General features: G+C 35.8%; 3 protein-coding genes and 1 long non-coding RNA gene across 9 annotated transcripts; 2 read left to right on the forward strand and 2 right to left on the reverse strand.

Annotated features, from left to right (window-relative positions):
* The first annotated feature begins 19,211 nt into the window (after nucleotides 1-19,211).
* On the forward strand, nucleotides 19,212-41,782 carry NDE1 (nudE neurodevelopment protein 1). The gene is made up of 9 exons (XM_074280622.1): nucleotides 19,212-19,294; nucleotides 30,134-30,263; nucleotides 31,274-31,427; nucleotides 36,849-36,997; nucleotides 37,235-37,371; nucleotides 38,132-38,305; nucleotides 39,047-39,138; nucleotides 40,512-40,663; nucleotides 41,615-41,782. The coding sequence occupies exons 2-9, from the start codon at nucleotides 30,178-30,180 to the stop codon at nucleotides 41,706-41,708; spliced, it is 1,038 nt and encodes a 345-aa protein (XP_074136723.1). The 5' UTR covers nucleotides 19,212-19,294; nucleotides 30,134-30,177; the 3' UTR covers nucleotides 41,709-41,782.
* A 2,282-nt stretch (nucleotides 41,783-44,064) lies between these two features.
* MYH11 (myosin heavy chain 11) lies at nucleotides 44,065-166,851 on the reverse strand. 2 transcript variants are annotated; one of them, XM_074280619.1, is made up of 42 exons: nucleotides 166,725-166,851; nucleotides 144,896-145,257; nucleotides 137,592-137,748; nucleotides 119,244-119,271; nucleotides 101,839-101,941; nucleotides 100,223-100,243; nucleotides 97,963-98,055; nucleotides 96,540-96,603; nucleotides 92,473-92,571; nucleotides 91,389-91,532; nucleotides 87,473-87,568; nucleotides 85,539-85,657; nucleotides 84,961-85,113; nucleotides 83,195-83,368; nucleotides 81,397-81,570; nucleotides 79,764-79,878; nucleotides 78,197-78,390; nucleotides 77,585-77,706; nucleotides 77,385-77,454; nucleotides 77,066-77,226; nucleotides 75,764-75,872; nucleotides 75,138-75,269; nucleotides 74,745-74,951; nucleotides 71,893-72,030; nucleotides 71,341-71,464; nucleotides 70,528-70,699; nucleotides 67,311-67,523; nucleotides 66,692-66,836; nucleotides 65,687-65,893; nucleotides 62,926-63,030; nucleotides 62,683-62,835; nucleotides 62,084-62,332; nucleotides 58,250-58,462; nucleotides 57,361-57,573; nucleotides 54,528-54,689; nucleotides 53,465-53,593; nucleotides 52,992-53,080; nucleotides 52,147-52,270; nucleotides 51,253-51,461; nucleotides 50,258-50,366; nucleotides 49,998-50,170; nucleotides 44,065-44,822 (listed from the first exon to the last, which is right to left on the reverse strand). In XM_074280619.1, the coding sequence occupies exons 2-42, from the start codon at nucleotides 145,238-145,240 to the stop codon at nucleotides 44,690-44,692; spliced, it is 5,940 nt and encodes a 1,979-aa protein (XP_074136720.1). In that variant the 5' UTR covers nucleotides 145,241-145,257; nucleotides 166,725-166,851; the 3' UTR covers nucleotides 44,065-44,689. The 2 variants fall into 2 exon arrangements, with proteins under 2 accessions (XP_074136720.1, XP_074136721.1); XM_074280620.1 differs by lacking the exon at nucleotides 100,223-100,243.
* A 10,674-nt stretch (nucleotides 166,852-177,525) lies between these two features.
* CEP20 (centrosomal protein 20) lies at nucleotides 177,526-196,522 on the reverse strand. Of its 5 annotated transcripts, none has more exons than XM_074280623.1 (5): nucleotides 196,363-196,522; nucleotides 192,935-193,132; nucleotides 190,692-190,776; nucleotides 184,233-184,379; nucleotides 177,526-179,302 (listed from the first exon to the last, which is right to left on the reverse strand). In XM_074280623.1, the coding sequence occupies exons 1-4, from the start codon at nucleotides 196,388-196,390 to the stop codon at nucleotides 184,280-184,282; spliced, it is 411 nt and encodes a 136-aa protein (XP_074136724.1). In that variant the 5' UTR covers nucleotides 196,391-196,522; the 3' UTR covers nucleotides 177,526-179,302; nucleotides 184,233-184,279. The 5 variants fall into 5 exon arrangements, 3 of the variants coding, with proteins under 3 accessions (XP_074136724.1, XP_074136725.1, XP_074136726.1); XM_074280624.1 differs by having other exon boundaries at nucleotides 184,237-184,379; nucleotides 196,363-196,508; XR_012484549.1 differs by lacking the exon at nucleotides 190,692-190,776 and having other exon boundaries at nucleotides 184,237-184,379; nucleotides 196,363-196,503.
* A 79-nt stretch (nucleotides 196,523-196,601) lies between these two features.
* LOC141550225 (uncharacterized) lies at nucleotides 196,602-202,033 on the forward strand. Its single transcript, XR_012484550.1, has 2 exons — nucleotides 196,602-196,824; nucleotides 201,353-202,033. It is a non-coding gene; the product is annotated as an uncharacterized LOC141550225 (long non-coding RNA).
* Nucleotides 202,034-224,018: the final 21,985 nt, after the last annotated feature.

Here is a 224,018-nt window from a genome sequence, read left to right on the forward strand (position 1 = left end):
TTGGAAAAATGAATAAAAAAAAATTAAAAAAAAAAAAAGAAATATGCTCTCCTCTCTACATCCATTTTGGTCTCTGAAAGAGATGGCTCAGAGTTTCTACCCAGCATTAGTCTCACCTAGTTTAAGTCTAAATGTGACATTATGGCTGGGTGAACCTATTTACCTGCCACTGGGCTGGACGCAAAGGTTACTCTTTGATCCTTGAGGTATTAATTTTGGACCAAACTAACCATAAAATCTGACATGTTCCACTCTTCAACTTCAGATGACTTGTTTTTCTTATCTGAAGAAGTTCACAATCACCAAAATCCATTTCTAGACACTAATGCAGATCAAGGCCTCTTCCTTTGAAGAGGTGTTTCTCTTCTTTCCCTGGAAAGCTATCCCATAGGAAGAAATCAGCTAAACAGAACAGATGAGGAGACCTAGTAGTGCCTTTTGAATGGACCCCCAGTTCCAAATATACAGACAGCTACAACCAGTTAAAGAGGTTCCAATTCACCACATAATTAGCAGACTGTAACCAATTATATAATGTCTATACATTCTAAAAAATCCACCAAGGAATTTCATCAGCTGAGCTTTCTGTACATAAACAACTGGGCTCCCTGGACAGTTGCCTGTTCTTTCAGTTCCTCTGAAAATGCTATTAATTTTATTAACATTTTACAGAAAAAGAAACTGAGGTTCAGAGATATAAAACAACTTGTTTAGATCTAGTAAATATCTGGGGTGGATTTCAAACCCAAATGTTCTTGATTCTAAGACTAGTGTTCTATCAACTATGGCAAACTATCTGCTTCCAGATAAGATACAGTCTCTGCCCTCCTGGAATTTATAATCTAACCTATAAAACACAATCAGAAATATTGTTAAATATGTAGGATTATTGAAGAGGATAGTAAATAAAGTTTCCTTGCTTAACATTAATACAGAAAGCATTGTTCTGGTAGTGCTACTTTCCTATTGATGGAGTGTGAATTTCCCTGGCAATGGATATTGCTTTTTAAGTATCATAGTAAGAATGACTGGTTGAATCATGGTTAGTCCTTCTCCTGAACTGTGACCTTGAGCTTTAAAATAGAATGCTTATTAGGCCAAAAAAGAAAGAAAAAAAAGAGGAGGAGCAAACCAGAGGTGGAAAAGAGAAAAAATGTTATTTGGATATACATTAATTCCATTCCCTTTACAGAAAACTTATGTGACTTCATTCAGAGAGCTATATGGCCCAGAAGAGAAGAGATCCTCAGGTCTACACCCAGAGATGGAAGCATTTGGAAGCAGTAATGTAAAGCTGGAACTAGCATCTTGAATTCAGTTGAGAAGATTTTTAGATTATGATGAATTCCTAGACCCTCTAGAGGAGGAATTTCTGAAAATAAAATTCCCTGTCTAAGCTTCCTGGACCTGTAAGAATTCCTAGACAAACGAAGGGCCAAAAGTAGGAGCCAAAACCAAAGCAATGATATAGAAGAGATAATGTATACATTGTCCTTCACAGACAAATATGAATCATATGGACTATTGGAAATCTGAAAGAAAGGAACTCATTCCCTAGTGATCCTATATACATATATGTAAGCATATCCCTTTGGCATATGTGTTTTTTTGGGGGAAAGGAGGCACTTAACTCCAGAGTGGCAGCATAAATCAGAAAAAGGGCTTAAATAGTGGTGAACTCACTAAGAATCCCAATTCTCTCCCCTACTAGAATAACCTAGTCTAGAAGACAGTGTAATTCCTAAGAAGAGGTAAGGGTCACTGAAGAAGAGATGTTCTGGCCATTTATAGGCTTGGATGCTAGTCATTTATACTTTTTTGTGGGTGTAATAAAACCCATCCTATCTTGTTAGCCTGAGTTCTGAGGACTGAAGCTTCAGATATTTATTAGCTTTGTGACCTTAGGCAAGTTAGCTTCTATCTGCCCCCTCAGTTTTTCTCATTTGTAAATTGGGACTAATAATAGCACTTACATCTCTGGGTTGTTATGAAGATAAAATGACATAATATTTGTAAAATGCTTTGTAAACCTCAAAGAACTATGTAAATGCTAGCTTTTATTATTATTCTTGTCATTTATTTTTTAGAGACCAAGATATGAGTCAAATTCTAATGTTCCCAAGGAATATTCTGAATGAGAATGAAATGAATAAAATTCTAATGTTTTCAGTGAAAATTACTGAGTGACTACATGAACCAAAATTACAGATTTTATTACAACATTCCCATATTACTTAGTCCAGGTAAACCCATAGCTTTAGTTCTAGGGCATAGATTATTAATAAAAAAAATAGAACTTTTTTTCTCCCTTTTTTATCCTAGTTGACTAACAAGCAATATGAAAGACCCCAATTCAAGGAGGCAAATTGGATTTAATAGGTATTACTAATATTTGGTGGACTAAGCCATGAAATATGGTTCTGAAATAATATTTCTTACTCCAAAAATAGTACGAGTAAAAGGAAAAGCAGGATAAAAGACATATTAAGACAGAATATTAATATAATTCAGAAACTAGAGGGAGAAAATATCAGAGAAAATAGCTGGGTAACAATTAGTGGAGACAGAAAAGCAAAGCAATATGGTCATGAGAGTATCATATAAACTATAAACTAGCTGCACAAAGAAGTAAGTGAGTTCAGTAAGCATAGGCTAGAATGGGCATAGAGGCAAGTAATAGGAGTGAGGAGGAACTCAGTTATTCAAATATCTGTTAGAAACTTTCACTCTACCAAAAATTTAACAAATAATAATTTCTTGATTTACCTTCATATTATCTATCTGTGATATGACTCTTATTGTTCACTTCTGTCCTTCTTTTAAAAAAAATTTTTCTATAGATCTGTCCATACTTCTCTGTATTTATCATGTTTGTCCTTTCCTAAAGCATAACATTCTATAACATTCACAAAACATAGTTTTGTTTAACTATGTTCTACTTGATAAGCTTCTTTTTTGTTTCTAATTCTTTGCTATTACAAAAGTGCTGCTGCTATAAATATGTTGGTGTATATGGGGACTTTCTTCTTATCAATGATTTCCTTATAATGCAAATTGAATGATGGAATCTCTGAATCTAATTTTAGTCACTCTATTTGCATAATTCTAAATTGCTTTCTATAACATTATATAGATTCACAAGTCTACCAATAATGCTCTACAACTCTTCCAACTTTATCATTATCTTTTGTCACCTTTGCTAATTTGCAGGATGTAAGATGGAATCTCAGTGTTGTTTTGTTTTTCATTTTCATTTTCATTTGAACATATGATGTTCATCATATCAGTGATTTGCAGCATTTTTTCATATGGTTGTTAATAGCTTGCCATAATTCTTTTGAAAATTGTTTGTTCTTATCCTTTAATCACTTAGCTAGTGGAAAATGGCTTTTGGTTATATGTACACACACACACACACACACACACACACACACACACACACACACACATATATATATATATACACACATATGTAATGTATATTTGTGTATATACATATACATTTCTGTATGGTGCATATACATGCATATCTATTAATAATTTCTATTTCTTGGATCCCTTATCAGAGAAATTTCCTTATCAAGTGATAAAGTTATGACTCAAAAAGATTTTGACAAATCAGACCACTGGGCCAAATCAAGTAAAATAAAATTTAATGGAGATAAACATAACCTATTTTTAGATTTCAAGAAATCAAGTTTATAAATACAAGATGGAAGAAGCATAACAATGTAATAGTTTGTCTAAAAAAGGTCTCAAGGCTTAAATCAACTGTTGTTGAGTGAAATGAGCAGAACCAGAAGATCACTATACACTTCAACAACAATACTGTATGAGGATGTATTCTGATGGAAGTGGAAATCTTCAACATAAAGAAGATCCAACTCACTTCCAGTTGATCAATGATGGACAGAAATAACTATACCCAGAGAAGGAACACTGGGAAGCGAATGTAAATTGTTAGCACTACTGTCTATCTACCCAGGTTACTTATACCTTCGGAAGCTAATAATTAATGTGCAACAAGAAAAAGGTATTTACACACATATATTGTATCTAGGTTATATTGTAACACATGTAAAATGTATGGGATTACCTGCCATCGGGGAGAGGGAGTGGAGGGAGGGAGGGGATAATTTGGAAAAATGAATAAATAAATAAATAAATAAATAAATAAAATAAAATAAAAAAGGTCTCAAGGGGAAACACCAGTCCTGAAGTTATGAGGACTGGAGTTCAAATGTAGCCTGAGACATTTAATACCTCCTAACTGTGTGATTTTGGGCAAGTCACTTAACCTCAATTGCCCCAGACAAAAAAAAAAAGTCTCAAGACTTTATCAGATTGTGAATGTAGTATGAATCAATACTATGATATGGGAGTCAAAAAAGCTAATGGGATCTCTGGCAGCATTAAGGGCATGTCCTTAAGACATGAGGGCTGATTGCCTATTAGTTTCTGGTCTGGTTAAACCACTTCTGGATTCAATTTTTGGGCATTACATTTTAGGATAATAGAAGGATGAAGAAAATCTAAAAAGCAACCCAAATAGTGGAGAGAGATGAGGAGAGATTGAAGGAGGTAGGGACTACAAAGCCTACAAAGAGAAGATTTAAAGTAAATGGGATAGTTATCTTAAAAGAATATGGAGGAATATGACCTGAAAGAGTTTGCCAGAATTTTTTATTAATTTAAATTTTATTAATTTAATCTAAATTAAAGCATTTCAAGTTTAGAGACAAATGCTCAAATTGGAATAATTCTCCTCTCCCACATGTCCTCAGACATTATTCTCTACCTTAAGATGATTTGAAGTAATATTTATAGGAATTTCGACTAAAAAATGGATGAAAATATGTCAAAATATGGGGTTAACATTCCTAAACATATCAATTTATCTGCTAAACCTACTGGATTCCTCTCTTGGACTCTGCCCTCAAGATTTGAAAGGGCTTTTTCTTGGTTATCTATATCTTAATCCTTGAATGAAAAAAAAAAAAGATATTTCCTTTAAGTGAGTGGACACTAATAACCATGGGGAAACATTATTCTCAACTAGAAAATAGATACTTTTTGTTTTAAGTTTATCACCACCAGTCCTTATTGCTGACACCTAAGTGTTTCAACCTTCTACCCATTTTCCTATAAAAGGAAAAGTCTAGAAACTTTTTTGGTCTAGAGAAAATATAAATTCTTAATATCATAAGTTGAAAACAGGAAGTTTTTTAAATATGCTTCCACACCTCTCTATGTGGAAACTTCCTTCTTTTTTGTGTTCCTCATACACACACACACACACACACACACACACACACACACACACACACACACACACACACACAAACCCTCTAAGAATAGAAAGTACAAAGTATTTGTTGATCTGCCTTGGTAGAGAATTTTCTCACTGAGAATTTCCCCATAGTTTTAAATTCATAAGACTAGACCTACTACTAGATACCACTCTCCCCTCAAAAAATATTGCAAAGAGGTAAATTTAAGCCAGAAGTCAGGAAAAATATTATAATATTTAAAACTATTCAAAATAACTGTGTTAGGTGTAGTAGGTTTAATCAAAACTTATTTCATTGAAGTGCTATCTAGGCATGCATACAGCCAGGGGTATGCTAGAAAATGTTTAAAAGAGTGGGAAGGGAGGGAATGGGAGAGATAGAGGGTGGAATTGGATATAAAGGAAGAAGAAAAACACTTTTAAGTGTCATTTGCATTATTAGTCTTTTCTCCATTACTTTCTAGATAATTAATAAAATAATAAGTAAAACACTCATTTGTGGCCTTTGCCTATTTCTGAAGTAAGTACTTAACAAAGAAAATTTAACAGCCCAAAGTTCTTTCAAGCCAATCACTACATTCAACCTAGGGCCCAAAGCTAAGGGACCCAATTTCTACTCAAGTTTAAGACATCAGATTGTCTTAGAAAGTAAAGATACAAAATATAATGCCAAGTACTTTAAGCCTGGCTCAATGATCAGTATCAAAATCTTACCTTAGGACAACTGCCTAGATTTGGAAAAATTATTAGGATATAGAATATTAATTAAGTCCTATTAGGAAAAGGGATTACCTCCTAGTATTCCTTGCTCTCTAGTTACTGCCAATGTTGATGTATACTGGGGAAGTTGCCCCAGAAAAAGTGCTTCATTTAATATAGAGACTTCCTAGATAAGGAAATTTCCTGTACAATCAAAGAGTCTTAGAGAGTTGCTTAGAGGAGGACTTCTTAAACTTTTTTCACTTTCAACCCTTTTTTGCGTAAGAAATTTTTACATGATCTCAGCTACATAGGTATATAAAATAGATGCACGTTTACTGATGATAAATCATAATTTTGCGACCCCCACATTCAGTTACAAGACCCCATTTGGGTTTAAGTTTAAGAAGCTGGGGAGACTAAGTGAACTAATTATCTCTGGTCACATGGGCAGTATGTGTTAAAGAAAGGGCTTGAAGCCAGGTCTCTTTGACTCTGAAGCTAGCTCTTTGAACATACCATCATGCTGCTGCTGTGGTTTCCATAAAGGTCAAGTCAATACTACATCACAAAGAGAGTGTTTACAGGGTAGGTCAGAGCTCTGGAAAAAATCTTTTTGAGAGAGAAGACGAGAAATGGAGATCTACCAAAGAGAAAAAGATGATTGAGAATGGAAAACAGGTTGAGAATCCAAAGAGTAGAGGATCATAGAGAACCAAAAGAAAACTAAACTCCATAACAGAGTAGAGACTAGAGGTTGCTAAGAAACCTGAAGATCAAGGCCAGACTTGAGAGCACTATATGTGAAACTTTACCAAGCCCTAGAACAGAACAGAAACCAAAGTGAGATCCTCTAATGGAACTATCAATATTACTAATTTTAGGAGAATTTCCAAGAATTATCTGTGGGCTTTTCTTTGCTCTCTTTTCAATGTTATTTGTGTAATAAAGTTGCCTCTGACATAAAGGCTTCTGTGGGCAGTTACTAAATTATCCAATCCATGAGTTCACTCACAATTCTGGATGATACAATCCAGGATCTTTGTGTCACTGGGGATTGCAAGGTTGTTTTGTATTATTTATGTATACATTGTCTCTCCTTTAGAAAGAAAGCTCTATGAAGTATAGGGATTGGTTTTTTTTTCCCTTTGTATTCTCAGCATTTAGCACGGTGCCTGGCATATATTGAGAATCAATAATTAATCAAATATTTATTAATCTCATCCTTACATTCTCATCCTGGTCAAACTGTCCCCTCTTTGTACACCCTCATTAGTTCTGACTTTTAAATTCCTTCTCTTCTTTCTAGGAAAAAAAAAAATGACACCTTCTCTAAGAAGGCTTCCCTTAATCTTGCCTCCCAGCTGAAAAAGATTTCCAAATCCCTAGCTGGAAGTGATCTCATCTTCTTAAAAATTTCTTATAGCAGTCTGTCTAGAGTTTTCCTTTGCCTTTATCACATTCTATCTAGCTTCATTCTTACTTGTGTACACTTTGTCTCCCTTCTGTTCCAATCTTCTTGAGAGCAGAGATTGCCTTTCATCTTTGTATACCTAGTGCCTAGCATAGCTCTTTCTATCAAACACTTATTAAATGTGTCAAACTGAATTATAATTATGTTTGTAAATGCAATTATAATTATATCAACCAAGTCACCTGACTCAAAAGGAATGTTACAAATGCCCAATAAATCAATTTCAATCATGAAAAGTCTTTGAAAGCAATTTGATAAAGTTAAGGATGTCAGATTAAAAATCTGTTTCAATTGGTCAGAATCTGAATCCTATATAAAAGCATCAAGTTAGCTAGAATATGAGGATTTCAAAAATTGGAGTAAAGAATGGAATTCTAACTAAAACCTCTGAACCACCTGAATGGAAAGAAGAAACCCTGTTTCAATTCTAAAATGGTCAGAAGAGGAAACTTGGAAATATCTAGAGGATTTAGGATTTTACTATCTTCCTACCAGCATCCTAATAACATCTCCCCAAAGCAGCAGTAGCTAATAGCAGGATTTGCATTTGTAGCTGAGGACAAGTTGGATACAGATTCAACATGCTTAAAGGGAAATTCATGAGCATCGCTACAAATTCGAGAAAAGAACTTCCAGCTGTCAGGACTTGTGAATTGTTCCTTTGCTAGATTGCTTTCTGAACTTGAGCTCATTTTCCTGTGTCAGCTTTTTTGGGAGGAGGTATGTGAAAATTTTGTTCTGTTTTTGTTTTTTCTCAATAGTATTTTTTTTCAGTTACATATAAAGATAGTTTTCAACATTCATTTTTGTTAGATTATATATTCCAAATTTTTTCTCCCTACCTCTCTTGCTTTCCCCCACTCCAAGTCAGCAAACAATCTGATATCTTATACTTGTATAATCATTTTAAGCATATTTCCATATTTGTCATGTTGTGAAAGGAAAATCGGAACAAAAGGGGGAAAAAAATCACAAGAAAGAAAAAGCAAATAAAAAAGTTGAAAATAGTATGCTTTAATCAGTATTCAACCTTACTAGTTCTTTTCTGAATACAGATATAGCACTTTCCATCCCCAATCTATTATAATTGTTTTGGATCACTGTATTGCTAAAAACTAAGTCTATCATAGTTGATTATCAGATAATCTTGTTGTTACTGTGGAAGATGTTCTCCTAGTTCTGCTCATTTCACCAAGCACCAGTTCTTTCCAGGTCTTTCTAAAATCAGCCTGCTCATCATTTCTTATAGAAAAACAATATTCCATTGCCTTTATATACCATAGCTTATTCAGCTATTCCCAACAATTCCACACAATTTCTAATTTTTTGCCACCACAAAAAAAAAAAAAAAGATGCTACAAACATTTTTGCATGTGTGGGTCCCTTTCCTTCTTTTATGATCTCCTTGGGGTCAAAAGATATGCACAATTTTATAGCCTTTGGGCTAAGTGGTGGGACTATTTTATATTGATGTCTTATTATACCACCTCTGTAAATATCCCTTTCTAAAAGTTAGTTATAACTGGCTGACTACATTTATTGTCAACTGATAACTTAGTGAGGAGAAACCTGAGCTAATAATATTAAAGCATTAGCCCCTCACCCTCACCTTTATCTTCAAGGACATAGTACCAGATGTAGCCCTGGTTCAGGGATGTATTCAAATTCTTAGGATCCAATGTATCCATAGGGGTAGAAATTAGGTGAGAGATGCTCCAAGCTTATTTGAGCTTTCGTGGCTTTTATTTTCAGTTATATAACTTAAAAATCATTCAACTGCCAAATAAAGTAAACTAACAAGCTCTAAATCCAAAACTTTGCAAGGGGAGATTATAATTTATAATATAACTTACAGTTATATAATTTACAATTATATAATTATAATATAATTTATAATTATAATATATATTGGAAAGTAAACAATAAGGGACAACCTGGATGGTGAAGGGCTTCAAGAGTAAGACTCAGGTGGATATGTTGAAGAAATGGAAGAAGAAAAGACTTAGAGGTGAGTCTTCTAGCTGCCCTTGATCTATTCCACTTGGCCTTTGAGAAACTAGGAGCAATGAAAAGAAGTTTGTAAAGAGAGAAACTTAGGCTCAATGTAAGGGAAAATTTCCCAAAGATTTAAAGTTGTCTGAAAATGTAATGGGGGCAGCCGGGTGTTTCAGTGAATAAAATACTGGACCTGAAATACTAAAGAGCGGAAAGAGACATATATGTGCCAAAATGTTTGTGGCAGCTCTTTTTGTTGTAGCTAGAAACTGGAGGATGAATGGATGTCCATCAGTTGGAGAATGGTTGGGTAAATTGTGGTATATGAAGGTTATGGAATATTATTGCTCGGTAAGAAATGACCAGCAGGAGGAATATAGAGAGGCCTGGAGAGACTTAAATCAACTGATGCTGAGTGAAATGAGCAGAACCAGAAGATCACTGTACACTTCAACAACAATGCTGTATGAAGATGTATTCTGATGGAAGTGGAAATCTTCAACATAAAGAAGATCCAACTCACTTCCAGTTGATCAATGATGGACAGAGGTAGCTGCACCCAGAGAAGAAACACTGGGAGGGGAATGAAAATTGTTAGCACTAATATCTGTCTGCCCAGGTTGCATGTACCTTCGGATTCTAATGTTTATTGTGCAACAAGAAAGTGATATTCGCACACATGTATTGTACCTAGACTATATTGTAACACATGTAAAATGTATGGTATTGCCTGTCGTCGGGGGGAGGGAATAGAGGGAGGGGGGGTAAATTGGAAAAATGAATACAAGGGATAATATTATAAAATATATATATATATATATATATATATATATATATATATATATATAAAATAATAAAAAAAAAAAAAAAAAATACTGGACCTGGCACCAGGAAGATCCGAATTCAGATTCAGATTCAGACTCTTACTAGTGGTGAGATCCTTGGCAAGTCACTTAAACTTTACTTTGCCTTAGTTCCTCTTCTGAAAAAAGGGGATACATTGGAGAAGGAGATAGCAAACAACTTCAGTATCTTTGCTAAGAAAATCCCATGAGGTCACATAGAATGGCAAAATGTAATGGATTCACTAGAGGCTTTTAAGCAAAGACTGACTCCTTGTTGAGTATGTAGATCAATTGATCAAAAATCAATTATTAAGTTCCTAATATGAACCAGGTAATAAGCTAAGCATTGGGGATATGGATATATATAAAGTCCTTGGCTTCACAAGTACCTTGTACTCTATAAGTGGAAATGTACATCTTTAAGCCCATACTAAATACATACAATGTAAATACAAATAGAGTTGGGGATGGGTGGAGACAAGAGCAAGTAGAAGGCTCAGAAGAGGTATTTTCCTTCCTTTCTCGTACCTTCTTTTGAAGGAAGTAAAGATGTTCATTCCAGGAGTGGGATGCAAAGACAGAGGAAAAGAATTGTCATATGGGAAGAAAAGCATAAAGACTAGAAGGGCTGGTTGATGGATTTTGTGTGTATGGGAAGTAATGTGATATATAATAAGCCTTCAAAGCTAGGTTGTGCAGGGCTGGTTTAATATTAGGAAAACTATTAGTATAATTGACCATATTAATAATCAAATTAATAAAAATCATATGATCATCTCAATAGATGCAGAAAAAGCATTTGATCAAATCCAACATCCATTCCTACTAAAAATGCTTGAGAGTATAGGAATAAATGGACTATTCCTTAAAATAATGAGCATATATTTAAAACCGTCAGTAAACATCATATGTAATGGCGATAAACTGGAACTTTTCCCTGTAAGATCAGGAGTGAAACAAGGCTGCCCACTATCACCATTGCTATTCAATATAGTGCTAGAAATGCTAGCCTCGGCAATAAGAGCCAAGAAAGAGATTCAAGGAATTAGAGTAGGAAATGAGGAAATCAAATTATCACTCTGCAGATGACATGATGGTATACTTAGAGAACCCCAAAGACTCTGCTAAAAAGCTATTAGAAATAATTCAGAACTTTAGCAAAGTTGCAGGATACAAAATAAATCCACATAAATCCTCAGCATTTTTATACATTACCAACACAATTCAAGAGCAAGAGATACAAAGAGAAATTCCATTCAAAACAACTGTCGATAGTATAAAATATTGGGGAATATATCTACCAAAGGAAAGGCAGGAATTATATGAGCAAAATTACCAAACACTTGCCACAAAAATAAAGTCAGATTTAAATAATTGGAAAGACATTCAGTGCTCTTGGATAGGCCAAGCAAATATAATTAAAATGACAATACTCCCTAAATTAATCTATTTATTCAGTGCTATACCAATCAGACTCCCAAGAAACTATTTTAATGACCTAGAAAAAATAACAACAGAATTCATATGGAACAACAAAAGGTCGAGAATTTCAAGGGAAGTAATGAAAAAAAAATTAAATGAAAGTGGTCTAGCTTTACCTGATCTAGAACTATATTATAAAGTAATAGTCACCAAAACCATTTGGTATTGGTTAAGAAATAGACTAGTTGATCAGTGGAATAGGTTAGGTTCACAGGGCAAGATAGTGAATAAAAATAGCAATCTGGTGTTTGACAAACCCAAAGATCCCAACTTTTGGGATAAGAATTCATTATTTGACAAAAACTGCTGGGAAAACTGGAAATTAATATGGCAGAAACTAGGCATGGACCCACATTTAACACCACATACTAAGATAAGATCAAAATGGGTCCAAGATTTAGGCATAAAGAACGAACTCATAAATAAATTAGAGGAACATGGGATGATTTACCTCTCGGACTTGTGGAGGAGGAAGGAATTCGTGTCCAAAGGACAACTAGAGATCATTATTGATCACAAAATAGAAAATTTTTATTACATCAAACTAAAAAGTTTCTGTACAAACGAAACTAATGCAAACAAGATTAGAAGGGAAGTAACAAATTGGGAAAACATTTTTACAGTTAAAGGTTCTGACAAAGGCCTCATCTCCAAAATATACAGAGAATTGACTTTAATTTATAAGAAATCAAGCCATTCTCCAATTGAAAAATGGTCAAAAGACATGAACAGAAAATTTTCAGATAATGAAATTAAAACTATTTCCACTCATATGAAAGAGTGTTCCAAATCACTATTGATCAGAGAAATGCAAACTAAGACAACTCTGAGATACCACTACACACCTGTCAGATTGGCTAAGATGACAGAAACAAATAACAATGAATGTTGGAGGGGATGTGGGAAAACTAGGACACTGATGCATTGTTGGTGGAGTTGTGAAAGAATCCAACCATTTTGGAGAGCAATCTGGAATTATGCCCAAAAAGTTATCAAAATGTGCATACCCTTTGACCCAGCAGTGCTACTACTGGGCTTATATCCCAAAGAAATACTAAAGAAGGAAAAGGGACCTGTATGTGCCAAAATGTTTGTGGCAGCCCTTTTTGTAATGGCTAGAAACTGGAAAATGAACGGATGTCCATCAATTGGAGAATGGTTGGGTAAATTATGGTATATGAATGTATGGAATATTATTGTTCTGTAAGAAATGACCAACAGGAGGAATACAGAGAGGCTTGGAGAGACTTACATGAACTAATGCTGAGTGAAATGAGCAGAATCAGGAGATCATTATACACTTCAACAATGATACTGTATGAGGATGTATTCTGATGGAAGTGGATATCTTCAACATAGAGAAGAGCTAATCCAATTCCAATTGATCAATGATGGACAGAATCAGCTACACCCAGAAAAGGAACACTGTGAAATGAGTGTTAACTGTGAGCATTTTCTTCCCAGATTATTTTTACCTTCTGAATACAATTCTTCCTTTGCAACAACAACAACAACAAAATTTGGTTCTGCACATATATATTGTACCTAGGATATACTATAAGATATTTAATATGTATGGGAATGCCTGCCATTTTAGGGTAGGGGGTGGAGGGAAGGAGGGGAAAAATTCGGAACAGAAGGGAGTACAAGGGATAATGTTGTAAAAAAAATTTATCTATGCATATGTACTGTCAAAAAAAAGTTATAATTAATTATAAAATTAATTTTTAAAAAATCTAGGTTTACATCAGGTTGTGAAAAGTTTAAATTCCAAACAGAGGAGTTTGTATCTGACTCAAGATTCCTAAAAGTAACATGGAGTCATTGCAGTTTATTGAGTAGGGGAAGTGCTGAATAGAGGATGGATTGGACAGAGGATTTTTACTTGGGTATATGTTGGACTAGATAATTTTTGAGGAACCTTCTAATTCTGAGATTCTGTGAAATGCTTTCCCCCTCCCCACTCAAAAGAAGATAAACACAGTGAGATCTTGTATCTCTTATGTCTTTCAATATATCATATGACTATGAAAGTACAGATCTGAGAAGAGTATCATGCCCTATTATTGCATTATTGGAACTAAAGAGCTAAAAAATGTTTGAATGGTTAAAAAATCACATATATTACTTTTGCATCTCATTTATTTTACATGCTATTTCTTTTGCATATCATTATTTTAGATGCTTAATGCCAAGTACAGACATTACACGTAAAATAATTCAGAGAGTAAAAAAGATATGTTGAATTTATGGATCTATAAATAACTGATATTCTGGGGTTGAGGAAGGCAGAACACTGCCTCTACCTCAAAGCATTCTGTAGGTGAGATCATAATATCCTCAACTATATCTAAGTGATCGTATAACTCCCCTACTCAATAAATCCCAGATTGCTCCAAGAATCAAATGCAAATTCTTCTTTTAGACATTTAAAGCCTTTACAACTTGCTTCCAATGTATTCTTCAATCATTGACTCATGTCATAGAATTCTAACTGATCAAAACTGTTAACATTCATTCAGAACTTAAGTTCATAGTTGAGTAAGTAGATTAATTAGACTAGTAAAATCAGGCAGAATTAGATACAGATATTATAGGATGAAACATTCTAAACACTTCCCAGCTTCTGGTTGGAATCCTATTGTCATTCTACTATGCTACAGTTGTAAGGGCCAACCTGGAAGTTTCATATCTTATCATAAAACCCTTCTTCCATTCAATCAATTTTAATTCCTCCTCTCTTCAGGATTAAATATACAATTCTCTGCTTAGCATTTAAAGTTCTTCATAATCTGTCCCATTCTTACCTTTCCACTTTCTTCCCACTCTACAATCTGACCATAGTAATCTACTCACTGTTCCATGGACACAATATTCGGTCTCCCTTTTAGGCAAATGTTCTCTTTGCTCTTCTTCGACTCTTGATATCCTGACTTCCTTTAAAATCTCAGATCAAATCCCCCCACAAGAGGCACCTTCCCGTCTGTGACTATTAGAGTCTTTCTTGAAATTACCTTTTATTTATGTTATATATTATTTATATTATATCTATATCTATCTATCTTTATCTTGTATGCATGGACATGTTCTCTACCTCATTAGAATGTGAGCAGTTTCAGGTATGTCTTTACATATCTTTGCTTTTGGATCCCCAACACTTAACAGTGCCTGGCACATATTGAGTAATTCATAAATGCTTTTAAAAATTGAGTATACCTATGGTATACATCCCAGATTTTCTTTCAAGGAAAAGAAAATATAATTTTACCAGAGTACTGAAAAGGGTGACTATTTTGTTAGATTGGGTGTCTTCATTCTGGTTTGAAAATTGACACTAAAACCTGGTCTAAAGTACACCTTTTACATACATGCATACATACATACATACATACATGCATATGTATATGTGTATATATATGTAGTCTTTAAATGTAATTGGAAAATAGGCATATATGTGTGTGCGTATATATTTACCTATACACACATATATTTTTTTCTGATTATATTTAAGACAATTTTCAACATTCTTTTTTAAAGTTTCAGGTTTTAAATTTTTTCCCTTCCTCTCTTCCCTCCTTCCTAAGACAGTAAGCAATTTAATATAGGTTATTATGTATACTCATGTTAGTAACTATATTTCCATATTAGTCATGTTGTGAAAGAAGAAACAGAAAAGAAAAAACTACAAAAAATTGAAATGAAAATAAGATGCTTCAATCTGTATTCAGACTTCAGACTCCCTTTCTTCACAGAAAACTCTGACCTCTTCTAAAGGATGACTATTTTATTCATTATGGAGGGAAGTAAGCTCAAGGGCCATTTCCTGCAAGAAGCCTCCTTGTTCTCTTACATCAGAAGTGATCATTCTTTCTCTCTTTTAAATTGTGATCTATGCTTTGTTTCTAATTCTCCCAAGTGTTGTATTTGTATTATCCTATTTTTTTGTGTATGTTTTAAAATATTTCTCCCTACTATACTGTTAGCTCCTTATTGTATTCATCTAAGTATCTTCAAAGCATCTAGCAAGGTCCTTTGCATGTAACAGGAGCTTATTAAATATTTGTTAAATTGAAAGTTAATAAACAGTTACTCCTAGAAGAGTTAACGAAGAGCTTCTTAGAGACCTGCTTTCAAGAGTAGGGAAAAAAAGTATTTATTTATGAGTGTTTGAATATTGTTTTTCTTAAGTCTTGTTTCTCTACAAGGATGAATTCAGTTCATGGAGAGCCTATATATTTTATAATCTTTTTCAATGCCTTGCCCAGTTCCTGAAAATTAATTGCTACTTAAAAAATGCTTGTTGATTGATTGTACACAAAGTTCTCAATGAATGGATTAACTACAATTTGTTTACATAGTTAAACTCCTTTATCATAAAACAAAATTAAATTCCATCCAGCCTCTAGTTAAAATTTGTAAATTTCAAATTAATAAAATCAGAATTAATTAGATTTAATAGCATACTAATTAGACCATTGCAGAGATATGATACCTTCTATTCCAATGCTATAATTGTTGAATTTACCAGTTTGACAATGAAAGCGCTTTTTTTTATAGCAACCATCTCTTCATTCTATGGTAGTGTTAGTATTTTGAATTAATACATCGTGATCTGAGGTTCATGGAAAAGAAATAAGAGCTTCCAACTGACAAAAGCCCAAAGATATAAGGAAGATACTGAAAAAAAATGGATTAGATAAGAAAAGATTTTTAAAGTTCTTCAAGTATTATTTTAACCAATTAAGGGTTTATAAAATTACTAATGTTAAGGTTTTCTTTCTTCCATTTTATATATATATATGTGTGTGTGTGTGTGTGTATGTATGTGTATATATATATATATATATATACATATATATATATATTCATTCATTTAACAAACATTAATAAAGTTTGTAGAAGAGGTTAGGAGGAATAAGCTAAAATAAGTAAGATCCTACCTTCAAGGATGTTAAAAGATGATAGAGAAGATAAGACAGGTATACAAATAATATAAGAATTTGTTATAAAGTGCTATGAGATTAGAGAATAGAGAAATCACTACAATTGAAATTATCAGAGAAAAATTTATATAAGAGGTGATCTTTGAAAAAATAATGGTTTGGAAGTCATGATGTGGAGACATGCCTTTTAACTTAATATAATTGAAATACATAAAGAATTGACTCTAATTTATAAGAAATCAAGCCATTCTCCAATTGATAAATGGTCAAAGGATATGAACAATTTTCAGATGAAGAATTTAAAACTATTTCTAGTCATATGAAAAGGTGTTCCAAAATCATGGTTGATCAGAGAAATGCAAATTAAGACAACTCTGAGATACCACTACACACCTGTCAGATTGGCTAAGATGACAGGAAAAGATAATGATGAATGTTGGAGGGGATGTGATAAAACTGGGACACTGATACATTGTTGGTGGAGTTGTGAAAGAATCCAACCATTCTGGAGAGCAATCTGGAATTATGCCCAAAACGTTATCAAACTGTGCATACCCTTTGATCCAGCAGTGCTACTGCTGGGCTTATATCCCAAAGAAATACTAAAGAAGGGAAAGGGGCCTGTATGTGAAAAAATGTTTGCGGCAGCCCTCTTTGTAATGGCCAGAAACTGGAAATTGAAGGGATGCCCATTAACTGGAGAATGGTTGGGTAAATTGTGGTACTGAATCTTATGGAGTATTATTGTTCCATAAGAAATGACCAGCAGGATGAATGCAGAGAGGTTTGGAGAGACATACATGAACCAATGCTAAATGAAATGAGCAGAACCAGGAGAGCATTATACACTTCAACAACAATAATACTACATAATAATCAATTCTGATGGATGTGGCTCTCTTCAACAATGAGAGGATCCAAATCAGTTCCAATTAATTTGTAGTGAATAGAACCACCCAGAGAAAGAGCACTGGGAAATGAGTATGGACCACAACATAAAATTTCCACTCTTTCTGTTACTTTTTGCTTGCATTTTTGTTTTTTCTTCTCAAGTTTTACCTTTTTTCTAAATCCGATCTTTCCTGTGCAATAATATATGTATTCATATATTGTATTTAATATATAACTTAACATATTTAACATCTATGGGACTACCTGCCATCTAGAAGAGGGGGTGGGAGGAAGAAGGGGAAAATTTGGAACAGAAGGTTTTGCAAGGATCAGTATTGAAAACTTACCCATGCATATGTTTTGTATGTAAAAAGCTATAATAAAAAATTAAATTAAATTTAAAAAACCTAAGAGTTCAAATCCTGCCTTTGATAGATTCTCCAGACTTTGGCTAAGTCCCTTAACTTCTCAACTTCCCAGACAGTTCTCTGAGACTAATCTAGCAAATAGTCTGAGAGATTCCACATAGGGAATCCCCAAACTGATGAGGTCAAAAATGAGGGCCTTCTATTTTCTCTTCAAGGAATACACGGTCCAGAAAAATAAGATTCACCTAATGTTTTGAATCTAATTAAGGGGATAGCTTGATTTAGAAGACCAGATCTCTTGTTTCCCAGTCCTAAGTAGTACTTTCGCTATGTTGCAATTTCGAGGGACAAGTACAGTAAGAGAAAAGCAACCGGCCTGGTGGGCAAAGAAGGGATGTTGATGATTCGCCCAAAGGGGAGGAGTGGATGGAGGTGAGGAAGCAGATCTGTTTGCCTTCAGTGCAAAATCGAGGGCAGAGAGAATAATGGTTGTGGTACCCTTTCCGTCTGTCCCATTTTTGTACCCCGTGCAAGGGTTTTTTCTTGACAGAGATTCTGGAGTGGTTTGCAACTCCCTTCCACACCTCATTTTACAGATAAGGAAACTGAGGCAAACAGGATTAAGCAACTTGCCCAGTGACCCTGTAACAGTAATGCGGAGGTAGGATCTGAACTGTTACAGTATTCCAGACTCCGGGCCTGGCAGTCTCTCTACTGAGCCACTAACGAATAAAGCCCGAGCTAATGTCACCTGTTGGGGACCTTGGCCCTGATTCGGGGCTGGAGGTTGGTGCATAAAGCCGAGGCCGCACAAGGTGAGCGTCCGAAGTTCATAGGAGTTGCAGGAGAGAGAAGGACAGCGCATGGGACAGGTCCATGCCCTGGACCTTGTGCATCCTGGACACGAGTCCCTGTCCAGCCCCGTCCAGGGGCAACAGGGCGCATAGTCGAACTCCAACCGCAGGCAGAGCAAGCCCGTCGAGACCAGGACGAGCTAACCACATTCCATGCCTCTGACGCGGCGCCCCCCACTCCCACTCCCACTCCCACTCCCCAGGCACTCTGCGCGCGGCCTCGAGTTCCCGGGACCGCAAGGGAAGGGAGGGGCGGGAAAGGGAGGAGGAAGAAGGGAGATAAAAAGTTTCCAAATGGCGCTGAGCTGCGCTGATTGGCGGAGGAAGTCGCGATTCCGTGGCGAGACCGCCAATAGGAGGTACCGTCCCGGGGGCCGAGAGGCGGGGGCCCGGCCGGGCCGAGCCACGCCGCTCCCGCCCCTCCTGCAGAGTCCTCGGCCGCTCCGAGCCCGGGTAAGTACAGCGGTTGGTGGCGGGCGTGGGAAGGGTCCTCGCTCCGACTCCGGGGCGGGAGTGTATGTGTGTAGCGGGTCGGGCGGGGCTAAGGAAGGACTCGAGAGAGTCGGCCGAGCGGCCCCGGGAACTGCCGTGGACCTCCGGCCCCCGCCCTCGGCCTCTGTCGGGTCGTCTTCCCGCTGCCCGCCGACCGAAGTTAGTGCCACTTCCCCTTCCTCCCCTCTTAAGCCCCAGCCGCTTCTCCCAGACTTGGTTCTGTTCTTCGGACTGAGCACTTACTTCCGCCTCTCTTTCCAAACTCCTTGTTCACCCCCTTCCTCCGTTTCCCTTCCTCCCAGCCCGTTCCAACTCTTCATCAAATCTTCCCTCCTGGGTTCTTTGGGAGAAGGATCCCCAGTTCTCCCTTTACCCCTTTTGGAACTCCTTATCTTATGGGGAGCACGGGTCAGCCCCTCCTATCACCTTCCCTTCTAGCTCCATCCCTCTTCCCCCCTCCAGCCCCGCACCCCCTATTCCCTTCCCTTCCTCCGGTTTCTGCTGCAGGCAGTTTCAGATTTCCCCAGACAGCAGTTTTGGGTGCTGCTGGATACATGGGAAAAAAAAATTCTCATCCACGGCTTGAGTTTCAGTGACTTTTGTGGGAGTCGTGGGAGTCAGTTTCATATCCTCCTGTTTGGGAGACTGATTGTTGGTTTGGGGAGCAACCAGACCACTTACCCTTTTTTTGTGTTTGCCTTGGGCCCCTTTGGTATTCTCGTGGGATTGTTAGCTTTTTCCGAATGTTTTAAAATGCAAAATAAAATGTAACGATAAAGGAAAACACTTTTAATGAAATAAAGATGCTGGATTCTCGACCCCCCTCCCATCTTCCGAGATCTGAATGAGATTAAGGAATAGATGCCACCTGAAGATTTTGAGCTTTCTTGGTTCTTTTGTCATGTTTTACACAAAGTTGGGGTTGTCTATCTTTAGCCTCTTATTCCTTTTAGCTTCTTTAAAAAAGTGATTTGTTTATGATTTGTTGCTGGATTGGAGTTTATGTCATTGCACTTGTAGGTGATTTAGTGAATTTTAACGTGTGGGAAAGATGCTTTCAAGAATTCCTGTGTTTCAATATGACTCCTTGTTATTTTTTGGTTCCTTGATGAATGAGATTTCCATGGTGTGGGTCCTGTCTCCCATCAAAATTCTCTTTGTTTTCATTTTCTTGCCCATGGCTTTTCATAAATGAATGTGCTAGATATCTCCCTCAGATTCTTTTACTATCCAGCGTTGCCATTCTAGCACTCAAGCTGTTCAAGTTTCTCATTCTTAATATACTATGAGCCCATCTTCTTCTCTAGTCATAACTATTTCCCCTTCTTGAGAGAATGTCATCATAGCTACTTAGGCCTACCATAAGTCTTGTTCTTGAGTTCATTAATTGCATTTAGCCTCAGAATATTATAAGTTGTTACAAATTTCATATCTACACATTCATCTGCATTGATAAAACAAAGTGTATGACACTTATCTATGATTGGTAGACAGTGATATGCTGCTGGGTCGGTAACCTTGTTGAAAGTTAATGTTCTCCCTGTCTCAGACAAACATACATGCATATTTTGAACATTAGACTGTAGGTGGACAATTGAAAACTGCACTCTAACAGATGACCATTCCTTTAATATGGATTTTCTCTGATAATTCTGAGTCTTAAAGCACCAAATCACCAACAAATTACTACTTAAAGATTAACTTTCAAATAAGAGTCTTTCCATTAGAGGCAGCTAGGTCAGTATTTGAACGTGTCTACCTGGCTAACTACTCTGTCAAAGTCCGTTGAGCTTTCTCTTGTTCTTAGCTCCTTCTAAAAATCTTCTCATTTGATTTGCACACTAATCCTGGGGGGTGGGTGCTATTATGATACCCATTTTACTGTTGAGAAAACTGAGACAAAGAGGTTAAGTGATTTGCCCAGGGTCACCCAGCTTTTAAGTTTCTATGATCATGTTTGATCAACAGGTCTTCCGGTCTCAAAGCCAGTGCTGTTTCCACTGCTCCACCTAGCTGCCTCTAATGGAAAGACTCTTATTTGAAAGTTAGTCTTTACGTCCATTGCTACTTGTTTTCCTCTTCAGGGTTTTCCTCTTGCATTTTAACTTTAGGTAGAAATAAATTCCTTTAACCCAAGTACATTCTTCTGGGTGGGTCTGTCTGCATATGATCGATCTTGTGTACATAGACATGAAATCAAAATTGAAGTGAAGGCGGGTTGCTCTGACCTAGTGATTTTATGTGTGTAAATCATGGAACTTAACATCATACATTTTTAAAGTATGGGAATGTGACACTTTATAACTTCTTTACCATTTATTCTTCTCTGCTCCCTCTTCATTTGTTTTAATCAGAAGCTGTGAGTTTTGGCTCAGGGAGAGAGAATATGGAAGAAAGGATGACATCAATTTCTGTAGCTTACAAAGTTTTATACTATTGGAGAACAGCTGTGCTGACTTTCTGTGCTTACAGGATACTTGAAAGTTTGTTTAAAACTTGTTGTTTCTAATGTTATTTTGAAATCAAAGATGCACCCAGAATTTGTTTTTAAGTGAAATTTTTTGAGAGGTCTACCTGTACATAATAAGCAAAAATCTTTTTGTATAGAAAAACAGATTTTTGTATGAAGAATACATGACTGCTTATTTTGACATTAAATTCTTTGGTGGAATTAGTCCCAGTTTTATTGCTCCTTGTGTGTTGTGGCAAATATGTAATGAGTTTTGTATGTGGGTACTTTTTCTCTCTGTAACTACCTAGAACTGTTCAGACGTGTTTTGAGAAATGACATAATTAATAGCATCATTTAGCTGGAAAGAAGTCTGAAGATTGTAACCTCAAGCAAAACACTTCACTATTCTGGGCCCCAGCTACAGAGTGAGTTCAATTCACATGTCTTCTAGGTCCCTTCTAGCTTTAAATGTAGGGTTGCAGGCAAGTCCCTTTCAGATCTAAGTTTCTGAATCCTATGATCCAAAGAAAATGACTCAAAATAAATAAAATTCTGGTTGCTTGAAACAGAGGAGATGTTTTCAACCATTCCAGTACTGGAAGTACTTAGAGATACTAAAGGTAGTTGAGTTGGAGCCCCCTTGGAATCTGAGGCATTGCTATATTTTTATTTGTGGAAAAGAACTCTCTTAATAATAGTCTCACTTTTAATTGTGTGAATGTGAGAAAAAATTTTTTTTTTGCTTTGTCATCTAGATAATCCTGTATAAGGGATAAATAATACATGCCAGAGGAACAAGTCTTTGAACTTTTTTGAACTTGTTTGCTTTAGGGAACAGAAAAATGTAGATGCCACAATATTCTATGCTGTTTCCATATGAAATCTTAAGTTATTGAGATAATTATTAAGAGAGTTGAATTGCTCTTGTTTTTCTCAGAAAGCACTATAAGGTTTTTCCAAAGGTTCGTTTTTAAGATAAAATACTTAATTCGTGTTTTACTCTTAACTATATTCATTTTTAAATATCATGTTTGAATAGTTCTATTGATTGATAGTAATTAAACTAAAATATTTAAGTATGCCATATGCAAGGTACTGTGTTTTGTTATGAAGGCCCATAATTCTGCTTACCAAGTCTGTTTTATGTACATATGGCTGTAATAAGGACTTTATCCCATAATAGGATTTTTGTCTTAGAAATGTCCTTGATTTCATCCTTTCTCTAATCTATAAAGTTATGATACACTAGAGAGAAGAGTTTTATTTTAAGATTAAGATGTACTCTTGTGTTTTCACTTGTTGAGACAGGTGACATCCTCTGAAAAGGAAACCCTTTTCTAAAACTCATTTTATCATAATGGTATACTTTTATGTGCCTCATGGCCTTTATCTCCTAGCCTTTTCTTATCTCTCTATTAAAGTTCATGTTTATTTGCAGGCATGAATTAGGCCCAAAATAGGGACTTTTTCCATTTATTTTATTCTGTTTAGTTCTTTCTCACATATTCATTTTACTGTTAATTTTTTTTATTCTTAACCTATTCAAATGACTCATGAGAATAATACTTTACCCACAAACCACTTTTCAGGTAACTCTATAGCTTTTAATTATTTTTGATTATTCAGACACATATATGCATATGCAAGTTAGTGCATGTGTTTCTAGTTTTTTCTTTGATTTGTATTGTGGCTAATATCTTTGATGTATTTCTTTGTATTCTTTATAATTGTAATTTTTAATGGCAGTGTAGAGTAGTAGTTCATTCCATTCAGGTTTATCTAAGCTTATTTTAGTCAGCTTACAAATAACCTTTTCCCAGATAGCTCTTTCTGTTTTTAATAATGAAATCCTTGGAATGTATCCCTAGTAACAGGAGTATGTGGTCAGAAGTTTGTAATTTTTGTTATATGCTTGGTTGCTCTTTAAAAAGATTGCATTCGTTTTTCATACCACTCAAGGTTACTTATTTACTCATAACCTCTAAGCATGTTTTCTCTTTTTTTTTTCTGTGACATTTTGATTAATGTAGAATATTAATAAGCCTAAAGTTGATCTACTTTGCATTTTAAAAATTATTTTTGAAAATTATTATTGATTATTACTGAGTTTAAACGTTTTTCTGGTGATTCTTTTTTTTTTAATTTTTATTATTTTTTATTTTATTTTTTTATTCATTTTTCCAAATTATCCCCTCCCTCCCTCCACTCCCTCCCCCCCGATGGCAGGTAATCCCATACATTTTACATGTGTTACAATATAACCTAGATACAATATATGTGTGTAAATACCATTTTCTTGTTGCACATTAATTATTAGCTTCCGAAGGTATAAGTAACCTGGGTAGATAGACAGTAGTGCTAACAATTTACATTCACCTCCCAGTGTTCCTTCTCTGGGTGTAGTTATTTCTGTCCGTTATTGATCAACTGGAAGTGAGTTGGATCTTCTTTATGTTGAAGATTTCCACTTCCATCAGAATACATCCTCATACAGTATTGTTGTTGAAGTGTATAGTGATCTTCTGGTTCTGCTCATTTCACTCAGCAACAGTTGATTTAAGTCTCTCCAAGCCTCTCTGTATTCCTCCTGCTGGCCATTTCTTACAGAGCAACAGTATTCCATAACCTTCATATACCACAATTTACCCAACCATTCTCCAACTGATGGACATCCATTCAACTTCCAGTTTCTAGCCACAACAAAAAGAGCTGCCACAAACATTTTGGCACATACAGGTCCCTTTCCACTCTTTAGTATTTCTTTGGGATATAATCCCAAAAACAGCAATGCTGGGTCAAAGGGTATGCACAGTTTGACAACTTTTTGGGCATAGTTCCAAATTGCTCTCCAGAATGGCTGGATTCTTTCACAACTCCACCAACAATGTATCAGTGTCCCAGTTTTCCCACATCCCCTCCAACATTTACCATTATTTGTTCCTGTCATCTTAGCCAATCTGACAGGTGTGTAGTGGTATCTCAGAGTTGTCTTAATTTGCATTTCTCTGATCAGTAGTGATTTGGAACACTCTTTTATATGAGTGGAAATAGTTTCAATTTCATCATCTGAGAAATGTCTGTTCATATCCCTTGACCATTTATCAATTGGAGAATGGTTTGGTTTCCTATAAATCAGGGTCAGTTCTCTATATATTTTGGAAATGAGACCTTTGTCAGAACCTTTCCTTTTAAAAATATTTTCCCAATTTGTTACTTCCCTTCTAATCTAATTTGCATTAGCATTGTTTGTACAGAAACTTTTTAGTTTGATGTAATCAAAATCTTCTATTTTGTGATCAATAATGATCTCTAATTCTCCTCTGGTCATAAATTCCTTCCTCCTCCACAGGTCTGAGAGGTAGACTATTCCCTGTTCCTCTAATCTATTTATGATCTCATTCTTTATGCCTAAATCATGGACCCATTTTGATCTTATCTTGGTATATGGTGTTAAGTGTGGGTCCATATCTAATTTCTGCCATACTAATTTCCAGTTTTCCCAACAGTTTCTTCCGAATAATGAATTTTTGTCTCTAATGTTGGTATCTTTGGGTTTGTCAAAGATTAGATTGCTATAGATGTACCCTTTTTTGTCCTTTGTATCTAATCTGTTCCACTGATCTACCGTTCTATTTCTTAGCCAGTACCAAATGGTTTTGGTGACTGCTGCTATATAATATAGCTTTAGATCAGGTACACTTAGACCACCTTCCTCTTGACTTTTTTTTCATTAGTTCCCTTGTATCTGGTGATTCTTTATGAATTGTGTTTCTCTTTTTATTGTCTATTCATAAGCTTTGACCATGCGATAGGTGTTATATCAGTTTATTATAAATATAAATCTATGTAAATATATTACAGATTGTTTGCCAGAATTTTATCTGATATATTTACTGCAAAAATTGGGGAAAATTAATGTATTAAATTACTTAACTTGCCTATAGTTTTCATCATACTTAATTAAATTTCTTAATTAATCAAATAAATCTACCTTGTCTCTACTAATTTATTTCATTTGATCAAGAAATAAATTATCCCTCTTCTACAATCAAGACAAATTTTTGTGGTTAATCTAATGTATATTTAACTCATTGTTTTGATAACATTGCTGTGAGGCATAGTATCTAAGAATCTGAGTTTTTTTATTTCACCATATTTGTATCCAGTTTTCTCACCTTTGTCAATGTTTAGTATCTTCTCAAACACGGAAATCTGTTTTCTGATTATACTTTTTTTTCTGTTACTAGTTAATATTGATAATTATTGTTTTATATGCTTTAAAGCTTGCCATCTTTTCTTTGATATGAAAAATTAATCTTTGGATTGGAAAGGATAGAACAAATATAAAAGGATGTTAAACTAAAGATAAGTAGGAAGATAGCTATCCCCAGTTAGACTAGGTCCAGAAGAAGTACATTCTAGCGTACTAACTGCCATGATTATTAAGCCATCAGTACTGATCTTCAAAACATGGAGAATGGGAAAGAAAATACCCCCTCTTTTTTTTTTTTTTTAAAGAAAGTAACATGTCTTCAAGCTCTAGACCAATGAGCTTGTCTTTGATTCCTGACAAAATTCTACAATGTATTTAGAGAATGGTGACAGAACATGCAAAAGAAGAAGCTGTGATCACAGAGAGATTGCATAGCTTCATCAAGAACAGGTCATATCAGATGAGCTTCATTTCCTTTTTTGCAGGGTTATTAGGTGAGTAGATCAGTTAAATGATGTAGAAATTTATTTGCCTGTTTTTGATAAAGTATCTCTTGGGGAAAGAAAGAGGTGTGGACTAGATGAAAGGACAGTCTAGATGGATTTGGAATAGTTTCAGGGACTGAGCCCAAAATGCATTGATTAATGGTTCAGTTTTAAAGCGGTGGTTTTGGAATCTGAGGACCTGTGCTTGAATCTCAACTGTGCTATTCCACCTGGGGCCAGTCACTTTAACTGCTCTGGATCTTAGGGAGAAGGTTAATGATAGTTCAAGGCTCTTCCTGCTCTACATTCTTAGGACTCCATATGAACTTGGAAGGAGATTTTTAGTAGAATGCTTCAGGATCCTGTGTAACATATTTATTGGTGACTTGAATAAAAGGTATAAAAGTCATGTTTATCAAATATGCAAGTGCCACAGAGCTTGGAGGGCAGACTAACTTGATAAATGACAATCACAATCCAAAAAGGATCTTGAACAGGCTAGAATATTGGGCCTGACCTATTAAGTTAAAATTTAGCAGGTATCCAAAAATTAGATCTGGAAATTCTAGTAGACTGAAGCTTAATATGAGTCAGTATGATCAATCAAAAAATCTAGTGTTCAGGATCAGAAAAATGACACTTCCCTTCTATAATGTCTTAGTTTTGGCTACATTTTACGGAAACCATTGGTAAGCTTTCAAGCTTCTGGAAGAGGGTAATGAGGATCGGGAAAGGCCTCAAGTTCATGCCATGTGTTAGCTCCATTGAAGCAATCTGGGATTGTCAGCCTGGAGAAGTTAAGATATGATAATTGTCTTCAAATATTTAGCAGCCTAACACAGGAAGAGGGATTAAACTTCTGCTTGACGTTAGAAAACAAAAGTAAGTGCAATGAGTAGAAGCAACAATGGCAGATTTAGCTTGACAAAAGAATTATATTCTTTTGCTTGAGGATGTAGTAGATGCCCCCTCATCAAAGATCTTTAAGTACCACCTTTTCAGGTACTCTGTGGGGGGGATTTTTTGTTTTTTAGTTATATTTGTGGGTTTTTTTTTTCTTGGCTATATATGGATTGTGCAATTCAGCCTCTGGAGTCCCTTCTAATTCCTGACACAGAACATTCCCCAGTTGTTCAGTGCTGCCTTCGTTTCTATCAGTATTTTAGATTATGTAATATTTTAAATTAGCAATATGGGTAGGTTTTCAGATAATTTTCTTACACTAAGTTGTAGAAATGATATCATACCATTTACAGTGTTACCTGGAGTGTTACATAATGAAATTATTGAGCTCTGTTTTGGGCACCATAAGGTTTGTTTGGTGCCTAATAGATAGTGATCTGGTCCCCTATAGATCTGATTAACTAGATCCAGTGTAACTGATGGCCCAAGAATAGAACTGATGGTGTAAAAAGGGAAGAGGAGATAACCCTGATAAACATATTTGAGGATTTATTCCAATAATAACTCTCTGCCCCTCCAATTAAAAAAAATAGTTTTTTTTTAAGCATTGAGAATATTTTAATGAACAAAAAGATTATTTTTTTCTCTTTAGAATTACCAATGGTTTCTAAATAGTCAGGTTTGTTTTTTTTTAGTCTAATTCGTTTATTTTTCCCCCCACTTTTAATGTTTTTTTCCAATTACATATAAAAATAGTTTTCAGCATTCATTTTTCTAAGTTTTCAGTTCAAAATTTTTCTCCCTCTTTTTTACCCCTCCCAGGACAGCAAGCCTTTGCTTTTTTGTTTTTTTCCTCATCCTTGACATTGGTGACCATGATCTCTTCCTGAATACTGAACTTTCTTTGACTCCATGATACTTTTCTCTCCTGCTTCTTCTTCAACTTGTATGAACACTCCTTAGTCTCTTTTGCTGGCTCATTTGTCTGTATTATGCCCCATAACTCTGGCTATGTGGGCCTTCTTGGAGAGTATATCTAAGAGAATAAATCATAGCCCTATTGATCCAGTCCCAGTCTTTCTCTTGAGCTTCAGCCCTATCATCCCTATTTGATTATTCAGCAGATCAAATTTAATGCCCAGGAGATTTTTTTATTTTTTTATTTTTTGCTGAGGCAATTGGGTTTAAGTGATTTGCCCGGAGTCACACAGCTGGGAAGTGTTAAGTGTCTGAGGTCAGATCTGAACTCAGGTCCTCCTGACTTCAGGACTGGTGCTCTATCCACTGCTCCATCTAGCTGCCTTTTCCTCTCTCCTCCCCTCCCCCCCCCAACCAGGAGATATTCTAAACTCCATGTGTTCAGAATTGAACTCGCTATCTTTCCTTTTCAATCCTTCCTTTCTTTCAATCTCCAATTTCTAGTGAAGGTACCCCCATCCTTCCATTGTCTCACATATCTAATCTTAGTATTAGCTTGGAGCTCTCACTGTCCCTTACTCCAAATATCCAGGAACAAATCTTGCTGTTTACACTTCTTCTCTCCATTATACTTCTTTACATTATACAGGGCCACTTTCATTGAGGCCCTTTTTTACCTAGGTTATTCTAACAGCCTATGAATTGGTTTTTGTACTTTATCTCTCACCACTTTGGGTGATTTGATACTCTGCTGATGAAATAATTTTCCATAAGCAAAAATCTGACTGTCTCTCCTCTCAATTCTTTCTTGTATCATAGACCCCTTTGTCAGTTTGTGCATTTCTAGTCAGAAGGATGTTTTTAAATGCATTAAAAAAAGAAAAGGAAAAAAAAAAACCGCAGATGATTACAAAGAAACCAATTATATTGAAATGCAGTTCTCAGAATATTTAAAAAACAAGTTCACAGTCTAGGATAAAATATCCTGGCTTCAACCTCATTCCCCCGCCTAAATTCTTCAATTTAGCCAAAATATCCTTCTCTTTATTCCTCACATACAACCCTCTATCTCCTTGCTACAACCACCCCACATGCCTGAAAGGTAGCACTTCTACTTTGGAGATATCCTGTCTTCCTTTACAAAGCTGCTCAACACCATCTTTTGCATAAAACTTCTTCTAATTCCAACTGCTAGGATCTTCCCAAAATATCTTGTATTTAACTCCTTTGTATATATTTGTAATGATTTACTTTTTATGCCATATATATTTATATACATACATATCTCTCATACATATCTTACTCTTGGAGAGTAAGAGATTGTTACAAAATAGGAACTTAGAATAAATTTGTCTATTGATTCATTGATTAATTGCTTACTTTTGCCACGCTTAGTGTCAACTGGGATTAGTAAAAGCTAACACAGAAGAATATAATCCGTCTTGTCCTGCCCAGCCAGCAGCCCCACCCCTTCCAGTTTAGTGGTTTAAAACCACTATTAATATCTTTAAAAACATTTTTTTTAACCTTTCACCAGATAGGGTTACATGTGAGTAGATAAAGTCTAAGATGAAGATAAGAAAGAAATGACTGCATTGAGTAGAGAAATGCTTACAGAAAGTATTACCTTAACAAAATCTAATTTGCTGATCAATAGTAGAAGTAAATGACATTAGCCCCTACATTGAATATGTTAATATTTTGTGTGCCCTGAATATCTTGATGGTTGTTTTACTTTGATCATTATTTCCCTGGCAGTATTTTGTAGGATTTTTGGACTTCAAATTGTGTTAAGTGTGTGTAATGTTGTTCAAATCTTTTTTTTATAGATAGTATGCCTCGAAAGTAATAGATTTTTCTTCATATTCTTACCATGGAGGACTTGGGTAGGAAGACTTTCAGCTCTGAGAAGGAAGAAATTAGCTACTGGAAAGACTTAGCTATACAATATAAGCAGCGGTAAGTTATTAAACTTCCCCATTAATCCTATCGTATTCACTATCCTAATTTCTCATAGACACTGGAATGGTAGTTAGAGTACTGGACTAGAAGTCAGGAAGACTTGTATTGAAATCCTATCTCAAAGAAGTATTAGGTCTCTGACCCTGGGCAAATCATCTGATTTTTATCAGGTCCTCAGTGTCCTCATTTGTAAAATGAATGAGATTGAACTTGATTCTCTGAGGTTTCTTCTAGCTCTATATCTGTCATTCTATGATTCTTGGACTATTTACTATATTCAACATCCCATTAGTTCTGAAAATAGAGAAAATTATCTTTCCTCAATATCATGTTTTAAGTGTACATAAGTATGGGGGGGAAAAGCCCTCAATTTGGAGTCAGAAGACTTACATTCATATACAGGCTGTGTCATTGAGCAGTTCAGTAACCTTGCTATAACACCAAGTTGCTTAGGGTCTCTGTGCCTCAGTTTCCTGATCAAGAAAATAAGAATAATATCTGTACATGACTATTTTAATGATCAACTAATAGCAAAGGGTTTTGTAAATCACAAAAAGCTGCATACCAATGTCAGCTCTTATGTCTTCTGAAAATAAAATCTTTTTGAAAAAGGGATATTTAGGACTTTGCACTTTCTGTGGTAGTCCTCACCTTTGCTTTTTGGTTGTTGTTGTTTTTTAATGGTTTCTCATTATCTCATATAAATCCAAAGTAGCCTGATGTCCAGAAAGATACTGGTTCTCAAGTCACAGGAGGTGACTTGGTTCTGATTTCACCTCCGATGTGATTATAATCCTAGAAACCTCCTAAGAGAAATTTTATTCCATGGATTATTACTTCTATTCGCTTGAAGGAGTTTTAGATTTGGGATTTTGTCATACCTCAGCCTTCAAGTACTGGGTATAAGAGGTTAAAGAAAAGGAAGATTAAAAGATGAATGGTTCTAGATTATGCCATAAAGTTCTGGACCTCCACAGATAAGTTGGTAATTGGGTATTCTTTTTTAGGGCAGAAAATACACAAGAGGAACTGCGTGAATTCCAAGAGGGAAGCCGAGAATATGAAGCTGAGCTGGAGACTCAGTTGCAACAAATTGAAACCAGAAATCGGGATCTTTTGTCAGAAAATAATCGCCTCCGCATGGAACTTGAAACAATTAAGGTAAGAAAGAGCTGGCCACAGATCCATTTGGGGACCAATTATGCTTTCAGAGAACTGTTGGGGAAATAGTCCTTTCTGTCCAAAGCAGAGGTGGGAGTAGGCTGGAATCCCAAGTTGACAGTTATAGTCAGTGAGTTGTTTTTCCTCCCTCCCTCCCTCCTTCCTTCTCTTCCTCCTTTCCTTCCTTCCTTCTTTCTTCCCTCTTTTCCTCCCTTCTTCCTTCCCTCCTTCTTTTCTCCCTTCTTCCCTTTTTCCCTCCCTCCCTCCCTCTCTTTCTCTTTTCCTTCCTCCTTTTTTATTTTTAATACATATTGCTTTATAAATCATGTTGGGAGAGAACAATCATAGCAAAAGGGAAAAACTATGGGAAAGAGGAAAAAAAAGACAAAAGAAGTGAACATAGCATGTGTTTATTTAATCAGTTCAGTCTCTGTAGTTTTTTTCTGGATGCAGATGGCATTTTCTGTCCAAAGTCTATTGGGATTGCTTTCAATTACTGATGGTTTGCTTTTCTTAACTCTCCTTTGTTATAAGGCAAGGTCTTGTTGGACATGACAAACAAAAAGAAGCATAAATTTGCAATATTAAAAAAAAAAAAAGAAAGAAAAATAGAATAGAATGTTTTGCAGGTGGTGAAGGAAGGGGAGCATTTTAAATGGGCAAAGGCACACTAGTAGAAAAAAGCTTGGTGGACATAAAGATTCTGAACTTCCTGAAATAGGATGAATGATGGGATAAGGTTAGGTTAGGCAGCTAAATCCTTTACTATCTGAAAATTTTGCCCCTACCAGTTATTTCCATCTGAGATTTTGAACTGTCACTGCACATGCAATTTAATTTTTCACAAAATAAATACATATTATGGAGAGCAAAATTTTTAGCTTGAAAAGCTGTATGTTTATAAAAAGTAACATTAATCAGTGTTTCTTAGAATATTCCTGAGCTATGGCTAACCAACTCTCTCGTAATTCAGAGTTCTACTGCCTTCCAAAATTACTTTTATTCTGCTTGTTCTTTCTCATTCTTTATTTCTTCCTCCTCATTTATTTACCTTTCCTTAGACACTATTGTGTCTGATGGCATAACTTACATTTTACTATTAACACACTTGTATTTGAGTTGGAGCCTTTTCACTTATATTCCTATCTTCTTTAATTCAGCAAGCCGCTGGCTCCCCCCAAAAGATACTGCAATCATAAGTATATCTTTCTCTCTGGGTCAGGAGGAGGAATAGGCATGCCCTTTGTTCCCTACTCCCACTTTCACATCTTTCTGCTGCTACCATTCTTTTGAGATTCCTAAAAAAATTTTGTGACCCCAGATACATAAAACAGGTGTACAAGTCAAACATTTCCTAATAATACATCCAAATTTTACAACCCTCACATTCAATTACAAGACTCCACATGAGTACATGAAACACAGTTCAAATAGCTGGGATCTATATCACCTTTTCTAGATCCTGGTTTCAATTAGTGATCAACTCCCTTGCTCATGAAGTTTAACACCTGACTCAGCTAGGTGGTGTAAAATATAGATAATCATAGCACATATCTCCCAGGATTATTGTAAAAATCAAATAACATAATTATGTGAAGTTCTTTACAAACCTGAAAGTGCTACATAAATGCTAGCTATTGTTAGCTGTTATTTTAAAAATCTTTATTTGACCCTGGTGTCCTCTCAAGCCTTGAACATAGCTCTCTTCCCTTTTATAAGCAAATGTCAAAAAAAAGCCATTTATACTTGTTTACTTCTACTTCTCCTTTAACATAATTCACACTCCATTGTGGACTGGCTTTGAGCCATTTGGCTGAAACTGCTTTCTTCAAAGACATCACATCTTTTAACAGCTGTATCTAGCTGTTAAAAAAGCTGTATCTTTCTTGGCCTCTCTGCAGCATTTGACCACGTTGACTACCTCCTCCTTTTCCTGCATATTCTGTCTTTCAGGATCCTGATTGCTTGTTTTTTTCTCTTGCCTTCGTGCTGGCTGCTTCTCATTCTATCTTGGGGTCATTATCCAAGTCCTGGTTCCTAATCATGTCCTTAGGTCTGTTCTCTTTTTCTACACCTTTGTATGATCTCATTAGTTTCCATGGACTAAATGAACTCTGGGGAGATACTCACAAAGCTGTGCAACTGTCTAATTTGTCCCTTGTGACTTCTTCCCTACCTTTCTAAATGCCTATTGGACATCTCCAGTTGAAGACACCCAAAAATGAGATTGTCCACAAGGGAATTCATTGTCTACCATACTAAATTGACTTCTCTTCCAGACTTACTCATTTTTGTTAAGCAGATCACTGTCATTCTAGTAACTCAGGTTTGTATCCCTGGAATCATCCTTGAGTCTCCCTCTCCTTTGTCCCTGCATACCAGTTAGGTGACAAATCTTGTCAGTTTTATGTTTATTACTTCTGTTGCTTTCATTCTTTCCTCTCTACTCACACAGTTCACGTTATCTTTCACTTATACTATTGTAATGCTTCCTAATTGGTGTTTCCTACTCGTGTTCTCAGCTCCAAGCCACCCTCCACACAGCTGCTGAAAAATCTTCATAATGCACAAATCTGACTATTTCACACTTTTCAAGCAAGTTTGATGTCTTTCTGTACCCCTAGGGAAAAAAATGCAAACTCCTAGGTTACAGATTTAAAGCTAAAAAGGACCTTAGGTCATGTAGTTCAAACCCCTTATTTTAAATTTTTTACCTCTTGTATTTCCTCTATATCTTGGTCTCTGGTGGTCTGTTTTTTGGGCTGTGTTTCCTTAGAGGAAGGCTCTCAGACACACTCCATCCTCCTTTAGCTTGTAGTCTCCTCAGATTTTGTAACTTAAGTTACGGAGTTCTCCTAAACACAAATGAAGCAGAGATCAGGCCCTATGGTTTTATAAATGAGAAAAACTAGAGAGAAAGGAGTAACTGACTCTTCTAGGTTCTACAGGGAATAAGGGACAGGACTGGGCCTTGAACCCAGGCCTCTCTGACTTGACTTCCTGTGCTTTTTCCATGGTAGTTGGTGTTCATGCTTTTTGTCCTTTTAGTTCCAGCTTTATTTCACATTATTCCTCTTTGTCTACTTTGTGTTTTAAGCAAACTTTTTCCACTGTAGAACAAACTTCTATTTCTTAAAATTCTTAGCTTTATTTAAGATTCAATGTATGTGCCAACTCCAATGGGAAGCCTTTTTTGATGCCTCTGTTTTTTGTGCCCTCTCCTCATACTTTCACATACATACTAATCTGTTTACATGCTTTCTCCTTCAAGAGGAAGGAAGTTCTTGGGGGTAGGGAGTAGGATTCTTTGTCTTTATATAAATCCTTAGCACCCAGCACAGTGCTTTGAACTTAAAAAGTGTTTTGTTTTGTTTTTTAATTTTGTTTTGTTTTGTTTTGTTTTTTTGCTGAGGCAATCAGGTTAAGTGACTTGCCCAGGGTCACATAGCTAGGAACTGTTACTTGTCTGAGGTCAGATTTGAACTCAGATCTTCCTGACTGCAGGTGATGGTGCTCTATCCACTGTATCCACTGCCCCAAAAGTGTTTTTAATAAATGCTTGTTATATTAGATTGAATTTACTGCCTTCAAGGTAGCTACCTACCTTGCAAATCTCTAATCCTAGCTGGTCAAGTCAGGTTATAAGGAATTGTGAAATCAGAGCAGAGAGAAGGTTGAACCTGATAAGGCAGTCAACAGTGAGCTATTATTGTAGGCTGTTAAGCAGGGGAGTAATATGATTAAAATATGTAGTAATATGACTAAAAGTTTCATTTTGGGAGGATGAGTCTTATTGTGGTGTAGTAAATGTGTGGAAGTCACAAGCATCTGAAGGAAGTAGGAGGACTAGATGGTTGTTGCAGTAATTGAGATGTGAGGCAAATTGCTGATACTGAATAAAATTAACTCTTTAAAGCAAGAAAGATTCAGTTACTGAGACTGATTCTAAATATGTCAGCATTAAAAGTGGGAATAATAGAAAATAGAGGGAGAAGTAGAAATAGGTGGGACTTTTAAAAGACTTTTAACCCTATTACTTAAAATATTGTTAACAAATACTCATTTGTAAATCACCTTATAGAAGCATTCAACTGATACTGACTTCCTGACAATTGACTTATTCATCACAAGTTGAATATAAAACCCTTTAAGGGAAGAAACAGAGAATCCATTGATAGCTACATCAGCTGACAATTTATTACAATTAGCATAAAATGAAAGCTCAATCTTTGAGCAACATTCTTTCTTGTTCATGCTTTCAAAAAAGAAAGGATTTAAATGTGTAAGTATATGAGAAGCATCTTAAGAACCTGTGTTCTTCTAGTACATATTCTAAAAGTTTAGCTGTCCAGGATTATGTTGGAACTTCATACATAGTTATGCATTACTCCTTACTTCCCAATTATATGAATAAAGACTTCAGAGAATCTTCTGACAAAATGAAATGAGATATCATATCTTTTTTGGGAATTCCAGTGTGGGTAGCTTTGTCATTAGGGAGTGATATTTAGCCGTGCCTCCTGATTTGGTAATTTACCGAAGAAGAGATTGTTTAATCTGTGTCTTTACTTGGTAGCTAGGAAACTGAGCACCAAAGAAAACAAAAGTATTAAAGATGTCAAGTCCCTCTCCTCAAGAGTGTGAACAGGATACATGTTCTTCAGATGTTTTTTCACAATGGCTTTTTCTACAACTCTCTGGCCTATTATTACATCATTAAAAACCACTCCTAGAGCATTAATTTTGTATTAATTTCTGGAAACAGCTTTGTTTACAGAGCAGAATTTAAAAAAAAAGGTTTGATTTTTAAAATTAAATTGAATTTTTGTCCTTGAACATGAGAAATAGGTGCTTTTTCATTTTCAAGATGATTGGAAATTATTTTCCATTATCATATAGAAATTATTTTAAGGAGAAAAATTGAGGTAGATTTTTTATTTTGTTTGGATAGTTGTCTTCTGAATTTTTGAAAAGGGAAAAAAGATCTCTGATTTTAATTGAGCTTATCATTAGATCATATGAGACAAAAAGACCATTGAAGGAAAGGACTCAGGTCTGGATCTTATTTTCCCCAAAGCATACCAAACAAGTAAAAGACCTTCCAATTTTTCGTATCTTAGAGTTTGAAGAAAGTTTTTAAATTTTAGAGGAAAATGTTTTAGAGGAAATATGCTAGAACAATGAAATTAGAAAAAAGTTGAGAATGTTTTTTGTTAATGATATATAAAACTAAGACATATTAAAGTAGCTAATGAAATAAGTCAGGATTATCTTATTGGATAGACTAAAAGAGGTTAAAATAATTTTACTTGGATAAGTAACAGCAGTAGTTGCAGGTTTGACTTCTACTTTTAATGAAACAACAAGTGTACGTTTTCAGAAATGTTAAATCATGCACATGGATTTATTTTCATTTCTCAGGAAAAGTTTGAAGTGCAACTTTCTGAAGGCTATGTACACATCTCTGCATTAGAAGATGACCTTGCACAGACTAAAGCAATTAAAGATCAATTACAGAAATATATCAGGGAGCTAGAACAAGCAAATGATGACTTGGAGAGAGCAAAACGGTAAGATAGATAAACAGATAGTTTGATTTCACATTTTAATCTTTTTCTTCTTTGTATAAAAAGTGAAATGATTTCTTTTTAACATGAGAATACTTAAGATATGGAAATATTATTTTTAAAGAAAGATTTGCTCAGTGTCTTATTAATTAATTAGCTCAGTTTCTTTAGGCAACTTGGTAATATCTTTTGATCTCATGGATTATGTGAGCTTATGTGTAATTTCCCCCCCCAACATAGAGCTACTATCATGTCTTTGGAAGATTTTGAGCAGCGGTTGAATCAGGCCATTGAAAGAAATGCCTTTTTGGAGAGTGAACTTGATGAGAAAGAGAATCTGCTAGAATCTGTTCAACGATTGAAGGATGAAGCCAGAGGTTAGGTGGAGAATTATGCAATTTTGTCATTTTCCCTGATGTCCTCAAATTCCCCAGCTCTTTCCCTGGCCCATTTCACAGCATTAACCAGACACTCCCTTTTGCTGGGAAGTTGAAGTTTTGTCTGTTAATGAATGCTTATGAGGCAGACTAACTCATTAGACTGCATATTACAGTTTTGGGTTAGGCACCCCGCCCTGTTGTCTGTTATGAGAATGAGATATTCTTTCATGGAATCTGATTATGACCCATATGGTCATATGGATTCTTTGCTGAAATTCTTTTCTCATGTTAGATTCTGTCTCCATCACCTTGACCACAGTGCCAACATTAGTATCCGTTTCAGGAGGAGTGCTTCATTAGTGTTGCCTTTACTTCTGAGGTGATTGTATATATTAACTAGGAGCAATTATTGGGGGGAAATGGGGGGTGCGGAGTTGTCCTATTTGTGGAGCTCCTGACTGCCAGCTATACTCAAATGGCCTAGTAAGAATTGGAATATTCCAGAATCTTGTCACCTTCAATTCATTGCATGGGGGCAAAATCATTAGATTTCAGAGGACCAAGGCATCATGTAGTTCAGTCCCTGAATTTTACAAATGTTGGGACTGGGATATCCAAGGTCCCAATAATCTTTCAGCAAGTATTTACTAAGAATTTATCCCATCAGCTTGTTTTTATAGTCAATGTTTACATTAAATGTATGGTGGCAATTTAGATTGAAAGAATTTTTTTTTTGTTGTTTCTTGGTTATTGTAAGACTTGCGACAGGAATTAGCAGTGCAGCAGAAGCAAGAGAAACCCAGGACTCCTATGCCCAGTTCATTGGAAGCAGAGAGGACTGACACTGCTGTACAGGCCACAATGTCTGTGCCATCCACACCAGTAGCACATCGAGGATCCAGTGTAAACACACCTGGATCAATCAAGAGAGGTAAAGGGATGGTGAGATAAATTGTCAGCGTTTTTGAAGAGAGCAAAGGGTGTGGGAGGAGTAAGATTGATCCCTTTGTTTTTATATATGCATGTGTATATTTATGCATGTGTATATGGCATCATTCCAGTGTCTAAGTTATTAACCTTATATAATAGAAACAGAATAAAAATTGTGGTAGTGTTCCAAGCAATACCCAAGAAGCTTGTTTAATCTTGACTAAATATAGGATGAGCATTTAGTTATGTGAAATCTTAACTCCATTGATCTAGTTCCATCAATAAGTTATATGGCCCCAGTTAAGCCACTTAATTTGACTCATGGATCATTTTTTATATCAATAAAATATAGTGTTACCTAGAATTCTGCTGGGAAAACTAACAAAAATTATCATAAAACACTTTAATAGTAGTATTTAATGTTAACAATTACTTTTTAATAATATAAATATTGTATTATTCTAGAATTTGGTAATATGTATTCCTTGGAAAAATAGAAATATTTGTACATACTATTTAAGGATTACAAGAATTATTCATAGAACAGCCCCTAAAGTGGTAGGATGTAGTTGTGACTGATTATAGAAAATGTTATATTATTGTAGTATGTTGTAGAATTGGAAGCCATTCATAATGAAAACGCAAATAAGAATCTGGCAGGATGCTTCTCTGCCATTCCCTGGTCTGGGATCTTGGAGTTGCATAGTCATTCTGAGAGTCTTCCCCCTCTGCACATTCTAAGGCTTGGAGGACAATTACGGGGGCACTCCTCTCACGCCAGCTGCCAGGATATCTGCACTGAACATCGTGGGAGACTTGCTTCGGAAAGTCGGGGTAAGAAGAGTTGGCTTCTTGTTGTTTTATATGGCTTCTTACAGGTGTTGAATTCAAACAGATTGGTAAGATTCTAGTTGAGATCTGTTTGTTTACTGATAGGGAAGTTGTATGAATTTTATATTTGGCTTTGATTGTGTAGCATAATGTGAAACTTTGATATATTGTCCACATTTGATTGAATCTGATTTCTTTTGAAAGCTTGAATCATTTAGTATTGAAAAGTTTTGTCTTCCCCATTTCATTATAAGGTCCTCGAAGGCAGGGATTATCTTTGTTTTTACTTGTATCCCTAATGCTTAGCACAGTATCTGGCACATAATGAGTGCTTAATAAGTAATATTTTTATTTAATTTCAATAACTGAACGTGTTAAGGAAAGATGAGTAATAAACAGGCAGAGCCTGGTTTAATTTCATCTTGAGTACATTGTTCCTGCCTGACATTCTTACCTGTGCAACCTTAGGGCAAGTCATTTAATCTAACTTTTCTTTCTTTTTTTTTTTTTTTTAATCTCTTAAGTTTTTGATTCTTTCTAGCTCTTGTCTATGAATCTGTGTATTCCAGAACAGAATTCATTTAGAACTCTGATTTCAAGCCAAGACATTCAATCCTTTCCCCAAAGTGGCTGTATGTTTTACTAAAGGATATGTACCTGAATTGTTGTTCTCAATTTGATTTTTAAAAATGTCTAGAGATTTGCTTAATTCTGGAATATTGAGAAAGATTTTGAGGCCATATTTGTTTCTCTTTGTTTCTCATGCATTAGTTTCTTAAAGAGAAAATATTAAAAGGCTGGGGCAGAAAACTTAAAGGTTTGGTATTCACTGCAAGGGAAGCGTTTCTATTTTGAGATTAACATAAACATTTTTTCATAATTTAAAAAAATATATACTTGGCTATAGAATGTGAACAAAGCTCGCCTTATTTTCCATATGAGTCATATGACTTCATAGAATTTTGGAACTAATTCCTTTTGTTGTTGCTTTCAGTTTTCTTCTTTAAAGAGACAAATTTCATTAAAGTTATCTTGTTTTCCATTATATTGAACAAAATAAAAGTTCCAAAACCTAATTAAAGTTCCAGAACCTATGACAGGTTCTAAAGCTGTCTCGATGCTGCTTTGCTTTTCACAACATCTGTTTTCATGGGGCAAAGCTATGTTTGTTTGAAATGTAGTCTGTCTTTTCACTTGTGCTCATGTTTAAAGTCCTAAACAAGAACCTCACAAGTTCCTTTACTAATTTAGTTGTGCAGCATGTTTCCTTAGAACTGAACAAAAGCATATTGTAGAAACCACTTAATTTTTTAAAGCAGTTCTCTGGAATTAATCTGATTATAGTTCTTGCCTCTGATGCAAACATTTCTTTTTAGGCACTGGAGTCCAAACTTGCATCTTGTCGAAACTTTGTGTATGATCAGTCCCCAAACAGAGCAAGTGTGGCATCCTCAGGGCGAGGCATCAAGACCAGAGATGGCAGTGACAAACGGCCAAGCAGCACCAGTGTGCCTTTGGGAGAGAAGGGGTTAGTATTGATTGCTGTGGTTCCCTCTTGCAGAGATAGGAGAAAAAACTACTACTGGTTCCATCACAGTAAAAGATGTTTCCTTGGTAATGCCCAACAGTGGTCATTTGTATTTCTAGTAATCTTACACACACACACATATACACATTCTTCTTCTCTCCCTCTCCCTCTCCCTCTCTTTCCTTCTCTCCCTTTCCCATTCTCTCCTTTCTTAAAAATTAATAGAACCCTGGCAGTATTGCATACTCCCTTGAGAATTTTATTGAATGTTTGGTCTGGGCAAATAGCTAAGGAGATGCTAATTTCATTTTAATATACCATAAGTTTTGGTTTGTAGCAACATTAGGAGAATTCTGCAGTCAAACTCATGTCAACTAAGTCATTTGTTCAGTAATCTGTTTCTTGGAAGAATGTTTTATTTTTTCCACAACCTTCAGTTCATTGATATTAAAATTCTGGTCAGATAAGATTATCAGAGTTAGTCACTTGGACCTGGAAATAATTAGTTGTCCTAATCTACTTTGTTTGTTTGTGTTGTACTGTTTTTGTTTTGTTTTTAATAAAGGTTATCAGAAGCATCTTCCGGATGCCTGGAATTTATTTAGAAGTATGCCCATCATCTTTTCAAACTAAGAGCCAAGTTTCTAGGTGACTCTCTGTCAGACAAAAGTTAACCAGGAATTTTTCAGGTCATGTCACTGATGTGAGAGTGATTATGGATTTCTTCTGAACTGTTAGAAATCACTATTTTTTAAAAAGGCAGTTTTTGGAAATTGAACATCTCATTAATCCTAATCCACTAAAAACTAATCAGAGGCAAGTATAATCTCATCTATAGAAGAGGAAATTGATGCACAACTAGTAACATTCAGATTCTGTTATTTTGTATATCCTGATGTAAGCAAATTAATACCTAATGTATTAATAGCTTAATTTTCATTCTGTCTTAAGGTTAGGAAAACGACTGGAATTTGGAAAACTTCCTTCAAGTATTCCATCACCATCACTGCCATCACCACAGGGTGTAGTCAAGATGCTACTTTGAGAATCATGGGCATTGAAGACTGGTATTCTAGTTTTGTTATCATCTTTTAATTTGAATAAAATAACTAACAGGTATAGTAGTCAACTCCATGTGTGGTGGACCAACAAGTATGTGAAGTTGGAGAACTAGCCTGCAGGCAGCAGTTTTCTTACCAAATTTAGTTTAGTTGCCATTATCTACAGTGGCAGACTGAACCTTTTCTGTTACTTGTTTATTGTAGAAGTGGCTATAACTTGTTACCGATACTTGGCCAACTTAGATGTCATAACTGGCTTTGCAGCTGGGAGATGTTTTACTAGGCATTGATTCCCCATGTATGTGCCTGCCCATCCTGCTGGCCTGCCTCCATTCTTCAAAGAACCCTTATCACTTAAAATATACTATTGATAGTTATCCATTTTGTCCAGTATGAAATTACTAGTGCTGTATATGCTTTTTAAGGGATAGTTTAAATTATTTCTAGGAGTACAAGGTAGTATTTCTGTAGAATATTTCTTTTAAAAAGGAGTGGTACAAGGTTACCCCTTGTGATCTAGCCAAAGCCTTTTAACCTTTTACTAAGTTATTTAGGTATTTTATCTTAAGACTCAAGCTAAATTTAATTTTGACAAAAGTCAGTAAAAGTTGGTTACTTTAGGGGCAGCTAGATGGCACAGTAGATAGAGTACCAGCCCTGAAGTTAGGAGGACCTGAGTTCAAATTTGACCTCAGACACTTAACATGTCCTAGCTGTGTGACCCTGGGCAAGTCACTTAACCCCAATTGCCTCACCAAAAAAGAAAAAAACTTGCAGAAAAAAAAAAAAAGTTGATTATAAGTAAATTTTAACAATTGACTGTCTGAATCTACTTGTAGATTTTGGTTTTATTTTCAGATTAGGCAAATTGAGCAGGTTGCCCTCTGTAAGGTAATCTATATAAAACAGGCTTCATTCAAAGGTAGATTTTAATTATGTGAGACTTCCGTTAAAGGGGCCCACAATGGAACTTACTTGTTTTGAAAGTTTCCTTTCTTTTGAGGAAAGACTGTGACCTAAAGATTGCTTAATACATAGAGGATTCCATGCTACTTGCGGGGATTTGTCACTGCTTGTTTGTAACAGCTATTATGTATCTTCAGACTGGAGTGGGGAACTGCACTAACTTCAAGGGCATATTCTCATCTTGATGAATCAAAAGCTTTTGCTGACAATTTTCCACTGAGTTACTTTTTTGGGAAGACAGCAAAAGCTTTTGAGTTGAGAGTATAGCTTTAATTGCTACTGAAATTATTAAGTGGAAATATCACTACTGTTGATGTTTATTAATCTAAGAAATATTCTTAACCTGTATCAGAAAAAAATGCTATATTTTTCTAAAAAAAAAAAAAACCACAAACCTTTTTTTTTTTTTTTTTTTTTTTTTTTTTTTTTTTTTTTTTTGTCAAGGTGATGCTTCAAGTTTGTTTTAAACCAAGCAATGATTCCAAAATAGTTATTTAATGTCATGATAAACAAGTCCATGTAATGTTTAATGTTTCTAATTGGTTCTGCAAAAAAGTCCCGGATAAAATGACTTTTACAGGGAGGTAGTTAATTTCCACAGAAAAATGTTATAAATGGGCAGTCAGCCAAATGACATTGACAGTGGAGTTTAATGACATGTCAGGGTTTGGTTGTAATTTATTAAGGATTAACTATTGTGAAGTGATATTGATTAAGACAATATTATATGGGGTATGTTTTTATTTGTACTTTGTCATGTGGGGTCTAAAGCCTTTTTTTCCCTTTTTTTTTCTTAATCAATTAAATAGATATGAATTGAATTATCTTTGAAAATAAATTATTTCTACACAGGTAGTCTCTTTAGAAACATTATTTCAGGTGAAGGCAGTGATAAAGTAGTGCTAATGTTCTGTCAATTTTGATGAGTACTTGTTACTTCTTATAATGAAAATTAGCAGTCTTTTACTCCTCTTGCACCTACCTTATCTGAATCTCAGTGTATAGAATAAAGGTTGTTCTTAATGATATATGTGTGCAAACTGGTCTTTTGCTATCTGAAATCCTAAAGAAATCTTTTGCTACCCCATGTCCTTGTTCTGAACACCTATACACTGCAGTTGACATTTGAAATGATCTTGGTTTTCTGAGTTTGCAAAGATTCTTGAAAGAAGAAATTAAGCACCACCCCCCCTTTCAAGCCCCTTCATTTCCTCCCTCATAGTTTGGCTTCAAGTTCCACAGTGATCTCTATTGGTTGTTGGTGTCAACTTCTCATGGAGCTTCTCAAGTTTATTTCTGCCTTAGGACTTCCCCTATTTTCCTCTTGAGTCCATGGAGAAAATTTCCCCAATAAGAAAAACCCATTGCATTCTCGTGATTTATAACCTTTTATTAGTGAAAGTGTCCTTAAGCACAATCAGGGTGCATATAAAACAGTGCAACATTTTTGCTTTATTGAGCAAATTATTTCATTTTTAATGTGTAACTAATGAAGGCACTTCGTTGTTTTGGTGAACTGTGCATCTGAAGTAGTGTGATCAGGGGGGAAAACCCAACAAGTTCAAACAAAGGCATATACAAAACAGACAAAGGGGCTAAGCAGTTAAAAAAAGGATTATGGGGATAAGACCACTTGATGTAGTGTCTGTATTCCCATTTCATGTAAACTAAGGCTCAACTGGGATTAAAAACTGCCAGTGATTCAATGCTATGGTTGTATTATCTTCTAAAAATCTCAAAACATTTGCACAGTTCAGGAGGGACAGAGAGAAGGCATGCATGCACGGCACATATTTCTTGGTAAGATTTTTTTTTTTCCTAATTTGGCAACAATTGAAAATGTTAGTATATATCCGGAAAATAAAGCTGTGCTTTTAAATCATTGCTCTAATAGTGTTTGTTGAGTGTCTTATGGCATTGGAACTGAAAACTGATTTAAACAGTGCTAAATATTGTCCTTTGGGGTATTTGGCTGCAGTGTGATATGCAAGTAGAGTATTTATTCACTGGCTTTAGTTCCATTGAAGTCTGTATCTCTGGCATCTATTTCTTCATCTGAGCCTTCTGCATTTTCAATCACTCTCCGGCCTCCAGATCTTCTAGGGGGAGCAAAAGATGGCTCGTTTCCTCTCCTATGCATTTTGAGAAAATAAACATCTTTTAGAAAACAAGTTCTTCTCAAGTATGGTTGGTTTAAAAAGGGAAAAATGCATCAAGATGAGAGTACAATTTGAATTCAAGAAATTCAGAAGGCTTTTCAGTTGTAGATTAGATAATTTAAATTAGCCCAAACATGTCTCCTGTAAGTTTTAGGTTTTAGCTTATGGAAAATTGTGAAGATCCTATTTCTGTCTCATCTTTTTCTCTATGAAAAAAGGTGGCAATTCAAAGAGAAGGGTTAATTTTCTTTAGACCATTTTATGAAGGTAAGACTCTCTATCCTTAGGAAATTCAAAGCTAACTTCCTTTCCTCCCTCAAAATATAGTTTTATCTGTTTGAATTGGGTTAAAATAAATAACTAAGAATATCTTTCAAGAGGCAAAAGTCACAGAGAGCACTTAGATTTTGGGGAGGGGAAGGAGCAGTCTTAAGAAGTATAAGGGATTTATGGGCTTTTAAATTTCAGTTTGTTATCTAATTATTTAGTTTTTAGTAGTAACTTGTGGAAACCACCTTCTCTACCCAGGTAGCAGCTGGTTCTGATTTACTGTTCTGACTCATTTTGACATAAGTGCTTCATAAGTAAAAATTCACTCTGCAACAGCAGCTGAAAGACTGCCATTAAGATGAAAAGATAAGTTTATAAATACCAAAGGAAAAACAGATGAATGTACCTGCAGGTCCATATTCAATTTAATTTTGCTAGGTTGAAAAATAATTTAAATGAAAAGGGCCTGCAAATATTGGGAAGGATGAAGAAGCAACTGTAGAGATAATTTTCCTTCAAAAGAGTAATTGCAAATAGTTGAAATGTTTTTGAGTGGAAGGAAGGCTATCCCAACTTAGATTTTAATCTCTGGTCTTGAAGGTAAGCCTTGCTCCCTTGTCAATGTTTGAGAGCAAATTAAGTGTATCCTGTAAGAGAAAGTTATCTAATAGCACCATGGCTCTTGGTAGACATGTTGAGGGCAAGAGAAAATCATAGTCTTTTGTTTTTGTTTTTGTTTTTTTTTTTTTTTTTTGATTCCAAAGGAGAAACAATATATAGAAGTAAGATTTTAGACATAAGCAAGGGCCTATATTTCATGATTGCTGAGAAAAGTAGCAAAAGTCACTCAGGTTGTATTGGAAACATGAAAACACTGGCTTATATATATTACCAGCTTTTGAAATGAGTTGTTTCCAAGTGGGCAGCAATCGTGTATAAATAGTTAAAGTTGTATCATGTCACTATAGAAGACTACGTCAGCTTCATTCATTTCAAAGGGTGGGTATTTATACCTTAAAAACCACCTTAGAACTTCAAAGTAGTAACATTTGTAGGCTTTTATTTTGGTTCTAAAAGCTTAATCATTTAGGGCAGTATTTTCCAAGACTTTAAAATTGAATGATCTAGAGTGGGAGGGGGAAGGTACATACTTATATTCACTTTCCTTGAAGTAGCAAGGTAGGATACACTTCTGAGGACTAGTGTATCCTTCTGAATATGCATGTACAGATCCTTCTCCTCTTCCCCCCCATCCCCCCCCCGCCCCGTACCATAGTTAAATGCTGAAAGTTGAAAGAGAAGGGAGAAAACTAAGCTTGCCCCGTAAAACAGACAACCCATGTGTTAAAGTCTCCCAAATAAATAGTTATGAAATGGATGTGTCAGGGAAAACATAGATAAGGCAGTTAATTACTATAAAAAGAACACAGGGTTTAGAATCACACCTGGGTTTCAATTCTTCTCTACTACTGTGTGATCCTGAGCAAATAACTACTGTGGTCTCCTTTCTGTAAAATTAGGCTGGACTAAATCATTCCTAAGGTCCCTTCCAATTCTAAATCCCTTTATCCTACAGTTAAAAAAATTAATTTTAACATCCTTGCCCTACATGTTTTCCTGCCTTCTGTTCTCATTCTAGTACCCAAAGGAAGCTTATAAACCAGAAATCCCTGACTTGAAGGGATTGAAGTAGTTTCAAACCCCAGTGCCAAGTGTTGGGTCTAACATGAGATAAGTCAAGTAAAGTAACTATTCCTAGAAAAAATTAATTTGCTTTTGAGGATCTTGCTTAGAATCCGCTTAAACCAGTTTCATTTCAGTACTTGAGAACTTTGCCAGCCTCCTCTTTGTAGCAAATCAAGCCTCAAGCCTTTGGCTTGTTGAAATAAGTTCCCATCTTTATCAAAAGAGTGTTTCACCCTCTGACCCCTTTAAAAAAAAAAAAAGATTTTTAGAGCTCTATCTACTGATAGGTCAGTATGGTTCTGCAGAATTAGAAAAATGAGATATAAAGCTGATGATAAAGCCTTTGCTAAGACATGATTCATCTTTAAATATTTTGCTGATAGTAGCAAAGCAGAGACTGCCCCAAAGAGAAGATTCACACAAATATTACAACAGGGTTATATGGCCTCAGAAAAGAAGTCGGGGCAACCAGTTTGCAAGTGACATAACTAAATTGAAAAAGACAATTTTCCAGAAATTAAAAGTTCCATCTCTTGCAAAAGACCTCCAGAATCATTTTCAAGTGTTCTGCCCCACATTCCATGAATGCATTGTTCTGTGGCTTCAAACAATTTTGCCATAAGGATGGTAGCTGGTTTTGTAGTGGCTAGCCTAGAGCTTCCTATAACCTACACTGAGTAAAGGGGCCATTGGCAGTTAGGACATTGTCAAGCTTCATGCAGTTCAGGCACTAATGAAATATTTTGGTGATAGATTTCTTTCTCTGATGCCGATGCTGTTTGCAAAAGCATAGTTGTGAGAGAACATTGGTTGTGGTCTCCATAAATATAGTGCGTTGTGATTTAATGTGGTTTGTGAATCACAGTAGCCAGATGGGAGCAGTTTTCCTTCAAAAAAAAAAAAAGTGCCAGTGGCAAAATATTGATCCTCAATTATCAATGTGTTTTTAAGGGTGCAGAAGACTTCATGCAGAAAAGAAAACTCCAGCAATTCAACTCCAGCAATTCATTCAGTGTACAGCTTCTTGAAATCCTTAAGAATTAAGTATTGCTTGGTGTAAAATCACATGCTAGGGCGTTTCCTAGAAGTAGGGAAAGAAAATGGGTCAAGGGATAGTCTTATTGCAATATTTGTCCCTTGGGTTAAAAGACAAATTGGTACCAAGATGTTTAAGCCTTCAGATTTTGCAGAAATCTCATGGAAATTTGCTAGGGCAAGTTTAAAAGAAAATGGAAACTTGGTACAACAGAAATGAGCTGCAAAGTTGAAGGCATGGTACCTGGTGAGTCATTGCGAAGGTTCCTGTGGGCCTCTGAAACAAAGAGAGAAGAGTCCCTGGTGGTTACCATTGGAAAATGGGAAGAATTCCATTTATTTATGTAACTTTTCATTAAAATTTAAAGTATTTGGTACAGCACCTTTAAACCAACCTTGCAGATACCCAGGTACCTGATGTCTATGGCAAAGATACTGACTTTTACAAAGCTTTTTAGGGAAATGGAACAAAAATTAGAAAAAAATAAAAAGTTAAAAATTAAAACGGTTTCTCTGGTAAGTTTCTGTATACCAAAGCTTTTCTTAAAAAGCTATGTTACTTCATACTTTTTTAATGTCTTGTATGACTACTTGCCTGCTCCGACAAAAGAACATTCAAATGATTTACTCCAGAAGCCTGGTTCTGAGGCAGAAGCTAAGTAGCACTAGATAAAAGGCCTTTAATAACACAGCAGTTTTATTTCCCCTTGGTATAGATCATCATGCTCATGCTATTTACCCCCAGTAAGTTGGTAGAAATGAATACCCACCCTGTAACTGGCAACATGCTAAGTGATAAGTCTTAAACCATAAGAGAAGAGTTCCTATGGTCCTGTAAATAAGGTCTATCCTGTTGAGGAAATAAATTTCTGTTCTCTTTAGAGTGCTCCATTGACTGGAAAAGATGTCAATTTTTATTGAGTTGAATTATAATCTGGGACCTGCTAGAGCCCTCTCATAGATTTCTAGATCTGGAGACAGAGGGTGATATCCAGGCAAGACAGAGTTGTTGAACTTTTCCCAAACAAACATCACTTGGTATATATTTTGTGTTATTAATTTGGGTTGTTATTTCCTTTTTAAAAAGTATAGGCTGTAAGTTACCTGAGGACAGGAATGTCCTATCTTCTCTAATACTTCTCTTTTCCCCAGGGTCATAAGCTAGGCATTTGATGACTGCTCAAAGAATGTTAAATTGATCAGTTTATATCTTATGTACAAAAAGTGACTGAGATGCCATGTTGTTTGATTAGACATAACTAAAACTGGGTAAGCTCCTTCCAGCATTTTAACTCAACTCTCCTAAGACCTTTACTTTTTTTATTTATTTTTTAAAAATTTACCATTTAACACATCCCAAGACCTTTACTTCATAATTTGTTTTAATTATCTGGCATGAATTGTCAAGACTAGCCCTATCATCCTGTGCTTGTCCAAAAACTTAGCAACCATCAATGCTGAATTGGTCCCAGGATCTACTACCAGTGGAGTCCTGTGTTCTCCGTTTGATAATCTTTTTGCTAGCAACAAAAGCATGACAGAGAGCTGTGATTCAGAGGTTGTCCTGAAGAGGGCACAGACTACCTTAGGTTCTTGGTCCCCTGTGAAAGTGGGATCTTAAGAATTCTCTTCAGATAGTCCCAAAGCACTGAAATAAGTTAAGAGGTCAGGAGGAGGCAGAGTTTTCAATGACTGGCTAATTGTGGAAATGTCAGAAAGGGATCTGAGAGAGAAAAATTATAGTCCTTTCTACCACCTTCCTTTCTCCAAACTATCCTACTTAAACCCTCCAGCAGTTCAGTAGCACAATGGACAGAGTGGTGAGCCTGGAGTCAGAAAAGCTCATCATTGTGAGTTCAGATCTGGCCATAAGAGCTGTGTGACCCTGGGCAAGTCACTTAACTCTGTGTGCTTCAGTTCCTCATCTGTGAAATGAGCTGGGGAAAGAAATGGCAAACTAGTCCAAGGTCTTTGTCAGGAAAACCCCAAATGAGATTAGGCAGAGTAGGATACAACTGAAAATGACAACAAAATTCTATACTCTTGGCTTCTGGGGTCCTGGGCACCTGCTCCACCAGATCGTTTATCAAGCAATTAAACTTCCCCATCTGGGAAGGTTTTGCAGAAGGTCCCTAAGGGTTCTGCTCCAGGCCTTACCTGAGTTTGCTCTTGAGTGCATTCACTTCCCGACCCATGGCCTCGTTGCTCTCTGTAGCTTCATCCAGTTCTCTCTGGAGCTTCCTGCGGTTGGCATTGATGCGCTGGGATTCTTCTTCTGCCTCCTCCAGTTGTCTCTTCAGCTGCTTCACTCTGGTATTACCTTTCTCGGCCTGGAAGAAGAGAGTCAGAAGTCAGGAAAGGGTAAAGAGAAAGGAATTTATTTGCTTTGGGAAGGAGACCATCTAACTAGTTGTCACCTGTTCTTTGTACTGCTCGGCTAGCTTCCTTTCATCTTCCACCTGCAACATGACTTCTTTCAACTTCTTGTCCTTCTGGCGTAATGTCTTGGTAGCTGCCTGTTTTTCCCTACAAACAGCAGAGGAATAAAAGAAAACAAATTTACTGAGTGCCTGCCATACATAAAGCTTTACGTCTCTGGGGAAAGGTGATAGGTCAAACACAGTAGCTTTTACAGTTTTGTAGTAAGAAAGGCATTCATCTTCACCTCAAAGGAAATGCTTTCCTTTTCTGAGCAGTGGATGGAGTGCTAGGCTTGGAGGCAGGAAGATCTGAGTTACAATTCAGCCTCAGACACCTGCTGTGGGATCCTGAACAAGTCAGTTAAGTCAATTAACCGCTGTTTGATTAGGAGGCAATCAGGTGGCTCAGTAAATGGAGTATTAGGCCTGGAGTTAGGAAGCCCTGAGTTCAAATTTGGCCTCAGACACTTATTAGCTATGTATCCCTGACATATCTTTTAACTCCTATTTTCCTTAATCCACTGGAGAAGAAAATGACAAACCACTATTTTTGCGGAGAAAACCCTGTCAACCGCATTGATGTGCCTTGGCCCACAGGATCAGAAAGAGTTGGACATGACTGATCAACAAAATGCAGAGGAAATTTTTGGGGGAAGAAGCATTATTTGTTCCTGGTTTGTATTTAAATGACTCCAATAATTATCAAACCTATTTGTTTTAGGAAGATATTATACCTCAATTACTATATCCATGGAGATTCTGAAAAAAAAAAAAAAAAACTTCTGGTGAGAGTTAATTGATTTTATTGTGAATGGATGGTTTGTTTATATAAGAAGTCCACATTGATTCCTCAGTTCTCTAATGCTGTGAATTGAGATGATTCCTGCCTTTCTTTGCCTCTAGGTCAGGACTGGGTTTGGGGGCCTGAATTAAGTAGTTTAATATCCCGAAAACTCATGGGCAGATAGAGGTGCAGGGAGGTCCTCTGGTACCTGGCTTCCTGTTCCACCTGTTCCTCCAACTGGGCGATCTTGGCCTCTAAGGCAGCAATGGTTGCCTTGAACTTAGATTTGACAGCCCCTTCCATTTCTTGGAGTTTGCTCCTCAGTTCCTTGTTCTGCCGCTCGAGTTGTTGCCGGGCACTCTCATTCTTTTGGGCTGCGCTGCGCTCTGTGGCCAGTTCATTGTTGAGCTGCTCTGCCTGGGTACACGTGGATAAAGAAATTCAGGGCTCAAGGGAAAGACTTATTCAGCCTCATGAGGAAAGTATAACTTTTAATTTTAGTGAAAGACAAAACCTATCTAGGATGTGATAAAGACTTTCATTGACATATATGCAAAGTATAATAATCCTCTAAAATTTCTAGTTTCTGTGTGATCAGATTACATATTAAATCTTATAGGGTATATAATAGCTATTGTGTTCTTTGTTAATGGTGATGATAATAGTATTTACAAAGTGTTTACATAATTATTATTAAATTATTGTTTAATATTTTTAAAATAATGATAGCACTTTAAGGTTTACAAAATGCTTTATAAATATTTTAGCTCTCCAACAACTTTAGGTGCAATTGCTAATCTCATTTTACAAGTTAAGAAACTGGGGCAGACAGAAGTTAGCTGAATTGTCCAGAGCCACAAAGCTGGTAAGCCTCTATGGCAGGATTTTAATTTGGGTCTTATCAACTATCATTATATCAACATATCATTATAGAATATGTCAAGATCATTATAACAACTATCCATTGTTATTATCTTGCTGTCCCTATTAATAGTCAATGGCAACTGCAAATGTGGCTTCATAATCATGTTGTGTATCATTGCAACCAGAATATCAGGAATGCCTCAGTTCATCCATTTCAGATATTCTGTCAAACCCTTACCTGCTGTGTAGCTTTCCTGAAGCGGTCACTCATGGCCTCCATGTTGCCCTGCTCTTCTTCCAGTTCTTCCTCCAGTTGGGCAATTCGAGCTTCTAGGCGGCGCTTATCATCTTGCAGAGCATTCCTGAGTAATAGAATAGTATTGGGTTTCAGACATCATTCAGAAATTTGGAAAATGTTCCTCTTTCAAGCATCCTGAGCCTTAATGAGGATCAGTGGGACTTTTTGGGATTTTAAAATTTTTGTCTCCTTCCTTTACCTTGTCATTCATTTGCCCATTTCTCATTTCTACCACAGAATTTCTCAAAAAAAACAAAACAAAACAAAAAAACAAACAAACAAACAAAAAAAACAAACCATAGAACACCGTCTACCAAAAAGTCCTGCATAGGAAATGCTAGATTCAATTCCCATTAAGTAACAATATGCAACAAGCACATTTTTCACTCTTAGATTCTCAATTCAATGACAGTGCTCTGTTGAGAATTTCTATGTGTTTCTCTTATAAAGATGAGTTGAATGTATGGGACTACCTGCCATCTAAAGGAGGGGGTGGGGGAAAGAAGGGGAAAAGTTGGAACAGAAGTTTTTGCAAAACTCAATGTTGAAAAATTATCCATCATATGTTTTGTACATAAAAAGCTATAATAAAAAATAAAATTTAAAAAAAATTGAGTTGATTACTGCTAGTGAGGATGCTTCTTTTGGCTAATTGTTCTGTGTTATTTAAGCAGGAAAGCTTGAGTGAGTAAAACTACTTTGCTCATTTGTTGTTTTTTTTTTTTGTGTTTTTTTTTTTGCAGTATTGTTTCCCCAACTACTGAGTATAGAGGCTGGTCACTTACCTTCCAGACACACTGCTGGCTAACTCCTCAGTCAATTCATCTTTCTCTAGGTCTGCTTGTTTTCGAGCCCTCTCAGCAGCAGCCAGATCCTGGAGAATTAGGGGAAAAAAGAAATCTCTTGTTTTTCAAAAAAACAAAAAACCCACCAAAAACTCTTGTCATTTTCACAAAAGTCATTCATTCCCTTGCTTTCCATCCATTTGGGATGCTGGTTCTTGCTTAAGGATCATTCATGTTTATGTCTTTAGAGAAAGTGGGCCAACCAAATCAGACTTGGAAATAGCATTCAACTTCTTGACAAGAGAAAGGCAATTCCTATCAGGAAAACAAAAAGAATCTTGGTTTCCTTTAGTCTTATTACTTTCCTTGGAGAAATATTGATAGGGAAAAGATTGATATGAATGGGTGAATTGAAAATAAAGCCTGTGTTTACTGCAGTGCAACATGATTTATTTTTCTAGGTGAAGTCTTACCTCCTGGAGTTGCATGAGATCTGCTTCTAAGCTCTTGGCTTTCTTCTCATTCTCCTTGGCTGTGGCAAAGATCTCTTCTCTAGAGGCCCGGGCATCTTCCAGCTCTCTTTGAAAGTCCTTCATCTGAGCCTGGATTGGTTCCACAAGAGTAGATAAAAGAAAATGTTATGCCCAAGAGTGGCTCTGTACCTTATTTTTTAAACAAAGTTCTGTCTTTCGGCTTCTCTTTCAGATTTGCCTTGCTTACCATAGCCACCCACAAAGCCACAGAACTGCTCTTGTTTTGGATTTTAGCCTCAGATCCCATCACGTAAGACACCTCTTACTGTGTGTCTAGATCAACTTGTTTTAGAAGAGCCCAAGGGATGGTGGAATTTTCTTTGTCTAAAATTCACATCATCTGCTTATATGGGATTACACACATGGCAGGTGCTTAGTGCATGTTAGCTCTTGAAAAGGGAAGTCTTAAGTGACAATTAAGAGAGACATAATTTCCAGATAATTTAATCATCTTATAAATAATGCCAGCATGTTTATTAATTTTAAAAAAAATAGTCTCTCTTTTAGACTAGAAACAATCTTAGCAACAAGCTCAAGATTTATATGCCTAATGGAAGAAGGATTTTCTTAAGAGTGGCAATCAACTCTTAATTGGTTAATAGTAAGAAAATAAGTATTAAATGAGGGACCAGACTTATTCAAATGAACCTTTGATTATATCATTTACTTCTAAGTTACCCCAAATCTTGGGCAATCTTTTCAAAGAATTTATGCCACTTAAACCAGAGTAGAGAGCATAATGGCTTTTCGACCTGGATGGTATCTGAATAAGATTATTAAAGTCAGTCCAAACTCATTATCAGAAATGTCCTTCCAGTCTGAACTTTTGAAATGAGGACTTTAGAAAAAGGGGGGAACTCTCCATCACTATCATTATTAATAATCGTTTCTATTACAAGGCTATAATGTCAGAAAGATCATATCTTGTCTTTTTCTCTGACAGATAATATGTGGAGTGGTCCCAGCCTCATGCCCTGTGAACCCAGGGAGAAATTCTACCTACCTGGAGTTTACGGAGTTGTTTGATGGCTTCCTCCCGCCCTTTGATGGCTGAGTCAGCCTGTAGTTCCAGATCTTTGATGTCTACTTCTAATTTCTTCTTGGCTGCAGCTGCTAGGGCCCTCTGTTTTCGCTCATCTTCTAGTTCTGTCTCATACTCATGGAGCTAATTAAGGAAAGGAAAGATTAATGTATAGATTTACTTTCTGGATTTAGTTATCAGCCCTGAGGCTGATCAGAGATGGCAGTTATGAAGAGGTGACTCTGGAATAGGAAAGTTCAATCAACAGAATTTCCAACCGCTGAGATGGAGTATCTCTGTTTAGTGGCAAGTGGCTGTAGGTGTCCAAATGAAGCCCAAATAAATCTAAAGTAGACTATGGGGTCCCTCAGGGAAATCTGAAACAATTGTTGATAATCCACCACCAGTCAGTACTATCCCTGAAGGGAGTGTACTGATAAATGTTTAACAATCAGCTCCTCCAACATCCTGTGTCTCCCCCTCAAAATGCAGACACAGTTTTATGTTTTCTTTTTTCTTTTTTTCCTTTTTCTACTCTCCTAATTACTTCCCCTCATACAGGTGGGTCATTTAGAATCAAATCTCAGTTCAGATACTACCTTCTGCAGGAAGCCTTTTCTCTTGTATCCCAGCTGCTAGCGCTCTTTCTTCAAAGACTACCTTGCAGTTTGTACACTCTGTGTATATCCTATGTTTCTTATATGTGACTATATACATGTTGTTTTCTACACTGAAAATGTCAACTTTTTTGTGGGCAGGGACTGAACATTTATTCTTTGTCTCTCCAGTCAGTCAGTAAACATTTATTAAGCACTTTTTATGTGCTGGGCACTGTGCAAAGAACTATAGGAATATATATAAAGGAACAAAAGGCGGTCCTTGCCCTCAAAAAGCTCACAATCTAATGGAGGAGATGGCAAGCAAACATGTACAAACAGGCTATATATAGGATAAGTAGAATAAATTGGAAATAATAAGAGGGAAAAATTAACAGGAAGGAGGAGGAGTTGAGAAAGGACTTTTGTAGAAGATGGATTTTAGTTGGGACTAAAAAGAAGCCAGGAAAACAGAAGGTGGAGGTAAGGGATGGGGGGGGGGGTCATTTCAGGTATGGAATGCCATATCAAGAGACTGAGTGTCTAGTTTGGGAAATAAACGGGAGGCCCGTCACTGGATTAAAGAGTACATGGTTGGGAAGTAAGCTAGAAGATTGGAAAGGAAGAAAGGGAATGGATTATGAATGCCAAACAGAGCACTTTGATCCTGGAAGCAACAGCAAGTCATTGGAATTTGAGTAGGAGAGTGACATGATCAGAACTACACTTGAGGAAAATCACTTTAGTTGATTGGACTGAATGGAGGATGGATTGGAGGAAGGAAAGGCTAGAGAGAGCAGACCCCCTAGGCTGTTGCAGTAGTACAGGTATGAGGTGATGAGGGCTTGCACTAACATGGTGGCAATGTCAGAGAAGAGAAAAAAAGAGATAATCAATTGATGGTGCAAAACTGAGGTAGGCCTTGGCCACAGATTGGATATAGGGGCTGAGAGAGCAAGGAGGAGATGAGGATGACTGCTAAATTGTGAGCCTGAGAAACTGGGAGGAGAATGCTCTCCTCTACAGCAATTAATCCTAGTGCTTAGTAAATTGCCTGACACATAAGGACTTAATAAATGCTTGTTGATTAGTAGTTGAATTCCATTCATTCTGTAGTAAATGTCTTGATAGGGGAATATCTAGGGCATATATAATGAGACCCCAAGATCTACAGTAAGAGGACCTGAGAACTTGTGATCACCTTCTTGCCATTAGATAGCTGATTAATACCGAGGGTCATTTTTGAGTTTTAATTCTTGCCACTGGACCCACATGGCTCTGGAGGGGAGAGGCAGATGGCCTTGCACAAGTACAACCCTCCCTCAATCAAATCCACTTCACTCACTTGTGATATTAGGATCCTCTTTGAGAAAGAAGGACAAACAACTCTGTTCAACACTGGAGATATGAACACAAAAGCAAAGGTAGTCCTGTTCCTCAAGCATCTTACATTAGTAGGGGGAGACAACCTAGGTAAATAGTGTTTCGCCTCACAGTTAGCACTATTTGTGGAAGACTCCCAGAAATTTTTTCTGACACCTTTTTTAAAATTAAGAGTGAATTTTGGAATATTTTTGTTAAATTCTATATTTTTTATTTTTGTAAATTTTAAACTAAATATCTCATTTAATTTTAATATTTAATTTAATATTCTTTAATATCCTAAATTTAAATTATTTTTTCCTTTTCTTTTTACCATTTATTTTTAATATGGGTTTTATTCAATTTCTATGATACTGGCAAAGTATAGGTATTCTAATACATGAAAAAGATCATAAGAAAGTGATAGAGATAGTGTGACATAGTAGATAAAAGTTTGGGGTTTGAAGTCTGGAATACCTGGGCTCAAATCCGCGTCTGGCATTATCCTGAACAATCCTGAACAAACTCTATTTTACTCAGACGATTCTCTAGGATATAGTGAATGAATTAGGCACAGACTGTTGGAAGGGAGCTTCAGTGTAGGAATCCCATATGCTTGCTGCTGGCCTTGCATTTATGTATAAGAAACTGACCAAGTAAGATGAAACTAAAAAGAAAAATCTAAATTATTGTGCATTATGTCCATTAACTAGTATTTTCAAGTTAACCTCACCCCAAAAGATAGTATATAGATCTTAAAGGTACCCACATCATCTAAATCAGGTGAAATGACATGTAAAGCATTATGTACATGTTAATTTTTATAAGAGACAGCCTCTCCACAACAAGAATGTTACCTGCTTCTGCAGCTGCCTTCTCTTCTCTTCATTTTGCTCATCCCTTGCTTGAAGATCTCTCTCAAATTGGCCCTTCAGGGCTTGCATGTTAACCTCCAGCCTCAGCTTGGCATCCTCGGTGGCCTGCAGCTCATCCTCCAGCTCCTCCAGTTGAGTCTTCATCTCTTCCATCTGGGTTTCCAGAGCTCGTTTGGATTTCTCTAGTTCATGGACCTTGAAAACCGAATTAGTGTTCTTACTTTTTACCGTCATTTGTATAATCAGGCAACTAGATAGTATACTGCATGTTGAGTGTTGCATTGAAAGTCAAGGAAATCTGAATTTGAATCTTCCTCAGATACTTTTATTAGTCATGTGGTCCTGGGCATATCACCTAACCTCTCAGTCTTAGATTCCTCATCTATAAAATGAGCATAATAATAGCACCTTTTTCACACAGTTGTGAGGTCAAATGAGAGAACATGTAACATAATCTGCAAATAGTAAAGTGTTACATAAATGCTATATTATCATTTTATTACATAACATCATGAAGATTACTAATGAGTAACTTTGCATTTAACAGTACATAAGATATCCTTGACCAGAAACAACTGTTGTCCCAAAAGCAGAATTTTCCTTTCCCCCCTAGGTCTCCAATTTCTATCTTCCACATTGATTACAATTTTTTTCTATCTCTGCTCTGGTTTTACACATTCCTTCAACTCCTCAATATTATGGTGATATAAAATGGTTGTGATCACAGGTCTGTGTTCTGAGCTCAGCCCTTACTTTTTGGATTCTATCCTGAATTTGTAGCTGGTGGAGTCTGGCAATTGTGGGTTCTGGTGGGACCAGTGCTGGCAGACTAGCACAACAGAGATGAGAAGAAGGATTGGGAAAGACTCACGTTTTTGCCCACATCATCCTTGGAGCTAACCAGATCTTCCATTTCGGCTTTGAGCATTTTGTTGGTTCTTTCAAGTTCTTCTTTGGATTCCAGAGCCTCCTCCAGAGCCCGGGCTAAGGACAAGGCTTTTGTTTCCTTCTCTCTAGCTTCCGCCTCTGCTCTGTCTCTTTCATCAGCGTATTTGGAAGAGATATTTTTCTCCTCTGCTAACAACTGCAAAAACAGCCAAAAAACAAGGAAATAAGCACTGGCTAGAGATAAGTGTTAGGGACTTCAGAGGTTGTATCTGCATATCTTTTCGTCTTCATTTCTTAATCTCCACTGCAGAAAACAAAACAAAAAGCAAACCTCTATTACCCAGAGAAATTATTTAGCTATCTATGTAACAATCCAAAAAAAAATCTGCTTTAGTTTTTCTCAATTGACCACATTAAAAACCAAAAACAACTGAACCACTTTCTATATGCAATTATATCATCGTCCAGTTAATGCTGGTCAAAAAATGGCTGGATTAACATAAAATCAAAATAAAAACTTAATTCTGTTATGGGCCTGTTAACTTGTGTTCCAGTCTCCTATCCACAAGTGTCTGCCACAAATTTGTACTCTTGCTCACAAGAGGGGCCAAGGGAGAGTGGAGATGAGCAGCACATCCATCTCTATCACTGGAAAAATTCAAAGCATAACAAACTATTGCTATTAGCATAATCTTTATCTGCAGAGAAAAAAAATACAATATTACATAGTAACTCCTCATTTATACAAAGATCCAGCTACTGGAAAACCGAAGCTTGCAGAAGATAGCCAAAGCAAAATAAAAAAGCAAGATTTCAATGTCCATTGTTCATGTACTTCACTAGATGGGAGAGAGTGTTGGCTCCTCATTTAGACACTAAAGTAGATTAAAAGCAGTGATGACACGTTAGCTAACAGTACTGATAAGAGATTAAAAATAAGCAGAAAAAATGAGTTATAAAAACGACAGAAATCTTTATATACATATAAATATATAATGTAAAGGAAAACACACATGTACATCAGCCATCCCAGAAGGAGGTATGTGCTCTCTATATATGTATATCTGCAGAAGTAAACAGTTAAATAGAGTTAAAAATCTGAAAAGCTTTTGGCTGACAGATTTGAACCCCACTTGGACTTCTGTAATGTTTTGCAGTTTGAGGAATGGGATGGTTAGAAATACCCATATTCTGCCCACTTAGGGCAGCGAGGTGCCATGGTGAATAGAGTGTTAGATCCAGAATCAGAAAACCCCTTGTTCAAATTTGATATCAGACACTAGCTGTATGACTGAGGAAATCGCTGAACTTCTGTTTGCTTTAATTTCTCAAATGTAAAATGGTGGTGATAACGTTTACCTGCCAGTATTATTATGAAGATATTTGCAAAACACTTAACATAGTGCTTAACATACAGGAGGTACCATATAAATATTTGTAACCTTTTCTTTTCCCTTCCTCTTTAAGAGAATACCAGGGAGAGATAACAAAATGATAATTCAAATGCACTTTTATTTGAGAAATGGGTAACTGGAGAAACTGGAGAAAATTAAGGATATGATATCTTCAAATATTTGAAGGGATTAAAAAGGGATATTTGTTAAATTGGCAAAATAGATAAGGTCTAGTAATAGTCGATGCTGGACCAGCTATGGGATCATACCAATATACTGTTAGCAGAACTTCGAATTCTAAAATGTTCTAGAAAAAAACAATTTGGAATTATGCAGGAAAAATCACAATTTCATAGTCTTGGATCTAGCAGTCCTAGAAATATACCCTAAAGATGGCAAAGAGAAAGAAAAGTTCTGTATATGATAAAATGTAATAGCATTTTTGTAGTAGCAAAAAATAAACCAGAAAGAAAATGAATTGCTTATGGATTAGGGGAGAATTGAACATGTTTTTGGTGTATTCTGTGGCATAAAAATTGATAAATGCTAGGAATTTAAAGTAACATGGGAAGACAATATATTGAATAGCTACAGAGTAAAAAAAGCAGAATCAGAAGAACCACATACAAAGTGACTATAGCAATGTAAACACAAACAGCAATAACAGCAGGTGAACTCTAAAAATTCTGAGTCCCAGAGGACACTTTTTTAGCCTTTCTATAGAAAGGGTGAACACGGAGATGGAATTTTGCAATGATTATTATAAAATTTTCTTTTGTTCTACTTAATTTTCTGTGTTATAAAGAAGAGATTAATGTTGGAGGATATATCCAAAAATGACTTTAATAAAAAAAGGCATCAAGAAACTATGAAAAATAAGGGATTGGATTTAATTTTGCAAGTAAAAAGTACAAGAAAATAGATTTTGGCTTAACAGAAAGAACTTTCTTACGAAATTTTCTAGGAATGCAACACACCAGTGAGAAGTCCACATTGGATAAATGATCAAAAGATACAGATAATTTTCAAAATAGGAAAAAGAAATTAATAATCACTTGAAGAATGCTCCTACTTAGAAATAATGAGAGATACAAGGTATATAAAGTATTACCTCACACCTATTAAACAGGACAATAAAAAATAACAATGTTGATAAAATCGGGAAGACACAGATACACTTATTCTTTACTGGTGGAACTGAAAATTTGTAGAACATTTATGGAAAGCAATCTGATAAAACACAGTAAACTCATAAAAATTATCATATTCTTTGACCCAATTATTCCATTGTTAGCAATGAAAGTTTTTTTTTCAGTCAAAAAGGAGATATCTATATCAATTTTCATAATAGCATTATGTGTAATCACAAAAACTGGAAGCAATCTAAATATTCATCAGGAGAACTAATTGCATGTTGATACGTTCATATAAGTTGCCACAATGTAGTTAAAACTGACAGATGGGAAATATTTGGAAAATATATGAAGCAATGCAAAATGAGAAAAGCAGAGCTAGAAGAATGAAGTATATGTAAAATACAACCATAATTGAAGAAAAGTCAATGAGAATGAATGGGCAAAAAACACAAGATTCCTAGCGAGTACTTTAGAAGGAGCAACTGAAAAGCCATTATGATATTTTATATATAGGAATTAGTTTAAATGCAAATACTTAGTAATCAAATTTAGTTGGTTGAATTGATGTTTAACATTCATCTTTTAAACATTTAAAAAAATGTAATGTCCTCTAGGAGGCAGTAAATATCTATTCACTGAAGGTGAATGACACCCCATCAGGAATGGAAAGAATTGAACTAAATGATTTCTAAAATTCCTTTTGATAACTCAAAAAATAACTGATCATCATAACAATGACCCTGAAAAGTTATTGAGAAAAAGTTAAACTATTTTGAGTATGCTCTGCTTATGAAAGTAAAGAACCTAACACATTTTAGAAAAATTTTATGTTCAAAGTTCAAAGATAAAAAATTAATTTTGATTCTTAAGTCATTTTGAATTCTTTGAAATAGTGTGTATATATTTGTGTATACATACATACATATATAGGTATACATACATGTGTATAAATACCCATATACACATACATATATGTATTATACACGCATGCACATATACACATGTTCCTTGTCAATGCTGGATAAATTTAGCAGTCCAACAATCAAAGTGACCCTACTAATAATACTGTTTCCCTTTTCTAGGGAAATTCATTGTAATTCATTGTAAGGATAAATCCCTCTTTACTTCATAGATCGATATTTTTGGGTGAACAGAAGTTGTGGCAATTCATTGAGGAGAAATAGGAAATATCCAGAGGAGCTTCAAATACAAATTGACTCATTTAACTATATGTTAAGTTTACTATATGAACCACTGCAGGAAAAAGACCATAAGATCAGATTCTACCTGGTCAAACTTCTTTTGTTTCTTTTCCAAATTGGACACCAGTTGGCGCTGGTTGTCCAAGTCCACAACTAGGTCATCCAGCTCCTGCTGAAGCCTGTTCTTAGTCTTTTCCAGTTTGTCATAAGATGCTGCTTTCTCCTCATATTGCTGGGTAAGGCCTTCGATTTCTTTCTGGAGCTTCTTTTTGCCTTCTTCAAGGCCCTCCACGGTGCTGGCAAAATCTTGCAGCTTCTTCTTTGAATCAGAGAGCTGAAATAAGAAATTTAGGTAAGAATGGTGCTCTTAAGGGTGGGCCACTCAGTTCCCTGACATGGGTCCACCTTGTGTCTTTCCTTGAAATAATGAAGTAAACCAAGATTACTCTTGAAGACTTTCAGCCAGTGAGGAGAATGGAGTGGCTAATGACTAAACCAATGAAATAAACAACATGGTATAAGTTCTCTACAATCCACACTTTAGGTTCCTCTAGGATCTAATCCTAAAGATCTAATAAGTCTCATGTACTGAGTTGGGTCCTAGGGACAGCATAGATTCTTAGAACAAACCCTTCTGCCTCTTTCCAAATCCTGCCTATCCCTTGACTGGGATCAAAGTGGCACCTGTATATTAAGAGTTGAGATGTGCCGCTCCAGGTTTTGCTTGGCTTCCACTTCCTCATCCAGTTGGTCTTGCAGGCTGTTTCTTTCATCCTCTAGTTGGCGAAGTTTAGTAGACACATTCAACTTCTGTCGTGTTTCTTCTTGGAGCAATTCCTATAAAAAGAACACACCAAGTTTGCCTTCTATGAAGTTTTTGTGTCTCAGCCCCACTCCTCATTCCCTGCCACTTTAGCACATACTCACTTGAGTATCCTGCAGCTGGGATCCTAGGGATGCAACGTCTTTGGCCAATTTGATGGTCTTGCCTTCTGCCTCATTCAGCATCCCAGTGACACTCTCTACTTCATTCTATAGTTCAATTACATATAAGGATGGAAGAATTGGTTGATTGATTCAATTGATAATCCTTTCTGACCATTCACAAAACAGTACTCTATTGGATAGAAAAGCTAAAATCTGTTACATTTCAGGATTAAATACTGAATTGTTATCTGGGGTCTTCTTAAAACACAGCCTCACCTAAGCCTACATTGGTCGGGACTTGTAGAATATCCTCTAATGAGAGCTAAATTAAAGATGTACAAAAATAGAAAAGGCTGACTTGAGTGATGATGGGTTCACCTTCACAAAATGGACGTACTTACTAGGTATATGATAGGATTCCTTTTTCAGCAACAAATAAACAAAATTTCCTTTGGGTTCCTTCCAATTTTGAATTATTGCAATAAGTTGGCCTTAATCACCTTACCAAGAAAGGCCACAGGCAAAAGGTGATTTTGTGTCTAACCATTCTACTTTAATAAGATAGGTGCATGGTTGGACACTTACTATGGAAAGAAAGACCTTCCCTTTGGAAATATGCTTACTAGAAGTTTGCAGTTTCTTATTCTCATATTTATTTTTCCATCTATTTGGAGATACCTCAAGATAAGAAAGGCTGGGCCTTATATCTATCTTTAGGACCCTAAATAAATTTTCTTTCTTTTTTTTTTTTGTCACCCTAGAGAAAACTGTATTCAAGATCCTTGCTGTTCTAGATTTTTGTAGATCTAAGATAAACCATTTTAATCCCCTTCCTGGAATCCATTTCATTCACATTTGCACAGATAGTTTAAATTGATAAGAGTTTGTACCCATATGAGAAGTTGCTTTTGTTATGATGGTATAATCTTCTACAGAACACTCAGTCTCCAAAGCACAGAGGGGGGAAAAAACCACCTTTTCTCTATCCCGAATAAGTAAAATATTAATAAAGAATTTTTCTATACTTTGCTATTCACAGAATAGCTAAATCAGTGCAAATGAGTCAAATTCCTAAGAAGAAAAGGATGAAGGGGAAATGCAATAATGGTCTTTAATGAAATGGCTTGTTCATTTCTACCAAGAGACCAAACTAAAGGAAAATGATGATTTTTGCAATAGTGGAGACTGAGTGAGATTCACTAGACAGACAGAACTTTCTGGGAGAGCTACGAGACTTCAGAATAAATTATTTGGAGAGGCTTAGGGAATCTTAGGGAATTCCTCCTTGGAAAGAGCAATCGGAAAAACAACATCCACTGGCCCATTATGTGTTTGCAGAGTTGGGTAAGGCACAAGTAGAAAATATACAAGTATACCAGGGGTTAACATTAGACAATAGTTCAAATGAAAAGGGCATGAGGGTTTCAGGGGACTGCATGTTCAACAAGTCCACAGGATGATGGAGCAGCCAAAACTAATGTGATGTTAGGATGTACTGATAATAGGACAGATTATAGAACAAAAGACATTATAGACCCATTACATTCTGCTTTGGTCAGACCACACTTGGAGAAGTTTACAGCTCTGACTGCCATATTTTAGAATAGATAATAAGTTAGAACAAGTTCAAAGGAAAGAAAATAACAGAAGAGATTTACAACTATTACATAGGATTGGTTGAAGGAACTGGGGATACTTTATCTTGAGGAGAGAAGACTTGAGGGGTTGGAGATGAGGTATAAGACAAAACTGGAAGCGACAAATTTCAAAGAAGTCAATGTAGGCACATTGTTGGGAATAATACCCCAGCAATTAGAGCTATCTAAAAATGGAATGAGCTTCCAGAGGAGACAGTGAGTTCTCTAGCACTGAAAGTCTTCAAACAGATGCTAGCTGACCACTTGGAAGAGTGTACAAGAAATTCCTGATCAGGTAAGAATTGTCCTAGATGACCTTGCAGGTCCTTGTCAACTCTGAGATGATATGGTGGTATGGTTAGATGGGGGCACTGGACCTAGAGTCAGGAAGACTTGAATTCAAATCCAGTCACAGGCCCTTACTAGCTTATTAGCTGGACACATCACTTTACCATTGTCTACATGTTTCTTTGATTCTAAAATGTTGATCATGTTAGCATTTACTTCCCAGGATTGTTGTGAGGATCCAATGAAATCATATAAGGCAAAACATTAAATAAATGTGAGCTCTTATTCTTACTTCTATTTCCTGCACTGCAAAATGGGGATTTTGTAATTCCCAGAAGAACCAATGAAATAATATTCTTAAGGTACTTAGCATAGTTGCTGGTGCATAGTAGATACTAATCATAATTATGACCTCAGTTTCCTCATCTTTAAGATGAGGATTATAATAGTACCTATGTTGTGAGGATCAGAAGAAAAAATAATTATAAAACACTTAGCATGGTGCCTGGCACATAGTAAGTACTACCTCACTACTATTATTACCTTGGTTTCTTCATCTGTGAAATGGGGATAATAGCAGCACCTACCTCTCCGAGTTTTTGTAAGAATCCTATGAGATAATATTTTTAAGGCATTTAACACAGTGTCTGGCACCTAGTAGATTCTATATAAATGTTAGCTATTATTGCCATGATGCTGTTGTGATTTTTATGATTAATTATGGACTTTGCTAACCTGAAAATTTCAGCCATTTCCAAAAGCTGAGGCAATTAAGGTGGCCACTGCTTGGATCCCACCTGTTCTATTCTGGGACAGTGATGGGCTCCCAAACTCACCTGCAGCTTGTGGACTTTGTCGTTGAGCTCTGCCCTCACTCGCTCCCCATCACTGCATTTGGACTGGAGGTCCTGCACCTGTGTCTCCAGCTTCTTCTTTTTGTGTTCCACTTCTTGCTTCGCTTGGTTCAGGGACCTCAGTTCATTGGCCAGATCTGCATTGTCTTTTTCCAGAGTCTGCTTGTTCTTGTCCAGATTGGCTTTAGCCTATCCCCAGAGCATAAGAGAAGAAACATGGCAGTTAAACCTGAGACTGGAGGGTGCAAAAGCTGGCTATGGAAGCAATAGAATCTAACTGAATTCAATATTTATGGAGCCCATACTGCATATGTTTATGGTGAGTAAAGAGGAGAAAAAACATGGTCTCTGCCCTCCAGGTATTTATAATCTAATAGGAGACTAAGACAAGTACACAGATAAGAACTACTGCAAGTTGGCATTGATTATCATAGTTTTTGATAGTCACTTCTATTCTATTTCAGTTTCCTTATCTCTAAAGTGGGTGATAATAATACCCCCACTTTGCAGAATTGTTATGAAGATCAAATGAGATTATAAAGCATATTTTCTAGCGTAGGTACTATATAAATGCTGGCTATCTTTATTATCAGGATGATGACAATGATGGACAATGTAGAACACAGAATCCTAGATTCAGAGTCAGAAAGATCCAACTTTAAATCCTACCTCATGAACTGATTAGCTATGTGTCTCTTGGCAAGTCATTTAGCCTTTCTTATCCCCTCATTTTCCACATCTGTTAAGTGGGGATAAATGAGATACACAAGGGAGGCAGATAAGATAACACAGTGTAAAGGACTCTGCAAACCTTAAAATTCTGTATAATGTTAACTATTGTGATTTCTATCAAAAGGGGGCAAATATTTTCTCTCTACCAAACTCTCCTTTACTCAGAGTGCTATTGTTTGAAAGATTAAATGAGTGCTTGGAAAGAACTCATTCCCACTCTAATCAGCTGCAACTCGCAAGGCAGGTTGGGTTTACCCTCTTGAACTGCTCCAATTGCTCAGTGAGCTCTTCTACAGCTTGTGTGTGTTTCTGTCTCATCTCTTGGACTTGGGCTTCATGCGTCCGAGTCTCCTCATCGAGGGCCTTCTTCAGTACTGTCACTTCTTGTTCCCTCTTGGCTCTGAATAGGAACAAAGAACGGGAACAAGGAGAGGGGAATGAAGACATGGGGAGGGAAAGTAGCAGCTTTCTACTTGATGGAGTATCAATGACCAGTCTGTAATCTTAAATCAGCTTCTCTTTGTGGTCTTGTGGTTATATGAATGTGCATGTATGTGTTTAAGAAAGATGAAATAATTTTAATTTTAACCTAATATAATTTAGAAAGCAGACAGTTATCATAAATCATGGAATGCAAGGTCACTAAATCCAATCCAATTCACTGTTGGCATGAGGGGGATAACTATTGTTCTTTGTTGCTTTAGCTACATTAGTCTTTCCATTCATGTAAATAACTGGGAATTGAATTTTTAATACCATTATTTAAGTTAAAAAACACAATTTTTAAAGAGGGAGATATGCAAGTGTCCATTGTGAGAAACAATGTGGATGTTGAATTTGAGGGGCATGTGGCACAGATGACAGACTTCTGTACCTGAGTTCCTGCTGTGTTGCTGTGCTGTCCAAAGTGTCTTCTAGTTCTGTCTTCAATGCCTCAAGCTCTTCCCCCAGGTCTCTTTTCTGTTTCTCAGCCTTATTTCTTGCTGCCCGTTCTGAGTCCAAATCTTCTTGGAGATCAGAGATATGGCCCTCCAATTCTCTTATCTTCTTCAAGGCATTGTTTTTCTGAGCAATTTCATCATCAAGCCTGTGAAAAGGAAGTCATCATGGCCTATTCTGAAGGACTTACTTATACTCTATCTCTATGGTGATGCTACAGGAAATTCTTTTCCAGAACCAGATGCTCTTGTTCCCCTTGATATCAGCAATGTTCCTCCTGCACCCTTCTATTATCATGGACACAAGTTCCAAAGCCTGAGAGAAATTGGGTTGAAGAAAAGTGAGACAACCCATTGTTCCATTCCAATCCTAGTTTTGTTTGTTTGTTTGTTTGTTTGTTTGGGTTGTTTGGGTTTTTGTTTTGGTCCTGACCTGTGATTTAATAACATAGAGTCTTAATGTGGAAATTTTCTTCAGTGAGCCATATTACTACCTCATATGCAACTTCATAGTCTTAAAAAAGTAGTCTGAAGCAGTGAGAAATTAAGTGATTTGCCTATGCTAATATGTCTCAGAAGCAAGACTTGAATTGAGATTTTCCTGATTCCAAAACTAGCCATCTCTCCACTGTATAGCCCTTCTTCTAGTCTTTTACAGACGCCAAAATAATTTATTCAACAATTACAGATCACCTACTATGGATAAGGCATTAGTAGTAGGTGCTATAGGCAATACATAAAATGTCTAAGCCTGGTTCCTGCCCTCAGAAGCCTGTTTAGGAAGGAGTTTAGGCTGGCAAGAGAATCAATTGTATACAAATTACTATTAACACAAAGTAGTATGTAATACAACTACCACAAGAATGGTACAAAATGTACAAAATAATAGTACAAAGGGCTAAGGGAACTTAGTTATGGATCACTTCTGGTTGAGTTGAACATAAATGGTTTTAAAGAGGAAAGGATATTTAAATTGGGCCTAAAAGAATGGCTAGATTTTAATGGAAGGAGTGATTTGGGAGTGAAGAGAAAGCATTGGAGTATTACAGATTCCAGAAAATAGCATCAAGGACAGGTTTGGAAGCTAGAAAGGCAACGTGCATTTTGAAAATGACAAGTAGGCTAGTTTCACTAGAGCTTAGATAGGATTTATGAAGGAAAATAATGGGAGATAAAGTTGGTAATTTATGAGAGCTAGGCTTTGGAAGATCTTTAAAGAATTTGGATTTCATTTGGTAGCCAGTAAAGAGATATCAAAGTTTTTTAAGCTGGGGAATAACTGTGGTATTTAGAGAAACTTATCTCGAAATGCTTTTAGGATAGACTGGAAGGGAAGGATGCATTAGTTAAGAGAGCAAAAGTTATAATCCAAATATGAAATTAAAAGGGTATTGTTGAAGCTGATCATAGTCGTAGGAGTGGCTCCCTGTAAGATATTTTGCAGAAGGAATGACCAGCACTCAGTGATAGGTATTTGGGGCAGGGAAAAGGACACAGGAAGAGGAATCAAGGCTAAGAAGTACATTGGTATCATGGATGAAAATAAGAGGGAGAAAAAGAGGAAGAAGTAGATTAGAGAAAAATAGTTTGAGGCACGGTTAGGAGAATGTGGTCAGAAAAACGCAATACCAGGACACTCTCAGAATCCCTCTAAAGAACTTTAGAATTGATTGTACAACATGGGAGATACTGGCATAGGACTACTCAGCATGGCATGCCCTCATCAGAGAAGGTTCTGTGCTCTAGGAGCAAAGCAGAATTGAATTAACTCAGAAGAAACAAGAAATACACAGAGTTAGAGAATCCATCCTAAATGTTCATATGAACTGTTTGTGTCCAACCCGTGGTAGAGCATTCCAAGCTCATACTGGTCTGATCAGTCACATTCTAATATAGTGATATCATTTTTGGTCCTCTTTGAGAATGAAGGAAAACAATTAACCAATGAGATATAACATCTAAAACTGTCCAACATGGTATAATTATAAGAATCAAGCTTGACCCTACAGAAAAGATTAGAAAATATCCCTTTCTTCTTTGCAAAGATAGGGACCGGGGATGTGTAGAAAACATTGACTATACTATCCGCTTTGGTCAACATTGTTAGTTTTGCTAAAATTGCTTTGCCACTACTTCTTTTTAATTCTCTTAGAAACAGCGATTCACTGAGTAGAAGAAAGGTACAGATCTATTTGAAAATGAAAGTTACTTTAAAAACAAAAGACATTAATTTTTTTAATTAGGAAAGAAGAAAATATTCAGCAAGCAGCTGGAATTATGGGCCTGGACCTTGGTGGGGAAATTAGGATTGGAGAAATAGATATGGCAGTCATTCTGTCACAAAAACTTCCCCATTAAAGTTGTGAAGGGCTAAGATCACTGAGGGGGAGGACATAGAAAGAGCAGAGAAGAAAGCCCAGAAAATAACACATAAGGAGTTTGAGAAAGCCTAGAAATAATAACAATAACAACAGCAAGCATTTATATAGAGCTTTTAGGTTTACAGAGCACTTTGTACATATTATCTCGTTTGGTCCTCACAACAAACACTATGAAATAAATTCTATTGTTTATCTTCATGTTATAGATAAGAAAACTGAGAAAGACAGAAGTTAGAAAATTTTCACAGGATCTCACAGCTAATAAGTATATGAGGTCTTCCTGACTCCAGGTGCAGTGCTCTGTTCACCTAATGAGATCTACAGATTAGAGTTTTATGATTGAGTTTGCTGAGGAAAATACAGGAAATCTCCAAAGTCAGTGCAATTTTAAGCTTTGTTAGAATACAACTATAATACAAAGCAGTATGTAATAAATACCATAGGAACAATATAAAGGGCTACAGGAACTCGGGAGAGAGGACTCATTTCTGGTTGGGTTGAACAGAAATGGTTTCGAGGAGGAAAGAATGTGTAAATTAGGTCTTCAAAGATAGACAGGATTTCAATGGAAGGAGTTATTTAGAAGTGAAGAGAAGGCATTAGAGGATTCCAGACATAGGAAATAACATTGAGGATAGGTTTAGAAGCAGGAAAGGGCAAGGTACATTTTCTTAATTTTAAAATGCCTATGACTTTTAGGATATCCTAATAGTACCAACCCTCAAAGATATTCTCAAATTATACTTAGACTATCCAAGTCAGTCCGGCTTACCTGGCCAGAGCTGCTTGTAATTCCTCTTCTTTCTTGGCCAGCTGCATTTTCAGCTCAGCAATTTGGGCCTGGAGGTCAGCAATCTGTTCATGGAAGTCACTTGCATCTCCCTCTAGTTTCCTCTTCATTTTCTCCAGCTCCTGTCTACTCTTCTCTTCCTTCTTTAGACGTACTAAAAAAAAAGTAAACATCTCTTGAAATGGAAAAAAGCAGCTCAAGAGATGTTTGGGAAATCCACCTCTAAACTTGAATGAAGAAGTAAGAATCAAGAGAATGAAACACACAGTCATGAAAATCATGCAAACCATGACTGCAAAAATCAGTCAAACTAATGAAAAATTATAATGAATAAACTGGGTCCCAAAGAGAAGCAAGATCTGTAGATGTGGAAAGCAATACAATATGCTTTCGGATATGATGTCTGTGGCAGCAGGCTTGCCTTACATTTTTGGCTGTTACAAGAAATAATTAAGTGGTGGGAATAGGAAAGGGGTTAAAGAGTCACACTATGGTTAAGAAAACAAAAGGAAACAATAATACTATTTTTAAAAGATAAGAAAATGAACTTCTGCTCAAGTACATTTAAGTTGAAATAATCAGGAAAAGTGATACCTAGTAATTCCTACATCTAAATAATTACTTTGATTCATGAATAATAAATAATAATAGGAAAATTTCATACTGATGTGTTAATTTGCAATTTACCAAGCATTTTTCTCACAGAAGCTCTGGAAGATATATCTAAGTATATGTTTTGTTTTATTAAAAAAAAAATAAATTTAGTTCTTAAGTCCTTCTGGTTAGTGTATTTACCTTCCAGTTCTGAAATCATAGATTCATGCTTGTTCTTTAGCTTTGTAAGGTTCTTTGCTTTTTCCTCTTCTTCTGCCAAATTTGTTGTTAAATCACTTATTCTTTCTTCAAGGAGTTTTCTTTCCTTTTGTGAAAACAAGAAATATTGTTTACTTGTTGGGGGGGGAAGCTTTTCAGGAGTTTCCTGGTAGTAAGTAAGAGAAAGGATATATTCCAGGAGGGAATAACCTAGGATGAAGAGGAGTTCTCCCTAACAGAGAATAGGTCAAGTTCTCCATCTCTTGTCTCTATCTCTATCTCTGTTTCCTTTTTCTCTCCCTTCCTCCCCCAAAACTCATATATGTATAAGTCAGATGTAAAAAACTAAAAACAAGTAAAAAAAGATATCAATAAAATGTTTTAAAGTAGGTCTTATATAATTTTAAAAGGCTTGAAACACAAGTATTTAAAATTCCTGGAATAATCTAGCCACATCTTGGAGGAAAGGGAGAATATTTCAGGTCCATATCAGTAACTCTGAACTTTTTAAGTCAATAAGCTTAATCCACTCACTTTGGTTAATTTGTTGTTTTGATCATCCATGACCAAGATGTCATCCTCCATTTTCTTTATTTTTGCCTCAGCTGTGACTTTTTCAAGCTGTAGTTTTTGCCTTGCAGCTTCTTCTTCCTCTAGCTGTTCCTCAAGGTCCTTTATTGGGGGCAAATAAACAATCAATCACAAAATCACAGAATGGGAATGGCTTCTGAGGGAACTTGGAACAACATTCACCAAGCCTATAATCTTCTTCTACAAGATCTTTTCAGTTTTCCTGTACTTTACTCCCATCTACATACTCCAAAATCTGGTAACACTAGCCCGCTTGATGTTCTACTCATAGCACACTCCATCCCCAGCTCTATATCTTAACATGGCTGTCTTCCATGCCTTAGATGCTGTGCCTTCTCACCATTACCTCTTAAGCTTTCTTCTCCTCTTAAGATTCTCTTCCATCTATTCTATGTACATCTTAGAAGTACCTAATCATTTCCATGCTGTCCTCCTCATTAAAACATAAACTGATTGAGGGCAGGAACTGTTTTTGCCTAAATCTTGTGTATTGCCAACACTTAGCAAAGTGCCTGGCACATATTAAGTACTTAATAAATACTTATTAACTGACTTGTTAATCTGAAAGCAGTAGAGTTGGGAAGTGCTCAAGCAAGGCTTCTTAAACTTTTTACACTCACGACCCCTTTTTGCCCAAGAAATTTTTATACAATCCTTTCTCGAATATGAACTGAGGTGTTTCTTGCATGTTCATGCACGCACAGAACAAATTGTTCAGGTTGTGTGTTTAAAACTAAGGCTGCAGTGAAATTAGGTGATGCAACATGGGCAAACACTACCAGAAACAATTTAGATTCATTCCAGATTTGATTCTGAATTATTTTTGGTCATTGTGCTCAGAGATTTTTCACAGCCCCCACATTCATTTATGTGACCCCATATGGGATTGCGACCACAGTTTAAGAAGCTTTGGTACAGAGATCATCTGAATCAACCTTGCTACATTTACACATGAGAAACTGAGACCCAGAAAGGAAAAGTAATTGGTTGGAGATGGCTAAACTTAATAAGGTACTAAACAAACAAGGGAAAATTAAGTTTTCCTGAAATAAGGAGAATTAGAGAATTCTGAGGAAACCAAGAAAGCAGCAAACCTAGAGCCAGTAGTGTGGATAGACAAGACAAAAAGTCTTCCTAGGACATAATACAAAGGGATATTTCCCATCCTGTCCCCATCCATTACTTTTTATAAATCCCTATAATTTTCTGGGTTTAAAATTTTTTTAGTTTATATATGTATAATTCATTTTTATGTATTTCTACATGAGCATTTTCCTTTCAAAGTTTATTGGAATTGTCTTGGATCACTGAATTGCTGAGAGGAGCTAAGTTTTTTTCTTTTTTTTTCTCCTGAGGCTGGGGTTAAGTGACTTGCCCAGGCTCACACAGCTAGGAAGTGTTCAGTGTCTGAGGCCACATTTGAACTCTGGTCCTCCTGACTTCAGGGCTGGTGCTCTATCCACTGCGCCACCTAGCTGCCCCAAGTCTATAGTTTCAATTGCAGAAAATTTGACTTTCTAAGGCATGTAGCTTTGCGTGTGTGTGTGTGTGTGTGTGTGTGTGTGTGTGTGTGTGTCATTTTCTGTTGTTTTTGATTCTTCATTTGGGATTTTCTTGACAAAATTACTTGAATAGTTTGCTTTTCCAGCTCTTTTTGCATAGGAGAAAACTGAGGCAAGCTGAGTAAAGTGATTTGCCCAATAACTTACAATTTGTAAGTGTCTGAAGCCAGATTGGAACTCATGAAGATGAACCTTTCTGATTCCAGGCCTGCTACTCTATTCACTGAGCCATCTAGATTGCAACAACTTACAGGGGTATACATTTATCCTGGAATAGAGCTCGCAGATGTCTTTTGGAGAGACCAGAAGAGCTCTCAGGGGTTTTAGGATCTCTTTGATTAGGACCAAGAAGATAATGATGCTGGAAATTATACAAGGCATATATAAACTTTGATTGAATTCAATACTACACCTGTCTTAAGTATCTATGTATAAAGCACTGTGATGAGGTATAAAAATACAAATAGAAAATGAAGCAACTTGCAAAACTTCTACTGGTTTCTGTGATGGTATTTTCTTTCATTATTTCTGTCTCCATCTCTCTTCCCCTTTCCTCTCTCAAACCTCTCTTTTATTATGTCTTTTCTTTTTCATTTTTCCTTCCCTACCTCTCTTCTCTCTCCTCTTGCCTTTTCTCTTTCTCATTTCCCCTTACCCAGTCCTCTTCCCCCTCTTCCTTCCTTCTTTCCTCCCTTCCTCCTCCCTTCCTTCTTCCCCTCTTTCCTTCCTTCTTATTTCTCCTCCCTCCTTTTTTTCCTCCCTTCCTCTTTCTCCTCCCTTCCTTTTTTACTTCTCCCTCCCACTCTTTTCTCTCCCCTCTCTCCCTTCTCTTATAAGAAATATTATAGGATCATAGTCATAGCTTCTTATCTTTACAACAAGAAGAGACTTTACAAATCATTTTGTCTAATACCCTCATTTTATAGACAAGAAATCTGAGAGCCAGAGAGAATACATGACTTGTCCAAAGTTACACAGGTCATAAGAAGCAAAAGTAGGAGCAGAACTCTGGTCTCGTGATTCCAAAACCTATTGTTTACTCCATTCTGCCATGTTGATCTAAAGTAAGAAGGGACCTTAGAAGTCAATCAGCCTAACCTTTTGATTTTATCGCTGGGGAAACTGAGAACTAGAGAGACTAAGTGGTTTTTCCAAGGTCACATGGGTAGTAAGTGGAATTCAGACTCAGATCCACTAATTCTAAACCGAGCCATCATTCTGCTGCACCCTTACCAGCATCTGTTGCGCCATCTTCTTCTTCTCGGCCTGCAGCTGCTGGCCCCTGTCCTCCTCTTCCTCCAGCCGTGCCTCCATCTCATGCAGGATTTCTTCCAGCTCTTGCTTTTTCGCTGCCAGTCGCACCCGCATCTCCTCTGCTTCTGCATACAGTTCGGTCTCAGCTTGGAGCTGTTCCTGAAGGAGGTTCTTCTCCTCGGCCAGCTAGGCAAAGTAAAAAGGGTTCCCAACATTATGGTACAGGCCTCCATTCCCTCTGCCCTCCTACCAGTGAGTATTGATGCTACTGTAGATGAATGGCTATTCCATGCCCTGGCCCTTTTTCTCCAGGTATCCAATCTGTTCAGAGATACACCTTTGCATTAGGTTTTTGAAAGCTTTTAGTGGTACCTGGGTGTGCTTCTGCTCCAGTTCTTTGAGTTCAGTCTCTGCTTTCTGCTGCTTTTCCTTGATCTTCTGGAGCTCATCTTCCTTTGCTTGCATTTCTTCTTCTTGGCGAGTCACTTGGAGCAGAGGTTTCACCTAGAATGTGTATAGAGGGGTTTGGTTTTTATTTCTGCTGGGTTATTTGATGGATGAAGCACAATAGAGACATTTTATTAAATGTGCTCTATCCCTAAATGATAATATCATGGCCATTCTAAATATGTGATAATTTGAGTAGAATCAAGAATGAATAATGAATTAACCAATGACTGACCACATGAAAAAAGTATATATTAAACATATGTTAAGTCAGACTAGATGAAGAGAGGATATACTTGGTTGGAATCATATTAAATGTCTTCTCAGTTGAAAACAATTAAAAACGACCATCTCAAATTGGAGATCTTATAAGAGATATAAAGGCTAAAGGAGGAGAGAAGGGAGAACACGAATAATGGGGTAAAGTTGGGAAGAAAAAAAACATTGCTTTTCAGAAAAGAAAGGTGTGCACAGTTTAGGATCCAAGCTCAGCTAAAGTTTGGAATAGTCTTAATGGTATTAAATTTGCAAGAAGAAAGAAGCCCACTCACTTTGGTGAACAGCCTCCACCACTGCCAATTCCTTAGCTTGAGGTAGGCAGCACAATTTCTCTGGATGACTTTCATGGCAGTGAGCTGCTGCTGCCTCTTGGCAAAGGCTCTACAAACAAAGGCAGTGATACACTTAAGGAAAGACTGTCTCTGAACACTGGAGAATCCAAAAAGACCTGTTTTCTTAGGACACAATGTCTTGATCTGGGCTACCTCAGTCTCTGCCTTGTCTTTCAATATCCTATGTGGTATAAGTTTTCTACATTCTGCTAACTACATCATTTTTCCTGTCTCTGCATTGTGACTTCAGATAGAAACTACCTTAGAAATAGGGACCAGGTTTTGTTTTATGTTAAGAAAAAAATGAAAACCAAATATAAATAATGGGGTACACCCACCATGGACAGTTTATATGGTTCATATTTCATGTTCTGTAGAAGCTCAGGATTTAAAGACAAAAATATGGTTCTGGCACCCAGCTTAGATAAGTTGGAGGTGAGAGCTAGGCTAGACAGAGGTCATTGGAGAGGCAGGTTCTCCATAAAAACACTCAAATTTATCTCAAATTTATGACATTAGAACACAAAGTTTTGAATGCTGGGATGCCATCAACTCACCAGAAGAATGCCACTGCCATTGCTGGTGTTATCACTCTCTACAACTATATTTTTTGAAAGAAAAAAAATTCTGTGATTCTTTAGGCTATAAATTAGGAATGTTTAAGTGGAAGTCAGTCACCTTCCCACTAGTTTCCCTGTAAGAAGACTATAAAGCAAAGTGAAAGATTTCTCTGATTCTTGAATGGTTACTTTTTTGATGAACTCACTATAACTTGGGGGTAATGTAGCAGCCCTAGCATCTCTGATTGGACTTGGGGAATGAAGACACTGGAATGGGAATGGAAATATGGCTATGAGGTTTATTTCATGAGGCTAGTCTCTGGAGAAGATATATACACCTCCATCTACTTGGTAATCCACTGACATGAGTCTTTCTATCTTCCACTGCTCCCAAAATATAGAAATTAGCTCGAACTAGCATACTCTAAGCACATAAGTACTTCATCAATGCTTTTATACTTCTTCTGGATAGTATTCCCATTAATAGACTCAGCTATCTAAGCCCATAATCAATCCCCCACAGACTAGACAATAGAGAGGCCATCTATTTTTTTTAAAGTTCATGCCCACTGTTTTGTCATCCTTCATACAGAACATGAAATTAAAAATTAAATTATTTAGGGGTTACATTCTAGGGGTGTGGAGAAGGAGGGAAGGTTGAGATGTAGAAAAACATCTTTACTTTCTTGCCAGATAACCCCGACTCATTGCTTGGAACGCCATGATGACATCTGTGATCTTCAAATCTCTCTCCTCTTCTAGATGAGCTAGGACACCAGTTCTAAAGAAGATTTTACTTTGTCCAATTCTGTACAAGTTGGGATCAAGTTCTAGAGCTTTAATCTATGGAGAGGGGAGGAAAATCATTCTTACTTCCAACAAGAAGTTGAGTGAAAAAAAAAAACACAAGTGTCTTCTTAAAGGGTCTTAATATAGGAGTGGTTCACTGCTGCAGAACTAAAAGTCTAGATGTTCAATGTGTGGGCAAGGCCTGTACTTACCATGAGGATACAAGCCTGCTTTCCATCCATGAACCCTTTAGGAATTGCATTTGCTGCCAAAATCTCATAGCTGGAATTAAATGATAGAAATCATTCAGGACTGTTTTACCATCATTTCACCATCACCCTTCTTTTTCACTAAGTCACCATTGACTAAGCATCCCCACCAATATAAGATATTCAGAAACAGGAGAATCTACCGTTGGCGGAATTCCTGGAATACAATTCTGTTGGGGAAGCCCTGACGACAGATCCGGATGCCTTCCAAGACTCCATTGCATCGAAGCTGCTCCAGCACCAGAAATGCATCAAGTTTCCCAGACTATGAAAGCAGTTAGAAAGTGATGAGGGAAAAGGTGATGTGTCCAAATCACACAGATTAAAACCACCCACTACCAAAAGATCTAGCTAAATGTTGTTATATACTTTCTCTTGGTCCTTTCTCTGACTTGTATGCCCTTTTTATATCTAAAACATCCTCTAGACACTTTTTTTCATTAATGCCTTTAGTTCCCAGTAAAATTTGGAAGAGTATATGGAATAGCCTTAACAGACTAGTGCAAGAGCCATATGAAGTAAAATTACCCTTATTTTTCCCTCTTTCTCATGACTGTCACTATTTCTTCCTAGCCCTTATCCATATTTACTCAAGCATAACTTGAATCCCTCACAATATCCCTAGAAGATATGCTGGACACAAGATGCTTCAGTTTGGGCTTTCAGGAAAGGCCTTAAAAGTTTAAACTCATTTGAGAGGACCTAGGTAAAGCCAGATAATCCTCTTTAGAAGCTGAATGAGACATAAGTTTTACCCGCTTTTCATGGTTGGGGATGATACATCGGACAAAGTTGGGTGTGGTGTTCCTCAGGGTAGTCATTAACTTCCCAAGTTGCTCCTTGTATAGCTGTCCCACTGTACGAAACATGCCTTTCTTTGTCTTGGAGGCACTGGGCAGTGAGCTTTCTGTCATCTTGGCCATCTGGTCCAGCCCCACAATACGATCCACTAGCAAGCACATGAAGGTATCATGTCAACACCATGCCCTACCACCCTCCTACCATCTTCCTACCCCATCCCCACACCCACCCCAGTCAAGTCACAGCCTATTTGCAGTGCTGTTCCACCACTTTTGTGGGCAGAGCACAGGACCATGCGAGGGTCAGGGGACTGGCAAATGGTGCATACAGCTTTCTGTGATGAAATTCTTACAAGAGCCTCATCCCTGTTGACCTGGGAAACCATGAATTCCTTTAGTGGACGGAGAGCTGGATTTGAAGATAAGAAGACCTCCATTCAGATTCTGCCTCTATAACTTATTAAACTGTGTGACCAGGGAAGAAGAGATATCTTTCTGAGCCTTGGTTCCCTGATTTATAAGATGAAAATAATAGTACCTACCATGCCAAATTAATGGGTTTGTTGTGAAGCTTAAATGTTATAATACATACAAAGTGCTTTGCAAACCTTAAAATATTTTGTGAAGGTCAGATTTTATTTTTTCGTGGGCATGGTCACTCTCAGGACAAATCAAATGCTATTCTTTATGAACTGAAAGGCCCAGGAAGTTATAGGAGTTGGGATGAGAGAGAAGAAGTAAGAGATTTACTTATAAACCTATTTGGGAAATCTCTAAGGAGCTCCTGAGTAGTGAGGAATCAGGTCTCTCTCTGATTAGCCTTAAATAGTGGAAATAAATCTTCGAAACTCTTAGCTCTGTTCCATAAAAAGTCTATCTGAATCAGGAGAAGCAAGGGTAACAAAATTTTATTGTCTACTATATGCCAAGCATATAGTAAACAATACAAATACAAATATTATGTTATTTTATCTTCACAATCACCCTGTGATGCTATTATTATTTCCATTTAACAGTTGAGGAACCTGAGGAAGAGATTAAAGTGACTTGCTGAAGGTCACATTTGAACTTGGATCTTCCTTAATCTAAGCCCAGTGTTTATGCACTGTGCCACTTAGCCACCACTGGGTCTTTAGTGTCTCCCATTAAACTATTTCAGATTACACTTAGAAATAAGATTGCCTTGAAGATAAGTACTGGTCTATAGATTCTGGAAGAACAAAATAAAGTTAGATAAGACAGAAAATCAGTCTCTAGTTGTGCTTCTTCAAGCTACAGGATATTGACTAAACTTAGATTACTTTGAGTATAGCTAAGGGACATTCTCTGGGTTGCTTCAGCAAAATTTTATTAAATCATCATCTAGTTCAAGTTGGGAGCTAGTTTTCAAATCTCCCTAGGATGATTCTGTGCTTATGTGGCAAGGCAGAATCAAATAATGATTGTAAACAGCATCTGAGGAAGAGAATGGGGAATATGGGAGCAAATTTCCAGATTGTATGTGATAAGAAGGAAGACATACCATCTTTCCATAGGTCAGCCACAAACTTGTCTGAGGAGGCATTGAGCAGAGAAGTCACATTATCATTCAGGGGGTCCATATTCTTTGTTAGCCAAGCACTTGCATTGTAGTCAACCTGTGAAGAATGAGATTTAGAAGATAATTAATTAATGATCTCAATCAATAAGGGAAAACAAGGGTTGTATCATTAAGTGATTATCTCCACTGAGATTATAATAAAAGTCATCCTAAATTATCAGTTATCAGTGGAATCAAAATAACAAGTCAGGAAGTAAACATTTATTTAGCAGCTACCACACTGCTAAGAGCCAGGGACACACACACACACACACAAGGCAAAAGATGTTCCTGCCCTGGAGGAGCTGACAATCTAATAAAATAACAAGCAAACAAATATGTACGAACAAACTAATACACAATAAACAGGCAATCTTCAACAGAAGGAAGAGACAAATTAAAAAGGGACTGAGAAAGGCTTCTTATATACAATGAGAATTTAATTGGGATGGAGAGGCTGGGGGAGTCAGGAGGCAGAAATGAGGAGAGAGAACATTCTCAGCATGGAGGATAGCCAAAGAAAATGCCCAAAACGAAGGAATGGAGTGTTGTTTTTTTTTTTGTTTTGTTTTGTTTTGTTTGGGGGGGGGATTGTTTTTTTGTTGTTGTTGAGTTTTGTGTGTGTGTGTGTGTGTGTGTGTGTGTGTGTGTGAAATAACAATAGTAAATAACAATAACAAATAAGTAACCTGGGAAGACTTCCTCAAATTTTGGCAAACAAAACAACAAGACCTTGAATTTTATAAGGGACTTAGTTTGTAATAAGAGAGATTTACACTAAACAAGTGTAATCAATCAATAAGCATTTATTAAATGTAGGTACAAACATCACGGGCACAAAGATAAAAATCAAAATCATCAGATGATCATAGGCTTAGAACTCTGAAGATAGAGAAATGTAGTGACTTGTTCATGTGGCAGATTTGGATCTAAAATAATATTTACATAGCTCCTACTTTGAACCAGGTGCTTTACAAATTTTTTATCTCATTTGTTCTCATGACAACCCTAGGTGGAAGGTGTTATCTCCATTTTATACATGATGATGTTAAAATGTGGCAGATTTGGATCTAAAATAATAATATTTACATAGCTCCTACTTTGAACCAGGTGCTTTACAAATTTTTTATCTCATTTGTTCTCATGACAACCCTAGGTGGAAGGTGTTATCTCCATTTTATACATGATGATACTGAGTTAAGTGACTTGTCCAGTCTCATACAAATAGTACATTTAAACTCAGGTCTTCCAAGCTGTGGGCCCAGCACTCCATTCCTAGCACCACTTAGAAGCAGATTTATGACACTTGCTCCATCCTACTATATTAAGATTTATAATGTTTGGGTATTAAGAATAGTCTGATCTATAAGTGAGAGGATGGACTAGGTTGTTTCTTGTCTTAATATCCTACAGTTTTCAAATTATTCTTGAAGTGCTGCTCCCAGTTTTAGTTTCCAGGTATTCATTCCCATTTTGACTGAATATGTTTTTGAGTGGGTAGTTGGGAAGCAGTATTTAGAGCAATTTACAAAGTACTAAGATAGAAAGGAATGCCTCTAGATAGGGGAATTAATACCTTTCCAGCATAGTGGATGATGGAAAACTCAGTCTTATCCTTGAGCTGTTTGGGTTTCTGAAATTTGGGATGGTTGCCCTGTTCTGAGCATAGCTTCTCTACAAAGGACTTGTCTGTAGCTTTAGGGAACCAGCACTCTTCATCTAGCAGGGCCAGGACACCAGGAGGGTTATTCTGAAAAAGAAAAAAAAGTAGATGAAAGTCACGGTCAAGTCACAAAACAAAACAAAAAGTCCCCAAACTATGTAGAGATGGGAGTGGGGAAAGTGATAGAAGAAGGAAAAGGCAAAGAAACATAAAAAGAGAGAATTGGCAACTTATACATTATTTGTTTAATTTCAAAACATACAGGCATTCTCCTACTGCCTATTATTTTCTTCCTTCTCTCTACAATTTCTCTTAGTGCTGAAGGATGGTCCAAACTAAAAAAATTTCTAATTGGACTTGACCTTACTTGGCATTTACAGCCTTGATTGCTAGGTGAGAATGGCTCTTATTCTCTTTTACCTTCACTTTTTTAAGAGTGTCAGGAGAGTCAGAGACATTCCGATTCCATGGCTAACAAATGCCAAAATATTATACAAATTTTCTAGTTTAGTTTCATTCTTCTTGGCTGAGACTGAGTAATAAAAGAAAGATTTCACAGAGGGAGAACTTCTTAAGTCAATTCAATTTATTTACTCCCTATTATTTATTAACTCCCTATTACATGCCAGACACTGCTATTTATGAATGTTGATTTCTCTGGGCATTTTTTCTGTCTTTCTCTCATGACTAGAAGATTCCCTCTTCTACACTGCCTACTGACCTCCCTAGCTTCTTTCAAATCCCAATAAAATATTACCTTCTACAGGAAGTTTTTCCTAACCCGTCTTAATGTCAGTGCCTTCCCTCTGTTAATTATCCCTAATTTTCCCATATGTAGCTTGCTTCATATATATATATTTGCATGTTGTTTCCCCCTTTGGATTGTTCAATTGTTAGATTATTCAAACACTATCATATGTATATATATATATATATATATATATATATATTTCTATATGCACATATATACACATATAATACATATTTGTATATATACACATATATGTGTGTATAAGTATATACATTTATATATACCTACATAGACATACTCATGTGTGTATATGTATACATGTATCACAATGGACCAGACTTAGAGTCAGGAACTCTCATCTTCCCAAATTCAAATCTGGCCTCAGACACTCACCAGCCGTGTGACTCTAGGCAAGTTAATTGCCACTGCTTGCCTTAGTTAACTTATCAGTAAAATGATCTGGAGAAGAAAATAGCAAACCACTCCAGTATCTTTGCCATGAAAACTTTAAATGGAGTCACAAAAAGTCAGACACAATTGAAAATGACTGAATAACAAAAAGATTACATAGATACACATATATGTATGTACGTATATGTATATGTGTGTATGTATGTATGTGTTATCTTTTTAAGAAAATAGTTCATTGGAAAAATGAACTCATCAATTAGAAGGTGCAAATGGAATTTCTGCTTTATATAAAAAATTATTTTAATAGCATTGCTACTCAAACTGTTGTTTACAGGTCATTAACTTTTTAACAAGTAGGCTAGGCAGAGAAACTCTTAAGCTTAAGTTTTAGGAACCACTGCCAATTGTTCCCCAATCAAAAAGGTTGTCCATTGGGTGAAACCATGAACCTAAACCATCAGTCTTGCTGTCTGTGAACCAAAAAAACAAAAAATAAGAAACAAAAAAAAGTGAAGTATATGTGTATTATACACAAGGATGAACTCTCACCGGTCTCTCAATCAGTTCAATGCAAGGTTGCAGATCCAAGCCAAAATCAATAAAATTCCACTCAATCCCTTCCCTCTGATATTCCTCTTGCTCCAGGATAAACATGGTGTGGTTGAAGAGCTGTTGTAGTTTTTCATTTGTATAATTGATGCAGAGTTGTTCAAAGGAGTTAACCTACAGACAAGGCGAGATCAGAAGAGACTCATGAACCACAAGAAACAAAAGGGGGGAAAAGCAACTTAGGCATCAGTGGAGAATCCAAAGTCCAGGTAGGAGAGTTTATTTTTAAGATTGCAGCATATAGATCAACTATGATAGACTTGGTTCTTTTCAACAATGAGGTGATTTTCAAGGCAATCCAATAGACTTGTGGTGGAAAATACCATAAACAGAAAGAGAACTATGGAGACTGAATATGGATTTAAAGCAAAACACTGTCACCTTTTTGTTGTTGCTGTTTTTCGTTTGTTTGCTTGTTTTTTTTTCCTTGTGTTTTTTTTTTTCACTTTTGATCTGATTTTTTTTTTTTTTTGCACAACCATGTTTAGAATTGCACATGTTTAACCTATATGGAATTGCTTGCCGTCTTAGGGAGGGGGAAGATGGGAAGACAGGAAGAAAAATTTAGAACACAAAATTTTGCAAAGGTGAGTGTTGAAAATTATCTTTGCTATTAAAATGAAACAAAAGATTTTAGCATATAATGTGAACTTAGAAACTAACATCAAAAAAAAGCACATTCTATATAAAAGGCAAAGCCAAAAAAATTTGGCAATCTGCCTAATAAAGATTAAAGGTTTTTACTTGCCAACTGGAAGTAGAAGGTACAGTTAAAAAAATACAGCCACTTCTGCTTACTTATCTCCATTATTACCAATACCAGAAAAATATGGCTAATCAAATTATCTAAAAGTTATGTTTGAGAATGTGGATTACTGTAATATATTTTGGTACTTAAAGGTGAGCTCTGGAAATTCACTTGAAACAACAACAACCAACAAAAAAAAAAAAAAAAAAAAAAAAAAAAAAAAAAAAAAAAAAGCTTCAATTGAAAAAACTGACTCAAGGACTCTGGGAAGCTTGTCTAAATTTCTTATCCTGTTTCATGGTCAACTCCTTTCTCAAATGTGTCTACTCTGTGATAAGAAAAGTTAGCTTATCTCTCAGACAAAACCTAGGCAAAGGACATTTTCAAACCTTCCCAGGCTGAAGTGGGACAAGAATAAGAACTCATTTTTTTGAGGCAATTGTGATTGTGTGAATTCAAATCTATCTGATCTTCAAGTTCTTTGGTCAGTATTCCATCCACTGTACCATTTAATTGCTCCAGAGCCACATTTTCAAAGGTCTTTCTCAAGTAGTGCTTCAAAGAAAAAGAACAAAAATCTAAACAATGATGCAGTAGATAAGAATTTTGAGACTAGAGTCAGGAAGACCTGAGTTCAAATGTGTTCTTAAACACTTAATAACTGTGTAACACTAAACAAGTTACCTAACCTCTTTCTGCTTCAATTTTCTCAACTATAAAATGGGGATAACAACACCTATTTCTCAGAGTTGCTATGAGGAAAAATGAAATAAATAATGTTTGTGATGTATTTTATAAGTCTTGAAGCACTTTATTATTATTATTATTATTATTATTATTATTATTATTATTATTGTAGTGAAGCCCATTTCTGCCATCTTCTTTCTCAAGCAAGTTTTATTTCTCCAGAAAGAAGCTACATCATAGACCCTAGTCATCGAAGCTCCTTATGCTTTACCTCAAAGATCTCAAATCCAGCAATGTCCAGGATCCCCAAGAAGGATGCTCCTTGTCTGTGGGTTTTATCTAAAGCTTTGTTCACTCGGGTCAGTATCCAGCGGAAGAGGCGCTCATATGTTGCTTTGGCCAATGCTTCTATGGCAAAGTCAGCCTGGAATGATAAAGAGACAAAAAGATTACTTACAAAGATTCACATGAATCAGGCCAATCTTTATTCAACTTGGAATTTTATCTTCTCAAACCTGACACTTTCTTTAAAAAAATGAGGATGCCATTCCCATAAAAGACAAACTGGAAGCTGTGGATTCATATCATAAGAGATATACTATTTAGCCATAGGAAAGAACTTTATGATAAAAGTGGTTAAATGCTATTTAATAGGGAAATTTAATAAGGGATATTTTGTTAATAGGGTAATAGTGAAATTAAATACTTTAAAATGTAGGTAATTCATTCTGGAGATCTTTAAAGAGACACAATAGGATGAATGATTCAGAGTAGGCTGCTTCAAAGTGGTTGAAATTGACCCTTTCAGAGCCAATATTCAGCAATAAGTAATCCAAGTGACATTATTACCTGTTCTTTGGTCTGAGCCTTCTGCACCACATCCCGTCCAACTTTGATACGGGGAGTAAGGATGGCCCTGGTGAAATCTGTCACGTTTATACCCATTAGATGGCAAACTTTCTGAGCAGCTAGGAGGTGAAGAGACACCAGTAAGTTCAAAGGCAAACAGGAGATTTGTAAATTAACTTACAAAGGGACATTTCTGGGATCTAGAAATAAATCTATTATTTTAAGCTTAACACGGGCCTAAAATCTGGTATTATGTTAGATTCTGAGGATGAAAATATAAACCACCACTACCATTCCCACTAAGAGTCTCTACCCTAAAGGAACATACAGTCTTTTGAAACCAAGTACTGTTAGGAATAATTTATTTGTTCTAGTATCATAAATATGGAATAAGGGGAGACCTAGATAGCACCATGGTTAGAGTGCTAGGCCTGGAATCAGGAAAACTTGAATTCAAATTCAGGCTGAGATACTTATTAACTCTGTGACCCTGGATAAATCCTTTAACCTGTTTGCCTCAGTTTTCTTATCTGTAATATGAGGATAATGTTATGTCCCAGGATTGTTATGAAGATTAAATGAGGTATTCCTAAAATGCTTTTCAAACCTTAAAGTGATATACAAATATATATATATATATATATATATATATATATATATATATATATATATATATATATTTACTAACTATGATATATATTGTTATTGTTATCATTGAGATCACTTAGAACCATAAAGGTTTTAGATTCTTCCCAAAGTAGTTTTTAAAATAGAGGCCTCAATGTAAATATGAAATAACTGATCTATGCTATACATATTAAAACGATATCTAGTATCTAACTTAGTTTACTCTTGGAGATTGGCTGGAGGCAGATAGGTGGTGCAATGGGCCACTGAATCTGGACTCATAGAGACCTCTGTTCAAATTCAGCTTCAAACTTGCTAGGTATTGTGACCCTAAACAAGTCACTTGGCTTCTGCCTGCCTCAATTTTCTCATCTTTAAAATGAGGTTAAAATGAGGTGATTCAGGACAATTCCAAAAGACTAGTGATACAGAGAACTGTCTTTAGCCAGAAAGAGGACAATGGGCACTAAATGTAGATCATAGTATAGTATTTTCACCATTTTTTTTGTTGTTTGCTTTTTTTCTCATTTTTTTCCTTTTTCCTTTTCCCTAATTTTTGTGCAATATGATAAAGTGGAAATATGTTTAGAATTGCAAATGTTTAACCTATATTGGTTTACTTGCTATCTTGAGAGGGGATGGAGAAAGGAAGGAAGAAAAATTTGGAATGCAAGGTTTTGCAAGGGTGAATGTTGAAAACTATCTTTGCATGTATTTTGAAAATAAAAGGCTATTATTTTAAAAAATAAATAAAATGAGGTTAATAATATCATCTATCTTCCAGGGTTATTGTAAGAATAAAATCAGATAATATTTCTAAAGCACTTTGCAAATCTTAAAGCACAACATAAGTGGAGTAGGGGATGGACTAATCAAAATGGTATAGTGGAAGTAGTACTGGCCTGAGAGGCTGAAGATCTGACTCCAGTGACAATTTTGCCAACTTTCTGTACTTAGACAAGTCACTCAGCATCTTGCTATATATTTCTAAAGTAAAAGCCTAAATTATCTCTTAATGGCCCATCCAACTCTATATCTATGGTTTTACCTTCCATGGTCCTTTTTGGTCCAGGTTTATTCTAATTATGTTCATTTTAAAATATCCCTTTTATTAAAAAAAAAAAAGTTACGTATAGATTTTTTAAAGATTTGCAAAGTCTGAACATGGTCACCAGTAATATGGCCACTTTTTCAAGTCTTCAATAAGTCTTCAAATCTTCTAATAATAAGCAACTTAGTGTGTCCTGCCTGGATATTACTGTATAAAATATCTTTCACCCTAATTGTTTTGAAATAAAGAAAAAAACCTGTGTTATCTGGCATAGATGCTTGATCTGTATTTCTTTCCTTCTTAAAGACAATATTTCCAAGCTGCAGGACAGATGAAACAACCTTCAACATGGCTGTGGTTAGAGAGAGAGAAAAAGACAAGAAATAAATCTCAAAACAGAAACTCACCTTATGAGTAATAATTTTAGAAACCATTAAAAACCCAGTATATTTCAAACAAATTTCAAAAATGGAATAAAATTAAGCAAAGAAAAATTTCATGAGTGAGATTGTTCTAAGGCTATGTCTACAAATCATATTTAGGATGAAAAATGAAAAATTGAACATGTGATACAAATATGTCCAGATATTGAGATGTTTAGCATTATTTGAGAATGATTTTAGTTTGGCTTTGGGCAAAAGACATAATTCTAAGGGAAAATATGGCTTATAAAAAACATAGTCTAAGCAATTTAAAAACAACAACAACAACAGAAATGGTTCCAAATCACTCAAAATCAGTAATAAAATTGGAGAAATGAAAATTAAAATAGTGCTGATATAATACGACATACCCCTTAGATTGCCAAAGAGCATGAAAAACAATAGAATTGGCAAGGTTATATGGTAAACACCATAATATTATTATGCTGCTCACTAAACCAGAATGGTTCAATCCTTAAAAATAATAATAATAATAATAGCTTTATCTACTAAGGGCTACAAATGTGACTATCCTTTGATCCGGATCTACAGAACTGTATACTAAGAATGTTCTGAAGAAGAAAGTGGTATTTGTGCAAAACTATTCATAGCATCATAAAACTTGGAAGCAGCCCACATGCCCAGCCATTGAAGAACAACTGAACAAATTATATGAACTTAGGGAAATGTTTTGCCATAAGAAATTACAAGAAAGGAAATTTCTGAGCTTAGGAATATTAGCCTTGAATTTAGTGAGATGTCTATTCTAATTCTGCCTCTGCTGCCTACTGGTTGTGTGATCATGGACAAGTCATATAATGTCTCAGTGCCTTCAAGTAACCTTCTTAAAACTATAAATTGTAAATGGGTCGCTGATCTTATTTTTATTGCTTGAAAGATGTTTCCATATCAAGAATCCTCTTTATTGGTGAAATCATAAAATTGATCACAAAACAACTAAAAATATATAGGCAAACATATTAACTGACTCATTTTTGTAACCAAATAATTGGAACTTCAAATATTTGTTTCATTGAATTATTTCAATTAGATTTCATTTAAGGTCACCTTAATGTGACTTCTTTGATGAGGTTCCCTTGGGTGAAGGATTTTTATTCTTCTTACTCTGAGCTCTCCTCTCTGCCTTCAGAAGGGTTTAAACTATTCCCTTTAGGATTATGGAAGCAGTGTAATTGAAAGAGCCTTGGACTAGCGGTTAAAACAATTTTAAATTCCATTAGGCTGAGTTCTTTGAGAGCTGGGGCTGTTTTGGCCTTTGTGGGCTCTTAGCACAGTGCCCAGAACATAGGAGCATGATATATGTCTACCAACTGATTGTCTGATTCGGCCATCAAACTATGTGGTCTCAAGCAAACAATTTTCCCTCTCTGGGTCTCAGTTTCCTCTTCTGTAAAAATAAAGCATTGGACAGAATTTTGTACTTTCCAGCTCTGATATTTTGTGATTCTCTCTTGAATGGAGTCAAAGTTCTTAATGTCAGTTGATGTTTAGCTGCTTTGAGTTGAGCAGCTATTCTTCAGAGCTCGGTTTCCTCACCCATAAAATGAGAGGTTTGGACTAAATGGCTACTTAGATGATTTTAGATTATAACTCTATGATCTCACGATATTTTATTTCATTTTGTCACCCCCGAGCCTCATAGTTGTGATACCAAATACTTTCCCTTATACACGTATCGGGGGGCAGTATATGATGCCACAAAACTTGCATAGTGGAGGGAAAGAGGAGTCTTGACTCATCTGGACAGGTTTCACAGAGCTGTAGGGCACAGCCAAAAGAGCCATTTTCCTCAGCTTTCATTTGGAGGTTAAGGAAGCAAGCTCTAATTCAACAGCTGCTGCTGGTGTATGCAAGTTCTATGACATGTTTTTAGCTTTCATTCTTGCATCCTGGGGTGTTTTTTTAAAGGGTGAAACGAAAGGGAATAACCTTCCCTCCCCCCACCAAAAAAAGTCCTACAACCAAAAATTCAAAAGAGGGGAAAAAACCTCTTGACCAAAAATAACAAAAGACTCTTGGCTATAGAGGCACTAATCTTAATACTGGATTCATATTTGGGATATTCTCCAAAGTTTCAAAGCAATTCTGCATTTCCTCCATTTGAGAAAGTTAAGTGATATAGTAAATAGAGCACCAGGCCCTGAGTCAGGAAGACAAGCGTTCAAATCCAGCCTCAATCACTTCATGGTTGTGTGACCCTGAGAAAGCCATTTAACCTCTGATCGCCTCATTTTCCTCATTTGTAAAACATGAGGATAACCTACCTCCTAGGATTGTTTGTGGAGACCAAATAAGATAATATATAAAGTGCTTAGCTCAGTGTCTGGCACACTGTAGATATTTATTAAATGTTTGTTTTCTTCCTTTCTTGTTGTACAACTAAACAGACATTTTTCCAATCTATGGATGATGTTGGAAACTGCTGCACATTCAGATATTGGTAATCAGTGATTTCTGGGGATCCAGAGAGTGTGACTGTTAGCCCTGATGGGACGGGGGGAATGAATTCTGTGGCTGCTTTGCCTGTATCTAGAATAATAAAAATAATAACAATATGAAGATGATGATGGTAATACATAACATTTCTGTAAGCACTTTAAGGTTTGCAAAGCACTTTACAAATTTGATCTTATTTGATCCTCTCAACAATCCTGTGACATAAAGGGTAATTATTGTGACTTCTCCAGGGTCACATAATAAGTGTCTGAGATAAGATTCTAATGCAGTAAGCCTCAGGTCACACTATATGCACTGTGCCAACTAAGATTAACAGGCAGCTAGTACTGCCATACTAACATCAGACCAGGCAGTATTTGGTGGTATTTACCAAGCTTTGGGCATGACTTCAGAGAGTGTAAAAGTCTTGGCTAAGGAGATCTTGTGTTCCTTTGTGTTCCCTTATGGATTATTTGGAGCCTTTGCCTTGAATATTCTAAGAGCTCATATATCCTGTCTATTCAGGAGCCTAGACATAGACACCATCAAAAAGTATCTTAGTAGGGGTAGCTGAGTGGCATAGTGGATAGAGCACCAGCCTTGAATTCAGGAGGACCCGAGTTCAAATATGGTCTCAAACACTTAACACTTCCTAGCTGTGTGATCCCCTAGGTAAGTCACTTAGCCCAATTGACTCAGTGGGAAAAAAGAAAAAGAAAAAGAAAAAAAAAGTATCCTAGTGACAATAGAGTATATCACAGATTTCAGCATTGGAATGTGTTGCTAATGCCCAATCGCTCCTCCTTTGGGAAGAACTGCCACACAGAAAATATCTGGATATGACAGAGGAAAATAAGGGAAATCTTTATATCTTGAAATGAGTATTTTTGAGTAATAATCATCTTTGTTTATATTTAACTCAGAAAGAGTGTCTTAAAGAATTATATTTTTGAGAAAAATAATTTAATAACCTCCATGGCATATTCTGTTCTCATGATGAGATTATTATTCTATTCCATTTATTTAAAATTGTAACATTAACATGACCCTATTTTTAGAGGCATGCCAGTGAAAATGAAATTTTAAAAGGAAACATTTATCTCTACAAAAGGTATTTTTTCTGTTTTCAAAGATGAACTCAGAATATCATCATTTTCTTTCATTTAAGCTCTAATCTCTAGTATAACAAATGCAGAAATCTCCTTTTTGCTTCCAAAGAACACTTTGATGCTGGTACCCAAGGTCTAAATATGACTAAAATAATACTTCTGGGCCTGGACTTAACATTCTTACCAAGCTGTTCTTCTTCACTGAAACCCATAATTCCCATGGCCTCCAAGGTCTCCTGGAACATCTCATCATCCTGGGCAGCAGGAATGGGTACAAAGCCATTGGAAAGAAATGTATAGTTGTTGAAGCCTTCAAGTAATAAATCATCTGAAGGGAGATAACAATGGTTAGGAAATTAGGATAATGGCATTTTTCTTTCCACAGGAAACATTCTCAATCCCAATTAAAGTGACAAGTCTAACGGGATTTAAAAACCATCTCACTTCTACCTTATCCCTCTCCAAAAGACTGAAGGGGTTGTCAAAAATAAAGCCAAAACTTATATTTAATTTGGTAGATATCATTACTGAAGGCTTAGAATTATAGCTAAGCCTGGAATAATGTAAACTTTTGACATCAAGCTAGCTTAGTTTTTTGTTTTGCTAAAAAGCTTTTTTTAGATCACGTCACTTGGAAATTAAATTGATAAACCAATGGCTGAATTAAAGTAGGACTCTGGAATGACTGAAATGAACAAAGAAGGGCCAAATGGGTATTTTGCCAATTCCTGCTATATGCAGGATAATAGAGGCAAGAAGAGGATGGAAAAAAATCAAGTTTACTACTTGTCCCAATTCTCTTTTTCTACTTTATTTTTCATCAGCTACTAACAAGACCCAGAGTTGTCTAGGAGGAGTTTCACGTTCTATGTTGCTCCTGCCCCACCATTAGTAGGGAGTGCAGATATTCAATGAGAAAGGCAAGAGGCTAATGGACAAAAGAGACACAGAGAGAAGATTAAGTGGACTGGATAATTCATAAATTGGATTTTAGTTCTCAAATTACTGAGTGTTAACTTTATTTGATCTTGTGATAGATGAGAAGGGAAGTTAAGAATCATGAGTTGGAACTATAGTCTCTTTTTTCAGACCATTTGGATATTCACTAGTATCCTGAGGGTAAAGCAGAAATTTTCCAGACCTGAGGAATAAAATTGTATCACCTACAACCACTGCTATTTCTTTAAGGACTTAGCCCATTATTTCTAAAAGCTAGAGACATCTCATGGAAGAGAGTTTTTTATTCTGATTTTTGTCTAGACACTTACTTTTCATTTGTTCCTTAGCCCCAGCAATCATATAATAAAAGATGTGAAAAGTCCTTTCATCTCTTGCTTGGCGAATGGCACGTGACTTTTCCAGCAGATCTGGTTAGGATGAGTTAAGGATACTAATTGTCCAAAGGGCATCCTCCCTTGCAGCAACCCAATCATCCCCAAAGTTGGATGCTTTGGGGAAGCATCCAAAAGCTTAAAAGTGGCTAGAAGTTCTCGTACTTAGAAAACAACATTTCTTCATTTTGGAAATGAGCCAAACAGGCTCATCCCACTCCTTTCCCCACAGAAACTCATCAAAGAATGGATATGGTATTTCTTTCCTTTCCAGATTAAGGCCTGACATGTATCAGGACTTATTTGTTGTTTCCCCCATGAGAATATGACTTTCTTGAGATTAGGGGTCAGTCTTGCTTTTCTATTTGTACCCCCAGTATTCAACATATAGCAAGCATTAAATAAGATGTTTTTTTCATTAATTGATTGATTGATTTAAAAGAGCAAGAGTAGATCAATCCAGTTCTGAATTTTCAACCTCTCAGAGCTCTGATGGTGGCTAGTCAGGCTAACCAATATCTTGGGGTGTCTGTGACAGGCCTAAAGCATAAACTGGAAAGAAACAAAAGAGGGAATAAAAGGGGTGGAACAAGGGGTGGAAGAGCAATTCTTGTTGCTGTTGTTTTTCAGTGTTTCAATAGTATTCAACTCTTTGTGACCCCATTTAGAGTCTTCTTGGCAAGAGTGGTTTGTCATTTCCTTCTGCAGCTCATTTTCCAGATGAGGAAACTGTGGCAGAAATAAATGACTTGCTCAGAGTAACACAGCTAGGAAGTAAGTGAAGCTAGATTTAAATTCTGATTTTCCTGACTCTAGGCCTGGCATTTTATCCATGTACCATCTACCTGCCCTGGATGAAGCAATAGAAGGGTATAAAAACAGAAAGGATAGAGGAGGAAGAGAAAGAGAAAAAGCTCTGTCTATGGGACAGAAAATAGTAGAATGCTGCTAACAATTGTATTTAATAATATCTATAATGCTATTGTCATATGGATAGATAAGTAGCTGAGACTACTTAAAGTAGTTCTTAGAAAGGTCTTAGGAAGAAAATAATTATTAACCTGAGATCCATCAACTTATTTTATAAAATTTCTTTTCTAATTGCATTTTAAATATTTGGTTTTCTTTGTAATCTTATATACATTGTGCATTTAAAAACATTATTCAAAGCATGTTTTAAATGAATAATAAATTTTAATGATAAAATGTTAATTGTTAATTACATGAATAAAGTTTAAATTAATAATAAATGAATAAATTCATTAATTCTAAGATTAACATTTTGAGTGAATAATAAATTCTAAGCTTCAGAGAGTGAAAGAGCTTTACAGCACATAAAAGTTTTAGAATCACTGTATTAGAGAATTCATTGTCATTGGGGTCAAGGAAATTCTCACTAGTCTTGCCTTTGAATGAAAATCTCATTCACTAATAATTTGGGGCCTACTACTGAAAGAAAGAGGTAGGCTAGAGGGCAGGGTTCAGTTAAAGATGAGCTCAAGAAGAAAGTAAGCCATAAGCCTGAGCTATTAAGTCAATGGGAATGTTATTAGCAGGATTGGACCATCTCAGAAGTTAGTATAACTTTAGAGGATGAAGAACGGGGCAGCACAGGCAGCTTGTTCTGGGAATCTACCTGACTTCAGCTGTGGAAACTTGTCCAGCCTGATTTGTGTCAATCACCTCTCCTTGGTCACTCTCTCAATTTCTCTGATAAATATTTGTTGTTGAGTCATTCCAATCCTGTTCTATTCTGTGATCCAAATGGGGTTTTGTTAGTAAAGTATTGCCAAGACTGATTTGCCATTTCCTTCTTTGGCACATTTTACAATTGAGGAAACTGAGGCAAACAGGGTTTTTCCCAGTCACCCAACCACTAAGTAACTGAGACTGGATTTGAACTGAAGTCCATCAGCCACCATCCCCTGTGAAACCTAGCGACCTGACAAATATTTAGACTCCTAATTGTGGCCTGTACACTCTGCCTTAAGAATCATCCTTCAGGCTATTTTTTGAAGGAGGTCAGAGTGAGGAGGAGAGAGTTTTATTAAAGGAAAATAACAGCCAAAGTTTATGTGTTCAGCTGTCTGAAAACAAATTATCTGTCTGCAGCATTGGCTGCTCCACAGAGAGACTTGAGATCTATTCAGTGATGAGCTTTGAATCCGCTGTGGGTGGGATAGATATCTTAGCTAACAAAATGCACCTGTTTTGTTCAAAGAATGAGTGAAATAAATAGCAGGATGTTATACTATTAAATACAACTCACAAGTAAAATAGAGAAGAAACATGTCCCAGAAAGTAAGACAATTTTGGCTGTAAAGATTTTAATTTATACTCCCTCCATCTAACAGCTCAAATGCTAAACAACAAAATTAGTAGGCAACTAGGTATATCAGGAATAGGAATTTGGGGGAAGGAAAAGGGAGAGAACAAACATTTATTAAATACCTTCTACATGCCAGATACTGTGCTAAGTGCTTTAGGAATATTATTTCATTCAATTAGGAGTTGGCAGAGGTATAACTGGCGATTCTGACTCCTGGGGCAAGCAATAGGGCAGATGCCTTCAAAATAATATTTTAACAAAAAATAATAACCAGGAGCAGCTAGTTGGCACAGTGGATAGAGCACCAGTCCAGAAGTCTGGAGGACCTGAGTTCAAAATCTGACCTCAGACACTTAACACTTCCTGGCTGTGTGACACTGGGCAAGTCACTTAACCCCAAATGCCTCAGCATAGTAATAATAATAATAACTAGCAATTACATAAAAGGTTTTGCAAAATGATTTTTATATATTATTTTATTTAATCCTCACAATATTCTTGGAGAGTAGATTCTATTGTCATTTCAGTTATGTCAAACTCTTCATGACTCCGTGTGGGGTTTTCTTGGCAAAGATAATGGAGTGGTTTGCCTCTCCATTTTACAGAGGGAAAAACTGAGACAAATAGGGTTAAATGACTTGATCATATAGCTAGTAATTATCTAAGACTGGATTTGAACTCAGGTCTTGCTGACTTCAGGCCTGGCACACTATCCACTGCACCACCTAGCTGCCCATTAGAAATTATTATTATTCCCCCTTTTATCGATGAGGAAACTAAGGCTAGGAAGGGTTAAGTAACTTGCCTAGTGAGGTAGAGGGGAATGAATGCTGGTGAAGAGAGACGCAACTACCACTCAAGGAAAGAAAGCAGATTCTTTTGGGCAATGATATGAAGAGCAAATGGTATAGTTGGACAGAGAAGCATAATTAGCAATCCATAACCGTATTATTGGGAATTGTCTCATTTTTTTTTAACCTGGACTTTAGACAAAAGCATATAGTTCCTGAGTCCTTTAATTTATGTTTAAGAAAATACCATCTGCCACGTCCTGCTTTTCCCCATAGGAATGTTAAATTAATTTTATTTTTAGGAGAATAAGAGATAAAAAAATTATGAATAAGAATATTAGAAGAGAATAGGTTGCAGGTCACCTATTTCACTTCCCTCCTCTAGAGATGAGGAAATGAAGGCCCAAGGTAATAAAGTAATGATTAGCAGACTTAAAATTTAGCCCAGATCTTCTACCAGACACTCCAGACCGCTTTTGTACTTTACATCCAGTACCCCCATATAACAGATGAGAAAACTGAGGCGCCAAAATATGAAGAGATAAAAGGTTTTTCTAAAACTTTTTACAATGTCCATATTCTGCTACTAAGCAATCTCTGGGCAGCAACAGAATGCCAAGATGAGATTTCTATAGGTGAAATAATGCATAAGATGCTTAATTCAATAATGACTCTTTGCAAACTCCCACCTCAGCCAAACCATTGCCTGTAGCTACTTTAGAGAAAAGAAAGGGGCAATCCCATGGATAAAGGTTCTTCTCATCTGCTCATGTTATCCATAATAATCCTTGCCATTCTTAGAAGTCCCATATGACTGTTGACAGCACTCCTTCTCAGCCCTTCCTAGTAGAATTCCATGTTTTCCAATCCACTGTAAAGGATACATGTTTCGATGTTGGCTCCCACAATGTAGCCTGTGACATCAAAGTTGATGCGGATGAATTTGCCCTACCAATGAAAAGATATGTTTTTATGTGGCTACTAATTAATCTTCCCTAGTGCTATGCTTTAAGAATGGAAGGAACAAGTTAGAAACCACATTCTCAATAGTTTCAACAGAAATAGATTCCCCCCCAACCAGGAATTGAGAATATCTCTAATATACTCCTCTGACTCAGTATTGAGTCAACCAGCAACAAGGCCAGATCTAATTCAGCTCCTGGGACACCTCTCATCTGTCTCCTTTAAACAGAATGGTATATATATTGGATTACTAGCCATATAGTTGAGAGGTTGGGGGAAGGGGGAAATTTTAGAATACAAGGTTTTGCAAGGGTCAGTGTTGAAAATTTATCCATGTGTATGTTTTGAAAATAAAAAGCTTTAATAAAATAATAATAATAATAATAAGTAAATTATTTTTCCAAATGTGGCAAAGAGGTTAACTTTCAAAACAAATAAATAAATAAAAGAATATTATGCTAGAATGCACCAAGTAGGTTCCTAATTGTCCTCTGGTTTCTTTGTATGATCAAAGATCCAAAGTTGAAAGGAATCTGGTCTTTCTCCCTCATTTTACAGAAGAGGATACTGAAGGCCTGGTAAGTTATGTGATTTGCCCGAAGTCATAAATGAAGTGACAGAAAAAAAAAACCTCAAGTTTCATGTCTTCAAGTTTAGTATCCTTTTCAGTGTACCCCAAGGCTCCATTACATGTAGTTCCCCCCCATGATATCTGCATGTGAGGATCTGAAGGAAAAGTTTAGCTCCATATTTCTGATTCCCAGACTTAGGATACTAAGACTGAGTATGTGAAAAAGTGAATACATATAAAAGGGCCCAGTCCTGAAGAAGGAGAAGGGGCCGCAATTTTCCCCAAGAATCACTGAGAGATATAAAAATTAGGTTGGGGATGTAGGAGGATATATAGTCACAAAAATATGATTGGATACCATGCATTCTTCCTAAATGGAGTCTATATATAATGATCATTTAATTTGAATATGCATGACAAGCATAGTTTACTCCAAGGCCATTTTCAAGTTTGTTTTTCTGATTTTTCCATTTAACCTACCCTTTTCTTTACTATCCAATTGGAGTTCTTTCACACATTTAAATGAGCACTCAACTGAGAAGGGAAGTGGGGGGGGGAAGTGGGGGAAGAGAGCAAGATAGGGACCTACTTCCCAGGAACTCTTAAATGGCTATACGTTGGAGGCTAGTGGATTAAATGAACCAAGAATAAGAATTATAGTTACATTGCTATCCTGATCTACTCTGATTAGCCCTGTATTCTCATGTAAATTAGGAGACACCTTCCTAACATTAGTCCTTCCAGGAGGAATCCTGGGTATTTTTGTTACTTACGAATCTCGAGGAGTTGTCGTTCTTGACAGTTTTGGCATTGCCAAAAGCTTCCAGAATAGGATTCGCTTGTAGAAGTTGTTTTTCCAGCTCACCCTAAAATTCATTCACATTTCATTATCAGAGAAGTCAGCACAAGCCCTAATGCTTCTGCCTCTGATGATGTCAATAAACTCTATTCACCCTGTGTATTTATTCTTGTTACTACCCTTCAGGTTATTTCTAGAAGATATTTTGCATGTCCTTAGTCATCTGAAGGTTATGGGGAAGAAATATTACGGCTGCTGCTGGTATAAAGAAATTTACCCTTTAACATTGTTCACTTCAAAGATCAAAGCATACTTATCTTTGGAACATCATTGCTGTTCCAAGCTAAACAGAGTAATGTTCTCTTTGTTTAAAACAATTTTTTTTTTTGCAATGCAAACAAAACAGGTAGAGATTTCTTCTTCAGGTTTGCTTTCTGTTTTATTTTTTTAAGGAAAATGAGGATATCATTAGAAAAACCTGCCAGAAGTTGCTTTAATCTAACAGCAGCAGAAAGCTACAAAAGCATACTGCATCAGCTCCATTAATCAGGTTAAAATGCAGCTGAGATTGGAAACAATGAGTTTCTCTCTCTATCAGACCATGAGCTCCCATGCACAAAAATGGAGTCACGTTGTTAATGATGACAGGGAATAGCTAATTAGACAAGTCATGCCAGAAAAGCAAATATGCACTTTGTGGTCCTTCAACCTGATTCCAGCATCAGAGTTGAAGATCAGGTTTGCCTGCCAAAGCATTCTTCCAGTTGGCTACAAAGTATTTGTTTCTCAGTCTTGAATTATTCTGCCTCCTTATTAGTATATGCTTAATCTCTTCTTGCTTGTTGAAACAGTCTTTTCACTTTGGGACATCTTGGCTCAGGACTCTGGGAATTGTCAGAAACTCTGATGTGAGAAGGATTTTCAAACAAAGGTAAATGATAGAATTTTATCCTCTTTCTGATCCAAATAACTAAGGTACTGTGGGTATTTGCTCCAGAGAAATGAGGAAGCAACTATTTGTTTATGTGTATATTTATAAATATACTACCACCCCCACAATTCCCAAGATATCCCTACAAAAATAAAAATAATTTTTAAAAAATAGAAAATATTTCCAGAGTAATTGTGAACAACTGTTGGAATCCCCCTTTACCAGATACATGGAAATTTACAATTTGGGGGTAGTTCTTTCTCTACCTACTCCTCTAAATGAAGAAAGATGAAAAATAACTTTCTTTAGCCACCTTTAAGTGGCTAGCTTATACAATCCTAACTGACTTGCTATCAAGTAACCCACTTACAGGGAAGCCTAGTACTATCCTTCTCAGGCAAGCCTTTAAAAAAAAGTAATTTCCCCCGATTATAGATTTATATCTGGAAAGGATCTTAGTAGTTATTTAATTCAACCTCTTATTTTATGTCTGAGATGAATTAAGTGTAATCATACCTAGAGCCAAAAAGATGGAAAAGATGACCTTTAATGGTCTCAATAATCCTAGAATTCTGGCTTCTAGCTCCTCAGTTCTTAATTATAATTCTGGCAAGACCTGGTTTTGTCAAAAAGCTAGTGACTCCAGCAATCAATCTTATTATCCTACCATTAGAGCTTGTGTTTTGCCAATCAATACGGCTATTCTTGAAGCTTCAGGTCTTGAGGCTGAGCACAGGTGGTCAGTGAAACAATATGCAGAGACAGACAGACAGACATCACAAACAGCACCGCAAACACATGCACAGGGACCGCTTTAGAACAGTGTCCCACTGGGGAAGGGATACAGGAAGGGATAGACATGCCAAGGCTACATTGCTTGTCAATCAAACCTTGAGAGTGGAGGGTATATTTCACAACAGTCCTAAAAAGCTCAACCTGACAGGACAGAAATCCTTAGATTGTTTCAATTAGGAATTTTGGAGGTCAGATTTCAGGCTGATTGGCTCTTTCAGGATCGTAGAGAAATTTTTGGATAAGGAAAATCCATCACAGGCAGGTAAGAATTGGAAGTCCAAAAAAACCTCTGCAAATGTCAGACTACAAATTGGCGTCTGACACAGGCAGAGTCAAGGTGCAGAGAAATTATTGAGTGCTATTGTTGCTTCAGGTTGTGAGACACAAAAACCTAACACGTTCTACTATCAACTATGGGCACTCTGTTGGTGCAACAACAGCATGCAAATCTATACTCTGTGCCTTCCCAAGCACACTGAAGAAAACACACTCTAATTCATTTACTCACGTAAGCAAAAGATGGGCCTTGCTGTAGTTGAATAATATGGCATAAAACAAATGTCAATGTTATTTCAATCACACAAATATTGGGTCTTGGTGGGTATTCACTTATGTCTCTTTATTTCCCACCCCCCCCTCTCTTTCTCTCTCTCTCTTACACACACACACACACACACACACACACACACACACACACACACACACACACAAAATCCAACAACCCCAGTATAGGTTTCCTAGAAAAATTGGAGACACACATTCCTTATTCATTCCATTTCCTTATCTACCTCTCTCAGTTTCTCTCTTTCTTTTTATTAAATTACTGAGATCACAATAATCTTTCAATTCAGAAAAAAAAGGCTAAAATGTTCTCTGAATAGGCCTAACATCAGAGGCTCACAGAACATCTAGTTCATGTTTTCATCCCATCCCCATTTTATGGAAGAATTTTAAATGACTTGCCCAGGGACATAGAGCTAGTAAGTATAAAAGGTGAGATTTGAACCCTGGTATTCCTGCTTCCAAATCCAAAATGTTCCTCATTAAATTGGCAAGAGTGGAAGGAAATAGTGGAATCTTCGTGGTGACATACAATGACGACTTGTAGTGTATAACACTTTCTGAACCTCCCCATAATAAGAAACCCAATTTTAATGTTATAGTTTAAGGTTGAAATACAGGAAATTATTTTCTTCTTGTTTTGGTCTTAGGACTGAATAAGAACCCATAGCAGACACAGACCACGGCAAAAAACTTTAGCCATCTCTGGATATTTCTGGATTTCTGTTCTTTGTCAGGCAAGCTAAATTTTTAGGTGGTTATAGAATCAACTCATGATTAATCCATAGTAAATAATGGATAAGGGTGATCAGAGACCAATAAACTTCGCAGGCAGTCTCCAAAACTCATTTCAGACTCTTCCATTCACCAAAGCTTTTGGCAGAGGTACAGGTACTGTCAAACAGATGAAATGGACTGATTCCAGATTGGTTTTTTTTACTTCTCTGGGACCAGGCCTAACATGAGGAGGCACAAGCTAGAGACTGGCTACAAAGAAGGAAAAGTATTAATAGAATCCAGAGGAATTCAGAAAGGGCCTTAGATAGTCAAGACACAACTGAAGAGTCATTCCCCCAGATGGGCCTGTTTGAGTTTCTCCTCTCTTTCTCTGAGAAGGAAAAACAGGGATACATGCAGAAATGAGCAAAATTTAAAATTACAATTGGGGGTTCTAATTTAAAAACTGTGCTTCCCCCAAATTGTCATTTGTGAGGAGACAAATTAAGCTGATTGGCTGCAAGAGAGAAAAAGTGCCTTCAGACTTCAGTCCTCGAAGAGCCGAGCTGATGCAGGGTTCTACTATAAATAGACATTATTTATAAGGCAACGATGAAGGCTTTTTCTCAGCAAAATATATTCCTGTTTAAGGCCCAAGGGTCCTTTCTTCCTTACTCCCTTTTTCCACAGACCCCAAAGCCCTAACATAATAGCATGTTTTTAATAGGTTATATCTCTGAAAAGGCATTCAGGTAGCAGAAATTGAGCCTTTCAATTAACTTTTTTTTCCCCTAATCCCTGTCAATCTGTTGCTCAAACCTCCAAAGACAGGAAAGGGCCACTTACAGTGATGCTTGTATCCTTTTTCCCCTTATGAGAGGAAGCCACCACAGCTAGATACTGGATGACCTTTTTGGTGTTTTCTGTTTTCCCAGCTCCAGATTCACCTCTGAAAGACATGGATACAGTGCACCATTACTTTCTCTGTCAACAAGTGCTGACAGGCAAATAAAGAAATCAGAAAAAACAAACAAACAAACCAGTATCAACTTATTGGATGATAAGAGTCTGGAGTAAAATGAAGTCTGTCAAAGAGCATTTCTAAAGTACCCTCTATGTTCCAGTCCCTGCTCAGGGCCCTCAAGGCATCTACATTTTACTGACAAGAAACAACACATATGTACTTAGGTCTAACAAAAAGTATGCAAATAGAAAGCAAATGTTGAGGGGGGTGAAGAAAAAGAGAAGCAACAATTAACACAATAGGTTAACTGAAATCCAAATTATTTAGAATTTTAAAAATAGGGGCAGCTAGGTGGCACAGTGGATAGAGCACCACCCCTGAAGTCAGGACAACCTGAGTTCAAATATGGTCTCAGACACTTAACACTTCCTAGCTGTGTGACCCTGAGCAAGTCACTTAACCCCAATTGTCTCAGGGGAAAAAAAAAAGAATTTTAAAAATAATAAATATCAATAGTATTACTAACTTTAATATTACTAACCACAAGCTTCCAATTTAAGTAGAAAAAGGAAGGGTCCAGAATAGTACTATAGAAAGAGAGGTGAATTTGAAATCAAAAAAGCCCTGTTTGAATCCCAGCTCTGCCACTCTCCAGCGGCATGACCTTGGGCAGCAAGTAATTCACACCTTTCTTGCTTTGCTTTTCCTCCTCTCTAAAATGAGAAGATTGCACCAGATGACCCCCAAGATCTATGGGTTTATCAACTTACAAAGTATAAGCTCTAGACCTATGATCCACAATGCTGGGTCTATAGACAATGTCTCCTGAGATTCAGCACAAACCACAAATCCATCTGTTGAGGAATAGCTGAATAAGTTATAGTATATGAATATAATGAAATATTATTGTTCTATAAGAAATGATGAGCCTATTGATTTCAGAAAAGCCTGGAAAGACTTATATGAACTGATGCTTAGTGAAATGAGCAGAATCAGGGTAACATTACATACAGCAAGAACCAGATTTTATAATGATCAACCATGAGGACTTGATTCTTCAACAATGCAGTGATTCAAGGCAATTCCAATTGACTTGGGATGGAAAGTGTCATCTGCATTCAGAGAGAGAGAACAATGGAGACTGAATGTGGATCAAAGCTTAATATTCTTAGGTTGTTTGCTTGTTTTTTTTTTCTTTCACTTTTTTTCACTTTTGATCTGACTTTTCTTGTGCAGCATAAGGAATATGGAAATATATTTAGAAGAATTGTACATGTTTAAACTATATCAGATTACTTGCTGTCTTGGGGAAGAGAGGGAAGTAAGGGAAGAAGAAAAATTTGGAACAAAGGTTTAGAAAAGGTTAATACTAAAAACTATCTTTGCATGTATTTAGAAATATAAAATATTATTATTTACAAAATACAAACCTAGCTTTGATAATCAGGTAGCTTAGACAAGGATTGACCTCATTGTTAGAAGAAAGGTAACTATGTTGTAGCTACCAAGCTCTAAGTTAAATGGAGGGGAGGGGAAAAAGGAAAGGAGATACAGTCTAAACTCTTCTTTCTCTGTTACTTCCTTCCCTGGCCCACTTTGCTAGCTCTCTTCCTTTTCTGTTCTTTAAGAGATAATTAGAAAGAATTTTGAAAGAAGTCTGTTTGCCCTCAAGGTCAGTTTCAAGGCTTCTCTGGAGCTGAACAGATGCCATCAGAACTATTACAATTCCTGATCTTTTTCCTAATTAGGAAATGAAGAAATTAAGTTCCTCTACTGAGACCCCATTAATAACTGCTCATGTTAAACCCAAAAAGAAAAAATATCACATGCATTATCTTTCTGTACATAATCCTATTGACTTCCCATATCCAGAGGATAGCTTGAAGAAAGACTCAATTTCCTTTAGATTTTTAAGTTAGGAAAAGTGAGCATCAGATTTCTGATAATTAATTTTAAAAATGCTTTGTATGTTTTAGTATTGAGATTATTTTAAAAATCACAGACACACACATATATATGTATATATGTATATATATATATATAATTTTTCTCTTAGTAAACAAGCTTATTGGGTGGGTGAGAGAGCTTAATATTCTATTTTGTGTAAAAAAGAAGAAAAAACTATATGGCAAAAGAAAGGGAAACATCTTGCCCAAAATTATACACTGAATTGCCATGCTAGAATGGATTTTAGAGATCATATGGGTTAAATCCCTTCATATTATTATGTGCTGTTTTTTTTGTTGTTCAATGATTTCAGTCATGTTTGAGTCTTCATAACCCCATTTGGGGTTTTCTTGGCAAAGATACTAGAGTGGTTTATAATTTTCTTCTCCAGCTCATTTTACAGATAGGGAAACTGAGGCAAGTAGGATTAAGTGACTTTCTCCCTCCAGTCTGGACCTCTAGCCATTGTGCCACCTAGCTGCACATATATATTATATACATATATGTTATATTACATATATATGTATATATATATATATAATTTTTTACCTTTAAAAAATTCTGTGCTTAACAAATCCCAAGTAAAATGAGCATTTCCTCATACAAAGTAGAACAGATAAAAAGAGAACTGTACATTAATCTCTATTTAAATCTCTATTGTAAAATGCTTGCTTTTCTCTTTTAAGTATAAAATAATTTTAACACTGAATTTTCATACTTGTCCTATAAAGATGTAGGCATATGGTACATCTCATATAGAACCTGAATCTACATAGAAATGCCATGCAAAGTTAGAGAGGCAGGTAGATGATGATAATAGATAATAATATTATTATTTGTCCTTTGTCCCCGAAGAGGACCACAACATCAGGGAGGTGATACCATGACATGCAAATGAATTGGATTTGAGTGAGGGAGGTCTGTGCAAGGTCACCTGCCTCACTTTCCCTTCCAGAACCATCTAGGTCCGGTGGCAAGTTATAGATCAGGACAATTGGAGATGGCCCAGAAGCAATGGGAAATCTTGGCCTTTTTGAGCTAAGGTCTCTAACAGGTAACACCCATTCAGTGATTAAGGCTAGATAGCAATCGAGGCAAAAACTCTCCTCTTTTACCTAGTCCCCCCCCCAAAAAAAAAAAGTCTAAATAAATAAAAAATAGATAGAGAGATAAATGAATAAATGAATCTGGGAGGGGAAGACCCTCTTCAGAGGCAGAAATGACTGCTATTTACATTCACTCTGAGTCAATCAGGACCCAAACAATGATCAAATGAGATTTGGCCTAGGACCTGTTGGTGGCCAATGAGATTCAGATTGGTTTTGATTTAAGGACTAGTCCTTAAAAAAGAAATCTAGCCAGTAAACCCTAAGATATATTGGGAGGGTTTAGAAGTGACCTAAGAAAAAAAGCTCTTAAGAGCATCTGTAGGTAAGAGTATGACTTGATATGTGGATAGAGGGAAGAAAAGACAGAGGGAGGAAGGGAAGAAAGGAAGGAGAGAAGGAAGAAGGGAAGAGAAGAGAGAAGGGAAGAGGAAAAGAAGAATGGAAGGAAGGAAGAAAGGAAGAAGGAAGGGAGGGAGGAAATGGAGGGAGGAAGGAAGAAAGGAGGGAAGAGAGGAGGGAAGAAAGGAGGGAAGGAAGGAATACAATGAAGAAACCATAAAAAACATAAACACTATAAAGCTTAAAAGCTTAAGATATACAAATATCTTGTTTGATCCTCATAACAACCCTGGGAGACATATGCTATTATTACTCATCACTTTACAGATGAAGAAACTGAGGTAAACAGAGGTAAATGACTTGCCACACATCTAGGAAATATCTATGGCTGGATTTCTCTTCCAAGTTTGTCAGATCTTCATGATTATAGGACCAGAGCTCTATCTGCTGTGCTACTCAGCTGAACAGATATCTAGGTAGTTACATATTCAGCACCCTCCCTTTCTAGGATAAATTTAAAATGTTTTCCTCCCTGTCTTCTCACTTTCACAATTTAAGAATCAGGAATGTTCCATGTGAGTGAGAGTTCTGTCCTCTATTTTGGGGAGATGGGTATTGAGCCCAAAACCTGGAAATCTAGTTTATCCTATGTTTATTATGAAGCAAGTTTCATGTTTTATTGGGGGGTTTTAGAGTACCCCAGGAAAACTTCAATAGGTTTTCAAATTGATTTATCAGTGAGATCATTGTTTCTTTGGAAAAATTAAAAATTTTTCTTTCCCAGTCTTTGGCTTCCAAGTTGGCCCTCTGATACAAGAGCTAATAAGTCTGATCTTCCAAACAAATTCTCTTTTTTCTCTGGACAGGGGTAACCATGCCCATCTTCCTTTCTTGAGCCTCTGGAAGTATTGCCATATATGGCATCCTTTCCCTTTTAATTACCCTGCCATCCTGTAGGGCCTCTGGAATTCAGCATAGACTCTTGGAATACATCGCTTAACCCTTTGTTTCCCCAAGGCATTACAAAAGTTTCCATGTGGTATTCTGGGGACATGTTTTCTTTTGCTGAGAAAGTAAAATATGTTTTGAACCATGGCCTGTTTCTAGAAATCTCTGGGGCTTAAGTTGTTTCTAGTTCTCCCTACCCACTCTTTCTAAAATGTCCTCCCTATTCACAGAATCACAGAATTTCAGAGTTGGAAGGAACCCTGGCAGCCAACTAGTCCAAGAATCCCTAATGCAAGACACCAGAGAGAGATGATCAAGTATCCTCTTCTTGAAAAATACTAATGAAGGGAAACCCATTACAGAAGGGAGCCTATTTTACTTTGAGGTAGCTCTATTAGGAAGTTTTTCTTTATATCAAACCTAAATTTGCTCCATTGTATTTCCCACCCCCATTCCTCCTAGTTCTATGCTTTGGGGACAAATGGAATATATCGAATCTCTCTTCCGTGGGGTGAATTTTCAAGTATTTTAAGATATCTAGAGACTTCTCTGAGCTAAAAAGGACTGTATTTGCTTCAGGTGGTTCTTATATAGTATGAGTTGGAGGCCCTTCATTATTCTTCTCTAGCCTTGATTCAGGTAGTTCCTGAAATAAATCACAACATCCTAGGTATGGCTGGCCAAAGCAGAGTACAATGGGGCTACTCTGTTCAAGCAGCAGGAGACTGCTTTAGCTTTTATCAAATCACCCAAAATTAGACATAGCAAGGGAGATAATTCTGCTGAAATTAACCACATAATGCACTCATTATCTAACCAAAATCAAATAATTGTTGGCTTACTCCTACTATTAGTCCAAATAATGATAGTACATAGATTTAGAGCAGAAAAGTACCTCGGATCGACCTTTCTGTTGGGTTGATTTTCAGTCATGTTTGACTCTTCATGACCTCATTTGGGTCTTGACAAAGATACTGGAGTCGTTTGCTTATTTTATATATGAGGAAACTTAAGCAGAGTTAAGTGACTTGTCTGGTGTCACATAGCTAATAAATGTCTGAGGCTGTCAGGTCTTCCTAACTCCAAGCCAACACTCTATCCACTATACCATCTAGCTGCCCTGGTTCTTGACATAGAAGTCTGTGAAAGTAGGTAATTTAAAATATAAATAAATATATATATATATATAATATATTATAATTAGATTACTTTTTAATTTTATATATCTTATTTTATGCTTTTTAAAGCATTTAAAGCATTTTTTGATGTACATAGCTTTCACTAGACTGCCCAAAAGAGCCCAAAAATGTAAAACTGTTTGTCTTACTCCTCACACTCAGAGTTTAAATGACATGTCCAAAGTCACATAGGCAGTAAATGTCACAGTCAGAATTTGAACTCATATCCTTTGACTCCAAATACAGCATACTAGATTTGTTATGCTATTTTGTCTTCCATGTTTTACAGTTTTAGATCAAGGGCCAGAATATCGGTAACCCCACAAAATTTTTACCACTTTGTACTCCAAATGCCAGTGTTAGCACAATAATATAGCTATCCCTGAGTAGTAATGTACAGCAGGCTTTAGAAAAACAGTTTCAGTATCCTAGGCTGTTTTTCAGATTTTTTTTCCTTCCCTCCTTCCTTCCCTCCTTCCTTCCTTTCTTTTTCTGCCTTTCCCAACATTATAGCCTTTTTTTTTAAGGATTGGTTCAGTTTTGAAGCTGAGAATCTCTGGGATTGTTCCATGGGTCTAACCAATTTATTGTAAGTCATATTAAGAAAATAATAATATAGTCATACTATATAAACAATCTCACTGTCTGTTATCATACACTGGAAGGACACAAACCTCATTCTTGCTCCCAGGTTTGGTTAAGTACTTACTTATATTTTGATCAAAGTTAAAATATTATGTCAAGCTAGTTTTCCTTTTTTATTGATTGTTTTGTACTCAGCTTATAAACATTATCATGACTCATTAATTGGGATTTTCCTCTCCATGTCATAGTTGACCATGTATGCAGGTTAGCAGTGCATGACAACTGCCTCTAGATTTAAATATTTTTTTTAAATATTTCCTTATTTTTATTTTTAAAAAAGATTTTATGCTACATGACCCTAAGCAGATTACTCAAACTTTTGAGACCTCAACATCTCCATCTATGAAATGGGAATAATAATTAATCAATCCATAAAAGTTTATTAAGTATCTGTTATGTATCAAATACTATGCTAAGTACTGGGGATATAAAAAAGGCAAAAGACAGTCCCTGCCTTCAAGAAGTTTTGGGAGAGAAAACATAAAAAAAAATAGATACAAAGAAAATTATATACAGGACAAATAGGAAATAATCAAAAGAGGGAAAACATTGGAATTAAAAGGAGGTAAGGAAAGACTTCCTTTTTAAAAGTTTATTTTCTATTTATGTTTATAATAACTTTTTATCTTTCTAAATACATGCAAATATAATTTTCAATATCCATCTTTGCAAAACTGTGTTCCAAATTTTTCTCCCTTTCCCTCTCACCTCTCCCCTAGAATTCAATATACGTTAAACATGTGCAATTCAAGGTAAGACTTCCTGCAAAAGGTTATTATTATTTTATAGGCCTCTTAATTAGAGCTTGAAAAATGTTACTTAAAAAGTGAGCAAATATAGTAAGTGGAACTCCTCTTTTGCTTTTAAATCCTAACTCTAAGCCAGGGAGTTTTAACAGAGGGGCCACAAATTCCTTAAGGGTCAATGTCCCCTCTAGGAACATGCAGATTTCAGAGAAAACTTAAATGATAAAAAAAATTACATCTTTATTTTTATTAAACTCTAACTGAAATTTTGTATTAACTTCAGCTATATGAAAATGATATGGGGATCCATAGGCTTCAGCAGAGCCCCAAAATATCTATCTATTACACAAAATAGGTTAAGATATCTGGCTCTAAACCCAGTAGTTCCACCATTAATACCTCTTCCCTCAACTTACTTTTTATTATCACCTCTCTCATACCATAAAACAGAACTCTATACATAGAGTGATCAAGGAGCATTTGAGAGCAGGCTGATTGAAAATTTGGCCTCAGGTAATTTGGCTTATATTTTGATTCAAATAATATATATCCTATATTGATGAGGAGAGCACTCTTTAAGAGGCTCAGTAGTTTTGTTATTTGTTGAATCATTCTCAGTCATGTCTGATTCTTTATAACCCCAGTTAAGGTTTTCTTGGTAAAAAATACTGGAGTGGTTTTCCATTTCCTTCTCCAGTTTATTATATAGTTGAAGAAACCGAGGTAAACAGGGTTAAATGATTTGCCCGGGGTCATACATCTAGTAAGTGACTGGGACCAGATTTGAAAGCAAGATCATCCTCTTTTCACACTCAATTACTCTGTAATACTTGAAGTAAGAAGGGACACCGAAGAGTGGGCACAGAATCTGGGAGTAAAAAATAACACTCCTTACTCGAAATTCCTCATGTAATTGTCTTCTCTGCTCCATCTTCCTATTCTTAGTAGTAACTAACTTTACCCACATTGTTCCTCCAAACCAGGTAAGGTTCTCTAAACAGAGGAGTAATCACAATCCCTGAATTAGAGAACAGAATCCAAAGGACCGGAAAGAATTGTAAGAGCTCTATCCCTTTAATACTTAAATAGAGGATTAAATGATTCCTCTGAGATTCCATAGATTGTGTAAATTACCTGGCATTTATTGAGCACCCCCTATGTATCAGAGAAAATGCTAAGAACTAGGGATATAAAGAAATGCACACAACAAGACTGCTCTCAAGGAGCTCACTCTCTAATGGGAGACTCTCTAATGTGAAAATGTTCACATTTTCTTTAGCACTGTACCACCTATCTACCCCTCCATTTTTCCCTATGCTATCTCAATATAACTTCTTTGTGGCAAAGGAAAGCAGATAAGTAAAACTAACCGACACACTGATCATGCAGATAACATTCGTAATCCATATTCCATTATCTTTCTGCTAAAAGCATATACATCATTCTCTTTCCCACTCGGTTATCCATCTAAACCAGTTTGGTCCAGAAGATAAACTCACATGGATTCCTGGCCCACAATAGTTTAATTTATTTTATACAAATAGTTAGAAGTAGGATTTTCACAGTTTCAAGACACCCTGGAACCACCCCACCCCCAGTTCACTTAATCATTTTACTTAAAAGAAGGTACTTTTCTGAGGGGAAGAACCCTTGTGTTTGAAGGTTCAACACCCATTCCATATATTTGGTCATATTATACATCTCCAGCCTCCATTCCACAAAAGTCCTCCTGCACGCTATGATTTCTAACTCTAACCCTGCCATACTCTCTCAAGGGCACAAATTTTTTGAATCATTAATCCAGAATTGAAAAGGACCTCATAAGCCACCCCTCATTTTACAGATGAAATAAATTGAGACCAACAAAGAGTAAGTAAATAAATAAATAAGCCCAAGGTTAGTCACCTCCTTATCTCAAATTGTATTTAAAGGAAATAACTAAAAAACCTCTTAGAAATAAACATCAGCCTTCCTTAATCAACCTCAGCAGCCAGAAAAGTTAGCTAACTATCTAAGAACTCTAGATCACAGGGTCTGTTTGGCTTCCTGCTTTGGTGATTACCTCTGAACCAAAGCCAGAATATTTTATGCCAACTCATATAATCTCCTGATAATCCTAAAAAGCCTTTTCTCTTTCAGCACCACCACAAGCTGAGCAGGAATGATTCCAGGGCAGTGCATTTTCTTCATTAGCTTCCAAGTTTTAGACACTCCTGGTCTTGCAGAACAGAAAGTGGAAAGTACATGAGGAATTAATTGTAGCATAGAATTATATAGCATACTATTTGACTTATTGTTGTACAGCTTTCATACTTGAAGAGAACCAATGACAAGGATTATGTCTTGACTTGCTCGTGACTTGGATTTAGGTGAGGCAGAGTTCCCCAAAATTGTGAACCTCACTTTCGACCTGAGGCTTAGTTTAGCTTTAGATTTAAAGTTGGAAGGGACCTTAGAAAGCATCTAGCATAATTTCCTCATTTTATAGATTAGAGATATGAAACAGAGATGGGAAATGATCTACCTAAAGTCACTTGGCAAGAAAACAGCCAAGGTGGGATTTAAACTCAATTCTCCAATTAGAAACTTAGAGCTCATTCCACTTTACCATGCGGTCATGTAAGGATGACCTCCCTCATGGAATTCTATGGTTCATCCTCTTGGGTTCAAGCAAACAGCAAAGTGTCTATCCCTCTGGATTTCTCTGGTTTTTCTCAGGTAGGATGGGTCCACATAGCTGAAAGAATACCATTCCTGAGTATCTACAAATACTTGGTCATCCCATACCCAGAATGTTCTTCATCTCTGCTTCTTTGTTTCCCTGGATTACTTCAAGTCCTAGCAAAAATTCCACCTTCTCACAGAACAAATTAGTCAATAACTACAGCAAATCTAGTGTTTGACAAGACCCCAGATTTTGGGATAAGAATTCATTGTTTGACAAAAACTACTGGGAAAATTGGAAATTAGTATGGCAGAACCTAGGCATTGACCTACACATAATACCATATACCAAGATAAGGCCGAAATGGGTACATGATCTAGACAAAGAATGGTATTATAAACAAATTAGAAGAACATAGGGTAGTTTATTTCTCAGATCTATGGAGGAGGAAGAAACTTATGACCAAAGAAGTACTAGAGATCATTATTGATCACAAAATAGATAATTCTGATTATGCTAAGTTAAAAAGTTTTTGTACAAACAAAACTAATACAGATAAGATTAGAAGGAAAGCAATAAACTGAGAAAACATTTTTACATCCAAAGGATCTGATAAAGGCCTCATTTATAAAATATATAGAGAATTGACTCAAATTTATAAGAATTCAAGCCATTCTCCAATTGATAAATGGTCAAAGGATATGAACAGACAATTTCCATATGAAGAAATTGAAACTATTTCTACTCATATGAAAGAGTGTTCCAAATCACTACTGATCAAAGAAATGAAAATTAAGACAACTCTGAGATACCACTACACACCAGTCAGATTGGCTAAGAAGACAGGAAAAGATAATGATGAATGTTGGAGGGGATGTGGGAAAACTGGGACACTGATGCATTATTGGTGGAATTGTGAATGAATCCAATCATTTTGGAGAGCAATCTAGAACTATGCCCAAAGAGCTATCAAACTGTGCATATCCTTTAACCCAGCAGTGCTACTACTGGACCTATATCCCAAAGAGATCTTAAAGGAGGAAAAGGGACCCACATGTGCAAGAATGTTTGTGGCAGTCATTTTTGTAGTGGCCAGAAAGTGGAAACTGAGTGGATGCCCATCAACTGGAGAATGGCTGAATAAATTGTGATATATGGATGTTATGGAATAGTATTGTTCTGTAAGAAATGGCCAACAGGATGATTTCAGAAAGGCTTGGAGAGATTTATATGAACTAATGCTGGTCTTGCACATACAGTCTTTAAGATCTCTTTGGGATATAAGCCCAGTAGTAGCACTGCTGGATCAAAGGGTATGCACAGTTTGATAACTTTTTGGGCATAATTCCAGATTGCTCTCCAGAATGGTTGGATTCTTTCACAATTCCACCAACAATGCATCAGTGTCCCAGTTTTCCCACATCCCCTAAAACATTCTGCATTATTTTTCCCTGTCATTCTAGCCAATCTGACAGATGTGTAATAGTATCTCAGAGTTGTCTTAATTTGCATTTCTCTGATTAATAATGACTTGGAGCATCTTTTCATATGGCTAGAAATAGTTTCAATTTCTTCATCTGAGAATTGTCTATTCATATCCTTTGACCATTTATCAAGTGGAGAATGGCTTGATTTCTTATAAATTAGAGCCAATCATGTGTGTGTGTATATATATATATATATGTGTGTGTGTGTGTGCGTGTGTGTGTGTGTGTGTTGTATTTAAGTTAGACTTTAACATTTAACATGTATTAGTCAACCTGCCATCTGGGGGAGGGAGTGGGGGAAGGAGGGGAAAAATTGGAACAAAAGGTTTTGCAATTGTCAATGCTTAAAAATTACCCATGCATATATCTTGTAAATAAAAAGCTATAATAAAAGTAAATAAATAAATTAGAGTAAATTCTCTATAGATTTTGGAAATGAGGCTTTTATCAGAACCTTTGACTATAAAAATGTTTTCCCAGTTTATTGCTTCCTTTCTAATCTTGTCTGCTTTAGTTTTGTATATACAAAAACTTTTCAATTTGATATAATCAAAATTTTCTATTTTGTGATCAGTAATGATCTCTAGTTCTTCTTTGGTCATAAATTCCTTCCTCCTCCACAGGTCTGAGAGGTATTCTATCCTATGTTTTAATTTATTTATAATCTCATTCTTTATGCCTAGGTCATGAACCCATTTTGACCTTATCTTGGTGTACGGTGTTAAGTGTGGGTCAATCCATGCATATGTTTTGCAAATAAAAAACTTTAATTAAAAAAAAAAAAGAAAATCCCATATTTGATAAAAAGCTTTCCCAATAATGCTGAATTCTAGTACCTTTCCTCTGTAGACTATTTCCAATGTATATATCATGTTTGTACATAGTTGTCGTCCCTATTAGAATGTAAGCTCCTTAGGACCTGTTTGTTTTTTTTTTAATACCTTTTTTTGTGTTCTCTCTGCTTAGCACAATGCCTGGAACATAATATCCATTTAACAAATGTTTATTGACTGACTACTAAAGCCAATTTTAGACTAGAGAATTCGGCCTATTTCTGGCCTAGAAATGCATTCTAGGGTTACAATCTCAACTAGATCCCAGGCCATTCCATTTCATTGTATTTGCTTCCATTGTTCATGCTGGCTACAAATAATCAGACAAGTGGGGACAGCAGGATAAGAGAAATGTATTTAACTCTTAACAATCTTGGAATCCACAGATAATTTAAAATCCTAAATTGATTTCATCCTCTCACCCAATACATCTGTAGCCTTGGCTCACTGAATATAAACATTTTAAAATTAGGATGTTAAAATCAAGGAATATTAGAGCTGGAAGGACCTCAGAAGCAGAGATTACACACTCTCTAAGTTAGAAGGTTCCTTGGAGGCCAGCAAGTCCAACCCAAACTTAACAAAACTTATTCCAAAATATCTTCCCAAAGTGGCCCTTCAGCTTTCCCTTGAAAATCTCCAGGAAAAGGATATCCATTATCTCTTGAGGCAGTCCATCCCATGATGGATATAAGATAAACTGAATGAAGACCTCTCATAAGGATGTGAATTCAACCTATGCCCTAACTGTGATTTGAGACTTTGCAATAACAACTTGTGCTATAGCTAAAAAGCTGCAGGTGTTCAATTGTCTTAGATAAGCAAACATTTTGGTCCTGTCTTTCTCTCTCCACCTCTTTTTCATTAGCATTTAAGTACCTAATAGGTAAAGTGTGTTCTGGGGTTCTTGGTAAATTAGAACTCTCCAGTCAATGTGAGAAAAGGTCAGAGGGTGAGGTGAGGGCTTCTGGTTAGGTTCTATATAATCCTGTGTTTGTAGTTTGCACTCCATTACTGATACCTTATTTGTTAAGAGTTGCCCTTTCTTTATAGATCCTAATAAATCCCTTTTTGCTTTTCTTACTCTGAGAGTCTCTGATTTTAATTTGGCTTCACTTTTCCACACAGTGGATTGTTCCAAGATTGGAGTCAGGAAGACCTGAGGGCAACTCTGGCCTCAGAAATTTACTACTGTGTGGGTAAGACACTTAATTTTGTTTGCCTCAGTTTCCTCATCTGTAAACTGGAAATAATAATAAAACCTAAATAGTGAGGGTTATTGTGAGGATCAAATGAGATAAGTATAAAGTACTTGACATATTCTTAGTGTCAAATTTTTTATTATCTATTATTATTATTATTATCCTTAATGATAATTATAATTATCAGGAAGTTTTTCCTCATATCTATCCTAAATCTGCCTTTAAGCAACTTCTATCCACTGCTTACAGTTTTGCCTTTTAGGATCCTTCCTACCCATCAATTACTAGATGGTATCTCTCATTCATCCCTATTAGATTCATTCCAATGTCAAGATCTTTTTGGATCCTGACCCTGTTGTCCAATGGGTTAGCTATCTCTCCTGGCTTTATATTCATTATAAATTTAAAAAGCATCCCTGGATTCATTCAGCTCACTGATAAAAAAAATTTTAAAAGCAGCACACAGACAAGCAGAGATCCCTAGAATTCTTCAGTTAGAGACTTCCATTCAAAGTCACAATCAAGTTGATGACTGATGATCATTCTTTGGGTTCAGTGATTTAAACAAATCTACTTCCAGTCAGAGATTATTATTATTATCCATCACCTCATACCATCTTGTCCACAGGGGAGAATAATGATAACAAGAACAGTTAGCATTTTTATAGCCCTTTAAAATTTGTGAAGCACTTCACAAATATCACATATGAGTTTCACAAGAACTCTAAAAGTTAAGGGCTACTCTTAGCCCCTTTTTTGTGGGGATAGGGAAACTGAGAAAGACAGAGGAGAAGTGATTTGCCCAAGCTTAAGTATTTGAGGTCAGACTGAGAAATAAATTTGCCTAAGAGATTTTGTTATATATCCTGCTGAAGTCTAGACCTGTAGCACTTTACTTTATTTACCCCAGTTTTTTTATCTAAAAAATGAGCTGGAGAAGGAAATGGTAAACCACTCAATATCTATGCCAAGAAAATCCCAAATGGAGTCATAGAGAATCAGATATGACTGAGAAACAATTGAACAGAACTAAAGTTTGTATCAGATTATATATGTCTAGCATTCACTTGTCTTATCAATATAGTATATTTTCCCAAAAGAAAAAAAAAGGACATTGCATAACCTGTTCTTAATAAAGTTATGTTATCTCTTAATGATGACTTTCTTTTTTGTTTTTCTAGATTTTCAGACGCCATCACTTTTATAGCTCATCTAGAATTCTTCCAAGGGTTGAAGTCAAAATTCAGAGATCTATAGTTTCCAGATGCTTTTTTTAAATTAGGATTTTAATTTTTAATTTCATTTCAATTTGTACAGCATGTTTCTGGTTCTCCAGGCTTTCAAAGGTCATTAACAATTGCTCAATACCTACATTTTCTAGTTCATGGGAAAGAGTTCCCCTGAGTCTTGTGAGTTTGTGTAGCCCAAGTTCCTCGATTTACAGGGCCCTGAGACTTCAAGAAATAAAGTGAATTGCTCAAGATCACAAAGCAGATTAGTGGCAAAGCCAGGGCTGGAACCCAGATTTTCTTACTCTAATTTTAATCATTTTTAAGATGTAATGTCTTCAAAGATTAAGAGACACATGATTTCATCACAATTTATGAGTATTGGATTAGGCCCAATGAGTAAATGAGAGGTAAGGCCCCCTAGTATGGCAGATAGAATGTACTTAGAGGAAAGAAGATATAGATTTGAATCTTGCCTTTACTGCTTACTAGCTGTGTGATTCTGAGCAAATCACTTAACATCTCTGAATCTCAATTTCCTCATCTCATGGGGATAATAATAGTATTTATCTCACAAAGTATATGTCAAGATCAAATGAAATAATAACTTAATGTATGTAAAGTACCATCTGTCAGTGAACTATTATTATCTCCAGAGTAAAAACACACAAACAGTACATTCTAAAGTGAATTATAATTTTAAAAGATCTATTTTGGATCTGTACTCTCAAATGATGTTGATAATCAAATATTTGCTATATTTTGAACTTATGTAACAGTTTTCATTATGACTTCATTTTATTCTTATTATATTTCTCTGAGATAAGAAAGGAAGGCAGAATATTTTATTAGAGAAACAGTCTCTCAGGAATTGCCAGAGTCCTCAAGTGAAGAGAACTAGAACCCAAATTACTGCATTATTTATTTCCATCAATGGTTTAGTTGTGTGAAATTCAATTTCACAAGCATTCATCAAGGGGCTACAACATGCCAGACACTGTGTGAGGTTCCAGGGATGCAAAGACAAAAGTCAAAATAAGTATTGCCTTCAAACAGCTCACATTTTACTGAAGGTGAAGGCAGCCCAGGATGGGAACAATGCATATATAAAGAAATTCACACACTATATAAATACACACACGTACTGATAAATCCATGTTACAATATCTATATTCAAATTACTTTTTATAAATGTGTATATTCAAAATAATTTCAGAGTAGGAATAGGGATAGTAGAAAACTAACCCACCTTACAAAAAGTTCATGAGCAACTATTAGGACATTTTTGTTTGTTTTGTCTTTTTTAAAGGAAGGGGGAAAAAACTGACCCAAATGGAAAAACAAATTAACTGGGGTCCTAGTCCAGAGGGGAACAAACATCCATTAATCATCCTACATGAAAGACAAAGAATTTATTCAGGGAAAGGAAAAAAAGGCAGTAATCTATAGTCCATCAGAAACAGTGCATTTTTTATAGGGCTCTGCTTTGGCCTTAGGAGAGATACAAGATACAGCTGTTTGGGGTGAGTCACCTCCCAGAGAGGAGACAGCTATCCTCTCCATAGCCTCTGGGAGCAGAAATCTGTATCACACCTGTCTCTGTACTCAATCCTGGAAACTCAATGGCAGCTAAGAATCGGGACCTGAGGAGAGCTATCTTTAGGTGGTTCTGGTCTTCTATATAATCAATGTAGGGTCTTCTATAATCATTAGCCTCTTACTATCACCCAAGGATTCCTCTGATTACCATCAATGGTTTAATGCCCTGGAGCTAGGAACCAAGACCTCAAACTCTCTTTCTGGTTATACTAGAAAACTCTACCTGTTGGAGATATATAACTTTAGTTCCATTTTAAGCTCACCAACAGAAGTAATGGAATTGATTCTCTATTCTCTTCCTATCCTCAATATTCAACAGAGCTCAGTCTTCAAGTTCTCCATTTAGTAGGCCAAGAATATTAATCTGCTATCACGCCTCTAGGGAGTTTCCAGGGATTTTGTCCCAGCTATTACTATTCCTTCTTCCTCAGAAACTGTCAAAAAAGTAGGGTTGTTCTCACTTTCCACTCATCCATGTCCCCTCTCTTCCAATCTATGGGAAATAACCCAAAGAATGTAATCCTGGGGCACAGTCATTAAAAAGTTAAATTTCCTTCAATGTAGGGTGGTAATAATAATGGAGTTTTGTTAGAAGAATCAAACTTTAGAAAAATAGGGAGCCAGAAACAGGGAAAGAGACTTGGGAGAAGCCAGATCATAGATTTTGGAAAAAAAAAAAACTGAGATAAAGGTAGAGACAGAGATGGAGCTAATGAAAGAGCAAGGGTCTTAGACCTAAATAAATCAAAGGGAAGGAAAGAAACCTAAGGAGACCTGTATGAACTGATGCAGAGCAAAGTGAGCAGAATCAGAACAATTTAGAAAATAATAACAATGCTGTAAAGAGAAACAACTTTAAAGGATTTTAGGAACTTTGAGCAAGGCAATGATCAACCATGATTCCAAAAGACTGATATGGATCCTCACAGAGAAGTGTTGGACTCAAGGTACTAAAAAAGACACAGAGTTTTTGGATTTGTCCAATGGGGAAAATGTGTTTTTCTTCACTATGCATATTTATTACAAGGTTTTCTTTTCAACAGAAGATAGATTTTTGTTAATTGATAAAAATTAATTTTAGGAAAAAAGAGAACAAAGACAAAAAGCTTTGAAAGTTATGAGGTTGTTATATACCTAAAATTTAAAAAAGCAACCTGTTTTTAAGAAAGATTCTGAGTTTCATATAAAATCTTATTTCTCCGTTGTACTTTGTATGTGGAAATGCTCATTTTATTCAATGTTGGCTTCAGGATGAAAAAAATAAGATAGAAATCAGAGGGAGGGAGGGAAAATGAGAGAGAATACAAGTATACGTCTACATATGTATATTAAACAGACAGAAAACAGCAGTTTCACTTACGTGCACAGGATAGACTGATCTTCCCGGTCTGTGAACAGAAAAGGAAAACGCCATGGATTAGAATCAAATCAAGAACTGAAAGTTCTTAATTTCACTTTAAAGACTTTTCATTTAGCAGCTCCTACTTGACTCTCCAGGTTTGTGGAGAGCCAAGGGAAGGATTAAGTATCCCTAGCTCAGAGCCCCAGGACTGGTCAAAGAACAAACTCAAAGGGAAACCCAAGTGTCAGAGGGCTATGAGAATGCTGGGGAAACTGTATCTAATCATTTCCCAAATGTCTCCAGTTAGGTAATTCCTTTATGCTATAGCTAGCATTCCCTCCTAGCTAGGACCCTAGGCAGCAAACTTCTTTAAAAATACTTTTGCTCTATGGAAAGAACCTCTAGAATGACCTAGCACTCCTATAAGAGAATAATCTAGAGCCATTACAATTCCAATAGACTTGTGATGGAAAGAATAATCTGCATTCAGAGAGAGAACTATGGAGACTGAATGTAGATCAAAGCATAGCATTATCACCTCTCTTGCTGTTGTTTGTTTTCTTGGGTTTTTTCTTTTTCATGTTTTTTCCCCTTTTGATCTGATTTTTCTTGGGCAGCAAGAGGAATATGGAAATGTTTAGAAGAATTGCCCTTTAACTTAAATCGGATTCCTTGCTGTCTTGGGGAGGGGAAAGACAGTGAAAAAAATTGGAACACAAGGTGTTGCAAAGATAAATGTTGAAAACTTTCTTTGTGTGTATTTGGGAAAATAAAATACTATTAAAATAAAAGCTTATGAAATTGAATATAACAGATTAATGATATAGCCATTTGCCTCCAGAGAGAGGACTATAAGGACAGAGTGTGGATTACAACATAGTATTTTCATTTTTTTTGTTGCTATTTTATGTATGCTACTTGTTTTTTTCTTTCTCACTTTTTTCCTTTTTTGATTTGATTTTTCTTGTGCAACATGATAAATGTGGAAATATGTTTAGAAAAATTGTACATGTTTAACCTGTATTGGATTACTTGCTGTCTAGAGAAGAGAAGAAGAGGGGAGAGAGGGAGAAAATTTTGGAACACAAAATTTTGCAAAGGTGAATATTGAAAAACAACTTTACATATATTTGGGAAAATAAAATACTATTTTTTAAAACGTATAGCTAACCAAAAAAATAAAAATAAAAGTATAGCTAACCTAAGGAATAGTGAGAAGAAAAGCTAGAGAGGTAGCAAGAAGAGGAATTGTATACAGTGGGATTTTACAAAGTATGTTGAAAATGAATTTGCCTACCTACCTGAGGCTTACAATCTAGAGAGGCAGATCAAAAAAAAAAAAAACCCCGCTGCTAAAATTATAAATTGTTTGATTTCCATCTACTCATAAGCAGTCATCCCGATCTGACAGAATACCCACATGACCAGAGGCAAAAAACAAATCAAATCCTTCTCACTAATTCATTCACCCAAGTGAACAAAGGAGCTAATTCATAGGAGAAGAATCACATAGTGCTAGTCTACCAAAGGAAAGGGGAAAAAGAAAATAAAATAGCAAAGGGATTTTAAAACTTCTGTTCTTTCTCTCCTTTGCCATACATTTTAATTTATAAAATTCCTCCAGGGAACTGAATGAGCTTTGAGTATTTGTAGGAACTATAGAAAGAATCTCAGAAAAGCTCAAGCTTGGGCCATCTGAACTTCAAAGCCTTGGGGCTGATAAAATAGCCCTTTAGCTGGAGTAACTAATGGAGAGAGAGAGAGAGAGAGAGAGAGAGAGAGAGAGAGAGAGAGAGAGAGAGAGAGAGAGAGAGAGAGAGAGAGAGAGAGAGAGACAGAGAGAGAGAGAGACAGAGAGACAGAGACAGAGAGACAGAGACAGAGAGACAGAGAGGATCTATCAAGCTTATTCTGACTTGAAAGTCAGAGTCTTACAATGCAGCTTGAAATGATCAATCAATTCTTGATAATGTTCTCCTATGTATCGTAAGTGAAGTGAAGCGAAGATTGAAAAACCTGTTCCTGTCCCAGAACTCTGGTCCTATCCCCTCCCAAGTAATGACCACCTGAGATTTGAAATAATCACTTAAGAACCGTTCCCACAGGACTGGAGAAAACCCATACTGTTGTGCACTAGTGGGCTTGTGGTAGGAAAGCATTCAGGCTCTGAAAATGCAATACTATTGCATTCTACCTTCCTCCTTCCTTTCCACTTATAATTTGCTTATAAACATTTCTGCCTTTACTACCACAAATAGGGCTCCTGCTCTGGAGAGCTTCCAGTTTGCAAACTGTATTCCTCACTCTGAAAGGGATTAATGAAAATGCTACTTGATATCAAAACTCTGCTTTGGTTTGGTTTGGTCTGGAAAAAAGCCTGCTTTGTATAGCTCCAGTTATACACAGTTAGAGACCAATACAGTAAAATTCTATTAACAGAGATAGAAAAAAATGAGGTTCAGAGAAAGGCAGCATTAAAAACAGAATCCCTTATCTATCTCTATCAAGTGTAGCAGCTTTTGGAACTTTGGGGGGTTAATTTAGGAAATTTTCATGGGAAAACTCCTTCCACCAGTACAGACTGGCAAGTGATCTGTAACTTGTAGCTTTGGAGAGTTGCCCACATTATTAAGCCATTGACTTGCCCAAGGTTCCAGCTAGTCTGCATCAGAGGCATAAGGAACTCAGGTCTTGCAAGACACCAAAGATAGCCTTCTTTCATATTTAATTTGCTGCCTCAAAAAAAAAAAAAAATGGTGTCTTTCTCCATCAAACTGTTACTTCCCACCAATAGTATGATAATCCTCTTTGCATCCAGAGAGAACTATGGGGACAATTTTTACCTTTGTTGTTGTTTGCTTGCTTTTGTTTTTCTTTCTCATTTCTTTTCCTTTTTGATCCTGATTTTTCTTGTGAAACATGATAAATGTGGAAATATGTTTAGAAGAACTTCACATGTTTAACTTGTATTAGATTACTTGCTGTTTAGGAGAGGGGAAAGGGAAGGGGGGAAATGTGGAACATGAGGTTTTGCATGTATTTTGAAAATAAAATGCTATTATTCAAAATTTTTAAAGAAAATAGAAGGATATCAAATGATACCAAATAAATTCAGAATTGAGGGTAGGAAAAGTCACATCACCCAGATAAACAAAGACCTGGAACTATTTTGAGGAAGCAGTTATAATTGTGAGATAAATAAATCCTTTTAATCCATTTTCATCGATGATAAAGTGGAATAATTTTCCCACTCATCAAAAAAGTTTATGCCCAAAGTGAGAGAAATATGTGTGTCAAATTTTAGCCAGAGGGCACTGCACAGGACCTCAGAGATAATAATTGGAAGGAGGCTGACGTGAGAATGCTAGCTAAAGGGCTGCTTAGCAGTGGAGACTGCTAGGAGACCTATGGCCTGGGAAATTCCCATCTGAAAAGCTCTGGTTCAAAGCGTGGGAAGCTATCTGAGATCAGTTTAATAGAAGAAATTGATGCTCCATATAGTTATCAAACCATGAATTTTCTGGAATCACAGAATAAAAGCAGACTCCAATATCTTGGTGTTTCTTATTCCATTCATTCCTTGAGCCCTGATTTGACTCTGGATCCGAAAAGAAAGCCTGGATTTAAATTTTGCCTCTGCCATTATTTACCCTATGTAACACTGAGTAAATTCTGCCAGATATCCTTATCCCAAAGTCTCAGTTTTCTTGACTATGACATGGAGAGGAGAAATAATTGTTTTTGTTTTCTCCCTTAAAAGGCAGTCATGGATGAGAGTGTCATATTGGCTAGAAGAGATCTTTCAACAAAGCTGCCAACTAACTTTCTACTGTCTAGTTTCCAAATACTTGAGCCCATGTGCTCTTTTGAAGACACCTCACGTCAGCCCTCTGTGCCTCCCAGGCTCACAAAATTCATCTTCGTTTCTCTCCTTCCTCCCCTTTCATAGAGCTCTAAACAGCCGAGTAAGTAAAAAGGAGTCCTTAATCTTTCCCTCAGATTTTTCACTCTCTTAGAAGTGGTTAGCATCTCAAAAATCCTGGTGAAGAGAGGCAGATGGTCTCTACATCCAGGGTGAGTTTTCCCAGGAGATAAAGCAACTTGGCAAATCCCTTTTCAGCTCCCTCTCCAGCCTGCCCTTGGAACCACGGAGGGCCCCCAGCTCCCAACAGACTTGGCTATTTCTGCCTGATCACAAACATAATCTGATGGTTTATCACTATGAAAGAGCAAGTTGGCAACTTGACCATAAAAGGAGAAAACACAGCTTCAAGCTCTACTCACTTACTTCCTGCTTCTTTAGACTCATTCCTGGCTAGACTGTCCAAAGGGTATAATTCCCATGCCAGGAGACTCTGAAACCCAGAGAAAAAGAGGCCTTTTAACCGAGGAGTCCTATCCCTGTAGAGCTCTCATACACTTCAGCTGCATCTAGAAACCTAATTCATTCTATATCCTCTCTTGTTCCTAATCTTTATCCCTCATCAGAGGATCCTCTGGCCAAAACTTGCCATCAGAGAGTCATGATTGATTGGCATGTATGTATCTATTATCCGTCCTGGGAAATAAATTGATAGCTACCACCTGCCTAGGTAGAGAAAGGGTAGAAAGAAGGGGGAGGATTTGAAACTCAAATTTAAAACAACAACAACAACAACGAATGTTAAAAAAAAAAAACTTTTTAAGAAAAAGAAATGGGAAAAAAGTTTATAAAAGATAGTCTAATGTCAGAACTATGAAGTTAAAATGTGGTTCAGATTTTAGCATGGGATGGATGTGAGCACTAATGGATAAGACTGGTGGTGTAATGGTAAATGCTTAGCAACTGATTCCAAAAAACAACCAACCAACCACAAAACTATACTCCCAACACACTTTTAAATTTAATCTACATTATTAACATTTTCTTTATCATTTTTTAAAAGTCTAGGCAACCAAGAAAACTATAAATCAAGATCTGACTTATAGAATTTGTGGATTTCTGACATCTAAAATATAACTGCTCACACAGAAAATTTACAAAGTTGGTTCCTAGAATCTCCACATGGATCTTATTCCAAAAGTGTTATTATTATAAATAATAATCAATCCTTCATATATAAAGTTGTTACTAAACCAATTATGAGTAGAGTATGTACTTTAATCACTCAGCAAGGATTAAATAAGCTCATACAACATGCCATGCACTGTGCCAGGAGCAAATCTTGCCCACTGCCTGGTTTTATATTTCCTGTGATTTACATTTTTAAATAAAATTGGATTGGCCCTTGGGCTATAGTCTAAAAGATCCATGGTCTAAAAGAAATAGTTTATTTGTGAAGTTTTGATTTTTTAAAAAATATAAGTTACAAGGTAGACAACTGAGAAAGGACAAGTCACTATACTCATTCAAACAAGGAAGCTAGTTTTTTTCATATTTCAATTTCAATTTAAGAAGATAGTCCAAATCCTACCAGTCAGTCACAGGATAATTAGAATCTTGTTAGTTGGAAGGGATCTTGAACATCATCTCCTCCAATTCCTATGTAAAGCAAGGATTCCCTCCAAAATATACCAAGCAAGCCTCTACTTGAAGACTTTTTGAAGCAACTCATTCCATTTAAAAAATTTTAATTGTTAAGGCAACTTATTTTTTTTGGGGGGGGGGTGAGGAACTTTTTTTATAGCTTTTTATTTACAAAACATATGCATGGGTAACTTTTCAACATTGACCCTTGCAAAACCTTCTGTTCCAAATTTTCCCCTCCTTCCCTCCAATCCCTACCCTAGATGGCAGGTAGTCCAATACATGTTAAATATGTTAAAATATATGTTAAATCCAATGTATGTATACATATTTATACAGTTATCTTGCTGAACAAGAAAAATCAGATCTAGAAAGAAAGAAAAAAAATCTGAGAAGGAAAACAAAAAAATGCAAACAAACAACAGAAAGAGCGAAAATGCTATGTTGTAGTCCACACTCATTTCCCATAATCCTCTCTCTGAGGTTCATTACTGAACAATTGGAACTGGTTTGAATCATCTCATTGTTGAAGAGAGTCAGGAATTGATCATTGTATAGTCTTGTTATTGCCATGTATAATGATCTCCTGGTTTTACTCATTTCACTTAGCATCAGTTCATGTAAGCATTTCCAGGCCCCTCTGAAATCAGAGAGTCTCTCTGTGAAGATCTGTTTGTCATAAGGCCCAGTAGTAATACTGCTGGGTCAACGGGTATGCACAGTTTGATAACTTTTTGAGCAATTTGAGTTCCAAATTGTTCTCCAGAATGATTGGATCCATTCACAACTCCACCAACAATGCATCAGTGTCCCAGTTTTCCCACATCCCCTCCAACATTCATCATTATTTGTTCCTGTCATCTTAGCCAATGTGACAGGTGTGTAGTGGTATCTCAGAGTTGTCTTAATTTCCATTTCTCTGATCAATAGTGATTTGGAACACTCTTTCATATGACTAGAAATAGTTTCAATTTCTTCATCTGAAAATTGTTTATGTCCTTTGACCATTTCTCAATTGGAAAATGGCTTGATTTTTTATAAATTTGAGTCAATTCTTTATTTATTTTGAAAATGAGGCCTTATCAGAATCTTTGGATGTAAAAATGTTTCCCATTTTATTGCTTCCCTTCTAATCTTGTCTGCATTAGTTTTATTTGAACAAAATCTTTTTAATTTAATATAATCAAAATTATCTATTTTATGATTATAATGACCTTTAGTTCTTCTTTGGTCACAAATTCCTGCACAGGTCTGAGAGGTGAACTATCCTATGTTCTTCTAATTTACTTATAATATCATTCTTTAGGTCTAGATCATGAACCCATTTTGACCTTATCTTGGTATATGATAGTAAGTGTGGGTCAATGTGTTAGGCAACTTTTTCTTAGAATGACTCAAAACCTCACTCCCTGTGACTTCCAGTGAATCATAATTAAACCCTTTGGAGCCAAGGGGATCAATCTGATTCTTCTTCTAACATTTGAGAATAATGATCATATGCTTCCTAAATCTTCTCACCTCCAGAATAAACACTCCCAGTTCATCAGAGGGGGCGCCAAAATACTTTGAGCTCTTTCCAGAAATTAGATCCACCCTCAAAGTATGAAGAATTTCCTACTTCTGAAGGTCTTCAAGCAGAGACGAGATGACCAATTTTTGAGGATATAGAGAAAAGCATTCCAACTTCCAGAGGAGTTGGAATAAATGATCAAGTTTTCTTCCAACTTTGAGATTCTGTGATATGCGCACATCGAGAATACTTTTTGCAAAATATATCACGATATCTGGAAACAATTCCCAAAGAGATGTTGAATCACAGAATGTTAGCATTGAAAGGGACTTTAGAGATCATGTCAACTATTTATTCTTCTTTAGTCAGATGAGGAAAGAACCTCAGAGAAATTAGAAAACTGAGGCCTAGTAGAAGGGAGGATAGTGAGTGGAAAGAGTCCTGGACTTGGAGTCAGGATTTATATCTCAGCTCCAATATTGACTAGGGCTGTGACCATGGAAAACTATTCACTTAAGCACCCTGAACCTCAATTTTCTCATCTATAAAATGGGGAGCATAAAACTTGCTCTATTTTCCTCACAACAATATTCTATAAGGAAATTACTTTGTAAACCTTATAGTGCTAGATAAAAGTAAATAATTGGTAATTGTGGAAAACCAAGTTCCAGAATTAGAACTCAGACTCATTCAATTCTAATTTGGAAGGGGCATAGAATCATACACATAGAACTAGAAAAAAAACTCTAGAAAGCCTCTAGTCCCATACCCTCATTAGACAAATTGAAAAGTGAAGCCCCAGAGAGACTTCACTTGTTTACTCAGAGCCATTCTATGAAAGCTTCTTCCTCCAAAGCCTCCACTCTACTTGCATAGAATCTTGGGTTAGTCACCTTGCTAGGCATCCTGTTTTCCAAGTTCATGGATCCCCTGAAATCGATTCAAAGGCCACATTGGGGTATACGAAACCTAGATTAATAATCCCTAGATTAAATGACTTCTAAGGACTCAATTCTCAAATTATAGGCTTAGAGATAGTTTAAAGATTATCTAGACCAATCTCTACCTGAAGCAGCATCCCTTTTCTACATACAATATCTGTGACAAATCATTCAGCATCTGCTTGAAGACCTCCAGTGATTAGAAACCCATCACAGGTTAATGCATTCTATTGTGGACAGCTTGAATTGTTAAGAAGGTTTTCCTTATAGTGACTTATAGTTTCCACCCTTTGCCTCCTGATTCTGCCTTCTGGGCTCAAACAGAAGATGTCTGACCTTTCTTTCACATTACCAGTCAGACAACACCCCCATGCTAACAGCCTGTAGGAAAGGAAATGTGTTTGTATACTGTCTTGTAAATGTTCTTCAACATTCTCCAACAGTGTATAGTCTGTCTTCACAAATAGCCTGTGGGCAGATGTTTTTAATCTTTTATCTTTCTTGTATTCCAAACTCCTTCAATATTCTGTACACAAAAGGTTCAATAGTAATAGTAATATTAGCAGCAAATAGTATTAACTTTGAACAACTAAATAATAATAGCACTAATGGCTCACATTCTGTAGTATTTTAAGATTTACAAATTGATTTCCTATAACAACAACCCTGTGAGGTTGACATTACAAGCCTTATGAACATTTTACATTTATGAACAAGAAATTGAGACTGAGATGAAGTGATTTACACATGGCCATATAGCAGAGCTTGTTAGGTGGCTCCATAGTGCAAAGAGTGTGGTCCAAATTCAGAAAAATTCATTTTCCTGAATTCAAATTTGACTTTGAACACTTAGTAGTTGTGTGACTCTGGGTAAGTCTCTCAACTCTGTTTGCCTCGGTTTCCTCATTTGTAAAATGAACTAGAGGAGGAAATGAATGGCAAACCAGGCCAGTATCTTTGTCAGGAAAACCTCAAATGGAATCATGACTGAAAAAATGACTGAACATATAGTTAAACTTCAGAGCTTCTGAAAACAAACTCCAACTTCAAGCCATTGTTATAGGACTGTTATAACTGGAGGAAATAAAACATATAGATAAAGAATACATGTCAAGAAGAACCAAGTCCAAATCTGACTTCAAACATTGACTAGCTGCGTAATATTGGGCAAATCATTTAATTTCTGCCTCAGTTTCCTCATGGGTAAAATAGAGATAATAAATAGCATCTGTCTCCCAGGGTTGTTGTGAAGATCAGATGAAATAATTATAAATTGCTTAGAGCTATTTACATTTAGCTAGGGACTGCCACCTAGAAAGTGCTATATAAATGTTAGCTGTTATTATGATGATTTCCAAAGCAACATATAAACAAATGCAAATTGTAAAAAAAAACAAAAAAAAACATTTTTTCTAATCTGGAGAAAAGATATTTGGTGACTAAAATACAGTCAGTTAAATGTAAATGTATTAAGTCCTTCTTGTTGTCCTAAGTATTATATTCATTTTCTATTTGCTGGCAAAATATTTAAGGTTAGTATTTTTAATTTGTTCAAATTCATTAATTTCCACCAAGCTGTCATGGGTGTTTAAAATTGGAGTTCTCATTTGTATAATGTCTCTTACTATTGGTCAAATTTTATTTTGGGCCAAGATTTTGAGCAAATAAATCCAACAGATATTTGGGAGAAGAGATTTGAACCTAGAAGAGTGCAAATTAATGCAGGGCAACTTGGTTACAGACCTGCTGAAAACATGTAGCATCTCCCTCGCTAATTAATATTCATTAAATCTTTTAATTCACTCTCACCTAATTTCAAGATTTAGGACAACTTGACAATCAATACCAGTAATGAGCATTCTCCTTGGCCATTGAAATGATATTTCCATTTCCAGAAAAAAAAATCTACACTCTATTCCCAGGGGTATAGGCATAAAGCCAAGATATAAACAGTGAGAGACAGAACTTCTGACAGAATCTTGTCTGTTCAAGTCTATTTACGTAGTCTGTATATATAGCATACATCGCATCCCTTTAGAGATATATGGGAAGCTAAATATTTATCTTGTAGTATATATGGCTATATATACAGCCAGGGATACTGAATCTTCCTGCAGCTGCCAACATATCTACTGAAGATCCTGTCTGCAGAGAAATTAGTGGGGGTCCTCGGAGGAGGGATGAGAAGGAGTAGGAGGCAGTGTGATTCAGAAGAAAGAGAGCTGGCATATGAATGTAATGAAATATTATAAGAAATTATGGGCAGGCTGATTTGGGAAAAGCCTGGAAAGACAAGAACTGATTTGAGTGAAGGAAACAGAAGCAAAAGAATATTGTACACAGTAACAACAAGATTATGTGATGATCAATTTGATGAACTTGGCTCTTTTCAAAATGAGGTGATTCAAGATAATTTCAATAGACCTGTGATGGAAAGAGCCATACACATCCAGAAAGAGACTGTGGGGACCAAATGTGGATCTTCACCTTTTTTGTTGTTGTTGTTTGTTGCTTTTTTTGTCTTGTGTTTTTTCCCTCCTTCTGATTTAGCTGTTTCAGTTAGGGGTATCAGTCCTTAGTTTTCTAGTCTCCCTTTTTGGATACTTGTTATTATGAATGACTCTTTTCTTTCACTTCCAGTCAAGCTCAATATCCAGTGTTTTCATTTTTCTATGATCTTGGATCTGTTCCCTCTTCTCTATGATATAGATATAGGTAATAATAATAATAATGCTAACAATTTTATAGTACCTAGTGTACTATGTACCAGGCATTTGTGTTCATCACTTTACCATTATTATTTCCTCCCTATAATCCTGAGTAGTAGATGCTATTATTATCCCCGTTTTACATATGAGGAAACAGAGGCAAACAAATCATATAATTCACCCAGTTACATAAGTGCCAAAGGCCAAATTCAAACTCAGCTCTTCCTTCCAGGACCAGCACTCTATTCACTGTACCACCTAGCTCCCTCAATCACCACCCACCTAAATTATTACAATGGAGGGTTAAATGGTACTATGGATATAGTGTAGGCCTGGAGTCAGGAAAACCTGAGTTCAGATATGGTCTCAAACAATTATTACCAGTTGTGTAACCCTGGGCATATCACATAACCATTTTTGCCTGTTTCCTCACCGGTAAAATGATGTGGAGAAAGAAATGGTAAACCACTTCAGTATCCTTACCAAGAAAACCCCAAATGGGGTCATGAAGAGGTATACATGACTGAAAATACAAATATAAATAGTACTTGAATTTTTATCTTATTCCCCTAATAAACTATAGGCTCCATAATGTAAGGAACTATGATTTAGCTAAACTTTGTTATCTTCCTCAGCACTTATTCACACAGCTGGAATTCAATAAATGTTTTTCGATTGAATGAATAACAACTCACATTTATAAATATCTTAAAGGCTTACAATGAAATTTCTTCAGAATAACCCTCTGAATATATAGAGAAAGTATTATTATTCCCATTTTGGAGATAAGGAAACTGAGACTCAGTAACACAGGACTTGCTTAGTTATTCATGGCTAGTTTAATTTCAGGGCCAGCATGGAAACTCAGGTTCCTGTGCTCCAAATCCAGTTATTCCTCCCCATTTCTCCACAACTCCTTTTACAATCTAATTTGTACTATGAAATCTTTTTCCAAGGACAGCCTAAAAGTATTTGTTTTCTTGATACCCCTAAGCTATTGAGAGCCAATGCTTCCTCTGACCTTCAAAATACTGAGTAGATCTTCTGTGATGGTTTTTACAGAAAAACATATGTCGCTAGAATGACTTTGAATGAGAAACGGTGGAGAACTTTCCACAGCATCATGAATGGAAATGCCCACATACACCCATCAAAATATCTAGGTCAAGCCTAAAAGTGAACTTCAGCACAACAAAAGTCAATGAGCAAATCCAAATAAATGAGGAGGCAAAGTGGTTCTGCATTATGCAACTAGAAATCACTTTGTACTTGATCACAAACCAACCAATCAATAAGCATTTATGAAGTGATTGCTACGTGTACTAGATAAGTTTTCGGGATATAAAGATAAAGAATGAAACTCCCTCCTCTCAAAGAGATTAGATATAAATAAGAACAACAATTACATAACACTTTAATGTTTGTAAAGCACTTTACAATATTATCTCATTTGATTCTTGCAATAGGTAGGTATTATTACTCCTATTTTGCAAATGAGGAAACTGAGGCAGACAAGGGTTAGTTAAGTGACTTCTCTAGAGTTTCACAGCTAGTAAGTGTCTGAGACCAAATTTGAATTCAGATCTTCCTGACCTCAGGTCCAGAGCTCTATCTATTATGCCACCCATCAGTCTTCCATATTAATAATACTCATAATAATAATGATAGCTACAATTTATATGCAGCAGCCAGGAGATGTAGGGATAGAGTGATAGGCCTGGAGTAAGGAAGACTTGTTTTCTTGAGTTCAAATCTGGCCCCAGACACTTAGTAGATAAGTGATCCTGAATACGTCATTTACTCTGTTTGCCTCAGTTTCCTTATTTATAAAATTAACTGGAAAAAAAAATCGGAAAGCATTTCTATAGTTTTGTCAAGAAAAATGTCAAATGAATTCATAAAGAGTAAGATAACTGAAAAACAACTAAACAATAAATATTTATAAAGTGCTTGCTGTGTGCCAGGCATAATGCTAAGAGCTTTACAATTATCTTGTTTAATTCTCACAAGAACCCTGGGAAAGATGAGGAAACAGGAGGCAGAGGGAGGCTAAGTGATTTGCTTAAGATCTCACAGCTAGGAAGTATCTTAGCCTGGATGTGAATTCAGATTCAGGACTTCCTAGCTTCCCCATTTTCTAGCCAGTCCTTTTCTATCTCCACACCTTTAAAGGTTCATGCTGCCATACATTCTTGGAGCATACTTCTACTTCCTGTGCCCATCTGTGGAAAACCAATCCCTCTTTGAAGGTCCAACACAAGGACCATATCCTCTGTTAATCCAGCCTAATCCAGATGGTCAAATTTCATTCTTTATGCTTCCCTCCTACCTTTCCTCCTCAAATCCATCATGGTACATCACCTTGACATCATCTTTGCATCTATTCCACTATCTTTTTAGATAAGAGAATTTAAAATTGGTAGGATCAGTATGTCTAATTTCCTCATTTTACAAATAAGAATCCTAAAAAAGATTCATTATTTACCCAAGGTCATACAAATAGCAAGAGACAGAGTTGGGATTTGAACCTAGATTCCTGACTCCAAATTTTTGGCCAACATCATGCTGCCTTACATCACAATAATTTGTGTACATTTTTAAAATTCCCATTAGATTATAAATTCCTGCTCCATAGTAAGAACCATGATGTGTCTATCTTTCTTTCCCAGAATTTAATACATGAGAGACAGTAAATAAGTATTTATTAAATAGAATTTTACCTTTTGAAAGATCTATAATTTATTGGCACAGATTACCCTCTTCTAATACAGACTACATTCCCTTCATATTGTAATAAATGGTCTTTGCATGTTGCTATAGCCAAAAAAAAACCCATCACCAAAGTCCACATACACTAACTCAAGAGGCAGGACTTTATTCACTGTACCATGCTTCCTCCTTCCATACTTGAATGGGAAAATATCAAATTGCTGTTTGATATATCTTTTTTAAAAAATGTTTATACCTTTTTTGGTATATGTTTAGTATACCTTTGTATATCCTCCAATGTCCTAGCATAGTATTCATGCAGGTATATGATAAATATTTATTGAATTTAATTTGATCTTCCTGAGCTTAAAGGGGGCAATAAAACAGCTGCATTTACAAGTTTGCCATTGCTAGCAATGACCTCATCCTGATATTTCTGTCACAAGTAGATCAGAACAATTAAGTTTTTGATGTCTTGCAATAGAATCCACTCTTGTCTAAGTAAAGCAAAAGGAATGAAGAGAGACGAGAGATAGAGACAGACAGAGACAAAGAAACAGAGAAAGAAAGCAGCAGCAGCAGCAGCAGCAGCAGCAGCAGCAGCAGAAGAAGAAGAAGAAGAAGAAGAAGAAGAAGAAGAAGAAGAAGAAGAAGAAGAAGAAGAAGAAGAAAAGAAGAAGAAAAGAGAGAGAAAGAAGAAAGAAAAGAGAAGGAGAGAATGAGGAAAGGAGAGAGGGGAAAAAGAGAGAAGGAAGGAGAGAATGAAGAGGGAAGAAGGAAGAGAGAAAAGAAAAAGCAGAGGGAGGAAAGCAGGGAAAGAACTGAGGGGAGAGAAAGAGAAAGAGTAGGGAAAGAGGGAGAGAGAGAGAAAGAGATCGAGAAAGAGAGATACACACAGAGAGAAAGAAGAAGCAGCAGAAGGAAGCAGAAGCAGGAGGATGAGAAGGGGGAGGGGGAGAAGGAACAGGAGGAGAAACAGGAGGAGGAGGAACAAGAGAAGAAAGAAAGAAGGAAGAAAGAAAGAAAGAAAGAAAGAAAGAAAGAAAGAAAGAAAGAAAGAAAGAAAGAAAGAAAGAAAGAAAGAAAGAAAGAAAGAAAGAGAGAGAAAGAGAGAAAGAAAGAAAGAAAGAAAGAAAGAAAGAGAGAAAAAGAGAGAAAGAAAGAAAGAAAGAAAGAAAGAAAGAAAGAAAGAGAGAAAAAGAGAGAAAAAAGAGAAAGAAAAAAGAAAGAGGAAGAAGAGGCAAAAAGGAGAAAAAGGAGAAAAAGAGGAAAAGAGAGGGAGAGAGCAGAGGGAGTGAAAAAGAGAGGGAGGGAGGAAGAGAGAGGGAGAAAGAGAAGGAAAGGGAGAAAGAGGAAAGCAGGGAGAGAACTGAGGAAAGAGATAGAATAGTGAAGGAAGGAGAAGGAGAGAGAAATAGAAGAAAAGTAGGAAGAGAGAGAGAGAGAGAGAGAGAGAGAGAGAGAGAGAGAGAGAGAGAGAGAGAGAGAGAGAGAGAGAGAGAGGGAGGGAGAGAGAGAGAGAGAGAGGAAGAGAGATGATCCTTCTCTAATTTGGGAAATCAACATATCTAAGTTTATGAATACCAAAAAAGAAAATTTATTTGTTTATGAAATCTATCTTTTAAAAAAAAAAAAAAAGAATGGCTATTTTAGCTTGGCTGTAATTGGGTGAGAAAAGATATTTATTGTTGGTACCAAGTACAGGGACTATAGAAAAATATCCAAATTTCTACAGTCAGAGCTTAATCTTATCTGTCATTTATGCCTCCTGGGACTCTGGGACAGCATGGGGAAGAAAGTGTTCAGAGGGACTGATTATGAGGGAAGGCTAATTATGTTTTCATCACATTTGTTGTATTAATTCACTTAACTTCAACTTCTCAACCTCTAAGTTTTCTGAGATTTCAGAAGAATACATTGCAAATAATAATAATAATAATGCTAGCACATGTCTACCAAACTTCCAGGGTTGATAGTCCTGTACATTTGCCAGAGACTTTCTGCCCTTCCCTCATTAAAAGTAACTCATGCTTTTCTGTCAATCCTAGAGTTTCAATCACCACACACTTCAGTGGCTATACCTCTATTCTCTTTTTTAAAACTTATTTTATTTAAAAAAACAAAATAAGAAAAAAGAAAAACAGAAGAGAAATATAAAACAAAATAAAGCAAAGCAAAAGAGAACATTGTCTTTTGCCCAATAGAAAATCAGCGAGGATCCAAAATATATAGCAACAAATAACCAGTTCAAGAAAAAATTAAAATATATATATATGTATATATATATTAGTAGAAGAAATCATAATCATCTATATTTTCCTTACTTCCTTGTAAATTGTTCTTTTGTTCTCTGTGCACATTTTTTACTTTATTCTTTTTCTCCCCTTTCAATCCCCACCCTGCTCCACCTCCAAGCAGGCTATAGTTAAGAAGAATATATTTATGTATGTAGGATATAGATATATACATATATACACAAAAACACACATCTAGGGGCAGCTAGGTGGCGCAGTGGATGGAGCACTAGCCTGAATTCAGGAGGACCCGAGTTCAAATCTGATCTCAGACACTTAACACTTCCTAGCTGTGTGACCCTGGGCCAGTCACTTAACCTCAGCCTCACCAAAAAAAAAAAAAAGAAATTTCACAAAAACACACATCTTTCCTATCCCTGCTGACTCTGCCTTAATTTGCCTTGATTTTATTTCATCTTCCCCTCCCACCCATGGATCCCTCTCTTGTCTTCTTCCTGCACCCTTTGTTTCTCCGTCAACTCATCCCCCTCCCCTTATTTCTTTATAGATTTTGGAAGGTGCTATACCCTTCTTAGTATATATGTACATTCCCGATGTGAACAGGTTTTCAGAACCAAGAGTCTTCCTCCCCCATCTAATGCCTCTATTTTTCCTCTGCATCTCATGTGTATAATATAATTATACCTCTATTTTTGAAAGATAAAAAATATCTCAGCGTCTTCTTGCTTCCTTTTCTCCCCCATCCATTTCTCCTGATGTGGTATATGATTCAGTGACCACTGTACTCTAACATGAACTTTGTGCTCTAGTCGGATTTTCTTTATCATTCCATGAGTTCCCATCATTCACTTACACCTTTGCTCCCCTTATTAACTTTTCTGATCTCTTCCACCAAGATCTCTTGGTCAAAGCACAATTAAATCCTACTTTCTTCAGGTCCCTCCCTCACCTATCTCTCTTCAAATACGATAACACTTAGATTTTAGTATATAGTGCTGTCTTCCACTGTTCAAATTCAAAAAGGTTTTAGTAAGTAGACTATCAACTCCTTTGAAAACAAGGACCGTATTTCCCAAGTGCGTAGCATATGTCTACATACATATTAGATGGTCACTAACAACTTGCTGGTTGACTGACTGAATGACTTAGTATCAGGCAACCCCACCTCCTTTTACCCCCCTAATAAGCCCTCAGATCTTTACAGACTTTCCATGTAAGGCAGAAAATGTAACATAAATAATGTAAAAATTCGGGCCACAAAATTTTCCCTTGGAACTCCTCCCACATTTACATATGCAAAAATAATTGCCAAGCCTCCTAAATAGTGCCAATATCCTTGGGTCAGCATTCCTTGTGGTTTTGCTTCATTATTCAAAAACAATGGCTCCTCAATTCTTTTCTCCAAACTCTTTCAGGCTGGGATGAGCTCCACAAAGCTGGCCAGGCCCATTTCCTAAGAGACCACAACCTATAAAGCTAAATTTTCAGGACTTCAGGTCACTCACCCCCACTCCCCAGCCTTAAAAAACATGACAGTGGAACAGGTATTCTCCAGCTTACAGGTGGTGGCCTTTAGGTACTTATGCCATCTTCCTCTGCACAATCGCAGAGTGAGTTTCTTTCTCTTGCCCTATGCCAAAATATACCTGACTATTCCCAGTTTAAAGACATCTAAGAATTTCTGAGTCTGAAGACATTCATTCAGGAAAGTAATTTCTTCTAACTATTCCCCAAATACATAACATACCAAATACTCACCAATAACATCCAGATACCTTAACTTAGTATAGTGCCTAGCTTTATTAAGCTTTTAATAAAAGCCTTTTTGTTGGGTAGTCATTCAATCAAGTCCAATTTTTTGTAGCTCCATTTGGGTTTTCTTGGCAAAGATACTGGAGTAGTTTGTCATTCCCTTCTCCAATGTGTCCCATTTGTACAGATAAGGAAACTGAGGCAAGTAGCATTAAGTGACTTGCCTAGGTGCATTATCTGCGGCTATCAGGGTGACAGGAAGATGAGTCTTCCTGACTTCACACTTGCTCTTTATAAATGCATTATCTATCTAAATGAATTCATTTGCATTGAAATATGATATTCTTTTGTTATTGTTTTTTGTACACAGCCAGCAAAGCACTTGAACAAAGTGAAGAAATACTGAGGCAGAGCTTATCTCTGCAATGGAGAAAGGCGGATTTGAAGCCATAAAAAGGAGGAGAGATCCCTAGCCTCTGTCTGAGGGGAAGGGGTTTGTGCCAAGCCCTCCACATGCAAATCCCACTGCTCCTCCAGGCCCACCAGGCTGGGAGAGGAGGTCAGAACTGCATTCTCTCGTGAGGACCTGCAAGCTGGCTCCCAGCACTGTCTATGCCCGTATTTGCCAAAGCTATTTGTTCCCCAACCCTCCCGCCCCTCAGCCCTCCCCACGTGGGAGGCTGCCTTAGGAGGGAGCTCAGAGTTGGTTTTTCCCTTTTTCAGGCACAACACTCAGGGACCCTCTCTGCTTGCCAAAGAATTCCCTAACCCAGCCAGGAGAAGCCTGTGTGGCTCTCAGAGGCAGGCAAGGGGAGTGATAAATTTCCCGTGGGTGACCCTATGCTCACATCTTCTTTACCCTTGAGAAAGATCAGGAAGGCCCTTCCCAGAGTCCTTCTGTCACCCCACCTGGTTTATCTCCCACAGACCCGCCCCCAGGAGAGGCCCGTGAGACACAGGGAGGACGAGGAACTTTGAAGTTTACCTTGCAGCATACTCCGGTAGGCTGTGTCTGCAATGGCGTAGATGTGGGGGGGCATCTCGTGTCTCTTCTTCCCTTTGTACATGTCAATTATCTTCTCTGAATAAATGGGCAGATATTTGTAGGGATTGACCACAACGCAGAATAGGCCAGAATAAGTCTGTCAAATGGAAAGTCACAAATATCTGTGCTTACTCCAAGATATTCACAAACAGCAAATAAAAGAGAAAAAATAGCTCCGTTCTACCCGTATGTTAAAAGTCCTTCCATAACTACAGTGCCAAAGTGGCAGAACTAACACCAGTTTGATAAATTAAGGAATAAAGATTTGTCAAATGAAGAAATGAATCAGTATTCATTCCTTTAGATTGTAAGCTTCTTGAGCACAGGGACTAACTTTTGGCTTTATTTGTATCTTGGTGCAGTGCCTGGCACACAGTGAGCATTTAATATTTATTGTTTGATTATCATCATTCTTTTATTGTATGTAATGGTTAATGTTTCAGGAGTTAGAAATGGCCTATCATATAGGCCTGGATCTAGCTAATAATGAACATATATATAACAGGGTTCTACTCTGCCTCCTGCTACCATAGTACCTTTATTTCTGTAGCTGTTATCCCATTTCCCAGCATTGTTGGGAAGCAAGTGGAGGGTAAATGGTACTGTAATACCCATCTTAGAGAAAGTGTTTGACAAAAACAGAAAATGGCTTCCATAAAGTCACTTCCATAAAATTGTAGGAAAAAGTCATAACTTTGGTCTTGCCCTATCTACTGCTTCTTAAATAAAGTTTAATCTACTTTGCCTAATATTCAAAGCCTTTTAAAACATATCTTTCCAGACCTCTCTCATATTATTCCTTTACACATACTATTCAACTTTCTGTCTGTGTCCCAAAGATGTGCTGCCTTCTTATACTTCTGTGATTCACTTAAGCTACTCACCTGAAGAATCTCCCTTTATGTTTTCTTGTTGAATTTTAACTGTTTTTAAAGTTTTAAAAGTCCAACTAAAGCTTCATTTTCTCCAGAAAGCCTCCTCTTATCCCTTTACAGATAAAGAAATTGAGACAGCCAGAGGCAGACATATATATATATATATATATATATATACATTTAAATGTTTATTCAAACATATATAAGTACCTATTACAAATATGAAAAATAAGTATAAATATGTAATTATATTATATATGTATGTGTTGTGCATGTATTATACTTTATATATATTTCTATAAATATAAATAACCACGCACAGTTGTATAGTATTGTCCATTATAGATATTTTTTGGATCTTATTTCTTCACTAGATCTTCAGGGCTTCAAAGCCAGTATCCAGAGAGATCATTTCTGATCTAAACTTTGTATACACTAAGTAGCCCAGTGGAGTGAGGAGTGACTGTAAAGTTAAGATGATCTGGATTAACTTTTGATCTCAGATATGTAGTTATGTGACCTTGAGCAAGTCATTCTATCTGCCTCGATTTTCTCATATATAAAACTGGGATAAGAATAGCATCTATACTTCCCAGGACTGTGGCGAGAATCAAATGAGATAATTTGTAAAATAGTCTGAAGACATCAGAACTTTACATCAATCAATCATTATTGCTGTTATCTCTCCAATGCTGAAAGATCAGCACATAGGAGGCATTTAAGTGTGTGGATTGGTCAATGATTGAACCAATGTTGAAAATGAAGCCTGAGGATCCCTTCAGATTTAGATTCAGAAGTCTCAGGCTTGAGTTTTTGTTTTACTTCTTACTGTGTGATCTTATATAAGCCACTCAGTTGCCTTATCAGTAAAATGAGAGGGTTGGACTGAATGACTAATCTGTGAAATTATGATTATTGGAATCCCAGTCATATCATCTAGCCCTCGGTCTATACACTGCCTATCTAAGGAATTAAATGTATGTGTCTAAAAACTGAAGAATGCTTTTAAGGTCCATTCCTATGTTTGGCAAAGATGTCCCTGAGGAACATTCCACTGATGCAAGAGGAATAGTTTTTAAAAGGACCAGGGCAGGGTGGCTTTTGCATTCATATGTGATCTGGCACAATCCCTGAGACCCTCATTCTCCCATTAAAGATATTTCTCTAATGATAATGGCTGGGATGACCTCTTGGAAACAGTCCTGTTAAAAGTTCATGATGCCAGACTAGCAGTTCAGTTCGCCCTTCTTTTTTGGCAGTTAATAAATCAGGAGATAAAGCGCTAATCAGAAAAACCCAAGTTCAAAACCAGTCTCAATTATCTCCTAGCTGTGTGATCCTGTTCAAGTCACATAATCTCTGCCTCAGTTTCCTTAACTTTAAAATGAAGTTAATAATAGCCCTTCCCTCATAGGACTGGTATAAGGATCAAATGAAATATTTGTAAAAGTGCTTAGCATTGTGTCTAGCACATAGTAGGTACAAAATAAATGATTATTCCCTCCCCCCTTCTTCCTTTAAACTAGCCAATAATTGATTGTTTGAGATTGTCTGGATCTGCTACAAGATGTCCAGATTTAGTCTCTGTAGTCAGTAATCTAAAAATATGAACCAAACCCCATCTGTCCTTCTGAACCAAGCTTAGATCCCATCTCCTCCATGAAATCATCCCTGACTTTCCAGCCGATCATGGTTTTTTTGTTTTGTTTTGTTTTGTTTTCCCCTTTTCCCGGATTCCTTGGAACATGGACTCCATACTAGATAATCACACTTGATTATACAGTACATCATGTTGTGTTCTTCCCCAATTGTTTCATGTACGTGAATCTTATTTCCCACCAACATCACAAGCTCTCCTAGGGCAGAGGGGCTATTCCTTCTTTTTTATCCTCTGCCTCCCTGGCTCTTGGCAGAGTGCTGAGCACACAATGGACACTTGATAAACACTTCCTAATTTGATGTGAATCTAACTGGACAGTGCAGTTTGCAACTAGCCTGGGTCAGGTTCATTCCTCTTAAAAAAATAAAAATAAATAAATCTGGCGATGATAATATCATTGTATAAATTCACTGGAACCTTTTTTTTTTTAATTAAGTCATAATAATAGTTGGATTAAGTTTTCCTCTCCTCTTCTCCTACAGTCCTTTTCTTCTGTACCTACATCAGGGTTTCAATTGTCATGTCCTTCCTATCTCCAAGGGTTGCTTGTCATGGCAGGCATTTGAGCGGGCACCTTCCCATGAACAGGTTTCAAACATCAGTCCAAGGATTTCCCTCTTGTGACCATATTAGGAAGAAGTTGAGGTTTTCCTGGACACTTGATATAGTTGGCTTTATATAACCAACAAATCCCAGAGCCATGTCTGTTAGGAGAGCTGGCTGGCTGGTCCTGTTGCCATCGGCAAGAGGCAGAAACCAGATCCCATTGATGATCCTGTTCATGACACCTTTACTTCCCTGCCAGTCTTGGAAGACATACATTCCCAAAATGGCTAAGCCAGTTCTTGCTTGGGACGCTCCGTTCTCTTGGCAAGAGTTTTAGAAGAGAGGCATTTGTTGCCCCACCTCTCAAGAAAAATGAAGAAAAGAATGTCCTCTTATATTCACTGAGGAATTCAGTCTTAGGGGAGAAATATGGAGTACAAAGAATAAAAATCCCCAATTCTTTTTTTATGTTGCTCCTCTCTTCCTGGAGTGCACCTCCTTTCTCTTCCTCACAAAAGTCTCCCTATCCCTCAAGGCCCTGTTCTAGTCCTACCCTTTTGAGGAAGTCTATTTCTAATCTATTTTTTTGACTTCTTCCTCTGAACTCTCCTTGTGATTAAATGACAGGATTTTCAAATTGTTTGAGACACTCAGAGGTTATTTAGGCCTAATTGTTCTCAAATCACAAATCCCTAATAAGTGAACATCTACCCTCTATTATTTACCTGGATAATTTCATACCATTTTGGGGGATTGCTCTAATAGTCAATTTTTCACAGTAACCACTTCATTGCTTTTAATGGGTTTATGATTTCTCTAAATCAAATATAAACAACTGGAGGACAGAGGACAGATTTTACTTTTATATCCACTCGCAGCACCTAATAAAGTGCTATCCATATATTCGGTGCTTGGTAAATATGAGTTGAATGACTTATTGGCTTAGGAAAAGTGTGTGAAGAAATGCTATCTGAATGACCATGTGGTATAGTGGGAAAAGCCCTGGACAGAAACAACAAAAGACAAAAATGATTGATGTTGCTGGGGCTATAGAAAGACAGTTGAACTAATACACTGTTGGCAAAACTGCAAAATGGTCCAATCCTTCTGGAGAACAAATTGGACCTCTACATTAAAAAATATAAAAAAATAATAATAATTGAATTGAGGCAGCTAGGTGGTGCAGTGGATAGAGCACAGCCCTGAAGTCAGGAGGACCTGAGTTCAAATCTGACCTCAGACACTTAACACTTCCTAGCTGTGTGACCCTGGGCAAGTCATTTAACCCTAATTTCCTTAATAAAATAATAATAATAATAATAATTAAATAGAGCATATAGTTTAACTCAATCATTCCATTATAGGGCATATATGCCAAGGAGGTCAAAGACAGTGAAAAGGGCTCCCTGTGTGCAAAAATATTAAAACTGAACTTTTTGTGGCAGCAAAAAACTGAAGCAGTGACATGGCTTAGTGAATAGAGAACCTGACTTATGGTTGGGAAGACTAACTTCACTCCAGAAAACTAATAATGAAACATTTTAAAATATTATTTTCTTTTCTTTTTAATATCTTTTTATTTATAAAACATATGAATGGGTAATTTTTTCAACATTGACCCTTGCAAAACCTTCTGTTCCAAATTTTCTCCTCCTTCCCCCTACCCTCTCCCTAGATGGCAGGTATTCCAATACATGTTAAATATGTTAAATTATATGTTAAATCCAATATATTATACATAACTATATAGTTGTCTTGCTGTACAAGAAAAATCAGATCTAGAAAAAAAGCCTGAGCAGGAAAACAAAAATGCAAGCAAACAATAACAGAAAGAGTGAATATGCTATGCTGTGGTCCATGCTCAGATCTCATAGTCTTCTCTCTGGATGTAGATGGCTCTTTTCATTACTGGACAATTGGAACTGGTTTGAATCATCTCATTGTTGCATTCTTTCCTTATCTTGCAGAAAGATGGTTGACTATGGGTGCAGAATGAAGCATACATGACCTCTTGAATTGATTTTGTTTTGCTTAAATAGGCTTCTTTGTTATCAGAAAGGGTTTGGGGCATGCCGTTATTGGAAACATAAAAAAAGAACATCAATAAAACATTTATTAAGAGAAAAAGAAAACCTGGACTGGAAGTCAAAAGACATGGATACTGAATTTTCACTAACTCTATGACTTTAGGCAAGTGACTTCCACTTTTGGGTTTTCATCATCCTCTTTGCAAAATGGAGTCATTGGCCAGATTCTAAGAATTAAGCTGCTGCTACCAAAAGAGCCATAATTCTAAGCTCACCTTGCAAATGAGTAAAAGTTTCTTCATTATCAAAAGTAAAGTCTGGCAGTTCAGTTGCAAGAAGCAGTATCATCTTGCAAGTCCGCTTATGAAAAACTTTTGCTTTGGGTCAGCTGGATGGCTTGACCTGTACCTTCTTTCTCCTTCATGGCTAACAGTTTCTATTAAGTGATTAAGTGAACTGGAAAAGAAAGATCTAAGAACAAGATCATCACATGGTTTGAAAGGCTTTAATCTATCCAGGGAAGCGAAACAGGAATTTGGGGTGTCTAATTACATTTTTATCTATGACTGGAAAGATATTTAGGGCTGTATTTTATGTCTCTTCATCTTTGTGCAAATCTCATAATTTTTCTGAATCTATTTTCATTCCAGGTACTATTTTTTAGTACTGCAGCTCACAAAAATGATGTAACTTTTCCCTTTAATAGAGATGACATGTATTTGATAGAGATTTATGAACCCAGGGGACCAAATCTTGCTTTTCAGTTTTTTCATTTTGGGGATTATAAATTTTTTGTTTGCACCAGTAACTCAGTGTATTTTTATAAAAGAACTTTCTGACAAAGAAATTTTTCCCATCCTTTTCTAAAATATCCATTGATCAATTGATATTTTTCAAAAACAAATCTGCAATTTTCTTCAGGCAAAATGCAAAATACAGACTCTATAATGGCAAGATGAAGTTACTGATTATGTGGGGGAAAGTATGTTGCTTCTTTGTCTAATTAAAGACTACCCATCCTTCAATTGAGCCTTAATTCAAGTCTCATCTCCAATGACTAGCTGACACTGATTTCTCTTCTCTATGAACTCCTCTTGCACTTATAATGATAAACTCTTAAGTGGTAGAAAGGATCACCTAATCCAACTACTACTCAAAAATTGAATCAAAAAATTGAATGAAAAAAAAAATCATATGGTCATCCAGAACCTGCTGGAAATCTTCTAGTGAAAGGAAACTCTATTAAGACAGATTGAATCATCCCTGGAGGCCAGAAGGATAATAGAATATCAGGATGTAAGTATCTACCTATCCTTTTATAGGTAGAAGGAATAGTGATTATCATGGAGATATATCTATACAGTTTTGGAAAGGTCCTCATGAGTCACAGTTTTCCCTACAGTCTTGGCTATTCTAGCTGAAATCTAGCCTTTCTTGATGATACCAGTAGGACTTAGAAGGTTGGGTTTGAGTAACATGATATAGTGGAAAGAGCACTGATTCAGGGCATATGGATTTATATCTTGGCTCTCATTTTTTTTGGTGAGGCAATTGCCTGCGGTCATATAGTTACTAAGTATTAAGGATCTGAAGCTGGATTTGAATTCAGGTCCTCGTGACTCCAGGGCCTCTGCCCTATGTATTACACCATCTAGCTGCCCCTTGGCTCTCAATTTTAATAGCCATATGATCAACCATAGGCAGAGCCATAGGACCTCTCTGAGTTTCAATTTCCTGATGTGTAAAATGGTAATAATACTTATACTACCCACCTTAAAAAGTGCTTTATTAAAATGTCATGTAACTACCATGTACATTAAAATTCCATTAATGTCACATAAATATAAGTTGTTATTTTACAAAAACATTCTCTGGAGATCACAGACTGACCTCAGCTATCTCTCAGGACAGCCTAGGCTCTGGATGGTCAAAGTCAAATCAGTATAACCTTTTCCAAGGAAAGTTGCAAAAAGCTTTTTTTGTTCTTCCCTCTGTGATTATCTCCATTTTCCCTTACATATATTGTATTTGTCCATCTTGTTGTCTGCCTGCCTATCCCCAAAAGGCCTCCACAATTCCCCCAACTAACTAGAAAGAGTCTGTCTTAAAACAAGAAGCCCTCCAAAGGATACTTACATAAATAAGTCCTGAGAAATATCTCTCTCTCAGATTGTGTAACACAGATGCTTCATTGAGGCAGGTCAGTTCTGCCATGTCTTCTACTTTGGAGAATTTGGGGGGATTCATCTTCTGGATGTCATCTTTGCCAACTGTAATTTTCTTACCATTCTCAGTCAGTTCTACAACCACTTCATCCCCTTTCTCCTCTTTGATGCTTGCAGCTTCAAAGCCCTGCTTCTCTGAAGGGACCCATACTAGTTTTTTGGCTGACCAGTCGGCCTGGGCCACTGGGCTATTGATGAAGTTTTTGTCCACAAAGAGGAACTTCTCATCATCACTGAGCTGACCTTTCTGTGCCATGATGTCTCAGTGATCACCTGGAAAACAAGCAAAATGTGGTCTGAATTAGTATGGGATAAAGCATGACTTCCAAATAAACTTCCTAAAACTTGCTGAGAATGAAGTTATTGGCTGTGAAGGCAGCCTACTATCCACCAATCATCACCAAACAATATTACCTAATGCCCAAAGGCCCCAAGGCTGGATCCTTAGATCACTAAGGTCAAGAATTTATTTCTGTTACATTACCCATCCACCTACTATTATCACCATGTTCAAAACAGTGATTTATTTGAAAGTAATTGGGTAAAGAAAGAATGGGAGGCTGGGTAAATTCAGTCTTACTATAGCTCCAAATGGGATAGTTTTAGAAGTTGGAATGAAGAGTGGGGAATGAAATGTCACAGTCATATAAAATTGACCAGTAATGGACATTAAAGGACATTTATTCTATCCCTCTGGCTTTAAAGAAAAGGAAATAGGATCGGGACAACTAAGTGACAATTATCACAGGCAGTTTAGTGTCTGATATAGGATTTGAATCTAGGATTATTGACTCTGTCCACTGTACCATGCTTTGTAAGAGCAGGGCTTCTTAAATTTTCCATTTGAAACTTCTTTCAGGTATATAGGTATATAAAATAGGTATACAAATCAAACACTTGCTGATAATAAATCATAATTTCATGACCTTCCATAGTCAGTTCTGAAACCTCAAATGGGGTTGCAGACCACAGTTTAAGAAGCTGAGTATTAGAGGGCATAGAGAAACAGGGTCTCTGTCTTCCATGGAACCATAGGATCATAAATGTAGAGTTGGGAAGGAACTTGGAGGTCATCTATTCCAACTTTTTCATCTTAGAGCTAGCACATGGATGCAAAAATGTTAAGAGTTTGGCTGAGAAGAATAATATAAGAACTTGAGAGGATGGGAAGATCTAGTAAAGGTTTAAGGATGGGTGAAATGTACATGTTTCATTTTAAAGTTAGGTAACTGAAACCTAGAGAAATGAATTGCTTTAAGATTGAATAGTGAAGAAATGACAAAGCTGGGATCTGTCCATTAACCTCAAATCCAGTATTTTTCCTACTGTAGTACACTATCACAAATGTATGGAAAGGTATGACAGAATATAAATAAAGCCAAGATATGATCCATGTCATTACAACACTTTCAGTAAAAAGATGCTTTTTGATTGAAATAGAATATAAGTAATGCCCATAGGACTATAAATTCATGCATATCCTTTTACTTTACTACTATTAGGCATGAATCCCAAAGAAGATTTTTTTTTAAAAAAAGGAAGAGGACCTATATGTACAAAAATATTTATAGCAGCTCTCTTCTCAGGGCAAAGAATCAGAAATTGAGGGGATACCCACCAATTGGGGAATGGCTGAATAAATTATGGTATATGATTATGATGGAATACTATTGCTCTATAAGAAATGATGAGCTGGATGCTCTCAGAAAAACCTGGAAAGTCCTCCAAGAGCTCAAGCAAAGTGAAAAGTACTATGTAATAGCAAAGTTGTGGTATGATCATCTGTGAATGACTTTATTATTCTTAGTAATACAATGATCCACAACTACTCTGAAATACTTATGATGAAAAATGTTATCCATACCTAGAGAAAAAGCTGAGTGTGTCTGAATACAGACTGAAGCATACTTTAAAAAAAAAAACTATTTTTTCCTTGACAGTTTTTTGGAGATAGGGTCTATGTTTTCTTTTGTAGCATGTCTTTTATGGAAATATTTTATATTACTTCTCATATGCCTTGTCATTGGAGGGAAGGGAGAGAATCTGGAATTCGAAGGTTTAAAAACAAATGTAAAAATTGTTTTATGTGTAACTGAAGAAAATAAAAATGTTAAAACATAGAATATAAGTTAAAACTGATTTTTTTTCATATTAAATTATTGTTTTCTATTCAAAACTAGTTCTTCTGGTTGCCTAAAATTCTAGAATTCTTTATAGCCCTGACAGTTAAATTTTCCAACATTATTAGAAATAATAATTTGTATAAATTATTTTGTATAAATAATTTTTGTTTAATTTACTGAAATTTTCCTTTCTGCTTGATGGCCTTTCATGAGGAGAAATTATCCATTTAAAGAGGGCTATTTTATTTCTGAACAACTCTAATTGTTAGAAAGTTTTTCAGGATTTCAAGGTTAAATTTGCCCTTTTTTGCAACTTCTATCCATTGTTCTACCCTCTGAAGAAAAAACAAATCAAATTCCCTTTTCATGTTAACAGCCTTTCAAATGCTTGAAAGTATCATATCTATAGGAGTTTACCCTTTGGTAAGCAAATCAAGAAGTAAGTACTGACTAAATGACCTATTTCAAATAGCTAAGTGCCAAATTTATATTTTTACCCCAACCTAACATCCTTAGTCCCACATATTCACTTGGATGTCCCTTAAGCATCTCAGCCACAACATAGCCAAAAGAAAATAAGTAATCATTTCCTCTACACCCACTTCTCCAAATGCCTTTATTTCTATTGAGGGCACTACTATTTTCTCAGTCATCTAGGTTTGCAACTTCAGAGTTATCACTGATTCTCTTTTTTACTTTCCTCTTATTCAATCAGTTCTTAAATCTCATCAATTTTACCTCCATAATACCTCTCACACTTATGCCCTTCTCTCCTCTCTATTATGAAATCATCACCCAGTTCAGGTCCTTATCACCATTCACCAAGGCAATATTAGAATAACCTTTAAGTTAAACTCTCAGTCTTGTTTCTTCTCTCTCCAATTTACCCATTACACAGATTGTAAAATAATCCCAAAAGGATTCAAATACAAGAATATATTAAGAGAAGCTTTTCCTAGAAGCCTAGAAAATACCCATGAATTGGGATATGGCTTAATAAGTTATGGTATATGAATATGATGCAACAAGATGAAGGAGAAGGCTTCAGAAAAACCTGAGAATACTCATATAAATTGATACGAAGTAAAGTAAAGTAAGTAAAGTAAAATAAGCAGAACCGGGTGAACAATTTATATAGTAACACTGTCATGATATTAAACTTTAAAAGACTTAGTAACTCTGATCAACTGAATAACAAACCACAATTCCAAAGGCCTCATAATAGAAAAATGCTATTCACATATAGACAGCTGATGGATTCAGAGGGCAAATTGAAAGCATACTTTTTTTCTCTTTCTCTTTCTTTCTTTTTTTGGGGACATGACTAAAGAGAGAATTTGTTTTGCATGTTTTTCATGACATATTTATAATGGGGGTGTTTTCTTGCCTTCTCCATAGGTGAGGGAGATGGGGGAGAGAGAGAATTTGAAACTGAAAATTGAATAAAATTGAATTTTTAAAAATAAAGAACAAAATAAAAAGTAAATATTCACATAAGACTGACCTTGCTCAAGAATTTCCTGTGATTTTTTTATTGCCAGTGTGATTTAAAAAAAATTCCTCAATTTGACATTTAAAGCTCTTCACCATCTGACTCCCACCCATCTTTTTGGGTTTCTTCTACATTAATCTCTTTCATACATTCTACATCTGGCCTACTTTTTGTTTAGCATTCCATTTTTGGTCTTTCTGTCTTTATATAAACAGGTCTGGAATGCACTTTATCTTCATCTTTACCCTTTAAGATTCCTATTTTATGTCAAGGCTCAGTCCAGGTGCCATTTTCTACTGGAAATTTTTCCTGATTCTTCTACTCATTTGTGCTTTCTCCCTCCTAAAACTGTCATCTAAAACTTACAAGTGTATATATAGAATGTAAACTCCTTGAGGGCAAGGACAGTTTTTCTTTAATCTTTGTATTTCTATAATCTAATATAACACCTTGCAATTGGTAAACACTTAATAAATGATTGTTAGGTTGGATTGGATTTCAACTACCTGCCAGACATTTTTACAGGGATGTCTTAATGGCAAAATCATTCTTTCACTTGAGATCAAGCTCTGAAAGTCATTTTTGAATCTTCTTCTTCCCTCACTTTAACCAACTGGCTGTCAAATCCTATTAATTCCATTTCCACATTTCTTACATTTGTGCCTCTTCCACTCCTTTTCCATTCATCCCCATTTCAACCACTCTAATTGCCCAGTTATCTCTCACTTAGATTTTGTCATAGCTTTCTTTGTGGACTCCCCACCTCTAGTCTTTTTTCTTTCCAATTTTTCCCATCATATTTCTGCCAAAGTAATATTCTTAATTTGAGGTCTGGTCATATCATTTTTATTCTCATGACATTCAAAGCCTTCCAGAATCTGGCTGCAATCATCTTACTACTGTCCTTCACAAATTATACATTCCAGTCAAATAAGGCATTCATAATTCTCTGATTTCATCTGCCTTTCACACCTTTGTGCACAATGGCCCCTATGTCTGGGACAGTACACTGCAATATCTTAACTGTTTGAATTTCTTTCCTGATTTCAAAGCCCTATTTATATGATACTTCTTTCACAAAACTTTTTTCAGTCTTTCAATTATGAGAGTTCTCTTCCTTCTCAATTATCTCACTACACTTTCTTTTTAGGTTACTCTTATATATGAATCTTTTGACCTATATGATATTATCTATATATTTTTCATATCTCCCTCTAGAAATTATATCTTATTTCATGTTTGAAATAACAAGGTTTTGAAGTAGTGTGATTTGTATTACACAGAGCAGATGCTTAAGAAATGTTTACTGAATTGAATTTAACCTTAAACATATTTTTATACTGAGGGGTTTTTTTCTGTCGTGGATCTCTTTTACAGACATCTTCTCAGAATAATGTTTGTAAATAATTGAAGGAAATGCTAAATTTCAATTAAAAGTTAGTGAAAATAAAGATGTAATTGTTTTTTCCAAGGATACAGACCCCTGAAATCCATTCATTGGCCCCTTAGGTATCTGTGTTTCCCAAATTAAGAATCTGTTCCTTAGAGGATATTTTACTTTATCCAGCAGCTTATCAACAAATTTCACATGATGTTTAGTGCTACAGAGGGTACAAAGAAGTATAAAATATGTCATTTATGGTCTAGATGTGGAGGTAAAAACTGGCCTTCTATGTTGAATCTATCCCACTCCTGAAACGTGGATATCTCCAAAAACTCTGCCCTGGACATCTTATCTCTGTACATTCATCTCCTTTATGAGTACATCTGTTCTCATGAACTCAATTACTTTCTCTGATTGCCAAGTATGTGTACCCAGATTTCATCTCTTATCAGATTTCCAGTCTTACACCTCCAATCACTGGTACTATTGCCTGTGTTTATTGCCATCATTTCCAGAAGATGTCCATCAATATCTAAACTCAATATGTTCAAAGCAAAACCCATCATCTTCTCTACTCCGAATGTTTGTGTATACTATTTATGCCTAACCTGTGATAGAGCATTCTGAGCTTGCATTAAACTCTTCAGCCATAATCAGACACGCTGTACTTTGACTCCAACATAGTGATGTCATTTTGGTTTTCTTTGAGAATGAAGGACAACAATAACCAGTTCCAGTCACTAAGTAAGATGTTTATGGAAATGTTTATGAAGAGTCTAAGAGGGAGTGCCAGACAACTGAATTCCACTCCTTGTTGGGCCACTTACTCTATGTGTATACTTGGACTAGATCTTTAGGTCTCAGTTTCTTCATCTATAAAATGACATGGTTGCACTAGATGACTTCTATGGTTCCTTCCAGTTCTAAATCTATGATCCCATGAATTGAGTTAAGTTGCATATTAAAGCAAGAAAGGATCTTGGAGATAACTTAGTCATCAAATCATAGAATTCTACAGTCAAGAGCCCTCAGAGATCATTTGTACTGCACTTAATACATTATGCATTATGTAAAAAAGCATTATATAAATATTGTTTATTTGTATTATTATTATTATCATTTTATGGTCCCACTTTTTTAATTTCATAATTTTATATAATTTATATAAAATCATATTAAGATTATATAAATTTTATATAAATTAGGAAACCAAAGTTCAGAGAAATGAAATCTGATTCAAGGAAATAGAAGTAGTCAACATTCAAACCCTAGTGTTCTAATTCCTAAATCCAGTATTCTTTCCATTACAGCATCCTCCTTCCCTTTTTCTGTCAATTAATAAGCAGTTCATAAATATTTACTCTGTGCTTGACAGCATACTAGATCTATAGGGGGGATGATTATTAACACAAGAACAGCACAATGAATGGTACCAGATAAGAAATACTACAAGGATTCAAAAGGTGGGAGAAATCACTCTTGAGGTGACCAAGACTTTACAATGGAAAAATTATTTAAATTAGTCCATGTAGGAAAAAGAATAATTAGGTGGGTAGATAGAAGAAAGATAGGTATTCTGAATGAGAATAGAAGGAATAAAGGCTATGTTTGAGGGATAATAGTACGCCAGGCATCTTTTAGAGATGTAGAACAGATGTGAAGTTGTGGGTACTGGCTCTTCACATACAAATTGAATTCATTCCAGAAGAAAATTGTCTTGGACTGTAACTATGTCAACATATTCCAACTCCATATCTTCTCTTCCAAGAATGGTCATCCAGAATGATGTGTGACAGACAATCAAGATATACTATATAGCTCATATTCAAAGAAAATTCCAGGAATTATTTCTAAAGTTGGAATGAAGAATTTGACCTAATCTGTGAAAAGTTATTCTTATCAAAAAAATCAGTGTTCATCTGTGACTCCCCCCCATACAGAACTAAAAAGAAGATGTCAATAGATTGAGGAAAAGATTGTGATACATGAACATAAAGGAATATTTTTGCCCTTGTTAGAAAGGACAAATTCAGAGAAACAGAAATATGAATTGCTGGTCACTGTGGTACATGTCTGTGATCCATGCTATTGGGGGAGCCGGAGATTAGTGGATCACTTGAGTTTAGGAATTCTGAATTGTAGTAGTCTAAATAAATGGGGTGTCTGTCACCAATATGGTGAGCCTCTAAGAATGGGGGTGGGGAAGGGAGCAGCAGCTTAAGTCGAATCTAACTAGTCCAGATAGGAAATGAAGGCTAAATTCTCTGTGTCAATCAGCAGTAAGATTGGGCCTATGAGGGACCATTGCACTTTCAATTTAGACAAGATAGGAAGACCTGGTCTCAAAATTTAAAAATACTAATAATTATATAAACTGTTGTAAAGACAGCAGGTGTCAACAGTATGCATAATATAATATACAATAATATACATAAAAACACTGCTAAAAGACAACTGAATTCAGATTGGAGAAATAGAGCAATATTGGTTTCAGACAGCACATGACTAAATTCTTGGTAAAGAATTAGAGGACTTATAGGTGCTGAATTCTGAATATACTGTTAGTCATGACATCAATTTATTTAACTTAATGGTTTTTCTTTATTTTATTTTATGTTAAACTTAAATACAAAATAAGAAAAGAAAATTTCCATATGTACAACAGAACATAAAACAGGATTCAAAATACAAAGCAAAATACAAGACCTATGAAATAAATACTACACATTGTGCTCAGATCTATCTTTTCTTTGCTTCCTTATCTTTGCTGTGCACTTTTTACTTTATTTTCCCCTCTTTCCCCACACCGAGAAAGCATAGATATATTCATATATCTGTGTATATACATATACACAGATATCTATACATATATACATTCATACATACTCATATATGTAAGACTTTACTATACTAGTTTATACTCTGTTTCTCTGAAGATGGAGAACATCTTTCATAATTCCAAGTCTTTCCATATTTTTCTCAATCCATTGGCTAATCATTTCCTATACTTGGTTAAATCAATTTTAGCCTTAACTTTGTTTGAGATCAGAATTACTAACCTTATTTTTTTACATTATAAATTCTATTCCTGATCTTTATTTGATGTTTGTGTGTATGTCTCATATTTATAATCCTTGCTCATTTAATTGTTTTTGTTCATGACAATGGGTTGTTGTTGTCTGTCCTTTATTCTGAAGAGGACTATGATATAAAGGAGGTGATGCCATGATATGCAAGAGAATTGGATTTAAGAGAGGGAGAGTTGTGCAAGGTCACTTGCCTCACTTTCCCCTCCAGAGCTGTCTGGGTCCAATGGCAAGATATAGATCAAGATGATTGGAGATGGCCCTAGATGAAATGGGAGACCTTGGCTCAGTGGGGAATGTAAATATTAGAAAGTATCTATGGTATTTTTAAAAACCAAGAACTTTTTTAAAATATCAATGTCCATTTCTTTACACACTTCAATGAATTGGAGTTCTTACTGAAGATAGACTAAATCAATATCATGACAAATAATTCCACGAAGCTATGACAGTCTCCTAAAAGAACTACTAAAATGGGAAACTGATGTGGAGCTACAGAATCTGATTTTGCAAAGCAAATGGAAAAGGTAAATAATATTCATCCTAATGATAAATTTGTCTTTTTCAGGAGGGAAACAAATATTATTTTGTTCATTGGAGGAGCTAGCCTGCTCAGAAAAGGGGGAGCATGATTCCCAAATATTGACTTAGAGAAGGGAGAAACTGATGAATCATTTCATGAATTATAGGTATTTCTCCTTCCTTCTTTTCTGTAACAGGGTGAGATCAAGACTATAAGTAAGAAACATACTGCATTTAATGTTGAGAGATAATATTCACATTATTGAGATTTAATATCCTTGTGTCTCTTTTCAAAAATGAGATGATTGAGGCCAGTTCCAATGATCTTGTGATGAAGAGAACATCTACACTCAGAAAGAGGACTATGGGAACTGAGAGTGCATTACAACGTAGCATTTTCACTCTTTTTATTGTTGTTTGCTTACATTTTGTTTTTGTTCTCTTTTTTTTTTCTTTTTGATCTGATTTTTCTTGTGCAGCAAGCTAACTGTATACAAATAAATTCAATATGTGTATTTTTTAATTTTTAACATGTTTAACATATATTAGATTACTTGCCATCTGGGGAAGGGGTGGTAGAAGCGGGGAAACTTAGAACACAAGGTTTTGCCAGGGTTAATGTTAAAAAAAATTATCTATGCATATGTTTTGAAAATAAAAAGCTTTAATAAAAAATAAATAGTAAGTATTGTATAGGGTCTTCTTTATTCCTCCTCCCCCCAAAAAGATTTAATGTCCTATAGATCTCCTTAGGAGGTCATAGGCTCATAGCTTTAGATCAAAAAGGGCTATCTACTCTGATCTCACATTTTACAGCTAAGTAAACTGAGGCCCAGAGAGGTTAAGTGATTTGCCAGAAATATCAGAGACTAAGTGACAGAAGCAGGATTTGCATGTAGTCTTCTGGTGTTCTTTCTAAACTCCATTTTGCCTCTTTTCTTTTCCTGCTACAAATAATGACAAGTTACATTTGTATGAGGGCAGCTAGGTGGTAAGTGAATAGAGGGCTAAGTCTAGGGTCAGGAAGTTCTGAGTTCAAAGTGAGCCTTAAATACTAGCTGTATGACTCTGGACTAGTCATTTAATCCTATTTGCCTTAGTTTCCTCATCTGTAAAATGAGGTAGAGAAGGAAATAGCAAACCATTCTAAATTCTTTTCCAAGAAAGCCTTAAAATGAGTCACAAAGAAGTATTCATGACTGAAACAACTGAACAGTAAAAATAACATTGACATAATACTCTGCAGGGCACATTCCTAAAACAAACCTGTGAGGTGTATATAGGTATTATCCACATTTTACAGATGAAGAAACAGAACCTCAAAGAAATGACTTAGTAATAACTGATATTTAAAAGCCTTTTAAAGTTTATTTTACATATATCATTTCCTTTGAGCTTTCTAAGAGCCCTGTGAAGTAGAAATCCAGAGTTATTATTTTCATATTTCATAGATGAGGCTCAAAGAAACTAGGAGAGAGACCCAAAGTTATGTAGCCTGAAAGTGGCAACACCAGAATTTGACAAAAAAAAGATCTTCCTCATTTCAGGTTTTATCTACAATTCTATTTATGTTTAAAAAAAAAAAAGCTTAGCATAGAATCAGGATTTTCTTTCTAAATATACTTCTATTTTTCATAATACATGCAAAGATAGTTTTCAACATACACTCTTGCAAAAACTGTGTTCCAAATTTTTCTCCCATCCTGCCCTCCTCCCCTCTCCACTACACAGCAAGCAATCCAATATAGGTTAAACATGTGCAATTCTATATATATTTCCACATTTATCATACTGCACAAGAAAAATCAAATCCAAGGGGAAAATGAGGGAAAAAAACAAGCCAACAAATAGCAACAACAACAACAAAGATGAAAATATTATGTTGTGATCCACATTCAGTCTCCATAGTTCTCTCTTTGGATGTGGATGAGAGCCAGGATTTAAACCTACATCTGCATCTAAATCCAGTGCTTTTTCCATTACACTGTTTTCCCCTATATGTTGATCCTTTATTAGGAAATAGTGTAAATGTTTCATTATTTCTCTATGTATTTATGCTTTTAAGTTTTCTGTCTGCATCCATAACACTGGTCCCCAATTACAAGCTCAAAAGAAAAAGACTACATCTGATTCATTCTATTCAACCCAAAAAGCAAAGAGGTGCAGAGATGGAGTAGAGTTCATATTGATTTGTCTCCATACCCTTCACCATTCCAACTTATACATATCCCTGCCCAGCTCCTCTGAAAAATGCATAACTGATTCTGATAATATAATGATGAACTAATGGGATAATTTTCACTTTCCATACAAGAAAAAAATTAGTGGTAGAAACAAGAATCCAAAGGTTGTTATTGCCAGAAACCTGTTCTCTTCCGATCCTTACAAGCAAAAACTGAGATCAATCCCAAAGAATCATTGCTCTCCAAAAAAGGAGAGAGGGAAACCAACTTTTCTTGGTGAAGAGCATTACTTTCCATTTCTCTAATACTCTCTGCATGTGATGTGGTGCTAATTCTACTTTGGTCTAAGAAAATCAGGAGTAGCAGAGAAGAATCAAAAATTCAGAAACTTTAAACAGTATGAATGGGGACTAGAGTTTGTTGTAGAGATGTGGAGGACCCCTGGATGAGACCCTCTCTCTATTGATACAGCTTGGTGCCTTCTCTGTGAGTCATATGAGAGTTGTCTAGCACACTGAGAGCTTCAGTGACTTGTCCACACAGGGCATAAAACCAATATGAACCAAAGATGGGCCTTAAACCCACAACCTTTAAGATTCAAGGCTAGACTGTGTCACAGTATATCAGTGACAGCAGTATAATTTACTAATGAAGCAGTTTAGCTTCAAAATATAACTTTCATTATCAATTCAAATTTTGACTCTTTCTGGAAAGTATTGCATCCCTACCCTCATGTCCCTTCACCTACTGGACCAAGAGGAGGAGCAGGCACATCCTTTGCTCCTCTTCACTTTCACTTCCAAAGATCCTTTCTCCCATCATCACTTAGCTATTTCTCCTCCTTCAATGACTGTACAATCCATCTATATCAATCTAACCAGAGCCTCCTTTCTGTAATTTACAATTTTCTAGGTTATTTTTCTTCTATTCTCAAAAAGTTCAACACCTGACTTACCCCAAGCACTGCACATATACTAGGTCTTCAATCTATGTACCCTTAAAATCCTTGGCCTTCCAAATCATTTTCCATGATCTGCATCTTCATTCCACCTCAGAGACACATGGAGAGACACAATTGCTTATCTTTTATGATTCAGAACTTTGACCTTCCTTCGACAGATGACAACTTCCCTCAGTTTCTCATTCCTTCATATATTATTTTTAATACCCATCACAACTTCTACTCATCATTATTCTTCCAATCATTCAAACCAATCATTCTGACTTCATTCTCTTCCCTTTGTGATTTTGACCCTAGAGTTGATCGGTACAACTCTATATTATTTTTTATATTTGAATGTCCATTTATACAATTCCCCACTCATGCTTTGCCAGTCCGATCCTTCTGTTAGCCCACCAGCCATTTGCTCCTAATCATGTACTACTGAATACCACTAGATGAATAACATATCATCTACTGATTAGATCCACTACAAATATGTTAATTAATCTCTACCATGTCCTTACCACTGCATGGCAATCTTTTTTTACACTTCTCTGATTGATTTTATCACACTCTCTAAGAGGCTATTAACAACATTGTCTTCTCCCCTCAAGTCCCCTATATCAACTCCACTTCGTCCTCTTCAGTGAAGGCCCTACCTTTTACACCCTCCTGAGACTATTGAACACAAGCTCCATTTTCTCCACAACTAATGCCTATCTCTAAATTGATCCCCATTCTCTTCTTTGCTCTAATCTCAGAGGCGCCCTTGCTTTTTTTTTCAAAGCCAATTATCCTACTTGGATCATTGAACTCTCCCTGCTATCTTTTCCAGGACCTTGTCCCTTAAATTAGAGTTGTTAAATACAGCAACATTCTCTGAATGCAAACCAAACAGGTTAAAATGTAATTGAGAAGTATCTAAAGAAATGAACAAAAATACAATAAAATATAAATAACACTACCCTTTAAAATGAAATCAATATGCAGGGATCCTTTATTTCTATTTAAGTTTGATATCACTGATTTAGAACAACTTTCTCTCCCTCCCTCCTTTCCTCTCTCCTTCTTTCTCTCTGTCTCCTTCTCTCTCTCTATCTCTTTGTGTTTCTCTGTCTCTCTCTCTCTCTCTCTAAAATGAAATTAATATGCAGGGATACTTTATCTCTATTTGAGTTTGATGACACTGATTTAGAATAACTTTCTCTCCTTCCCTCCCTACCCCTCCTCCCTGTCCTCTTCAATTTTTCATTATCTGCAAGCTCATCCATCTTTGCTACAAACATTGCTATTCTTTTTTTTTTAAGCTTCATTTCACTTTTCCATTCCCTCAAGCATTCATCCTTTATTTCTTCAATTTCATAATCAAAATCCCAGATAAAATTATCACTACTCATTGCCCCCAGCTCTTCAAATTCCACTTACTCCTCAATTAATCCAAACTGACCCATTAAAGCTATTGTCTCCAAGGTTATCTCCTAACTTCTAATGTCTAAGGTTTTTTTTCAGTCCTCATCCTACTGGATTTCTCTACAAAATCTGATTTTGTTAACTACCTCCCTCCTTCTAGATAGTCTTTCTTCCCTTGGCTTCAGAATTAGGTGAATGGGGCTTTACTCCAGGGAATTTAGGGGGAAAGCTGGTCTTCTCGTGGTGGTCACCATTCCATTCTTTCCCTGTCCCTATTATTTCACCTTGACTCAGAGTGCTCTAGCGATATAAAGCATAACTACCCCTACACATAACTACATATACACACACACAAACATACACACACACACACACACACACACACACACACACACACATACACACACACACACACTTCAGTCCACCACCCATTCCCCACTTGACTACAAAAGAGTTGAAATTTCAAAGGCCCCTCTGTGTCCACTCTATATCCACTAAAAACAAACTGAATTTATCCCATGTGCAATTTCAGCTCCTTAAGATCAGCACCTTACCATTTGTAACATTACTTTCCTTTTTCTCCTTTTGCATGATGGTCTGCTCCTATTCAGTCTTCTTTCTTAGATTATCATCCATGAACCTCACCCTTATTATGAGTGTTCCCCAAAGCCTATCCTGACCTCTTTTCACTCTATACCCTGTCTTAGTGATGTCATTTGCCACTCTGGGTTCAGTGAGCATTTCTATGAAACAAATTCCCCATCCTCTATAGCCAGCTCTAAAATTCATGAACTCTAGAACTTCCTTACCATAACTCTAGTCCTTACCATTACCAGATGTTAGACAACTGCACCTGGCTTAACTATCCAAAATGGAACTCATTATCTTCTCCATTAAATCCACTTTTCCCCAAAGCTTCCCTCTTTCTGTTGAGTCAGCAGTGGCTATGTCTTGTCAATTTGATCTTCACATCTCTCATAACCAGCCCCTTCTCTCTACTCAGAAGGCCATTTCAGGATCTTCGTGGACAACTGTAATAGCTTCCTAATGGTCTTTGTCTCTAGTCTCTTCAATCCACCCTTCACCTAGCTACTAAAATAATTCTCCAAAAGAACAAGTCTGATCATGTAACTCACCAATTCAAAAATCTTCAATGGCACTCTATGTCTCTAAAATAATGATCAAATCCTTTGGCCTGCTATTTTGAGATCTCTTTAATCTTGCTCCAATGTACCCCCAGATTTATTTATCTCAGTCCCCACTTCATACACTCTAGGTTTCAGTCACCTTGCATAATTAGCTACTGCCTAAACTTAGCATCCTGTCTCTCTTTTCTCTACACCTTGTCACAGACTGTTCTACCATGCCTGGGGAAGACTTCTCATGACTGCCTATTAACAGACTTTAAGCTTCCTTTCAGACTCAACACAAGTACCATATCCTATAAGAAGTCTTTCCAATCTCCACAGTTGCTAGTGTTTACTCACTCTCCAATTACCATGCATTTACTCACCTACTGTATCACTTTGACAGAATGTAAACTCCTTGAGAACAGGAAAAAAATTATTTATGTTTTTATATCCCCAGGCATGATATTGTGCTTTTGCATAATAGGAATTTGGCAAATGTTTGTTAACTGAACCAGATCTAATCCTCCACTACACAGAAAATGATATAGGAAAAGAGGTATTAGGAGGCTCAAATGAGATAATGGATAGGAAGCACTTGCAAACTCTAAAGTGTGATATGTTATTGTTATTATTATTGTTACTAGTCTCCTAATCTAGCAATGACATCACTCCCTGAGACTTCTACTGCCCTCCTGTGGAAATCAAATGTTTACAGAGCAACAGGAAGGTATGATGGTAAAAGTTTAACTGGATGATGCAGATTTTTAAAATGTACAAAATTTTTAAGTTTAATCCATGTTATTTAAACTTTCTTAAATCTAGACAGTCAACAAAATAATAAATCAAGTCCTGATTTGGAAAGATGGTTGATATGTGAGGTGTAAATGCTCACATTGAAAAATTTGACAATGGGCTCTCTCAAATCAGAGCTGGCTCCAACACACCAAAACACAAGAAGATTCTTCAAGTAGTCATTTTTCACAAGTTGCAAGAAACAGAGAAATAGAAGTAAGAGAATCAGAGGACCTAGGTTCATATTCTGCCTCTGATGTGCAGTATCTATGTGATCTTTGGCAAATCAGATTCTTCATCTATAAAATGAGAGTCATAGACTGGATGGCCTTAGAGGTCCTTTGGAGCTATATATCTCTGAAACATTCTCTAGCAGGAATAGAGACCCAACCTCAAGAAACTTGTTTATATACATATATATATATATACATATATATAAATATCTTATATTTATATCAATTCCTTTGGAATTATATACATTTTATTTTCTTTATTTAAAAATATCATTCTGAGAAAGGATCCATAGGTTTCACTAGACTGCCAGAAGGGTCCATGATGAGAAAGAAAATAAGAACCACTGTTCTAAAAGAAAGATATGCACATAAATTGAAACAGTCTTGGGAAATGTCTGAACAAAGATCTAGATATCACAAAATATTTTCTGCAGCCAGAACTTAGATTTCCAAATATGGGAGTGATGAATGAGCTATAGGCAAATAGGGCTGGTGTATACAAAGATGAACACAGAGAAGACAGAAAGAGGCAGGGATGTCCATAGTATTTAAATCTAGAGAGATCTGAAAAATCAGCCCTTGAGATATTGAAATAAAACTAAACATTTTTGTTGCTCTATAGCATGATTGGATGGATGGAAGGAAGGAGAGAGAAAGAGAAAGAGAGGGAGAGAGACAGAGACAGAAAGAGACAGAAAGAGACAGAAAGATAGAGAGATAGGGAAGGAGGAAAGAGGAAGGATCAAAGTCAGTGCTGATGAGTCAATACTTGACAACAACATTGCCTTCAACACCCAAAAAGCCTTAGCTGCCCAAATGGAGCTATTTTTGACAAAAGACATATCTCTGGTCCATCTTTTTTCCAACTCCCCAAGAGTTCATCACCTGTATCTTTAAAGCCTTATCAACCCCTCCCTCCATTAAATCATCTAAGGACTTTTGAATATCTCAGGGATGTGCTATACAGTGTGATATTGATGGGGTTCTAGTGGCAGTCAGAGAGTTGTAGGAATCCCCTTTTGGTCGGCACAGGTCCTTCTGGAAAGAATTCATGAATTCATGAACCCGAAGAGTTTTAGGTGGCAAAAAGGGAAGTTTATTGTTGGATAAGAAGCCAGGTTTGCTAGAAAGACTGACTTCTTCAATGGCAAAGTCCTAGCAGAGAAAAAACAAAAGGTTTTTCACTGAGAAAAGGGTCTCTTCACAGCAGGCAGAAGTCCTGGCAGACTTTGGACATTCTACAAAGAAATGAGAGAGCAGAAACCTATTTTATGAGCAGATCTCAGTGGGAGTGGGTGGGGGTTGGGGGGAGGGGCCTGGAGGCAGTTTGAACTGATCAGACCAGGATCTCCCTATTGAAATTACTTTGAAGGCTTTTTCAGCCTGAATTTGAATGGACATCCAGCTATCAATGGGGGTGATTTGCCTTAGAAATGGCCCAGCCTGAGAAATACTCTGTCTCATAGACTCTCTGGAGTTGGGAGGCCAGGAATCAAAGGAATCAAAAACCCTTTACAAAATACTGCTAAGTGAATGACTGAATTACATGAATCTATAGTGTTCAAACAAACTGTATCTGAGTGTCCCTAAAAACAAAGTAGTGGGTTTAGTGCCTAGAGTGTTGGATTTGGAATCAGGAGACCTGCTTTGAATCTTTGGATATAACAATTGTGTGACTAGGTAAATGATTTTAGCCTTTCTAAACCTTCCTCACCTGTAAATTGGAAATAAGAATATTTGCAGTACCTGCTTCACAGAGTTGTTTTGAGGCATAAAATGTTTTTGTAGAAAACACTCTGAAAACCTTAAAGACCACATTAAGTTTTAGCTATTATTTCCCCTTAGAGGAATATAAGCTCCTTAAGGGCAGCACCTGATTTGTTTTTGTTTTTTGGTCTTTGTACTCACAGATTCTAACATATATAGCAGATAATAAATGTTTGTTGAATTGAATTAAAATCCATACACCCTGAGTATTTTCAAGTCAAATAAACGTTCCTCAGATCTGATCCTATCTTCTGTCCAATTACCTGTTTCTGGGTTCTTTATCACCAACATTAGTTTAAGAGCTACTCATTTGTCTTTGTAATAAGTGCTTAAAGCACACCAAAAGAGAATTCCAAGAGTTTTGTGAATTGGGATTTTAAAAACGTTTGTTTTGAATGAATTTTCCAAATAGAGATAAAGATCCTACTCTTTAAGTATTAACATGGAGATAACTAAAAATAAATTTAAGATTTTGAAAATCCCTTCCTGACAATTTTAATATCCTATGAACTATGCTTCAACATATTTTTAAAAAATTTTTCTGCATGGAAATCACACAATTCAAAAGAACTTTTAAAATCAACTAATCCAATCCCTTCATTTTAAATATGAATAAATCAGACAGTGAAGAGACATAATTTTCTCTAAAATGACACCATTAACTAAGAAAATTATATGGAATTGGTCCCTGAACATGAACCACCTCTGAAATCATAAAAAGCCAGCAATGACAGACTTGAGGCTACCAATTCTGAATGCATCAGTTCTCCCAGTTAAAAGTAGTGTCTGGAAGAAGACCCAAGGAAAGATAGTAAAATGTGTTAACTGTGAGTGGCCTTAAAGAGCAACCCAATTTTAATCCTGAAACATGGAGTTTAAGTCCATTATTTAGATGGCATATGACTATATGAGACGGGTATGTCAAGTTTCAAAGAATAAGCTGACAAAATTCTCTACATGTGGATCCCCAGGAAGAGTTTCCCATAGTGACAGAACCTAACTATTGATTCCCTTTTGCAATCTCAGAAAAGATCAAATGGAACAAGTTATTGTTCTAAATATAGTCATGAAGAAATGTATATCTAAAAAATCTAAGAATCTTGGCCTTTGGAAAGAAGTGAGAAGTGAGTGTGCTTCATTGGTCCTTCCTTATTTTTAGTTCCTCAAGATACTAGATAAGATTTTTATTATCTCTTTTTAAGAGGACAGAATAGGTACTAAGACAAATACAAGCATTTTTAACTTTGACAAATAAAAGAGATAAGGGAGAGCTTTCCTTCACAAAAAGGATTCCTAAGAATTACACATATTTAACATATATTGGATTACTTGCTGTCTTAGAGGAGGGGGATAAGGGGAAAGAAGGGAAAAACATTTGGAATACAAGGTTTTGCAAGTATTTTGAAAATAAAAAAACTATTATTTTAAAAATAACAAAGAAAAAAAGAGGAAAAAAATAAATACAACCTCCAGAAAATAATTTAAAAAAAAAAAAAAAAGGATTCGTAGGTTTCTTTGAATCAATTTCCCCAGTTGAGCAGATTTTCTGCCCTCTCAATGACCTCTCATCACTAAAACCTATTTCATACTTTAAAAGAACTTTATACATTATAGGAGATATAGAGATCTATTTGTATACAAAGACTCTTGGAATTTTCTAGCTGTCTTCTTTTATCTTTCATATGAGCCATGGAACTTAAAAAAATAAATAAATAAAAAGATTCCATAGAAACAGAAAACTGTCTGCCTGGCATGTCAATGTGCCTGTAGGGAGGGAGGTGGACACAATGATCTTTAGAGGTCCCAAGCAATATTGGTATCCTGGTTTTCCATGTCCATTTGCTCTGTTTCTAGCCTAGACAAATGAGGGGAGGATGTCCCTAAACTGTGTCAGAGAGCAAATCCCAGAGTATCTTATTTTTGATCTCAGAATATAGGTAAATCTGTACCTCAGAATCATCACAGCCTTGGAACTAATCATAGAAATGAGAAATAAATGCCATCCAGCTAGTTTTCATCTGTCAGGATTAATGGACAACTCTTGGCTTTTCAAAATCATTTTTCCTGTATCTTTGCAAATTCTTTCAAATTCTTCTGTAGCCTTCATGAAATTCTTTTTCCTCAAGGTACTGATCAAGATTATTAAATGAGTTTTTCAAGTAGGGATAGACTTTGAATGAAAAATGCCATCTACATCCAGAGAGAAAACTATGGAGACTGAATGTGGATTTTCACCTTTTTTAGTTTGTTTTTTTGTTTGCTTTCTCTTTCTCATGTTTTTTTTTCCCCTTTGGTCTAATTTTTCTTTTCCCTTTTGGTCTAACATGATAAATATGGAAATATATTTAAAAGTATTGTACATGTATAATCTATACCAAATTGCTTGCTATCTTGAGGAGGACGAGAAGGGAAAAAGTGAGAAAAAATTTGGAACACAAAATCCTACAAAAGTGAATGCTGAAAATTATCTTTACATTTGGAAAAATAAAAAATAAAATACTATTGAGGAAAATAATAAAACAGGGATAGGGAACAATAAGAAAGAAATATAATTGTGCCATTAAAACTGATTTCCCGTCCTCTTCTAATGATGTGAGGTCTCTGAATAAACCTATCATTTGATATAACAAAAGTTTTCAGTGATATTTTCTAGCCCCAAACACACCCTAATATGTCAGCTTAAAATTGACCCAAAAAAAAGATGAATTAAAGGGAAATCCTTCTATTACGTAAAGATTCATAGTAACTTTCTTTGAATCAGTTTTCCTATCCCTATAATAAGGAGTTGAACTGGGTAATCTCTTGAATTTTCTTCTAGCTCTGAAATTCTAAAGGTTTTGTATATTTAAAATATAAACTGTATGTTGAAAGCCACGGGTACCTGTTATAACTTTATGCACTGTGGAGAGTGATACTATTTTCATACATACATACACATACATTTCTTAAATAATAGGAGTAAAAGTTCCTTTTCCTACAGAATTGGGATTAAAATCAGCTAAGCAGGATTATTTCACAATACTCTCCATATCTCATAAAGGGATAAGGTATGGAAAGATAAATTCCTTGATTCACAAATAGCTAATATGAAAATTTTGAAAAGGGCTCTGGGTGCTCAACATATGAATGCTACCATAAAAGGACATGTTCTCCTCAATACTAGCTGTTCCACAGAAATGTGATGATAACAAATTCAAAACAAATACCTTGTAGGGAATAACACGCCTATTTCCAAGTGATAATAAAAACATAGGGCTTTACATGGAAAGAATCACAGCATTTGTATGTAGAAAAGAGCACTAAGAAATCTCTGACAGCTAATATTTCAGACTTTCATTTATTCACTCTCTCATCCATTCAACAAATATTTATTGAGAACCTACTATGTGCAAGGCACTGTGCTAGCTATTGGGCATACCACAAAGATGAGTTCTCTGTCCTAAAGGTCTTTACAGCCTAAGAGAAGAGCTAAGTCATACACCTAAGGAAGTATCTACACATTAGCAGTTTTCAAGAGAAGTTATGAATCTGGAGAAGGATAAGATCATTTAAAGGGATATAAAAATGAACATTACTGAGATCAGCAGCTTTGGCAGAATAAAGAAAGGTTTCATGGGGTAGAGGAAGCTTCCTTCCTCATTGTCAAAAATAGCTACTTCTCCTGTACTCTTAAACTGTGAAAAGAACAGTGCTCAGGAAAAGTACCCAGACTTCTAGGAATTCACAGAAAGCCCACTTATTTTCTCCTCAAAGAGATGCTTACCAATACACAGCATATACACACAAAATGAGTTATTTAACAGACAAGAGACAATTGAGATTTAGGTTTTCTCCATTAAATCTTGAGTTGGAGAGTAAAACAACCCTATAAAAAGAAAGAGCACATTTTATTCTGAGGCACTCAAGAAACTTTTACATACTGACATCTACTGACATTCTTTAACCACGTCTTAGAAATTCATTCCCATTGAAAAATATATCTGTAAAGGGCATTTAAAACACACGAGGAATAATTTAGTCTCATAGCTGTCTGTTTGGCTCTTCTCTTGCACATTGGCCAATTTCCAATTTAACCTAAGCATCAGAACTCTGTGATCACATCTGTGTGAATTTCCTAGTCCCGGATATTTTGGGGGATGGTTTCCTACTTAACAAATGTAGCTTTGAATTGTTTTCTTAAATATTAAATTCCTTTATAAGGTGCATAAATTGAGATTGGCATAGATGGTAAAGTAGCTTGGGGGCAAAATGTGCTGTTATAAATAAATGCACTCAATAGTGGAATTAGGAGCCTTGGGTGACGACTTTCATTCATTAGCGGCTGTTCAGCAGTCACAAAAACCCTTGCATAAAATTGACGGTATTTTCTGTCTGTGGTTGTTCCAATGACGCTAGTCCTGCTTTTAAATGGGATTAAAAAGACCGTATTGATGATGCATGATAATGCTCTAAGATTTTGGCAAAGCATTTTTTGCACACGGAGAAAGTCAGCTCCGGTGAATACTATTACATTGATCTTAACTTAAAAAGTTCCTCCAAAGTTACAAAGATGCTCTTTATTAAAGCATCTTAAGGGAAGCCCTCTACCGGGGGTCTTGAGGAGCAGAGTAAATGTGACATCTGGTGTCTTTCTCCCCACCCCTAACTCCCCTTGGACCCTGTTACCACTACTTACAGATATCCTATTAGGGGAAGCGGAGAAGAAACTGGAGAATTCGGATCCTGCACAGTTCACAGCTGGGACAATCCAAATCCCCTCTGTCTCTTCAGCCTCTCTATATAGAGGGAGAGCTGATATGGGGTGGGAAGAATGGGGCGGGATAGGGGGAATAGAAAGAAAAGGGGAGGCGGGGGGGGGAGGGGAATGTGGGGGAAGGGTCTGGACCCAGGATACTGCCCCCTGCTGGGAAGATTTAATGAAGGGACCCCAAGAGCTTTCCAAACAGCCGCCAGGAGTGTGATGCTCCGGGATGAGAGACGCAGGGTGCGCGGTCTGGGAGAGGATCGTACCGAATAAGGTCTCAGTGTCTAATCTTCAGGTGGTAGGGAAGGTGTAGAATTTGGCAAACAGGAAAACTGGGTCCCATCTCTTCCTTCTTTTCGGTTTTTTTTTTTTTTTTAATTGCTAAACATTTAGCGTCTGCAAAAATTCTGGATTTAACCTCTTCTTCCCCACCCAGGACACAAAGAGAGCGGTTCGGCCAAACGTTGGGGCACAGAAAGTGCGGAGTCGGCATCCATCAGCCTCTATCCCACGGTTACGTCTTTTTTCTTCCCCTAACCCCCAAACCTTCCCAAAATGTTTATTTCTCACAATCAGAGAGAAGGCTGAAAAAAAAAAAAAAAAAAAAAACCATAGTAGCACTACTGGGGAGATCAAGGTAAGGGGAGGGGATTTTGAATTTTTACAGAATGTAAAAATAAGGCTCCCCGAGTTCTAGGAGCCAAGGGTTATTTATGGTTCTGCCCGAAGTCTTTGGGGAAAGGTAAACTTCATATTTTTTAGTTTTCTTCCACCCCAAAACTTCACAGCCCTGCCCCCCCTCAAAAAAAAACCCTTTCTGGACACATACAAGCACACACACGTACACACTCTTTCTTAGACATCCCATAAAAGGAAGAAGAGGGAAAGGGAGCTGGTAAATTTCTAAGGGGCTAGAAAGGCACAGGAAACCCCGGGAGAGAAGCCTGCTCCTTAATAATTCTCGTTAAAATTCTTCCCCCATCTTTTCCCTCTTAATCAAGTCTAAGGTGCCTGCCTTCTCTCCTCTTCTCCCCCCCCCCCAAAACCCGCCCCAATTCAATGGATAACTATCTCCCAAGATATGGAGAGCTCTGGGTGTGAGACATCCCAAAAAGGAAAAGCCAAAGTTTCCCCAGGAATTCCCATTAGCTGCATACCGGATTCGGGGCTGCCCGTTACCCCTGACTAAATATGGTACAGTAGTGTAGCATCCCAACTCTAACGTAGTGCCCTGGAAGGCACTTCAACCTCCCCTCTGAGGTTTCCCAATATACACTCTTTCCTCTCCCTAGCTTCTCTAGACATTGTCAGGAGAGGTAAGAAAATTAGGATGCAAGGAATCCTATCCCACACAGCTTGTTTCTGTGAATGAAGGGGAAACATGAAGCGATTCTTCAGATAACTGTTGTTGCTGTCATGTCAACTCTTCATATCTCCATGGACTATACTGGCCATGGGGTTTTCCTGGCAAAGATACTGGAGTGGTTTGCCATTTCTTCTCCAGTGGATTAAGGCAAACAGAGATTAAGTGACTTGCCCAGGATCCCACAGCTAGTAAATACAGGAGGCTGGATTTCACTCAAATCTTCCTGGCTCAGAGCTCTAACCATTGGACCATCTAGCTGTCTTCAGGTAACTCAAGTCTCTGCAAGTCACTACAAACCCCAAGTGGGTCTCAAGTTTTTGAATGAGTTACTCTGAGGAGTTGCATTGATTTTACTTCCATTGTTCCCTTTTTCCTGGATATTCACCCTCTCTGCTCCTTCCTGAGTTGTTACAGTAATAGGTCTAAGAGAGGCCTTTCCATGAAGACCTCAGGGGGATTTGCCTGACAGTTGACTCTGTCTCCCCCACACACACCCCAAGGGATTTTGTCTTTATCCAGTACAGGCTTATTCTTTGGCATAGTATTTCTTCCCACTCCTGCATAAAACTTACCTTTCATTGTAATATACTCTTCCCATTTGGAACCATAATTCCCTCAACTGTCAGAAAAGTTAGGGTTAGCTTTAGCTGAGTAAAATAGATGTAAAGCTATTAGGAAAATGACAAATGGGCTTCTGCTACTGAAGCATTTTAACAGCAAGCACACTGTAAAAGGAGTGGAAATTGTTCCTGGGTTGGAGGATCTGCTAAGAAGACATTTTGTAGCAGGTTTAGTACAGTAATGGTGCTGAACCATGAATGCTGTGTGGGAGGGAAACAGAAGAATGAAGAAAAGCCAGAAAAGAAACAATCAAGGAATTCTAGATTTTTGGAAACATTTGAAGTTAAGACAATAAAGAATCAAGTATCCACTTCCAGCTCAGTGAAATTCTGGAGACTGAAGTTAATGCTTAGAAAAAGGAGAGATATTTTTGACAGAAGAATTAGCTTTTCCCTTCCAAATAGTCTTCTGTTTAGGAAATACTGTTCAAAATAAAAATAAAACTCATCTTGGGATACGAACAATGCTCACTCACCTTACAGATGATTTAATTCCTTAAGGATAGGAATTGGATGTTTTTCTTTTTTGATACAGTTCTGGTAGTACATAATTATGTGCAAGTTTTTTTGTTGAGTTGTTTCTGTGGTATATGACTTGTCATGATTGCATTAAGGGTTTTCTTTGAAAATAAGGTATACAGGGTTAAGTGACTTGTCCAGGATCACTCAGATAGTGAGTGTCTGGGACCACATTTGAAATCTAGAAGTAGAGTCTCCCTAACTACAAACATGGCACAGTAGTGCTAGCCAGCTATTCTATGTATATATGTGTAAGTGCCATCCACATCCAGAGAGAGGACTATAAAGACTGGATGTGAATCAAAGCATAATATTTTCATCTTTTTTTTTGTTTGCTTATTTTTTTCCTTTCTTGTGTTTTTTTCCCTTTTGCTCTGTTTTTTAATTTAATTTTTATTTTGCGCAGCATGAGAAATATGGAATATGTTTAGAAGAACTGCACATCTTTAATCTATATCAGATTGCTTGCTGTCTAAGGGAGGAGGGAAGGAGAGGGAGGAAAGTTTGGAACACAAAGTTTTGCAAAGATGAATGTTGAAAATAATCTTTACATGTATTTGAACAAATAAATACATTTTGAATACTTTTAAATAAAACATTTTTGAAAATAAATGTTTGTTGAGTGACTAATGGACATCTTTAAAAATAATGCCTCAAATAGAATTCAAGGAGCAAGAGAACCAACAAAAGTTGGGCAAAACAATTTTTCAACCCAAGACAACTTAGGAGGTCAGCAAGAAAAGTTTTTCTCACTAAGGTGCTGGTTGACCTGGAACCCCCAATCCCAGCACTACCAGTTGCAGGTCTTGGAGATGGCTGCATGGACAGCAGGCCACAGATGGCAAGGAGGTCAGAAAACTGGTCAGAAAGATTTTAGGGAACCCTTTGCTGGTGCTGGGTTTATGACCCTATTCCATTGTCCATATGTAGTTCTGGGGCACAGTCCCAGCGCAACTAAGAACACTAGTACTGTATTACTGTGTGGTAGAGCTGTGGTAAAACTGTGGCCCTGTTCACAATTCCAGGGTGAAAAAAGAGTGCTTGTGGTCAATCACTAGTAAGCAGGGACCTTAGTCTCATTTCTGAGGCAGAGAGGAGCACTAGCAATTGTGGGAGAGCAGGGGACCTGATCACAGTTTTAGGGCCAAGAGGAATGTTTCCATGTGTGACTTATAAGGAAACAAGGTAATCAAAAAGGATTTCAAAAATCAAATATTTTTCCTCTGAAGAGGAAAAATTGAGAAAATAAATTGAGAGAGATGCAAGAAAATTGTGAAAATAAAGTCAATAGCTTGGTAAAAGAAGCACAAAAATCTGACATGGCAAATGGGGGGAAATGTACAAAAACTCACTGAAGAAAATAATTTCTTAAAAATTGGAACTGGGCAAGTGAAATCTAATGATTCCATGAAATACCAAAAAATAATTTTAAAAAAATTAATGGAAAAAAAGAAGAAAACATGAAATATCTCATCAGAAAAACAACTGACCTGGAAAATAGATCAAGGAAAAGTAATTTAAGAAATTTTGGATTACCTGAAAGCCATGATTAAAAAAAAAAAAAAAAAAAAAAAAAGAGCTTAGACATTTCCTTTCAAGAAACTATCAAATTAAACTTTCCTGATAACCTAGAATCAGAAGTTAAATAAAAATTGAAAGAATATACCAATCACTTCCTGGAAAAGACCCCAAAATAAAAACACCCAGGAACAGAATAGCTAAACAGCTCCCAGGACAAGCAGCCAGAAAGAAATAATTTAAATATCATGGAACTATAGTCAATATTACCCAAGATTTAGTTGATTCTACCTTAAAGGAGAGGAGAACTTGGGATATGATATTCTGAAAGGTAAAGAAACTAGGATTACAATAAAGAATTTACCCAGAAAAACTTGAATATAATCCTTCAGGAGGTAAAATGTTATCTAATGATATAGAGGACTTTTAAGTATTCCTGATGAAAAGACTAGACCGAATAGAACATTTGATTTTAAAATATAAAACTCAAGAAAAGCATTTAAAAAGCAAACAGGAAAGAGAAATCATAAAGGATTCAATAAGGTTAAAATTTTTTATAGTCTTATGTGTGAAGATGAAACTTGTAACTCCTAAAGATGTCTTCATTAGGGCAGTTACAAATAGTATATATAGTTTATATAGGCACAGCTCTGAGTCAACTACAATGGGATGATTTTAAAAATTAAGGGATGAGGAAAAAAAGATAGCATAGGAGGAATGAGGAATGGAGAAAATTCTCTCATAAAAGAGCTTTTAAAGTGAAGAGGAAGATAGGATTGGTGATGAATGATTCTTGACCCTCATTCTCATCTGAATTGGCTCAAAAAGGTATTAACATACACATTCAGTTGGATGTAGAAATTTATCTTATTCCCCAGGAAAGTAGGAAAGGAAATGGAATAAAAGAAGGGAGGGGGCTGATAAAAGGTATGGTAAATTAAGGGAAGATCTCTAAGTCACAAAACAGACTTTTAAGGCGGAGCAGAGTAGAAAGAAAGAAAAAAACAAACAGGGAACAAATAGGATAGAAGGAAATAGTCATCATAACTGAATATGACTGGGATGAATCACCTATAAAATGGAAGAAGATAGCAGAATGGATTAGAAACCAAAATTCAATAATATGTTGTTTACAAGAAACACACTTGAAACAGAGACACACATGGAGTAAAATAAGGGGATGATGCAGAATCTGTTATGCTTCAACTAAGGTATAAAAATAAATAAAGTAGGGGTAGCAAATATGATCTCAGACAAAGCAAGAGGAAAAATATACCTAACTGAAAGAAATAAGTAGGGAAAATATATTTTATTAAAATGCATGACATATGTTCATACAAATAAAGTGAGATCTGAACAATGGGAGAAATATTAATTGCACATGGGAAGGCTGGGCAAACATAATACAATGACAATTCTACTTAAATTAATTTGCTTATTCAGTATCATACTAATCATTAGTAAATAATTTAGCAAGCTAGAAAAAAAGGAAATCAACTGGTCTTAAGAATAAAAGGACATGCCATGTAGGGGAGGGGGTGGAGGGAGGGAAGGAAAAAGTTGGAATAGTGAGTCCAAGGAACAATGTTGTAAAAATTACCCCTGCATATATTCTGTCAATAAAAAGCTATAATTAAAAAAAAAAAAAAAGAAAAGAAAAGATCAACAAAGAAGAACTGGAACTCATTATTGAACACCAAATAGATAATTTTGATTATATCGTTAAAAAGTTTTTGTACGAACAAAACTAATGCAGACAAGATTATAAAGGAAGCAATAAATTGGGAAAACATTTTTACATTCAAGGATTCTGATAAAAGCTTCATTTCTAAAATATAATAGAGAATTGACTAAAATTTATATAAGAATTCAAGCCATTCTCCAACTGATAAATAGTCAAAGAATATGAACAATTTTCAGATGAAGAAATTGAAACCATTTTTAGCCATATGAAAAGATGCTCTAAATTACTATTGATCATAGAAATGCAAATTAAGAAAATTTTAAGGTACCACTACACACCTCTCAAATTGGTTAAGATGACAGGAAAAGATAATGATAAATGTTGGAGGGGATATGGGAAAATTGGGACACTAATACATTGTTGGTGCAGTTGTGAACTTATCCAATCATTCTGGAGAGCAATTTAGAACTATACTCAAAAAATTATCAAACTGTGCATACCCTTTGATCCAGCAGTGTTTCTATTGGGATTATATCCCAAAGAGATCTTAAAGGAGGGAAAGGGACCCACATGTGCAAAAATGTTTGTGGCTGAGTGGATGCCCATCATTTGAAGAATGGCTGAATAAATTATGGCATATGAATGTTATGGAATACTATTGTTCTATAAGAAACGATCAGCAGGATGCTTTTAAAGAGCTTGGCGAGACTTACATGAACTGATGCTAAGTGAAATGAGCAGAATCAGGAGATCATTATACACGGTAACAAGAAGACTATATGATGGTCAATTCTGAGGGATGTGGCTCTCTTCAACATTGAGATGATTCAAACCAGTTCCACTTGTGCAGTGATGAAGAGAGCCATCTACACCCAGAGAGAGAACCATGGGAACAGAGTGTGGAACACAACATAGCATTTTCACTTCATTTTTTGTTGCTTCAATTTTATTTTTTCTCATTTTTTCTCTTTGATCTTTCTTGTGCAGCAAGATAATTGTATAAATATGTATGTCTATAGTAGATTTAGATATGTTTTTACCATGTTTACATATATTGGATTACTTGCCATCTAGAGGAGAAGATAGAAGGGAGGGAGGGGGGATTTGGAAAGGCTGTGCAAAGGTCAATGGAGAAAAATTATCCTTGCATATGTTTTGAAAATAAAAAGCTTCAATTAAAAAAAAAGGTCTAGACAATCAAGGGAATTATATTTTTGAAATGTGAAGGAAGGTAGTCCACCTGTTCCAGATAATCAAACTGTATTATAAAGTGGCACTCATCCAAACAATATGGTATCAGCTGAAAAATAAAAGTGGAATGATAGGTGGACTAGCTTGGATATACAATACAATAGTAAATGACCATTATTACCTGTGTTTGACAAATCCAAAGATTCCAGCTTTTGGACAAGAATTCATCATTTGACAAAAACTGGTGGGAAAACTGGAAAGCAGTTTGGCGGAAACTAGGTATAGACTGATATCTCACACCATATACCAAAGTAAGATCAAAATGGATTCATGATTTAGACATATAAGTTAATATCAAAAGCAAATCAGGAAAGCATGGAAAAATTTCCCTGTCAGATTACAAATGGGGAAAAATTTATGACCAAAGAGATAGAGAGCATTATGGGTAATTTTGATTATACTAAATTCAAAGCTTTTTGTACAAAGAAAACCAATGCAGCCAAGATTAGAAAGAAGGCAGTAAACTGAGGGAAATTTTTATTTATATTAATTGTTAAAGCTTTTTATTTATAAAACATATGCATGGGTAATTTTTCAACATTGACCATTGCAAAACCATCTGTTCCAAATTTTCCCCTCCTTCCCCTCATTCCCTCCCCTAGCTGGCAAGTAGTTCAATACATTAAATATGTTAAAACACATATTAAATCCAATATATGTATACATATTTATATAGTTATCTTGTTGCACAAGAAAAATTATATCAGGAAGAAAAAAACCTAAGAAAACAAAATGCAAGCAAACAACAACAGAGAGTGTGAAAATGCTTTGTTGTGGTCCACAATCAGTTCCCATAGTCCTCTCTTGTTGCCATGTATGTATATTGATCTCCTGGCTCTGCTCATTTCACTCAGCATCAGTCCAGGTAAGTCTCTCCAGGCCTCTCTGAAATCATCCTGCTGATTATTTCTTACAGAACAATAATATTCCATAACATTCATATACCACATTATTCTCCAACTGATGGGCATCCATTCAGTTTCCAGTTTCTAGCCGCTACAAAGAGAGCTGCCACAAACATTTTGGCACATGTAGGTCCCTTTTCTTCCTTTACGACTCTTTGGGATATAAGCCTAGTAGAACATTTCTGGATCAAAGGATATGCAGTTTGATAACTTTTTGAGCATAGTAACTAGGGAAAATTTTACAGTAAGTTTCTGATAAAGGCTTCATTTCTTATACGTAGAATTAAGTCACTTTTCTAAGAATACAGGTCATTGTCCAATTGACAAATGATCAAAAGAATATGAACAGGCAGTTTTAAGGAGAAATTGAAGTGAGTTGTAGTCATAGTTCCTTTTGTGGTGGCAAAAAATTAGAAATATAGATGCCCATTAATTGGGGAATAGCTGAACAAATTGTGGTATGTGATTGTGATGGAATACTATTGTATTGTAAGAAATGTGTGTGGTACAAGAAAAACCTGGACTTACATGAATTGATAATGTGAGCAGAAGCAGAACATTGTATACAGTACATAGCAATATTATACAATGAACAACTGTGAACTTTTATTACTTTCAGCAATACAATGATCCAAGCAATTCTGAAGGGCTTATGATCAAAAATGCCTGAATGCAGATTGAAGCATACTGGGTTTTTTTGTTGTTGTTTTTGTTTTTGCAAGATAGTTAATATGAAAATGTTTTGCATGATTGAACTCGTAGAAATTTTAGCAGACTTCTTGACTTCTCAAGGAGAGGTTAGAAAATGTGAGGGAGGGAATTTGGAATTAAATTTTTTTAAATTTTACATTTAATTGAGGAAAAAAATTCCAGGAAAAAAAAAAAAACCTATCAGTGCCATCAATCCAAAGAATTGTATAGGAGCAGTTTGAGCTCTTTTATGAATGACATAGAAATCTTGTTTTCAGAAGTGCTCCTGTTTGGTCTGCAGTAGATCCCTATTACTTTCAAATTATTAATAGTTTTGTAAATGCTTTTGGACATTTACTTAATATTCCTGGGCTTGTATCTTCAACTATTAAAAAATATGGGCTTAGATTAGACTACCTATAAGATCTGTTTCATATCTATAATCTCATGTTTACTTAATAAACTTTGACTCTTTAATATTACAGGTAATGTCCAAATATTATATTACAAAATCCTAGGATGAAATTAGCATGTTCACTTTAATCTTTTTTTTTTTAATTTTTAATTTTTTTTTTTGAAAGTTCACTTTAATCTTAATAAATTACAAAAGAGATGTAACAAAAAAAGCAAATGACAGTAGGGTAACAATATCTAAGTGATCTAATACTGTTTAAGAAGCAGTTATAAAGTTATTCCTTATGTATACCCTCTTTTAAAATCAAAAAGTACTTAAGAGTTCCATGAACTTCGAGATGGCATACAAATAAACACATCTCTGTAAGTAGATTCCCAACCGATTTGACAGACTGAAAAAGCTTTCCATAATCCTAGAATCCCAGTTTAAGACTACCAGTTCACTAATTTCCTTGAACCTTTACTTTTTCTGTATTCCTCTTTGAGTATCCTTTATAATCAATTTTTCTTCTCATTAACCTGACAATCTTCAGAACTGAAAAATTTCTCTAAATGACCATTAAAACCACCAATACTTGTTAGGATTACAAGGCGAGAATTCAGGTTGTCTGGATAGTTCTCTGGCTGGGAGTTCACACCTTTGGTTCAGGCCTTTAGAGGGAGTTTACACCTTTGAAATTCTGAGGTGTAGTTTACATGTTTAAAAGAAGTTTGCACCTTTAAAGGGAGCAAGTTCATTGGTTTAAGTATTTTCTCACAAGTTGAGTTCTCACTACAATCTCTTCCAGGATAAAAGAGACAACATTGGGCCCGAAGGAGGAGTTTACTTTAGGTCAGATTTGGGTCAGCTCTCTACAGGAAGAAAAGTCTGGCTGGAAGATTGAGTTGTGACAGCAGATCTCTTCCCAGAGAGCGATCAGCAGTTTCTGGAAACAACAGAACATTACAAATGCTTTATTAATAAAAAGGCTTAATTATGGTGAGGTGCATCTCTTGCCTCTAGATTGTCTTCCCAACTTTTTTAAGTCTTACCCATTTACCTAATCTAAAAACATCTCAATTAAAATAAAGACTATGCATCAATTGGAGAATGGCTGAATAAATTATGGTATATGAATGCTATGGAACACCATTGTTCTGTAAGAAACCATCAGCAGGATGATTTCAGAGAGGCCTGGAGAGACCTACATGAACTGATGCTAAGTGAAATGAGCAGAACCAGATTATACACGGCAATAAAAAGACTATATGATGGTCAATTTTGAGGGATGTGGCTCTCTTCAACATTGAGATGATTCAAACCAGTTCCACTTGTGCAGTGATGAAGAAAGCCATCTACACCCAGAGGGAGGACTATGGGAACAGAGTGCAGAACACAATCTAGCATTCTTTCTCTCGCCGTTATTTGCTTGCATTTTGTTTTTTTTCTCAGTTTTTCTTTCTTCCTTCTTGATCTGATTTTTCTTGTGCAAAAATATAACTGTATAAATATATATATACATATATTAGATCTAATAATCAACATATTTAACACATATTGGACTACCTGCCAGCTAGGGGAGGGGGTAAGGGAAAGGAGGGAAAAATTTGGAACAAAAGGTTATGCAAGGGTTAATGTTGGAAAAATTACCTATGCATATATGCTTTGTAAAAAGCTTTAATTAAAAAACAAATAAATAAACAAGGACTATGCTTGGTACCAATTATCTTCAACATAGTAATTTTAGTGGCTATGATTACAAAGGTTACACAAAGATTACAAAAATGTATTTTAATCTTATTTATTGAAAGAAATACTTCAATTATCAAATTCATCTTAGTATAAAAATTGTCACAAAACATTGCATCTGAAAGCATTAGGGTCTCTATGTGGCATACTTCTATTTAGTCTCCATTATGATATCCAAAATTACAGTACTTGATTTTGATTGAATCTACTCCTACATGATTGCAATTTCTGAGGTAAATTCACTGCAACATCCTTGAAGCTTGATGTTAATCTTCTGGGAAGAATCTAGACATTTATACTCCCACATAAAATACAATGGAATACATAATTGTAATCACATAATACACATTTCATTTTAAAATAGTAGATATTTCTCTTGTATCTTAATATGGCTTTATTCAATCATTCATACTTAAGTTCTTAATTGTACAGTAGGCTGATATACTTAAAATCTGATGATTTGTAAGATTATGGCTAATAGAAGCACTTTAAAAAAATTTAAGGGATCTGTTAAACCCCAAATATTAAACATTACCAATTATCATCAAATATAAAATCAGTGCACAACATTTTCAACTGGAAGGAGTCTTGTTTGAATGAATTAAGCCCTTACCAACAACCAAAATATCCAAAGATTTCCCATTAGGCTAAAATTTCTCTACAGTAAAGAGATATTGCAAAATTTTACTTTTATTACACTGCCCATAACTTTTGCTAGTCAGGCACGATATTTTGTAGCAATCGGATATATTCCATAGTCACTGGGAAAATATTAATTCGATATTAATCATGTAACTACTTTAATGAATATTAGAGAAAGCAAATTTTAGAAGAGCTAGCTTTGTGAGAAAATTTTATAATGCTTTCAATGTAATGCCAAATGAAGACTTCTAGATGTGAGTATCAGATAGGCACTTTGATATTTAATCCTTTAACTATACAATTAAGGACTACATTTAAAAAAAAAAAAAAAAAACTAAAGTTTTTTTTTTTAAAACACATCTTAGTATTTTAATCCAAAACCTGTTCTTTCATGCCTATAATTTTACATGTCCATATTACAAAATGGTCCTTTTATTTAATGAAAATTTAAAGAACCAGTTCTTTGTCCAACTTCTACATTAACCTTCCAACAAAAGAATTAACTTTTCTAAGGAGACTGCTAAACAATAAAAATTCGTATTCTAAGTCAATTTTAAAAACCTTTTAACTGTTGAAAGTTAAAAAAAAACTTCTTTACATTTCAGAAATTACTGATTAACTATAGTTTTTCTGATTTTAATATTACCTTTGCCTTTAATTTTGCTCTCTATGTATTTATATGTAAGTGTAGGTATTCTGAAGTACTTTTTCTATGGTACATAATTTTAATTGGAAGAGGAAATATAGTGAATGAAATATACTGGAAAAACACACAGCTATGTTCAACTATGTTTCCAATAGGCATGGGAAGGCAAGAGGGGTAAACTGGAGCAATTTTCATTTTCAACTAGTTTGGAGTCTCCTAAAATGTTGCCTAAAAGCAAAATACTTATCTTCCTCAAATCAAATTCAATAAGCTAGATGACAAAGTTAATCTTTATTCGTAAACATAGAACATGAAATGGCTAAATGTTTTAAAAATTACATTTCTACAAAATATACATATTATATAATGTTACATTATAACAATAAATAGCAATTTAATATACACATATGAAAATTAAAAGATGTATATTTGCACCAAATGAAAGCTATAATTTCTTCATAGTGTGAGAAACATGATGATCTTCTGTATTAATGCCCATTATCCACCATTTTTCTAAGTGATTATCTGAAATTTAAAATACATACAAAATTAATATTTAAACAGAATCAAAATTGACAAGTCAGTTTTCACTGAATTTTACTATTTCCTTTTCCATTTTATGAGTATTTATTTTCTCTTGATAATCACCTCACAACATGGAGGTCAGTGACCCTGAATTCTTGAAGACTAGGCAATTTGATCACTAACTCTGATATATATTGTTAAATTTAAAAGGGTGTGGCAACAGATAACTGCTCAAGGATCAGTCTGATTAAATTCAGAGATGTGTATTATCAAAAGAATGGGCACTAGGATATAAATCTGTGGCTGCAGCAAATCATGAAATGATCAATGAAGGTAAGGAAGAGTCAATAGTATCTGCAAAATGAGTATCTAATGAAATCACAGACCTTTTTAAGAATAAGAACTTTGTATAGTTTGGCACAAAATGTTCTTCCCATTGGTAATCACATCTTACCACAACTTTCCATATACTAGTAAAGAGTTGTATCACAATTTTAAACCCACTCATCTTAAGGAATAGTCTTTTATCTATATACTTAAGTACATAGGTATACACAAGACTATACTTGGGAAGTAAATCTAAAGAGAAATGTCACAAATTTTCTGTGATAACATTTTTAATCAGTATTCTGTGATGCCAGTTTCTCACTGAAAAAGATTTTCTGAATAAAATTTTCTTCTTCCACAGCACCCTCTTGTGGTAGGTAGAAAGATATATATTACCTGATAATTCTCATACTATTATCCCAAAAAAAAATTTACTGAGAATTTCCATAAGTTATAGTAAAATGTGTAAAAAAATCACTTTAAAATTTTCTGGAAATACAGAATATTTGACAACTATGCTCTAAAAATTATTAAAAACTCATACCAAAAATGAGTATTTTATTCACTACTGAATATTTTCTCTTCTGACAAATATAAAATGTGAATATTGTAATAGTGGTAAAATGTTGAGGATTAAAAGAGAAATAAAAGTAGTTAATACTTAATAATGTTCTTTCAAAGGTAATTAATAAGTAAACAAAATTTTACTGAAAAGCATCTTAAAATGCAATGAATTTTGAATAACAAAAAATAAAGTGCTCATTTTTGGTAGAATGAGAAAAATTAACAGAAATATATGTAAACTATTTAACATGTATTGGTCAACCTGCCATCTGGGGGGGGGGGAGGGGAAAAATTAGAACAAAAGGTTTGGCAATTGTCAATGTTATAAAATTACCCATGCATATATCTGGTAAAATAAAAACTATTAATAATTTTAAAAAAATCTATGTAAACTTAGAACAGACTTATAAAAAGGGGCATAATTTATTATAAAAGAATTTTAAAAGCAAGTTCAATTGTACAAGTCCCTTTATATTACTTGCTGATATCTTAAATTCCCAACTCCTGGAGTTATTATCTTACAAATACTTCATAACAACAAAATCTAACCATGGAAATAAAAGGTATGTAATCAATAAACAGGTTTTTTGTCTTCAAGATGGATAAGAGGGAAGCAGGATTCTTTAAATTTCCAAATTAAATTAAAGGCAGACCCATAAAGCTCAAATGTCTCTTTAAGAGATAATCTGGTTCAATTTCATTATTTTTCAATAGGGCTACAATTTGCCCAGGACTACAAACACATACCAATCTTGCCCTCTCCAGAAAAAGTGAGCTAGTAGTTCCACAATCTAAATCTTTTTGCTTACAAACTAGTATGTTCCATACAGTATGTTAGCTACAAGTTTAGAAGTCCAGTCCTGCTAATGAGTTCCATAAGATATTTTGAAACCTGAAATCAATTTTCTTTTTTGAGAAGGTATATAAAGTTCCAAAAGGTGAGGTTGCATAGAGGCCATGATGTTATAATTTATATTAGTAACATTTCATTCATTTTTCAATTCAATCTATTAAATTGGATGTATAAATCCTTCAGAAACAAAATAAATATAAAACAAAGTCCTATTGGTAAATTATGCTTTTGGAAGGGACAGGTGAGGGAAGAAAAACACATACTTCAAGTAACTTGTATAAAAAGGTCATAGTTAATTTAAGAAGCATGTCTTGATGACCAGGCAAAATATATTTTGAATTATACTTTATTCTCTGATGTCTATAATTTAGAAAGATCATAATCAGTGTTCTGTGATACATGAGTCTTCACATGCTTAATCAGTAAAAGTAGAGGTCAATGAGGGATATTAGAAAAACAAGATTTCGAGTCAGAGGATTTAAGTTCAAATCCTGATTCTGCTTTCTATGTGATGATAGTAGATAAGTCATATAAACCCTCTAATTTTCAAAAATCCTTATCTATAAAATAAAACGATCTCTAAAGTCCCTCCTATTTCTAAATCCTATGATGAATGCCTTCTTCATAAATCAGTAATGAATTTAAGAAATAGTGTAAGTCCAAATCTCTTGATAACAATTTATCTAACAAAATATATCCTATATCCAATAATATTAAGAATAATGTTTACAAATATCCATAATACCAGAAAAACTTTCTGAAAAGGATCGATGACTAAATGATCACAAAAACTCACTACAATCTTAAAATAATGACTTGTAATCCAGAAATCCCAAAATTAAGGTGGTTCCATTTTGCTCAGTCACATTTAAATGGGAATTATCATTATTGATTTAAATAACACCAGAAAGTAAATTTTAATTTATGAAAACTTAAAATGATAATATATAAAAGAGTAAGTGAAACCTAGGTGGGACTGTGAATATTCAACATTTGCTCTAGTCATGGAATCAATTTTCTCCTGGTACCCAAGTCTCAGTTTAAGGGCATAACATCTTAACATTTAAAAAGGAACTGAGCAGCTTTCTTTAGTTGAATATAATCAGAAGTTTCAAAGTATTAAATTTAAAAAAAGAGAGAGAGAGAGACATATGTAATTAAGGTTTTCCCCCTTGTTATAAAAATTAAAACACCATTGAAAATGGAAAAACTTTGGAATGAAATGGGAACAGTTATAAATATATGCTGTATATTCAATTAGATCTGCTGGAACCCATCCCTTTGCAGGATAGGTAGGGTATTCTATATATGCAGAGGATTCACATCCTATCCACACCCCCTAGAAAGAGTGGTTTACCCATATATATTTAGTTTAGCATCTTCTTTATTTTTATATGGAGGGGACAGAGAGCAATCAATGCCAAAAAGCTACTTCTTATTAATTCCCAAGAAAATTCTTTAATGGATTAAAGAGGCAGCTAAATGAACACTCAAAAAAAGAGAAAATTTCATTATAAAAAAGCCAACATACATTCTTTCAAGAATAAGCCCTATCAGACTAATTTTCTTTTCTTTTTGATAGGGTTTATAGCTGAAAATTTTTAAATTAAAAATTAAAGTAGATCAGAAAGTTTTATATAATTTTAATTAGATTTAAACAGAACATTTGATGAAGGATCTCATAATTTTTTTAATAAATGGAGAGAAGTGAGCTATACATTTACACTTAAGTGAATAACCAGACATAAATAAAATTCTTTATTAACTGATGCAATGTCAATTTGGCAGGAGGACTCCAGTGGAGTTTTCCAGAGACTGATGCTTGGCACTATACATGACTTGAATAAAAGCATAAATGGCATGCTGATCAAATTTGCAGATGAGACAAAATTAGGAATGATAGCCAGATGACAATGGATGGCAACCAGGATCCAAAAACAAAACAAAAAAACCCACTGTTAGAATACTGGAACTGACTCTATTAAAATGAAATTCAATAGGATAAATAGAAATTACTCAAGTATCAGCATAGGGAAGAATAGTTAAATAGCAGCCTGCTTTAAAAAAACAAAAAACAAAAAATTTGAGGGCTTCAGAGGCATTCTAAAGAACCTTTTTCCCCCCTCAACCTCACCCCAAAGGAAAGAAAACCTAAGTTTACTCCTTATACACCTTTTATTTACAATTAGATTTGTTAGTTGGTATGAAGTATATGTAAAATAATAAACAGCTCCAGGAGTTGGGAATTTAAAATGTCAGCAAGTAATATAAAGAGATTTGTATAATTCAACCTGCTTTTAAAATTGAAAAATTCTTCTATGATAAAATATACTTTTTTTCCCCAAACCTGTTCAATATGACAGATATAGCAGCTAAAAAAGCTAATGCAAGTTTGGGCCATATGAAGAGAGATTTAATTTCCAGGAATAAAGAAGGGATAGTGGTACTGTGCTCTGCCCCAATAAGATAGATCTGGCATATTTAGGGATGGTATCAATAAATTATATTGGAGGAAATCTAAGGAAAGGCAACTACAACGATAAAGGTTTTTAAGTCGGAGCCAGAAAAAGAAGTGAGGCTGTTTAATTGAAGAGAAGACACCTGATAGCTGTTTTCAAGGAAGTGAAGAACTGTCACAGAAAAGATGAATCTGACTTGCTCTGTATGGCACTGGAGGAAGGGAATCATAGAGACAAATTTAGGCTTGATTAGTAAAATATCATCCATGAGTAGAATGTGTTGTCCTGAGAGGTAGGAAATTACTCACCTTTCTCTGTATCCCTCCTACCTCACAATTGGGTGTTTTCAAGCAGAGGCTGAAAACTTTGTCAGGAGCTGCAAAAAATTTCTTTTGGGGTTATATGGCTACAGAGGTACTTTTCAACTTGAAGATTCTTTGGTAATACTAGAATTCAGCCTGCAACAAAGCTTTCGTCAGAATCTTTTATTTCTGGGAAGGAAGAACTTGAATCTCAGACTTTTGTTCACGATCATTTTCTCTCTGGGATTTCCTCAGTATAGCATTTTAGGGCTAGGAGATATAAATTCAACGATAGTGCAGCAATATTTGATACAAAACTAAATAAAGTTATATCCACAATGAAATATTCCAAGAAAAAAAATGATGCAACATTAAGAGAAATTAACATTCAATTAGTTAAAAAACATATTTTTTTAAAAACTTACACACATTTCATGGTTCGTTTTTTTAAACTAGGCTGCCTGCCCAGATTTCATCTTGGAAGCTGCAGTGAAGATCCTTTCATGAAAGTGGTTTGGATGCCATCTTTATTCGCATGTAAGAAATAAGAAATAATTCCATATAAAAGAGGCCTATTGTAGAGAGAAAATAAAAGCAGAAGATAAAGTATTAAAATGAGAAGAAAAAAGGTATTTGTGTAGGAAAAAAAAAGATGCAAAAATCTTATAAAACATTTTCTGACATAAATACCAACTGCTAATTTTTTTTAAATCCAAAGAAGTTAATTTAATTTTACTATACACCTTCAAACTTAGAAAATATTGTCAAACTATGAACAGACAATTCTCAGACAAAGAAATTGAAACTATTTCTAGCTATATGAAAAGATACTCCAAGTCATTATTAATCAGAGAAATGAAAATTAAGACAACTCTGAGATACCACTATACGTCTGTCAGATTGGCTAGAATGACAGGGAAAGACAATGAGGAATGTTGGAGGGAATGTGGGAAAACTGGGACACTGATACACTGTTGGTGGAATTGTGAATACATCCAGCCATTCTGGAGAATCATTTGGAACTATAATCAAAAAGTTATCTGATTGTGTATACCCTTTGACCCAGCAGTGTTACTACTGGGCTTATATCCCAAAGAGATCTTAAAGAAGGGAAAAGGGACTTGTATGTGCAAGAATGTTTGTGGCAGCCCTCTTTGTAGTGGCCAGAAACTGGAAACTGAGTGGATACCCATCAACTGGAGAATGGCTGAATAAATGGTGGTGTATAAATATTATTTTCTATAAGAAATAACCAGCAGGATGATTTCAGAAAGGCCTGGAGAGACTTACATGAACTGATGCTGAATGAAATGAGCAGGACCAGGAGATCATTATATACTTCAACAACAATACTGTATGATGATCAATTCTGATGGACATGGCCCTCTTCAACAATGAGATGAACCAAATTGGTTCCAATAGAGCAGTAATGAATTGAACCAGCTATACCCAGTGAAAGAACTCTGAGAAATGAGTATGAACTTTTGAATTTTTGATTTCCTTCACAGGTTAATGTACACTATTTTAAAGTCCGATTCTTTTTGTACAGCAAAATAACTATATGGACATGTATACAGATATTGTATTTAACTTATACTTTAACATATTTAACATGTATTGGTCAAACTGCCATCTGGGGGACAGAGTGGGGGGGAAGGAGGGGAAAAATTGGAACAAAAGGTTTTGCAATTGTCAATGCTGAAAAATTACCTATGCATATATCTTGTAAATAAAAAGCTATAATAATTAAAAAAGAAAATGTCATCCTGTCTGCCATCTAGGGGAGGAGGTGGAGGCAAGGAAGGGAAACATTGCAAACAGTGTTTGCAAGGGTCAATATTGAAAAATTACCCATGCATATGTTCTGTCAATAAAAAGCTATTAAAAAAAAAAAAAAAGAAAGAAAGAAAATATGTCATACAACTCCAAAAGCTTTAAGGGACCTCTGAAGACCACCTAAATTCATGTCAAAGATAAGGAAACAACTACTGGGGATAAGTGACCAAGTCAGGATCATATAACTTAAGGTAAAAATCAGGACTTGAACCCATGCTTCTGACCCCCTTTCCAGGATACTATTCTCCTTTCTGGATTCTATGATACTGTCCTTTCTTCTTTTTCCTTCCTGTATGACTTTTCTTCTTGGTCTCATCATCTGCAACGTGCTCCTTAACTGTGAGAATACACCAAAGCTTTATCCTACACCTTTTTATATTCTTTCTTCGTGAGCTTATCAGTTTCTATGAGTTTATTATTTCTACTAAATGATTCCTAGATCTATGTATCTAATTCTCATATATATCTTAAAATTCCAATTTTGTATTACCAACTGCCTCTGGACAGTCAGAAAAATATATCCTGTAGGCATTTCAAATGTCCAAAACAGAACTCATTATCTCTGACTACCACCTTTCCATAACTCTCTCCAAACCCTAACCCCTTGTTCCAAAATAGTCAAGGGTACAAGTATACCTCCAAGAGCCCAAGTTTACAACTCTGGAGTTATATTCAACTCCTTAATTTTCCCTATCTTAGACATACAAGCATTTGCCCAATCTTGTCAATTGTACCTCCAAATATCATTCTCATGTATACCTCCTTCTGTCTACTCACATAGCCACCATTTTATTTCAAACACTTGAGACCTCTAAGACTATTGAAATAGCTTCATAATTGGTCTCCCCACCTCAAACTCTGCCCTTTCCACTTACTTACTGACTTACTGCCAAAGTCATATTCCTAAGGCACAGGTCTGGCTGTTTCTCCCCTCCTTAAACTCTAGCACTTCTCCATTAACTCTAGTTATTTTTGGGGTGGCAAGGAATTAGAAATTGAGTGGACGCCCATCAATTGGGAAATGGCTGAATTTCATAGTATACCTAAGGCTGATTTCAGAAAAGCGTGGACAACTTATATGAACTCATGTTAAGTGAAGTGAGCAGAACCAAGATAACAATAACAGTACGATTATGTGATGATCAACTACGATAGATTTAGCTTTTCTCAGCAATGCAGAAATGCCATCTGCATCCGGAGAGAGAACTAAAGAGATTGAATGCATATTAAAGCATACTATTTTCACTTTTTTTTTTTGGTTTGCTTTTCTTTTTCATGGTTTTTCCCATTTGTTCTGATTTTTCTTTCACAACATGACTAATATGGAAATATATTTTAAATGATTGTACATGTATAACCTATATCAAGTTGCTTGCTGTCTTAGGGAGAGGGGAAGTAAAGGAGGAAGAAAGAAAAAAATTTGGAATTTAAAATCTTACATAAATGAATGTTGAAAGCTACTATAATTACATGTAATTGGAAAAAATAAAATACTATTGAGAAAAAAATTTTTTTAAGATTCTCTTTAAAAGATCAAGTACAAATTTCTGTTTGAGAGTATCCAAAAAACACGAGATTACAATAATGGGGTAAAAATAACAAGAAAAATTTAAGTGGGAAAAATGAATCCACAGTGTGATAATGAAGCCAATGCAATTTTAAGTTTTATTACAGAAGTGAAATGTTCAGAGCAAGGAAAACCACATTTGGAACTGTGTCTAACTTGGGGTGCCATATTTTAAAAGAATACTGACAAACAGAAATATTTAAAGGAGGGCAACCATGATGATGAAGGGACTCAGAACAATGCCATATATAGGACAGATCTAAGAATGTTTAGTCTGGGAAAGAAAGCTTGCCAAAAATATGATAAATATCTTCAATTAGCTGAAACATTAGGGGAAGAAGGATTAAACTTCTCTTGCTTGGCCTCAAAGAACAGAGCAAGGACTAAATGGATATGTTACAGGGAGATTTTAGCTCATATGAGAAAAACTTTTCCTTCCAAAATAATCCCAATAGACTTTGGATACAAAATGCCATCTGCACCCAGAAAAAAGAACTAAGGAGACTGAATGTAAATCAACACATACTATATTCTCTTCTTCTTCTTTTTTTTTTAATCTCTCTGATGGTTTTTCCCTTTTGCTTGATTTTTCTCTTCTCAACATAATTCATAAAGTAATGTATATTAAAAATAAATACTGGGGGAGGGAAGGGAACTTTTCCTCACAATTAGGGCTAACTAAAATTACAAGAAACTACATTATCAGATAAGGTATTAGTAATATCAGTAAAGATCTTCAAGCAAAGGTCTTAAGGATCATTTGTTAAGGATATATTGCAGGATAATGTATGCAGCCCATAATAATCTCTAAGATAGGGACAGCTAGGTAGCACAGTGGATAAGAGCACCAGCCCAGAAGTTAGGAGAACCAAAGTTCAAATCTAACCTCAGGCACTTAACACTTCCTAGCTATGTGACCCTGAGAGCAAGTCATTTAACTCCAACTGCCTCAGCAAAAAAACAAAAACAATTTCTACAATGGCCCAAACAAGACTATAATACAATTAAAATATAACCAGATTAAAATGTAAATTTAACAAAACAAAAAACACATTTAAAAATTAAGTCAACATGGACTTAATAAGGACCTTGAAGGGATCCTTATGTGTGGTTTAGTTTCTTTTCGAATTTTATGCCACAGATGTAGAGGGTTTTCATGATCTGAACAAGGAGTGACAAGAGGAAGCTAACAATGGCATGAACAACTGGATCTAGTGGACTCAGATTGATTCCTAGCTTAGCTTCTTACTACTTATATGGCCTTAAGAAGCTCCATTCTTTCATCTATAAAAAAAGAGTGAGTTGACTAGATCAACCCACTTCTTAAACATTTTTTACTCATGACCCCTTTTTGTTCAAGAAAATTTTTATGCGACTCCAAGTATATATTTATAAAATAAGTACTAAATCAAACATTTACTTATATTAAGTCATAATTTCATGACCTCCACATATATTTACGACATCTCATAGGGGGCTGCAAACTACAATATAAGAAGCTAGAAAACATCTACCAACTTTTAACTGTAAATCTAGGATTCTATGATCTTTGAGTTCTCTACTAAATCTGTCATATACTTTTTCAATAACAAGATTATATCTAAGTTTTAAATTGATATTCCTAAAACTATTTTATTACTCATGTAAAATAGTAACTCTAAAATTTCAACATAATTTTAACTAGAGTCTGATCCAAAAATACTATTTTTTTCAAAACAAGCAAAAACATTTAGTTTTAATATCTAGGGCAAAGACAACTTCCTCCTCATTCTGTTATAACTAGTGATTCCACTTGTTTGAAACATCAAAGTATGCTATCATAATTCATTTGGTCATCTAAACATAGAATAGATTAAAAACATTAAGCAAAATAAAATTTGTTTCAAATACCAGCTCTGCAATTTATTAACTGGGTAACTTTAGCCAAATAACTTCACCTTCTGCATGTTTTCTCATCTGTAAAATGAGAGGCGCTTTACTAGATGATCAGAGATTATTAATCTGTAGTCCATGAACATTGTTATTCTTTGTAATCCTTAGTATTTTATAAATTTAAAAATCTTATTCTGAGGAAGGTTTCACTAGATTGCCAAAGGGATTCAGGAGACACAAAGGGTTAAGGAATTCTTATACCAGATTGTTTTTAAGCTCTGATTACATGATGCCATCCTAAATCAACTAATTCAAAAGGAAAATGATTTTATGCTAATTGTGCTAGCTTGGAGAAATTTTTAAAAGTTATCTCAAACCTTCCTTCACACAAGTCTGAAAACGTTATTCTTTTGCTTAACTTGATATACTAAAAAGTCATTCAACTTTAAAATTATGGATTCAAGGAAAATTTTATTTGCTTATTTTTGCTCTAAATTTGCTCACAAATTTCTACTTTTTAGCTATTTGCTGCTAATCTAAGATGATAAATTTTCATGATGCTATTATGTTACCTGTTTGATATTTCTTACTAAAAGAAAATCATAAATATTAAAACAAGCCTCTTTTAATGTATCTTCAATATATCATACACACCAAAGTAGATAAAACTAGAAATGTACGTGTTACACACTCAAGTTAGACATCAATGTATTAACAGACCAGAAAGAGCATTCAAAGCTCGTCTTTTATTAAACATAACCTCCTAAATAATTTCTTGAACTATTATTTCAAATATCACATCCAGCAATCAGTTTTAATTTTAAAAATAATTCTAGGTTTAAATTGTAAAAAATAAATACAATACTTATTTAAATTGAATTATACTGTAATCCTAAAAATTATAGCTTAGAAAATTCCACACAACATAAAATAATTAAAATAAAGTTTTTTAAAGTAGCAACAAAAGATATATAGCACTGTACCTGAGATAAGTCAGTATCTACAACTAAGCAATAAAGGTATAATAACATCTTATTATGCCATTTGTCATGAAAAAATTAAATAGTACTGAACTGTAGGTCTTCATTTACTTGGCACAAAAATTATTGGAAGAGAGGCCCTTGAAAACTTATGAACGAACAAAACTTAACCAAAGGGTTATTTCTGGACAAGAAAACAAATAGAAACATTTGGTAATTTGCTTCACATTGTTTTTCCAACCCTCCTTTCTTCATTCATTCAACTATAAATATTTACTTTATGCCTATCATATGCAAGAAACTGTGCTAGGTATCTACTATAGGGATATAAACAGTAAGATAATGTCTCTGAACTCAAAGGGCTTTTTTCCAGGCAACCACTAAATGGTCACAAGAATTTCAGCTAGATTTACTGGAGCAGGCCTAAAAAAAACCATTTGCAAAAAATATTTGGCTCTGCAAATTGCCTTTCAAGAAAATCTGGTCTGCCATAAGAGCCCAAAATTATTCATTTTACAAACTGATTTACAAACATCTTCTACTGTTAGCTGAAATACAAAATAATAAACTGCTTGCTTATACACATACAGATGTGAAGAAAATAAAATAAACAAATAAAAACTTCTTACACTGATTTTGCATTTGAGTCTTCATATATATTTAACTCCTTAATGAGAAATTGTCTCTCCAATGGCATTATTGGTTGACCAGATTCTGAAAAAGTAAAACTTTATGAAATCCTCAGATACCATAAAACATAACTATAATCCTGTAAAGAGTTGTATTTTTTATGTTTTATAAGTCATGTATATGAAACACCCTATAATATGTAATCAGCCAAACAGTCTATTTTCTAAGAGGATGATCAATAGAAGAGATCAGAAATCAGATCTGGATACTAATATTCTCCCAAAAATATTTTTAAAAGACTCATTAAAAAACATGGCTAAACTTTAGGATTATATAACTTCACCAACATTATTACAGGTTGTAATTTCTCTTACATTAATTACAAGGTAAAAACTCATCAAAACCAGATAGACAAATTTTCAAAACTGGAGAGTGGTAAAAAAAAAAAGTTAATGCTTTCTTCAATATAGGATGAATAGAAAAAGTAGCATCAAAGCCCATGTTATCAGTGAGTCTAATTATTCTTTAAGGAACAGTAAACTGACAAAGTCTTTCTCCAATCCCAATAAGTATATATCCTTATATCTTTGAAGAGTACTATTTTTAAAATGATAAATGGTCTTGAATTATAAAATATAGTCACCACATTTAATTTATTTAACTTCAGGCTAGTTGTTGTTAACTGTTATGTCTGACCCATCCCATATGGGGTTTTTTAGGCAAAACGTTTGTCATTTCCTTTTCCAGCTCATTTTACAGATGAAGAAACTAAAGCAAATAGGGTTAAGTGACCCATCACACAGTTACTGAGTATATGAGGTCACAATGGGACTCAGGTCTTCCTGACTCCGGGACTGGCTCTCTACCCATTTCACTTCCTAGCTTTCCTTCAAGCTCATTAAGCTCCTTTAATTCTTTAGTTTCTTCATTTCATTCCCTCACTTAAAGTGAATGTTCAGCAAATGTTAAAAGCTAATAAATGATAATGATAATCTGATCTCTTGTATAGACACAAATAATCACAGAATATGTGTGCCTCCTCTCTCCCCTAGATATAACATTCTGTGCTCTGCTTTTTCTAATTAAAATGTCTACTTCACTCTGATCTCTCAAATAAAAAGATGTCATGTTATTCTACTTCGCAGAACTTTAGAAATCTAAATTTTCCACATATATGTCAGTAAACTAGAGTATTAATGGAAAAATTTCAGTTAATACTTAAGAGCTTCAAAATACTGTACTATTACCTACTTAATACAGCAGAAATGAGAAGAGTAGAAATAAAGGCTTGAGCAAAATTTTAAAATATACAGTCAAAAAATTTTAATAATTTGTACTATACTTAAATTATCTATAATTTTAATATGATTTCTTCCAACTATAATATTTATAATCCACTTCAGACAAGGGTCTTTGAGAATTAGAGTCTTTAAACTTAGCCAGACTGGATTTTGGCTGAAAAATTTAAGAGAATTCTCTAGCTTTGAAGGATCTGTAGCTTTAAAAATTAATGTTGAGTACATTCTAATAATATTTTTATCTTTAAAGTTCTATATTTCAAGAATTATATTACTATCTAATTATCACAAGAATAAGGCTTCTCCATAGATTAAAAAACAAGAATTTCATTTATTAACAAAAAGGAAACTATACATATACCAAGACTGCTTCATTTACAAAGTGAAGCAAGGACCAGAAGAACATTGTAACAGACAGTAACAGCAATGTTGGAATGATGATCTACTCTGAAAGACTTGACTACTCTTGACCAGTAAGTATAATGATCCAAGACAATTTCATAGGACTTTCTATCCATCTCCATATAATTTCTATCCATCTCCAGAGAGACAACTCTTAAAGTAAGAAGATTATGTATGAACTCAGTTTATGTTTTACACTTGGGGAGGTGGAGCAATATGGCTAATTTGGAAGTGTTTTACATGATTTCATATGTATAATTTATATCAAACTGCTTGCCTTCTCAGAGGTGGAAGGAAGAGAGAATCTGGAACTCAGTTTTTAAAAGAATGCTAAAAGAAAAGTACTTCATTTATCAAAGTTGTTTTCTAGCAATCTGATAAAAGTTATGAGATTTTGGCTAGGCTTTGGAAAGAAATCAATAGACTATTTCAAGTCTCAATTATCTATTATCTTTGTAATAAAACTGGATTACCAAGCTAAATAGCTTTCAAAAGACTGAAGAAAAGAATGATGAATCATTTAATAAACAATCCACACTTACCAGCAGTAAGGACAGATGCTGAATACTTATATTTGTTGAATTCCAAATACTCCCGAATTAATTCATTAATTAAGAGGTTTTCATGAGATAGGGGTGGAGGTTTTTCACCTTGATCATCTAGGGCATTAAAAACTTCAGCTCTGATCTTTGCTCTTAACTGGCCCAGTACACCCCTTTTTTCCAGTGTATCCTTCAAAACTAGTAAACAAGATATAACATTTTAGTGCAAGAATTTCAAGTGAAATTACTGATCATTCTTATATGTACTGTTATTGAGCAACTGGGGTAACAGATGCAACTGGGGACACTGATCAAAGAAAATGAATTTTAAAGCATTATAAACAAAGCAATAAATAGCTTCAGAAAAAGTCTAGGGGCTTCTTCTGAACACCCTCATGGACCCTCCAGACCCAGTAGTAGCCTATTTCCCCATTTACAAATACTTAGCAAATAATTGTTTAAGGGACCATAGATTTCCATCTCCATTTCTCCCTAGTGTTCTTTTAAGCTCAATTAGCCACTTTCCAAGGATAACTCATATGATATATAGAAATTAAACATTTATAAACTATATGGTGCCTTTTTTTTTTTTTTTACTTGTTTTGGACAGCAGGAAATACTTGCAACAGAAATTTGCCTGTAAAGTTTGGACACTAACATTTCCATACAGTTACTTTAGAATTAAAAGTTAATGGCTTGGGGGCCGCTAGGTGGCACAGTGGATAGAGCACCAGCCTTGAATTCAGGAGGACCCGAGAACTCGGGCCTCAGACACTTAACACTTCCTAGCTGTGTGACCCTGGGCAAGTCACTTAACCCCAGCCTCAGGGAAAAAAAAAAGTTAATGAGCTTTTTTCTACATGATGCTAAATCTCTCAGTTATCTGTATATGTAAATATAGCTGCAAAACTAGCAATCTATGCACTTATTAATTAACAAGTATTTACTGAGTACCCATGCTATATTTTATTTCTTTTTCACTTGCTACATATAGAATGCTACCCAGTCAAGGTGGGGAAAAAATTGCAAGACATGATTCCTTCAGAGAAGTTAAAGGACCAAATAATAGATTTATGGAATCTAATCTTTGGAAGGAGTCATAAACATCATCTAATCTCAGGACTTAAGAGGTGAAAATAAGTACATAAGGTCGCACAAGTACTTAGAAGCAGAGCCTAGTCTCCTGAAGCCCTCCCATGTTTCCATAACATCAATGACAGGGGATAATATCAACACAGACATAAAACACTACAAAAATGGGAGGTATTGTTATTATGATAATCTAAGTTGAGCCACATCAGGCAAAATGGATGGTGAACAAAATCTTTGGCCATTAGTTTTACTGGTTATAGTCTTTTTTATGACTCCTTTTGGGGTTTTCTTGGCAGATACTGAAGCAGTTTGCCATTTCCTTCTCCAGCTCATTTTACAGGTGAGGAGCTATGACAAACAGGTTTTTCACCTTGATCATGTAGGGCACTAAGAACTTCAGCGCTGATCTTTGTTCTTAAGTGGCCCAGTACACCCCTTTTTCCCAGCGTATCCTTTAAAACTTGTGAATAAGATATAACATTTTAGTGCAAGAATTTCAAGTGAAATCACTGATTATTCTTATATATATTGTTGTACACTGTTATTGAACAACTTGGGACACAGATCAAAGAAAATTAATTTTAAAGCATTATCAACAAAGCACCACTCTTTACCCTTGGTCACAGGGTCACTGGACAGCATTTGACAGGTTACCTCCTGGCTCTATTCACAACTTAAATTCAAATCCAACCTCAGGTACTACTTGTGTGACCCTGGGCAAGTCCCTTACTCCTGTTAGCAGCCGGACTAGTCAAGTGGCCTAAGGCAATTCCCTAGAGCTTTCTAAGCCTCAGGTTTCCCGTAAGACCTCTCATCAGCTTAATAGTGAGAACTGAATAAAATAAGTGTTAGGGTTTTTTTTTTTTAAGTTACGATTTATGGGGCAGCTAGGTGGCGCAGTGGATAGAGCACCAGCCTTGAATTCAGGAGGACCGGAGTTCAAATCTAGTCTCAGACACTTAATACTTCCTAGCTGTGTGACCCTGGGCAAGTCACTTAATCCCAATTGCCACAGCAAAAAATAAATAAATAAAATAAAGTTACGATTTCTAATATTAGATATTTAATAGCTAAAGGCTGCAGTAATAACCTTTAAAACAGTCAATAACATTTAGAGTCTAATTATAGGCCAAACACTCTGGGGCTATAAAGGCAAAAGACAATCCTTCCTCTGCGGATTTTCACAATCTACAGGAGACAACCACCTCGTACAGATGCTGAGCAATATAAGCTAATAAACGATCAGAATAAAAAAGTAACCCGCTGCTCGTGGAGGAAGGCAGGATTTTGGCTGGGAGACTTTGTACTCTTTGGAAATGTCTATATAAGAGAAGCTCTAGTTGCCTCATGAAGCAACAAGATTCTGTACCTGGAATGTCCCAGGCAGGACCCCAACTCAATCCTAAAATCTCCCAAGCCCGGGGAGGTGCTGGGGAGGGGATGAAATTAAAGAGCCCAAAGACCAAGGATCAATCCCTTAACTTCTCCTGGGCTTAAGCATACTCTACACCTCAAACTTTTTAAATAGGGGCCAGTTCACTGTTCCTTAGACTGTGGAGGGCCGGACTATAGAAACCTCACTGTCTCCGCCCCTCAGCCCATTTGCCATAACCGCGGGCCCATAAACGTCCTCAGCGGCTCTAGTTAGAGAACCCCTGCTCTAAGTAGGTAGGCAGTCCGAAAGCTACAGCGCTGGACCATGGAGTCAGGAAGACTAATCCAGTCACTTAGAACAATGCCTGGCAGAGAGACGAGGGAGCAATAAATGGAGGTTCACTAGTCAAGTGTCCCAGAGCCATTCCCTGCAGTATCAGGAGAGGTGGGGGTGGGGGAGATGAGTATTGGGATGCGGTGTTGGAGTCTAAGCGAGGTTTGGGATCGGAGAAAGGCTCGGACTTGCACGCCCCTTCTCCCTCCCCCCTCCCCAAGGGTCTAGTAGACTGGGCAACAACTGCGGCTTTTGCCTCTTAGTACTGCCAGCGCTGGGATGGGCCCGTCTTTACAAAATCTAAAACGAGAAGGAAAAACGGTAGCCTTCTGGCCAATTGTGAACAGTCATTTATTAGCACCTACTCCGTACCAAGTTCTGGGCTAGGCGCTGGAAATGCAGAAAGTAACCAGGTAAACCAAGCTTGGCTCCAGGAGTTTACCCTTTAACGGGGATTACAAAGCCCTCCGTAGGCCACGCTCGAGGCCGAGGCCCAGGCCTGGCTTACCCGCTCCTTTGTCCCGACTCCCTCCCGGCCCATCCCAGCTCGCAGGCCGGTCCGCAACCTCTCTGCTCCATCTACATCCCAGACTGAACTGCCTAGGCTGCGTGCCAGCTCCTCAGCTACCTGCTTTGAGTTCCGAGACCGTCGCCATTTTCCAACGGCCGCCCGAGGAAAAAAAGAAAGGTTGGTCCGGGCTAGGCTGGGCTGGGCTGGGCTGGGCTTCGGCAGTGCGCCTGCGCAGTGCTCCGCCCCGCCCTTCAGCGGCCGCTCGTCACGCCCCGCGTTATCTCCCGGCTCTAAAGCTAAAGGGAGGATTTGCGCAGGTGCTTTGCCCGGGGGCCAATTGGGTGGCTCTGTGGGCGAGGCCTGGGACCCGGAAAACTGCCTTGTCTGATTTCGGGAGGACGCGGTCTAAGTTCCTCCTCAAAGTGGAGGGGCTCGGGTGGGCTGTGGTAGTGATCGTTAGAGAAAACATCCAAACCCATAAAATCCCCGCCCTAGACGAGTGTTTGAATGTGCGGGACAAATCAGAGAGGAAAGAACTCGGCAATGAACAGTTTCTGGCGGGAAACATCCAGTTGTGAGGTGATAAAGACGGAGCAGTGAGAATGCGGGAGAAGGGGTAAATCCAAACGATGCTTAAAAAAAATTAAAAACCTGGTGACATTACAGATAATAATATGAATAAATTCAAGGAGTAAAAATAACAGTACCTGACAATTAACATAGTGCTCTAAGATTTGCAAAGTTCCATTCTCAAATTTATGAATGAAAATTACCATGAAAATTATTTCATTTATATAGGTAAAAAATCTATGTCATTATCTTCAGAAATTACAGAACTCATAGTTATCAAATTGGCTAATACAACAAAAAAGGAAAACGTATTTTGGAGGGAATGTCGGGAAAACTGGAATACTGATGCATTATTGGTGGAGTTGTGAACTGATCATACACATACCCTTTGACCCAACAATACCAATGCTAGGTCTGTATCACAAGAATATATATATATATTTTAAGGGGGGAGAGAACCTATTTGTACAAAAATATTTATATGTGCTGGCTAAAAATTGGAAATGGAAGGGATGCCCGTCAATTGGGGAATGGCTGAACAAGTTATGATATGTACAAGCAAGATGATTTCAGAAAAACCTGGACTCGTGAACCGATGGATGGTGAAGTGAACAGAACCCGAACATTGTACTAATAACAACAGTATTGTGTAATGAAGAGTTTTGAATGGCATTCTCAGCAATACAGTGAGCAATACAATCCCAAAGGACTAATAATAAAGCATACCACTTTGAGAGAAAGAACTGACATTGTTTGAACACAGAGGTTAACATGCTATTTTTCATTTTCTTTCTTTCATCGCTTCCCCTGCCCAGTCTTCTTGTACAAAATAGGCAATATGGAAATGTTTTGCATGATTGCCCATACATAACCTATATCTGATTGCTTATTATCTCAGGGAAGGGGCGAAAAAAAAAAGAGGGAAGGAGAAATAAAATTTGGAACTCAAAACTTTTTTTCAATGTTTAAAAATTGTCTTAGCATGTATTTAGGGGAAAAAATATATTTTTAAGAAAATCAAAATCATAAATTTAGAAATAGAAAGGATTTTCGAGACCATTTTGTTCAAACCCCTAATTTTATACTTGAGGAGAGTTAAGACCCAGAGAGGGGAAATGACTTACCTAAGCCCACACAGCTAGTAAGAATTTCAACACTGACAAGGGAAAGAACCTATTCCCCATAATAAAATTATATTCCCTGCTCCTGAAAATGTTTAGCAGATTCTCTTCTGAGGAATGAGCATTCAATTCCCTACTTATAGAAAATAGATTAAGGCATTATTAAAATTATTGTTTCATGTCTCTAGAATCAAAGTGGGGCAGAAACTGCAGGTCATTTGAGTTCAAAAGAGTAAGGATTCATTGAGAATTAAAATGAGTCATCTGTTAAACAGCCGCAGCTGGAGAAAAAAAGGAACCTTCCTTATCTTCCAACCCTCCTAAAGGTAGAATTTTACAAAATGGAGAGAGACACCTACTTTATGGAACTACCTCCCTTATCATATTGGGACTTTTTTTTTTTAAACCCTATTACTTGTCTACACATAAGACATCTGTTGTGACCACATTAGTACCCTGGATATCTTAGAATCAGCCGGAGTCAGGATAAGCAAAAGTCTTTATTCTTGGTATTTTGGGGTGGCTGTCAAAGGAATAGATATATAGGAATCTCCATATCTCCTTCCTCTCTCTCCACCGCCCAAGAATGATCCTCCTCCTCCTCCTCCTCCTCCTCCTCCTCCTCCTCCTCCAACTGTTGATCTCTCCTCCCTTCTCTTACCACACCCACAGAAGGAGCCAGCATAGAGTTGAGTAGGGTCATCCTCCAAACATGTTAATAGAGAATTGTCCAATTGATAATTAGCCTCGAGTGCTAGATTTGCATCTAGGTTAAGTACATCTGCTCAGTTCTAGCCCTTTGCAATCTGCATGCTACTGGAATCTGAGCACCAAGTCCAAATTGTTGATTGAAGATAAATTTTGGAGAAAATTATATTTTTACAGACCTTAGAAACAGGTACAAAGGTTCTTATGCCAGGAGAATGCATATAATACTTATTTGAAAGCCAACTGTTGCCTTTAAGTATTTGAAGCCTATCTTATGGAAGAGGATTTGGACTTGATTGGCTTGGCCCCTGAGGGCATAAATGGGAAGAGAAGTGAAGGCAGATTTCATCTCAAGGAAATACTTCATAACAATTGTACCTGTTCTAATAAAGGAATGGATAACCTAGGCTGGAGGATAGTGGATTTCCATTCATTTGAGGTCTAGGAGCAAGTCTAGATGATCACTTCTCAGTAATAAAAGGGATGGAATTTTTCTTTAAATATGAGTTATGAACAAAAGGTTTGGCAGTTGTCAATGTTGTAAAATTACCCATGCATATATCTGGTAAATAAAAACTATTAAAATATAAAAAATATATATATGTATATATACAATGAGGTGATTTAAGCCCATGTCAATAGACTCTCTGTATCCACAAAAAAGAACTATGGGAATTGAATGTAGATCACAACAGGATTTTTTTTGTTTGCTTACTTTTTTTTTCTCTTTTCATATGATTTTTCTTGTGTAGCATGGTAAATGTAGAAATATATTTAGAAGAATTGCATATTTAACCTATATTAGATTACTTGCTATGTAGGGGAAGGGGGTGGAGGGAAGAAAGGGAGAAAAATTTGGAACACAATGTTTTACGTGTGAATTTTAAAAATTATCTTTGCATGTATTTTGAAAATAAAAAGCTATTACTAAAAAAAATAAAACTAGGTTAATAATAGCATCTATCTCCCAGGGTTGTTGTAAGAATAAAATTAGATAATATTTCTATAGCACTTTGCAAGTCTTAGAGCACTATATAAATATTAACTCTACTATTTTTAGAAAGGGGAATAGGGATGGACTAAGCAAATGTTTTTAAGAAAGACATTTTCTTAATGCTTTTTAAATAAACCCCTGTTTCCATCATATAGAAGTAATTTTCAATCTTACTATTCTGGGAGGGAAAGCAAGCCCCATACCAAGCTCTTTAAATGCTAACCTTGGTGAATGATCTCAAGGAAGATACAGACACAGCTCACTGAAGCAGTTGCAAATTTGATGCCCATAACTGGGATTTTAAGTGTCCTAGGTAGAGGACTAATTCCCTAATGATAAGGAACCAAACCTGAGAGGCAGTCAGTCTAGTAGATTCAAAATGTCTCTAGTTAAAAAGGGTTCATTTGCTTCAGGTTCTCTTATGAATAAGTCCCACCAATGCAACCAATATTAGCAGGAAAGCAAAAAGCTTTGAAACAACTTTTACAGCAAGTATTTCAGATAAAAGCCTCATTTCTCAAATATATGGAGAACTGAGTCAAATTTATAAGAATAAAAGTCATTCCCCAAGGGATAAAGGGCCAAAAGATATGAAAAGGCAGTTTTCAGATGAAGAAATTAAAACTATCAAAGTCATATAAAAAGTACTCTAAATGACTATTTATTAGAGAAATGCAAATTAAAAACACCTCTAAAGTATTACCTCAAACCTATCTAATATGAAAGAATATGACTGAAAAGGAAAATGATAAATGTTGAAGAAGACGTAGGAAAATTGGGACACTAATGCTTTATTGGTGGAGTTGTGAACTGATCCAACCATTCTGGAGAACAGTTTGGAAGTATGCAATAAGGACAGTCAATCTGTACATGTCCTTTGATCCAGCAATTCCATAGACCTAGGTCTTTATCTCAAAGAGATAAAATAAAGGGGGGGGGACATCCACATGAGCAAAAATATTTATAGCAGCTCTTTTTCTGGTGGCAAAGAATTGGAAATTGAGGAAATGCCCATCAATTAGGGAATAGCTGTGATATATTAATGGAATGGAATATGATTATATTATAAAAAATGATGAAAAGGGGGGCAGCTAGATGGCGCATTGGATAGAGTGCAGGCCCTGAAGTCAGGAGGACCTGAGTTCAAATTCAACCTCAGACTCTTAATGCATCCCAGCTGTGTGACTCTGGGCAAGTCATGTAACCTCAATTGCCTCAGCAAAGAAATGATGAAAAGAAGAACAAAAAGGAAGGAGGGAGGAAAGAAAGGCTTTATATACTTATCATACGTATCATACGTATGCTTTAAAAATATATATTTTTTTTATTTTAAAAATATTTTTTTCAGATTGCTGAGCATTTCCAAGATATCTTGGGGTTTACTGCCTAGATTTCTTTCTGCCTTAAATCAAAACCAATCTGCTTCTTACAGGCTACCAAAGGTTCCAGGCATTGTGTGGGTCATAATTAAGTCAGAGTGAATGCAAATAGCATCATTTCTGTTTTGGCCAGAAATCCTCGGGTTCTTCCTCTCCCAGATTTATTTATAGAAAGGATGAAAGATATGGAGGATAATTCATTCCCTTTTTTTTTTTTTTTGGACTAGGTGAAAGAGGCCATTCTTTGTCTCAATAGCTACCTAGCCTTATCACTGAATGAGTGTGAACTCAGTCACACTGAGACCAGATAAAAGTCTTACTCTTACTTCATCTAGGGTCATCTCAAGTCATCTGAATGGAATCAGAAGGCTCTAGAGAAGAAAGTTAGGCTGGTGACCTTTGCACAGTCTTCCCTTATTTAAATCCAGTTTATTTGCATATCATGGACTCACTTTTCCTGATGTCATGGTCCTTTTTGAGAAAGAAGGACCAATAACAAGAAATGATGAGAAAGTGGATTTCAGAAAAATCTGGAAAGACTTTCATGAGCTGATGCTGTGTGAAGTGAGCAGAACCAGCAGAACATTATATACAGAAACAGCTACATTATGTGATGACCAACAAAGATAGATTCAGCAAAGACAATTGACAATATCCAGAGAAAGAACTATGGAATCTGAATGCAGACCAAAACATACTATTTTCAATTTTTTTCTTGTTTTTTTCCCCTTTGTTCTTTTTTTCTTTCTTTCTTTCTTTCTTTCTTTCTTTCTTTCTTTCTTTCTTTCTTTCTTTCTTTTTTTTTTTTTTAACAACATAACTAATGTGGAAATATGTTTAACATTATTGTACATGTATAATCCATATCAGATTGCTTGCTCTCTTGGGGAAGAGGGAGGGAAGGAAGGGTAGAAGAAGAATTTGGATTTAAAATCTTACATTAAAAAAAAGAATGTTAAAAACTATATTTATATGTATTGAAAAAAATACCATTTACTAAAATAATAATAATTGGCTATATCTGTACTGCTATCTTCTTACTGCAGCTTTTCACCCATTTCTGTTTGATACCACTCTACCTCAAGATCTACCCCTCTTGCCTTATGATCAGTCTTTTTAAAAAGTCACCTGACTGAATCAACTATGCCCCTAACCTGAACCTTACAAGTAACCTTCCTTACCTGTTTTCTCCTCCTGGGGTGCCCCCCACCACCATTCTTTTGCACACTATGACCTCAAAACACTTTATCCCTGACTGCCAGGCTTCAGCCCCTCTCTAACCACACTTTCCTCCCTTCCCACATTTACCCTTAACCAGTTCTTCTCTATGTGTCCTCTGCTCTGCTACTTATTGTGCCATCTATTCTATAGTAGGCTCATACCTGGCCAACCCCAGCCCTTCATTATTCCCATTTCTGCTTGGTTTGTTAGCTCATTAGCAGAAGCTGAAGTACATCTGGAAACCAAATTGACTGAGATTCTAAGACAAATTTGTTATCTAATCTCAACCAGGTCCTTAGCTCAACAATGTAATCCTTTTATTCCTCTCTAAATGATTCCATAGAGGTTGCTCCAAACTTTTTCTTCTTTTCCCAAACATCCCACACTGTCCTCCCTTCCCCATCTTTCTTATTTTACTGAGAAAATAGAAGCAACGGATAGTAAGCTGCCTCTCTTCCTCTTCTCCATAATGTAAAATAACTATCTCCTGCACAATTCTGCTCTTCCTTTAATCTTCAGTCTCTTTCTTAATTTTCAGGATCTCCCTATTTATTTCTTTTTTCCCTGTAACCTCTTACTAGGCTCTACCACCCACTTAAATTATTGTATTATATTGTTTGACTTCTCAGAAAAAGTCTATTTTCCTATGTCTCATTTCTCAACTGTTTGCAACATGGCTTTAAAACTTTCAATTGAAACTGTTCCTTCTTACTTGTCAGCTGTGACCTTTTAATTGCCAAATCTGATAGCTTCTTTGTATTGCTTCTTTTTTGCTTTTTTGCAGCATTTTGATGGGGTTGATCATTTTTTCTGCCCAAATAGTCTTGTTCAGGGGTTCTCAAACTATGGCCAGCGGACCAGATGCAGCCGGCTGAGGACATTTATGAGGCCCGCCAGGTTATGGAAAATGGACTGAGGGGCGGAGACAGAGTGTGAACTTTTGTTTTTACTATAGTCTGGCCCTCCAGCAGTCTGAAGGACAGTAAACTGGCCCCCTATTTAAAAAGTTTAAGGACTACTGGCTCTTGTCTTTTTTTTGGTTCTCAAGACGTTGCTCTCTCTTATTTCTCCTCTTAATTAATGGCTCCTTTTCTTCTCAAGGAGCTTCTCATGCTCCTTTTCTGGTTTATCTTCTGTAGATCGGGATGCCCAAGTTCCATCTGGGGTCTTTTTTGATTCTCTTTTTATAGTCTCTCATTAGGGATCATTTCAGTTACCCTGGATTTAATAAAATTACCCTGTAATTTTAGTGCAGAAAATTCACAACTATAGAGATAGTCAACCCTAGTTTCTCTTTTGAGTTCTAATCAAATATAAGCAACTGCCTATAGAGGCTGGAACAATGGAAAAGTATACTTGAAACAAGGATACTTACAGCAGGGTGTTTACTCTGTGTGATTGATGAGATAATGGTTCTCTAATTCACTTATACCTAGTACTTAGTATGGTGACGTAATGTTTCTACAGTTAGCACATACTCAGTGATGTAATTTTACTAAGGTTTTTAAGGTCTGAGAAGACTGGGGAGAGAGAGAGAGAGTATGAGTGTGTGAGCTTGAGCTCAGACTCCAGACTCAACTCTATCCCCTGACCATCCTCTCAGTGACTCTCCTATTAAGTCCAAGGCTCGTCCAGAGATCTATCTAGATAGAGAAAGCTAGTCCAGACATTACAACTGCCTATTGGATATTTCAAACTGTAAGTCCTATAGGTATCTCAAAACCAAGATATTTAACTCATTTGCCTTTCCCTTCATACTACCTTCCCTATTCAAGATAATCATCATCCTTCCAGTCATCTAGGTTGGCAATCTTGTTGTTATTCTTATCTCCTCACTCTCCCATATTCTATATATACAATCAGTTGTCAAATCTTGTTATTTTCATCTCCATAATGTCTCTCCTTCCTTTCTGTCTCCTTCTTTCTAGTCACACCACCCATATCAGGCCTTCATAACTTCTTTTTTGTACTCTTATCATTATAAGAGTTGGTCTCTCTGACTAGTCTCTTCACTTTCTGAAATGTTCTGGTTACCTTTCTGGAAGTCTCAGGACCAGCCTTGATCTCAGCAGAATAATCACTACAAGAATAGTCAGGGATGAAGTCCAAAGTCTTTATTATCTCCTTCACAGGCTGTCTCCTTCACCTGGGGTTGGGCTGGACCTTCAGATGAGCCTTGGTATTAGTGGAGGAATGCATTCTTCCAGAGGCTGGTCAAGTCTTCTCTCTCAAGGTGCAGGAGTCAGGAGAGCCACCATGAAGCCGATCAAAGATGGAATGTCTGTAGCTGACTTTGTCCTCAGTTTAAATACTCTATTACAAGTACATCATCACATTGATGCAAAAATCTTAAATAAAATACAAGCAAAAAGATTACAGAAAATCATCTCTAGGATAATACACCATGACCAAGAAGGATTTATACTAGAAATGCAGGGCTGGTTCAATATTAGGAAAACTATTAACATAATTGACTATATCAATATCCAAATTAACAAAAATCATATGATCATCTCAATAGATGCAGAAAAGGCATTTGATAAAATCCAACACTCATTTCTATTAAAAAACACTAGAAAGTATAGGAATAAATGGACTTTTCCTTAAAATAGTAGCATCTATTTAAAACCATCAGTGAGCATCATATTTAATAGTGATAAACTGGAACCATTCCCAATAAAATCAGGAGTGATACAAGGTTGCCCACTATCACCATTACTATTCAATATTGTTATTATTATTTTTGCTAACTTCAGCAATAAGAGATGAAAAAGATTAAAGTAATTAGAGTAGGTAATGAGGAAACCAAATTATCACTCTTTGCAGATGATATGATGGTATACTTAGAAAATCCCAGAGATTCTACTAAAAAGCTTAGAAATAATCCACAACAGCCCTCTTTGTAGTGGCTAGAAACTGGAACCTGAGTGGATGCCCATCAATTGGAGAATGGCTGAATAAATTGTGATATATATGTTATGGAATATTATTGTTCTGTAAGAAATGACCAACAGGATGATTTCAGAAAGGCCTGGAGAGACTTATATGAACTGATGCTGAGTGAAAAGAGCAGGACCAGGAAATCATTATACTTCAACAACAATACCATATGATGATCAATTCTGATGGATGTGACTCTCTTCAATAAAGAGATGAACCAAATTAGTTCCATTTGTTCAATAATGAATAGAACCAGCTACACCCAGCAAAAGAACTCTGGGAAATGAGTGTGAACCACACATAGCATTTCCAATCTTTCTGTTGTTGTCCACTTGCATTTTTTATTTCCTTCACAGGTTAATTGCACATTATTTCAAAGTCCAATTCTTCTTGTGCAACAAAATAAGTCTATGGATATTGTATTTAACATATACTTTAACATATTTAACATATGTTGGTCTACCTGCCATCTGGGGGAGGGAGTGGGGGGAAGGAGGGGAAAAATTGGAACAAAAGGTTTTGTAATTGCCAATGCTGAAAAATTACCCATGCATATATTTTGTAAATAAAAAGCCATAATAAAAAATAATCAACTTAAAGAGGCCATACATATAACAAAAGAAATAATCCACACTTTAGCAAAGTTGTAGGATACAAAATAAATCTACATAAATCCTCACCATTTTTATACTAACAAAATCCAACAGCAAGAGATGCAAAGAGAAATTCCATTTAAAATAACTGTTGATAGTATGAAATATTTGGGAATCTATCTGCCAAAGGAAAGTCAGGAACTATATGAGCAAAACTACAAAACACTTTCCATACAAATAAGGTCAGATCTAAACAATTGGAAGAATTTTAAGTGCTCTTGGATAGGCCCGAGCAAATATAACAAAGATGACAATACTACCTAAACTAATCTATTTATTTAGTGCTATACCAATCAGATTTCCAAGAAACTATTTTAATGACTTAGAAAAAATAACAAAATTCATATGGAAGAACATAAGGTCAAGAATTTCAAAAGAACTAATGAAAAAGAAAATCAAATGAAGGTGGCCTAGCTATACCTGATCTAAAACTATATTACAAAGCAGCAGTCATCAAAACCATTTGGTATTGGCTAAGAAATAAACTAGTTGATCAGGGGAATAAGTTAGATTCACAGGACAAAATAGTCAATAACTATAGCAATCTAGTGTTTGACAAACCCAAAGACTTTTGGGAAAAGAATTCACTATTTGACAAAAACTACTGGGAAAATTGGAAATTACATAATTATATAAATTATATAATCTCCAGTGACTGCTGGAGATCCAACCCAGAATGGATCTCCTCTTGTGAGAGGATGATACAAGGAGACTGAGAGGCAGTTGCTATTTTCTGACCTCTCTGACTGAAAGTCCATTGAGTTGTGTGACTTCTCTCCTCTTCCCTCTGCCTCCAATTTATCTTGTTCCCAGTTTGCAACACATGTGTCAGCAAAGGCTGCCCTGCAACTCCTTCAGATATTATGATCCACAGCTGTGGAGGTTCTTGGAAAATTGACCTGAACAATTCCCAGTTTTCTGGTTTTCGCTGTTATTTTCCCCCCCACACAGCATGATCCACACACTGAGGAATGCAAGAAGCACTATCACTTCTAGATGGTTGTATCTTGGAGGTAAACTTTCAAAAGGAGACAAGGATTGTAATCAGAACAGGTATTTAAATCTCATCAGTCTCCTGGCTCAGCCCTTTGATGTACTAGCCCATTTAATTACCCCAACTAAAAAAAAGTCTTAATGAGACTCTTTCTTAACTCTATAAGGATTCTTCTCATGAACAGCTTTAGTTCTTCTTGTAATTATTATGTAATTATTCTTATCTTCTATCCCATATTCTTATCTTCTGGTTGGTTTTCTGGAGATCTCTGGATCAGCTTTAGCTTCAGCAGAGTAATCACCATGAGAATAGCCAGATATAAAAAGTCCAAAAGTTTTTTATTATCTCCTTCACAGTCTGCTTCCTTGCCTGGGTCCCAGGCTAGCTTTCTGGAGGTCCTCCAGAATGTGTCTTGGTTTCTGTGGGGAAGGCAGGAGGAGCACCACGATGGTCTCTGTCTTGAAGTCTCCCTGATTCTGGGAGCTTGTGCCCCAGCCTCCAGTCCTCTATCTTCCCTGAGTCTGTTTTGGTCCCCCACATTGGTGGGAGATGGAATGAATGTCTCTGGCTGAGTTTGTCCCAGCTTATAAACTCTTTTATAATTACATCATCATAGGTGTGAATCTTATAGAATAGGTGTCAATCTTGTAAAACTATATTAAGTACTAAGTACATGTATTGAACTAGAGAACTATTAATCACCATGATTAACTAGATAACCATTGTATTATCAATTCCAATGAGTTAACATCTTGTAAGAATTTTTCCAGAATTCTGGCCCCAGAATGTGGCTTGGACCCACACTTAACACCATACACCAAGATTAGATCAAAATGGGTTCATGATTTAGGCATAAAGAATGAGATTATAAAATAAATTTAGAAGAACATAGGATAGTTTGCTTCTTAGGCTTGTGGAGGAGGAAGAATTTGTGGCCAAAGAAGAACTATAGTTCTTCTTTGTGTTCATTATTGATCACAAAAAAAGAAAATTTTGATTTTATCAAGTTAAAAAGCTTTTGTAGAAACAAAACTAATGCAGAAAAGATTAGAAGGGAAGCAATAAACTGGGAAAATATTTTTACAGTTAAAGGTTCTGATAAAGGCCTAATTTCTAAAATATATAGAGAATTGACTCTAATATATAAGAAATCAAGTCATTCTCCAACTGATAAATAATCAAAGGCTATGAACAGACAATTTTCAGATAATGAAACTGAAACTATTTCTACTAATATGAAAAGGTGTTCCAAATCCTTATTGATTAGAGAAATGCAAATTAAGACAACTCTGAGATACCACTACACACCTGTCAGATTGGCTAAGATGACAGGAACAAATAATGATGAATGTTGGAGGGGATGTGGGGAAACTGGGACACTAATACATTGCTGGTGGAGTTGTGAAAGAATCCAGCCATTCTGGAGAGCAATCTGGAATTATGCCCAAAAAGTTATCAAACTGTGCATACCCTTTGACCCAGCAGCGCTACTACTGGGCTTATATCCCAAAGAAATACTAAAGAGCGGAAAGAGACATATATGTGCCAAAATGTTTGTGGCAGCTCTTTTTGTAGTAGCTAGAAATTGGAAGATGAATGGATGTCCATCAGTTGGAGAATGGTTGGGTAAATTATGGTATATGAAGGTTATGGAATATTATTGCTCTGTAAGAAATGACGAGCAGGAGGAATACAGAGAGGCCTGGAGAGACTTAAATCAACTGATGCTGAGTGAAATGAGCAGAACCAGAAGATCACTGTACACTTCAACAACAATACTGTATGAGGATGTATTCTGATGGAAGTGGAAATCTTCAACATAAAGAAAAACCAACTCACTTCCAGTTGATCAATGATGGACAGAGGTAGCTACACCCAGAGAAGAAACACTGGGAAGTGAATGTAAATTGTTAGCACTAATATCTGTCTGCCCAGGTTACATGTACCTTCGGAATCTAAAGTTTATTGTGCAACAAGAAAATGATATTCACACACATGTATTGTATCTAGACTATATTGTAACACATGTAAAATGTATGGGATTACCTGTCATCGGGGGGGAGGGAATAGAGGGAGGGGGGGATAATTTGGAAAAATGAATACAAGGGATAATATTATAAAAAAAAAATATATATATATATAATAAAAATTATTAATTAAAAAAAATAAAAATTAAAAAAAAGAGAAATCTACATCAAAAAAAAAAAAAAAAGACAACTCTGAGATATCACTACACATGACAGAAAAAGATAATGATGAATGTTGGAGGGGATGTGGGAAACCCGGAACACTGATACACTGTTGGTGAAATTGTGAATGGATCCAACCATTCTGGAGAGCAATTTGGAACTATGCTCAAAAAGTTATCAAATTGTGCATATCCTTTGATCCAGCAGTGCTACTATTGGGCTTATATCCCAAAGAGATCTTAAAGAAGGGAAAGTGGTCCACATGTACAAAAATGTTTGTGACAGCCCTTTTTGTAGTGACTAGAAACTGGAAATTGAATGTATGCCCATTCAATTGGAGAATTGTTGAACATCAGAAGAACCAAAAGAGATTGGTTAGATGAAAGCAGACTAAAAAGTTCTTTTAGAAAAGCAAAGCATATCTAACCATTCTGGAGAGTAATTTGGAACTATGCCCAAAGGGCTATAAAATGGTGCATACCCTTTGACCCAGCATTGTCACTACAGGGTCTGTATTTCAAGAAACTTATAAAAGAAAAGGACCCACATATACAATAATGTTTGTAGCAGCTCTTTCTATGGTGACAAAGAATTGGAAAATGGGTAGATATTATAGGGTATTAATGGGTAGATAGATATCAGTTGGGGAATTATTAAGTTATGATATGTGAAAGTAATTGAATATATAAAAAAATGATAAACAAGCTGATTTTATAGAAGCCTAGAAAGATTTGTATGAACTGATGCTAAGTGAAACAAGCAGAACCAGGAATACATTATACATAGTGACAGCAAGATTATTCAGTGATCAACTATGAAAGACAGTTCTTCTCAGTGGTTCAGTGATTCAAGACAATCCCAATAAACTTTGGATAGAAAATGCTATCTGCATCCAGAGAGAGAACTATGGATACTGAATGTAAATCAATACATGCTATGTTCACTTTTTTTCCCCTTTTTTTCTGTTTTGTTTTTCCTCATGGTTTTCCCCTATTGTTCTGATTTTTCTCTCCCAACATGTTTCATAAAGAAATGTGTATTAAAAAAGTAATGTACATGTATAACCAGAAAAAAAAAAGCTAAAAAAAAAAAAAGAAAAAAAGAAAAGAAAAGTCTGTCTGGAAGCAAATAAACAGCAGAATTCTCCTTCTACTGATTCCTATAATTATATTATTTGTTATATATCTATCATACAAATCCTAGGGATATTCCCCAGACGAAAGACAGGCAGATTGCAAAAGACTATCTCAGGTTTGAAGCTTATTGTAATAAATAACTATCAAAGATAGTGGATATCTGTAAGGCTTTTCCCTTGAATAGTTAAAACCTATGAGAACACTGCACTCATTTGATAACTAACAGCACTTCAGTATTAGAAAGATTACAATAAAAAGAGAACAGAGCATACCCTTCGGGAAATTCGTCCTTGAACATGAAGTTTTGATTTAGATACTTGAAACAATAGTCTGTGCTAATAACCCCAGATGTACACTAAGATGTCCTTGGTGTGTACAGAAAGACTATAGCCATGCTACAGTTGTGGCAGCCTCTTATTTCTAATTGTGTCAATCTCTACCTATGTTCCAGTTAGATCTGTCCTGCTTATTATTGACTCATTTTGTTTTTTTTCCACTTGTAATGTCCATCTTCTCTTTATGTAAATTCCATTTATGCTCAAGATCAAGTTTGTCTTTCTCATGAAGCAAGACTTGTCTACTATAGCCAATTTGAATTTAAAATTTTTCTGAACTCTTATTATATATATTTGCAATCATAGTGTTCTTAGAAGTCATTTGAAGTAAAATATTCTATGAATCACTTCCAAAAATAACTAGAATTTAATATAATGATAAATATTATTTATTATTATTATATTATTATTACTGTTTTGTTCTGGCTCGCAAATCCCTTTACATATTTCCCTTTATCCCCCTATGTGAGATCCATCATTTGAGATATCAAAATCTTCTTTGTTTCTAATTTCCATGAGATACTCTTAGTGTTGTCTCTGAAACTGGATTCCTTAAGTCAGTTCTTCTTCTGTCTTAACATTCCTACAGATATTTATAGGCAACTTTCTTATCCTATTTAAATATTCTCTTCTGGGGATAATAGTCTCTAGTTCTTTTTTCTGATCTTTATATGAAACCCCAAATTAATTCCCATTTAAGAACCATTGACACTCAGTGATTATGCACTTGAAACTTTAATGAAAAGAAACCTGAAAATAATTAGAAAGACAAAAGAAATAAGTGAAAACAATGCAAATGGTGTATTAAAACCACTGAACAAGCTGATGTCAAGAAGAAAGGCAAAATATGTTTAAGATATATTGGATTGCTTTTCTATCTAGGGGAGGGGGTGAAGGGAAGGGAGGAAGAAAAAAAATTGTAATACAAGGTTTTGCAAGGGTGAATGTTGAAGACTATGCATGTGTTTTGAAAATAAAAAGCTTTATTTTAAAAAAGAAGGCAAAAGAGGTAAGTGAGGGTAACTTAGGGAAGAGTTACTACTTTAGCATTTTATTTGGGAGCACATGAAATTATTACTATTACAAACTATCAAATTAAGCATATTCAAATAGCAGAACTTAACTGAACATGCCATTTTTGACAACTCTGAAGGTTACCAGAGTGACCCTTATTTTGGGGAGGTCAACTGCTTTCTAAGCAAAGGAATAAAAGTCCTTTTAGGGATGTTAAATAAATAGATTATTAAAGTTATACAGCTAAAATTGCATTCTAATAATCCAAATGGGCATTTGTCTGGGTATGACTATATTTTTACTAACATAGCCTATAATCACAATGAGTGATTATGTGGCATAGTAGATAGAGCTACCGACTTAGAGTCATGAGGTCTTGAGTTCAAATCCAGTCTCAGACACTTTCTAAATGTGTCACCCTCAGCAAGTCACTTAACCCTGTTTGCTTCAGTTTTCTCATCTGTAAAACGAGCTGGAGAAGGAAACGGAAAAATACTCCAGCATTGTCAAGAAAACGTCAAAAGGAGTCATGAAGAGTCCAACACAATTGAACAATAACATGATTACAATAACCTTTTGGGTAGTTTTGTTTTACTTTTAACACTTACTGAGCTTGAAGATCACTAAAAATTCAGAGTCTACTGGACCTAGCTCTGATCCATTAAGGAGAAACTACTGTTAAATTTTCAGATTTATCATTTATACCTCATTAATTGGCAAATGCTGCAAATCAAAGCTTAGTTTATTGTTTTGTTGATTATTTAGACTTAAGAAAGTGATGGAGGAAATGCTAATAATGGAGATTAAATTTGAAAGTGTGTCTTGTTCACAAATATCTTTTGAAGAGTTAAACATTTACCAGCACTACCCTGACTAAAATCCATATGGTCTCCAGAAGGAGGAAGAATACTAGGGATAACCATATTCTATGCTACTGTAAGAAACAGAAGACATCAATAAATTTTTAAAAAATTTAAATCCACATGGATTATGTTAAATTCTCATAATTATGCAGTTTATTTTTTAGAGTTAAGGGTAAGAATTTACTTTTATCCCTATTAAATTTCATCCCGTTACTTTGAGCTCATTTTCAGCTTTTTAAAATCTTAAGATCCTGACTCCTCCATTTAGAATATTAGTTATACTTCTTAGTTTTAATGAATATACTTTCTTATGCCTTCATTCACGACAATGATGAAAATGTTTTGGAGAGTAGAACAAACAAAAGAATTCTGCAACATAGCACTAGAGATCTCCCACAAGGCTATATCAGTATGCTAATCAAAACTCCTCCAACACAATTGTTCAAGTAGCTACTAATTTACTTTACCTTGTTATCTTCTAGCCCACATTTCTACATTTAGCCTACAAGGATCTTATGAGAATATTTGTCATATTCCTTAATAAAAGAAAAATGTACCATGTCTAAAAAATTCCTTGGTCTATTAATCTATTAAGGATAGTGTTAGGCAGGGACTTGTCAACTGGAAATAAGAAATGGTACCACCTGAATCTTGAAGATTTTCCAGTTGGATTGTTTTGTTTTCCTTGTCCAGATTTTGTGATTCACTTGAAAATGAATGAAAAGTGAATTGTCAGTATCAATAGTGGACTTTGTCCCAAGCCAAAAGTGAAGATGCTGAAAGGAATAAAATGTCTTGAGGGATTGGACACCGATTTGGCAAGAATCAGGAACCTAAATGTTATGGAAGTTATAGGAAGGGATACTTGTTTTTTTTTTTGTTTTTTTTTTTAAATTTAAATTTTATTTTATAATTATAACATTTTTTTGACAGTACATATGTGTAAGGGCCCTTTAAATGGGCGGACACAGTGCATCGGGAGATTGAGGCCCAGAAATAATTTCTGTGGATATTAGGACTGCCCTTGGGCGGGATCCTGGCCATATTGAGATAGCTTCGTAATGGGTGACTCTCTCGCTGATTGGCTGTGTGTGTGACCTCACAGGCCCTATGTAAGCCCACTGCAGGCAGCAACCGCCCTCTTTAACCTGGTGCTCTTCACTCTGGCTCCCTAGCCTGGGTGGCCAAGCCAAGATGGGTAGCCAAAAGAGGTAAGGGTTTTGGTAGTGAACACATGGGTCTTCTGACCAGGTGTTCACTCGGGAACCAACAAGTCAGGGCATCAGTCAGGGCATTATGTGAGTAGGTATAATAAAGGCTTTTAAGATTACACGTGGTTGTTCTTGAGTGCGCTACCGGTTATTAAGCTATGGATTCAAGAGATTGTGGACAGAGACCTTAGAAGGCCTCAGAGGAGGCGAGCCGGGTAGAGTTCACACTGCAAAGGACAGTGGTCAAAGGTGCTCTGGTGGGTCTAGGACAGAATAGTAATTGTAACTGCCAGGAGAGCACGTTACACATATGCATGGGTAATTTTTTACAACATTATCCCTTGCACTTACTTCTATTCAGATTTTTTCCCTTCCTCCCCCAACCCCCTCCCCCAGATGGCAAGCAGTCTTATATATGTTAAATATATTACAGTATATTCTAGATACAATATATTTGTGTAGAACCGAATTTTTTGTTGCACAGGAAGAATTGGATTCAGAAGGTAAAAATAACAGTTTACATTCATTTCCCAGTGTTCCTTTTCTGGATGTAGCTGATTCTGTCCATCATTAATCAATTGGAATTGGATTAGCTCTTCTCTATGTTGAAGAAATCCACTTCCATCAGAATACATCCTCATACAGTATCATTGTTGAAGTGTATAATGATCTTCTGGTTCTGCTCGTTTCACTCAGCATCAGTTGATGTAAGTCTCTCCAAGCCTCTCTGTATTTCTCCTGTTGGTCATTTCTTATAGAACAATAATATTCCACAACATTCATATACCATAGTTTACCCAACCATTCTCCAATTGATGGACATCCATTCATCTTCCAGCTTCTAGCCACTATGAAAAGGGCTGCCACAAACATTTTGGCACATACAGGTCCAGGAAGGGATACTTGTAATGAATCATCAGAAAATGAGACTGGACTGTTGGCTTAAGCTCAAGTTAGGAACTTTTGGGGGACCTGAGAAGTGGAAGCAGAACAAAACGCCAGTATGCAGTTATCACTTGTACTCAACAGAACTTTAATAAAGTGGTATTGTACATTTAAAAAAAAAAAGGATAGTGTTAGGGATTGGATCTATGTGTTTATTAAAACAGAGAATTCTCTGAGAAATTCCTCTACTAGCGTAGGTTATCATCTCCTGTGTAATTCATAGTTTTAGAAAGTTGCTTCCACTACTAAAAGGTTAAATGATTAGCCAAGGGTCATACAGCCAATATATGTCAGAGGTAGGATTTGAATCCAAGTCTTTCTGGCTCTGAAATCAGTTTTCTAATTGTTCTTGGGAGTTCATCAGTATGGGCACTTGCCTATACCAGTGCTGATTAAAATTCCTCTAAAATGTGGTAGCTGGGTTTTGAGAGTTGCTGTCATCAAACAACAATAACAAAATCATGCTAGGAATATCATGGTAATGAATCCCTCTGTATTTTGTCATATTGTCTATAAGCCACAGATATATGTGACTTATCACTTTAGCATATACTTTCAGACTTTCCATCTTGGTAGAACCTGCCATAGCAGATACTCGGCTAGAATTAGCCTTCAAAAATCCAGGATAACCTCCATATCATGATGAAGCTATGGAATAAGAATTTAGTGAAATCTTGCTCTTAATGAATTTATAATGACATCTAGTAATAAGTAATTGTCTAAATACTTATGATTTAATAATTATAAAATTTTATAATTTTCCCAGGGAGTTCCCTAGTCACACTCTTCTGTAGTTTCTAGGATTTATCTCTTCTCCTCTTCTGAAAATCAGGACTTCCCCCACTCCTACCCCCACCCTTCAGTCTTTTGCAATTTTTTTCATTCTTTATAATTACAAAAAAGAAAAAAGAATGATTAGGGTTCAATTGTTAGATTTGCTAGTTTTTTGTAGTACATTGAGATGCAATCTAGGTTCAGAGGCTTGGACTCATTTAGGACAGTGAGGTGCTCTTTATTTCTTTTAGCCTGGAATTGTATTCCCTCTCTGTGTTTTCCTTTTTCCATTTTGGTGATCTTTTTTATAGATAGAGCAAACTGAAACAAAATAATACTCTATCATCTGTTAACATGCCATTGTCCTAAAGAATCAATCTGTTCCTTCTTTGTTATATTTGAAGTGAAATATAGCTATAAAAAAGTCTCACTTTGGTGTCAAGATTTTCCAAAGTTCCATTTATTTCTTCTACTTTTCTGGCACTATTTATATGGTACTTTAGTACTTTAGAGTACATATAAGTACATATATATACTTGTATATGCTACTCCTTTGTGTCTGTCTGGAATTATTTTTTACTTCTTCCAATTTAAAAATCTTAATTTATCACAAAATCCTTTATACAACTATATTCATTTATTTATATGGTTTTTGCTTTTCCTTTTTAATTATTTGCTTTTATAATAGGGTTTTGTTTTGGAGAACTCCGTCTCCTTCCCATCATTACCTTCTTTAATTATTTTCCTTTTAGACACCTCTGACTGATCAGGCAGGCTCATATCTTTTTAAAATCATCTATAAATTTTTTTTTATTCATTTTTCCAAATTATCCCCTCCCTCCCTCTACTCCCTCCCCCCCGATGGCAGGTAATCCCATACATTTTACATGTGTTACAATATAACCTAGATACAATATATGTGTGTAAATACCTTTTTCTTGTTGCACATTAATTATTAGCTTCCGAAGGTATAAGTAACCTGGGTAGATAGACAGTAGTGCTAACAATTTACATTCACTTCCCTGTGTTCCTTCTCTGGGTGTAGTTATTTCTGTCCATCATTGATCAACTGGAAGTGAGTTGGATCTTCTTTATGTTGAAGATTTCCACTTCCATCAGAATACATCCTCATACAGTATTGTTGTTGAAGTGTATAGTGATCTTCTGGTTCTGCTCATTTCACTCAGCAACAGTTGATTTAAGTCTCTCCAAGCCTCTCTGTATTCCTCCTGCTGGTCATTTCTTACAGAGCAATAATATTCCATAACCTTCATATACCACAATTTACCCAACCATTCTCCAATTGATGGACATCCATTCAACTTCCAGTTTCTAGCTACAACAAAAAGAGCTGCCACAAACATTTTGGCACATACAGGTCCCTTTCCACTCTTTAGTATTTCTTTGGGATATAATCCCAATAACAGCAATGCTGGGTCAAAGGGCATGCACAGTTTGACAACTTTTTGGGCATAGTTCCAAATTGCTCTCCAGAACAACTGGACACCAACTCCACCAACAATGTATCAGTGTCCCAGTTTTCCCACATCCCCTCCAACATTCATCATTATTTGTTCCTGTCATCTTAGCCAATCTGACAGGTGTGTAGTGGTATCTCAGAGTTGTCTTAATTTGCATTTCTCTGATCAGTAGTGATTTGGAACACTCTTTCATATGAGTGGAAATAGTTTCAATTTTATCATCTGAGAACTGTCTGTTCATATCCCTTGACCATTTATCAATTGGAGAATGGTTTGGTTTCCTATAAATCAGGGTCAGTTCTCTATATATTTTGGAAATGAGACCTTTGTCAGAACCTTTCCTTTTAAAAATATTTTCCCAATTTGTTACTTCCCTTCTAATCTTGTTTGCATTAGTATTGTTTGTACAGAAACTTTTTAGTTTGATGTAATCAAAATCTTCTATTTTGTGATCAATAATGATCTCTAGTTCTCCTCTGGTCATAAATTCCTTCCTCCTCCACAGGTCTGAGAGGTAGACTATCCTCTGTTCCTCTAATCTATTTATTATCTCCCTCTTTATGCCTAAATCATGGACCCATTTTGATCTTATCTTGGTATATGGTGTTAAGTGTGGATCCATATCTAATTTCTGCCATACTAATTTCCAGTTTTCCCAACAGTTTCTTCCGAATAATGAATTTTTGTCCCTAATGTTGGTATCTTAGGGTTTGTCAAAGATTAGATTGCTATAGATGTACCCTTTTTTGTCCTTTGTATCTAATCTGTTCCACTGATCTACCGGTCTATTTCTTAGCCAGTACCAAATGGTTTTGGTGACTGATGCTATATAATATAGCTTTAGATCAGGTACACTTAGACCACCTTCCTCTGACTTTTTTTTCATTAGTTCCCTTGCAATTCTCGACCTTTTATTCTTCCATATGAATTTTGTTGTTATTTTTTCTAGGTCATTCAAATAGTTTCTTGGGAGTCTGATTGGTATAGCACTAAATAAATAGATTAGTTTGGGGAGTATTGTCATCTTTATTATATTCGCTCGGCCTATCCAAGAGCACTGAATGTCTTTCCAATTATTTAAATCTGACTTTATTTTTGTGGCAAGTGTTTTGTAATTTTTCTCATATAATTCCTGACTTTTCTTTGGTAGATGGATTCCCAAATACTTTATACTCTCAACATTTGTTTGGAATGGAATTTCTCTTTGTATCTCTTGCTGTTGCATTTTGTGGGTGATATATAAGAATGCTGAGGATTTATGTGGATTTATTTTGTATCCTGTCACTTTGCTAAAATTCTGAATTATTTCTAATAGCTTTTTAGCAGAGTCTTTGGGGTTCTCTAAGTATACCATCATGTCATCTGCAAAGAGTGATAGTTTGATTTCCTCATTTCCTACTCTAATTCCTTGAATCTCTTTCTCGGCTCTTATTGCCGAGGCTAGCGTTTCTAGTACTATATTGAATAGTAATGGTGATAGTGGGCAACCTTGTTTCACTCCTGATCTTACAGGGAAAGGTTCTAGTTTATCGCCATTACATATGATGTTTACTGACGGTTTTAAATATATGCTCGTTATTATTTTAAGGAATAGTCCATTTATTCCTATACTCTCAAGTGTTTTTAGTAGGAATGGATGTTGGATTTTATCAAATGCTTTTTCTGCATCTATTGAGATGATCATATGGTTTTTATTAATTTGATTATTAATATGGTGAATTATACTAATAGTTTTCCTAATATTAAACCAGCCCTGCATTACTGGTATGAATCCTACTTGATCATAGTGTATTATCCTGGGGATGATTTTCTGAAGTCTTTTTGCTAATATCTTATTTAAGATTTTAGCATCAATATTCATTAAGGAAATTGGTCTATAATTTTCTTTCTCAGTTTTCGATCGACCTGGTTTAGGTATCAGTACCATGTCTGTGTCATAAAAGGAGTTTGGTAGGACTCCTTCATTCCCTATTTTTTCAAATAGTTTATATAGCATTGGGGCTAATTGTTCTTTAAATGTTTGGTAGAATTCACATGTAAATCCATCTGGTCCAGGGGATTTTTTCCTGGGGAGTTGATTAATAGCTTGTTCTATTTCTTTTTCTGAAACGGGACTATTTAAGCAATTTATTTCCTCCTCTGTTAATCTAGGAAGCCTATATTTTTGGAGGAAGTCATCCATTTCACTTAAGTTATCAAATCATCTATAAATTTTAAAAGTCATCTAAAAAGATCTATAGTATAATTATGCACACAGCATTGCTTTCCTGGGTTGTAATGAGCTCAGAGATGACACAGACACTTTTTCTTAAGTTTCCTGTTACTTCTAATAAGATTTTATTTGTTGTTGCCATTTAAAAACATTTATTTTTAAACATTCTTTAAAAAAATGAGTTCCATATTTTCTCCTCTCCTCTATCTCCTTCCCTCTCCATTGACAAGTAATATATCAATTATGTATGTGAAATTATACAAAACATTTCCATATTAGTCATGTTTAACAAAAAAAAGCAAGAAAAATAAAGTGGAAAAAAATCAACTTCAATTTGTACTCAGAATTTATCAGTTCTCTCTCTGATGATGGATAGCATTTTTCATTATGAATCCATTGGAATTGTCTTGGATCACTTTATCAGAGTAGCTAAGTTTTTCACAATCATCATTACAATATTGCTGTTAAAATGTACAGTGATCTCCTGGTTCTGCTTACTTCACTCTGCATCAATTTATATAGGTCTTCCCAAGTTTTTTCTGAACTATCCTTTTATAGTTTTTTTTTTTTTTATATGAACAGTCATATACCAGTTGTTCAGTCAATTGATGGATATTCCCTCAATTTCTAATTCTTTGCCAATAAAAAAACTACTGTAAATATTTTTGAACATATTATTCTTTTTCTTTTCCTTTGATCTCTTTGTGATAAATACTTTGTAGAAATGAAGCCTTTTATCAGAGAAACCAGCAGTAAAATTTTTGATATTAATTCACTGTATATACCATTTAGCAAAATATAATTTCCTTGTTTATCTCTTTTAATAAGGCCTATTTTTGTTTTTGCTTTGTTTGATATCATGATTGTTAATCATGCCTTTTTTTTTTTATCTGCAGCTTTTGTTTTTTGTAAACAACATATTGCTGAATTTTGGTCTCTCATCCACTTCCATTTTATGGGTTCATCACATTTACAACTATGATAATTGGGTATTTCCTTTTATCTTATTTTCTTCTGTTTATCTTTTTTTTTTTTCCTGTCTTTTTACCTAGTCCTTCTAAAGTCTGTTTTGCATCTGGCCACTGCCTCCTTTGGCCCACTCTCCTTTTTATCACATTCCTTCCCAGATCTTTTTTCTCCTATATCCCTGTTAGGTAAGATAGATTTCTATACCCAATTGAGTGTGTATATATAGTCTTCTCTCTTTAAACTAATTCTGATGAGATTGATGTTCAAACATTGCCTTCCTCCATTTTTCCTTCCATTGTTAAAGTTCTTTCTTGTGTGCCTTTTATATGAGATAATTTTCTCCCTTTCCCCTTCTAGTGTACCCCTCTTCCTCACCTATTCATTTTTAGAGTTCTTATAACAGCTCTAGTAGTGATAAAGTTAATATGTATCAATATAAGAATATAAATGATTTAACCTTTTTATGCTTCTTCTGAGCCTTGTATTGAATATCAAATTTTCTATTCTGTTTTTTTTTATTAGCATTGCTTAAAATTCATCAATTTCATTAAATATCCCTTTTTTCCCTTGAAGGATTAAACTCAATTTTATTTAATCCTAGCTTCTTTATTTTCTGGAATATCATTATCCAAATTTTCCTCTCCTTTAAGGTAGAAACTGCTAATTCTCATGTGATCCTAACTGTGGTTCCATGACATTTGAGTAATTTCTTTCTTACTGCTTCCAATATTTTCTCCTTGACCTAGGAGCTCTGAAATTTAGCTATAATATTCCTGGGAGGTTTCATTTTAGGATCTCTTTCAAAAGGTTATTAGCAAATTCTTTAGATTTCTATTTTATTCTCAGGAACCAAGATATTGGGGAAGTTTATCTTGATAAGTTCTTGAAATATGTTATCTATTTGAGCTGGTTTTAATCACAGTTTTCAGGAATCTAGTAATTCTTCTCAATCAGTTTTCCAAGTCAGTTGTTTTTCTGATGTTATAATTCACATTTTTAATCTTTCTTTTGATTTTGTTTTTATTGTTTCTTGACATATGACAGTCATTAGTTTCCAATTCTTCAATTCTTTTTTTTTCCCCTGAGGCAATTGGGGTTAAGTACTTGCTCAGGGTTACACAGCTAGGAAGAATTAAGGGTCTGAGGGCAAATTTGAACTCAGGTCTTCCTGACTTCAGGACTGGTTCTCTATCTACTGTATGAACCAGCTGCCCCTCAATTCTAATTTGTAAGAAATTATTTTCTTCATTGAGCTTTTCTACCTCTTTTTCCATTTGGCTAGTTCTGGTTTTTAAGGAGTTCTTTTCTTCAATGAATTTTTGTACTTCCTTTTACCATTTGTCCAATTTTGTTTTTAAGATGTTATTTTTTCAGTATTTTTTATGCCTCTTTCACCCAGATGTTAATATTCTTTTTGTAATTTTCTTGCATCATTCTTATTTCCTTCCCTTTCCTTTCTTACCCCTTCCCCTCCTTCCCAACTCATCTCTTTCTTTCACGAATTCTTGTTAGGTCTGTGTTCAATTTGCATGGATTTTTCTTTGAAGCTGTGTTTGTAGTTATTTTTACATTGTCTTCTATGAGTTTGAATTTTCATCTTCCCTGACTCCTTGGTAGTTTTTGTTTGTTTGTTTGTTTGTTTTTTATGGTCAGGTTCTTTTGTTGTTGTTGTCTGATCATTTTTCCAGAATATTTCTTGACTTTGAGCTTTATGTTAAAGTTGGGCTCTGATCCTCTAGCAGTGAAGAGGCACTGATCCAAATTTTAGGCTTTTTCATGTACTGATGCAAAGTGAAATGAGCAGAACCAGGAAACCAATTAATAACCATATTGTAAAGACAATCATCTTTGAAAGTCTTACTAACTCTGATCAACACTATGATCAATCACAATTCCAGTGGACTCACAGAGAAATAAGCTACCCACCTCCTGACATAGAGGTGATGAATTCAGAGTGCAGATTGAGGAGAAAAGAAATTAAAGGAACATAAGCTCACTATGTCTCATTTCATTACTTGTATTTATATTCCTGGTGCTTAGCACAGAACCTGACACAATGTAGGTGTTTAATAATACTTAATTAGTTTACTCAACATCTTACAGGAAATGTGATTTCAAGAATTCTTAGTTTGAAAGAAAGAAGACTAGGGAACTGACAAGAATCTATGACGAAGAAGGGATACCCACTTTTGCTTTATTCTGCTCTTAGTTTAAAACTTATTTGCCCCCTCTTCCCACTTGAGCTTCCGTGGCTACTTCAAAACTTAGCTTAGAGCTCACTTCTGAGGGAGGCATTTCTGGGTTCTTTTTCATTTGTTTATGCATTCTATCTTTTCTGCATATATTTTGTACGTACATAGGTCATAGGGCTTGTGCATGTGTATGCATGCTTGTATGTTTATATATGATGGCCCTCTCTGGCAGTCTAGTAAAACTTATGGACCCCATCTCAGAATGCTTTTAAATGTATAAAATAAAATACATAGGATGTAAACTCTTTCAGAGAAGGAACAATCCTTTGCTTTTCTTTGTTCTGCCAGTGCTAACCTCTTTGCTTGACACATAGTATCTTTACTTAATGGTTAGCGCCTGACTAAGATAATCATAATGAAATAGTTATCAAAAATAGTTATTTAAAAAACTCTAAAAGTTCATAAACCTTTTATTCAGCTTGTTTGTGCATAGTTGTTGTCCTGTTTTGCTCTTTAGACTATAGCAGATGAGACTTGAAAGCTCTTTTAAGCCAGAGACTCTCTTTCTTCTTTTTGTATCTCTAGAGTTTAACACAGTGTCTTGCACATAATAAGCACTATATAAATGTTATTATTCTGCAGATTGAGACTTTTTTGAGGACTAATTCAGGATTTTTTGTTTGACACTACATGTTTGTAATGGGATTTTGTTTTCTTGGGTTTTTTTTTTTGCTTTCTTAATAGGGATGAAGGAAGTGAGAAAGAGAGAAGGTAACTCTTTGAAAAAAAATTTAAAAGAAAATCCAAACCAAACTAATATATACCTACTTGACATATAATATTACTCCTTTTAAAAATACTTTTTTTCTTTAAAAATAGCCTTTTCATACTATATTTCAGTAATATTTTCCCATCAAGGGTTTGGATGAGAAAAAAAAAATAACTACTTTCTAACCTTTGCTTTCCTTTGTAATTCAATGTATTTTATTTTATGCATATAATAAATGTTCTGAGATTGAAAAAAAATATTTTCCCATCAAATGTCAATAGTATGAGATTATGTTTTCTTAGGTTAAAAATTTCAAGTTTGTTACCTGAATAATGGTGTAGTGGAGTATAGACACTTGAATACAATAATACTATAAAGAATCCTTCTTCCTGTTGTTTTCCTTCCATGAATTTCTGGGTACTTCCTCCATCATTGCTCTTTCTATGCCATTTTTATTTTATCCTTTATAGCATCTAATTTTAAATATTTTTCCTTCTAAATTTCCATTTTAAACTATCTTGACCAGGTTGGCAAATCTAAAAAATATCGTATCATAGGGCTTTAAGATTTGATATTTAGATCTGAAAAGTACATTAAAGTTCTTCATTTTTTTCATGGGCAACTATTTTTACAGGATCTATTGGATCTAGGTTGTTTACTAGTTTCTTGAAAAATTAGGATGGTGTTTTTTACTTTTGTATCTTAAAGAAAAACTGACTGTTCTGAAAACATAGTAGGCCAGACATTAGTGATTTGGGAGAAAAATGCTAAAAGTAAGACAAGAGATACTTTCAGTGACATGCTGAAATCCTTCATCATCACTTCATCATAGTACCGAGGTGACCTTGAGTTTTTGGAGGCTCTACCAGGAGATTATGAACACTATCAAATTTTACCAATTGAAAGGATTTAAATTATAGGCCTGGCAATAAACTGTATCTGTCATCCAAAAATCAGTCAAGTTGCCCTAGTAACTTAAACAACAGTTAGTCAGTAAATATTTATTTTTATTGCTTTCTATAAGTAAATATTGCTTTCCATATACCAGACACTGTGCTACGTGCTTGGGATACAAAGAAAAGCAAAATACAGTACATGTCCTC

This window comes from Sminthopsis crassicaudata, chromosome 1, assembly GCF_048593235.1.
Source record: "Sminthopsis crassicaudata isolate SCR6 chromosome 1, ASM4859323v1, whole genome shotgun sequence".
NCBI lineage: Eukaryota > Metazoa > Chordata > Mammalia > Dasyuromorphia > Dasyuridae > Sminthopsis > Sminthopsis crassicaudata.

Bases quoted from the DNA above. Each gene is read 5' to 3' on its own strand.
- NDE1 (XM_074280622.1), top strand. From the start codon at position 30,178: ATGGAGGACTTGGGTAGGAAGACTTTCAGCTCTGAGAAGGAAGAAATT. The intron at 37,372-38,131 runs GTTAGGTGGAGA...GGTTATTGTAAG, and splicing joins ATTGAAGGATGAAGCCAGAG to ACTTGCGACAGGAATTAGCA. The intron at 38,306-39,046 runs GTAAAGGGATGG...GCACATTCTAAG, and splicing joins ACCTGGATCAATCAAGAGAG to GCTTGGAGGACAATTACGGG.
- CEP20 (XM_074280623.1), bottom strand. From the start codon at position 196,390: ATGGCGACGGTCTCGGAACTCAAAGCAG. The intron at 193,133-196,362 runs GTAGCTGAGGAG...CTTGTTTACTAG, and splicing joins GGTCTCGGAACTCAAAGCAG to TTTTGAAGGATACACTGGAA. The intron at 190,777-192,934 runs GTAAGTGTGGAT...TTACTTTTTCAG, and splicing joins AGCATCTGTCCTTACTGCTG to AATCTGGTCAACCAATAATG.
- MYH11 (XM_074280619.1), bottom strand. From the start codon at position 145,240: ATGGCACAGAAAGGTCAGCTCAGTGATGATGAGAAGTTCCTCTTTGTG. The intron at 81,571-83,194 runs GTGAGAGTTCAT...TTTCTTTTTCAG, and splicing joins TTGAACTGATTGAGAGACCG to AATAACCCTCCTGGTGTCCT. The intron at 44,823-49,997 runs GTAAGGCCTGGA...CAAAATGCATAG, and splicing joins GCACTCAAGAGCAAACTCAG to GAGAGGAAACGAGCCATCTT.